This window comes from Moschus berezovskii, chromosome 17, assembly GCF_049115385.1.
Source record: "Moschus berezovskii isolate FMDL1 chromosome 17, NW_MosBer_1.0, whole genome shotgun sequence".
In the NCBI taxonomy this organism is placed as follows: domain Eukaryota; kingdom Metazoa; phylum Chordata; class Mammalia; order Artiodactyla; family Moschidae; genus Moschus; species Moschus berezovskii.
In genome coordinates, this window is record NC_142476.1 from 8,491,121 (window position 1) to 8,702,668 (window position 211,548).

The 211,548-nt window shown below is 39.0% G+C and overlaps 1 protein-coding gene across 2 annotated transcripts; it reads right to left on the bottom strand.

Moving 5' to 3' along the window:
- Positions 1-28,366: 28,366 nt before the first annotated feature.
- On the bottom strand, positions 28,367-175,028 carry CFH (complement factor H). Of its 2 annotated transcripts, XM_055419935.2 has the most exons (22): positions 174,735-175,024; positions 151,226-151,411; positions 150,779-150,884; positions 147,236-147,312; positions 140,032-140,223; positions 135,087-135,257; positions 132,183-132,356; positions 128,296-128,484; positions 127,696-127,872; positions 91,247-91,429; positions 82,340-82,516; positions 78,046-78,222; positions 76,928-77,113; positions 76,638-76,817; positions 74,104-74,283; positions 62,184-62,366; positions 53,889-54,098; positions 52,903-53,076; positions 50,900-51,076; positions 49,417-49,590; positions 29,186-29,368; positions 28,367-28,778 (listed from the first exon to the last, which is right to left on the bottom strand). In XM_055419935.2, exons 1-22 carry the CDS (start codon positions 174,790-174,792, stop codon positions 28,570-28,572), a joined length of 3,723 nt encoding a protein of 1,240 aa, XP_055275910.2. In that variant the 5' UTR covers positions 174,793-175,024; the 3' UTR covers positions 28,367-28,569. The 2 variants fall into 2 exon arrangements, with proteins under 2 accessions (XP_055275910.2, XP_055275911.1); XM_055419936.2 differs by lacking the exons at positions 49,417-49,590; positions 50,900-51,076 and having other exon boundaries at positions 174,735-175,028.
- Between the last annotated feature and the right edge of the window lie 36,520 nt (positions 175,029-211,548).

Below are 211,548 nucleotides of genomic sequence, written 5' to 3' on the forward strand. Positions count from 1 at the left end.
GGAAAACTCAGCAGTGGCCACAAGACTGGAAAAGTTCAGTTTTCATTCCAATCTCAAAGAAAGACAATGCCAAAGAATGATCAAACAACCACATAATTACATTCATTTCACTTGTTGGCAAGGTAGTGCTCAAAATCCTTCAAGCTAGGTTTCAACAGTATGTGAACTGAACTGAGACTTCCACATGTATAAGCTGGATTTAGAAAAGGCAGAGACTAGAGATTAAATTGCCAGCATCTGTTGGATCATAGATAAAGCAAAGGAATTCCAGCAAAACATCTACTTCTGCTTCATTGACTACACTAAAGCTTTTGACTGTGTGGATCACAACAAACTGGGAAATTTTTTGAAGAGATGGGAATACCAGACCAGCTTGGAAAGTTGTAAGCAGGTCATGAAGCAATTGTTAGAACCAGACATGGAACAAAGAGCCAGTTCCAAATTGGGATAGGAATACATCAAGGCTGTATATTGTCACCCTGTTATTTAACTTTATGTGGAGTACATCATGCAAAATGCTGGAATGGATGACTCACAAGCTGAAATCAAGATTGCTGGATAAATATCAACAACCTCAGATACGCAGATGACACCACTTCTCTGCAGAAAGCAAAGATGAACTGAAGAGCCTTATAAGGAATGTGAAAGAATAGAATGAAAAGGCTGGCTTAAAACTCAACATGAAATAGCTAAGATCATGGCATCCAGTCCCATTCGACAAATAGATGGGGAAACAATGGAAATAGAGACAGACTTCATTTTCTTGGACTCCAAAATCACTGACGAGAGTGATTGCAGCCACAAAATTTAAAAAGTCCTGACCCTTGGAATAAGAGCTGTGACAAAGGTAGATAGCATTTTTAAGAAGCATCACTTTGCCAAAAAAAGGCCTGTATAGTCAAAGCTATGGTTTTTCCTGTTCATGTTTGGATGTGAGAGTTGGACCATAAAGGAGGCTGTGGGTCAAAGAACTGATGCTTTCAAACTGTGGTGTTTTCTTGAGAGTCCCTTGGAGAGCAATGAACCAAAACCAGTCAATCCTAAAGGAAATCCATCCTGAATATTCACTGGAAGGACTGATGCTGAAGTGGAAGCTCTAATGCTTTGGCCACCTCATGTGAAGGGCCAGCTCATTGGATAAGACCCTGAGGCTGGGAAAGGTTGAGGGCAGGAGGAGAAGGGGACGACAGAGGATGAGATGGTTGGAGGCATCATTGACCCAATGGATATGAGTTTGCACAAACTCCTAGAGATAGTGAGGGACAGGGAAGCCTGGCAAGCTGCTGTCCAAGGTTTTGCAAAGAGTGCAACACAAGAAAGTGACTGAACAACAAAATCAAGCTTATTCCACCAATGACACTGTTCAGTCTCTAAAGAAGTTGTTCTTTCAGTTTTGTTTTGTTTTTAATTATTCTGTGGGCAAGGTAGGAAGGGGCCTTGAAGATTCTGAGACTCTTTTTGCTTTAATATACATGTCAAAAGATGACTTGGGAAATGGCAAATATAGTGATAAACATTTTGTGTATTTTTATTTTCAAAGCTGAGACTGAAATAAGGACTGGGGCATGGGTAAAGTTACATTTATGTGAATTATATATTCTGCAAGAATGTAACCAAATCATGGCAGAAGAAGGAAGAGAGAGGGGGATATAAACACTGACCACTGAGAAGTAGGTGATTGTTCAAAAATCCCACTTACAACTGGCAGCAAGATATCAAATAGTTGAGTATAATGAAAACAGGAATGGTGTTCTGGGAAATGTACTATACAGATTTAGACACATAGAAAAGACGCAAAACTTTCTGAAATAGCAAAGTAAATGTAAAAGCACAAAAGGAAAGAGGAGTACACATATTTCAACATAAGATGCTATAGCAAAGTTTCCACTAAACGTGAGTCATATCTATAAGCATGTACAGTGTGAATTTGTCTATTAAAGGAAAGGGCCCTTCAATTGACTTAACCTTATTCTATGCCGTATACAAGGAACACACCTAATCAGAGTGACCCTAGGAAAGTAAACCTGATTTATGCACTGCAATTGGCCAGACTTGGAGGACAAAGAGACAGGGAGAGATGGGAAGAGACAGACAGAATATTATCAGATAGGTTAAAATTTTTAGATTTAACAAGAATTAAAGGAACAAACGGAGAAGGCAATGGCAAGCCACTCTAGTACTCTTGCCTAGAAAATCGCATGGATGGAGGAGCCTGGTGGGCTGCAGTCCATGGGGTTGCTACTAGTCGGACACAACTGAGCGACTTCACTTTCACACATTGGAGAAGGAAATGGCAACCCACTCCAGTGTTCTTTCCTAGAGAATCCCAGGGACGGCGGAGCCTGGTGGGCTGCCGTCTATGGGGTCGCACAGAGTTGGACACGACTGAAGCGACTTAGCAGCAGTAGCAGCAGCAAAGGAACAAATGGCTTGGCAGGTAAAGAATCTTCCTGCAATGCAGGAGACACAGGAGATGTAGGTTGGATCCCTGGCTCAGGAAGATCCCCTGGAGGAGGGCATGGCAATCCACTCCAGTACTCTTGCCTGAAGAATTCCACGGACAGAGGAGCTGGCGGGTTACAGTCCATGTGGTTGCAACGAATCTGAGAGGACTGAGCGAATGAGCTCATGACCAAGCACACAGAGGAACAGAGGACACTGCACAATGCAAAAAGTCCAAATCACAGCAAAAACTTACCAGGTTGGGAAACTCAGGCTAGATCCAGAAACCAAGGTTCTACTGCTCCTGGATGTACCTTCAGCTTGCAACACGCCTCTGTTATTGGAGATACAGTTTTGCAGTTAGTTCTAAGTCTAGAGAAGAAGAGGAACAGGCTAGCCGAAATCAATCAGGATTTTCCCTCTGGATCACCAGATCGCCACATGGAGATCCCTCACCAGTTCTCTGTCTCTAACTACAGTGGGCAACTGCCACACTGGTAGAGCTGGAGAAATCCTCCTTGTTTCTGATTTCCCACTCCAATTTCTACGGGCAAAACTCAGGGAAACCCTGCAAACCAAAAGTGTGTGAAACATAGTTTATAAGCTCTAACCTCTAAGAGGGCATAGCAGTGTGTAGAAGGTGGATGTGGTGCTTGGCAACACCAGTAAATAATCAGTGTATTTCATCACTGGCCACAACAACAATGATGTTTCTACATAACACTATTAAACCTGTGCTCTAATGACATTGAAACATGTATATTATCCTACGTGAAACAAATCACCAGTGCAGGTTCGATGCGTGAGACAGGGTGCTCGGGGCTGGTGCACTGGGATGACGCAGAGGGATGGCATGGGGAAGGAGGTGGGAGGGGGGATCAGGATGGGGAACACATGTACACCCGGGGCAGATTCATGTCAATGTATCGCAAAACCAATACAATACTGTAAAGTAATTAGCCTCCAGTTAAAATAAATAAACTTATGTTTAAAAAAAGGTAATTAAGAAAAAAATAAAAAATAAATAAAATGAAGATTCCTTTGTTCTCTTTCTATAGACTGAAGTCCAAGCTTACAAGAGTCACCTTATTTATATTTGGTGATATTATTCAGTTCAGTTCAGTTCACCTCCTTTAATTTATTCACAATTCCACACAGGTGTCTTGTACTTTAAGAAATGGAATGATTTTTTTAAAAAACCATAAGGGCAAAGAGGAAAATGTAGTTAGAAATTTACAAGTTTATTTACAAAAAATCAAGCTAAAAAGGACAATTAAGCAATCCTCACTGCAGTAGTCATCTTTAGAGTCTGTTGAAATTATAAATTCGTTTTTCTACACCTGATTATATATCTGTCTTTTTTTCAGCCAGCAATGAAACAGTCCACATCCCTTACCTTGTAGGCTTAACCTAAACTTCATTTCCAAATGGTCAGAATCTAGAGGGATCTCACACTTAGTAGGTTTCTGCTATCTTCTATTAACTTTTATTGGAAAATGGAATAGTGGAAAAGAGAAGCCTCAGAGAATCTCCTGTATCCAAATATAATTTCCCTGTCCACATCATGTAGCAATAGACAGTGACCATTTGGTGGCTGACTTCAGTGTCCCCAGCCTGTGTTCATATCTATTTTTGTGCCTGATAGTTTAATGACATAAAGGGCCTAAGATTACAGATAGTTATATTTTCCAGGAAAGGGAAATATCCATTTTTCTGGTGAAAAGACCTTATACTATGACCTAAATCTTGCACTTTGACTGTGTAAGAAATTGTAAACCTGGAAAAAGAATGTTATTAGTGATTGAACATCTTAACAAACACAGACAAACTAATAATCAACACAACCTGGTTAAAATACTTATTAAAAAATTGATTAATACTTGGTTAATACTTGGTTAAAAAAATACAAGAAATAAAATTCTTGCAAAGACAAATAGAAAATTTCTTTGTGCAAGCAAATTATAGAGATTGATACAATACACTGCCAATGTTACCATCTGAAAAGACTTGCAACAATTTTCCAGTTTGTGATATTGTGATTTTCAATAAAAAAGATATAGTTAGTCTTTGTCCCCATTTTGGGCATAGAACTCTAGAAACTTTTGGAATTTCCTATGTCTTTTGTTATGTTTTTTTTTAATTTATTTTATTGGAGGCAAATTACCTTACATTAATATATTGGTTGGTTTTGCCATACATTGAAATGAATCCGCCTCGGGTGTACATGTGCTCTCCCTCCCGAACCCCCCTCCCACCTCCCTCCTCCCCATATCCTCCCTCCATGTCATCCCCGTGCACCAGCCCCAGGCATCCTGTATCATGCGTCGAACCTGGACCGGTCAATTATGAAAATATACATGCTACAATGCCATTCTCCCCAATCATCCCACCTTCATCCTCTCCCACAGAGTCCCAAAGACTGTTCTATATGCCTATGTCTCTTTTGCAGTCTCGTATACAGGGTTCAGGTTACCATCTTTCTAAATTCCATATATATGCGTTAGTATACTGTATTGATGTTTTTCTTTCTGGCTTACTTCACTCTGTATAATTGGCTCCAATTTCATCCACCTCATTAAAACTGATTCAAATGCATTCTTCTTGACGGCTGAAAAATACTCCATTGTGTATATGTACCAAAGCTTTCTTATCCATTCATCTGCAGATGGACATCTAGGTTGCTTCCATGTCCTGGCTATTATAAACAGTGCTGCAATGAACATTGGAGTACATGTGTCTCTTTCAATTCTGGTTTCCTCGGTGTGTATGCCCAGGAGTGCAATTGCTGGATCATATGGCAGTTCTATTTCCAGTTTTGTGAGGAATCTCCACACTCTTCTCCATAGTGGCTGTACTAGTTTGCATTCCCACCAACAGTGTAAGAGGGTTCCCTTCTCTCCACACCCTCTCCAGCATTTATTGCATGTAGACTTTTGGATAGCAGCCATTCTGACTGGTGTGAAATGGAATCTCATTGTGGTTTTGATTTGCATTTCTCTGATTATGAGGGATGTTGAGCATTTTTTCATGTGTTTGTTAGCCATCTGTATGTCTTCTTTGGAGAAATGTCTGTTTAGTTCTTTGGCCCATTTTTTGATTGGGTCACTTAGTTTTCTGGAATTGAGCTGCAGGAGCTGCTTGTATATTTTGGAGATTAATCCTTTATCAATTGCTTCATTTGCTATTATTGTCTCCCATTCTGAAGGCTGTCTTTTCACCTTGCTTAGAGTTTCTTTTGCTGTGCAGAAGCTTTTGATTTTAATGAGGTCCCATTTGTTTATTTTTGCTTTTATTTCCAATATTCTGGGAGGTGGGTCTTGGAGGATCCTGCTGTGATTTATGTCAGAGAGTGTTTTGCCTACGTTCTCCTCTAGGAGTTTTATAGTATCTGGTCTTATATTTAGCTCTCTAATCCATTTTGAGTTTATTTTGGTGTATGGTGTTAGGAAGTGTTCTAGTTTCATTCTTTTACAAGTTGCTGACCAGTTTTCCTAGCACCACTTGTTAAAGAGACTGTCTTTTGTCCATTTTATATTCTTGCCTCCTTTGTCGAAGATAAGGTATCCATAGGTGCGTGGGTTTAAATTTCCCTAAAATGGGGAAGGAAATAATCACCCAAGTCCAAGAAACACAGAGAGTCCCTAACAGGATAAACTCAAGGCGAAATACCCCAAGGCACATATTAATCAAATTAACAAAGATCAAACACAAAGAAAAAATATTAAAAGCAGCAAGGGAAAAACAACAAATAACACACAAGGGGATCCCCATAAGGATAACAGCTGATCTTTCAACAGAAACTCTTCAGGCCAGGAGGGAATGGCAAGACATACTTAAAGTGATGAAAGAAAATAACCTACAGCCCAGATTACTGTACCCAGCAAGGATCTCATTCAAATATGAAGGAGAAATCAAAAGCTTTACAGACAAGCAAAAGCTGAGAGAATTCAGCATCACCAAACCAGCTCTTCAACAAATACTAAAGGATCTTCTCTAGACTGGAAACACAGAAAGGGTATATAAACTCGAACCCAAAACAATAAAGAAAATGGCAACGGGATCATACTTATCAATAATCACCTTAAACATAAATGGGTTGAATGCCCCAACCAAAAGATGAAGGCTGGCTGAATGGATACAAAAACAAGACCCCCATATATGTTGTCTACAAGAGACCCACCTCAAATCGAGGGACACATACAGACTGAAAGTGAAGGGCTGGAAAAAGATATTCCAAGCAAATAGAGACCAAAAGAAAGCAGGAGTAGCAATACTCATATCAGATAAAATAGATTTTAAAACAAAGGCTGTGAAAAGAGACAAAGAAGGAAACTACATAATGATCAAAGGATCAATCCAAGAAGAAGATATAACAATTATAAATATTTATGCACCCAACATAGGAGCACTGCAATATGTAAGACAATTACTAACAATTATGAAAGGGGAAATTAACAATAACACAATAATAGTGGGAGACTTTAATACAACACTTACATCTATGGATAGATCAAGTAAACAGAAAATTAACAAGGAAACACAAACTTTAAATGATACAATAGACCAGTTAGACCTAATAGATATCTATAGGACATTTCACCCCAAAACAATGAATTTCCCCTTTTTCTCAAGCGCACACGGAACCTTTTCCAGGATAGATCACATCCTGGGCCATAAATCTAGCCTTGGTAAATTCAAAAAAATTGAAATCATTCCAAGCATCTTTTCTGACCACAATGCAGTAAGATTAGATCTCAATTACAGGAGAAGAACTATTAAAAGTGCCAACATATGGAGGCTGAACAACACACTGCTGAATAATTTTTTTATGTTAATACAGTGACTTTTGGAAATCCTTTAAGGATGGAAGCTAGTTGCCCGGGGAACCAACCATATGATTAGACGGTTGAAACAACAATTCTACCCTTTGATGTCTAGCGAAGGGCAAGGGACTGGAGGTTCATCAGTTAGCAATGGTGAATGAATAAATAATTTATGCCCATGTAGTGATGCATGAGTTCTGAGAATCTCCAGGACTGGTAGTTTGGAGGAACTGGGAGAGTGAACCCTGGAAGATCATGGAAGCTCTGCACTTAGTAGGTTCCTGCTGTCTTCTATTAATTTCTACCACACCTTGCCCTGAGCCTCCCTTCCATCAGGCTGGTCATGAGTTAATCCAATGAGTTTCTCTTGAGTTCCATGGGCCACACTAGCAAAGTAACAGAACCTGAAGACGAAGTTGAAAAAAAAAAAAAAAAAAGACGAAGTTGTAGCTACATTCAATCTTAATGATTAGGCCTGAAGTGCAGGGTCACATGGATTTGTGACCGGCTTCTGAAGTGGGGAGGGCGGCATTTTTGTGGGACTGAGCCCTTAATCTCTGGAGTCTGAAGCTGTTTCAGGTAGGTGGTATTAGTATGAACTAAATTGTAGAATACCCAGCCTGTGTTGCAGAATTGCTTGGAGGTAGGGAAAAACATACACATCATGATAGGAAGGATCATCAAACTACTTGAATAGCATATTTCAATTGAGATAACAAATAGACTTGTCCTCAGTGGGAATAAACCTACAGTTATGTGCAGTAACTGAATATGTTCAATTTTGAAAACTCATGTTTGTACAGTTACAAAGCTCCTTGTGTTCCCTCCCACTGTTTCCTTCATATGCTGTTGTTGTTGTTCAGTCACTCAGTCGTGCAGCATGCCAGGCTTCCCTGTCCTTCCTGTATACCATTTACTAACCTGGCACCTGTCTAGGTTGGACATAACTTTCTTTCCAAGGAGCAAGCATGTTTTAATTTCATGAAGCTGCAGTCACCTTGACAGCTTACTGAAAGCAGAGACATCACGTTCCCGACAAAGGCCCATTCAGTCAAAGCTTTGGTTTTTCCAGTAGTCATGTATGCATCTGAGAGTTGCACCATAAAGAAGATTGAGCACTGAAGAAATGATGATTTTGAGTTGCCGTGCTGGAGAAGACTCTTGAGAGTCTTTGAAGTATAAGATCAAACCAGTCAATCCTAAAGGGGATCAACCCTAAAAATTACTTATTTTTATTTTATATTGTACTATATTTTTATTTTATATTGTACTATATTTTATTTACAGTGTTGTGTTTGTTTCAGGTGTATAGCAAAGTGATACAGTCATATATATATATATATATATATATATATACATATATATATGAATTAACAAAAGCAGTTCCCATCTTTTGATGGGGTGCTCATGGTTTATAACATAAATGACATTATTTTGAGAGAGGGATAACCTAGTTATGGCATTGGGGTTTTTTTCTTTTTGCAGCTTGAGGCAGTTGTAAAATAACTTAATGTAGCTTTTTACAACTGTGTATTCTATAGTATTTTTTCATTTGGTGAAATTTTAACTGTTAATGTTTTTGGCATTGTATTTTGTATTTTAATAAAATTTTTAAAAAAATTTTTTAAAAAGGAAATCAACCCTGAATATTCATTGGAAGGACTGATGCTAAAGATGAAGCACCAATACTCTGGCCACCTGATGCAAAGAGCTGACTCATTGGAAAAGACCCTGATGCTGAGAAATATTGAAGGGAAAAGGAGAAGGGGATGGCAAAGGATGAGATGGGTTAGATAGCATCATTGGCTCAATGGACAGGAAAGACTTCAGGAGACAATAGAGGACAAAGGAGCCTGGCCTGCTACAGGAGGAGTCACAGAGTCAGACACTGGTGGGTGAATGATAAACAACAAACCTGACACCTGATCTTGTCTGAGTAATTAAACTGTGCCACTTCTTAAAGTTTTAGGAGAGAACTTCCTGCTCCTATTCTTTTTTTTAAATATATATTTGTTTTAATTGATTCATGATTGTGTTACAATATTGGTTTGAATCTGTCATCAGTTCAGTTCAGTCTCTCAGTCGTTACATCAACATGAATTAATCATAAGTGTACATATATCCCCTCCCTCTTGAATCTCCCTCCCACCTCTCACCCATTCCCACCCCATCTAGGTTATTACAGAGCCCTGGTTTGAGTTCCCTGAGTCATACAGCAAATTCCCACTGGCTATCTGTTTACATACATTAGAGTATATGCATCCATGCTACTCTTTCCATTCATCACACCCTCTCCTTCTTCTCCCCCACCCTGTCCATAAGCCTGTTCTCTATGTCTGCATCTCCTTTGCTGCTCTGTGAACAGGTTCATCAGTACCATGCTGCTGCTGCTGCTAAGTCACTTCAGTCGTGTCCAACTCTTTGTGACCCCATAGACGGCAGCCCACCAGGCTCCTCTGTCCCTGTGAGTCTCCAGGCAAGAACACTGGCATGGGTTGCCATTTCCTTCTCCAAAGCATGAAAGTGAAAAGTGAAAGTGAAGTTGTTCAGTCGTGTCCAACTCTTCACGACCTCATGGTCTACAGCCTACCAGGCTCTTCCATCCATGGGATTTTCCAGGCAAGAGTAGTGGAGTGGGGTGCCATTGCTTCTCTGACCGTGCTTCTAGATTCCTTATAAGTACATTAATATACGATATATGTTTTTCTCTTTCTGACTTACTTCACTCTGTATAATAGGCTCTAGGTTCATCCATGTCATCAGAACTGACTCAAATGCATTCCTATTTATGACTGAGTAGTATTCCATTGTACATATGTACCATGGGTTCTTTGTCTATTAACTGGCGATGGACATCTAGGTTGTTTGCATGCATTGACTACCGTAAATAGTGCTATAATGAACACGGATACAGGTGTCTTTTTCAGTTTTGGATTCTTCGGAGTATATGCCCAGAAGTGGTATTGCTAGGTCATATGGTGGCATAGATCATGGCATCTGGTCCCATCACTTCATGGGAAATAGATGGGGAAACAGTGGAAACAGTGTCAGACTTTTATTTTTTTGGGCTCCAAAATCACTGCAGATGGTGATTGCAGCCATGAAATTAAAAGACGCTTACTCCTTGGAAGGAAAGTTATGACCAACCTAGATAGCATATTAAAAAGCTGAGACATTACTTTGCCAACCAAGGTCCGTCTAGTCAAGGCTATGGTTTTTCGCTTGGTCATGTATGGATGTGAGAGTTGGACTGTGAAGAAAGCTGAGCACCGAAGAATTGATGCTTTTGAACTATCGGTGTTCGGGCGCCACTTATCGGTTTTTATCCTGTTCGGGCACCACTTATCGGGGACCTGCCTCGATATGGACCCAGGGTATCCTTGGGATGAACGGCGTCGGCGTCAGCGAGAGAGAGAGAAAGAGAGAGAGAGACAGAGGCTGATAATTCCTTGGTTTACACAGGAAACCAATTAAACCCCAGCATGGGGTTTGCTCTGTTTATGTAGGCCGCAGGCGCCCTCTCGAATCACTGGAGGTACCCCACCAGGGCACCCCCTCGAGTGGGTCGTAGAAGCCCAGGCAGATAAGTAAACGCAGAGGGTCCAGCGCTCCAAGGATCTCAACTAAAAAAAGGAGAATAGAGAAAAGGATGGAAAAAGAGGAAAAACGACACGGGGAGACCAAGCTTCAGTGAGCAAGGCCCAAAACTTTATTTTCCAGTGCTGCTTCTATACCCTAAGTTGTGCACATAAAAAATAGAGAAAGGGAGGTATAGAGTCACGCCAAAATCATGCGGGGTCAGCAATCTTGACCCTTATCAGGAGCAGGGATTGTATGTCTCATGATATACAAAAGTTTTAGGTGGTTTACATCATCTTCTGGCCAGGAGGCCTGCTAACAGTTTATGGCCCTCTCTCCTAACAAAGGTTAGTTAGCTAGAAAAAGGCTTATATTCTTTCAAGATGATTTTCCTAAAGTCAGGCACTATTCTCCAAAGACACATGACAAGGTTACATTCCTATAAGGTAAGGGTGTAGTGAGCTACAAGAAAAGAATTTATTAACTTAAGATCTGATGTGGTTAAATCAAAGGCTACTACTTATTTCCTCTATACGTGATTAATATATTTCCAAGGATACAATAGAAAATATGGAAACTTTGCAGCAGGCATTGATTCAACAATGAAATATTTTTTAGTACTATTCTAATGATTTTAACTTCTTCAACAGATTCCTGAATTTTAGAAGCAGGCTTTCTGTCCTTGCATGGCTGGGAGGCTATAAACAGTCACATTCGTAGTGGTACGAGCTCAGACAAACTTGTCAGACAAGTTAGAAAGCTATCAGAGGGGCTTGGATTGGAACACTCCTATTAAGCCGAGGAGAACTTTTAAACTACAGCTCTGAATTAATGTTTTCAGAGAAAGGTGGTTGGGGGAAAGCCCCCGTAAGTATTAGAGGACTTGGTAAGAGACGTAAGATAGTAAGGCAGTCAGACTCCGGTTTTCTTTGAGGTAGATACTCGGGTAAGTCCAGGGGGTTCCTCGAGTCCTGATTAGCCTTTGTCAGTCAGGCCTCTTCCCCAGTTGACCTTTGCCACGGGTAGGATTTCCCTCGCTGGCTCCTGGCATTGAACTGTGCTGCTGGAGAAGACTCTTGAAAGTCCCTTGGACTGCAAGGAGATCCAACCAGTCCATTCTAAAGGAGATCAATCCTGGGTGTTCATTGGAAGAACTGATGCTAAAACTGAAACTCCAATACTTTGGCCACCTCATGCGACAAGGTGACTCACTGGATAAGATTCTGATGCTGGGAGGGATTGGGGGCGGGAGGAGACGGGGACGACAGAGAATGAGTTGGCTGGATGGCATCACCCACTCGATGGACATGAGTTTGAGTGAACTCCGGGAGTTGGTGATGGACAGGGAGGCCTGGCGTGCTGTGATTCATGGGGTCGCAAAGAGTCGGACACAACTGAGCAACTGAACTGAACTGAGGGTGGTTTTATTCCTTGTTTTCTTTTAAGGAATGTCTATACTATCTTCTATAGTGTCTGAATCAATTTACATTCCCATCAGAAGTGCAGAAGAGTTCCCTTTCTCCAGTTTCCCTTTCTTCTCTTCAACACTTGTTGTTTGTGAATTTTTTGATTATGTCCATTCGATTTGGTGTGAGGTGATATTTCATAGTAGTTTTGACTATCTTGTCTCTAATAGTGATGTTGTGCATCTCTTCATGAGTTTATTAGCCATCTGTAGGTCTTCTTTTGAGAAATGTCTGTTTAAGTCTTCTGCCCACTTTCTGATGTGCTTGTTTGTTTTCTGGTATTGAGTTGTATGAGCTGCTTGTATACTTTGGAAATAAATACTTCATCAATTGTTTCACTTGCTATTGTTTTGTTGCATCCTGAGGGTTGTCTTTTCACTTTGTTTATAGTTTCCTTTGCTGTCAAAAAACTTATAAGTTTAATTAGGCCCCACTTATTTATTTTTTGTTTTATTTCAATTATTTTAGATGGTGAGTCATAAAAAATCTTGCTATGATTTATGTCATACAGTATTCTGCCTATCTGTTCTTCTAAGGGTTTTATAGTGTCTGATCTTATATTTAGCTTTTAATCCATTTTGTGTTTATCTTTGGGTATGGTGTTCTGAAGTGTTCTAATTTCATTCTTCTGTACATAGTTGTCCACTTCTTCCAGCATCAGTTATTGGAGAGACTGTATTTCCCCATTGTATATTTTTGCCTCCCTTTCCAGAGATGAGGTGGCCATGGATGCGTGGGTTTATCTCTCGGCTTTCTATCTTATTCGATTGGCCTATACTTCTCTTTTTGTGCCAGTGCCATGCTTTATGGATGACTATACCTTTGTAAAATAGTCTAAAATCAGATAAGTTGATTCCTCCAGCTCTATTCTTCTTTCTTAAAATTACTTTGGCTATTTGGGGTCTTCTGTGTCTCCATTCAAATTGTGAAATTTTTTGTTCTAGTTCTGTGAAAAATGCCATTGGTAATTTGATATTGCTTTCCATCTCTAGATTGCTTTTGGAAATGCAGTCATTTTCACCATATGTATTCTTTCAACCCAGAAACATGGAATATCTATCCATCTCTTTATGTCATCTTTCATTTCTTTCATCCGTGTCTAATAATTTTCTGTATATAGTACTTTTCTCTCCATAGGTAGGCTTATTTCTAGGTGTATTTTTCATTTTGTTACAATGGTAAATGGGATTGATACCTTAACTTCTGTTTCTGATATTTCTTTGTTATTCTATAGGTATACAAGTGATTTCTGTGTATTGATTTTATATTCTGTGATGTTATTAAATTCACTGATAATTTCTAGTAATTTTGTGAGAGTATCTTTACGGTTTCTATGTACAGTATCATGTCATCTACAAATAGTGAGAGATTAAATTCTTCCTTTCCAATCTGGATTTCTTTTATTTCTATCTCTTCACTGATTGCTGTACCTAGGACTTCCAAACCTATGTTGAATATTAATGGCATGAGTGAGCACCCTTTTCTTGTTCCTGAGCTTAGAGGAATTGCTTTCAGTGTCTCACCATTGAGAAAGTTTGCTGTGAGCTTGTTGTATATGCCCTTTATCATGTTAAGGTAGGTTCCTGCTATACCCATTTTTGGAGAGGTTATTTTTTTATCATAAATGGGTGCTGAATTTTGTTGAAAGCTTTTTCTGCATCTATTGAAATTATCATATGATTTCAGTTTTCAATTTGTTAACATGGTGCATCATATTAATCGACCTGAATATATCCAAGAATCCTTGCACCCTGAGATAAACTCACTTGATCATGGTGTATGATGTTTTTATTGTGTTCTTGAATTCTGTTTGCTATAATTTTGTGGAGGATTTTTGCACCTATGTTCATCGTCGATATTGGCCTGTAATTTATCCTTTTGTGTGATATCAGTGTCTGGTTTTTGGCATTAGTGTGATTGTGGCCTTGTATAATGCATTTGGAAATGTTTTCCTCTGCATATTTTAAGAAGTGTTTTAGAAGAATAGGTATTAGCTCTTGTCTAAAGGGCAGAAAATGAAGAGGAACTAAAAAGCCTCTTGATGAAAGTGAAAGAGGAGAGTGAAAAAGTTGGCTTGAAGCTCAACATTCAGAAAACAAAGATCATGGCATCTGGTCCCATCACTTCATGGAAAATAGATGGGGAAATACTGGAAACAGTGTCAGGCTTTAATTTTTGAGCTCCAAAATCACTGCAGATGCTGATTGCAGCCATGAAATTAAAAGACTCTTTGGAAGGAAAGTTTTTCCCGTGGTCATGTATGGATGTGAGAGTTGGACTGTGAAGAAAGATGATCGCCCAAGAATTGATGCTTTTGAACTGTGGTGTTGGAGAAGACTCTTGAGAGTCCCTTGTACCGCAAGGAGATCCAACAAGTCCATTCTAAGGGAGACCGATCCTGGGTGTTCATTGGAAGGACTGATGCTGAAGCTGAAACTGCAATACTTTGGCCACCTCATGCAACGAGTTGACTCACTGGAAAAGACTCTGATGCTGGGAAAGGTTGGGGGCGGGAGGAGAAGGGGACGACCGAGAATGAGATGGCTGGATGGCATCACTGACTCTATGGACATGAGTTTGAGTGAACTCCGGGAGTTGGTGATGGACAGGGAGGCCTGGCGTGCTGTGATTCCTGGGGTCGCAGAGAGTCGGACACGACTGAGTGACTGAACTGAATTGAACTGAACTGGAAGGAAAGTTATGACCAACCTAGATAGCATATTAAAAAGCAGAGACATTACTTTGCCAAAAAAAGGTCCGTCTTGTCAAGGCTATGGTTTTCCCAGTGGTCATGTATGGATGTGAGAATTGGACTGTGAAGAAAGCTGATCGCCAAAGAATTGATGCTTTTGAACTGTGGTGCTGGAGAAGACTCTTGAGAGTCCCTTGGACTGCAAGGAGATCCAACCAGTCCATCCTCAGTTCAGTTCAGTTCAGTTCATTTCAGTTGCTCAGTCGTGTCCGACTCTTTGCAACCCCATGAATCACAGCACACCAGGCCTCCCTGTCCATCACCAACCCTCAGAGTTCACTCAAACTCATCTCCATCGAGTCGGTGATGCCATCCAGCCACCTCATTCTCTGTCGTCCCCTTCTCCTTCCGCCCTCAATCCTTCCCAGCATCATAGTCTTTTCCAGTGAGTCAACTCATCGCATGAGGTGGCCAAAGTATTGGAGTTTTAGTTTCAACATCAGTCCTTCCAATGAACACCCAGGATTGATCTCCAGTCCATCCTAAGGGAGATCAATCCTGGGTGTTCATTGGAAGGACTGATGCTAAAGCTGAAACGCCAATACTTTGGCCACCTCATGCGAAGAGTTGACTCATTGGAAAAGACCCTGATGCTGGGAGGGATTAGGGGCAGGAGGAGAAGGGGACGACAGAGAATGAGATGGCTGGATGGCATCACTGACTCAATAAACATGAGTTTGAGTGAACTCTGGGAGTTGGTGATGGACAGGGAGGCCTGGTGTGCTGCCTCATGGGGTCACAAAGAGTCGGACACGACTGAGTGACTGAACTGAACTGAAATGTTTGATGGATTTCACCTGTGAAGCCATTGGGCCCTTGGGCTTTTGTTTTGGGGGAGATTTTTTTATCACAGTTTCGACTTCAGTGTTTCTATTTGTCTTGTTCATAATTTCTATTTCTTCCTGGTTCAGTCCTGAGTTGAAGGAGGTTGATCTTTTCTATAAATCTGTCCATTTCCTCTAGGTTGTCTCTTCTATTAGCATACAGATGCTCATATTAGCCTCCTTTGATCTTTTGTTTTTCTGCATTTTTTGTTGTGCCCTCTCCTTTCTCATTCCTAATTTTATTGATTTGCTTTTTCTCCCTTTTTTTCTTGATGAGCCTGGCTAATGGTTTATCAATGTTCTTTATCTTTTCAAAGAATCAGCTTTTAGTTATCAATCTTTACTATTATTTCCTTCATTTCTTTTTCATTGATTTCTGCTCTGATCCTTATGATTTATTTCCTTCTACTATTTTTGGGTTTTTGTTGTTATTGTTGTTGTTCTCTCATCAGCTGGTTTATGTGTAGAGTTAGGTTGTCTATTTGATAATTTTCTTGTTTCTTCAAGTAAGATTGTATTTTTATAAACTTCCCTCTTAGGATTGCTTTGCTGCATCCCATAGGTTTGTGTCATTGTGTTTTGACTGTCATTTCTATGAATCTTTTGATTTCCCTTCTGATCGCTTCAGTAACCTCTTTATTAGAAATGTATTGCTTGTTAACCTTTGTGCTTTTTCAGTTCTTGCCCTGTAATTGATATCTAGTCTGATAACATTGTGGTCAGAAAAGATGCTTGGTACAATTTCAAGTTCCTAAAAATTACTAAGGCATGATTTGTGGTCCAAGTTGTGATCTATCATGGAGAATGAATGTTCCGTGTCCATTTGAGAAGAAAGTGTATTCCTCTGCATTTTTGGATGGAAATTCTGAAGCTATCAATTAAACCAAATGGTCTAATGTTTCATTTAAGTTTTGTAGTTTCTTACTGATTTCCTGATTTTCATGATCTGTCCATTGGTATAAGTGGGGTGTTGAAACCACCTACTATTATTGTGCTACTGTCGATCTCGATTTTTATGTCTGTTAGTATTTGCCTCGGAGAAGGCAACGACACCCCACTCCAGTACTCTTGCCTGGGAAATCCCATGGATGGAGGAGCCTGGTAGGCTACAATCCATGGGGTGGCTAAGAGTTGGACACGACTGAACGGTTTCACTTTCACTTTTCACTTTCATGCATTGGAGAAGGAAATGGCAACCCACTCCAGTGTTCTTTCCTGGAGAATCCCAGGGATGGAGGAACCTGGTGGGCTGCCATCTATGGGGTCACACAGAGTTGGACACAACTGATGCGACTTAGCAGCAGCAGCAGCAGTATTTGCCTCATGCAAGGAGATGCTTCTATGTTGGATGCATAGATATTTGCAGTTGTTATGTTTTCTTTTTGGATTGATCCCTTGATCATTATGAAGAGTCCTTTTTTATCTCTTGCAATATTCTTTATTTTAAAGTGTATTATATCTGAAATGAGAATTGCCACTCTGGCTTCTTTTAATTTCCAGTTTGTTTTCCACTTTCCATCCTTTTACTTTCAATCTGTATGTGTCTGTAGTTCTGAAATGGGTCTCTTGTAGGCAGCAAATATATGGGTCTTGTTTATGTATCCATTCAGCCAGTCTCTATCTTTTGATTGGAGCATTGAATCCAGTTCCATTTAAAGTAATTATTGATATATATGTTTCTGTGGACATTTTCTTAATTGTTTTTGATTTGTTTTTGTAGGTCTTTCCTTTCTCCTGTGTTTACTACCTATGTAATTCCCTTTAGTATTTGTTGTAATGCTGATTATGTTGACCTAAATTCTCCTAAATTTTGCTTTTCTGTAAAGTTTTTTATTTCTCCATCAATTTTGAGTGAGATCCTTACTAGATAGATTAGTCTTCATTGTAGATTTTTTTTTTCTTTCAGTACTTTAAATATATCCCTGACATTACCTTCTGGCTTGCTGAGTTTCTGCTGAAAGATCCACTGTTAATTTTATGAGCTTTCCATTGTATGTTACTTGTTTCTTTTCCCTTGATGCCTTTAATGCTGTGTCTTTATCTTTGTGCTTTTAATCTTTTTGTCTAATATCTGTTAGCTTTGTTAGCATGTGTCTCAACATCTTTCTCCTGGGGTTAACCTGTATTAGACTCTGTGCTTCTTGGACTTGATTGACTATTTCCTTTCCCATGTTGAGGAAGTTTTCAACTATAATATCCTCAAAAATTTTCTCAGTACCATTCTTTTTCTGTTCTTCTTCTGATTCCCCTATAATGCAAACATTGGTGAACTTAATACTGTTATAGGTTTCTTTTCATTCTTTTTCCTTTATTTTTTTCTTCAGCAGTTATTTCTGCCATTCTATCTTCAAGCTCACCTATCTGTTCTTCTGACTTAGTTACTCTAGTATTGGTTCCTTCTAGAGTATTTTTAATTTCAGTAATGTGTCATTCACCTCTCTTCATTATTTATTCTTTATTTCTTCTATATCCTTGGGAATTGTATTAATTGTGTTAATTGTTTCTTGCATATTCTACATCCTATTTTTGAGGCTTTGGAACATCTTTACTATCATTATTCTGAATTATTTTTCAGGTAGTTTGCTTATTTCCTCTTTGTTTTTTGGTCGTGTGAGTTTCTACCTTGTTTTTTCATTTGTCTTATACTTCTGTGTCTTTTCTTTTTTTCTAACTTACTCCATTTGAAGTCTCCTTTTCCCAGACTTTAGGGATGTATCCCTTCTTTCTTTTGGTTTTTGCTCTCAGTAGGAAAGGTTGTTTCAGTGGTTTGTGTTGATTTCTAGTTAGGGATGACTTGAGTCTGCGTTATAGTTGAGGAAATGAGTTTTTTTATTGTTTGTTTCTTTTTTTTTTTTTTCCTGATAGGGAAGGCTGTGTGGGGCAGTATAATGTGGAGTGTCTGTGGGAATCCTGTGTCTGATTTTTTTTGTACTTTTGTCTTTCCAGTTGATTGGGTAAGGTGTCCTGAAATGTGTGCCACTGGCAGTCCAATGATACCAGGCTCTTTTTACAGTTCTAGGCTGTCGTGGATTTTCTCAGTAATTAATTTCCTTAATTTCCATGTTGGAGGGGTCAGTTAGGAGTTCTCTAGCAGTCTCTGATCTTGGACTCAATTCTCCCACCTCAGTGGTCCAGTCTCAGGCACAATCTCCCATCCTGAAATTCTCCATCTCTTCTTTTCATTTTTTATGTCTTATCTTTTCTCCTACCTCATTCCAGTGAGCTTAGCTTGCCACCCCAGAGGCCTGGGGTCTTCTGCTGTCTCTTAGAGGCTGTTGTGTAAGAGTTGTTCAATATCTTGATGAGTTTTTGGTGTATTTGTGGGGAAGCTGGAAACCTCCCCATCTCACTCCTCTGCTATTTTTTTCTACTTCTTTTCATGTATTATATCAAATTGTTTAGAATTCTATATAAAATATCCTGTGCATTTAAGAAGTACCATAACATTTTTGTTAGTGGCGCAGTATTTAGAGGAAAGACTGATGCTGAAGCTGAAACTCCAATACTTTGGCCACCTGATGCGAAGAGTTGACTCATTGTAAAAGACCCTGATGCTGGGAGGGTTTGGGGGCAGGAGGAGAAGGGGATGACAGAGGATGAGATGGCTGGATGACATCACCGACTCTATGGACATTGGTTTGGGTGGATTCCGGGAGTTGGTGATGGACAGGGAGATCTGGAGTGCTGTGGTTCATGGGTTCGGAAAGAGTCAGACACGACTGAGCGACTGAAGGGAACTGAACTGAAAAAGAATTTAAGTTTTGGCGTAACAGCGGGATAGATGTGAGGTCTTCAGTGATATACTATGAGTTGTGTGACTTCCATTTTATCTGTGAAATATCTACAATCATATACTCATATATGATCTTCCCCTTCTATGTTCTTCCCTCATAGCTCATTAGTAAAGAATCTGCCTGCAATACAGGAGATCCAGGTTCAGTTCCTGGATTGCAAAGATCTCTTGAAGAAGGAAATGGCAACCCACTCCAGTATTCTTACCTGGAGAATCCCATGGGCAGAGGAGCTTGGCATTCTACAGTCCATAGAGCCACAAGTGTCAGATATGACTTAGCAATTAAACCACTACCATACCCAGTATTAAGGACCTTTGTGAAGATCGCATTATTAATTATACGATATCTTGAGATGTAGTATAGATAAGTATTCAGTTGTTATTAAAACTTAGTTTTTCTTAATTGATATTTTCTTAGGCAATTTTCTTACCACTAAGTATTCCTGGGGCTACAAATTTCAAGGGAAGCTAGCAACGTAATCCTTATCAGAAGTCATATCTCCAGATAGAAACTGCAATGCCCTAACACTAACATAAAGAAGAATATAGTGGAGAATGGATTAGGAAATCACACACGTAATTCTACAAATTACGTCATTAGAAAATGAACTCTATGTTTTAAAGCAGTTTTAGGTTCACAGCAAATTTGAGCAGAAAATGCAGAGTTCCCAAATTCCCCACCACACATACACATACACACACACAGATTGAGATTTGTTTTAAGGAACAGAACTGGTTCGTGTGATTGTAAAGACTGCTAGATCTGAAACCTGCAGGGTAGGTGGCAGCCTGGAAAATTCAGGAAGGATGTGTGTTACAGTTTTTACTTTGGAAGCCTTGAGAGGCAGCGTTCCTTTTTCCTGGAAGGTGCTCAGTGTTTTCTCTTAAACTTTTCAACAGAATGGATGAAGTACACCCATGTTATGAAAGGTAATTTACTTTATTCAAAGTCTGTGATTAAATGTTAATCATATCTTTAAGATGCCTTCAGAGAAACAGCCAAACTGGTTTGACCAAGCTACTGAGTACTATCACCTAGCCAAGTTGATACAAAATTAACCACCATACAAAATATCCAACGTGAACTTGGATATTTAGTTCAGGAGATTGCCAACCCAATTATGGAAGATTTATCTAATTTCTTCTCGCTGTTTGCATAAAATACATGAGATGAGTTGTAAATGCAGAATGAACCATCAGTCATTAAAAGTCAGTGGAAGATAATTTGAAATTTCTCAGTGGCGCTAGTGGTAAAAAACCTGCCTGACAATGCAGGGGACTTAAAAGACGGGCTTTTGATTCCTGGATTGAGAAAATCCCCTGGGGAAGGAAATCACAACTCACTCCAGTATTGCTGCTTAGAGAGTCCCATGGAGAAGGACCTGGTCAGACTACAGTCCCTGGGGTCTCAGAGAGTCGGACATGACTAAAGCGACTTAGCAGGGCACAGCGCAAGCCAGATATAGAGATGCTGTTTTCCAGGGACAATCTGTGTTGTATCCACATAGCAGATAACTTCTATGTATTAAAGCACAAGAGACTGAAAAGGTTTTTGAGAACTTTATACTAGCAGAAATGCATTCAGCATGGACTGAAAGGGACAAGCATTATAACATAAAGGAGTAATGCCTCCAAAGATATAGCCCTGTTCACAGAGGTCACAATTGAGAAAGTAGACTCACCTCTCTGGTTGGTTAAAAAGTTGGGGCTGTCCCCCATGGCCTTTTTTTTTTTTCATAGAGAAGTGTTCCCTCAATTTTAATCTAATGAGATTCTCCTCTTGGATTTTGACTTTAAGACTTGAGACTCATTTCTCACTTCTTGAGAAGGAAATGGCAACCCACTCCAGTGTTCTTGCCTGGAGAATCCCAGGGACGGGGGAGCCTGGTGGGCTGCCGTCTATGGGGTCACACAGAGTCGGACAAGACTGAAGTGACTTAGCAGTAGTTAATGAAGATTTCAAATGTATATTTGAAGATTATACAATTGAAGATTTCAAATGATGATATACTAATTTTGGAAACTGAAGAATAAGTCTCAATATTTTTACTTCTAGTAGTGAAACATATGACTAACAGAGTTGGCCGATAAGAACAAAGGTCTATCCATCCACCAGTTGTGTGACACTTAGATTATTCCCAGGTCGTGCCTGTTCATTTCAGAAAAGGAAAAACTACAGTCACAGAAGCCAACTTAATGGTTCTCAGAGGTTAGGTTTTAATGAAGAAAATTGTCTGCAAAAAATTCTGTTGAAGTTATTGAACAGATGGTGTTAGTGGTAAAGAAGCTGCCTGCCAGTGCAGGAGATGTAAGAGACATAGGTTTGATCTCTGCGTGGGGAAGATCACCTGGAGGAGGAAATGGCAGCCCACTCCAGTATTCTTGCCTGGAGAATCCCATGGACAGAGGAGCCTGGCAGGCTACAGTCCATAGAGTTGCACAGAGTCAGACATGACCGAAGGGACTCAGCATGCACAACAGCCTCTGTTTTGATTAGATGATTTTTATGGAACTGTATACATTTGTCAAAATTTCTTCAACTCTGTGTTAAAGAGTGCAAGTTTATTGTTTGCAAAGTACCTGAGTAAAATCAAATTTTATTTTTCAGATGTAACAAATACACTTGCATGTTTCATTACTCCCATTTAACTTAAAACAATTATGTAACTCTAAAAGGAATCTCGGAGAAGGCAATGGCAAGCCACTCCAGTACTCTTGCCTAGAAAATCCCATGGATGGAGGAGCTTGATGGCCTGCAGTCCATGGGGTCGCTAAGGGTCAGACACGACTGAGCAACTTCACTTTCACTTTTCACTTTCACTTTTCACTTTCACTTTTCACTTTCACACATTGGAGAAGGAAATGGCAACCCACTCCAGTGTTCTTGCCTGGAGAATCCCAGGGAAGGGGGAGCCTGGTAGGCTTCCATCTATGGGGTCACACAGAGTCAGACACGACTGAAGTGACTTAGCAGCAGCAGCAGCAAAAGGAATCTATTTTTAATAAAATAACTGCAAATACCAAATATCAAAATTTAAAAATGATCAATGCATTTTTCTGTCAACCCTGTGTACTACACTTTTTATACAAATTTGATATCAACCCTTTGAACATTGTATTGTGAGTTTCGTTTTTTAATTTCATGTTTGTGAATTTCTCCATTAAAAATAATTACCTTTAAGAGTGATTCTGTAACCATTTTATTTTATTCAATATATTTTCATAATTAATAAAAGCTCTTAGACTTAATTATCTGATGGATTTAAAAGATTGACTTCTCATTAGACATTAGTGTAAACCTATATTGCCTTCTTGATATTAAGCTTGGGCTATATAATTTATCATTAACATCTTAATATGTGGATAAGACCACTTCTCCCCAAGAGAACTGACTGTGTGTAGGATCTGTTCATAATTTTTAATTGAAAAAAAGAGATCTGATATATACCGACTACTATATATAAAATAGATGACTAATAAGGACCTACCAGAAGCAGAAGATATTAAGAAGAGGTGGTAAGAATACACAGAAGAACTGTACAAAAAAGATCTTCATGACGAAGATAATCACAATGGCGTGATCACTCACCTCGAACCAGACATCTTGGAATGTGAAGTCAAGTGGGCATCACTACGAACAAAATTAGTGGAGGTGATGGAATTCCAGTTGAGCTCTTTCATCCTGAAATATGATGCTGTGAAAGTGCTGCACTCAATATGCCAGCAGATTTGGAAAACTCAGCAGTGGCCACAGGACTGGAAAAGGTCAGTCTTTATTCCAATCCAAAAGAAAGGCAATGCCAAAGAATGCTCAAACTACCGCACAGTTGCACTCATCTCACACGCTAGTAAAGTCATGCTCAAAATTCTCCAAGCCAGGCTTCAGCAATATGTGAACTGTGAACTTCCAGATGTTCAAGCAAGTTTTAGAAAAGGCAGAGGCACCAGAGATCAAATTGCCAACATCCGTTGGATCATGGAGAAAGCAAGAGAGTTCCAGAAAAACATCTATTTCTGCTTCATTGATTATGCCAAAGGCTTTGACTGTGTGGATCACAATAAACTGTGGAACATTCTGAAAGAGATGGGAATACTAGACCACCTGGCCTGCCTCTTGAGAAACCTGTATGCAGGTCAGGAAGCAACAGTTAGAACTGTACATGGAACAACAGACTGGTTCCAAATAGGAAAAGGAGTACGTCAAGGTTGTATATTGTCACCTTGGTTATTTAACTTCTATGCAGAGTACATCATGAGGAACGCTGGGCTGGAAGAAGCACAAGTTGGAATAAAGATTGCCGGGAGAAATATCAATAACCTCAGATATGCAGATGACACCACCCTTATGGCAGAAAGTGAAGAGGAACTCAAAGGCCTCTTGATGAAAGTGAAAGAGGAGAGTGAAAAGGTTGGCTTGAAGCTCAACATTCAGAAAACGAAGATCATGGCATCTGATCCCATCACTTCATGGGAAATAGATGGGGAAACAGTGGAAACAGTGTCAGACTTTATTTTTGGGGGCTCCAAAATCACTGCAGATGCTGATTGCAGCCATGAAATTAAAAGACGCTTACACCTTGAAAGGAAAGTTATGACCAATATAAATAGCATATTGAAAAGCAGAGACATTACTTTGCCAACCAAGGTCCATCTAGTCAAGGCTATGGTTTTTCCCATGGTCATGTATGGATGTGAGAGTTGGACTGTGAAGAAAGCTGATCGCCGAAGAATTGATGCTTTTGAACTGTGGTGCTGGAGAAGACTCTTGAGAGTCCTTTGCACTGCAAAGAGATCCAACCAGTCCATTCTAGAGGAGATCAATCCTGGGTGTTTATTGGAAGGACTGATGCTGAAGCTGAAACTCCAATCCTTTGGCCACCTCATGCGACGAGTTGACTCACTGGAAAAGAGTCTGGTGCTAGGAGGGATTGGGGGTGGGAGGAGACGGGGACAACAGAGAATGAGATGGCTGGATGTTATCACCGAATCGATGGACATGAGTTTGAGTGAACACCGGGAGTTGGTGATGGACAGGGAGGCCTGGCGTGCTGTGATTCATGGGGTCGCAAAGAGTCGGACACGACTGAGCGACTGAACTGAACTGAACTGAACTGAAGGACCTACCATATAACACAGGGAACTCTACTCCATACTCTGTTACAGCCTATATGGGAAAAGAACCTAAAAAACGTGTATGTCTTTAACTGAGTCACTTTGCAATGCATCTGATACTACACATTACAAATCAACTATGCTCCAATAAAATTTATTTTTAAAATAAAAAAATTAGTCTGAGATTTGTTCACAATTCTCATATTTGCATGTAATGATCCATGCATAGTATATACTTGTCTCATTTTTAGCTGAGAAAATCATAACCTTTCATTGAACCTGATGAAACAATTTGTGCTCTTACTGTCCAGGTTACCTCCTTAGACTCACTCTTCATTATTTTTTCCAGACTTGCATCTTGTATGTAATCCTTTTTCTCCTGGTGTTTCACATTGCAGACTTAAAAATAGGCCTAGATTCTCCTCTTTAGTACTTATTTAAGCTGCCAGATCATAGTCTATTCTCTAGTACCTCAAGTGATAATGCTTTCACTTAACTACATCACCTAGAAGTATATATTTATAGATATATATATTTTTTGCTCTGTGTTTTCCAAAAATATTAGATATCTTAGTACAATTGAGAAAAGACTAAAAAGAAAATTGTAGCAAATTTTATTTAAAACTGACCTTCTGATCTACTGGGACAATTGTAAAAAAAATCCACTGTTTTACCTCCCACACCTGCACACCAGATTCATGCAAAATAAGTTAGACTTCACAGCTCTTTTTCGACTTCCTTAAAAACAAAACCTTCAAATATGCTTAATCAAAGGCCATCATAGCCTGGAAATTAATACTCCTTACTCAGTGTAAGCATATAAATTTGGATGAATATGACTCAGTTAAATCTCCTATTCCCCAGCTTATGTTCAATAACCAGGACTACACTGACAAAAGATATGATGTTTTTCTTATGTTTATAGTAAATTTAACCAGAACCATTAATTGTGTGTGTGTGTGTTTACACAATGGGCCAAGTAACTATAAAAAAGAATGAATTTTTGCCATTTTACTCCACATGAATGGACTTGGCAAGTATTATTCTTTGTGAAATTTCTCATACAGGGAAATACATGTACCGTATGATATCACTTATATGTGGAATCTAAAAAAAAATTTCAAAAATGAATGAATATAACAAAATAGCAGCAGATTCACAGATACAGATAACAAGCAAGTGGTTGCCAGTGGGGAGAGGGAAGCAGGAAGGGACAAGTTAGGCATATTTGGTTGCTGCTGCTGCTGCTGCTGCTAAGTCACTTCAGTCGTGTCCGACTCTGTGTGACCCCATAGACGGAAGCCCACCAGGCTCCCCCGTCCCTGGGATTCTCCAGGCAAGAACACTGGAGTGGGTTGCCATTTCCTTCTCCAATGTGTGAAAGTGGAAAGTGAAAAGTGAAAGTGAAGTCGCTCAGTCGTGTCCGACCCTTAGCGACCCCACGGACTGCAGCCCACCAGGCTGCTCCATCCATGGGATTTTCCAGGCAATAGTACTGGAGTGGCTTGCCATTGCCTTCTCCGAGGCATATTTGGTTAAGAGGTACTAATTATTATGTATAAAATAAAGAAGCTCCAAGGACATACCATACAACACAGGAAGTATAACCAATATTTTTCAATAACTCTAAATGCAGCATAATCTTTAAAAATTGTGGATCTCTGTGTTATACACCGGAAACTGTTGTAAATCAACTATAAGTCAATTAAAAAATATTTAAAAACAAATTATTTTAACTATCTGCTAAAAATTTTTAGGTGAAAGTTGATAATGAACAGAGTCTGTAAATTAACACTCATCTTTACACAGAATGACAATAAATGCAGAAAAATGATAGAACTGATCTTTAAAAATCACCATTTTCTAGACAACAGTGAAATAACTGCTTGCAGCCTCGGGTCATAAATAGATTCTACAACCATTAGTTGAAAATTTTGGAGAAATAATATCTACAAAAATGTTAACATTTACAGCGAAGAGTTGACTCACTGGAAAAGACTCTGATGCTGGGAGGGATTGGGGGCAGGAGGAGACGGGGACGACAGAGAATGAGATGGCTGGATGGCATCACCAACTCCATGGACATGAGTTTTGAGTGACCTCCGGGAGTTGGTGATGGATAGAGAGGCCTGGCGTGCTGTGATTCATGGGGTCACAACGAGTCGGTCACAACTGAGCGACTGAACTGAACAGCAAAGATAACTTGACAACTGTAACAATTTCATTTAAGGGTGAGAAAACCAGCTGTTACTAGCAATTCAGATTTAAATCAATTAGCACCAATGGTGATGGCCATGCTTCTGAGACTAAGAAGGTCACTTGACTTGACACAGTACAAAGTAATAAGATATCACCTTAAATATTTTAGTTTAATTAACTTTATCTCTGTTTTAATAATAAAATTTTTATGATATTTAGAAATGTAAAGCGTTTATAGTTAACTAATTGAAGCTTAATATGCTGTTTTAAATGTATGAACATAAAAATCAACTTCTAGACTGGTTGTGAAGGTTTCTAAAACACTGTACCAGAAAAATCAGGAAAACGGTACTAGACCTGGCATTCATTACCAAATGGATCTCCAAAGCTCATGTTGTGTCACTTTGCATATTTCTTTATTGTAGAAAATATTTTGTGGTTCAAAGTTAAAGACAGAAAAATTCAAGAATTCATGTAAGTAAAAAGAATTTAAACACATTTTACACCTATTATCTGTAAAATTAACTCTAGCTATACTAAATATTTTCTTACATTTCTTGCCAATATTTTTCTATAAATAGTTATTCAGTATTTAAAGCAGAGTGTCTTTATATGTGTGTGTTTATATTTAATGTCGAAGTTTTTAATCACTTACATGCCATGTTATAGTAGTTATGCAATGTGATTCTCATTGTTCTTTATTTGAATGTGTACTTTGATAAGCATCTTATAAAATATTATGAGATCCAACCAGTCCAGCCTAAAGGAAATCTGTCCTGAATGTTCATTGGGAGGACTATTGCTGAAGTTGAAACTCCAATATATAGGCCACCTGATGTGAAGAGATGACTCATTTGAAAAGACCCTGATGCTGGGAAAGTTGAAGGAGAAAGAAGGGGATGACAGAGGATGAGATGGTTGGATGACATCTCTGACTTAATGGACATATGTTTGAGTAAACTATGGGAGTTGCTGATGGACAGGGAGGCCTGGAGTGCTGCAGTGTATGCGGTCGCAAAGAGTCGGACATGACTGAGTGACTGAACTTTACTGAATATGTTATGTGTTTCATCAATTTTGGTTTATTCATCTATTTATAGATGAGCAAAAGTAAGGTAAACTACTGATATTTAATTGCTGACATAAGTATGAGATACTTTGCTTTAATATGTTTATTAAGTGATACTATCAATATTTTGAATATTTTCCATTTCTTTCTACACCTTTTTCCCCATGTATTCTAAAACCGAGCTTCAGAAACCCTCAGAAGTAATGGAGAAAGCTTTAAGAAAGTTAGGAAACTGATGGATGGAAGGAGTCTTAGAAGTGATTGAATTTAATTTCTTGCTTTTGTTTCAAGAACAGGACACATAACATTTTGATTTGCCAAGTTTAATGAGGTACTTTTAAGAAGTGATTCATTGGTCTCTCATCTCTCAATTACATTGTCCCCATAATATTTAACACAAATCAAATTTACGATTCAAGATGAGTTAAAAAATACTTGATAAAATAAACAGAATTGAATTGATAAGGAGAAATCTGAATACATGTACATATTTCAATTTTACAACTGCATTTAGCCAATGATTGGTTCACATCGAGGATACACAACCTTTCCTTCCCGACAAGTTGTTCGAAATGTATGATGTGGTGTCACTCGACGATAACCACGTTGACACATAAATTCAATATTATCTTCCGTTCTAGAGTAAAGTTTTCTATCGTGTTTCCATCTTAACTGTATGTGATGGTTTTTCATTGCTTCTTCTGAAATTACACATGCCTCTAAAGTTAGAGAAAATAAACATGAACCTTTGAGTAATATGCAAATACTTTCTACAGAATTTCAGGGTTTCAAAAACTTTGGTCCAAAAATTCTTCCTCAAACATTTTCCAAACCAATACATTGAAAATCTATAATGAATGAGATACTTTGTTTAGTGTAGTCATTAAGTGTTATAATGAAAGATTCATAATGTCAGTTATCTTATGAAGAGCTTTCATAAAGGAGCCATTGTTGCTTGCACATGAAATTTTCTAACTTTTTTCTATATACAGATATTAATACTTGGTGGTCAAGCATGCAACAGAACGGTTGTTATTTAATCCATAAAAACCCTATTATAAAGAGTTGAACTTCATGCTAAGTACAAGAATTATCCCAGGATCCAAGAGAAGTTTAAAACTTTTACCTAAGCACTTTGGTAGTTCTGACCACTCTCCATTCCGACACACTACTTTTCTATTTCCCCGAAGTTCATAGTAGTCCTGACACTGGTACTCAACAATCATTCCTGAAGGATATACCGACTGCAGGAGTGAGGTAATGTCTCCATTGTCTATTGGTGGAGGAGGCCCACATTTTCCTTGAGAGTCTAAAAAATAATGGTGTTTGCTTTATTCAAAGAACCCTTAAAGTTTTAAATAAATAAAATAATTTGCAGCCAAATATGTCATTTCAAAAATTATGATTTCTCATGACAGAAATGATTTGTTGAAGGAATTTTAATCACTTAAACAGAAATGCACATTTTAAGACCTTATTTTACCACCATGGAAGCACATATAGTACTTTAACAAATATGTCTGCTTTGCAGTGTCCTGATGTTCAAACATGTTTTCTTTCAGAATGTATGCTGGAAAGATGGATAGCTAAGATAAAAAAATAATTTTTACCCTTTTATACAACATGTTGCAGTGTCTGTGAAAGGAAATTTTGGCTTCCATTTCTGGACAAGATGAGGTAAAATTATTTGTGCTTATAACATCTGCTAAGCAATCCTTCTGCCAAGTAAAGGTCCTGAACATATATTTAAAAACCAATACAGGAGACTGTGAAACAAGTAGTAAGTCAATCTGCTTAGGGACCTTGGGATTCAAAGAGTTACATTGAAGAGAGTCCTTGGAGTTTTTATTTTGCCTTCTATGTATCCTGAATGGGCCCCTGAGACTGCAACCCAGAAATAATACAAGTTCAGAAAGAAAAAAAGTCTCAGGAAGCAGTTGATCTCTTTAAGAAAAGGCCCAGGAAAGAGTAGCCTAGCAAGACACAAACAATTTTCACAATACTGACTTAGTCTAGAAATACTACACGAAGTGTACACACTAAGTCCTTGTGTGTACTAAGACCCAGAGACCCCACAGAGACGAAGCCAGAATTGTGCCTGAGTGTCTCCTGCAGATGTACGGTGAGCAGTGCACTGCTACAGGGGCAGGGGCTCTGGGTGCAGTAGACCTGGGTATTCATAAGCCCTCCTGGAGGAGGCTGCAATTAATCCCACCACAGAGCCGCCAAAACTTACACAGGACTGCAGAAACAGACTCTCAGAGGGCACAGACAAAACCTTGTGCACAACAGGACCCAGGAGAAAGAACCAGTGATCCCACAAGAGACCTACAGAGTCTTGCCCATCAGTGTCCAGGAGTCTTCAACAGAGGCATAGGTTGGTGGTGGCCTGCTGCAGGTTTGGGGCATTGAGAGCAGCAGTGCATAAGACCTTTTGAAGGAGGTCACCAGTATCTCCACCAATGTTTGACCACAGGTCAAAGAACAGGGAGGGAACAGGACCCCACCCATAAACAGACAATTGGACTAAAGATTTACTGAGCATGGCCCCTTCCATCAGACCAAGACCCAACTTCCCCTTGAGTCAGTCTCTCTCATCAGGAAGCTTCCATAAGCCTCTTATCCTCATCCATCAGAGGGCAGACAGAATGAAAACCACAATCACAGAAAACTAACCAATCTGATCACATGGACAACAGCCTGGTATTACTCCATGAAACTCTGAGCAATGCCATATAGGGCCTTCAAGTTGGACAGGTCATGGGGGAGAATGCTGACAAAATGTGGTCCACTGGAGAAGGGAATGGCAAACCACTTCAGTATTTTTGCCTTGAGAACCCCATGAGCAGTATGAAAAGACAAAAAGATAGGACACTGAAAGATGAACTCCCCAAGTCGGGAGGTGCAGGAGATCAGTGGAGAGATAATTCCAGGAAGAATGAAGAGACAGAGAAAAAGCAAAAACAACACTCAGTTGTGGGTGTGACTGGTGATGGAAGTAAAGTCTGATGCTGTAAAGAGCACTATTGCATAGGGACGTGGAATGTTAGGTCCATGAATCAAGGCAAATTGGAAGTGGTCAAACAGGAGATGGTAAGATGTTACGATCAGCATTTTAAAAATCAGCAAACTAAAATGGACTTGAATGGGTGAGTTTGACTCAGATGACCAGTATATCTACTACTGTGAGCAAGAATCCCTAAGAAGAGATGGAGTAGCCATGAGAGTCAACAGAACAGTCTGAAATGCAGTGCTAGGATGCAATCTCAAAAATGACAGAATGATTGCTGTTCATTTCCAAGCCAAACCACTGACAAGTAATCCAGGTCTATGCCCTGAACAGTAATGCTGAAGAAGCTGAAGTGGAATGTTTTTCTGAAGACATACAAGGACTTCTAACTAACACGCAAAAAGAAGTCCTTTTCATTATAGGGGACTGGAATGCAATAGTGGGAAGTCAAGAGATACCTGGAGTAACAGGCAAATTTGGCATTAGAGTACAAAATGAAGCAGGGCAAAGGGTTATAAGAGTTTTGCCAAGAGAACAAACTGGTCATAGCAAACACCTTCTTTCAACAACACAAGTGAAAACTCTACACATGGACATCACCAGATGGTCAATACCAAAATCAGATTGATTATATTCTTTGTAGCCAAAGATAGAGAAGCTCTATACAGTCAGTAAAAACAAGACTGGGAGCTGACTGTTACTCAGGTCATGAACTCCTTGTTGCCAAATTCATACTTAAATTCAAGTAAGATGTGAAAACCACTAGACCATTCAGACATGACCTAAGTCAAATCCCTTATGATTAGAGTGGAAGAGATCAACAGATTCAAGAGATTAGATCTGATAAGACAGAATGCCTGAACAACTATGGGCAGTGCTTCCTGACTTTGTACAGGAGGAAGGGATCAAAACCATCCCAAATAAAAAGAAAGGTAAAGAGGCAAAATGGTTGCCTCAGGAGGTGTTAAAAATAGCTGAGAAAAGCAGAGATGCTAAAGGCAAAGGAGAAAAGGAAAGATAAAACCATTTGAATGCAGAGTTCCAAAGAATAGCAAGGAGAGATAAGAAAGCCTTCCTCAGTGATCAGTGCAAAGAAATTGAGGAAAACAATAGAATGGGAAAGACTAGAGATCTCTACAAGAAATTAGAGATACCAAAGGCGTTTCATGCGACGATGGGCACTATAAAGGACAAAAATGGTATGGACCTAACAGAGGTAGGAGATATTAAGAAGAGGTGGCAAGAATAGACAGACCAAGTGAAGTGACCAAGTGAAGTCACTCAGTCGTGTCCGACTCTTTCCAACCCCATGGTCTGTAGCCTACCACGCTCCTCCATTCATGGGATTTTCCAGGCAAAAATACTGGAGTGGGTTGCCACACAGAGGAGCTATACAAAAAAGATCTTCATGACCCAGATAACCACGAAGTTGTGATCACTCATCTAGAGCCAGACATCCTAGACTACAAAGTCAAGTAGTCCTTAGGAAGCATCACGGCGAACATAGCTAGTGGAGGTGATGGTATTCCAGTTGAGCTATTTCAAATCCTAAAACATGATGCTCTTTAAGTGCCGCACTCAATATGCCAGCAAATTCAGCAGTGACCACAGTCTGCAAAATGTCAGTTTTCATTCCAATCCCAAAGAATGTTCCACTACGGTACAGTTGCATTCATCTCACACACTGATAAAGTAATGCTCAAACTTGTCCAAACTAGGCTTCAACATCACGTGACCCATGAAATTCCTGATGTTTAAGTTGGATATAGAAAAGGCAGAGGCAAAGGCTTTGACTGTGTGGATCACAACAAACTATGGAAATTAAATAGATGGTGATACCTGACCTGCCTCCTGAGAAATCTGTATGCAGGTCAAGAAGCCTGCATACAATTAGAATAAGACAAGGAAAAACAAACAGGCCCCAGATCAGGAAACGAGTATATCAAGGCTGTATACTATCACCTTCTTCCTTAACTTATGTGCAGAGTACATCATGCGAAATTCCAAGCTGGATGAAGCATAAGCTGGAATCAATATTGTCAGGAGAAATATCAACAACCTCAGATATGCAGATAACACCACCCTTATGGCAGAAAGTGAAGAATAACTAAAGAGTCTCCTGATGAAAGTGAAAGAGGAGAGTGAAAAAGTTAGCTTAAAAATCAACACTCAGAGAACTAAGGTCATGGCATCTGGTTCCATCACTTCATAGCAAATAGATGGTGAAACAATGGAAACAGTGACAGAATTTTATTTTGGAGGCTCCAAATTCACTGCAGATGGTGGCTGCAGCCATGAAATTAAAAGACACTTGCTCTTTGGAAGAAAAGCTATGGCCTACCTAACAGCACATTAAAACGTAGAGACATTAGTTTGCCAACAAAATTCCATCTAGTGAAAGCTATGATTTTTGCAGTCGTCATGTATAGATGTGAGAATTGGACTATAAAGAAAGGTAAGCATCGAAAAATTGATGCTTTTTAACTGTGGTGTTGGAGAGGATTCTTGAGAGTCCCTTGGACTGCAAGGAGATCAAACCAGTCAATCCTAAAGGAAATCAGTCCTGAATATTCATTGGAAGTGTTGATGATGAAGCTGAAGCTCCAATACTTTGGCCACCGGATGAAAAGAACTGACTCTTTGGAGAAAACCCTGATGCTGGGAAAGATTGAAGGAGGAATGATAAGGGGAAGACAGAGGATGAGGTGGTAGGATGGCATCACTGACTTGATGGATGTAAGTTAAGTTAAGCTCTGGGAGTAGGTGATGGTCGGAGAAACCTGGCGAGCTGCAGTCCATGGGGTTGCAAAGAGTCAAACATGACTGAGCAACTGAACTGAATTGATTTAGTCTAGAAACACGATGGCAGAAACCTCAGACCATCCTTTCCATGCCTTGATCTACAGGGTTTCAGTAAGCAGCCCACATTTCCACCCACATAATGAGTGAACAAGGAACCTCTGCCCTTTCTCCTGGTGTCAGAGGAGGCCAGGTGGGAACCTTAGGCTTGAACCCTACATGGCAGTAATGGAGACCTGATTAATGAAGGAATCCAATAACATTCTTACTCTCAAGATATAAAAGCTCAAGTGTCTGAATACAGTTGAAAATCATTTATCAGACCAAAGACCAGGTAAACTTCAAAAGAGAAAAAACAATCAACAGAAGACAACACTGAGATGACACAGATATGGAAATCACTGGATGATGGTTTTTAAAAATTCAGTACAATTGATAGAACTAGAAAATAGATTATTAGAAAACCACATGGCTACACAATATATTGCAGATGGCAGAAGGATCAATAAGCTTGAATATTAACTAACTTTGAAAATAGACTGAAAATTCACAAACCTTCAAGGACCTGTGGGACCTTCAAAGAACTGTTGAACATGAAGTTGAAAATAAAGAATAAGAGATAAAAAAAAATAATAATGGCTGAGTTCCCTGTGCCATCATTTTCTGATGGCCTAAATGGAAAAGACATACAAAAGAACGGGGATATGTGTATATGTGTAGCTGATTCACTTTGATGTACAGTGACTGACACTATATTGTATCAGTTCAGTTCAGTTCAGTCGCTCAGTCATATCTGACTCTTTGCAACCCCATGAATCACAGCATGCCAGGCCCCGCTGTCCATCACCAACTCCTGGAGTTCACTCAAACTCATGTCCATCGAGTCGGTGATAACATCCAGCCATCTCATTCTCTGTCGTCCCCATCTCCTCCCACCCTCAATCCCTCCTAGCATCAGACTCTTTTCCAATGAGTCAACTCGTCGCATGAGGTGGCCAAAGTATTGCAGTTTCAGCTTCAGCATCAGTCCTTCCAATGAACACCCAGGACTGATCTCCTTTAGAATGGACTGGTTGGATCTCCTTGCAGTCCAAGGGACTCTCAAGAGTCTTCTCCAGCACCACAGCTCAAAACCATCAATTCTTCGGTGATCAGCTTTCTTCACAGTCCAACTCTCACATCCATACATGACCACGGGAAAAACCATAGCCTTGACTAGACAGACCTTGGTTGGCAAAGTAATGTCTCTGCTTTTTAATATGCTATCTAGGTTGGTCATAACTTTCCTTCCAAGGAGTAAGCGTCTTTTAATTTCATGGCTGCAATCACCATCTGCAGTCATTTTGGAGCCCAAAAAAGTAAAGTCTGACACTGTTTCCACTGTTTCCCAATCTATTTCCCATGAAGTGATGGGATCAGATGCCATGATCTTTGTTTTCTGAGTGTTGAGCTTCAAGCCAACATTTTCACTCTCCTCTTTCACTATATTGTATAGGAAATACACTCCAAAATTATTTTTTAAAAATAGGCTCGACGGGAAGATGGCGAAGGAATAGGACAGGGTGGCCACTTTCCCCCCAACAAAATCAACAAAAGAACATTTGAACGCTGAGTAAATCCCACAAAAAAACTTCTGAATACCAGCAGAGGACATCAGGCACTCAGAAAAGCAGCCCATAGTCATCGAAAGGAGGTAGGAAATAGATAAAAAGATAAAAAAAGAGACAAAAGAGGGAGGGACGGAGCTCCCTCCCGGGAAGGGAGGCTTAAAAAAAATAAAAGAGAGAGAGAGAGAGAAGTTTCCAAACACCTGGAAACACTGATGAGTGGAACCTCAGAGGGCCGCAAAACTGGGAGACAAAAGACATAAATAATTAAAACTCACAGACTAAGTGCCCAGAGGAAACTCTCAGCGGAGAAGTGGCGCAGACGCCCGCGCCCCTCACTAGCAGGCGAGGGCTGGGCAGGGAGGCACCGGCAGCAGCGCTTAGAGGGAGAACCGGCGGCGCTTAGAGGGAGAGCCGGCGGTTGCCCTTAGAGGGAGAACGGCTGCGCGCTTGGAGGGAGAACCGGCGCCGGCGCTTAGAGGGAGAGCCGGCGCCCGCGCTTAGAGGGAGAGCCGGCGCCCGCGTGTGGAGGGAGAGCCGGCGCCCACGCTTGGAGGGAGACCCGGCGCCCGCGCTTGGAGGGAGACCCAGCGGCTGCGCTTAGAGGGAGAACGGCTGCGCGCTTGGAGGGAGAACCGGCGGCAGCGCTTAGAGCGAGAACTGGCGCCCACGCTTAGAGGGAGAGCCGGTGCCCGCGCTTGGAGGAAGAACCGGGCTTGGGCGCCCCAGCCCCCAGCCCCCGCCGACGCGGGCGGGGAGGGCAGCCAGCGCCAGGGCTGGGGCAGCCACGGCCCCAGAGAGGCTTCCCTTGCCAAGGTGCAGGCAGGCTTCCTTGCTGGCCAGGACTTCTTGGGTTCGGGCCGGTCAATATCCACCTGAGAAACTGCGCCGGTTGTACCCCCAGAAAACCTAGCGGCAGGGACCGGGAAGGCGATAAGTCGCAGCGACTGTGCTCGCCAAACGCCTGGTCACCTGAGCTGCTAGGACCGGGGAAGGCACAAAACGCAGGCCCAACCAAGTCTGCGCCTTTGTCGAGTACCCGAGGACCTGAACCTGAGCCGCTCAGACCTGGGAAGTGCATGCAACCCAGCACCAGCCGCGGACAGCTTGCAGCAGAGCAAACTAAAGCCTAAGCAGCATAAACAGGGAAAGCACACACGCCTTGAGCAGGAGCATTCCCAGTGTAGCCAAGACACCGCGAGCACTCCCCACAGACGCCAGGGATATTTGTTAGTTGTTCCTCCCTCCCTACAGCAGGACTGAATAAGAGAGCCTGGGGAAAAAAAAAAAAAAGTGTCCACCACCGCATCCTGGTGTCAGGACGGGAGTTAGACACTGAGGAGACCAGAAAACAGAAGAGGGAGAAGCCTTGAGCCTCCTGCAAGAATAAGACTAAAAACCAGAGGCAGAGGCTTAAGGCCAAATCCTGAGAACACCAGAGATCTCCGGTTCCAGAGAACATTAATTGATGGGTACTCATCAAAGGCCTCCATACATACACTGAAACCAGGCACCACCAAACCAGGTCAACAAGTTTCAGTGAAAGACATACTACGCAAGCTATCCAGCAACACAGGAGAATAGCACTGAGCTTCAATATACAGGCTGCCCAAAGCCACCCCAAACCCACGGACATCTCAAACTCATTACTGGACACTTCACTGCACTCCAGAGAGAAGAAATCCAGTTCGACCCACCAGAACATCTACTCAAGCTTCCCTAACCAGGGAACCTTGACAAGTCACCCATCCAACTCCACACACAACGAGGTAACTACATAATAAAGAGAACTTCACAGACTGTCAGAAGACAGAAAGGCCACCCGAACACAGCAATATAAGCAAGATGAAGAGGCAGAGAAATGCCCAACAAGTAAAGGAACAGGATAAATGCCCACCAACACAGACAAAAGAGGAAGATATAGGGAACCTACCCGATAAAGAATTTCAAATATTAATTGTGAAAATGATTCAAAATCTGGAAAGCAAAATGGAGTTACAGATAAATAAACTGGAGAAAAGGATGGAGAAGATGGAAGAAATGTTCAATAAAGAATTAGAGGAAATAAAAAAGAGTCAATATACAATGAATAATACAATAGACGAGATCAGAAACACTCTCGAGGGCACAAACAGTAGAATAACGGAGGCAGAAGACAGGATAAGCGAGCTAGAAGATAGAATTGTAGAAATAAATGAAACAGAGTCGGAAAAAGAAAAAAGAATTTTAAAAAATGAGGACAATATTAGAGACATATAGGACAATATTAAACGCCCCAACATTCGAATCATAGGAGTCCCAGAAGAAGAAGACAAAAAGAAAGACCATGAGAGAATACTCGAGGAGATAATAGTTAAAAATTTCCCTAAAATGGGGAAGGAAATAATCACCCAAGTCCAAGAAACACAGAGAGTCCCTAACAGGATAAACCCAAGGCGAAATACCCCAGGGCACATATTAATCAAATTAACAAAGATCAAACACAAAGAAAAAATATTAAAAGCAGCAAGGGAAAAACAACAAATAACACACAAGGGGATCCCCATAAGGATAACAGCTGATCTTTCAACAGAAACTCTTCAGGCCAGGAGGGAATGGCAAGACATACTTAAAGTGATGAAAGAAAATAACCTACAGCCCAGACTACTGTACCCAGCAAGGATCTCATTCAAATATGAAGGAGAAATCAAAAGCTTTACAGACAAGCAAAAGCTGAGAGAATTCAGCATCACCAAACCAGCTCTTCAACAAATACTAAAGGATCTTCTCTAGACTGGAAACACAGAAAGGGTATATAAACTCGAACCCAAAACAATAAAGAAAATGGCAACGGGATCATACTTATCAATAATCACCTTAAACATAAATGGGTTGAATGCCCCAACCAAAAGATGAAGGCTGGCTGAATGGATACAAAAACAAGACCCCCATATATGTTGTCTACAGGAGACCCACCTCAAAACGAGGGACACATACAGACTGAAAGCGAAGGGCTGGAAAAAGATAGTCCATACAAACAGAGACCAAAAGAAAGCAGGAGTAGCAATACTCATATCAGATAAAATAGACTTTAAAACAAAGGCTGTGAAAAGAGACAAAGAAGGAAACTACATAATGATCAAAGGATCAATCCAAGAAGAAGATATAACAATTATAAATATTTATGCACCCAACATAGGAGCACCGCAATATGTAAGACAATTACTAACAATTATGAAAGGGGAAATTAACAATAACACAGTAATAGTGGGAGACTTTAATACAACACTTACATCTATGGATAGATCAACTAAACAGAAAATTAACAAGGAAACACAAACTTTAAATGATACAATAGACCAGTTAGACCTAATAGATATCTATAGGACATTTCACCCCAAAACAATGAATTTCACCTTTTTCTCAAGTGCACACGGAACCTTTTCCAGGATAGATCACATCCTGGGCCATAAATCTAGCCTTGGTAAATTCAAAAAAATTGAAATCATTCCAAGCATCTTTTCTGACCACAATGCAGTAAGATTAGATCTCAATTACAGGAGAAAAACTATTAAAAATGCCAACATATGGAGGCTGAACAACACACTGCTGAATAACGAACAAATCATAGAAGAAATCAAAAGAGAAATTAAAATATGCATAGAAATGAATGAAAATGAAAACACAACAACCCAAAACCTCTGGGACACTGTAAAAGCAGTGCTAAGGGGCAAGTTCATAGCAATACAGGCACACCTCAAGAAACAAGAAAAAAGTCAAATAAATAACCTAACTCTACATCTAAAGAAACTAGTAAAGGAAGAAATGGAGAACCCCAGGGTTAGCAGAAGGAAAGAAATCATAAAAATTAGGGCAGAGATAAATGCAAAAGAAACAAAAGAGACCATAGCAAAAATCAACAAAGCCAAAAGCTGGTTCTTTGAGAAGGTAAATAAAATTGACAAACCACTAGCCAGACTCATCAAGAAACAAAGGGAGAAGAACCAAATCAATAAAATTAGAAATGAAAAGGGAGAAATCACAACTGACAACACAGAAATACAAAGGATTATTAGAGAATACTATCAGCAATTATATGGCAATAAAATGAATAACTTGGAAGAAATGGACAAATTCCTAGAAAAGTACACCTTGCCAAAACTGAACCAGGAAGAAATAGAAAATCTGAACAGACCCATCACAAGCACGGAACTAGAGGAAGTAATCGGAAAGCTTCCAGCAAACAAAAGCCCAGGTCCAGACGGCTTCACAGCTGAATTCTACCAAAAATTTAGTGAAGAGCTAACACCTATTCTACTCAAACTCTTTCAGAAAATTGCTGAGGAAGGAAAACTTCCAAACTCATTCTATGAGGCCACTATCACCCTAATCCCAAAACCTGGTAAAGATCCCACAAAAAAAGAAAACTACAGGCCAATATCACTGATGAACATAGATGAAAAAATCCTTAACAAAATTCTAGCAATCAGAATCCAACAACATATTAAGAAGATCAAACATCATGACCAAGTGGGCTTTATCCCAGGAATGCAAGGATTCTTCAATATCCACAAATCAATCAATGTAATACACCACATTAACAAACTGAAAAATAAAAATCATATGATTATCTCAATAGATGCAGAGAAAGCCTTTGACAAAATACAACATCCATTTATGATAAAAACTCTCCAGAAAGTGGGAATAGAAGGGACATACCTCAACATAATAAAAGCTATATACGACAAACCCACAGCAAACATTATCCTCAATGGTGAAAAACTGAAAGCATTTCCCCTAAAGTCAGGAACAAGACAAGGGTGCCCACTCTCACCACTACTATTCAACATAGTTCTGGAAGTTTTGGCTACAGCAATCAGAGCAGAAAAAGACATAAAAGGAATACAAATTGGAAAAGAAGAAGTAAAACTTTCACTGTTCGCTGATGACGTGATCCTCTACACAGAAAACCCTAAAGACTCTACCAGAAAACTACTAGAGCTAATCAATGAATACAGTAAAGTTGCAGGATATAAAATCAACACACAGAAATCCCTTGCATTCCTATATGCTAATAATGAGAAAATAGAAAGAGAAATTAAGGAAACTATTCCATTCACTGTTAAAACGAAAAGAATTAAATACTTAGGAATATATCTACCTAAGGAAACAAAAGACTTGTACATAGAAAACTATAAAACACTAGTGAAAGTAATCAAAGAGGACACTAATAGATGGAGAAATATACCGTGTTCATGGATTGGAAGAATAAATATTGTGAAAATGAGTATACTACCCAAATGAATTTATACATTCAATGCAATCCCTATCAAGCTACCAACGATATTTTTCACAGAACTAGAACAAATAATCTCACAATTTGTATGGAAATACAAAAAAACCTCGAATAGCCAAAGCAATCTTGAAGAAGAAAAATGGAACTGGAGGAATTAACCTGCCAGACTTCAGGCTCTACTACAAAGCCACAGTCATCAAGACAGTATGGTACTGGCATAAAGACAGAAATATAGATCAATGGAACAAAATAGAAAGCCCAGAGATAAATCCACGCACCTATGGACACCTTATCTTTGACAAAGGAGGCAAGAATATAAAATGGACAAAAGACAGTCTCTTTAACAAGTGGTGCTAGGAAAACTGGTCAGCCACTTGTAAAAGAATGAAACTAGAACACTTCCTAACACCATACACCAAAATAAACTCAAAATGGATTAGAGAGCTAAATGTAAGACCAGATACTATAAAACTCCTAGAGGAGAACGTAGGCAAAACACTCTCCAACATAAATCACAGCAGGATCCTCCAAGACCCACCTCCCAGAATATTGGAAATAAAAGCAAAAATAAACAAATGGGACCTCATTAAAATCAAAAGCTTCTGCACAGCAAAAGAAACTCTAAGCAAGGTGAAAAGACAGCCTTCAGAATGGGAGACAATAATAGCAAATGAAGCAATTGATAAAGGATTAATCTCCAAAATATACAAGCAGCTCCTGCAGCTCAATTCCAGAAAACTAAGTGACCCAATCAAAAAATGGGCCAAAGAACTAAACAGACATTTCTCCAAAGAAGACATACAGATGGCTAACAAACACATGAAAACATGCTCAACATCCCTCATAATCAGAGAAATGCAAATCAAAACCACAATGAGATTCCATTTCACACCAGTCAGAATGGCTGCTATCCAAAAGTCTACATGCAATAAATGCTGGAGAGGGTGTGGAGAGAAGGGAACCCTCTTACACTGTTGGTGGGAATGCAAACTAGTACAGCCACTATGGAGAAGAGTGTGGAGATTCCTCACAAAACTGGAAATAGAACTGCCATATGATCCAGCAATTGCACTCCTGGGCATACACACCGAGGAAACCAGAATTGAAAGAGACACATGTACTCCAATGTTCATTGCAGCACTGTTTATAATAGCCAGGACATGGAAGCAACCTAGATGTCCATCTGCAGATGAATGGATAAGAAAGCTTTGGTACATATACACAATGGAGTATTTTTCAGCCATCAAGAAGAATGCATTTGAATCAGTTTTAATGAGGTGGATGAAATTGGAGCCAATTATACAGAGTGAAGTAAGCCAGAAAGAAAAACATCAATACAGTATACTAACGCATATATATGGAATTTAGAAAGATGGAAACCTGAACCCTGTATACGAGACTGCAAAAGAGACATAGACATACAGAACAGTCTTTGGGACTCTGTGGGAGAGGGTGAAAGTGGGATGATAGGGGAGAACGGCATTGTAGCATGTATATTATCATAAGTGACCGGTCCAGGTTCGACGCATGATACAGGATGCCTGGGGCTGGTGCACGGGAATGACATGGAGGGAGGATATTGGGAGGAGGGAGGTGGGAGGGGGATTCGGGAGGGAGAGCACATGTACACCCGGGGCGGATTCATGTCAATGTATGACAAAACCAACCAATATATTAATGTAAGGTAATTTGCCTCCAATAAAATAAATAAATAAAAATAATGGCTGATAATTTCTCAAATAGGGCATATGACTTAGCAACTAACAAAAAACAACAGCTACATATTAAAACTGCTCAATGAATTCCAAATGGAGCCAAAGAACTTAATGTCAAGATGCATCATAATCAGTTCCTGTTGTGTTGTTCAGTCACTCAATTGTTTTTGACTCTTTGAATACCCCATGGACTGTAGCAAGCCAAGCTTCCCTGTCCTTCATTAACTCCCGGAGTTTGCTCACAGTCATGTCCATTCTGTCGATCATGCCATCCAACCATCTCATCTTCTGATGTCCCTTCTCCTTCTGCCCTTAAACTTTTCCAACATCAGGGTCTTTTCCAGTGAGTCAGTTCTTCTCATCAGGTGGCCAAAATACTAGAGCTTCAACTTAAGCATCAGTCCTTCCAATGAATATTCAGGACTGATTTCTTTAGGATTGACTGGCTGGATCTCCTTGCAGTCTAAGGGACTCTCAACAGTCTTCTCCAGCACCACACTTCAAAGTATCAATTCTTTGGTACTCAGCCTTCTTTGTGGTCAAACATTCACATCCATATATGATTGCTTGAAAAACCATAACTTTGACAATAAGAACCCTTGCTGGTAAAGTGATGATTCTGCTTCTTATCATGCTGTCAGTGTTTTCATAGCTTTTCTTCCAAGGAGGAAGTGTCTTTTAATTTCATGGCTGCAGTCACCATCACAGTGATTGTGAAGCCGAAAATAATGAAGTCTCTCACTGTTTCCATTTTTCCCCATTTTTGCCATGCAGTGATGGAACCCGATACCATGATCTTCGTTTTTTGAATGTGGTTTTAAGCTAGCTTTTTCAGTCTCCTCTTCCACCGTCATCAAGGGGCTCTTTAGTTCCTCTTTGCTTCATGCCATTAGTGTGATGTCATCTGTGTATCTGAGGTTATTGGTATTTTTTCTGGCAATCTTGATTCCAGCCTGGTATTTTGTATGATGTTAAATTAGCAGGGTGACAATATACAGCCTTGACATACTCCTTTCCCAAATTTGAACCAGTTTGTTATTTCATTCCAGTTCTAACTGTTGCATCTTGACCTGCATACAGATTTCTCAAGAAGCAGGCAAGGTGCTCAAGTATTCCCAACTCTGTAAGAATTTTCCACAGTTGTGATCCAGACAGTCAAAGACTTTAGTGTAGTCAATGAAGCAGAATGTTTCTGCAATTCCTTTGCTTTTTCTATGATCCAACGGATGTTGTCAGTTTAATCTGTAGTTCTTCCATCTTTCTAAATTTAGCTTGTACATATCAAAGTTCTCAGTACACATGTTGAAATTTATCTTGAAGGATGTTGAGTATTACCTTGCTAGCATGTGAAATTGGAGAAAGCGATGGCACCCCACTCCAGTACTCTTGCCTGGAAAAATCCCATGGAAGGAGGAGCCTGTTAGACTGCAGTTCATGGGGTCACAAAGAGTTGGACATGACTGAGCGACTTCACTTTCAATTTTCACTTTCCACTTTCATGCACTGGAGAAGGAAATGGCAACCTCTCCAGTGTTCTTGTCTGGAGAATCCCAGGGATGGCAGAGCCTGGTGGGCTGCCGTCTGTGGGGTCGCACAGAGTCGGACACGACTGAAGCGATTTGGCAGCAGCAGCAGCATATGAAATGAGCCCAGTTGTGTTGTGGTAGCATGAACATTCTTTGGCATTGCCCTTCTAGAGCCTGGGATTAAAAACTGACCTTTTCCATTTCTATAGACACTGCTGAGTTTTCCAAACTTGCTGACATATTTAGTGCAGTACTTTCACAGCATCATCTTTTAGGATTTTAAATAGCTCAGCTGGAATCAAATCACCTCCACTAGCTTTGTTTATAGTGATGCCCACTTGACTTCACACTCCAGGATTTCTGGCTCCAGGTAAGTGATCATATCACTGTGGTTATCCAGGTCATTAACTCCTTTTCTGTACAATTCTTCTGTATATTCTTGCCACCTCTTCTTAATATCCTCTGCTTCTCTTAGGGCCATACCATTTCTGTTGTTTACTATGCCCTTCATCACATGAAATGTTCCCTTGTTCTCTCTAATTTTCTTGAAGACATCTCTAGTCTTCCCCATTGTATTTCTTTCCTCTATTGTTTTGCATTGCTCAGTTAACAAGGCTTTCTTATCTCTCCTTGCTATTCTTTGACATTCTTCATTCAGATGGGTATATTTTCCCTTTTGTCCTTTGCGCTTTGCTTCTCTTCTTTTCTCACCTCTTTGTAAGGCCTTCTCAGAAAGCCATTTTGAATTGTCACATTTCTGTTTCTTGGGGATGGTTTTGCTCACCGCCTCCTCTACAAACTTACAAACCTCCATCCATAGTTCTTCAGGCACTCTCTCAGACCTAATCCCTTGAATCTTTTTATCCCTTCCACTATATAATCATAAAGGAGTGGAATGGCCTAGAGGTCTTCCCTGCTTTCTTCAAGTCTGAGTTTCACAATAAGGACCCCATGATCTGAGCCACAGTCAGCTTCCAGTCTTGGTTTTGCCAACTGTATAGAGCTTCTCAATCTTTGACTGCAAAGAATATAATCATTCTGATTTCGGTATGACCATCTCATAATGTCCATGTGTAGAATTGTCTCTTGTGTTTTTGAAGACGGTGTTTTCTATGACCCATGTCTTCTCCTATCAAAACTCTTTAGCCTTTCCCCTGCTTCATTTTGTACTCCAAGGCCAAACTTGCCTGTTACTGTTACTCCAGGTATCTCGTTATTTCTACTTTTGCATTCCAGTTCCCTATATGAAAAGAAGACTTTTGTTTGTTTGTTTTGATGTTTTGATCTAGCTCATTTGGTAAAGAATCTGCCTGCAGTGCAGGAGACCCCGGTTCAATGTCTGAGTTGGGAAGATCTGCTGTAGATGGGATAGACTACCACTCCGGTATTCTTGGGCTTCCCTTGTGGTTCAGCTGGTAAAGAATCTGTCTGCAATACAGGAGACCTGAGTTCGATCCCTGGGTTTGGAAGATCCCCTGGAGAAGGGAAAGGCTACCCACTCCAGATTTCTGGCCTGGAGAATTCCATGGATTGTACAGTCCATGGGGTCACAAAGAGTCGGACAGAACTGATCAATTTTCACTTTCATTTTCTATCTAGAATGTAATGTAAGTCTTCAAAGAACCAGTCAAGTTCATATACTTTGACATTAGTGGGTGGGACATAGACGAGGATTACTGTGATTTTAAGTGACTTGCCTTGGAAATGAATGGATATAATTTTGTCGTTTATAAGAATGCACCCAAGTACTGCATTTCAGAATCTTTTGTTGGCTGTGAGGGTTACTCCATTTCTCCTAAGGAATTCTTGCCCATAGTAGTAGATATAATGGTCATCTGAATTAAATTCGCCCGTTCCTGTCCATTTCAATTCACTGATTCATAAGTCTTGATGTCATAATAAGTACCATACTTTTTTAATGTCTAGAGCTTTGTAGTATAGTCTGAAGTTAGGGAGTGTCATTCTTCCAGCTCCATTTTTCTTTCTCAAGATTGCTTTGTCTATTTTTGGCCTTTTGTGTCTCCATTCAAATTTTAAGGTCTTTTTTTTTCCTAGTTCTGTGAAAAATTGCCATTGGTAATTATATACAGATTGCACTGAATCTGTAGATTGCTTTGGGTAGTACAGTCATTTTGACAATATTGATTTTTCTAATTGAGGATAATGGTATATCCTTCCATCTGTTTTTGTCTTCAATTTCTTTCATTAGTGTACTACAGTTTTCAGATTACAGATCTTCTGTGTCCTTAGGTTTATTCCTAGGTATTTTATTCTTCTCCAAAGAAGACATGTACATGGCCAAGACACCCATGAAAAGATGTTCATATCACTAATTATTAGAGAGAGTCAAATCAAAACTACAGCATGATATCCCTTCAGTTCAGTTCAGTTCAGTCGCTCAGTCGTGTCCGACTCTTTGCAACCCCATGAATCACAGCACACCAGGCCTCCCTGTCCATCACCAACTCCCGGAATTCACTCAAACCCATGTCCATCGAGCTGGTGATGCCATCCAGCCATCTCATTCTCTGTCATCCCCGTCTCCTCCTGCCCCCAATCCCTCCCAGCATCAGACTCTTTTCCAGTGAGTCAACTCGTCGCATGAGGTGGCCAAAGTATTGGAGTCTCAGTCTCAGCATCAGTCCTTCCAATGATATCCCTTAACATGAGTCAAAAGAGCTATCATCAAAAAATCCACAAACAATATGCTGGCAATTATGTGGAGAGAAGGTAACCCTCCTACACTGTTACTTGATACAGCCACTATGGTGAACAGCATGTACACTCCTTTGAAAACTAAAAGTAGAGCTACCATATGACCCTGCAATCTCATCCCTGGGCATGGATCTGGTGAAAAACTTGGTCTAAGAGGAAACACACACCCTAATGTTCATTGCAGCACTGTTTACAGTAGTCATGATATGGAATCAACATAAATGTCCATCAACAGAGAAATGGATCAAGAAGACGTGGTACATATATACAATGGAATATTACTTATCCATTTAAAGAATGAAATAGTGTCATTTGCAAAAATATGGATGGACCTAGAGAGTGTTATACTAAGTGAAGTTAGCCAGACAGAGAAGGAGAAAATTCGTAAGAAAACCCCCTATATGTGGAATCTTAAAATAAATTTTGCAAACAAACTTATTTATGGAACAGAAACAGACTCACAGTCTTAAAGAAGGAATTTATGGTTGCCAGAGGGAATGATGGGAGAAGAGATAGTTAGGGAATTTGGGTGGACATGAACACACTGCTATTTTTAAAGTGGATGACCAATAAGCACCTACTGTATAGCACAGGGAACTCTGTGGAGTGTAATGTGGCAGATATGATAGGAAGGGAGTTTGAGGGAGAAAGGTCACATGCATATGTGTGGCTGAGTCCCTTCTCTGTTTACCTGAAGTTAACACAACAGTGTTAATTGGCTATACACTAATACTAAATTAAAAGTTTAAAAAGATTCATCATAATCAAATCTGAAACTTACAGAAAAAATCTCATAAGCAGCTTGATAGATATGCAATACTTATTTGGGATAAATATTATGCAATACGTATTTGGAAAAAAGGATTCAAGCATCGGTAGAAATTTCATTGATGACCATAGAGCCAGGAAGGAGTGAGAACATTTTTCCAAAGCTGGATGAAAATAATTGTCAACTCCAAATTATATACCTTGTAAACTATCCTTTTGAATTAAAGGGAGAAAGAAAGAATCTCCTGGATAAAGCAAAACTGAGAGAATTTGTCTCCAGAAGAACAATACTTAACAACTTTTCAAAAGAAAGCAAAATAGAAAAAGAATTGAGATTTTAGAATGGAGATTTTTTTTAAAAAATAAGGGTAAATATAATAAGAGCATGATTTCCCTGCTGATTTTAACATAGTTTTGCAAAATTGTCATCTGATATGGTGCTCAAAGTATATAGAGAGGATACTAGAGACATTTATGTTAAAAATGTGGAGAGAACCAATAAATCTAAATGGAAGTAAGCATTCCACATTTCATCTGAGGTGGTAGAATGTCAGCAACAGTAGGGAATGATAAACTACCTATGTGTAGCTTAATACCTAGAGAGACTACCAAGAAAACCATGCAAAGACATAAACTCAAAAACAATGCAGATCCAAGTTAAATTATTTTATAATGGTCAAAAATCCACAAGGAAGACAAGAAAAGAAAAACGTTGAGAAATGAAGGAAAAACACACAAAACAAAAAAGAAAATGGCAGACTGCCCCTAATAGTTAATAAGTCACTGTAAATATAATTGGTCTTAAATACATCAATTAAAAACCTGAAAATGGCAGGGTAGACACCTAAACAAGACACAACTGTATGTCGTCTAAATAAAAAGTCACTTCAAACAGGAAAACATTTCAAGTGGAGAATGCAAAAATTACACACCAGGAAAAAGTTAACTTGAAAACCGAGAAGTGGCTAATATACTTCTTGGTTTGGATTCCCATCCTGTCTGATCTCTAAACACTGAAGTGTCCCAGTACCAAGTTTCAGACTATCTTTATGTGTACACTAATTTCCTGAGTGAGTTCAGCTAGTTATTGTTCAGTCACCAAGTCGTGTCTAACACTTTGTGACACCACGGACTACACATGTCAGGTTTCCAGGTCCCTGACCTCTCCTGGAGTTGCCCAAGTTCATGTCCATTGAATCAGTGATGTCACCCAAACATCTCATCTCCTATCACCCTCTTCTCTGTCTGCCTTCAACCTTTCCCAGTTCCAGGGCCTTTTCCAATGAATCAGCTTTTTACATTAAGCTTAGCTTGAGGATTTTGAACATAACCATACTAGCATGGGAGATGACTGCAATTGTCTGATGATCTGAACATTTTTTATTACTGCTCTTCTTGGGCATTGGGGAGGATTGACTTTTTCCACTCCAGTGACTACTGCTTGGTTTCCCAAATTTGCTGACATAATGAGTGTAGCACTTTTGTAGCATCATCCTGTAGAATTTTGAATAGCTCTGCTGGAGCTGAGCTAGTAACGTAGCTTTAAATATCATCCATAGGTACAGCTGCCCACATCTATGTCAGATTTTGTGATCAGGCCCCAGCTGTTTATTCCATGTCTCAAAGTGGAATTTCTTGGGCTGTTAAATGTAACTATGGTATCTTCTACATACTTATTCTCCATAAAACAACTGACTATCTTAATGTTTAAGACAGGAAATGTCCCATGATTCCAACTACTCAAATCTGGTCAACACTGTCATAAAATAAACACATTAGATTACATATTCAGACCAAAAAAGACCTGGATTTTCAGGACCATTTTTTTTTCTGCAACTAAAAATTGTTCCAGAAAAGCTACTTCATCCTAATTTTGATTCAATATATTTTGTTCTTAATATATTCTCTAAATTGGGTGGACAGGGTGAGTAAGATACTCTACCTTTGCACTGAGGTGGTTTGGTCCAAGTTCCATTTAAACATACGACATCTATCTCCCCAAAAAGGTCATAATTCCCTATGCATTCGTAACGTGCTTTCTCACCACTTTGATATCTAGACTTCTGATTTTGTATAATAGCATTTTCCACTTGAGGAGGATTCACACAGGAAACGTCTGAATAGAAAGGTAAAAAAGTATCTCTATCATAATGATTATCATGAACAGCAAGGAGGAAATAGAATGTCAAATATATTCCATGGTCGTTTCGATTCAACAGTTAATCTATCATGAAAGACTGCTAGTTTTCATCAGTTTGTATGTAAGGTTAAAGGAAAGGAAATAAAGCAATATTTTTCAGCAGAAATTAAACTTCTGTATCTTAAATCTCTCCCCTATACTTCACTAGAAAAGTGAGACACAATTTTTAGGCCACTGAAAAAAAGAGTTTTCCTGGAAATCTGTTTTTGAGGTTAGTAAAATAAAAATTAAAAAGTATACAAATTCACAATGAATTTACAAACCATAAGGAAAACATGATAAAAATATCATTTGACATCAAGATTTGGTTTACATTCATCCTGTTTATGAGATATAACTTTAGGGCCTTTCAGAAAATAAACACAGTAGCTTCTTCTTTGGAGACTTGATCAAGAATTAACACAGTTTGAAGAACACTATAGTTGCAGGAAGAAGATGATTAATTAAAGATCTGAACAGAAGATCTGGAAAAATAATAGAAAAATAAAGTATAAATTTACAAAACTATACTTTAATGATATTTTGGAGCAAATGCTAAGGACACCACCATCAATGATGTATATTCCTCAGTGTGACTCAGGGGATGCAGAGGCTGTAACTACAAGAGGCTGTAGCCATGGGTCCTAAACTGAAATATACACAGAATTCCTTGGGATTCATCAAAACATTGTCAGAGTTGCAGCCCCAGAGGTTTAGATTCAACGAGTGAGCCTGTGAATCTGCTTGCATATCTAACAGTTTACAGAATGTGCTGAGAATGCTCTGCCAGGACTGTGCTTTGACAACTATTGGGCTGCTGCTGCTGCTAAGTCACTTCAGTCATGTCCGACTCTGTGTGACCCCATAGACGGAAGCCCACCAGGCTCCCCCATCCCTGGGATTCTTCAGGCAAGAACAAGGGAGTGGGTTGCCATTTCCTTCTGCAATGTGTGAAAGTGAAAAGTGAAGTCGCTCAGTCATGTCTGACCCTTAGCGACCCCATGGACTGCAGCCTACCAGGCTCCTCCATCCATGGGATTTTCTAGGTAATAGTACTGGAGTGGCTTGCCACTATTGGGCTACAATACCAAAAACCAGGAACACAAGTCCATCCCTTTTATGGTCAACCACAGACTGTTTGACCTGGCCTAAAAGTAATCTATGTCCATTTAATGATAGTGGAGGCAATTTTCTACATTATATTATTTCAGGTACTTATATCAATTTAAAAATTTTACCAAAGTACCTCTGCATGCTGGCCTTCCTATCCATTTGCTCTTAATACACTGTATGGTATTAGATCCATCCAACTGATAATATGATAGACACTTAAAAGCCACTTCTTCTCCTGACTTATAGAAATCTTTCTCCCGATCTATGAGTACAGCATCATCAAAGGTGGGCAAGTTAACACAATTTGTGCCTGAAAGAAAAAAGAATATGCATTTGTTTAGTATATCTTTAAAGATTCATAGCGACCACTGATTATATTCCAGAAAATAGTTACATATCAAACCGATGAATATTTACAGCATTTCTCTTATACCTTGAGACAAATGTCAGAAATCTTGATTTATTCACAGTGACTGTCTCTATATTATCCAAAATGCAACATGGGATGGTGACATTCTAAGAGGTAGAGCTGCATACTTCTCAAATTTAAATTCTCTTCTCTCACATCAGCCCAACTAAATTATGAATGTTTCTACTTTTTGCTTTTATAAAAATGTTACCTTGAGTTATGTTAAATGCCTTAGAAAATTGCATATTACAAAGAAATGATTGATAAATTAACAGCAAAGCAAACTGAGTAGTGGTAAGAGTAGAGTTCAACCATGGTACAGGAACAGAGACCAGAAATCTGAGATGTATATCAAAGGATGTTCAAACTGCACCCAAAATGATATGAAACAGATAATTATGTGTTATCAAATTGCCAACCTCCATTGGATCACAGAAAAAGCAAGGGAATTCCAGAAAAAACATCTACTTCTGCTTCATTGACTGTGCTAGAAACCTTGACTGTGTAGATCACAACAAACTGTGGAAAATTCTTGAAAAGATGGGACTACCAGACCTCCTTACCTTCCTCCTGAGAAAACTCTATGCAGGTGAAGAAGTAACAGTTAGATCCATACATGGACAATTGACTGGCTCAAAATTGGGAAAAGAGTACTTCAAGGGTGTATATTGTCATCCTGCCTATTTAAGTTATATGCAGAGTACATCGCAAAATGCCTGGCTGGATGAAGCTCAAGCTGGCATCAAGATTGCCATGAGAAATACCAATAACCTCAGCTATGCCTCAGATGACACCACCTTAATGGCAGAAAGTAAAGAGGAACTAAAGGGCCTCTTGTTGAAGGTGGAAGAAGCGACTGAAAAAGCTGGCTTAAAACTCAACATTCAAAAAATGCAGATCACGGCATCTGGTCCTATCACTGCATGGCAAATAGATGGGTAAAAAATGGAAACAGTGACAGACTTCGTTTTCCTGGGCTCTAAAATCACTGTGGATGGTCACTGCAGCCATGAAATTAAAAGACGCTTGCTCCTTGGAAGAAAAGCTATGACAAACCTCTACAGCACATTAAAAAGCAGAGACATCACTTTGCCAACAAAGGTCCACCTAGCCAAAGCTATGACTTTCCCAGTACTCATGTACGATTTGAGAGTTGGACATTAAAGAAGGCTGAGTGCCAAAGAATTTATACTTTCGAACTGTGGTGCTGGAGAAGACTCTTGAGAGTCCCTTGCACTGCAAGATCAAACCAGTCAATCCTAAAAGAAATCGACCCTGAATATTCCTTGGATGGACTGATGCTGAAGCTGAAGCTCCAATACTTTGTTCACATGATACAAAGAGCTGACTTATGGAAAAGACCCTGATGCTGGGAAAGATTGAGGGCAGGAGGAGAAGGGGACAGCAAACGATGAGATGGTTGAATGGCATCACCGATTCAATGGACATTAGTTTAAGCAAACACAAGGAGACAGTGAAGGACAGGGTTGCCTGGCTTGCTACAGTCCATAGGGTCGCAAAGAATCAGAAACAACTGAATGACTGAACTACAGCAACGAATCAAACTTTTATTATTTCTAGGGTTATTAATTCTCTACCAGAATTCAGAACTTGTCATAGATACCTTGTTAAATTCTATAATTACTGCTTAATTTCATATTTGGGCCATTTATGCTTTGAATTAAAAGATATTTGTCAGTTTTAGAATAAAAGGAAAAACACTATACTTATGCAATCTTGTGGACGAGACCATTCCCCTCCTAAACATCTTATAGATGCAGGTCCATCAGTTCCAAACCCTTCATCACAGTCGTAAGTAACTTCTTCTCCATATTGGTAACTGTTTTTCTTGTGAGATACAACACCATTCTGTATATAAGGTGGAAGCCCACAAGGACGTCCTGGGAAGAAATGAAAGAATGATTTCATGTTTTCTTACATTGAAATTTAATTTGATATACTGGTCAACATATTAGGTAGTTTTACTTGAGAATAATAAATCATTATACAGGAACTTCCATGACATGGGAGGAAAGTGCACAAATTTTTCCTAAAATTACCATTCTGTGTGTGTCCACTTGAGCAAGAACTTGAAACTGAAATTACCAATATATAAAAGAAACCATCAGTACTTCTCTAACCAATCATGAGTAATAAAAGAAAAACACATTGAGACTCCACACATGATCTTAGGAAAAGTGCTATCAATTGTAAGAAATTAAAAGGGACATTTTAGGGAAGACAATAGGACATTTTTTTGAAACTTGGATAGGAATATAAATAGGTTTACTAATATAAATAGTTAGGTTTAATTTTATTGCACATCCAGTGTTAATATAATTGCCAGATTGAAAAGTGATTCTCTACAGAACAAATGGAATTATTAATAACAGAAATGATTAATTTTATATGTCAAATTTGATTTAATGTATAAATATAAACATTTTATTTTAATACATAGGTGAAGTCGCTCAGTCATGTCCGACTCTTTGCGATCCCACGGACTGTAGCCTACCAGACCCTTCCATCCATGGGATTTTCCAGGCAAGAATACTGGAGTGGGTTGTCATTTCCTTCTCCAGAAGTGACCTATAAATAGATAAGTTATTTGATATATTTAGAAATCTAATGGATCGAGTCTCATGACTGATGACAATTGATTAGTTTTAATGAATGGTACTGAAATAGATTTTGGTTTGCCTAGTGTCCTCACCTACACACTGAGGTGGAGAGCTCCACTTTCCCATGTGGCATATTATCACATTATTTTCAGATATCTCGAAGCTTTCTTCACAAGTATAACTTAACTTCGTGCCATGTGCGTACAGCCTTTGTTCATGTATTTCTCTCCTTTCTTCTGCAGAGCTAGATGAGTTAATGGTTCCATGGTCTATTTGAGGTGGTTGAGAACATCCAATTTTTTCTATATGAAGTACAGAGGTCAAAGAGATAAGTACAAATATAATCTTTAAATTAAAAATATTAATATAATCAAATATTACTTTTGATTTTAAAATAAGAATAAAAAGAAAAGAATACTCAGAACAATTTACAGAATTTTAAAACTGACAGATACTTGAAACTTGCAAGCTATTTGTCTCCATAAACACTATGCTGCTACCACTTGTTCGATATGCCCCTTCGTCCTTTTTTAAATGAATTTCTTATTGAAATGCTGGATGTATACCAGTATGTTAGCTTCAAATGTCTTACAAAATGATTTTACTTTTACATACATTATAAAATGACTAGAAGTATGTCTACTAACAATAGTTCCTAACAAATTTATTACAATATTATTGACCATATTCTGTATGCTGTATATTACATCCCCCTGGCTTCCTTATTACATAACTGGAGTTTGTACTTCAAATCCCCTGTATCTACTTTGCAACCCCCTGCTCCTTTCTTGCAACAACTCACTAATTTTCTGTATCTGTATGAGCCTGTTTTCCTTTTATTTTGTTTTATTTTTACATTCCACAATAAGTGAAATCATGTGGCATTTGTCTTTTTCTATCTGACCTACATCTCTTAGAATAAATACATCCTAGACACATCCACGTTGTTGCAAATGGAAATGTTTCATATTTTATGGCTCGGTCATAGTTCATATCATGTGTATATATAAAACACCTTCTTTATCTACTTATAGATAGTGGACTCTTTAGGTGGCTTCCAAACCTTGGTTATTGTGTGTAATGCTGCAATGAGCATTGGAGTGCATATATCTTTTTAGATTAGTAGTTTTGGTTCCTTTGAATAAATACCCAGAAGTGGAATTTCTGGATCATACGGCAGTTCTATTTTTAATTTTTAAAGGAAACTCTATCCTCTTATCCATAGCAACTCTGCCAGTTTACAACCCCACCAACAGTGCACAAAGATTCCCTTGTCTCCACATCTTTGACAACACTTGATGTTGTCCTTTTCATGATAGCCATTATGATAGGTGTGAAGGGACATCATACTAGGGTTGCAATATGTTTTTCCTGGATACTGTAGTCTTGGCTACAAGATTTTTTCCCTTTCACTACTTTGGATATGTTATGCCAGTCCACTGTGACCTAAAAAATATTCTTCAGAAGTTGTTGATACTTGTAAGGGTCTGCTTGTAGGTAACTACTGCCTTTTCTCTTGAAGGAAAAGAGGGTGACAGAGGATGATATGGTTGGGTCGCATCACTGACTCAATGGACATGAACCTGGGCAAACTCCAGGAGATGGTGAGAAACAGAGAAGCCTGGCATGTTGCAGTCCATGGCATCACAAAGAGTTGGACATGACTTGGGAACTGAACAACAACGTTCTCTTAATTAATTTTTTATTTTAATCGGAGGCTAAATACTTTACAATATTGTGGTGGTTTTTGCCATACATTGACATGAATCAGCCACGGATGTACGTGTGTCCCCCATCCCGAAACCCCCTCCCACCTCCCTCCTCATCCCATCCCTCTGGGTTGTCCCAGTGCACCAGCTTTGAGTGCCCTGTTTCATGCATTGAATGTGGACTGGTGATCTGTTTCACATATGGCAACATACATGTTTCAATGCTATTCTCTCGAATCATCCCCCCCTCGCCTTCTCCTACAGAGTCTAAAAGTCTCTTCTTTGTATCTGTGTCTCTTTTGCTGTCTCGTGTATAGGGTTGTTATGACCATCTTTCTAAATTCCATATATATGTGTTGATATACTCTATTGGTGTTTTTCTTTCTGACTTACTTCACTGTGTATAATAGACTCCAGTTTCATACACCTCATTAGAACTGATTCCAATGCAATCTTTTCAATAGCTGAGTAATATTCTGTTGTGCGTATGTACCAAAACTTTCTTATCCATTCTTCTGCTGATGGACATCTAGGTTGGTTCCATGTCTTAGCTATTGCAAACAGTGCTACGAGGAACATTGGTTTACAAGTGTCTCTCTCAATTCTGTTTTCTTCAACGGGTATGCCCAGCAGTGGGATTGCTGGGTCATATGGCAGATCTGTTTTCAGTTTTTTTTTTTTAAGGAATCTCCACGCTGTTCTCCATAGTGGTTGTAGTAGTTTGCATTCCCACCAACAGTGTAACAGGGTTCTCTTTTCTTCACACCTTCTCCTGCATTAGACTTTTAGCTAGCAACCATTCTGACCGGCATGAGACGGTACCTCACTGTGGTTTTGATTTACATTTCTCTGACAATGAGTGATGCTGAGCATTTTTTCATGTGTTTGTTAGCCATCTGTCTTCTTTAGAGAAATGTCTGTTTAGTGCTTTGGCCCACTTTTTGATTGGGTCGTTTGTTTTTCTGGTATTGAGCTGCATGAGTTGTTTATATGATTTTGAGATTAGTTATTTGTCAGTTGCTTTGTTTGCTATTATTTTCTCCCATTCTGAAGGCAGTCTTTTCACCTTGCTTTGAGTTTTCTTCGTTGTGCAAAAGCTTTTATGTTTAATTAGGTTCCATTTGTTTATTTTTGCTTTTTTTCCACTACTCTGTGAGGTGGGTCATAGGGGATCATGCTGTGATTTATGTCAGAGTGTGTTTTGAATATGTTTTCTTCTAGGAGTTTTATAGTTTCTAATCTTAAATTTAGATCTTAAATCCATTTTGAGTTTACTTTTGTGTATGGTGTTACAAAGTGTTCTAGCTTCCCTCTTTTACAGATAGTTGACCACTTTTCCCAACACCACTTGTTAAAGAGATTGTGCTTACTCCATTGTATATTTTTGCCTCCTTTGTCAAAGATAAGGTGTCCATAGGTGCATGGACTTATTTCTGGGCTTTCTATTTTGTTCCCTTGATCTATATTTCTGTCTTTGTGCCAGTACCATACTGTCTTGATTACTGTAGGTTTGTAGTATAGTCTGAAGTCAGGCATGTGGATTCATCCAGATCCATTCTTCTTTCTCTAGATTGCTTTGGCTATTCGAGGGTTTTTAGTGTTTCCATACAAATTATGAAATTATTTGTTCTAGTTCTGTGAAAAAAATGCCATTGGAGCTTGATAAGGATTGCACTGAATGTATAGATAGCTTTAAGCTGTATACTCATTTTGAGTATATTGATACTTCTGATCCACGAACATGGTATATTTCTCCATCTATTTGTGTTGTTTGATTTCCTTCATCAGTGTTTTATAGCTTTCCATGTATAGGTCTTTTGTTTCTTTAGGTAGATTTATTCCTAAGTATTTTATTCATTTCATCACAGTGGTGAATGGGATTGTTTCCTTAATTTCTCTTTGTTTTCTCATTGTTAGTGTATAGGAATCCAAGGGATTTCGGTGTATTAATTTTATATCCTGCAAATTTACTATGTTCATTGATTAGCTCTAGTAATTTCCTCATGGTGTCTTTAGGGTTTTCTATGTAGAGGATCATGTCATCTGCAAACCATGAGAGTTTTACTCCTTCTTTTCCAATCTGGATTCCTTTATTTCCCTTTCTTCTCTGAGTGTTGTGGATAAAACTTCCAAAACTATGTTGAATAGTAGCGGTGAGAGTGAGCACCCTTGTCTTGTTCCTCACTTTAGGGGAAATGATTTCAAATTTTCGCCATTAAGGATAATGTTTGCTGTGGGTTTATCATATATGGCTTCTATTATGTTGAGGTATGTTCCTTCTATGCCTTCTTTCTGGAGGGTTTTTTCCATAAATGGATGTTGAGTTTTGTTAAAGGCTTTCTCTGCATCTATTGAGATAATCATATGGGTTTTATTTTTCCTTCAATTTGTTAATGTGGTGTATCACATTGATTGATTTGTGAATATTGATGAATCCTTGCATCCCTGAGATAAAGCCCATTTGGTCATGATGTATGATCTTTTTAATATGTTGTTGGATTCTGTTTACTAGAATTTTGTCAAGGATTTTTGCATCTATGTTAATCAGTAATATTGGCCTTTAGTGTTCTTTTTCAGTGGCATCTTTGTCTGGTTTTGGAATTAGGGTGATTTTGGCCTCACAGAATGTGTTTGAGAGTTTACCTTCCTCTGAAATTTTCTGGAAAGGTTTGAGTAGGATAGGTGTTGAAAAGAAAAGTGAAAGTGAAGTCGTTCAGCCGTGTCTGACTCTTTGAGACCCCATGGACTGTAGCCTACCAGGCTTCTCCATCTGTGGGATTTTCTAGGCAAGAGTATTGAAGGGGGTTGCCATTTCCTTCTCCAAGGGATCTTCCCAACCCAGGGATTGAATGTGGGTCTACCACATTGGAGGCAGATGCTTTACCTCTGAGCCACCAGGGAAGGATAGGTGTTAGCTCGTCTCTAAATTTTTGGTAAAGTCACCTGTGAAGACATCTGGTCCTGGGCTTTTGTTTGCTGGAAAAATTTTTATTCCAGTTTCTATTTCCATGCTTGTGATAAGTATGTTAAGATTTTCTCTTTCTTCCTGGTTCAGTTTTGGAAGACTATACTTTTCTAGGAATTTGTACATTTCTTCCAAGTTGTCCATTTTTTTGGCATATAGTTGCTGATAGTAGTTTCTTATGATCCTTTGTATTTCTGTGCTGTCTGTTGTGATTTCTCCATTTTTATTTCTAATTTTATTGATTTAATACTTCTCCCTTTTTTCTTAATGAGTCTTGCTAATGGTTTGTCTATTTTATTTATCTTCTCAAAGAACCAGCTTTTAGTTTTGCTGATTTTTCCTATGGTCTCCTTTGTTTCTTTTTCATTTATTTCTGCCCTAATTTTCATGATTTCCTTCCTTATACTAACCCTGGGATTCTTCTTTTTCTAGTTGCTTTAGGTGTAAAGTTAGGTTATTTATTGATTTTTCTCTTGTTTCTTGAGGCAAGCTTGTAATGCTATGAACCTTTCCCTTAGCACTCTTTTTACTGAATCCCATAGGTTTTGGGTTGCTGTGTTTTCATTTTCATTTGTGTCTATGCATATTTTGATTTCCTTTTTATTTCTTCCATTATTTGTTGGTTATTCAGAATTGTGTTACTTAACTTCCATATGTTTGTATTTTCAATTTTTTTTTCCTGTAGTTGACATCTAATCTTACCGCATTGTGATCAGAAAAGATCTTTGAAAGGATTTCAATTCTTTTGAATTTACCAAGGCTAGATTTTTGGCCCAGGATGTGATCTATCCTGAAGAATACACCTTGTGCACTTGAGAAAAAGGTGAAATGCACTGTTTGGGGGTGAAATATCCTATAGATATCAATTAGGTCTAAAAGGGCCATCTAGTCAATGCTATGGTTTTTCCAGTGGTCATGTATGGATGTGAGAGTTGGACTGTGAAGAAAGCTGATCGCTGAAGAATTGATGCTTTTGAACTGTGGTGCTGGAGAAGACTCTTGAGAGTCCCTTGGACTGCAAGGAGATCCAACCAGTCCATTCTAAAGGAGATCAATCCTGGGTTTTCATTGGAAGGACTGATGCTGAAGCTGAAACTCCAAAACTTTGGCCACCTCTTGCGATGAGTTGACTCACTGGAAAAGACTCTGATGCTAGGAGGGATTGGGGGCAGGAGAAGGGGACAACAGAGAATGAGATGGCTGGATGGCATCACCAACTCGATAGACATGAGTTTGAGTGAACTCCAGGAGTTGGTGATGGACAGGGAGGCCCGGCGTGCTGTGATTCATGGAGTCGCAAGGAGTCAGACATGACTGAGCGACTGAACTGAACTGAACTGAACTGTCCATTGTATCATTTAAAGTTTGTGTTTCCTTGCTAATTTTCTGTTTGGTTGACATGTCCATAAGTGTGAGTGGGGTATTAAAATCTCGCACTACTATTGTGCTACTATTAATTTCTCCTTTCATACTTGTTATCATTTGCCTTACGTATTGAGCTGCTCCTATGTTGGTTTCATATATAATTATAATTGTTATATCTTCTTCTTGGGTTGATCCTTTGATCATTAAGTAGTGTCTTTCTTTGTCTCTTTTCATGACATTTATTTCAAAGTCTATTTTGTCTGATATGAGTATTGCTACTCCTGCTTTCTTTTTGTCTCCATTTGCATGCAATATCTTTCCCAGCCCTTCACTTTCAATATGTATGTGTCCCTTGTTTTGAGGTGGGCCTCTTTCAGACAGCATATATAGGGGTCTGTTTTTGTATCCATTCAGCCAATCTTTGTCTTTTGGTTGGAGCATTCAACCCATTTACATTTAAGGTAATTATTGATAAGTATGATCCCATTGCCATTTACTTGGAACATAACATTATAAATTTTTTTTTCATTAAATGATAATGTGTGCTGGTATGAACCTCTTCAGGTTCATCTCTTTTTGGGACTGTCTGACTTCTAGACCTGAATGTCTGTTTCCTTCCCCAGGTTAAAAATGTTTAGCTATTATTTCTTCAAATAAGTCTCTGTCTCTCTCTATTTTAGGTCCCCATAATAAGAATGGTACTGATGTTGTCCCAGATGTCTGTTAACCTATTCTCATTTTTAAAATTCTTTTTTGTTTTTCCTATGATGTTTAGGAAGTTTTCACTACCCTGTCTTCCAGATCTCTGATCCATTCTTCTGAATCCTCTAATCTACTATTGATTTTCTCTAGTGTATTTTTCATTTCAGCTATTGTATCTTTTAGCACTGTTTAGTCCTTCTTTATATTTTCTTATTCTTAAAATTCTGTTTTCATCCATTCTTCTCTAGAGTCCATTGAACATCTTTATGATCATTACCTTGAATGCTTTATTAGGTAGATTGCTTATCTTAACTTTGTTTAGTGACTTTTCTGAGATTTTGTCTTGTTCCTTCATTTGGAATGCATTTCTCTGTCTCCTGATTTTATCTAACTCTGTGTTTATTTCTAAGAGTTAGGTGTATTCCTGATCTTAGAGAAGTGGTCTTAGGCAGAAGTCTATGGGGCCCAACAGAGTGGTACCCTCTGTAGGATCTATGCAGCAGATCTAGATGCTATAGGGGTGCCCTTCTGTTGTGTCAATGCCAACTACTCTGGGTGCACTGGTAGGCAAGGATCCCACCTACTCCTCAGGTGGCTGACAGACTGTACCTAATGTGGTGGCTGCCAGCCTACTCATAGGCAGGATGAATTGTTGATGGAGCTGGCTACAGGGCCTAAGTGTACTAGGGCTGGTGATATCACACCCAAGAGCAGAGTGAGATGCAGGTGTAGCAGCTGTGGAGCCCAGTGGAGTCTGGGGTTGGTGCTGGCATGCTGATGACTTGTTAAGCCTCTGGTGCTAGTAAGCTATGTATGTGTGTGTTAGGGAGAACTCTAAAGTGGCACTTGCCTTTCATGATGGCTGGCACCAGTATCCATGATCCCAATTGTCTCCTATCTCTCTAGGAGTTTCACAAAGATAAGCAAATTAGTCTAACCCAAGCTTCTTCCCCATTGATGCCTCTTCACTGGGACACAGAGCATGTGAGATGTTTGTATGCCTTTAAAGAACAGAAGCTCTGTTTCCTAAAGCCCTCTGGCTTTCTTGTGTACAAGTTACACTGGACTTCTAAGTCAGAATTTCTGGGGGCTTACTTTTCAGGACCATGACTACCAGGCTGGGCAGCCCAGTTGTCCCTTCATTCTTGTCCTTTTGATCATTAGGAATAAAATTTGCATAAACATAAATTTTACCTGTTATTTTCACAGTAGCCCAAGGAGTTTGTCTGTGTTTCACATCGTAAGTGAAAGAGTGTTCATCAATTCATGAACTGAAACTGTGATTTACTGTTTCAAGATAAATTGGGAGAGACAGAGAGGACTTCATCTTGCTGATCCATACAAAGATTGTGGGCATGCTCAGTCACTTAGTCATGTCCAGCTCTTTGTGACCAAATGAACTCTAGCCCACCAGGTTCCTCTGTCCATGGAATTTCCCAGGCAAGAATGCTGGAGTGGGTTGCCATCCATGCCCCACCCCCCTCGAGCCAGGGGATCTTCCCCATTCAGGGATCGAACCTGTATCTTCTGGATCTCTTGCATTGCAGGAGTTTTCTTCACCACTGAGCCACACGGAAGGATACAAAGCTTGGAGAAGTATTAATCTTCTTTAAAGAATGTTTTAAACAAACTTATGCACTACTTACCAGTGCAACGTGTGATTGACTGCCATCTCCCATCCTTGCACACAATTTCTTCTGCATCTTGAATTAGGTAATTTTCTTTACATAGGATTGATATTTTTTCTCCATTCTGATATTTCACTGTAGTTGTCATATCTCGAGCATTGGGAATCTGAGGTGGAGGTGGGCATGGTTGTTTTTGTGCTTCTGAAAATATTAAAATTAGATTTCTTGATTAAGAAGCATAAGTTAAAATATTAAAGGAAAAATTTTCAATAAACAGAAAGCTCTAATAATATATCATAAATGATCAAATAATTTGATACGCTGTAATTATATTCTTAAGCTTGTTTAGCACTTCAGTGTGTCACATTTGGTTCACTGTCTTGTGGTCTTTCTTCTAGTTTCTTCCTTGTATTCTTCCTGTGCTCAATCATGCATGATTTATGTAAAACCGATTTTATTTTTCTCTAACCTTTAGGATGCCCTAATTGAATTGCTCACTCAGTTTTAGGTACTGAGGAAAAACTGTTATCAGGGTCTTTTTTTTTTTTAGCAGATATTCATGATCAGATATATTGGAATTGGATTGAAGCCCTCAAAATGTTTTCTACCGTGGGAGTTTATTAACCAGAGGAGAAACTACATTTAGTTAATGACCTATTAATTTCATGCTGATTCTTGAACAAGGTAAGAGTTAGATGTTCCTTTGGATTTACAGTGCATTGTTTACAGCTCAGTACTCTCCTGGAGGTACTATTCACTAGCTTGCTGCACTGTTAAACGATATATGCATTGATGAATGCACCTTCTTTAATGGATTAGCAAGCCTGGCTTTTTGTATGTGACCAGAGGGTATAAAAGATCCCTGTGTAAACTGTGTCTGAGTCCACCAAATGGAGGTACCTCAGATATTCAATTCATAATCTGAAGACAAAACTTGTTCAATGACTGTTTGGTTTTGCTTTCTCTTGTCATGCTTCATTTTTATTTCAATAGAAGTGCTATGCATGTATAAGCTGGAAACTCATATATCCTTTCAGGGATCCAACATTTTGTATTAAATTCAGGGAAATATTTGATTGAATACACTTTATTCATCGTTAGTAATATCACCAGATTTTCTATTCTGATCTAAGTCAATAGGAGTATTTTGTGTCCTGTGTTGTGCTTAGTCACTCAGTCATGTCAGACTCTTTGTGACCCTACGGACTATGATCTGCCAGGCTCCTTTGTTCATGGGGATTCTGGATTCTCCAGCAAGAATACTGGAGTGGGTTGCCTTGCCCTCCTCCATTGGATCTGCCCAACACAGTAATCGAACAGAGGTCTCCTGCAACTCAGATGGATTCTTTACCATCAAAGCCACCAGGGAAGACTTGGAATATTTTATGTTTCATCAAAAATATTTCTCTTTTTTTCTGTTTTAACTCTTTTGACATTTTTATCAATGTATTTTCAAGAATTTATTTTCTTTTATGTCTGATGTTTAAACATTTTTGTCCTAATAATTTTAATTTGTACCTGTTAAAAGTCTTGCAAAAGTTAGTTTATATACTACATTTCCCCATAAACTTAATATTTTGCAAATCAGCTATTTATACTTTTTAGCTTATTATGAAAATTGACATTTTAATTTTATTTTTTCTTTCCTTCTATGTTCTTTGGATGTATGTTCTTTTCTAGATTCTAGATTGTACTACCTATTACTTAAGTTCCTTTTTTTTGGAAAGCAAGTTTTAATCTATACATATCTTTGTTTTTTGCTGTATACCATAGATTCCAAAGTATACAGTTTTCATTTTACTTAATTTAACATATTTTCTTTCAGTAAATCACAGAAAAATTTTTTTTTAATTTTTCAAGTTTTGTGATATGGGTGAATAAGTTGTTTAGCTAGCTTTCTTTTAATTTACAATTGCTTTTAATTTATAGAGTATAATTGAAGGACACATTACATGAAATTGAATAGGAATTCTTTTATCACATGAAAATAATCAGGTATTTTAAATTAATTATCTATATTTCAATAAATTACTGTGGACTTCCAGAGAAAGCATATTATGAAAACTATGAAGACCTATATTATATTTATTAAAAAGATAATTCAAAAGGACTAAGCCATGATAAATATAAAATGTATCTAAGAATATATCAGAATACGTGAAGCAAAGATAGGCAGAACTGAAAGAAGAAATAGACAAATCCACACCCCTTTTTAGCAGTTCTGAGAGCCTTCCTACTCTGATGGATAGAACAACTAGAAAAAGCTATTTTAAGACATAGGTACATTTTTAGAACACTATGAACAATACTAACCTGATCTAGAAACTAGAATACACATATAATTTATATGAAATGGAAATATCACAAAGATAGACAATATGCTGTGCAACAAAGAATGAATAAAATTCAAAATAATAAAAATTTACACAGTGTGTTCTATGACAAGTGAATTAGGTTAGAAATCAGTAAGAATAAATTATCTATGCAATCATCTATGATAATCATCAAATTGTGTACAGTAAATATATGCAGCTCTCTAAATAAAAATCATACCACAACATTACTGTTAATGGAGAATGAATTATTTAGAAAATCATAAGTATGTGAGAATTAAACAACAAATTTCTAAAAAACAGTTATGTCAAAGAAGCCACTAAGAATATAAGAAAATATTTCACATACAGCTAATTGAAAATAAAATTGATGCATATTTATAAATTTTTGAGGCAATGCTTAAAAGGTAGTTTTACACAGGTAAAGCAATACTTAGAAGTAAAAATAGGTAGTTTTACAGGTTTAGATTTTAAAAAAGCAGGATGGTTTGAATCAATGTTTTCATTTTTTATCTTAAGAAATGAGAGAGTATACTTAAAACCAAGTGATCAGAAAAGAAGGAAAATTAAGTCCACAAGAGAGAAAAAATTGAGAAAGATTAATAGAAAAGAGAAAACAGAAAATTAAGAAAGTTAAAAATCATGAATATTAACAAGATAAAAATTAGACAAGAGAGGAAATGAAAGAAACTAAGTGTGTTAAAAATGTTAATTTGAAAACTGTACTTTTGAAAAACAAACTAAAGGAGGGAAACAACTCTCAATGCCAAAAATGAAAGAGGTGATATCACCACATACACTACAGGACTAAAAGGAAAACAGAATGTTAAGTGATTATTAGAAACAATTTTACACCAATCAGCTTCATAAGTTAGGCAAAACAGAGATATTTCTTGAAAAATGCAACTTTCTCTCAATGATAAGACAATGTAGAAAATATTAAAGAAATTGAATTCTTCATCACGGGAACATTTTGAAGAAGCAAACTGCATATCAGATCTCATGGGCGCTCAGTCGTATCCAACTCTCTGCAACCCTAAGGACTGCAGCCTGCCAGGCTTCTCTGTCCATGGGATTCTCCAGGCAAGAATACTGGGGTGGGTGGCCATTCCCTTCTCCAGGGGATCTTCCCGAGCCAGGGATTGAACCTGGGTCTCCTGCCTTGCAGGCAGATTCTTTACTGTCTGAGCCCCCAGGGGAGCCTACTGGTATGTCTGGAAAAATTGAAGCAAAAATAAATAGAGACATACCATGTTTATGATTTCAAAATTCAATACAGTAAAGAAGTCAATTCTCTACAATTCATTTCTCATTACAAAGCCATCCCTTTCGATATACAACCCAATATTTTATCAAAATTGCTAATATCGTAACTATAGGTCTCTTAACTTACATATGAAAAAGAATGTTGATATGCACGTAGTCAACAACAATTGCCAGCAACTACCAGTAAAATTTTTGCATTGCTCTCATATTTATAATTTCTGCTAATGATTGATATTGTACTTCTGGGTGAAACAACCAATTATGCGATTTTTGGCAAAATTTTAAAATAACTTTATTTATACTTTAGATACTTCTTGCATTTGTACATCTTGCATGTTTGAACTTTTTTGTATCCACTCAATTCAATGTCCAACTGTGCACATTTCCTTAATAATTAGCTAAAGGTATAGGTACTTTTTGAGATGTTGAAATGAGGTGAATAATCCTTTCAAAGACTTGTCATTGAGTTGTTGCAAGCTAACAGACAAACTCTGATAATAAATTCTACAGAGTAAATTATAAAAAAAAAAAAAGTCATAAGTTTCCTCTGAAATTTCTGTGTTCAAAACCAAAATAACTAAAGTAATTTTGAGTGAGAGGAACATACTTAGAGACTATTATCAGCCTTTCAGCCTGCTAAAAAGGTAGTTACAAAGGTAATTTGGCAGCAGTGAAGATAGTTAATAGTTAAATGACTAAATAGAAAGTTCAGAAATAAATCAGCACTTTCATAGTTAACTGATTTTTCACTTCAATGGATTTTCCACATATTCTTAAAATAATTGACAATCCATCCATAAGAAATCAACTTCTACTTTATACAATCCTCAAGTATTAACATGAGACAGATAACATACTTAAATATACTCACATAAAATTATTGTTTCCAGAAGGAAATGTAGAACATATGTACTTCACTACCTGTAAATGTTACTTGCTTCCTTAAAGATGCACTTGTGTAGCAAGCACTTTTAATTTTATATTTGCTATTAATTTAGAATAATTTACAAACATGAATTCCTTGAAATTTGTTGGGAATTCCTTTTTCATATGAAATAATAAATTGTTTTAACTTAACTATATTTAATAAGCTAATATAGATTTCCAGACAAGGTGCATGATAAAAATTAAGAAATATTTTATAATTATAAAAAAGTTAATTCACAAGGACCAAGCAATCATAAATATATAATGCATAATATACAGTGCTGTGCTTAGCCACTTGGTCAGGTCCCAATTTTGTGATCCCATGGTCTGCAACCTGCCAGGCTTCTCTGTCCTTGGGGCTTCTCCAGGCCAGAATACTGGAGTGGGTTGCCTCTATGGGATCTTCTCAACACAGGGATTGAACCCAGGTCCCCCCACTGCAGGCAGATTGTAGACTGACCTACCAGGGAAGCTCAAGAATCCTGGAGTGGGCAGCCTAATTCTTCTTTAGGGGATATTCCTGATCTGAAATTGAACTGGGGTCTCCTGCATTGGCAGTGAAAATCGTTAAACAGCCGTGGTATTCTGACCGTGCAAAGGTAGCATAATCATTTGTTCTCTAAATAGGGACTTGTATGAATGGCCACATGAGGGTTCTACTGTCTCTAACTTCCAATCAGTGAAATTGACCTTCCCATGAACTAATAAGACAAGAAGACCCTATGGAGCTTTAACTAACTAGCCTAAAGAAAACAAGCATAACCACTAAGGAATAACAACACTCTTTATAGACTAGCAGTTTCGGTTGAGGTGACTTCGGAGAATAAAAAATCCTCCAAACGATTTTAAAGACTAGACTCACAAGTCAAACCACACTATCGCTTATTGATCCAAAAACTTGATTAACGGAACAAGTTACCCTAGGGATAACAGCGCAATCCTATTCAAGAGTCCATATCGACAAGACGGTTTACGACCTCGATGTTGGATCAGGACATCCAGATGGTGCAACCTCTATCAAAGGTTCGTGTGTTCAACGATTAAAGTCCTAAGTGATCTGAGTTCAGATCAGAGTAATCCAGGTCAGTTTCTATCTATTATGCATTTCTCCCAGTACGAATGGATAAGAGAAATAAGGCCAACTTCAAACAAGCTCCTTAAACCAATTAATGATCTCATCTCAATAAATTCCGCAAACAAACTATGCCCTAGAAAATTAAGTTAAGATGGCAGAGCCCAGTAATTGCGTAAAACTTAAGCCTTTATAATCAGAGATTCAAATCCTCTCCTTAACAAAATGTTCATAATTAATATTCTAATACTAATTATCCCCATCCTTCTAGCCGTAGCATTTCTCACACTAGTAGAACGAAAAGTCCTAGGGTATATACAACTTCGAAAAGGCCCAAACGTCGTAGGTCCACCATATGGCCTGCTCCAACCCATCTCTGATGTAATCAAACTTTTTATTAAAGAACCACTACGACCCTCCACATCCTCAATTTCAATATTTATTCTAGCACCCATTCTAGCCCTAAGCCTAGCCCTAACTATATGAATCCCCCTACCCATACCCTATCTCCTCATCAATATAAACCTAGGAGTCCTATTCATACTAGCCATATCAAGCTTAGTTGTATACTCCATTCGCTGATCAGGCTGAGCCTTCAACTCAAAATATGCACTAATTGGAGCCCTACCAGCAGTAGCACAATCTCATATGAAGTCACACTAGCAATTATCCTATTATCAGTCCTACTAATAAGTGGATCCTTTACCCTTTCTACTCTAATCACCACACAAGAATGAGTATGACTAATTTTTGCTGCATGACCCTTACCTATAATATGATTTATCTCAACACTAGCAGAAACAAACCGAGCTCCATTTGACCTTACTGAAGGGGAATCAGAACTAGTCTCAGGCTCCCTACTAGGCATCCACCTAATCCTTCAAATCCTAACAGGCCTATTCTTAGCAATACACTACAGTTCTGACATAATAACAGCATTCTCCTCTGTCACTCATATCTGCCGAGACGTCAACTATGGATGAATCATTCGATATATACACGCAAAAGGAGCATTAATATTTTTCATCTGCTTATTCATACACGTGGGACGAGGCCGATACTACAGAACATATGCATTCCTAGAGACATGAAATATTGGAGTCATCCTCCTATTCGTAGTGATGGCCACAGCATTCATAGGATACATCCTACCATGAGGACAAATATCTGAGGAGTAACAGTCATTACCAATCTTCTCTCAGCAATCCCCTATATCGGTACTAACCTAGTTGAATGAATCTGGGGAGGATTCTCAGTAGACAAAGCACCACTCACCCGATTCTTTGCCTTCCACTTCATCTTCCCATTCGTCATCGCAGCACTCGCTATAGTGCACCTACTCTTAGTGAATTTTATCAGACATCTGGTTCTTTCTTCAGGGCCATTGATTTAAGGATCGCCCATTCTTTCCCCTTAAATAAGACATCTCGATGGACTAATGGCTAATCAGCCCACGCTCACACATAACTTGATGTCATACATTTGGTATTTTTTAATTTTGGGGGATGCTTGGACTCAGCTATGGCCGTCTGAGGCCCTGAAGGAGAGCATGAATTGTAGCTGGACTTAACTGCATCTTGAGCATCACCATAATGTTAGGCACGAGCATCACAGTCAATGGTAGCAGGACATAAAATTATATCATACATACTAATCCATATCCCCCCTCCCCCCCTTAAATATTCACCACCATTTTTAACACGCTCCCCCCTAGTTACTTATTCAAATTTATCACATTTTCAATACACAAATTAGCACTTCGAATAAAATAAGCAAGTAAGTGCCTGCTTACGTTACAATATCTAGTTAATGTAGCTTAAGGCTAATAGAGTTTTGTCAAGAGAACGCACTGGTTATAGCAAACACCCTCTTTCAACAACACACGAGAAGACTCTACACATGGACATCACCAGATGGTCAATACAGAAGTCAGATTGATTATATTCTTTGCAGCCAAAGATGCAGAAGCTCTATACAGTTAGCAAAAACAAGACCAGGAGCTGAATGTGGCTCAGATCATGAATTCCTTATTACCAAATTCAGACTTAAATAGAAGAAAGTAGGGAAAACCACTAGACCATTCAGATATGACCTAAATCAAATCCCTTATGATTATACAGTGGAAGTGAGGAATAGATTTAAGGGACTAGATCTGATAGATAGAGTGCCTGATGAACTATGGACGGAGGTTCGTGACATTGTAAAGGAGACAGGGACCAAGACCATCCCCATGGAAAAGAAATGCAAAAAAGCAAAATGGCTGTCTGAGGAGGCCTTACAAATAGCTATGAAAAGAAGAGAAGCAAAAAGCAAAGGAGAAAAGGAAAAATATAAGCATCTGAATGCAGAGTTCCAAAGAATAGCAAGGAGAGATAAGAAAGACTTCCTCGGTGATCAATGCAAAGAAATAGAGGAAAACAACAGACTAGGAAAAACAAGAAAAATTAGAGATTCCAAGGGAACATTTCATGCAAAGATGGGTTCGATAAAGGACAGAAATGGTATGGACCTAACAGAAGCAGAAGATATTAAGAAGAGGTGGCAAGAATACACAGAAGAACTGTACAAAAAAGATCTTCACGACCAAGATAGTCACGATAACCTGATCACTGACCTAGAGCCAGACATCTTGGAATGTGAAGTCAAGTGGGCCTTTGAAAGCATCACTACGAACAAAGCTAGTGGAGGTGATGGAATTCTAGTTGAGCTATTTCAAATCTTGAAAGATGATGCTGCGAAAGTGCTGCACTCAATATGCCAGCAAATTTGGAAAACTCAGCGCTGGCCATAGGACTGGGAGAGGTCAGTCTTCATTCCAATCCCAAAGAAAGGCAATGCCAAAGAATGCTCAAACTACCGCACAATTGCACTCATCTCACACGCTAGTAAAGTCATGCTCAAAATTCTCCAAGTCAGGCTTCAGCAATATGTGAACCATGAACTCACAGATGTTCAAACAGGTTTTAGAAAAGGCAGAGGCACCAGAGATCAAATTGCCAACATCCGCTGGATCATGGAGAAAGCAAGAGAGTTCCAGAAGAGCATCTATTTCTGCTTCATTGACTCTGCCAAAGCCTTTGACTGGGTGGATCACAATAAACTGTGGAACATTCTGAAAGAGATGGGAATCCCAGACCACCTGACCTGCCTCTTGAGAAACCTGTATGCAGGTCAGGAAGCAACAGTCAGAACTGGACATGGAACAACAAACTGGTTCCAAATAGGAAAAGGAGTACGTCAAGGCTGTATATTGTCATCTTGCTTATTTAACTTATATGCAGAGTACATCATGAGGAACGCTGGGCTGGAAGAAGCACAAGCTGGAATCAAGATTGCTGGGAGAAATATCAATAATCTCAGATATGCAGATGACACTACCCTTATGGCAGAAAGTAAAGAGGAACTCAAAAGCCTCTTGATGAAAGTGAAAGAGGAGAGTGAAAAGGTTGGCTTGAAGCTCAACATTCAGAAAACAAAGATCATGGCATCTGGTCCCATCACTTCATGGGAAATAGATGGAAAAACAATGGAAACAGTGTCAGACTTTATTTTTTGGGGGCTCCAAAATCACTGCAGATGCTGATTGCAGCCATGAAATTAAAAGACGCTTACTCCTTGGAAGGAAAGTTATGACCAACCTAGATAGTATATTAAAAAGCAGAGACATTACTTTGCCAACCAAGGTCCGTCTAGTCAAGGCAATGGTTTTTCCCGTGGTCATGTATGGATGTGAGAGCTGGACTGTGAAGAAAGCTGATTGCCGAAGAATTGATGCTTTTGAACTGTGGTGTTGGAGAAGACTCTTGAGAGTCCCTTGTACCACAAGGAGATCCAACCAGTCCATTCTAAGGGAGATCGATCCTGGGTGTTCATTGGAGGGACTGATGCTGAAGCTGAAACTGCAATACTTTGGCCACCTCATGCGATGAGCTGACTCACTGGAAAAGACTCTGATGCTGGGAAAGGTTGGGGGCGGGAGGAGACGGGGACGACAGAGAATGAGATGGCTGGATGGCATCACCGACTCTGTGGACATCAGTTTGAGTGAGCTCCAGGATTTGGTGATGGACAGGGAGGCCTGGCGTGCTGTGATTCATGGGGTCGCAGAGAGTCGGACATGACTGAGCAACTGAACTGAATATTAAAGCAATGCACTGAAAATGCCTAGATGAGTATATCAACTTCATAAACACACAGGTTTGGTCCCAGCCTTCCTATTGATTTTTAATAAACTTACATATGCAAGTATCCACACCCCGGTGAAAATGCCCTTCGAGTCAACAGAACTAAGAGGAGCGGGTATCAAGCACACACCCTGTAGCTCACAACACCTTGCTTAACCACACCCCAACGGGAAACAGCAGTGATAGAAATTAAGCCATAAACGAAAATTTGACTAAGTTATATTAATTGGTTGGTAAATCTCGTGCCAGCCACCGCGGTCATATGATTAACCCAAGTTAATAGGAATACGGCGTAAAGCGTGTTAAAGCACCCAACTAAATAGAGTTAAATTTTAATTAAGCTGTAAAAAGCCATAATTACAACAAAAATAAATGACGAAAGTAACTCTACAATCACTGACACACTATAGCTAAGACCCAAACTGGGATTAGATACCCCACTATGCTTAGTCCTAAACGCAAATAACTCTACAACAAAGTTATTCGCCAGAGTACTACCAGCAACAGCTTAAAACTCAAAGGACTTGGTGGTGCTTTATACCCTTCTAGAGGAGCCTGTTCTATAATCGATAAACCCCAATAAACCTCACCAATCCTTGCTAATACAGTCTATATACCGCCATCTTCAGCAAACCCTAAAAAGGAACAAAAGTAAGCACAATCACAGTACATAAAAACGTTGGGTGAAGGTGTAACCTATGGAATAGAAAGAAACGGGCTACATTTTCTACTTCAAGAAAACCCAATACGAAAGTTATTATGAAACTAATATCGAAAGGAGGATTTAGTAGTAAACTAAGAATAGAGTGCTTAGTTGAATTAGGCCATGAAGCACGCACACACTGCCTGTCACCCTCCTCAAATAAACATGATGTACTAAAACATATTCACACACATCAACCACATGAGAGGAGACAAGTCGTAACAAGGTAAGCATACTGGAAAGTGTGCTTGGACAAACCAAGATATAGCTTAAACAAAGCACCTAGTTTACACCTAGAAGATTTCACATATCATGAATATCTTGAACTAAACCTAGCCCATAACTTTATCCCACTCAACAATCAAGATAAAATAAAACAAAACATTTATTCATTGCTTAAAGTATAGGAGATAGAAATTTTAACATGGCACTATAGAGAAAGTACCGTAAGGGAACGATGAAAGAAAAAAAATCACAGTACAAAAAAAGCAAAGATTACCCCTTATACCTTTTGCATAATGAGTTAACTAGTGTTAAACTTAACAAAATGAATTTCAGCTAAGCCACCCAAAACCAGACGAGCTACCTATGAACAGTTTATCAAGAACCAACTCATCTATGTAGCAAAATAGAGTTGAGATACCAGGGAAGCCCATAATATACAATGTATGTTATGTATTGGCATGGCAGTTACTTAGAAACTTGTTGTTTAATTCCCAAATAGTTATGCTTTTCTAAATAATTTTTTCTCCATCAATACAGCTTTATTGTGGTATGAGTTTTATATAGGGATCTTTATAAAAGGATGAATTATGAAGTTGAATATTAGACAGTAGATCTGGTTTTCTACTGATTTGAAGCTTCTTTCTAGATATTCTAGGCTTGTAGAAATTGGTAAAAATATTGTGGATAGGGAGTCATGATGTCACAGAGTCGGAGAAGAGAAACACAGATATTAAAATTGGAAAACTGAAACGAACCTATTAAATTGGTATTCATCATGTCAACATGACTCAAGACTTTTCAAGATGGTTAAACAAATAGGGAAATAGATGACTAGATAGATACATAAATATATGTAAATAGATACATAGATTGATGCATAAATAGATACATGGATAAATACATAATAGCTCAGCATAGGCATAAGCACATTTATGTGTAATGCACAAAATCAGAAGCAATGGCTTTCCTATAGAAATGAGCACACCTACTGCAGGGATGTTAATTTAAAGTCACAAAGTCTCTGAGTGGTTTGTCACATAGCTGACTAAGGCACATTATACAATTAATATTTAGACACAGTATTTTGATTAGCTTCTAAATTACCTTGCAGATGGAAAATATTTGTATGATAAACAGCTAAATTTCTTTGAAGGACACAAAGATACTACTTTTACAAGCTAGAGAGAAATAGAATACATTTTTTAAAACATTACAGACAAGAGATTACCTTCTTCGCAGCCTACTTTAGGATCCCATTCTCCATTTACACAGATGGAGTGTGTGTGTTCTGATTTTCCTTGACATTGGTAACTTTTGTTGGTGTTATGGTCATATTCAATCATATGTGCTGTTTTTCTCCCAGGTTGAAATAATTTTGACCCTTTACACTTCTTAAGTTCATCTGTTGCTATAAAATGAAAACATTCTCTTGAAAAGACTAATTCTAAAGAACCAAATAGCTAATAACAAAAAATAGCTATGGAATCAATAAAGTAATGGTGTTAGAATTTATGCCTACAAATTCCACCAGCCAAGTTATTGCTGATCAAATTGCATGAGATGAAAAATTATACATGAGCCTGAGTCCTGCGTTCAGTTTTTGAAATTTCAGAGAAAATACCCATCCTAAAGATTTCTGTCTTTTTGACTGGAACTTTTTAATGATCTACATAGCGAATATCATCACATGAATAAATGTGGTTCCAAACTTGAAATCTGTGCAAATGTTCATGTAATTTGCTTGTTGACCTTAAGTATCTCTGCATTATTTTTAATTCACAATCTTAAAACAATAAAATAAAAACAATTATCTGTGGACAAAGCATACCAAGTTGCTAATTTATATATATTTTTCAAGAAATGTAACGAAACATAATAAGAAAACTACATCCAAGGTGTTTTGTATAGAATCTTAACTTTTAAACAAATCTTTTACTGACCACCAAAAATGAACAAATACCTGGAATAGGAAAATGAGTACTTAAAGTTACAACCTATCTTGTATATACACTTAAGAGTGTTTGAGCCACTATGTTATGTATCAGATCATTCTATAATCCAACATAAAGCCATGATAATGATTTTTTTCTAGCTCCAGGATAAGTTAAATATGGACTAAAAAAGCTTTATATATATATACCTATTTCATAAATTCAACGCAGGTGGAGGTTCCTTTTGAATTTGACAAAATATCAGTATAAGCCTTTGGCAGTATATGTCAATGATTTGTTAATGTAAAGGTTCAGTGTAATGAATAAAATAAGGAAAAGTCAAGTAGGTAGTCAAAGAAATGTGATGATTTCAAAATGAAACTCTGAAGAAATAAAATAAGGAGCTGAATTCAAAATATTAGAGGATTCAGATTTAGCCCTGTTTTTAAGATTTGTTCACAGTGTTGAGGGACACAAAACCAGTAGTATTCTTCAAGAAATGGTGGCCAAAGGAAGATGTATACTCCAAAGGAGAAGTGGTGGCTGTGGGCCTCATCCTGTGATGGATTGGATTCTGGAAGGAAAGCAGACTTATGTTTTTAGAAGAAAATACACATAGTAGGAAAAATGACAAGCTAGACTAGACAGAGTTACAAAATAAACCTTGAGAGAAGAAAACTGGAATAAGGTCTATTATAGCAAAGGGGGACTATATTAAACTGAATACAGGTAGAGGATTAACCTTTGCAAGGAAAACTCTGAGGTCAGAAGAGTAATAACTGAAGCAAACATTTTGGCATGAGGTAGAATGAAAAGTTAAATGAGGTGAGGTCATTTGAGGAGATAGAAGAGGACAAAGATGAGGTTTGGTCTTAAAGAACTGGCAATACATAGGACAGGAATGTGATCATAAAAATGGGATTAATAAGCAAAAAAAAGTTGCTATTTAACTAAATAAACTCCTACTGAATGTCTCCGATCTGTCAGCAGGTCTTTTGAGTGTGGGTCTTTCAACCTGCTGTCAGCGAAGAAAACAGCTATCAGTCCCTGCCCTCACTCAGGGCCTGAGCCTAAGCCCTACCTTCTTCTTGGAATAATTAATGACTAGAAATATAATGAGCTAATAGACCTGGACATTCAGAGCTCTCTTTGAATGCAGAGCCAGGGAAAACACCAGGAAAGAGTCTATTCCAAGAGAAAAATGAAGGAAAGCAGCTAAGATTAAGTCTCCTGGTCGGTCATCCAAAGGTCAGGACGAGTCTCTTATAGGGAAATGTGTCAGGGTAGGTTCCTGTCCCCACCCAAAGTGCCTCCCATGACAGCAACCTACTAACAGGGAGGGCTTGAGCCCACCCTCCCCAGCACAGTAACTTCTCTTTGCAGAATTTGAAACAGACTGAGAAATTATCATTGTTAGAAGCTTTGGGAGAGGCAAGATTCCTACAGAAATGTATCAAATGGGTATTGTCCTCAACTATAATTCCTGTTTTCAAATGTTCTGAAAGAAATAGTATCATATAAGAGAAAAAATGGCATTTCTACAATGATAGTTGTATTTTCCTGGTAACTAGTACTCACGTTTTAATCACATGAGTATCTACCAGGAAGATTTAGCTTCACACTTGTCAAGATAAACAATGTTAATATCAGGACAGAAAGATGCATAAAATTCTATTCCTAGTTTATATTTTTCCTCTTTAGACACATATTGAACTATAAAAATCAAATGTTTGGGATCATTATAATTTAAGATCTGACATTTTCAAGATAACTCTAAATTTCAACAGTATGGCTGCAAACACGAAAGGTCCATTTGGATGGGTATTCTGACCAATGCACTGAGGAGGCTGGGTCCACTCTCCACTAATACACGTGATAAATCTGGGTCCAATCATTGTAAATGCTTCTTTGCAACTGAACTCTACTGAGTCGCCGTGGTGATAGGGAGGGGCAGAAGGCTTGACATCACCGTGATCAAGGTCGGGTATATCTCCACAGGTACGCTCCTCCTCTGAAAATGCACAAAAATATGCTTGTCTTTAAAATACTATTTAAATGTGTATATAAATACAAATAAAAGTAATGATTTACCTTTAAATATTACTATTTTTAATACATTACCAATACACACAGGTAAAGTTGTCCATTCTCCATCAACACACTGAATTTTATGAGAACCCTTCATCAGAAATCTGGGGTTGCAAGCATATTCCACGACCTCATTGTGTGCATATTCTTCTTTGTGTGTTTCTTTCCCTTTCCCATTGGGAAGTTGAGGAGGTGGAGCACACGATTTTACTTTCCCTACTGTAGAAATATTGTGTAAATTATGGTTACATTATCTGTCTTATAACTGAAAAATCCAGCTAATGCAGAAATTTATTTTGCTAAATTATCTTTTATTTATTATATAATTTATTTTAGCATTCTTAAACAATGAAAAAAGAATATTGGTTACACCAAACTCATGTTTACTAATTCTGTTACTCATCTTGAACTAGCATATTGAAGTCTATGTATGCTCAGAAAGCATGTTCATTATCTAGACATGCTAAATAAATATGCAAACCAGTTATTCAACCTGGATATATAAATTAAAGCAATACTTTTATTCCACAGAAGCACTGTATGAAAACTTTTTGTAAAAAATATCATTTGAGAGAAGCATTTGAACAGGTTATCTTTGATTCATATGATTTGATACATGTGACTGAATTGACTTTAAGTTACTTGAACACTCTTTAGACATACTTGAGGATAATCACTAGAGTAATGCCCACAGTGTATAAACTATCCAATATTAATGGTGGAATTGCAGGAAAAAGGAAAACTAACAAGAAATCCTGCCAGTGTCAGGTTCCTCATGCATTTCTGTGGATTCTCCACCACATATTTCAAGAAGCACCTGGAGGTTAATTTCTTAAAGAAGGAAAACTGAGGTATCTACCACCCAGCACATGTCCTTGGTGGGTATGCTGTTGCTAAGTCACTTCAGATGTGTCCGACTCTGTGCAACCCCGTAGGCAGCAGCCCAACAGGCTTCTCTGTCCCCAGGATATCCAGGCAAGAATACTGGAGTGGGTTGCCATTCCCTTCTCCACCTTGGTGGGTATATCTCTGCCTTAATGCATTAGATTATTGATGCACTGGAAGAGGACAGAAAATTAAGAGAGAGAAATAAAAAGGTTGATATCTGAAATCCCAACTCTTGCTCCAAGAACTGTCAGATAAATATTTACCTTTACACCTTGGAAGTTTAGGGGACCATCCAAAGTGGTAGCACTGAACTGAATCTGCTCCAACCATAATACGGCCTTGACTGCAGGAGAATTTCATCACATCTCCAACTTTAAATGTTTCCTTCTTGGGATAAGCATCTAAGTATGTATCCATTTCGGGAATACTGCATTCTCTTTCTATCGAAAGATAAATAATTGAGTAAGAATATTCAACCATTGTAAAATAAATATTATTTGTGTCACATAAAATGAGGTGCTGGATACTGCATACACAGAGGACACATTAATGCACATTAATGCTCTTCCTTGAGAAACATTACATGTTAGGTTTTATACACCCTCTGCACTCATCTGGGTTTTTGGGGAAATATTAAGATATTGAGCAGCAACATATATGTCCTGATAATTTATTTGTAAAGTCAATTTGTTAATACTGGATCTGATTTTATCACTGACATTTACAAAATATAATGCTACATTTTTGGTCTCAAAATGTATAAATATTCTCTCAGAATAAAAAAAAAGACAATTTTAAAATTGAATACAAATGGAAAAAATGGTATTTAAAAAATATAACTGGAAAACTAAAACACACAAGAGAGACATTTCTCTTGTATTTGAGTTACAGCTACCTTAAAAATCACTTAATTTTATGCACAAGTGTAGAAATCAACCTAAAACATGAAACAAAATGAGTAACATGTTCAAGGTCTCATAGGCATATTCTAGGTGTCTTGATTGTGTATATGACAACACAAACGTCTAATCTGATTGTACTTATAAATGAGCTGAACTATTAATATATGTTTAATTATTCTGATTCATTTTAAAAATGCGTAAACTTATCATTGAAAATGTGTAAAATCTATGAAATTTGTGACATTGCAGTGTGTGGATTAGTCGCTCAGTTGTGTCTGACCCTTTGTGACTTCATGGAGTATAGTTGGCCAGGCTCCTCTGTCCATGCAATTCTCCAGGCAAGAATACTGGAGGGAGGAATTCATTCCCTTCTCTAGGGGATCTTCCCAACTCAGAGATCACACCCACGTCTCCCGCATTGCAGGAAGATTCTTTACCATCTGAGCCACGAGGGATTGCTACATATTATAAAAAATTGCATTATTCTTATTTGGAAACTTCTTATTGCTAAATCATTTATAAACTTCAAAATAGAAATTTAAGAATTAGAATCTCACCAAAAAGAAGGATCATACTATCTAAAATTCTTCAAACATTATCATAAAACTATATATAAGCTAAACTAGTTTTAAAAGTAATGCCCCTCCCCAAAAAATCAATAACTTTGTTTCTGCTTTTGTTTTAATGTTGAGTTGTGTAGCTTAGATGAGAGGTTACTCTTGATGCGAACCATTGGGATTCCTTTCCTAAAGTTCTATTCCAAACTTCCACATAGCAATACTTCTAATGGAATGTGACTTTGTTTACATATTTTGTGCTTATATTATGTAAAATTCCTATTTTATCATACTGTGCTAAATACTGCTTTAACAACAACAAAAAGATCTTGCCATTAGGCTGTTTTCCAACTGCTGTCTTCACATAGAGTGACTGTAAGAAAGACATGATCATCTTAAAATCCTTTCCCTTTACTTAGAATTGTCAGTAGCTCAGTCATGTCCATCTCTTTGTGATCCCCTGGACTGCAGCTCACCAAAATTCCATGGAATTCTTCAGGCAAAAATATTGCAGTTGGTTGTCATTCCCTTCTCTAAGGGATCTTCCCGACCCAAGGATCCAATCCAGGTCTCCCGCAATACAGGTGGATATTTTACCGTCAGTTCAGTTCAGTTCAGTCGCTCAGTCGTGTCCGACTCTTTGGGTGGCTCAGAAATTTTGAAAGTGAAGGTGTAGTATCTCAGGCATGTCTGACTCTTTTTGACCCATGGTCTATAGCCCACCAGACTCCTCTGTCTGTGGAATTCTTCAGGCAAGAATACTGCAGTGGGATGCCATTCCCTTCTCCAAGAGATCTTCCTGATTCAGGGATTGAACCCAAATCTCCTGCATCGCAGGCTGATTCTTTACCATCTGATCTTTTTAAAATAAGCCAATTTCTTTGCTGCCTTGGCTGTTGCAAAGGCATGTGTCTCTGCTGACGAATGGTTTCCAGACTTTCTTTGCATAGACGTCTTCCTACATAAACTTGACCCGCAGTCCCTCCTATTTTCTAAGCACTTGGATTCTTTTGTTCTTAGAATACACTTATTGGAAAAATATAATAGAAATATTTTTACTTTCTGGTTCATTATTTGCCTTAATTCATCTTTTTTTTTTTTTTTTCATGCTGGCATGAAAGCTCTTGAAAGGCATACCACCGTCCCCCACTGTATTCTTCACAGTTACTCTTAGCCAACTTCTGGCACGTATTAGGTGCTTGCTGACAGCCTGAAAGTCAAATTACCTGGGCTCTGGACACTGTTGAACAAGCCTGGCCCATTTCTCTAACAAGCTCACCCTGTGTGTCTATCTTAAATCTCTATCCTGAACCTCTTGTTCTCTGCCACAACCAAGCCTTTTCAAAGAGTTATGTCCACATGCTGTATTGCATTTCTTACTAATAATTTATTTAACAGGTTCTAAGTAGGTTTTTCCCTGTCTACTCCATCTGAAACTGTCTCTCCCACAATTATTGTTGGCTTCCATGTAGCCAAATCCACCACATTTTTAGTCTTTTAACCTGGCTTATTAACTGAATTTGAAGTATTCATTAGTGTAACTATTCTAGTGTAATTAGTTTACAATTTCATTGACTAAACTGTATGGCAGGCATTATGACAAGAAGTTTATATGAATAATTTATTTTAATAACTAAAAGATCTTTTGAAATATTAGAACATTTGTAAATATTAAATCATTTTGCAGATTCAGGGGAGTGAACAAAACTTCAAATAGGTTGTTGCCCTTCGATTCATACTTAGCAAATGGTGGAATTGGATATAGAACCATTTCAGGCTGATTCCATAGGCATTACTATTACTCAATTTATTATCCCTTGGTCTTAAATCATTTTCTTCTGCCCAATCTATGCAACATTCATTCTGACATTTTTTCCCCCTAAATTTTCTGGGTCCTTGTTCTTTTCTGTATACTTTGCAATCTATTCTTTTTCTGTCAGACACCTCAGTGTTGGAAGCTACAGGACTCAGTCTTGAGCTCTCTTCTATTTTCATTCTACATTCTTTTCTAATCTGATGTCATCATTTAGACAGTGATAATCTCATGTGTATATCTCCTGGTTAAACCTATGCATTCAACACTGCAGTTGACGTATCCAATGTTTATGGTCCACAATGGCCCAACCACAAGTATTCAGGTCAAAGTTGTGATGCTCTTGCGAGAGTGTTCTTTCTTCTGCCAGTACCACATACAAAGTCATTTCCATTTGCTTGTTTGCTTATGAGAAAATGGAATTCAAAACATGAGTCCCTTCATCTTTTGCTCTTTTTTAGCAACGTTACCTGCACTTATTACCAGGAAGATATATCCCAAATCTATCCTCTGTTCTGCATCACTTCAGCCAAGAATTTATCTAATCCCCACACTTTTTCACCCCACATGGTTTCTTGAATCTTCTCTTGTCCATCATAACTACAGTATACAGAAAAATCCACAAACAGCCTTCAAAAATCCAAATAAAATTATATCATTCCTTTTCTTAAAATTCCCTATGCCTTTTCATGAATCATAAAATCAATCAATGTCAATATGCCTTGAAATAACCCAGATCATCTTTCCTTTGCCTCATATCAGATTCAGCTCATAAAATCCTTTCTCATTGAGTAGAATCGGCCCACCTTGATATTTTCCAAATATTACTTTGCTACCAAAGTTTACACATAACTCTTCCCTTGACTTGGGACACTCAACATCCACTCAGCTTACCAGAGACTGAAGCCTGTTTCCAACCCTGGAAAAAACACATCTGATTGGCAGAATAAAAGAGATCCATGTCATTGTCCTCATAACTTGTCAAAGTCAGAAAATAAAAAGCACCTGTCAAAACCTGCAGACTTAACATTCAAGGTAGGAGGTATAAACAGAAACTCAGGAGCAAAATACTTGAACAGGTTGCAAGACACTGTCATTTTGGTATTGAGTGAATCATTGGACTTTAAAGCTTCCCCTCCTTCCAGTTTACATTAAAGTAGAAGGGAACATCATTCCTTAAAGGTGACACTAGATCAGTGTAATTTGGTAAAAATAAAACACTCTGACAATTACTGTTAAATTATGTTTATCTTGAAGGAAAGAATATCTGGAAAAGAGCACTTACCATAACATGCAGCTTTATCAGACCAGCCGTCTTGACCACATACTATGGAGCCTGTGGTGTGTCCATCTCGGTTCTCATACCCATCAAGACATTCGTAGTCCAACGTGTCATTCAGCCTGAACCACGTGCCATCACTTTTGGCTCTGGCCTTCTCAAATACTGGCCTGTCACAGGATTCTAAGGGATAATGGGATTGCGATTTTATTTCTAATATTATTTAGTGAGCAATTTGATTGAGTTTCATCTCAAGGGAAAAGGGCTTCACCAGTTAGTATGTGCTAATCATAAAAACTCGATGGACATGAGTTTGAGTGAACTCCGGGAGTTGGTGATGGACAGGGAGGCCTGACATGCTGTGATTCATGGGGTCGCAAAGAGTCAGACACGACTGAGCGACTGAACTGAACTGAACTGAATCATAAAAAATAAGCCAAGAATACCAGTGATATATCACTGTCCTGAAATAATTATTCAAAGTGAAAAAAAAGGGTATTTCTATGCAACATTTTTCTCAACACTTAATGTTTCTGAATTATTTATTTTATGAACATGTTCCTCAGTTGCTATACTTATGCATTTTTTCCAAATCTAGTATTAAAATAAGCCATTACAGAAGTATTATACTACTTTCATAACAGCATTTTTTGAATTAATATGCCAAATTTATTATCAGTTGTGACATATTTGCCAGAGAAAACTTAATTGAAAAAAAAGTAATTTTCAAAAGGCAAGTTAATTTTTATCTATTTTTCTAATATAAATGTATTTATTTTAATTGGAGGCTAATTACTTTACAATATTGTATTGGTTTTGCATACATCGTCATGAATCTGCCACGGGTGTACATGTATTCCCCATCCTGAAGCACACCCTCTCTAGCATTTATTGCTTGTAGACTTTTGGATAGCAGCCATTCTGACTATCAGAGAAATGTAAATCAAAACCACAATGAGATACCATTTCACGCCAGTCAGAATGGCTGCTATCCAAAAGTCTACAAGCAATAAATGCTAGAGAGGGTGTGCTTCAGGATGGGAAATATGTGTACACCCGTGGCAGATTCATGACGATGTATGCAAAACCAATACAATATTTGTTGGAGAAGACTCTTGAGAGTCCCTTGTACTGCAAGGAGATCCAACCAGTCCGTTCTAAGGGAGATCGATCCTGGGTGTTCATTGAAAGCACTGATGTTAAAGCTGAAACTCCAATACTTTGGCCACTTCATGAGACGAGTTGACTCACTGGAAAAGAGTCTGATGCTGGGAAAGGTTGGGGGCAGGAGGAGAAGGGGACAACAGAGAATGAGATGGCTGGATGGCATCACCAACTCTGTGGACATGAGTTTGAGTGAACTCCGGGAGTTGGTGATGGACAGGGAGGCCTGGCGTGCTGTGATTCATGGGGTCGCGGAGAGTCGGACACGACTGAGCGACTGAACTGAACTGATTATCAGTGATGTTGAGCATCTTTTCATGTGTTTGTTAGCCATCTGTATATCTTCTTTGAAGAAATGTCTGTTTTAGTTCTTTGACCCATTTTTTGATTGGTTTGTCTATTTTTCTGGAATTGAGCTTCAGGAGTTGCTTGTATATTTTAGAGATTAATTGTCAGTTGTTTCATATATATATATTTCTCCATCTATTAGTGTCTTTGATTTCTTTCACCAGTGTTTTATAGTTTTCCATATATAGGTCTTTTGTTTCTTTAGTTAGATATATTCCTAAGTATTTTATTCTTTTCATTGTAATGGTGAATGAAATTATTAATTTCTCTTTCTAATTTCTCACTATTAGTGTATAAGAATGCAAGGGATTTCTGTGTGTTGATTTTATATCCTGCAACTTTACTATATTCATTGATTAGCTCTAGTAATTTTCTGGTGGAGTCTTTAGGTTTTCTATGTAGAGGATCAAGTCATCTGCAAACAGTGAGAGTTTTACTTCTTCTTTTCCAATTTGGATTCCTTTTATGTCTTTTTCTGCTCTGATTGCTGTGGTCAAAACTTCCAAAATTATGTTGAATAGTAGTGGTGAGAGTGGGCACCCTTGTCTTGTTCCTGACTTTAGGGGTAATGCTTTAAATTTTTCACCATTGAGGATAATGTTTGCTGTGGGTTTGTCATATATAGCTTTTATTATGTTGAGGTATGTTCCTTCTATTCCTGCTTTCTGGAAAGTTTTTATCATAAATGGATGTTGAATTTTGTCAAAGGCTTTCTCGGCATCTCTTGAGATAATCGTATGGTTTTTATTTTTCAATGTGTTAATGTGGTGTGTTACATTGATCGATTTGCGGATATTGAAGAATCCTTGCACCCCTGGGATAAAGCCCACTTGGTCATGATGTGTGATCTTTTTTAATGTGCTGTTGGATTCTGTTTGCTAGAATTTTGTTAATGATTTTTGTATCTATGTTCATCAGTGATATTGGCATGTAGTTTTCTTTTTTTGTCACATCTTTGTCAGGTTTTGGTATTAGGGTAATGATGGCCTCATAGAATGAGTTTAGCAGTCTATCTTCCTCTGCAATTTTCTGAAAGAGTTTGAGTAGGATAGGTGTTAGCTCTTCTCTAAATTTTTGATAGAATTCAGCTGTGAAGCTTTCTGGACCTGGGCTTTTGTTTGCTGGAAGATTTCTGATTACAGTTTCAATTTCTGTGTTTGTGATAGGTCTGTTAAGGTTTTCTATTTCTTCCTGGTTCAGTTTTGGAAAGTTGTACTTTTCTAAGAAATTGTCCATTTCTTCCAAGTTGTCCATTTTATTGGCATATAATTGCTGATAGTAGTCTCTTATGATCCTTCGTATTTCTGTGTTGTCTGTTGTGATCTCTTCATCTTCATTTCTAATTTTATTGATTTGATATTTCTCCCTTTGTTTCTTGATGAATCTGGCTACTGGTTTGTCAATTTTATTTATCCTCTCAGAGAACCAGCTTTTGGCTTTGTTGATTTTTGCTATGGTCTCTTTTGTTTCTTTTGCATTTTTTCTGCCCTAATTTTTAAGATTTCTTTCCTTCTACTAACCCTGGGGTTCTTCATTCTTCCTTTTCTAGTTGCTTTAGATGTATAGTTAGGTTGTTTATTTGACTTTTTTCTTGTTTCTTGAGGTATGCCTGTCTTGCTATGAACCTTCCCCTTAGCACTGCTTTTACAGTGTCCCACAGGTTTTGGGTTGTTGTGTTTTCATTTTCATTCATTTCTATGCATATTTTGGTTTCTTTTTTGACGTTTTCTGTGACTTGTTGGTTATTCAGCAGCGTGTTGTTCAGTCTCCATATGTTAGAAATTTTTATATTTTTTCTCCTGTAATTGAGATCTAATCTTACTATAGTGTGGTCAGAAAAGATGTTTGGCATGATTTCAATTTTTTTGAGTTTACCAAGGCTAGATTTATGGCCCAGGATGTGATCTATCCTGGAGAAGGTTCCATATACGCTTGAGAAAAAGGTGAAATTCATTGTTTTGGGGTGAAATGTCCTATAGATATCAATTAGGTCTAAATGATCTATTATATCATTTAAAGTTTGTGTTTCCTTGCTAATTTTCTGTTTATTTGATCTATCCATAGTTGTGAGTGGGGTATTAATGTCTCACACTATTATTGCATTATTGTTAATTTCCCCTTTCATACTTGTTAGCATTTGTCTTACATATTGCGGTGCTCCTATGTTGGGTGCATATATATTTATAATTGTTATATCTTCTTCTTGGATTGATCCTTTGATGATTATGTAGTGTCCTTTGTCTCTTTTCAGAGCCTTTGTTTTAAAGTCTATTTTATCTGATATGAGTATCGCTACTCCTGCTTTCTTTTGGTCTCTATTTGTGTGAAATATCTTTTTCCAGCCCTTCGCTTTCAGTCTGTATGTGTCCCTCGTTTCGAGGGGGGTCTCTTGCAGACAACATGTATAGGGGTCTTGTTTTTGTATCCATTCAGTCAGTCTTTGTCTTTTGGTTGGGGCATTCAACCCATTTACATTTAAGGTAATTATTGATAAGTATGATCCCATTGCCATTTACTGTATTGTTTCCTGTTCTAGTTTCTACACTCTTTCTGTGACTTGTCTAGAGAAGGTCCTTTATCATTTGTTGGAGAGCTGGTTTGGTGATGCTGAATTCTCTCAGCTTTTGCTTGTCTGTAAAGCTTTTCATTTCTCCTTCATATTTGAATGAGATCCTTGCTGGATACAGTCATCTGGGCTGTAGGTTATTATCTTTCATCACTTTAAGTATATCCTGCCATTCCCTTCTGGCCTGAAGAGTTTCTACTGAAAGATCAGCTGTTATCCTTATGGGGATCCCCTTGTGTGTTATCTATTGTTTTTCCCTTGCTGATTTTAATATTTGTTCTTTGTGTTTGATCTTGTTAATTTGATTAATATGTGTCTTGGGGTGTTTCACCTTGGGTTTATCCTGTTTGGGACTTTCTGGGTTTCTTGGACTTGGGTGATTATTTCCTTCCCCATTTTAGGGAAGTTTTCAACTATTATCCCCTCAAGTATTTTCTCATGGTCTTTCTTTTTGTCTTCTTTCTCTGGGATTCCTATGATTCGAATGTTGGAGTGTTTAACATTGTCCCAGAGCTCTCGGAGGTTGTCCTCATTTCTTTCAATTAGTTTTTCCTTTTTCCTCTCTGTTTATTTATTTCTACCATTCTATCTTCTACCTCACTTATGCTATTTTCTGCCTCTGTTGTTCTACTGTTGATTCCCTCCAGAGTGTTTTTGGTCTCATTTATTGCATTATTCATCATATATTGAATCTTTTTTATTTCTACCAGGTCCTTGTTAAACCTTTCTTGCATCTTCTTGATCCTTGTCTCCAGGATATTTATCTGTAACTCCATTTTGTTTTCCAGATTTTGGATCATTTTCACTATCATTGTTCAGAATTCTGTGTCAGGTAGATTCCCTGTCTCTTCCTCTTTGTTTGCATTGGTGGGCATCTATCCTGTTCCTTTACCTGTTGGGTATTCCTCTGCCTCTTCATCGTGTTTGTGTTGCTGTGTTTGGGGTGGCCTTTCCATCTTCTTGCAGTCTGTGGAGTTCCCCTTATTGTGGAGTTTCCTCGCTCTGGGTGGAGTTGGAAGGGTTGTTTGTCAAGGTTTCCTGGTTAGGGAAGCTTGTGTCAGTGTTCTGATGGGTGGAGCTGGACTTCTTCTCTCTGGAATGCAATGAAGTGTCCAGTAATGAATTATGAGATGTCTGTGGGTTTGGAGTGACTTTGGGCAGCCTGTTTATTGAGGCTCAGGGCTATGTTCCTATATTGCTAGAGAATTTGCGTGGTATGTCTTGCTCTGGAGCTTGTTGGCCCATGAATGGTGCTTGGTTTCAGTGTAGGTATGGAAGGGTTTGATGAGCTCCTATTGATTAATGTTCCCTGGAGTCAGGAATTCTCTGATGTTCTCATGATTTGGACTTAAGCCTCCTGCCTCTGGTTTTCAGTTTTATTTTTACAGTAGCCTAAGACTTCTCCACCTATACAGCAGTGTTTATAAAACATCTAGATTAAAGATTAAAAGTTTCTCCCAGTGAGGGACTCCTAGAGAGTTTCACAGAGTTACATGGAGAAGAGAAGAGGGAGGAGGGAGATAGAGGTGACCAGGAGGAGAAGAGGGGGAATCAAAGGGAGAGAGCAGGCTGGCCGGTAATCCCTTCCTTATGTGTGCTCCACAGTCTTGACTGCTCAGAGATATTCATGGGGTTTCACAGAGAAGAGGGAGGAAGGAGATAGAGTGGCCAGGAGGATAAAGGGGGGAATCAAAAGGAGAGAGATCCAGTCAGTAATCAGTTCCCTAAGTGTTCTCCACAGCCCGGAACACACAAAGAGATTCACAGAGTTGGGTAGAGAAGAAAACGGGGGAAGGGGAAGAGACAGAGGCGACCTGGTGGAGAAAAGGGAGAGTTAAAATGGGGAGAGAGCAATCAGGCCAGTGTACTCACTCCCAGGTAAAAATGGGTACTGACGATTGGATTCTTAAAGGTACAAAATTTAAAACAAATACTAAAAAGCAAAGATTAAAAATCTAGAGTACAGGTTGGATTTTCAAACACACAGTATTAAAGAAAATATAAAAACAAGGTCACAAAAATTATAATATATATATATATATATATATGAAGTTTGCTTTAAAAAAATAGGGTCTTTTTTTGCAAAGTAATAGTAGGTTATAAAAATGAAAATGAAAGGAGTAGTGGAGGACTTAAAATTAATTTTTTTTTAAATATTGAAGAATGATAATAGTAAAAATATATCTCGGACTTTCTCTGGTGTTGTGGACAGTGTGGGGTCAGTTCATTTTCAGATAGTTCCTTGATCCAGCTAATACTTCTCAAGATCTATAGGCCCCTTCCTATGAAATCAATGCTAACTACAGGGCTTTAATCTGTTGCACCTTTCACTTCCAAGGCGGGTCCCTCTGTTTGTTTTAGCTTCTTCTGTTTCCTGGTCTCTTCAGTGTCTAATTTCTGCCCTGACACAAGGGGGCGGTGGTGGACACTTTTTTAGGCTCGCTTGTTCAGTCGTGCTGTGGGGAAGGAGGAACACTGCAAACAAATACCACTGGCATGTGCTCACAGTGTCTTGGACACGCTGGGTTTGCCCCCGCTCACGATGTGTGTGCTGTCCCAGTCTACACTGCTCAAGCTCTAGGTTGCTCTGCTGGGAACTGTCTGAGGCTGGCCTTGGTTTGTATGCAGTTCCCAGGTCTAGTAGCTCAGGTTCAGGTTCTCTGGTACTCCTCAAATGCGCAGGTTCTCTGGTACTCCTCAAATGCGCAGGTTCTCTGGTACTCCTCGGTTGGGCCTGCGTTTTGTGCCCTTCCCAGGTTGGAGCAGCTCAGGTGACCAGGTGTTTGGTGAGCACAGTCACTGCGACTTATCGCCTTCCCCATCCCTGCCACTCAGTTTTCTGGGTGTACAACCGGCGCACCTTCTTAGACAGATGTTGACTGTCCAGAATCCCAAGAAGTCTTGGTTAGCAAGCAAGCCTGCTTGCAGTTTGGTATCTGATGCCTCTCTGGGGCCGCAATTGCCCCCTTCTGGCTCTGGCTGCCCTCGACTATCTGTCTCCAGAGAGGGATGGGCCAGACCACAGCTGGCTAGCTCTGATCAGTCCTCTGTTCTATGAGCGGGCCTGGCGGTGTCTTAGGTTAGGGCTTTTTGCCTTTTGGGGGGATAGCGCTCCCACAGTCTGGTTTGCTATTTCAAGTTAATTCCCTCAAATTGCCCTCAGGGCATTCAGGCCCGGTCCTTACTCTAAGCAATGCAGCCCATGCTTCCCTGCCCAGCCCCACTTGATAGAGGCAGATGAAGGTGTCTGTGCTGCTTCTCTGCTGGTAGTTACCATTGGGCATGTAATCTGTGAGTTTTAATTATTTATTTACTTTTCCTCCTGGTTATGTTGCCGTCTGTGGTTCCAAGGCTCACCACAGACTCACCAGTGAGAGTGTTTCCTGGTGTTTGGAGATTTCTCTCTTTTTTAAGACTCCCTTCCCGGTACAGATCTCCATCCCTACCTCATTTGTCTCTCTTTTTATCTTTTATATTTTTTCCTACCTCCTTTAAAAGACAATGAGCTGCTTTTCTGGGTCCCTGATGTCCTCTGCCAGCATTCAAAAGTTGTTTTGTGGAATTTAATCAGCGTTCAAATGTTCTTTTGATGAATTTGTGGGGGAGAAAGTGGTCTCCCTATCCTATTCCTCTGCCATCTTAGGACTGCCCCAAAAGGCAAGTTAATTTTTAAAGATGCTATAAAATTTTTAAAATTCACATGCTGATTGTCCTTTTCCAACTGTATTTCTAATGGTTGTATATTCTTTTATATTTATCAAGGTTGAATACAGACATAGTTCTATTATTTATAGCTATTTACGAGAAAATATGTTAACAAACCAACTGTTTTCACGAACACCATAGACTGATGTTAATAGTTTAAATAATTTACTTCAAATTTCATAATGTGTTAAAGCAAAATATACTAGTAAAATATAATAATAGAGACATTTTTCATAGAAAGAGTGTTAGAGTGGAAACTGTCATATATTAAAATGGAATAAGTTTGATATGTGCAACTTTTTTCATTTTGAGGGTATAGTGCCTGTAGCAAGAATAGACACTGGAAAAAATAAAATGAAAACAGTAGAAATGGATATTATAAATACCCACTTCACATAAAGTGAATATATAAAATATCACTTCAAAAATATCACTGTGTAGCTTTGGGATGAATAAGACAAACTCATTAACTGTTCTTAGAAAATCTTCACAAACATCTATGTGGTGCTACAGGAAAAACCTTCAGCACAGCAGAATTTGGTCCTGTCTAGAAGTGTTTCTCTGTCTCCACTAACTATATGTTTATGAAGATTTCCTAAGAGAGAATTTTTCACAAGTATATCTACCCTAGGGACTCAAACATATGAATTATGTATCATATTATTTGAAGTTTATGCACCGTGGCCTCACATCTTTGCTTAAAAACATAACTTTTAAGCTTAGGAGCAGAGACTCTGGCTTAAGAGTCTCCTAAAATAAAAGCAGATGCAATCAGCATAAAGGTCTCAGCTGAAAATAAATGAATTTATCCCAGAATAGACGTAAGGCTCTTAGCAAAATTAGTTTTAGTCACAGGATGTTATCAAGTGACAAAATGTTGAACTAAATAGTACAGTGATATTCTACTCCACTAGTAATTAATCATTAAAGGCAAAAATAAAAAAGATACATTTTTCAAAGCTTTGTAATTGATCTTTTCAAATACAGCCATGGAACAACAAAACACTTCATATGACCCTGCCCCAGCAAAAAAAAAGAAAGAAAGAAAAAAGGATAACAGAACAAAGTTAAAGAGTACTTCTGTATAGTCATCATCAGAATAAAGAATAATAAAATAATGAGTTACTTACTAATGCATACAGGTTGAGCTGACCATCCGTTTTTCATACATGTAATTAATCCTGATGTCTTACCATCTGCTGTTACATATCCTGATTTACACTTATATTCTGTTTGTTTATTCAGGGGATAGGTAAATGCAGATTCAGACAAAAATCCATTCTCAATTTTTGCACTGTGTCTTGAACATGTTTCTAAAAGGGAGAAAGCATAAAGAAAAGGTAAGCATATACTTGATATACATTTCATAAGGATCCAAATAAGGTAATGATACAAAAAAGGGGAGTCATTTATGAACATAAACCAAGAAAACTTCTAATCATTTAAGGTCCTGTGTAAGAGAAAAAAAAATTATGATTTTCCAAAGATATTAAACCAAAACACTTGATTTCTGTTTTCTAGAATAAAGCAAGATTTAAAAGACTCTGAATCGCTTCTAGGAAATCATTAGAAATCTGTTTGTCTAAAGGATCTGGAATCCTACAGCATGTCAGAAATCTTTTAGAAATGGGTTTCATTTCCTGGGACTTGTTGAAAGTATTGTCTAGTCTGGATCTCTTACACAACCAGAACACAGATCAGGTGACGACCACAGATTCTTCCACCATAGTGACCCCAGCGTTTGTGTCTGAGAATCTGAAACGTTGTCATCAAAACTGCGTGCTTAAAGCCATATCAGTACTTGGAGTTCAATGAAGATGACAAAGATCAATACATGCATTCATTCTACTAAGGACAAAATGATGATCCTTCAAACCATGAATAACTAAACTTGGAAAAGTACAGTTCTGTCACCTACTAGAGATCTTCATAGAATTCAGCTAATTTTTTTAGTACTTCATGGATAAAGAAATCAAAAAAGGAAACTTTGAATATTTTGAATTGAATGAAAATAAAACCATGATAAGTAAAGTATTGTATGATTTATGAGATGACACAAAAGTGTGCTGAGGGGAATTTTAAAATTCCATAGCAATAATAGGAATGATAAACACTGATAATCAATAATTGCCTTTACTTAAAATTGAAAATAGAAAAGCAAATAAACCCAGCACATATAATTTGGAAACAATGCAGTGGTGTTAGTAAGATAGTGGAATAAGCCACCTTGACCTCTCCTTCTCTCCACAGACACACTGAACTAACAGCTATGTGTGTATCACTCCTTATATTCAAAATAGAAACAGTAGTTGAGAAGTTCTGCATTCAAGGCAAGTGAGAAAATGCCAAAATCCTAAGTGGCAGGGAAAACTAAGACACATTCCTGCAATAAAATCCATGCAGCAGAGCACCATACAATTTGAAGGGAACACTCAACTCCCAGCTTCTCCTGGAGGAGCAAAGAGTTTGATCCACAATCTAGGTCTCTGATTTTGCAAATGCTCAGAGAAGGCAACGGCACCCCACTCCAGGACTCTTGCCTGGAAAATCCCATGGATGGAGGAGCCTGATAGGCTGCAGTCCATGGGGTTGCTAAGAGTCGGACACAACTGAGCGACTTCACTTTCACTTTTCACTTTCATGCATTGAAGAAGGAAATGGCAAACCACTCCAGTGTTCTTGCCTGGAGAATCCCAGGGACGGGGGAACCTGGAGGGCTGCCGTCTCTGGGGTCGCACAGAGTCGGACTCAACTGAAGCAACTTAGCAGCAGCTAATTTACCTGCCTCTGGGAGGCCTAGCATTTCCAATCTCCTGGGATTACAGATATGAAGTGGCAGTTATGAATGTGTACCAGCACTTCTCACAGGTCTTCCCCTTACTTAATGAAGAGTGAGCAACTCCCATTTTCTCCATGGAAGGAGTCAGACAGCACATCTGGATCTGGTGGTTTTCCAGCTCTGCCTGAGGAATTGGCTTCTAACTAAAGTGTCTCTGAGAGCTGATGAAACCCAAAATTTGCATGATGCCTGGGGAATACAGAGAGCTAAATCACGGTGCAGAAGGCACAGGGTTTGAAGTAGCAAGCTGGCATTAGCCACAGCTCCTCTCCCCAGTCCAGTGCAGAGTGAGCGAGGGGATAAACTCCAATTGCCTGCTTCACCAAGTATTCTGGCTTGTAGATCACTGCATACTCTAGACTCCTGGAGGAGGCTGACCACAAACACAGAAGTTTGGATGAGCAGAGAGGTTCGAGAGGCACCCAAAATTCTGACCAGGCTGACTGAAAAGGCTGAATTCTGGAAAGGTTCTACTCTGAGGCCAATCTGTGAAGACTAGGAGAAGTGGATGTTTAGTCTAATGCACAGATATCAACACAGAGAGTCAAGAAAAATGATCAACTGAGAAGTATGTTCAAATGAGAAGAACAACATTATCCATTGCTTTTTATCATGACCCAACAACAGAAATTGGACAACCACCCACAGCAAACCTGACTTGGAGTGAGGTGTGGCTCTATACCATACCCTGAGATTCACAATGGTGGAAGAGTAGGTGCCTGTGGAGGACACCTCTCTCTACGGATACATCAGGAATACACCTCCAGACACAGAAGATCTTGCAGAACACCAGCAGAGAATCCAACCACCGGAAAAGAATATATAGAATCACACAACACTCAGCAGGACAAAAGAAGAGCGCCAAAATGAGGAGAGTGAGTAGAACTGGATCTGCACCTGGGGTTGGGGAACTGAAGCAGGGACAGAGCTGCATGGGAGGGCAAATGTTTGTGACAGAGGTGAAGCACTGAGGCTGTTGGAGAGCGAAGCAGCTGACCACTGAGAGTCTGAATGGAATGAGGACCACACAGACAATCCTTGCCACAGCCATACACACCCCAGACAGGGACGCAAGTCCCCTAGATAGTGCTGCAGCTTGGAGCTGGAACATAGAGATTGGAAAGCAATCCCAGGGCAAGGTCTGCTGTTGACTGAAGGGAGATGGTGTGAGGGAACCTGAGGGAGGAGATTGCAGTGGGAAATGCTTATGAAGGAAAGCCAGCTAACCTGGAGGCAGGGTGATACTGCTGAGTCACACACAGATGGTGGAGCCATCTCTGCAGCCTCTCTCTGCACATATCAGCACCAGACAGCTGAAACAACCCAGGGAGGGTGGCCCTAAAAGGACCTGACGTGCAAAGCAACACAGAAGGACCCCAGCCAGGGTGATCTTTAAGTCCCTGATGTGATGAGCAACAGACAATGACCCCAACTGGAGGGTCCTGTAAGCGCCTGAATGGGTGAAGCAATAGAGAAGGACCAACCAAAGAGTCACTCTGATGGCCAGGTGCCAGAAGCTAGGAAAAGACTTGGATAGGGTCATAGCTCCTGCAGCTGAGTCTGTTGGTTTCCCTGCACACTTGGCACTGCCAGGGTTCCCATAATTCAAGCAGTTGTGCCACCTCCATGCTCAATCCTCACTGGGCAGAGCTGTCAGAAGCTAGAAAAATCCCTAATAGTCACATAACTCCTGTGACAATAGCCACAGCTATGTATCCGGCGTTGTCAAGGTCCCCATTATCCAAGCTCCTGTGTTACTCCCATGTTCAACCCCCACAAGGACAGAGCAACCAGAGGCTACAAAAGTCCCTAAGGGCATCATATTTCCTGCTGTCGTAGCTCCTGGCTCCCCTGAGTACCTGGTACTGCCAGGGTCCCTGCAATCCAAGCAACTGCACTACTTCCACATTCGGTCCTCCCTGGGACACACCCAAGTCCTCCAGGGGAGCCTTGGGAGCAAACTCTTGTGGACGACTCACATGCAGAGGTGGAGATAAAACTCCAAGTGAAATTCAGGGGCAGGTGCCTAAGGAAGAGAACCCAAACATTCCCACCAGTGGTACAAGCTGAAGATTGAATCCACATGATAAGCTGGCAGACTTTGTATCTGTGGAATATATAAAGGACAATGAGAGTTCCTGCAAAAGAAAACACACTAGCACTGGCAGATGTGGACATTAGAGCAAGAACATACTAGAGTAGGACCAGATTAGTGTCTGAGCTGCCCCCACAACAGGTCCAGAAACCAGCCCAGAACCTCCTAGGATTCCAGGCGGGCATCCTAGGGAGGTGTGGTGGACTGTGACTCACAATGAGGAAAAGGATTCTGACAGTGGATCCAAGAAAAATATTTATCATTCTTATATTTTAACTTATTTTGTAGTTGCTACTGAGTTTTTTAATTTTTACTTGTTTTTTGCTGTTGTTATAGTTGTTGATTTTAATACTACAATTAAATCTATTTACACTTTTGAGAAATTTTTTTAACCACATATTTAATTTCCTTTAAATACTTCTGCCTCTACATTGGTCTTTTCTGGTTTTGAGGGTTGTTTTCCTCTTTTAATTTTCAAAGTTTTCAAAAAACTTATTATCACTATTTTTCCACATATATTCTTTGTTTTTCTTATTCTTTTTCTGTTGTTGTTTTTCTTTAATACATATGAAACTTCTTTATCTTCCTCTATTTAAATTTGCTTTTCTAGCCTTTCTTTTTTTCCTTTTCTCTCTTTTCCTCTATGTTTATTAGTCTATTTTGCTTTAGTTGCTTTATTCCCCAGTTGACACATGGCTTTGGTTTTGTTTTCCAGTTTGTGCTTTTAGTCAGATTTGTTAATAACTAGTTGATATCATTTTTGCTTTCCTTTGCTCACTGGATCAATCTCTTCTACTGTTTTTTTTTTCACTGTTTTGTTTTTGTTTATGTGTGTATATACGTGTGTATATTTCCCATTATTTTTGTTAGTACTTGCCTGATTTTGTATATGCCATTTATCTGGGGTTTGCATTTTGTTTCTTGTTTTAGCGTGTTTGTTTTAATCCCCTTTAATGCCATTGCAAACCACCTGTGGTATCTCACTTACCTGGCCAGAGATAGGGTCCAGAGCCTTTGGAGTGGGAGCACTGACAAGACACTAGGCTACCATAAAATTCCTAACCTCGGGGAGTATTTATTAGTGAGAACTCCCATAAATGTTTCCGCCTGTATACACCTGGCATCACCCAACTGCCAACAGCACCCAATGTAGGAGGCCTCACCCAAAAATCAAACAGATAAAAACACAAACCCAATCATCAGCACACAGGACTGTCACCTCATACAGCCCTGCCCATCAGAGGGGGGAAAAAGACCACTTACCTTCTTTCACCAGAGTACAAACAAAAGTCACACCCAAAAGAAGACTACACAAACCACTGGCACAACCTTACACACCAAGGGCAGAAACCAAAAGGAAAGAGGAGTTCTACCTCAAAGCCTGAGAAAAGGAGACCTCAAATACAATAATCTATAAAAAAAGACAAGGCAAAAAAAAAAATTATTGCTCAAAAGAAGAAACAAACTAGAAGCACACAAGACAAGACAAAAAAAAAAAAAAATGAAGAGGAAATAGTTCAAACACCTGAAAAAAAATTCAGAATAATGATGGTAAAGATATTCCAAAACCTTGAAAATAGAACGCATAAATTGCCAAGAAGCAATCAACACAATTACCAAAAATATAGAAGAAATAAAGAATAAACCAACAAAAATGAGTAACACAATTACTGAAATTAAAAATACCTAGAGGGAAACAATAATAGATTAACTGAAGCAGAAGAATGGAACAGTGAGCTGGAAGATAGAATAGTGGAAATAGTTGCTGATGAGAAGAATAAAGGAAAAAGAATGAAAATAATTGAGGAGAGCCTCAGAGACCTCTGGGATAGTATTAAACACACCAACATTTGAGTTATAGAGGTCCCAGAGGAAGAAGAGAAAAAGAAAGGCACTGAGAATTTTTTTGAAGATACTATAATTGAAAACTGTCCCAGCATGGGAAAGGAAATAAGTTCAATCGAGTTCAAGAAGCACAGAGAGTCCAATAGAGGATAAATCCAAGGAGAAACACGTCAAGACACAGACTAATCAACAGAGATTAAACACAAGGAAAGAATATTAAAAGCAGCAAGGGAAAAGCAACAAGTAACACGCAAGGGAAAAGCCATTCAATTAACAGCTGATCTTTCAGCAGAAATCCTGCAGGCCAGACAGGAATGGCAGGATATGTTTAAAGTACTGAAAGGGAAAAATCTACAAGCAAGATTACTTTACCTGGCAAGAATTTCATTCAAAATTAATGGAAAAATTGAAACCTTTACAGACAAGCAGAAGTTAATAAAATTTAGCACCACCAAACCAGCTTTACAACATACATTAAAGACAGTTATATAGGCAATAAGCGTAAGACAAAGGAAAGACCTACAAAAACCCAAAAACAATTGTCTTAAGACAGCGGAGGAATAGGATGGGGAGACCACTTTCTCCCCCACAGTTTCATCCAAAGATCATTTGAATGCTGAGAAACTTCCACAAAACAACTTCTGAACACTGGCAGAGGACACCAGGCACCCAGAAAGGTAGCTCATTCTCTTCCAAAGGAGGTAGGACAAAATATAAAAGACAAAAAGAGAGACAAAAGAGTTAGGGACAGAGACCCGTCCTGGGGAGGGAGTCGTGAAGGAGGAGAAGTTTTCAAACACCAGGAAACCCTCGCACCAGTGGGTCTGTGGGGAGTTTTGGCATTTCAGAGCGCAACATAACAGGGAGGGAAAAAAAAAACCCACAGAATATGTGCCTTAACCACAACTCCCAGGGGAAAAATAGCTCAGACTCTCACGTCTGCCACCAGTGAGCAGGGGAGGCACGGGTTGTATTGCTTAGGGTTAAGGACCAGTCCTGAATGCCCTGAGGACAATCTGAGGGAGCGAAAGTGAGATAGCAACCCAAACTGTGGAATAGACACAGAGAGAGAGGGGAAAAGACAGAGAGAGAGAGAAAGAAAATTTCTATCCTAAGGCACAGCCTGGCCCGCTCACAGAACAAAGGATTGACTGAATGCCAAGGGAAAGCTAGCAGGCCACAGACTGGCTCCTCCCCCCAACCAGAGGCAGAGAGTCAGGCAGGCGACAGCCAGAGCCAGAAGGCGAGGGGCAATCTTGGCCGCAGAGACAGCATCGTCCACTAAACTGAGAGCAGGCTCCCAGTTGCTAACCACATCTTCCTGGGATCCTGAATGGTTGACATTGGTCAGGAGGGTCGCAACCTGAGATCAACCCCCCAGAGGAGACACATGGCACACCTGAGACGGTGTTCTCATGATGTATCCAGGAAACTGAGTGACTGGGACCAGAGAGGTGATAAGATGCACTGCACACTGGGAAAGTGTACTTGCCAAGCAGCTGGTTGCCTGAACTCCTCGGACCTGGGAAGGTCACAAAACGTAGGCTCGATAGAGTCTGTGCCTTGTGGAGTACCCGAGAACCTAAACCTGAGCAGCTTAGACCTGGGAAGTGCATGCAACCCAGGGCCCGCTTTGGACAGTTCCCCTTCAAAGCAACCTGGAGTCTGAGCAGTGTAGACCTGGAAAGCACAGGTGCCATGACCTGGGGCAAACCCAGTGTTGTCCAGACACTGTGAGCACGCCCCACATATGCCAGTGATATTTGTTTGCAGTGTTCCTACCTCCCCACAGCAGAACTGAATAAATGAGCCTAAATAAGTGGCCACCTTTGCACCCTTGTGTCAGGGCAGAAAGTAGACACTGAAGAGACTTGTAAACAGAGGAAGCCAAAATAAACAAATAACACGAAACTGCTCTGTAAGTGACAGGCACAACAGATTGAAACCTTGTAGTGAGCATTGACTAGATGATGCTGTGAAAGTGCTGTACTCAATATGCTAGCAAATTTGGAAAACTCAGCAGTGGCCACAGGACTGGAAAAAGCCAGTCTTCATTCCAATCCCAAAGAAAGGCAATGCCAAAGAATGCTCAAACTATCGCACAATTGCACTCATCTCACACGCTAGTAAAGTCATGCTCAAAATTCTCCAAGTCAGGCTTCAGCAATATGTGAACCGTGAACTCCCAGATGTTCAAGCAGGTTTTAGAAAAGGCAGAGGCACCAGAGATCAAATTGCCAACATCCGCTGGACCGTGGAGAAAGCAAGAGAGTTCCAGAAAAACATCTATTTCTGCTTCAATGACTATTCCAAAGCCTTTGACTGTGTGGATCACAATAAACTGTGGAACATTCTGAAGGAAATGGGAATACCAGACCACCTGACCTGCCTCTTGAGAAACCTGTATGCAGGTCAGGAAGCAACAGTTAGAACTGTACATGGAACAGACTGGTTCCAAATAGGAAAAGGAGTAAGTCAAGGCTGTATATTGTCACCTTGCTTATTTAACATATGCAGAGTACATCATGAGGAACGCTGGGCTGGAAGAAGCACAAGCTGGAATCAAGATTGCTGGGAGAAATATCAATAACCTCAGATATGCAGATGACACCACCCTTATGGCAGAAAGTGAAGAGGAACTAAAAAGCCTCTTGATGAAAGTGAAAGAGGAGAGTGAAAAGTTGGCTTGAAGCTCAATATTCAGAAAACAAAGATCATGGCATCTGGTCTCATCACTTCATGGGAAATAGATGGAAAAACAGTGGAAATAGTGTCAGACTTTGTTTTTTGGGGGCTCCAAAATCACTGTAGATGCTGATTGCAGCCATGAAATTAAAAGACGCTTACTCCTTGGAAGGAAAGTTATGACCAACCTAGATAGTATATTAAAAAGCAGAGACATTACTTTGCCAACCAAGGTCCGTCTAGTCAAGGCTATGGTTTCTCCAGTGGTCATGTATAGATGTGAGAGTTGGACTGTGAAGAAAGCTGACCACCGAAGAATTGATGCTTCTGAGCTGTGGTGCTGGAGAAGAGTCTTGAGAGTCCCTTGGACTGCAAGGAGATCCAACCATTCCATTCTAAGGGAGATCAATCCTGGGTGTTCATTGGAAGGACTGATGCTAAAGCTGAAACACCAATACTTTGGCCACCTCATGCGACGAGTTGACTCACTGGAAAAGACTCTGATGCTGGGAAGGATTGGGGGCAGGAGGAGAAGGGGATGACCGAGAATGAGATGGCTGGATGGCATCACCGACTCTGTGGACATGAGTTTGAGTGTACTCCGGGAGTTGGTGATGGACAGGGAGGCCTGGCGTGCTGTGATTCATGGGGTCGTGGAGAGTCGGACACGACTGAGAGCCTGAACTGAACTGAACTGAAGCAGTGGAAGGGGCCTAGAGACCTTTAGAAGAAGTATAAGCTGGAACAAGGAACTATCTGAAATTGAATTGACCCCACACTGCCTTCAACAGCACCAGGGAAATTCCTACATATATTTTTACTCTTATCATTTTTAATTTTTTTTATTTTTAAGATCTTTATTACTCCTTTAATTTTCATTTTTATAACCTTGCAAAAAAGACCCTATTTTTTAAGCAGATTTCACATATGTATTTTTTATAATTTGTGATTGGTTTTGTTTTTTTAATGTTGTATTTTTCAGAGTCTAACCTCTACTCTAGAATTTAATCTTTCCTTTTTGTTATGTTATCAATTCTGTACCTTTAAGAATCTCATCTTCAGTACCCATTTTTTCTTAGGGGTGTGATTACTGGTTTGATTGCTCTTTCCCCTTTTGTCTCTCCCTTTTCTCCCCCAGGTCACCTATCTCCTCCCTCCCCACTCTCTTCTCTACTTACCTATGAATCTCTCTGGGTGTTCCAGGCTGTGGAGAACACTTAGGGAACTGATTACTGGCTAGCTTGGTCTCTCCCCTTTTGACTGCCCCTCTTCTCCACGTGGTCACCTCTATCTCCCTTCTCCCTCTTCTGTTCTCTATTTAATTCTGTGAACCTCACTAGGTGTTCCAGACTGTGGACAGCACATAGGAAATTAATTATTAGCTAGATTGCTCTCTCCCCTTTTCATTTCCCCTCTTCATCTCCTGGTCCCTTCTATCTTCCTCCTCCCTCTTATCTTCTCCATGTAACTCTATGAACCTTTCTGGGTGTCCCTCAATGTGGAGATTCTTTTCACAATTTACCTAGATGTTTTATCAGCAGTGCTGTATGGAAGAAGAAGTCTTGAGGCTACTGTAAGATTAAGACTGAAAGCCAAAGCTACAAGGCCTAAGTCCAAAACTTGAGAAAAGTAGAGAACTCCTGACTCCAGGGAACATTAATCAACAAGAGCACATCCAAAACTCTGCATACCTACACTGAGACCAAGCTCCACTCAAAGCCAATGAGTTCCAGAGCAAGACACACCAGTTAATTCTCCAGCAACACAGGAACATAGCCATGAGCTTCAATATACAGGCCTCCCAAAGTCACACCAATCCCATAGACACCTCAAAACTCACTACTAGGCACTTAATTGCACTCAGAGAGAAGAGGTCCAGCTCCACCCACCAGAACACGGACACAAGCTTCCATAACCAGGAAACCTTGACAAGCCAAACGTCCAACCACACCCACAGAGAGCAACCTCCACAATAAAGAGGAAGCACAAACTTCCAGCCTACAGAAAGGCCACCCCAAACAGAGCAATCCAAACAAAATAAAAAGGCAGAGAAATATTCAGTCAGTAAAGGAGCATAATAAATCCCCAACAAACCATAAAAAAGAGGAGGAGATAGGCAGTCTACCTCAAAAAGAATTCAGAATAATGATAGTAAAGATGACACAAAATCTTAAAAACAAAATGGACTTACAGATAAATAAACTAGAGACAAGGATTGATAAGATGCAAGAATGTTTAGCAAGGACCTAGAAGAGATAAAAAAAGAGTCACTCGATAATGAATAATGCAATAAAAAGATCAAAAAAACTCTGGAAGGAACCAACAGTAGAATAACTGAAGCAGAAGAGAGGATAAGTGAGATAGAATAAAGAATGGTGGAAATAAATGAAGCAGAGAGGAAAAAAGAATGAAAAGAAATGAGGACAACATCAGAGACCTCTGGGACAATGTTAAACACTCCAACATTTGAATCATAGGAATCCCAGAAGACGACATAAAGAAAGGCCATGAGAAAATACTTGAGATAATAGTTGAAAAATTCCCTAAAATATGGAAGGAAATAGCCACCCAAGTCCAAGAAAGCCAGAGGGTCCCAAACAGGATAAACCCAAGGTGAAACACCCCAAGACACATATTAATGAAATTAATGGAGACCAAACACAAAGCACAAATATTAAAAGCAGCAAGGCAAAAACAACAAATAACACACGAAGGGATTCCCATAAGGATAACAGCTGATCTGTCTATAGAAACTCTTCAGGCCAGAAGGGATTGGCAGGAAATACTTAAACTGATGAAAGAGAAAAACCTACAACCCACATTACAATACCCGGTAAGGATCTCATTCAAATATGAAGGAGAAATCAAAAGTTTTACAGACAAGCAAAAGCTGAGAGAATTCAGCACCACCAAACCAGCTCTTCAACAAATGATGAAGGAACTTCTCTAGAAAACACAGAAAAAGGTTTATAAGTAAGTAAGTGTTAGTCACTCAGTCGTGCCCAATTCTTTGTGACCCCATGGACGGCAGCCCACCTGGCTCCTCTGTCCATGAGATTTTCCAGATAAGGATACTGGACTGGGTTGCCATTTCCTTCTCCAGGGGATATTCTCAAACCAGGGATCAAACCTGGGTCTCCTGCACTGCAGCCAGATTCATTACTGACTGAGCTACAAGGGAAGCTATAAAGGTTTATGAACTCGAAACCAAAACAACAAAATAAATGGCAATGGGATCATACTTATCAATAATTATCCGACACGTAAATGGGTTGAATGCCCCAACCAAAAGACAAGACTTGTTGAATGGATACAAAAACAAGACCCTTAGATATGCTGTCTACAAGGGAACCACCTCAAAACAAGGGACACATACACACTGAAAGTATAGGGCTGGAAAAATATATTTCAAGCAAATGCAGACCAAAAAAGCAGGAGTAGCAATACTCATATTAGATAAAATAGACTTTGAAATAAAGGCCATGAAGCAACAAAGAAGGACACTAAATAATCATCAAAGGATCAATTGAAGAAGATATAAAAATTATAAGTGCATATGCAACCAACATAGGCGCACCGCAATATGTAAGGCAAATACTAACAAGTATGAAAGGGGAAATTAACAGTAACATAATAATAGTGGGAGACTTTAATACCCCACTCATACCTATGGGTAGATCAAATAAACAGAAAATTAGCAAGGAAACACAAATTTTAAATGACGCAATGGATTAGTTAGACCTAATGAATATCTATCGGAGAAGGCAATGGTAAGCCACTCCAGTACTCTTGCCTAGAAAATCCCATGGACGGAGGAGCCTGGTAGGCTACAGTCCATGGGGTCGCTACGAGCCAGACATGACTGAGCGACTTCACTTTCCCTTTTCACTTTCACACATTGGAGAAGGAAATGACAACCCACTCCAGTGTTCTTGCCTGGAGAATCCCAGGGACGGGGGAGCCTGGTGGGCTGCCGTCTATGGGGTCACACAGAGTCGGACACGACTGAAGTGACTTAGCAGCAGCAGCAGCAATGAATATCTATATGACATTACATTTCACTCCCAAACAATGCATTTCACCTTTTTCTCAAGTGCACATGGAACCTACTCCAGGATAGATCACATACTGGGCCATAAATCTAGCCTTGGTAAATTCAAAAAATTGAAATTATTCCAAGCATCTTTTCTGATCACAATGCAGTAAGATTAGATGTCGACTACAGGGGAAAAAAAAACTTTGAAAATACAAATATATGGAGACTAAACAACACGCTTCTGAATAACCAATAAATCATGGAAGAAATCAAAATATGCATAGAAACGAATGAAAATGAAAACACAACAACACAAAACCTAAGGGATTCAGTAAAAGCAGTGCTAAGGGGAAGGTTCATAGCATTATAAGCTTACCTCAAAGAAACAAGACAAAAATCAAATAAATAACCTAACTTTACAACTAAAGCAACTAGAAAAAGAAGAAATGAAGAACACCAGCGTTAGTAGAAGGAAAGAACTCATAAAAAGTAGGACACAAGTAATTGAAAAAGAAACAAAGGAGACTATAGCAAAAATCAACAAAACTAAAACCTGGTTCTTTGAGAAGATAAATAAAATAGAAAACCATTAGCCAGACTCATCAAGAAAAAAGGGAGAAGAATCAAATCAACAGAATTAGGAATGAAAAAGGATAAATCACAACAGACAATACAGAAATACAAAGGATCATAAGAGACTACTATCAGCAACTTTATGACAATAAAATGGACAACTTGGAAGAAATGGAGGAATGCTTAAAAAAAAAAAAAAAACCTTCCAAAATTGAACCAGGAAGAAAGAGAAAATCTTAACAGACCCATCACAAGCATGGAAATAGAAATTGAAATAAAAAAATTCTCCAACAAACAAAAGCCCAAGATCAGATGGCTTCACAGGTGAATTCTACCAAAAATTTAGAGAAGACCTAATACATATCCTTTTCAAACTGCTTCTTTCATACTGTTGGAAGGAAAGTTATGACCAACCTAGATAGCATATTAAAAAGCAGAAACATTACTTTGCCAACAAAGGTCCATCTAGTCAAGGCTATGGTTTCTCCAGTGGTCACATATGGATGTGAGGGTTGGACTGTGAAGAAAGCTGAGCACTGAAGAATTGATGCCTTTGAACTGTGGTGTTGGAGAAGACTCTTGAGAGTCCCTTGGACCGAAAGGAGATCCAACCAGTCCATCCTAAAGGAGATCAGCCCTGGGTGTTCATTGGAAGGACTGATGCTAAAGCTGAAACTCCCATACTGTGGCCAGCTCATGGGAAGAGTTGACTCATTGATGAAGACCTTGATGCTGCAAGGGACTGGGGGCAGGAGGAGAAGGGGACTACAGAGGATGAGATGGCTGGATGGCATCACCGACTCGATGGACATGAGTTTGGGTAAACTCTGGGAGTTGGTGATGGACAGGGAGTCATGGAGTGCTGCCATTCATGGGGTTGCAAAGAGTCGGACATGACTGAGCTACTGAACTGAACTGAACTAACACCTATCCTTCTCAAACTCTTCCAGAAAATTTCAGAGGAAGGTAAACTGCCAAATTTATTCTATGAGGCCACCTTCACCCTAATACTAAAACCAAATAAAGATGACACACAAAAAAGAAAACTACAGGACAATATCACTGATGAATATAGATGCAAAAATCCTTAACAAAATTCTAGCAAACAGAATCCAACAACATATTTAAAAAAATATGACCAAGTGGGCTTTATCCCAGGGATGCAAGGATTCTTCAATATTCACAAATCAATTATTGTGATATACCACATTAACAAATTAAAAGATAAAAACCATATGATTATCTCAACATATGCAGAGAAAGCTTTTGACAAAATTCAACATCCATTTATGATAAAAACCCTCCAGAAAGCATGCACAGAAGGAACATAACTCAGCATAATAAAGACTATATATGATAAACCCACAGCAAACATTACCCTCAATGGTGAAAACTTGAAAGTATTTTCCCTAAAGTCAGGAACAAGAGAAGGGTGCCCACTCTCACTTCTCTCACTATATTCAATATAATTCTTCTCACTATATTCAATATAGTTTTAGAAGTTTTAGCCACAGAAATCAGAAGAGAAAACAGAAATAAAAGGAATCCAGATCGGAAAAGAAGTAGTAAAACTCTCACTGTTTGCAGATGACATGATCCTCTACATAGAAAACCCTAAAGACACTACCAGAAAATTACTAGAGCTAGACAATGAATATAGCAAAGTTCCAGGATATAAAATTCACACACAGAAATCGCTTTCATTCCTATACACTAGCAATAAGAAATCAGAAAGAGAAATTAAGGAAATAATTCCATTCAGCACTGCAATGAAAAGGTTAAAATAGTTACGAATAAATCTTCCAAAGAAACAAAAGACCTATATATAGAAAACTATAAAACACTCATGAAAAAATCAAAGAACACAAATAGGTGTAGAAATATACCATGTTCATGGATCAGAAGAATCAATATAGGGAAAATGAGTGTACTACAAAAGCAATCTATAGATTCAATGCAATTCCAATCAAGTTATGAATAGCATTTTTCAGAGAACTAGAACAAATAAATTCACAATTTGCATGGAAATGCAAAAAAAAAAAAAAAAACTCGAATAGTCAAAGCAATCTTGAGAAAGAAGAATGGAACTGGAAGAATCAACCTACCTGACTTCAGACTATATTACAAAACTACAGTCAATAAGACAGCATGGTACTGGCACAATGCCAAAAATATAGATCAATGGAACAAGATAGAAAGCCCAGAGATAAATCCACGTACCTATGGACACCTTATCTTTGACAAAGGAGGCAAGAATATACAATGGAGAAAAGACAATCTCTTTAACAACTGATGTTGGGAAAACTGGTCAACCACTTGTAAAAGAATGAAATTAGAACACTTTCTAACAGGATACACAAAAATAAACTCAAAATGGATTAAAGATCTAAATGTAAGACCAGAAACTATAAAACTCCTAGAGGAAAACATGGGCAAAACACGCTCTGACATAAATCACAGCAAGATCCCCTATGACCCACCACCCAGAGTAATGGAAATAGAAGCAAAAATAAACAAATGGGACCTAATTAAACTTAAAAGCTTTTGCATAATGAAGGAAACTATAAGTAAGGTGAAAAGATACCCTTCAGAATGGGAGAAAATAATGGCAAATGAAGCAACTGACAAGGAATTATTCTCCAAACTATACAAGCAGCTCATGCAGATCAATTACAGAAAAATAAATGACCAAATCAAAAAATGGGCCAAAGAACTAAACAGACATTTCTCCAAAGAAGACATACAGATGGCTAACAAACACAGGAAAAGATGCTCAACATCACTCATTATCAGAGAAATGCAAATTAAAATCACAATGAGGTACCATCTCATGCTAGTCAGAATGGTTGCCATCAAAAAGTCTATGAACAATAAATGCTGGAGAGTATGAAGAAAAGGCAACCTTCTTACACTGTTTGTAGGAATGCAAACTAGCACAGCCACTATGGAGAACAGTGTGGCGATTCATTAAAAAACTGGAAACACAACTGCTATATGACCCAGCAATTCCACTGCTGGGCATACACACTGAAGAATCCAGAATTGAAACACATGTACCCCAAAGTTCATCACAGCACTGCTTACAATAGCTAGGACATGAAAACAACATAGATGCCCACTGGCAAATGAATGGATAAGAAAGCTGTGGTAAGTATACACAATGGAATATTACTCAGTTATTAAAACTGCTTTTGAATCAGTTCTAATGAGGTGGATGAAATTGGAGCCTATTATACAGAGTGAAGTAAGTCAGAAAGAAAAACACCAGTACAGTATATTAAGGCATATATACAGAATTTAGAAAGATGGCAATGATGACCCTATATGTGAGATAGCAAAAGAGGCAGGATGTAAACAACAGACTTTTGAACTCTGTGGGAGAAGGCAAGGGTGGGATGATTTGAAAGAACAGCATTGAAACATGCATATTATAATACATGAAATAGATTGCCAGTCCAGGCTTGATGCATGAGACAAGGGGCTCAGGGCCAGTGCACTGGGATGACTTTGAGGGATGGGATGGGGAGGGAGGTGGGAGGGGGCTTCAGGATGGGGGACACATATACACCCATGGCTGATTAATGTCAACATATGGCAAAAACCACTACAATATTGTAAATTAATTAGCCTCCAATTTAAAAAATAAATTAATTTTAAAAATGCTATAGGAACATATAGCATTATATTATATTATAATAGGAAAATGCTAATAGTAATATATAAATAAAAGACGCTTGCTCCTTGGAAGGAAAGTTATGACCAACCTTGATAGTATATTAAAAAGCAGAGACATTACTTTGCCAACCAAGGTCCGTCTAGTCAAGGCAATGGTTTTTCCCGTGGTCATGTATGGATGTGAGAGTTGGACTGTGAAGAAGGCTGATCGCCGAAGAATCAATGCTTTTGAACTGTGGTGTTGGAGAAGACTCTTGAGAGTCCCTTATACTGCAAGGAGATCCAACCAGTCCATTCTAAAGGAGATCAATCCTGGATGTTCATTGGAGGGACTGATGCTAAAGCTGAAACTGCAATACTTTGGCCACCTCATGCGACGAGTTGACTCACTGGAAAAGACTCTAATGCTGGGAAAGGTTGGGGGTGGGAGGAGAAGGGGACGACGGAGAATGAGATGGCTGGATGGCATCACCGACTCTGTGGACATGAGTTTGAGTGTACTCCGGGAGTTGGTGATGGACAGGGAGGCCTGGCGTGCTGTGATTCATGGGGTCGTGGAGAGTCGGACAGGACTGAGCGACTGAACTGAACTGAACTGTACTTTAAATGTAAATGGATTAAACTCTTCAACCAAAAGACACAGATTGGCTGAATGGATACAAAACGAGACCCATATATATGCATCTACAAGAGACCCACTTCAGACCTAGAGACACATACAGACTGAAAGTAAAAGGATGGAAAAGATATTCCATGGATATGGAAATCAAAAGGAAGTTGGAGTGGCAATTCTCATTTCTGACAAAATTGACTTTAAAATAAAGAATATTATACAAGATAAAGAAGGGATATTACATAATGATCAAGTGATCAATCTCAAAGGAAGACGAAATTCTAAACATCTATGCACCCAGCATAGTAGCACCTCAGTACATAAGGCGATTCTCCAGGCAAGTGTACTGGAGTGGGTTGCCATTTCCTTCTCCAGGGATCTTCCCAACCCAGGGATCGAACCCAGGTCTCCTGCGTTGGAGGCAGACGTTTTAACCTCTGAGCAGCCAGCAGGGAAGCCAAGGAAAATACTAACAGACACTAAAGGGGAAATTGACTGCAACACAATAATGGTAAGGGATGTTAACACCCCAGTTACACCAATGGGCAGATGATCAAAACAGAAAATTAATAAGGAAACACAAACCTTAAATGAAACATTAGACCAAATGGACCTAACTGAAATCTTCAGCATTTTCCACACAAATCCAAAAGAACACACTTTCTTCTCAAATGTGCTTGGAACATTTTCCAGGATAGACTATATTTGAGCCAAAAATCAAACTTCAGTAAATTATTAAAAATTGGAATTCTATGAAGCATTTTCTCTGACCACAAAACTATGAGACTAGATATCAATTACAGTAAAAAACTCAAACACTTGGAGATTAAACAATATGCTTTTACATAATGAACAGGAGTGAAGAAATCAAAAGGGAAAACAAAGAATTCTTGAAACAAATGACAATGAAAGCACGACAACTCAAAACTTATGGGATGCAACAAAACAGTTCTAAGAGGGAAGTTTATAGCAAAAAACAAGAAAAACATCAGACAACCTAACTTTACACCTAAAACAACTGGATAAAGAAGGACATAAAAAGAAAAAACAACCCAAAGTTAGTAGAAGGAAAGAAATCCTACAGATCAGAGCAGAAATAAATGAAAAAGAAATGAAGGAACAACAGCAAAGATTAATGAAACTAAAAGTTGCTTCTTTGAAAACATAAACAAAATTGTCAGTTAGTCAAACTCATCAAAAAAAAAAAAATGGGAGAAGAATCAAATCAACAAAATTAAGAACGAGAAAGGAGAAGTTAACAGACAACACAGAAATGCAAAGGATCATAAGGGGCTATTATGAGCAAAGAGGAGCTACCCCCACACTTGAGGTCAGGGCCAGCGGCCGAGACGAACAACCCCAAGTCCAAGTGGCGGTGGCTGAACGGTCGCAGGAGGGCCGAGAGGAGCTACTCCACATTCAAGGTCAGGAGGGGCGGCCTTGAGGAGATACCCCTCGTCCAAGGTAAGGTGAAGCAGCTGCGCTTTGCTGGAGCAGCTGTGAAGAGATACCTCACAACCAAGGTAAGAGAAACCCAAATAAGACGGTAGGTATTGCTAGAAGTCAACAGAGGGCATACACACTGAAATCATAATCACAGAAAACTAGTTGATCTGATCACATGGACCACAGCATTGTCTAACTCAATGAAACTAGGCCATGACGTGTGGGGACACCCAAGACAGGCGGGTCATGGTGGAGAGGTCTGACAGAATGTGGTCCACTAGAGAAGGGAATGGCAAGTCACTTCAGTATACTTGCCTTGGGAACCCCACGAACAGCATGAAAAGGCAAAATGATAAGATACTGAATGAGGAATTCCCCAGGTAGGTAGGTGCCCAGTATGTTACTGGAGTTCAGTGGAGAAATAACTCCAGAAAGAATGGAGGGATGGAGCCAAAGCATAAACAACACCCAGTTGTGGATGTGATTGGTGATAGAAGCAAGGTCCGATGCTGTAAAGAGCAATATTGCATAGGAACCTGGAAAGTTAGGTCCATAAATCAGGCAAATTGGAAGTGGTCAAACAAGAGATGGCAAGAGTGAACATCGACATTCTAGGAATCAGTGAATTAAAATGGACTGGAATAGGTGAATTTAACTCGGATGACTATTATATCTACTACTGTGGGCAGGAAACCCTTAGAAGAAATGGAGTAGCCATCATGGTCAACAAAACAGTCCGAAATGCATTACTTGGATGCAATCTCAAAAACGAAAGAATGACCTCTGTTCATTTCCAAGGCAAACCATTCAATTACAGTAATCCAAGCCTATGCCCCAAACAGTAACACTGAAGAAGCCGAAGTTGAACGGTTCTATGAAGACCTACAAGACCTTTAAGAACTAACACCCAAAAAGATGTCATTTTCATAATAGGGGACTAGAATGCAAAAGTAGGAAGTCAAGAAACACCTGGAGTAACAGGCAAATTTGGCCTTGGAGCACGGAATGAAGCAGGGCAAAGGCTCATAGAGTTTTGCCAAGAGAACGCACTGGTCATAGCAAACACCCTCTTTCAACAACACACGAGAAGACTCTACACATGGACATCACCAGATGGTCAACACAGAAGTCAGATTGATTATATTCTTTGCAGCCAAAGATGCAGAAGCTCTATACAGTTAGCAAAAACAAGACCAGGAGCTGACTGTGGCTCAGATCATGAATTCCTTATTACCAAATTCAGGCTTAAATAGAAGAACGTAGGGAAAACCACTAGACCATTCAGATATGACCTGAATCAAATCCCTTATGATTATACCTGGAAGTGAGAAATAGATTTAAGGTACTAGATCTGATAGAGTGCCTGATGAACTATGGACAGAGGTTTGTGACACTGTACAGGAGACAGGGACCAAGACCATACCCATGGAAAAGAAATGCAAAAAAGCAAAATGGCTTTCTGAGGAGACCTTACAAATAGCTGTGAAAAGAAGAGAAGTGAAAAGCAAAAGAGAAAAGGAAAGATATAAGCATCTGAATGCAGAGTTCCAAAGAATAGCAAGGAGAGATAAGAAAGCCTTCCTCAGTGATCAATGCAAATAAACAGAGGAAAACAACAGAATAGAAAAGACAAGAGATCTCTTCAAGAAAATTAGAGATACCAAGGGAACATTTCATACAAAGATGGGCTCGAAAAGGACAGAAACTGTGTGGACCTAACTGAAACAGAAGATATTAAGAAGAGGTGGCAAAAATACAGAGGAGAACTGTACAAAAAAGATCTTCATGACCCAGATAATCACGATGGTGTGATCACTGACCTAGAGCCAGACATCTTGGAATGTGAAGTCAAGTGGGCCTTGGAAAGCATCACTGTGAACAAAACTAGTGGAGGTGATGGATTTCCAGTTGAGCTATTTCAAATCCTGAAAGATGATGCTGTGAAAGTGCTGCACTCAATACGCTAGCAAATTTGGAAAACTCAACAGTGGCCACAGGACTAGAAAAAGTCAGTTTTCATTCCAGTCCCAAAGAAAGGCAATGCTAAAGAATGCTCTAACTACCACACAATTGCACTCATCTCACACGCTAGTAAAGTCATGCTCAAAATTCTCCAAGCCAGTATTCAGCAATACGTGAACCGTGAACTTCCAGATTTTCAAGCTGGTTTTAGAAAAGCTAGAAAACCAAGAGATCAAATTGCCAACATCTGCTGGATCATGGAAAAAGCAAGAGAGTTCCAGAAAAACATCTATTTCTGTTTCATTGACTATGCCAAAGCCTTTGTCTGTGTGGATCACAACAAACTGTGGAAAATTCTCAAAGAGATGGGAATACCAGACCACCTGACCTGCCTCTTGAAATAATTAAAACCCACAGATTATGTGCCAAACGGTAACTTCCAGCGGAGAAGCAGCACAGACGCCCGCATCCGCCATTAGCAAGCGGGAACTAGGCAGTGAGGAGTCGGCTGAACTGCTTAGAGAAAGTACTGGGCCTGAAAGCCGCGAGGGTAATCTGAGAGAACTAACTGGGGATAGCAAAGCAGACTGTGGGGTAGCTACCCGGCAAAAAGGTGAAAGGCCCTAACCTAAGACTCCGCCAGACCCGCTCACAGAACAAAGGACTGAGCAGAGCTAGCTAGCTGTGGACGGCCCATCCCCTGTCGAGACAGGCAGAAGAGGGCAGCCAGAAGGGGGCAATCGCAGCCCCAGAAAGGCGTCTGATACCAAAACTGCAGGCAGGCTTCGTTGCTAACCAAGACTTCTTGGATTTCTGGCTGGTCAACATCTGCCTGAGAAGGTGCGCTGGCTGTACACCCAGAAAACTGAGCAGGAGGGACCAGGGGAGGCGATAAGTCGCAGTGACTGCGCTTGCCAAACACCTTGTCACCTGAGCTGCTCAGACCGGGGAAGGCACAAAATGCAGCCCAACCAAGGCTGCGCCTTTGTGGAGTACCCGAGAACCTGAACCAGAGCCACTCAGACCTGGGATGTGCATGCAACCCAGCGCTGGCCTCACACAGTTCTTGGCAGAGCAACCTAGAGCCTGTACAATGTAGACTGGGACAGCACACACGCCGTGAATGGGGACAAACCCAGTGGGGATGGGACACTGCAAGCACTCCCCACAGATGCCAGAGAATTGTCTGCAGCATTCCTCCCTTTCCAGAAGTGGACTGAACAAGTGAGCCTTTAAAAAGTGTCCACCACCGCCCCCTAGTGTCAGGGCTGAAATTAGACACTGAAGAGACCAGCAAACAGAAGCGAAACAGGAGGGAACCACCTTGGAAGTGACAGATAGAGAAGTCTAGAGGCTACTGCAAGAATAAGACTGAAAACCAGAGGCAAGAGGCTTAAGTCTGAATCCTGAGAACACCGGAGAACCCCTGACTCCAGGGAACATTAATCAATAGGAGCTCATCAAACACCTCCATACCTACACTGAAAACAAGCACCACCCAAGGGTCAACAAGTTCCAAAGCAAGACATACCACGCACATTCTCCAGCAACACAAGAAAATAGCCCTGAACTTCAATATACAGGCTGCCCAAAGTCACTCCAAACCCATTGACATCTCATAACTCATTACTGGACACTTCATTGCACTCAAGAGAGAAGAAAACCAGCTCCACCCACCAGAATACCAACACAAGCTTCCCTAACCAGGGAACCTTGACAAGCCACCCATCCAACCTCACCCATAGTGAGGAAACTCCACAATAAAGAGAACTCCACAAACTGCCAGAAGACTGAAAGGCCATCCCAAACACAGCAACATAAGCAAGATGAAGAGGCAGAGAAATACCCAGGAAATAAAGGAACAGGATAAATGACTACCAACCCAAACAAAAGAAGATAGATAATCTACCTGATAAAGAATTCGGAATAATGATAGTGAAATTGGTCCAAAATCTTGAAAATAAGTTGGAGTTACAGATAAATAACCTGGAGATAAGGATCAAGAAGATGCAAGAAAGACTTAACAAGGGTCTAGAAGAAATAAAAAAGAGTCAATATACAATGAATAAAGCAATAAATGAGATCAAAAACACTCTGGAGGGAACCAACAGTAGAATAACGGAGGCAGGAGATAGGATAAGTGAGTTAGAAGATAGAATGGCAGAAATAAATGAAACAGAGAGGAAAAAAGGAAACCAATTAAAAGAAATGAGGACAATCTCAGAGACCTCTGGGACTGCCCCAAATGTCCCAACATCTGGGACACCCAACAAATGTCCCAGAAGAAGAAGACAAAAAGAAAGACCATGAGAAAACACTTGAGGAAATAATAGTTGAAAACTTCCCTTAAATGGGGAAGGAAATAATCACCCAAGACCAAGAAACCCAAAGAGTCCCAAACAGGATAAACCAGAGGCGAAATACCCCAAGACACATATTAATTAAATAAACAAAGATCAAACACAAAGAACAAATATTAAAAGCAGCAAGGGAAAAGCAACAAATAACGCACAGGGGATCCCCATAAGGATAACAGCTGATCTTTCAATGGAAACTCTTCAGGCCAGGAGGGAATGGCAGGACATACTTAAAGTGTTGAAAGAAAATAACCTACATCCCAGATGACTGTACCCAGCAAGGATCTCATTCAAATATGAAGGAGAAATCAAAACCTTTACAGACAAGCAAAAGCTGAGAGAATTCAGCATCACCAAACCAGCTCTCCAACAAATGCTAAAGGATCTTCTCTAGACAGGAAACACAGAAAGGGTGTATAAACTCGAAACCAAAACAATAAAGTAAATAGCAACAGGATCATACTTATCAATAATTACCTTAAATGTAAATGGGTTGAATGCCCCAACCAAAAGACAAAGGCTGGCTGAATGGATACAAAAACAAGACCCCCATATATGTTGTCTACAAGAGACCCACCTCAAAACGAGGGACACACACAGACTGAAAGTGAAAGGCTGGAAAAAGTTATTCCATGCAAATAGAGACCAAAAGAAAACAGGAGTAGCAATACTCATAACAGATAAAATAGACTTTAAAACAAAGGCTGTGAAAAGAGACAAAGAAGGACATTACATAATGATCAAACGATCAATCCAATAAGATATAACAATTATAAATATATATGCACCCAACATAGGAGCACCACAATATGTAAGACAAATGCTAACAAGTATGAAAGGGGAAATTAACAATAACACAATAATAGTGGGAGACTTTAATACCCCACTCACAACTATGGATAGATCAACTAAACAGAAAATTAACAAGGAAACACAAACGTTATATGATACAATAGACCAGTTAGACCTAATTGATATCTATAGGACATTTCACCCCAAAACAAGGAATTTCTCCTCAAGCACACACAGAACCTTCTCCAGGATAGATCACACCCTGAGCCATAAATCTAGCCTTGGTAAATTCAAAAACATTGAAATCATTCCAAGCATCTTTTCTGACCACAATGCAGTAATACTAGATCTCAATTAAGGGAGAAAAGCTTTAAAAATTCCAAAATATGGAGGCTGAACAACACGCTTCTGAATAACCAACAAATCATAGAAGAAATCAAAAAAGAAATCAAAATATGCATAGAAATGAATGAAAATGAAAACACAATAACCCAAAACCTGTGGGACACTGTAAAAGCAGTGCTATGGGGAAGGTTCATAGCAATACAGGCATACCTCAAGAAACAAGAAAAAAGTCAAATAAATAACCTAACTCTACACCTAAAGCAACTAGAAAAGGAAGAAATTAAGAACCCCAGGGTGAGTAGAAGGAAAGAAATCTTAAAAATTAGGACAGAACTAAATGCAAAAGAAACAAAAGAGACCATAGCAAAAATCAACAAAGCCAAAAGCTGGTTCTTTGAGAGGGTAAATAAAATTGACAAACCACTAGCCTGACTCATCAAGAAACAAAGGGAGAAAAACCAAATCGATAAAATTAGAAATGAAAAGGGAGCAATCACAATAGACAACACAGAAATACAAAGGATCATAAGAGACTACTACCAGCAATTATATGCCAATAAAATGGACAACTTGGAAGAAATGGACAAATTCTTAGAAAAGTACAACTTTCCTAAACTGAACCAGGAAGAAATAGAAAACCTTAACAGACCTATCACAAACACAGAAATTGAAACTGTAATCAGAAATCTTCCAGCAAACAAAAGCCCAGGTCCAGATGGCTTCACAGCTGAATTCTACCAAAAATTTACGGAAGAACTAACATCTATCCTACTCAAACTCTTCCAGAAAATTGCAGAGGAAGGTAAACTTCCAAACTCATTCTATGAGGCCACCGTTACCCTAATACCAAAACCTGACAAAGATGCCACAAAAAAAAGAGAACTACATGCCAATATCACTGATGAAAATAGATGCAAAAATCCGTAACAAAATTCTAGCGATCAGAATCCAACAACACATTAAAAAGATCATACATCATGACCAAGTGGGCTTTGTACCAGGGATGCAAGAATTCCTCAATATTCACAAATCAATCAATGTAATACACCACATTAACAAATTGAAAAATAAAAACCATATGATTATCTCAATAGATGCAGAGAAAGCCTTTGACAAAATTCAACATCCATTTATGATAAAAACCCTCCAGAAGGCAGGAGTAGAAGGAACATTCCTCAACATAATAAAAGCTATATATGACAAACCCACAGCAAACATTATCCTCAATGGTGAAAAATTGAAAGCGTTTCCCCTAAAGTCAGGAACAAGACAAGGGTGCCCACTCTCACCACTACTATTCAACATAGTTCTGGAAGTTTTGGCTACAGCAATCAGAGCAGAAAAAGACATAAAAGGAATCCAAATTGGAAAAGAAGAAGTAAAACTCTCACTGTTCACCCTTGACATGATCCTCTACACAAAAACCCTAAAGACTCCACCAGAAAATTATAATATCTAATCAATGAATATAGTAAAGTGGCAGGATATAAAATCAACATACAGAAATCCCTTGCATTCCTATACACTAATAATGAGAAAATAGAAAGAGAAATTAAGGAAACAATTCCATTCACCATGCAACGAAAAGAATAAAATACTTAGGAATATATCTACCTAAAGAAACAAAAGACCTGTACATAGAAAACTACAAAACACTGGTGAAAGAAATCAGAGAGGACACTAATAGATGGAGAAATATACCGTGTTCATGGATTGGAAGAATAAATATTATGAAAATGAATATATTACCGAAAGTAATTTATAAATTCAATGCAATCCCTATCAAGCTACCAAGGGTGTTTTTCACAGAGCTAGAACAAATAATTTCTCAATTTGTATGGAAATATAAAAAACCTCGAATAGCAAAAGCAATCTTGAGAAATGGAACTGGGGGAATCAACCTGACGGACTTCAGGCTCTACTACAAAGCCACAGTCATCAAGACAGTATGGTACTGGAATAAAGACAGAAATATAGATCAATGGAACAAAATAGAAAGCCCAGAGATGAATCCATGCACCTATGGACACCTTATCTTTGACAAGGGAGGCAAGAATATTCAATGGAGAAAAGACAATCTCTTTAACAAGTGGTGCTGGGAAAATTGGTCAACCATTTGTAAAAGAATGAAACTAGAACACTCCCTAACACCATACACAAAAATAAACTCAAAATGGATTAAAGATCTAAATGTAAAACCAGAAACTATAAAACTCCTAGAGGAGAACGTGGGCAAAACACTCTCCAACATAAATCACAGCAAGATCCTCCATGACCCATCTCCCAGAATACTGGAAATAAAAGCAAAAATAAACAAATGGGACCTAATTAAAATTAAAAACTGTACAACAAAGGAAACTATAAGCAAGGTGAAAAGACAGCCTTCAGAATGGGAGACTATAATAGCAAATGAAGCAACTGATAAAGGATTAATCTCCAAAATAGACAAGCAACTCCTGCAGCTCAATTCCAGAAAAATAAACCACCCAATCAAAAAATGGGCCAAAGAACTAAACAGACACTTCTCCAAAGAAGACATACAGATGGCTAACAAACACATGAAAAGATGTTCAACATCACTCATTATCAGGGAAATGCAAATCAAAACCACAATTAGGTACCACTTCATGCCAGTCAGAATGGCTGCTATCCAAACGTCTACAAGCAATAAATGCTGGAGAGGGTGTGGAGAAAAGGGAACCCTTTTACACTGTTGGTGGGAATGCAAACTAGTACAACCACTACGGAAAACAGTGTGGAGATTCCTTAAAAAACTGGAAATAGAACTGCCATATGATCCAGCAATCACACTCCTGGGCATACACACCAAGGATGCCAGAATTGAAAGAGACACATGTACTCCAATGTTCATCGCAGCACTGTTTATAACAGCCAGGACATGGAAGCAACCTAGATGTCAATCTGCAGACGAATGGATAAGAAAGCTGTGGTACATTTACACAATGGAGTATTACTCAGCAATTTAAAAAAAATACATTTGAATCAGTTCTAATGAGGTGGATGAAACTGGAGCCTATTATACAAAGTGAAGTAAGCCAGAAAGAAAAACACCAATACAGTATATTAACGCACATATATGGAATTTAAAAAGATTATAATGATAACCCTGTATACGAGACAGCAAAAGAGACACAGATGTATAGAACAGTCTTTTGGACTCTGTGGGAGAGGGCGAGGGTGGGATGATTTGGGAGAATGGCATTGAAACATGTATATTATCATATGTGAAATGAATCACCAGTCCAAGTTCGATGCATGATACAAAATGCTCGGGGCTGGTGTCCTGGGATGAACCAGAGGGAGTGGATGGGGAGGGAGGTGGGAGGGGGGTTCGAGATGGGGAACACATGTACACCTGGGGCAGATTCAAGTCAATGTATGGCAAAACCAATACAATAATGTAAAGTAATTACCCTCCAATTAAAATAAATAAGTAAATAAAGTTTAAAAAAAATAAGATCATGGCATCCAGTCCCATTACTTCATGGCAAATAGATGGAGAAACAATGAAAACAGTGGGGAGAAAAAAGATAGGACACCATGATCAAGTGGGGTTTATCCCAGAGATGCAAGCATTCTTCAGTATACACAAATCCATCAATGTGATATACCATATTAACAAATTGCAAGATAAAACCATATGATCATCTCAATAAAGGCAGAAAAAGCTGTTGAAAATTTTCAACACCCATTTATGATAAATACTCTTCAAAAAATGAGCATCTAACCGCTGTTAGCATTGTTTGGAAGTCCTAGCTACAGCAATCAGAAAAGGAAAAGAAATAAAAGGAATCCAGATTGGAAAAGAAGAAGCAAAACTCTCATTGCTTGCACACAGACAATACTACACATAAGAAACCCTAAAGATATTTTCAGAAAACTACTAGAGTTAATCAGTGAATGTAGCAAAGTGACAGCATAAAAATGAGTACCCAGAAATCACTTGCATTACTCTGTACTAACAATGAAACATCAGAAAGAGAAATTAAGATATCAATATCATTTACCATTGCAACAAAAAGAATAAAATGCCCAGAAAAAAACAACCTAAGGAGACATAAGATCTGTATAAACAAACGTATATGACACTGAGGAAACAAATCAAAGACAACATAAACAGATAGAGAGATATTCCATGTTCCTGGGTTAGAAGAATCAACATTGTGAAAATGACTATATTACCAAATATAATCTACAGATTCAACGCAATCTGTATCAAAATACCAATGCTGTTTCTCACAGAACTAGAACGAGTAGTCACAATTCATATGGAAACACAAAAGAACTGAACAGTCAAAGCAATCTTGAGAAAGAAAAATAGAGCTAGAGGAATCAACCTTCCTGACTTCAGACTGACTACAAAGCTATAGTTATGCAGACAGTGTGGTACTGGCAGAAAAAAAAGAAATATAGACCAATGGAACAAGATAGAAAGCCCAGAAAATAACCCACACACCTATGAATAACTTATGTTAGACAAAGGAGGCAAGAATATACCATGGGGCAAATAGAGTCTCTTCTATAAGTGCTGCTGGGAAAACTTGACAGCTACATGGAAAAGAATGAAATTAGACTGCTTCCTAACACCATACACAAAGATAACCTCAAAATGGATGGAAACACAGGCAGAACACCCTATGTCATTAATCACAGCAAGATCCTCTATGACCCACCTCCTAGAGTAGTGGAATAAAAACAAAGATAATCAAATGGGACGTAATTAAACTTAAAAGCTTCTTCACAGCAAAGGAAACTATGAATAAGGTGAAAAAACAATGTTCGGAATGGGAAAAAATAACACCAAATGAAACAACTGACAAAGAATTAATTTCCAAAAGATACAAGCAGTTCATACAAATCAACACCAGAAAAACAGACAACCCAACGAAAAATCAAAAAGTGGGAAAAAGACCTAAACAGACATTTGTCCAAAGACCTACAATGGCTAATAAACACATGAATATATTCTCAATATCACTCATTATTCAGTTCAGTTGAGTTCAGTTCAGTCACTCAGTCGTGTCCGACTCTTTGCGACCCCATGAATCCCGGCACGCCAGGCCTCCTTGTCCATCACAGACTCCTGGAGTTTACTCAAATTCATGTCCATTGAGTCGGTGATGCCATCCAGCCATCTCATTCTCTGTTGTCCCCTTCTCCTCCTGTCCCCAACCTCCCCTACCCCACCTCGCCTCAGGCGAGAGCAGCCAACGACCCCAGGAGGAGAACGCCTGACACGTGGCACAGAGCCTACAGGGCAGGGGTCTCCAAGCAACCACCAGGTGCCAGCAGCAGGTAGAAGACCCAATGCCACCTTGCCCCACCATGCTCGGTCTTTTCCAATGAGTCAAATCTTCCCATGAGGTGGCCAAAGTATTGGAGTTTCAGCTTTAGCATCAGTCCTTCCAATGAACACCCAGGATTGATCTCCTTTAGAATGGACTGGTTGGATCTCCTTGCAGTTCAAGGGACTCTCAAGAGTCTTCTCCAACACCACACTTCAAAAGCATCAATTCTTTGGTGATCAGCTTTCTTCACAGTCCAACTCTCACATCCATACATGATCACTGGAAAAACCATAGCCTTGACTAGACAGACCTTGGTTGGCAAAGTAATGCCTCTACTTATTAATATGCCATCTAGGTTGGTCATAAATTTCCTTCTAAGGAGTAAGCATCTTTTAATTTCATGGCTGCAGTCACCATCTGCAGTGATTTTGGAGCCCAGAAAAATAAAGTCATCCAGTTTGCACTGTTTCCCCATCTATTTGCCATGAAGTGATGGGACCAGATGCCATGGTTTTAGTTTTCTGAATGTTGAGCTTTAAGCCAAACTTTTCACTCTCCTCTTTCACTTTCATCAAGAGGCTCTTTAGTTCTTCACTTTCTGCCATAAGGGTGGTGTTATCTGCATATCTGAGGTTATTGATATTTCTCCCAGCAATCTTGCTTCCAACTTGGGCTTCCTCCAGCCCAGAGTTTCTCATGATGTACTCTGTATATAAGTTAAATAAGCAGGATGACAATATACAGCCTTGGCGTACTCCTTTTCCTATTTGGAGCCAGTCTGTTATTCCATGTCCAGTTCTCACTGTTGCTTCCTGACCTGCATACATGTTTTTCAAGAGGCAGGTCAGGTGGTCTGGTATGCCCATCTCTTTCAGAATTTTCCACAGTTTGTTGTGATCCACACAGACAAAGGCTTTGGCATAGTCAATAAAGCAGAAATAGATGTTTTTCTGGAACTCTCTTGCTTTTTTGATGATCCAGTGGATATTGGCAATTTGATCTCTGGTTCCTCTGCCTCTTCTAAAACCTGCTTGAACATCTGGAATTGCTGAAGCCTGGCTTGGAGAATTTTAAGCATGACTTTACTAGCGTGTGAGATGAGTGCAATTGTGCGGTAGTTTGAGCATTCTTTGGCATTGCCTTTCTTTGGGATTGGAATGAAAACTGAACTTTTCCAGCCCTGTGACCACTGCTGAGTTTTCCAAATTTGCTGGCATATTGAGTGCAGCACTTTCACAGCATCATCTTTCAGGATCTTAAAGAGCTCAATTGGAATTCCTTCACCTCCTCTAGCTTTGTTCGTAGTGATGCTTTCTAAGGCCCACTTGACTTCACATTCCAGGATTTCTGGCTCTAGGTGAGTGAGCACACCATCATGATTATCTGGGTCTTGAAGATCTTTTTTGTACAATTCTTCTGTGTATTTTTGCCACCTCTTTTGCTTCTCTTAGGTCCATACCATTTCTGTCCTTTATCGAGCCCATCTTTGCATGAAATGTTCCCTTGCTAACTCTAATTTTCATGACGAGATCTCTAGTCTTTCCTATTCTGTTGTTTTCCTCTGTTTATTTGCATTGATTGCTGAGGAAGGCTTTCTTATCTTTCCTTGCTATTCTTTGAAACTCTGCATTCAGATGCTTATATCTTTCCTTTTCTCCTTTGTTTTTTGCTTCTCTTCTTTTCACAGCTATTTGTAAGGCCTCCTCAGACAGCCATTTTGCTTTTTTGCATTTCTTTTCCATGGGGATGGTCTTGGTCCCTGTCTCCTGTACAACGTCACAAACCTCCATCCATAGTTTATCAGGCACTCTGTCTATCAGATCTAGTCCCTTAAATCTGTGTCTCACTTCCAGGCATAATCATAAGGGATTTGATTTAGGTCATATCTGAATGGTCTAGTGGTTTTCCCTACTTTCTTCTATTTAAGTCAGAATTTGGCAATAAGGAGTTCATGATCTGAGCCACAGTCAGCTCCCAGTCTTGTTTTTGCTGACTGTATATAGCTTCTCCATCTTTGGCTGCAAAAAATATAATAAATCTGATTTCGGTGTTGACCATCTGGTGATGTCCATGTGAAGAGTCTTCTCTTGTGTTGTCATCTGGATGAGGAGAAGCTGCAGTGACCCCAGGATGTGGTTCGGTGTCATCTGTTCTCACTCATTATTAGAGAAATGCAAGTCAAAGCTACAATGAGATATCACTTCACACCAGTCAGAATGACCATCACCAAAAAGTCTACAAAGAGTAAATGCTGGAGAGGGTGTGGAGAAAAGGGAACCTTCTTGCAATGTTGGTGGGAATGTAAATTGATACAGCCACTATGAATAACAGTATGGAGAGTCCTTACAAAACGAGGAATAAAAGCACTATATGGTCAACCAACCCCACTCCTAGGTTTATAGCCTGAGGAAACCAAAATTGAAAAAGACACATGTACCACAATGTTCACTGTAGCTCCATTTACAACAGCTAGGACATGGAAGCAACATAGCTGTCCACTGACTGATGAATAGACAAAGAAGCTGTGCTACATATATACAATGGAATATTACTCAGTCCTAAAGAGGTGGATGAACATAGAGCCTAATATACAGAGTGAAGTAAGTCAGAAAGAGAAAAGCAAATATCATATACTAACACACATATATGGAATCTAGAAATATTGTATTGATAAACCTATTTGCACAGCAGTAATAGAAACACAGATGCTGAGAACAGAGTTATGGACATGGCTACCAGGGAGGAAGTAGAGGGTGGGATGTATGGAGAGGGTTAGCATGGAAACTTACACGACCATATGTAAAATATACAATCAATGGGAATTTGCTGTATGACTCAGGGAACTCAAATCAGATCTCAGTAACAACCTAGAAAGTTGGGATGGGCAGGGAGCTGGGAGGGATGTTCATGTTGGAGGGGACATGAGTAAATCTATGGCTTATTCATGTTGATGTTTGGTAGAACACAACATAATACTGTAAAGCATTGCCCTTCAATAAAAATAGATAAATATAAACAACCATCCACCCCCGAAATTCCACATGCCAAGGGACCCCAGGAGGATGCTCACTCATGCATGCATGAGGTAAAAGGCAGACAGATCTTTGTCTGTGATGCCTGCAGTGGCTCATGAACTACCTCAATTCCCTCTCAGCTGCACTCCAGGAGCCCTGAAAAACCTATCTTAGAAAATCATGCATGGAGGTAAGTCCTTCTGTGAAAGTTCAGGTTTTAACAGGAGGAACTCTGTCTGCTTCATTCACACACCCTTCTACCCTGTGGCCATATCCCTGTGCTTACAACTGACTCAGAGGGAAGAGCAACTTTTGGCAGACCACCAGGGAACTTGCACAGAAATTTGGCTTAAATCTGTGGCTCAGAACACAAGATTAGTAGCATTGAAACATGTATATTATCATATGTGAAGCAGATCACCGGTCCAGGTTCAATGCATGAGACAGGGTGCTCGGGGCTGGTGCACTGTGATGACCCTGAGGGATGGGATGAGGAACACATGTACACCGGGGGTGGATTCATGTCAATGTATGGCAAAACCACTACAATATTGTAAAGTAATTAGCCTCCATTTAAAATAAAAATTTTTTAAAGTAAAAAAATAAAAAAGACGTAGTGCACTTTTGGGGGAAACAAAGGACAGGCTGTCAGTACCATTTCTGGTGCACTAATGTATCTAGACAAGACATAAAGCACAGAAATTCTGACAAACCAGGGATGAGAAGTGTCAGCAGGTGCCACTATAGAAGATCTGAGAGAGCTGCGGAGTCTCTAGCAGGGTTGAAGGAAATTGTCTCTCACCCAAAGGAGACTGGTACTTTAATTAGAGAAACAGCACCACAAAACTTCAAGGAACATGAATTCAAAGTATCAGGATAGCAACAAAGTATAAAAATCTTCAGTATTCACATCCAAAGATTGGCAACGTGTGATTTATCCAGTGAAGAATTCAAAATAGCTATTTTAAATAACTCAGTGTGCTACAAAAAATACAGTAAGATACTTGAACAAAAGCAAGAAAACAATAAACAATGGACAAAACAAGCAGTTTAATAAAAATGTACAAATCATAAAAAAAACAGAAACTCTGGTGCTGAAGGTTCCAAGGATGAAATGAAAAAATTCATTAAAGAGCATAAATCACAGAGTCAAAAAGGCAGAAGAATATGTGAGATAGGTGACATATCAAGGTTATCCTGTCAAGGGAGATTCAAAACAAAATTAAAACATTTTTTAAAAACAAAAGAATGAAAAAGAGCAAAGAAAGGCTACATGATCTATGCTACATTGTCAACAGAACTGATTTGCAAATTATTGAAGTTCCATGAGGAGAAAAGGAGATGAGGCAGAAACATATTTAATGAGTAATGTCTGAAAACTTCCCAAATCAAGGATGATATTTGAATATCTAAGTTCAGCAAGATTATAGGTGACCAAACCAAATCAACTTAAAAAATCCTCTACAACACACATTTAAAATGAAGTTGCAAAAATCAAAGAAAAATAGATAAGACTTCAAGCAGCATGAAGTAAAACCAACAAGCCAATAAAAAAAACCCCTTGAAATTTACTAAGGAGACTTCATTTGGATCTTAGCAAATCTCTCAGCAGAAACCTACTAGGCCAGGAGAAAGTGGGATGATATATTCCAAGTGGTGAAAGAAAAAACTGCCAAAGAAGAATATTTGAAAATATCATTCAGAAAAGAGTATAAAGATTTCACCAAACCAACAAATACTGAGGAAATAGAACACAACTAGACCTTCCTTGAGGAGGGCATGGCAACCCACTCCAGTACTCTTGCCTGTAGAAACTCATGGACAAAGGAGCCTGGCAGGCTACCACCCACAGGGTCGCAAAGAGTCAGACTCAGCTGAGGTGACTGAGCAGGCACACAGAACTTCCTTACTGAAACACTAAAAGGAATTATTGAAGCTGAAGTAAAAGAATGCTAATTCATCCCATGAAAATACCTAGTACATTGGTAAATTCAAGTGCACATTCACATTCAGAACACTGCAGTACTTTATATGGAATGTTACACACAACTATTTAAGAGTTGAAGTACAAGAATATAAAAATTACTACAGCTGCAATTATTTTTTAATTAAGTACACACAGTTCAGTTCAGTTTAGTTCAGTCGCTCAGTCAAGTCCAACTCTCCGCGACCCCATGAAGTACACACTGTAAAAAGAGGTAAATCATGACATCAAAAAGATAAAATGGAAAAGGGTAAAAGGAAGGAGATTTAATATGAGGTTGATGTTCATATATTATCAGCATAAAATGCACTGCTCTCTCTGTAAGGTGTTTTACGTAAATGTCATGGTAAACAAAGCAAGAATCCATACTAGATTCACAAATGGTAAAGAAAAGTTTATTAAATGCAAAGAATACTGGAGTGGGTTGCCATTTCCTTCTCCAATACTACTATAACAAAAATCATGAATTCAAAGAGGCAAGCCATCAGAGGAAGGAAAGAATTAGGAAACTATAAAAACATCCTGTAAAACAAAAAAAGATAATACTAATACATCCTTATCTATCAATAATGACTCTAAATATAAAGGATTGCATGTTGCATGCTAAGTCACTACAGTTGTGTCTGACTCTCTGAGACTCAATGGATTGTAGCCCTTCAGGCTCCTCTGTCCATGGGATTTCCCAGGCAAGAATACTGGAATGGGTGGCCATTTCCTTCTCCACTATTTTCTTCTATCTCAATGAAATTCTTAAGCAATTACTTAGAATTACTTATCAGACAGATCGTCCATATCCGTTATTTGTGACCTTAACTGAAAAACTATTGTGTTTCTCTGTTAATGTTTTAGTCCTTTGATGTCTGTGTCCCTTGAACTCTCACGCTGCTGTGTTTGCATTTAAAGAAGCAGTCACACCCTCCAGTCTTTACAGACTGACTTGGGGAGGAAAGTACACTGTCACACTGATAGGGACTTTGAGATTTTTGCAGAACTTTTTTAAAGATACACCTGTCCCATGCACTCAGTTCCTCCTAGGAGAGAATTCTGAAGCTCGTATGCTTTATCAACACAGCAAAGACAGTCTCTGTGCCAACAGTTTCCTGGCTGCTTCCCTGGGGCAATGCCAAATGCTCACATTCGTGTGCTTTCTCACAGACCCACAGGGACAGGTTGGCTTCTAGATGTCCCACAGGCCATCTGCAAAGGTTTAGATGCCACCATGGGGACCTACACAGGGAGCTGGCCCTGGGGAGATGGATGTGGATGAGATGAGGGGCCCAGGGATGCACAGGACCACAAGCACGGTGTCTGCAATGATTTGGGGCTCCCTGGTGGGGTCTCCACGTGGTAAGGAGGACCCATGTCCCTTGAAAAATTCTAGCCCTGGAGGCTGTGCTCCTGTCCTCTCTCCACCCCCCAGCCATGCATGTGACCCCAGTGTCCTGGATAAGGAGAGAGAAAGTATGCTGGAAGATGAGGACGCCGCCCTTTTTCACACACTCTTATTTTCCTCACAGGTAAAATCCTGTGCTGAGGGGTCTGTCTTGGCACTAAGCAGTGCCACTTCAGGGGCAAAATGAGACTACTGCTCTAACCCTCAGTGATACGTCCGGTCTTGTATCTTTGTGCTCTAGCAGCATGCTGTCGTGTCTCTGCTAGGCTCCTGGAACCCCACAAAGATACTCTTATCCATAAATGATGGTCAAAGTCTGCGTTTATATCAGGAGAGACTGAGACTCCTGCCATCTTTCTGACCTCGCTCTGTTATTACAGGTTTCTTCTTTGTGGATCTTTTCCTATTTTCTTGATTAATGTCTATCAATAGGTACATGTATTTTGTTATATACTTATCAAGAAGTCTATAAGTACACTCATAGACACTTGTAAACAATAAAATTAAATAGGTCCTTTGGCAAAAAAAGAGGTTGATATAAACATTTTGCAGTGGATAATACAGCTGAGTCTTAGAAAATTATGAACACACTGGGATCTCAGCCCAGTTTACTCACTGACACGGATGCATCTGGGAAGAGGAGACCAGCCATTCTCTGTGCAGGTCAGTGTATTCTGATTATTTTGAAGACTGTAGCCTTCATAGCAGCGAACTCTTACAGTTTCACCCTGTAAATATTTTTCTTCACGACGTGGGGTATGTCCATTTTCCAAATAATTGAAGATACATTGTCCTTAGGATCATAAAAATAATATGAAAGAAATACAACATAAATTTGGTAAAATAGTACATTAAAGATTAACCTTATAGAATTTACATAAGAATGCATTAGTATTCAAATATAACATGTAACAAAAATGGAAGCTACTACCACGTTGGTGAGAAATGAAATATATAACGTTCCATATTTTTTGTCTTTAGTTTTATGATTAAAATATGTATAAATGATGCAGATATTCTTGTAAAGCCTCTGTATCTCTCACAGGATTTACATGAAGTGTCTCTAGTAAAGGGAAGGTCTATTGGAATTTTTCTCATAGAGCTCATCCCTTTGCCTTAGTGTTGTTACACAAACCTTAATTGTGCTCACTTATATACTTTTGTCTCTTCACTCTTTCAAAGATTTAGGCATATAAACTTAAAGAGTTTTACTTACTGAGGCATGGTTCTTCTGGAGACCATCCTTCTGCTGTGCAAGTCAGGTGATCCCAGGAACGTCGTGAAGGAGGCACAAAATTCTGATCACAGTAATAGACAAACTGTTGATTCACACGTGCTGGAAAGTATCCTCTGTATGAATAATATAGCCATCCATGTTTTATTACTGGATAATTACAAGGTTTCCCTTGGAATAAAAAAAGTAGAAATAATGTTTTACCTCAGTATACAATCAAATTTAAATTAATGTTTCATCTACGAATTATATTCTTGTTCAGTTAATTATACTCACTGCATCATGGTTTCTAGGAAAAGAAAAGTTATAGAAACTTCAGATGATTGAAGTATGTAAGGAAGTCCTTGCTAATGAAGATCAAATTATGTCTTGTGGGTCATATTATGTAAAATTTGTGTGTGGATTTGCTTGGTAGGAAACTATACAGACTATTAAATGAATTCTCCTTAAGTACAGAAGTCCCAACCTTGGTTGACTAAATTAGCATCTTAATCAAGAGATGAAAGTACAGATTTTATCTTGTGGCTCATCTGCTTTCTTTTTCTTTCTTTTCCATTCTCATCAGAAACCAGAATCCTGACATGTATTCTCAGACCAAGTCAATGTAGGAAGAAAACAGATTTTTTACAATTATCATTCATCAGTTTACTTTTCTGTTTATTGGAAATATGTGATATATATAGAGAACCACAACAATTTTTCAATGATCAAATCACACAGAGTAACATTCTTATTTATCCATCAAACTGGACATTAATATATCTTTTCCCTTGCTTGTCTAATCAGAGAAATGAATAATGAATAATTCTTAATATCCAAATGGTTAAGATGAAGGGAAACCCTTGTCATTATGGTCTAATTTTAATTGGAGAATGATGTATTTTTCAATATTTCTTACAAAGACTTTAAATGAGGTATAACGTAATTACATTTTATTGTTATTAGCATATATTGAGTAATTTTCATGTATATGCTTGCTATGTGAATTATAAAATTTGAATCTTTGCATATCTTAATCCATTTCTTTAACAAAGGCTTGTCAGTTATACCCTCTCATGGCCTAGTCTGCATCTCTCATTACTGACAAATTTCCCCCACTTTTTTTAAGCTTCTCTACATTTTTAAGTTTGAAATGCTTACACAGTTTGATTCCTCTTAAGTAACAGTCTATGTTTCTTCTCACTACTTTTTGGAGATTAGAATATTTTCTCTTTATCCTTGAATTTTACAAATTTCATCATGAATGTTAAGATATGTGTATCTTTCAATAATTCTATGTTGGGCAAGTTTGAGTCTTTGTATTTGCAAGAACCAAGTGAAAAGAACTCAATTAACTTTGTCATTACATTGTAGAGGAGAGATTTGAGTTCTGATGATCTGATTTCAGACTTACTACAGTTATCATTTTGATGCATCATAGAATATGAACACAGTAAAATAATCCACTGAGACTCACTTCCAAAAGGTACACAAAGAGGGCATAATTAAAAGTAAGCATCATTACTGTCACTGGACTGAGGCATTTTCCTCGTCTTCTCTTTCATTTGGTCACATAAGAACCTGTCTTTATCTCTCTAACCAGATCATTTATTGAAGCACATATAAGAGTCCACTATAGTTGGAATGGCATTGACTTTGTCAGGACACAGACCAGCCTCATTCTCCTCTTAGACTCCTACCAACAAAAGTTCATGTCTCAGTAGCTTTGGCTGTGCCATCATAATGATGACTCAGAGTGATCTTAAAATTGAGGAAAATATTCACTAAGTCTTAACAGTGTTTCTATTCTTTCTGTACTTCCGCAACTTACTCCAAAGATCCAGGCCCAGGATCTTATAATTTTTAAATTTAAGTTCTAAGTTTTTTGATATTAGGTCCAACCTCACACATGGGAGTCGTTCTGAGTGATGAATCTGTCCTAATATAGGTTCACTTTCAGCATCTCTGTATCATTCCAGATGCATCTCCTTTGCACCATTAAATTAGCTGATGATACAAAGAGGAAAGGAACAGGCCTGAGAACAGAGTCCTGCATCTGATAATCAGCTCATTTAATGAAATTATGAATACTGATAAACTATTTAAATAGTTTCTTCATGTTGTCCTCAAGAACTTCACAAGGTCCCTTGTGGGATAACCGTGTTGTGATATAACTAGAATTGGGTTGATCTACCAGTTTCAAAGGGCTTCCCTATGGCTCAGTGGTGAAGAATCCACCTGCAATGCAGGAGACACAGGAGATGTAGGTTTCATCTGTGGGTCAGAAAGATTCCCCTGGAGAAGGAAGTGGCAACCCACTCCAGTATTCTTGCCTGGAGAATTCCACAGGCAGAGGATTCTGGTAGGCTATAGTCCAAAGGATCACAAAGAGTTGTACACGAATGAGGGACAGCACACAGCACCATTTTCATAAATCCATCTTAAACAGGATTAAATATTTTTTTAAAAATTCTTATGCAGATTAAAATCTGTTTCATACTGCTAATACCTTCATTTTAAAGGAACTTATGCTTTGAAAATTCATTTTAAATGTATGCTTGGAATTACCATTAAGGTCATAGAACTGTTTTATATCATTACAGTTTTCCTTAACCGGCTTACGTATGCTGAAATTTTACAGTGTACTGTTAAAAAGAGGAGGATTGTTTTAGAGGCAGCAAAGAAGTTGAGGAGTAAAGGAGGCATCCGCAGAAAATACTCTGTTCAGTTGACCTGACGTTTTTCTATATGTGATGGTTTTAGGAAAGTCCAAAATGCCTTCCACACTCCTCTCTTCAAACATTAGAACCCAAGTCCTCACCACTGAGTGTGCAGGACTTAGTGACCATTTCTAAAGAATACACATGATTGATGTGATAGTGTGTGACCAAGTCATACCTGGTGTGGAGGCTTGCCTCCTCCCTCTCTGGGGTCACTGCCCCTGAGGAAAGCTAGCTGTCTCTCAAGTGACCTGCAGAGATGCCCAGCTGGTCAGCTACTGAGGGCCTCCCTGCAAAGCCAGGAGAGTGAGCCAACTTGGAAGCAAAGCCTCCAGCCCAGCTGAGCCTCCAGGTGACAGTGACCCAGGTCAATTCCCTGACTGCTACCCATGCATAGTGATTCAGAACCAGACAGTGAAGCCCCTTCCTCATTCCTGACCCACAGGAGCTCTAAGAATATGGAGGGGTGCTGTCCTAAGCCAATACGTTTTCTGGGAAATTTGGACTATGCATCAAATACAATGGCTTTCCAGTGGGCACAAGTGGTAAGGAAGCCACCTGCCAATGAAGAAGACATAGTACATGCAAGTTTCAATCCCTGGGCTGAGAAGAACACCAGGAAGAGGGCACTCCAGCATTCTTGCCTGGAAAATCCCATGAACAACGAAGCCTGGTGGGCTAAGGGTCAGACATGACTGAGCAACTTATCATTCATGCACGCAGGCATCTAATACAATAGGTGTTATGTGATGTTATTTTTACTTAATGGCTTAGATCCAGTATTATAATTATTTTGCATGCTAAGTTGCTTCAGTCGTGTCTAGTTCTTTGTGACCACCTGTGGACTATATCCTGCCAAGCTTCTCTGTCCATGGGATTCTCCAGCCAAGAATAGTGGAATAGGTTATTAGAGATTTATATATTCAAAAACACAGCCATATTTTGAGTGGCAAAAATGTAGAGTTTTTAGTTTACAAAAATGATTTTATTCCTTATTAGAACTGCCTACTTCAAGAAGCAAATAATGCCTCTAAAAGCTCCGAATTAGCATACACAGTAGGGCAGATACTTGGATTTGCACAATACTTTGGCATTGTGCCCCATTGTTGTGTGTTAAAGGGAAAGAAATTTCACAATTAAGAAGAAGGTCAAGATATGAATGAAACATACAGGTACATCTTGGAGCAGGTGTCCAGCCATCTCTGGTACATGTTGCAACAGTTCCATGGATCTCAGGAATAAAACCCTTTTTACACTCATAAGTGATTGTATCTTGACCTCTGTATTTGCTTAATTCAGGTCTGTACACACCATTTGGAATATGAGGAGGATCACATATTATTTCTGAAAAAAACAAAGGTATGTTGACAATATAGAAATCACATCCCTTAAAATAATCAATTATATAAAAATATAGAAGTGGATGTTATTAATTTGTTCTTCAGTTCAGTTCAGTTCAGTCGCTCAGTCGTGTCCGACTCTCCGTGACCCCATGAATCACAGCACGCCAGGCCTCCCTATCCATCACTAACTCCTGGAGTTCACTCAAACTCATGTCCACAGAGTCGGTGATGCCATCCAGCCATCTCATTCTCTGTCGTCCCCTTCTCCTCCCGCCCCCAACCTTTCCCAGCATCAGAGTCTTTTCCAGTGAGTCAACTCATCGCATGAGATGGCCAAAGTATTGCAGTTTCAGCTTTAGCATCAGTCCCTCCAATGAACACCCAGGATCGATCTCCCTTAGAATGGACTGGTTGGATCTCTCAAGAGTTGTTCTTAGTACAGCACAAAAGTCAGTAAAATGAGCACAGCCTCATGTCCTACTGCTGTATCACTTACATTTTCCTTCACTGTGTTTCTTGTCTGATGTATCTGTACCCTTGCTACTCTTGAACCCTCTTTCTCCACAGTCAACACACACTTCATGATATTCCACTTCTGGCAAAGAATTCATGATGTATCACTTCAGCTATTCTTTCCACTTTCTGCAAGTTTCTCGGCTTCTGTATTTCTCACAAGTACTGTTGGCAAATATTCCCCTCCCTCCAGGCATTTGGTGCAATAGCACACCCAGTTCTTTTGAAGTAGACTTAAATAGAGGGGTTGCATAGGGCAATGAAATTAATGTGGAAGTAATGTTTTCCTTTAGGGAGGGAGTTGAAAAAGTCATTGAGTTTTCATGTTCTCTTTCCCACAGCTGCAGTGATTAAAGAAGAACATGGAAGGTCCCATCTCCATTCCCTGATTCTGACAATTAAAATAATGAGGAGGGTCCCTCCTGACCTGTGTTTTCTGGGAAATGTGTTAATTAAGACTATATATCTAATACAATGGGCTTCCCAGTTGGCACAAGTGGTAAGGAATCCACCTGCCAATGCAGGAGACATAGGAGATGCAAGTTCCAATGAAGGTTGGAAGTGAGCATGCATAGAAAATAAACTTTAGTTTTTTAAGCCACTAAGATTTTGGAATATATTATTCTTATTGTAGTAAAATAACCTAATCCAGTTTTCAAAACTTCTCTTTAATATAAAGATTCAGGTGAAAGGTGTCTGTTGTAAATACTGAGCTCCACCATTGTAGGGCAGAAGTAGCCATAGACAATACATATAAGAAATGGGCATGTCTCTGTTCCAGTAAGTCTTAGTTTACAAAAAAGGGACAGGCTGGATTTGACCTGGGGCTATGGTGTGAACCAGACATGGGACAACAAACTGGTTCAAATTTGAGAAAGGAGTACGTCAAGGCTGTATATTGTCACCTTGCTTCTTTAACTTCTATAAAGAATACATCATGTGAATTGCTGGACTGGATGAATCACAAGCTGGCATCAAAACTGCCAGGAGAATATCAACAACCTCAGATATGCAGACGATAGCACCCTAATAGCAGAAAGTGAAGAGGAACTAAAGAGCCTCTTGATGAAAGTGAAAGAGGAGAGTGAAAACTCTGGCTTAAAATTCAACATTCAAAAAACTAAGATCATGGCAATCGGTCTCATCATTTCATGGCAAATAGGGGGGAAAAACTGGAAGCAGTGGCAAATTTTATTTTCTTGAGCTCCAAATCACTGCAGATGGTGACTGCAACCATGAAATTAAAAGACTCTTACTTCTTTGAAGAAAAGTTATGACAAACCTAGACAGCATATTAAAAACCAGAGACATTACTTTGCCAACAGAGGTCTGTCTAGTCAAAGCTATGGTTTTTTCGGTAGTCATGTATGGATAAGAGAGTTGGACCATAAAGAAGGCTGAGCACCAAAGAACTGATGCTTTCAAACTGTGGTGCTGGAGAAGACTTTTCAGAGTCCCTTGGGTAGCAAGGAGATCAAACCAGCCAATCCTAAAGGAAATCAACCCTGAATATTCACTGCAAGGACTGAAGCTGAAGCTCCAATGATTTGGCCATCTGACACAAAGAGCTGACTCACTGGAAAAGACCCTGATGCTGGGAAAGATTGAAGGCAGGAGGTGAAGGGGACAACAGAGGATGAGATGGTTGAATGGTGTCACTAACTCAATAGACGTGAGTCGGAGCAAACTCTGAGAGATAGTGAAGGACAGGGAAACCTGGCATGCTGCCGTTTATGGGGTTGCAAAGAGTCAGACACAACTTCATGACTGAACCACAACAGTGTGCTACCCAACAATAGTGTGCTACCCCTGACATAGTTCTACTCAGTCATTTTTATCAGCTTTGCTAGTACACAACAAGGATCAATTTGAAATAATCTTTTTTTTTTTTTTAAGTCATGCTTTCCAGGTGGCTCAGTGGTAAAGAATCCAATGGAGGAGATGGAGGTTCAGTCCCTGGGTCAGGACAATCCCCTGGAGAAGGGAGTGCCAACCCACATCAGTATTGTTGCCTGGGAAATCCCAAGGACAGAGGAGCCTGGTGGGCTACAGTCCATGGGATCTCAAAGGAGTCAGACATGATTTAGGAACTAAACAACAACAAATAAACATTAATACTCCATTGTCAGAAAAAATAAACTGCTTAATGGTAAGGAGTATATGAGTTAAAGCAACTGGTAAAATATATAGCAAAAGATATAGAAGAAATATAAATTACCTTTACAAGCAGGAGCTGGAGTCCATCCAAATTTAGTGCATACTGTATCTCCTCTCTCACTGTATTCAAAACCGGGTGCACATCTATATTGAACTCGTTCATTTGCCTTATAAGTTGCCTTCGGAAGTACAGTTTGTCCATTTAAAATGACTGGTGGTCTGCAGAAAATTTCTAAACAAAAGGGATTAAATTCCAAAATGTCCATTATATGTTAAAGTACTGTGTCCCAGACATAAATTATATAAAGATACAACTTTTGTTTCCATTCCATTAAGTAAATTAAGCTACCAAACAAAGTCCTGTTTTGACTTGAATGCTTGATGAATAATTTATCAGTTGTTCTTAACATTCATTTTGGAAGAAATTTAAATTCTGTTTTAAATCTTGTTGCTGATTTATTTAGTTGGGGGATAAATTAGTCTTCTTGAAATAAATAATGGCCAGTAACTTCATCAGCTATATACATAAAACTGAATACCGAAGTAGCTTCATTGTGATTTATGTGAAACAGGCCTATTCATATATATCCTGGTTTTCTATATATTTTGCTTTATTTTAGATTAATGTTATATAAAGATGATACTTGCTGTAACTTAAGCATTTTATATATTATAGTATTTTGAATGAATCTGAACATCAATTTCTAGAGCTGTGGGAAATTACACATCTGTGTCTCTGTTTCAGCTTTGTAAATGAGACCATCTCTACTGATTTTTTCAGATTCTACATATATGTGTTAATACACAATACTTGATTTTCTTTCTGACTTACTTCACTCCATATGACAGTGCATAGGCCTCTTCTACATAAATCATTTTTTAAAAGCTTTTTATAAAATTTTTCAAACATAATCAAAAGTGGAAACAATATGTGATCTAAATTCCAAACCATTTAAACTTGCTTTTAAAAAAATAATAATTAGCAATACATAATGAACTTTTCTCATATCATTCAATATTCTTATACCACATAACGTTTCCAGTTGCACTGCTGAGGCACTTAATAAGTGTTCTAGCACTTGCATATAATGGGAAAGTACAAATCAATATAATCAAGAAGAATATATGTGTTTTTTGAGGGAAAACATTCTCATGAAAATAATTTACATAGAAATAACTATGGAACTCTTTTTTTTTAATATGAAGGAATTGTATCACAGATATTACATTCAATTTACATGAACTCATGTAGTTCTGCTGTGTGATTAAAATACCATATTTTAAAATAATAGGTCATATGTGATATATAATTTCAGCGAATGACCTGTAAAAATTATATATATTTTTTGTTACTGATAATAGAGTAATTATTAACAAAATACTTTATCAAAGAAAGTAATTTAACTTGTTGTATTACATCTCCAAAAACCAACTAACCAGTTCTTGTGATTGCCTTCCCTTCAAGTTTCTGTCAAAAAAAACCAAAAAAACAAAAGCTGGCCATCATCTTTCACACTGTCTTCTCTCAAACATTTTCCCCTGGGATTCCAGCAACAGTGACTAATTTCCCAGATTCTATTCTCCCTTCATCTCAATATTTTCTTTCCTGTTTGCAACTTAATGATATTTTTCCTATTTCTTCACTATTCCATTTAAAATGCTGCATTGATTCCCAAACCAGTCTGCATAAAAGCCTAATCCTTCAGCATGGTGTGTGCTGCCCCTCAGAACCTCGGACTGCCCATTTTCACTCCATCACTGACTTCTTCTCTGCCTGCATCCTACGTTAAGGCCCCTGAGAACAATGGGAACAAGGGGTTTCACATTCAAAGAGGCTTCAAGGCCACTGCCCCTTCCTCTCCATCTGACTGGTTTGCTTTTCCCTGCCTCAATTCATCTAAAGATTCTCATTCTTCCTTTAAGACATGTTTTGCATCAGTATTTCTGAAAGATTTCACTAACCACAGAAACTTATGCAAAAAATAAACCCCACCCACGATCCTCTAGAGCTTCCCTGTAGGCTCAGTTGGTAAAGAACCTGCCTGCAATGCAGGAGACCCAAGTTGGATCCTGGGTCAGAAAGATTCCCTGAGAAGAGAACATCAACCCACTCCATTATTCTTGCCTGGAAATCCCATGGACAGAGGAGCCTACGGGCTACAGTCCATGGGGTTGCAAGAGTCAGACACAACTCAGCAACTAAATCACAACTCCCACAACATGATCTCTAGAGCATATGTAACTGCTACACTGCTTATAAATATGTTCGTCTTTATTAACTCGAAATAATTTTGTAAAAAGGACTTTCTAAGAAGAGGAACACTTCTCTTTGCGTCTCACTGTAGGACAGACTAGAAGAAGAAAATGTAAATAATTTGGGGATATTAGATAACGTCAAAAAATATGTTAGAAATTTTTCCCAAACAAATATTGGTAAAAAAAAAAAAAAGTTATGGTAATTTTAAATAAATTAGACATAATACATTACGACAAAAGCCAAAATCATCATGAGGTTCTCAAGGGAATATTTCACACAAAGATAGGCACAATAAAGAAGAAAAACAGGAAGGACCTAACAGAAGCAGAAGAGATTAAGAAGAGGTGGCAAGAATACACAGAAGAATTGTACAAAAAAGATCTCAATGACCTAGATAATTACAATTGTGTGGTCATTCACCTATAGTCAGACATCCTGGAGTATGAAGTCAAGCGGGCCTTAGGAAGCCTTGCTACAAACAAAACTAATGGAGGTGATGGAATTCCAGCTGAACTATTTCAAATCCTAAAAGATAATGCTGTTGAAGTGCTGCACTCAATATGCCAGCAACTTTGGAAAACTCAGCAGTGGCACAGGACCAGAAAAGTTCAGCTTTCATTCTAATCCCAAAGAAGGGCAATGCCAAAGAATGTTCAAGCTATCACACAATTGTACTCATTCACATGTTAGCAAGGTAATACTGAAAACCCTTCAAGCTAAGTTTCAATAATATGTGAACCAAGAACTTCCAGATGTACAGCTGGATTTAGAAAAAGCAGAGAAACCAGAGATCACATCACCAACATCTGTTGGATCATAGAAAAATAAAGGGAATTCCAGAAAAAAACATCTATTTCTGCTTCATTGACTATTCTAAAGCCTTTTTTTTAACCATTCAATTTATTTTTTAATTTTTTATTTTTTTATTAATTTATTTATTTTAATTGGAGGCTAATTACTTTACATTATTGTATTGGTTTTGCCATACATTGACATGAATCTTCCCCAGGTGTACATGTGTTCCTGTGTGGATCACAACAAACTGTGGAAAATTTTTCAAGAGTTTGGAATGCCTGACCATTTACCTGCCTCCTGGGAAACCAGTATGCAGGAAAAGAAGCAACAGTTAGAACTGGACATGGAACAACTGACTGGTTCAAAATTGAGAAAGGAGTATGTCAAGGCTGTATACTGTCACCCTGCTAATTTAACTTACATGCAGAGTACATCATGCAAAATGTTGGGCTGGATGAAACACAAGCTGGAATCAAGATAGCTGGGAGAAATATCAACAACCTCAGATACATAGATGATATCACTATAATGGCAGAAAGTGAAGAGGAACTAAAGAGCCTCTTGATGAAAGTGAGAGGAGAGTGAAAAAGTTGGCTTAAAACTCAGAATTCAAGCAATGAAGATCATGGCATCCAGTCCTATCACTTCATAGCAAATAGATGGGGAAAAGGTGGAAACTGTCAGATTTCATTTTCTTGGGCTCCAAAATCACTGCATAGGGTGACTTCAGCCATGAAATTAAAAGGGTTTTGCTCCTTGGAAGAAAAGCTATGACAAACCTATGCAGTATATTAAAAAGCAGAATCATCACTTTGCCAAAAAAGGTCTGTATAGCCAAAGTTATGATGTTTTCCACTAGTCATGTACAGATGTGAGAGTACATAAAGAAGGCTGAGTGCCAAAGAACTGATGCTTTCAAACTGTGGTGTTAGAAGACTCTTGAGAGTCCCTTGGACTGCAAGGAAATCAAACCAGTCAATCCTAAAGGGAATCAGTCCTGAGTATTCATTGGAAGGACTGATGCCAATGCTAACGCTCCAATACTTTGGCCACCTGATGCAAAGACCTGACTCATTGGGAAAAACCTCTGATGCCGGGGAAAATTTAGGGCAGGAGGAAAAGTGGGCAACAGAGGATGAGATGATTGGATGGCATCACTGACTCAATGGTCATGTGTTTGAGCAAACTCTGGGAGATAGTGAAGGACAGGGAAGCCTGGTACATTGCAATTCATGGGGTTGCAAAGAGTTGGACACTACTGAGCAACTGAACAACAACAAAATCATCATATTGGTCATGAGGCCAAGGTCAGCAGTATTACGACTGAAGAAATGCTGGCTTACAGGTTACTATAGAACTTTTTTTAAAAGACAAAAATTTATTTACTGGATTCAATTCAGATCAGCAATATTTATACTAAACTTCCAGTGCAAGTATAAAACAGGGCCACTTTTAGAAGTGTTATTCAAAGACAGAATGCCATCACAATACATCAGTAGAGATAAACATTGAATGTTTAGTTTTTCAAATATAAAATGACCTTTTGGAGTTTTAATATTAAAACTTGTAGCAGAAATGCTTAAGATTTTACTTTAGTCATGAGTCAATTACACTTTAATTATGGTTATGAGAATGGACTTTGGTGGCATATAACCTAGGTTTGAATCTTCCCCCTACCATATACACCATGATCATTTTGGACATGTAATTTAATTTCTTTGGGCCATGATTTCCTCAATTATGAAACAGAGATGAACACAGTACATAAATCACATGGTCATCTGGAAGGTTAAATAGATGACACTTGTAAACAGTTTAGATCACCTATTGTAAAATAGTAAGTGCTGAATAAATCCTAGCAATTGTAACAGTGTTTTGAAAGGCATATTTTCACGAAAAAAACTAAACTCCTGCAATTAATCAAACCAACAATAAGTGAGTAAGTTTATCTTACCTACACATTTAGGTGTTTCTGCACTCCAAACACCACCTGCTGAGCAATGTATTTGTTTGGGTCCATCCAGCATGTAGCCTGAATTACACTCAAACTGTACCACTTGTCCATAGGTATATTCTTGGTCTGGTTCCAGGGCACCACTGAAAATTTTCCCATTCTCTGGTTCTGTCACTGGGAAACACTTAACAACTGAAAAAATAAACATAACTTCCTCTAATGAAATTGGAAAACTTTAAAACTTTATCATGAAAAAATGAGTATATATAAATTTGATACACACACATACATATATATATAAAACCAACAGCAAGATTACTTTTTTAAAGATGTGTTTATTTGATATAACAGTTAGCCAGAAATAAATTCTACTAAGTAAAAACAAAGAAAATCAATAATAGTAGTAAGCTTATCTCTGATTCTTTCCTGTGGGAGTAAGCAAAAAACATTACTACCTTGAATTTTGTAATGAAAGTGTATATATTTTCACTTTCATTTTTAATGAAAGTGTATATATTTTCCATGAACAGTATGGAAAGGCAAAAAGATAGGACACTGAAAGACGAACTCCCCAGGTCAGCAGGTACCCAATATGCTACTGAAGATCAGTAGAGAAATAACTCCAGAAAGAATGAAGGGATGGAGTCAAAGCACAAGCAACACCCAGCTGTGGATGTGACTGGTGATAGAAGCAAGGTCCGATCCTATAAAGAGCAATATTGCATAGGAAGCTGGAATGTTAGGTCCATGTCCCAAGGCAAATTGGAAGTGGTCAAACAGGAGATGGCAAGAGTGAAAGTCAACATGCTAGGAATCAGCAAACTAAAATGGACTGGAATGGGTGAATTTAACTCAGATGAATATTATATTTACTACTGTGGGCAGGAATCCCTTAGAAAAAATGGAGCAGTCATCATAGTCAACAAAAGGGTCCAAAATGCAGTACTAAGATGCAACCTCAAAAATGACAGAATGATCTCTGTTCATTTCCAAGGCAAACCATTCAATATCACAGTAATCCAAGTCTATGTCCCGACCAGTAATGGTGAAGAAGTTGAAGCTGAACGGTTCTATGAAGACCTACAAGACCTTCTAAAACTAACACCCAAAAAAGATGGCCTTTTCATTATAGGGGACTGGAAAGAAAAAGTAGGAAGTCAAGAAACACCTGGAGTAACAGGCAAATTTGGCCTTGGAGTGCACAATGAAGCAGGGAAAAGGCTAACAGAGTTTTGCCAAGAGAACGCACTGGTCATAGCAAACACCCTCTTCCAACAACACAAGAGAAGGCTCTAAACATGGACATCACCACATGGCCAACACTGAAATCAGATGATTATATATTTTGCAGCCAAAAATAAATAAGCTCTATACAGTCAGCAAAAACAAGAACGGGATTGACCATGGCACAGATCATGAACTTATTGCCAAATGGTAGGGAAAACCATGAGACCATTTGGGTATGACTTAAATCAAATGCCTTATGATTAAACAGTGGAAGTGAGAAGAAGATTTAAGGATTTAGATCTGATAGACATAGTACCTGACGAACTATGGAAGGAGGTTAATGACATTGTACAGGAGACAGGGATCAAGACCATTTCCAAGAAACAGAAATGCAAAAAAGCAAAATGGCTGTCTGAGGTGGCCTTACAAATAGCGTTAAAAAGAAGAGAAGCCAAAAGCAAAGGAGAAAAGGAAAGATATTCCCATCTAAACGTAGAGTTCCAAAGAATATCAAGGAGAGATAAGAAAGTCTTCAGTCTTCAAGACAGTATGGTACTGGCATAAAGACAGAAATATAGATCAATGGAACAAAATAGAAAGCCCAGAGATAAATCCATGCACCTATGGACACCTTATCTTTGACAAAGGAGGCAAGAATATTCAATGGAGAAAAGACAATCTCTTTTAACAAGTGGTGCTGGGAAAAGTGGTCAACCACTTGTAAAAGAATAAAACTAGAACACTCCCTAACACCATACACAAAAATAAACTCAAAATGGATTAAAGATCTAAATGTAAGACCAGAAACTATAAAACTCCTAGAGGAGAACATAGGCAAAACACTCTCCAACATAAATCACAGCAGGATCCTCCATGACCCACCTCCCAGAATATTGGAAATAAAAGCAAAAATAAACAAATGAGACCTAATTAAAATTAAAAGCTTCTGCACAGCAAAGGAAACTATAAGCAAGGTGAAAAGACAGCCTTCAGAATGGGAGACAATAATAGCAAATGAAGCAACTGATAAAGGATTAATCTCCAAAATATACAAGCAACACCTGCAGCTCAATTCCAGAAAAATAAATGACCCAATCAAAAAATGGGCTAAAGAACTAAGCAGACATTTCTCCAAAGAAGACATACAGATGGCTAACAAGCACATGAAAAGATGCTCAACATCACTCATAATTAGAGAAATGCAAATTAAAACCACAATGCGGTACCATTTCACACCAGTCAGAATGGCTGCTATCCAAAAGTCTACAAGCAATAAATGCTGGAGAGGGTGTGGAGAAAAGGGAACCCTCTTACACTGTTGGTGGGAATGCAAACTAGTACAGCCACTATGGAGAACAGTGTGGAGATTCCTTAAAAAACTGGAAATAGAACTGCCATATGACCCAGCAATCCCACTCCTGGGCATACACACTGAGGAAACCAGAATTGAAAGAGACACATGTACTCCAATTTTCATTGCAGCACTGTTTATAATAGCCAGGACATGGAAGCAACCTAGATGTCAATCTGCAGACAAATGGATAAGAAAGCTGTGGTACATTTACACAATGGAGTACTACTCGGCGATTAAAAAGAATACATTTGAATTAGTTCTAATGAGGTAGACGAAACTGGAGCCTATTATACAAAGTGAAGTAAGCCAGAAACAAAAACACCAAAACAGTATATTAACACATATATATGGAATATAGCAAGAGGATAATGATAACCCTGAATACGAGACAACAGCAGAGACTTGGATGTGTGGAGCAGTCTTTTGGACTCTGTGGGAGAGGGCAGGGGTGGGATAATTTGGGAGAATGGATTGAAACATAAAAAAAAAAAAGAAAGAAAGAAAGCCTTCTTCACTGATCAGTGCAAAGAAATAGAGGAAAATAATAGAATGGGAAAGACTGCTGCTACTGCTGCTCAGTCGCTTCAGTCGTGTCTGACTCTGTGCGACCCCACAGACAGCAGCCCACCAGGCTCCCCCGTCCCTGGGATTCTCCAGGCAAGAACACTGGAGTAGGTTGCCATTTCCTTCTAAAGAAAGTTAGAGATACCAAGGGAACGTTTCATGCAAAGATGGGCGCAATAAAGGACAGAAATGGTAGGGACCTAACAGAAGCAGAAGATATTAAGAAGAGGTGGCAAGAAGACACAGAAGAACTGTATAAAAAAGATCTTCACGACCAAGATAATCACGAGGAGTGATCACTCACCTAGAGCCAGACATCCTGGAATGGGAAGTCAAGTGTGCCTTAGGAAGCATCACTATGAAAAAAGCTAGTGGAGGTGATGGAATTCTAGTTGAGCTATTTTAAATCCTAAAAGATGATGCTGTGAAAGTGCTACACTGAATAGCCAGCAAATTTGGAAAACTCAGCAGTGGCCACAGGAATGGAAAAGGTCAGTTTCATTCCAATCCCAAAGAAAGGAAACACCAAAGAATGCTCAAACTACTGCACAATTGCACTCATCTCACACACTAGCAAAGTAATGCCCAAAATTCTCCAAGTCAGGCTTCAGCAATAGGTGAATAGTGAACTTCCAGATGTTCAGGCTGGATTTAGAAAAGGCAGAAGAATCAGAGATCAAACAGCTAACATCCGCTGGATCATTGAAAAAGGAAGAGAGTTCCATAAAAACATCTATTTCTGCTTTATTGACTATGCCATAGACTTTGTGTGGATCACAGCAAACTGTGGAAAATTCTTCAAGAGATGAGAATACCAGACCACCTGACCTGCCTATTGAGAAACCTGTATGCAGGTCAGGAAGCAACAGTTAGAACTGGACATGGAACCATAGACTGGTTCCAAATAGGAAAAGGTGTACGTCAAGGTTGTATATTGTCACCCTGCTTATTTAACTTATATGCAGAGTACATCATGAGAAACGCTGGTCTGTAAGAAGCACAAACTGGAATCAAGATTGCTGGGAGAAACATCAATAACCTCAGATATGCAGATGACACCACCCTTATGGCAGAAAGTGAAGAAGGACTAAAGAGCCTGTGGATGAAAGTGAAAGAGGAGAGTGAAAAAGTTGGCTTACAGCTCAACATTCAGAAAACTAAGATCATGGCATCCAGTCCCATCACTTCATGGCAAATAGATGGGGAAACAGTGGAAACAGTGGCTGACTTTATTTGGGGGGGCTCCAAAGTCACTGTAGATGGTGACTGCGGCCATGAAATTAAAAGACACTTACTCCTTGGAAGGAAAGTTATGACCAGTCCAGACAGTATATTGAAAAGCAGAGACATTACTTTGCCAACAAAGGTCCGTCTAGTCAAGGCTATGGTTTTTCCAGTGGTCATGTATGGATGTGAGAGTTGCACTGTGAAGAAAGCTGAGCAACGAAGAATTGATGCTTTTGAACTGTGGTGTTGGAGAAGACTCTTGGAAGGTCCTTGGACTGCAAGGAGGTCCAACCAGTCCATCCTAACACCCTGGGTGTTCATTGGAAGGACTGATGTTGAAGGTGAAACTCCAATACTTTGGCCACCTGGTGTGAAGAGCTGACTCATTGGAAAAGACCCTGATTCTGGGAAAGATTGAGGGCAGAAGGAGAAGGGGACGGCAGAGGATGAGATGGTTGGATGGCATCACTGACTCAATGGAGATGAGTTAGAGTAAACTCTAGGAGTTAGTGATGGACAGGGAGGCCTGTTGTGCTCTAGTCATTGGGTCGCAAAGAGTCAGACACGACTGAGCAACTGAACTGAACTGATATCTTTGGTAGTACCAAAAAAAGTGTTTCTTACATAATTGAGAAATATAAAAGTTCAGCTCGGTTCAGTCATTCAGTCGTGTCCGACTCTTTGCGACCCTATGAATCGCAGCACGCCAGGCCTCCTTGTCCATCACCAACTCCCGGAGTTCACTCAAACTCATGTCCATCAAGTCGGTGATGCCATCCAGCCATCTCATTCTCTGTCGTCCCCTTCTCCTCCTGCCCCCAATCCCTTCCAGCATCAGAGTCTTTTCCAATGAGTCAACTCTTTGCATGAGGTGGCCAAAGTATTGGAGTTTCAGCTTCAGCATCAGTCCTTCCAATGAACACCCAGGACTGATCTCCTCTAGAATGGACTGGTTGGATCTCCTAGCAGTCCAAGAGATTCTCAAGTCTTCTCCAACACCACAGTTCAAAAGCAACAATTCTTCGGCGCTCAGCTTTCTTCACTGTCCAACTCTCACATCCATACATGACCACGGGAAAAACCATAGCCTTGACTAGACGGATCTTGGTTGGCAAAGTAATGTCTCTGCTTTTTAATATGCTATCTAGGTTGCTCATAACTTTCCTTCCAAGGAGTAAGCATCTTTAATTTCATGGCTGCAATCAGCATCTTTAGTGATTTCAGAGCCCAAAAAAATGAAGTCTGACACTGTTTCCACAGTTTCCCCATCTATTTCCCATGAAGTGATGGGACCAGATGCCATGATCTTTGTTTTCTGAATGCTGAGCTGTAAGCCATCTTTTTCACTCTCCTCTTTCACTTTCATCAAGAGGCTTTTGAGTTCCTCTTCACTTTCTGCCATAAGGGTGGTGTCATCTGCATATCTGAGGTTATTGATATTTTTCCCGGCAATCTTGATTCCAGCTTGTGCTTCTTCCAGCTCAGCGTTTCTCATGATGTACTCTGCATATAAGTTAAATAAGCAGGGTGACAATATACAGTTGGGGATACTTAAATACAAAATTTCCATTTAAGTCCCACAATAACAAAACTGCATTCTTAAAAAGTGTAAAAGCAAACTTTCTGATTATGTGTACTTCTTTAAATAAATAGTCTTTAATTTTTCTTCTTTTTCTGTATCAAAATAACTAGAACACTTTTTAAATTTTCCTTATTATTTTCCAGTATCACTTAGGTTTAAGATAGTCAACTTTATTTTACAATAGAATCTCCCAGGATGCTTGTTAAATGGAAATTCTGTGGCTAGATCCCTGCCCTATCATCCAAGGAACACTGATTCAGTCGATCTTTACGATCCAAAAATTTCAGTTTTTAAGAAGCACGCCAAATCATTCCAATATGGATGTTCCCTAGAACATTTATCCACTTCCTCTCGTTTCTTTTGATGAAAGATCTCCCACCCTTCTTTCAGAAAACAGGAATTTTGAGTGATCACTTTTCTTCTTTCCTTATTCCTCTGCCTCTGTCTTTTTCTCTCTCTTTCCTTCCTTCCTCTCTCTGCCTTGCATTTCCCTCTCCTTTTTCCTCTTTACTTACTCATCACCATTGAACTAGGAAAAGTTATTTTCATGATGACTACAGATTATTCTTTTTATTTTATATTGGAGTATAGTCAATTAACGATGTTGTGATAGTTTCAGGTGGACAGCAAAGGGACTCTTATTTTCATGATGGCTACAGATTGTAATCAGTGGTTTAAAATCTGAAAACAGGATGTGCAATTTTTCCATTCTCTCTGCTTGCTTTATGGATCAGTAAGAAAGGGCAGAGCTCTTCCTTAGTTTCTGGCTCTTTTCAGTAAACTAAAACCATAGGAAAACTCCCCTTGTCAGGTAGGAGGAAGGAGATGTCTAAACCATGTTCTCCAGTTAACCTGTTATCAGAGATCCTTGCATTGGGGTGGTTTTTTGGCTGAGTGCTCTTTCATTAATAAAGCTGAAACTCCCATCTTCATTTTAATGTGATATGTGTGTTATTCCCAGTGGTTAGAATCCAAAATGAAAAACAAATCTTAGATTTTTTTTTTGTAGTCTGTAATACTTGCACTATTAAATTAGATGAACCTGTATTTATATTTGGTTATTGAAACACTTAACAACATAGCAATAAAAGATTAGATCCAACTCTGTACTATAGTAGAATCCACAAAAATAATTTGAGTAAGAAATAGTTAATTACAGACTTAAAGAATATTTAATGTAAGACATTTCCCAAAAAAATTCATATTTAAATATATGCTTTAATATACTTGTAAATAAGTTTTACATCTACCTTCACATGTGGGAATATCATTGGTCCATCCATTTGTGTCACATTCACGGAAATTCATCTCACCCAGCATCTGATACCTGAAAATCAAAAATAACAGAATTGTGAGCTGTGTGTTCATGTGTAGTTTTAAGTTTGATACCATTTCAAATATCCAGAAACTCTATTTCAAGGAAAACTATTAATAAGAGCACATGCTTCCCTCCGTCCTCAGGAAAGGCCCTTAATTAAGCCCTCAGGTGCATGGACTTGAATTATCAAAATCCTTGGTTCCTGACACAAACTCATCAGTTAATGAGGTACACTTAACAATGTAATAAGCTCCATGAACTATCAACAAAATCAAAGATAAAAACATGAGATCATGATAAAAGCAGTAAACAACAGTTCACTGTATGTTACCCCAGTCCACTCTTTTTCCATATTTCTATCCATAGTCCTTTCCCAGCATCAGAGTCTTTTCCAGTGAGTCAACTCTTCTCATGAGGTGGCCAAAGTATTGCAGTTTCAGCTTTGGCATCAGTCCTTCCAATGAACACCCAGGATTGATCTCCTTTAGAATGGACTGATTAGATCTCCTTGCAGTACAAGGGAGTCTCAAGAGTCTTCTCCAACACCACAGAGAGTGAGATGGCTGGATGACATCATCAACTCTGTGGACATGAGTTTGAGTGAACTCCAGGAGTTGGTGATGGACAGGGAGGCCTGGCGTGCTGTGATTCATGGGGTCGCAGAGAGTCGGACACGACTGAGCAACTGAACTGAACTGATCCATAGTCCTACTCTCCACGATTGTGATATTTTCTGGGCACTTTGTGCTTTTTTTTTTAACATGATCAAGGACCGTGCTAGCAAGAATGTTTCAGTGTAGCTTATTGTCAGCACTTGTCTCCATCTCCCATCTCCATCCTGGCAATGCTTTCCAGAGTGTGGTCACCAAGTCAAGCCCGCTTACAGAAGTCATTCAGTATCAAATTGTACTAACTCATCAAGCCTGAACTTCAAACCAAAGATGCTGTACTTGCACAGGGAACTATGCTCAATGTCATGTGGCAGCCTGAATGGGAGGGGAGTTTGGGGAGAATGGATTCGTATGTATCCACGTATGTATATGGCTGAGTTCCTTTGCTGTGATCTTGAAACTATCACAACGTTGTTAGTGGCTATCTTTCAATACAAAATAATGCTGCTGCTGCCAAGTCATGTCAGTCGTGCCCGAATCTGTGCGACCCCATAGATGGTAGCCCACCAGGCTCCTCTGTCCCTGGGAATCTCCAGGCAAGAATACTGGAATGGGTTACCATTTCCTTTTCCAATGCACGCATGCATGCATGGTAAGTCGCTTCACTCGTGTCTGACTCTGCAACCCCATGGGCGGCAGCCCATCAGGCTGCCCTGTCCACGGGATTCTCCAGGCAAGAATACTGTAGTGGGTTGCCGTTTCCTTCTCCATACAAAATAGAAAGCTTTTAAAAAAAAAAATCCTTCTCAAATTTATTACATTTGACAATTGGAAGCAAAAAAAAAATTTTTTTAATCAAAAAATAAATAAGCAAAGGCATTTTGATAACCACAAGTAAGAGAATTTTGAAAAAAAAAAAAAAAAGCCTCTAATAAGCTTCTAAAGAATTGTACCTGGACAAACATTTCCTTTGACCCTGAATGAGAGCTGTCCTGCTAGTTACACAAGTAAAAGAAAGTCTCTCCTTCATAAAACACTTGGTCTTCTTGGATTGGGGTTGATTTGTTCCTAATTCGCTAAGGGAAGAAATCGTTTCAGTAGAGTAAATGGTAGTCACGGGAACTTGAACTCAAACTTTTACTCTGTGCACCTGTCACATGAAGGAACAAGACAACTGACTGTCAAAGGTTCTTCTCTGGCTCTGTGATTCATGGGGTCGCGGAGAGTCGGACACGACTGAGCGCCTGAACTGAGTAGCAGAGGAACATTTCCTGCAGACTATTTTCCCCCAGGGACCCAGTCATTCGCGCAAACCTCTCTCCGGAGTACTGTGAAATTCCACACAGATCCTCCGAGTGTCACCAGAAAACCCTGGAAATTCAAATTTCTGGGGAATAAAATTAGAACCTGGGGAATAAATCTGCCCTTCTTTCCCCTCCGCACTAAGTTTCCTTCAGCAGGCTCGCAGGGTCCCGCGCGCCGAAGCCTCAGAGCCAGACGGCGTTCCCACTTCAAAATGGCCGTGCGGGCGCCTGAGCCGGGGCCCTGTGCTGACGCCGCGCCGCCTGCCGCGCTGCGGGGCCCTGTGCTGACGCTGCGCCGCCCGCCGCGCTCCGGGGCCTGAGCCCCCGCCGCCCGCCAGCTCCGGGGCCTGAGCCTGCGCCTCCCGCCGGCTCCGGCTGAGGAGACCCCGAAACGCAGCCCTGCTTGCTTTGCCTGCAGTGCTGATTTCTCCCACCAAGCCCGTGATGCGCTTGATACGTTTCTGCTTTTGTAAGTGAGGAAATTTTTTTTAATACATATAGTTATTAAGTGGTAGAGTTTTGGAATACGAGCTTACTTCAAAGCCTAAGTTCTAAAATATTCTATTGCCTCAAATCAAGAAATGAATGGAAAGTGAATAATGATTCCACGTGTAATTTCTTCACCCTGTGGATATTTATGTAGTATAAAAGTACAATGATCCAGTTTTCCTATGTATAAAACTTTCTTCGAAACAAGGTGCTGGGAATCACAAGAAAGAAAGAACGCTGCGGAGGTAACAACACAGGGTTAAGATCAGCTGAGCTGTGGGAATCCAGCAGGTGCTTAGAAGGCACAAAGTCACCTCTTCTGAGCATAGCAGCATTTTTGGTCTGCGTGATAAGCGTAATTTACAGATTGTGGAAACTAAGAATGTCTGCAAGATACGTGTAATTTACAGATTGTGGAAACTTAAAGAATGATAGTTATTATTTCAGTGTTCAGTTAGTCTGATTTCTCATAAACTGTATAAAACTTTATCAAAATAGATCCACTTTGTCTAATTTTGTTACCATTCCCACTGCCCCTGAGATCAGTTCAGTTCAGTTCAGTCGCTCAGTCGTGTCCGACTCTCCACGACCCCATGAATCACAGCACGCCAGGCCTCCCTGTCCATCACCAACTCCCGGAGTTCACTCAAACTCATGTCCACAGAGTCGGTGATGCCATCCAGCCATCTCACTCTCTGTCGTCCCCTTCTCCTCCCACCCCCAACCTTTCCTAGCATCCGGAATTCTTATTCTGCACATAATAGGATGCGAAGAGGACTCATTGCAGAGAATTTTTATTTAAATGTGTACACTTTCCCACTCTCCTGTAACTATACTCTACCAGAGTAATTATAACTCACTTTAATTTTTCAATGTTGAGGAGATGATCATATTATCCAAATATAATCATTTTCATTATAGTTTACATTTTCAGATTACTTGTATGTTACTTATAAAAATGCTCATAGAAAAATATAATAACCTTAAACACATAAATAAGATCAGTTACTATTTACTCTTTCCAGTATGAAAGATTTGAATTATAAACTGCTCTTTCTATTGATGACATACCCCTCATCACACGTATAAACAACCTTTGCACCATATTCAAATTGAGTTCCTTCTGCAAGATGGAAGGAACCAAATGGAGTGTCTCCAGGGTGTGCACACGGTTTTTCTAAAATGAAAAAGAAAAAGAATATTGTTAGCATGTAGCACAGGGAGGAACAATTTACATAGGAGTTCAAGAACAGGGATATTTGATATTGTTTTAGAGGACAGAATTGAAAATATAGAAAAGTGAAAAATGCCAAAGTTATCTGTATGCTTTTTTTTTAATTTTGGAAGATGACAACCCCTTTTTAAGAATGATGAGGATATATCGCTTTGTATTTAAATGACACTAGTGATAGAATTCAGCCAGTATTGCCACAATAGTATTTATTACATACTTATTTATTAATTAAATATTTATTTTCATAACTTTTCACAGGTTTCACAAAAGTAGGAATTACTTACTCCGACATATCCTCGATGGATGGAGAGACACCCATTTTCCACCCCTGCACACCATTACGATACTCCCTAGAGTTCTGTATCCAGGGCGGCATTTATATGTAGCCTGAGTGCCCTCTCGATATGTTTGTTCAGTCCAAGAACCTGACAGGATTTCTGTTTCTTTTCTGGGAGGCGATTCTTTACAGTCTACAAAAAACAAAAACAAATAGGTGTTTAAATACAATGAAAAATGCAGTATTTTTAGGTTATTTTTGCTTTAAAAAAGCCTATACAGTTTCATCCAATGTAAGTCTTAATATATATTTTTTACCTTACAAAAATTAAGTCTACTTAGATTTGTAAGAATAACTTTCAAGATAAATGGTTAACGCTTTACTATATTATTTTTAAGTGCTATACTGAATTCTATAATTCTGCTCTTTCCTAAGGGCTTCCCTGGTAGCTTAGCTGGTAAAGAATCCACCTGCAATTCAGGAGGCTGCTGCTGCTGCTGTTGCTGCTGCTGCTGCTGCTGCTGCTGCTACTGCTGCTATGTCGCTTCAGTCGTGTCTGACTCTATGCGACCCCATAGACGGAAGCCCACCAGGCTTCCCCGTCCCTGGGATTCTCCAGGCAAGAACACTGGAGTGGGTTGCCATTTCCTTCTCCAATTCAGGAGGACCCGGGTTCAAACCCTGGGTTGGAAAGATCCCCTTGGAGAAAGAATAGGCTACCCACTCCAGTATTCTTGGGCTTCGCTGGTGACTCAGACAGTAAGGAATTCGCTGCAGTGTGGGAGACCTGGGTTCAGTTCTTGGGTTGGGAAAATCCCCTGGAGGAGGGCAAGGCAATCCACTCCATATTCTTATCTGAAGAGTCCCCATGGACAGAGGAGCCTGATGGGCTACAGTCCATGGGGTCACAGACTCAGACACGACTGAGCAGATAAGCACAGCACAGCACAGTCTTTCTTAAATTCAGGAAATATTAGGCACTAGGTTGAGGGAAACAGTGGAAACAGTGTCAGACTTTATTTTTCTGGGCTCCAAAATCACTGCAGATGGTGATTGCAGCCATGAAATTAAAAGACACTTACTCCTTGGAAGGAAAGTTATGAACAACCTAGATAGCATATTAAAAAGCAGAGACATTACTTTGCCAACCAAGGTCTGTCTAGTCAAGGCTATGGTTTTTCCAGTGGTCATGTATGGATGTGAGAGTTGGACTGTGAAGAAAGCTGATCGCCGAAGAATTGATGCTTTTGAACTGTGGTGTTGGAGAAGACTCTTGAGAGTCCCTTGGACTGCAAGGACACCCAACCAGTCCATTCTAAAGGAGATCAGTCCTGGGTGTTCATTGGAAGGACTGATGCTAAAGCTGAAACTCCAATACTTTGGCCACCTCATGCAAAGAGTTGACTCACTGGAAAGACTCTGATGCTGGGAGGGATTGGGGGCAAGAGGAGAAGGGGACGATAGAGGATAAGATGGCTTGATGGCATCACCAATTCGATGGACATGAGGTTGAGTGAACTCCGGGAGTTGGTGATAAACAGGGAGGCCTGGCGCACTGTGATTCATGGGGTCGCAGAGACTCGGACACGACTGAGCGACTGAACTGAACTGAACTGATTCTGAGGTTTGAAGAAACAACAGTGGATACGGAGGCAAAGTGTTGTCACTCTGGTAAGGAAGTTATTGAGTATGTATTCAGAAAGATGACATATCCAGGTGTCTGAAATCTTCATCAAGCTCTTGTACAGTCTGCTCTACCACCTATTCTATATAATCCCTTGAACCTCAGTAACCTTGGCGCTGGAGTGGTCAAGTGTATGTGTAAATGTGATTGACAATCTCAAATTGAAACCTACTCTGGCACTCTAGCAATTAGAAACCACTGAAGATAAAAAGGAATAAAATCGAATCCCTACTTTTCTCAGAAAACTGTCATTAGGAAACTCATGAATTCAGGGAATAAAGTAAATTGCAAAAAGTATACACATATTAGAATGTTTTTAATTAAAATTCTATTTATGAAGATTTAATCTACACAAGATTCAAAGGAAAATCATCTGCAAAATTATTTTCCACACAAAAGTACTTCTTACAATAACAAAAGCACTGACACAACCAAAAGAAAAATACAGGAGGATGATAGAACATTTTCTTAAGAATGGCTGACAACATAACCATTACTAAAGTCAGACATGACAATTAAGTGTAAGTGATGTTTTTGGACAAATTTCAATGACAAAAATGTAAAGGGAATGACACCCGATTTTGTAGAAAAAGAAATGTTATAAATATTATTTTAAATAAAATTAGAGGTATAAATGACTAAAGCAATTTGATGACATTTATAAAGAATCTTATAAATGCTCATGTAAACTAAAGAATTTCAAACTGAAAAAAAGATTCCAAAGCAATAATGAAAGTTTTTCTAAGATTCTTATGTACAAGATGTTCATTCCAACATCTTTATAGTGGAAAAAATAAGATATGTTAATATGAATATTTTCATATTGTGGTACATTCACCTGAGGAAATATTTTATGGCTTTTGACAATTCTATTTTGGGGAATATTTAATCATATGGGTAAATATTAGCATAAGATAAGGGGGAAGGTATTATAGACTTTTTGTTTCTAATAAAGACATACTATAGTGAAGAGGAACTAAAAACCTCTTGATGAAAGTGAAAGAGGAGAGTTAAAAAGTTGGTTTAAAGCTCAACATTCAGAAAACTAAGATCATGACATCTGGTCCCATCACTTCATGGGAAATAGATGGGGAAACAGTGGAAACAGTGTCAGACTTTATTTTTGGGGGCTTCAAAATCACTGCAGATGGTGATCGCAGTCATGAAATTAAAAGACGCTTACTCCTTGAAAGGAAAGTTATGAACAACCTAGATAGCATATTAAAAAGCAGAGATATTACTTTGCCAACCAAGGTCTGTCTAGTCAAGGCTATGGTTTCTCCAGTGGTCATGGATGTATGTGAGAGTTGGACTGTGAAGAAAGCTGAGTGCTGAAGAATTGATGCTTTTGAACTGTGGTGTTGGAGAAGACTCTTGAGAGTCCCTTGGACTGCAAGGACACCCAACCAGTCCATTCTAAAGGAGATCAGTCCTGGGTGTTCATTGGAAGGACTGATGTTGAAGCTGAAACTCCAATACTTTGGCCACCTCATGCGAAGAGTTGGCTCATTGGAAAAGACTCTGATGCTGAGAGGGATTGGGGGCAAGAGGAGAAGGGGACAATAGAGGATGAGATGGCTTGATGGCATCACCAATTCGATGGACATGAGGTTGAGTGAACTCCGGGAGTTGGTGATGGACAGGGAGGCCTGGCGTGCCTGATTCATGGGGTCGCAAAGAGTTGGACACGACTGAGTGACTGAACTGAACTGAATTGACTAGTGATCAAGGATGAGAATGCTCAGTACTTAAAGCTGACTTTTCAGAAGCAGTAATGGAAACCAGAAGATGTTAACTTATCACTTCTATCTGCATAAAGCAATAATTGTCTACTCAGAATTCTACATAAAGAAATAATTTTTTAATGTTCAAGATTTCAATTAATAGAATGTGAGAGAATTTGCTTTATAGAGTCACATTAAGGGAAAATAAAATATGTACTTTAGAAAAAGGAAAACTATCTCCAGATATAAGGTTTGTAATGAAAGAAAAACAAAAGCAGTACCTAAACAAATAAGTCTAAGAGAATACCAACTGAGAAACAATAAAACTGTAGTCTTCTGTAATTTAAAATACATATATACTCACACACACATACATATACATAAAATACAGGACAACCAAGTGTTAATTGAGAGAAGAGAACAGAAAGTGAAGGATATAACTTTAAGGATAACAAAGTCCAGAGGAATGAAGAGATATGAACCTGGTGTGATAGCTTTGATGAGGGGTCAGCCTGACTGGGCATCCATCCTCAGTTATTTAAACCAACACTAATCTAGGTACTGCTGAGAAGCTGCTGCTGCTGCTGCTAAGTCACTTCAGTCATGTCTGACTCTGTGTGACCCCATAGACAGAAGTCGACCAGGCTCCCCCGTCCCTGGGATTCTCCAGGCAAGAACACTGGAGTGGGTTGCCATTTCCTTCTCCAATGTGTGAAAGTGAAAAGTGAAAGTGAAGTCTCTCAGTCGTGTCCGACCCTTAGTGACCCCACGGACTGCAGCCTACCAGGCTCCTCCATCCATGGGATTTTCTAGGCAAGAGTACTAGAATGGCTTGCCATTGCCTTCTCCAGCTGAGAAGCTACATGACCAGATATAATCCTAAACACTTAATTTTAAACAAGCTGATTATCCTGGATAACTGGTGTAGGCCTGATTAAATCACTTGAATGGCTTTTAAAGCAGTGCTAAACCTGATCCAAAAGAGAGAAGAAACTGTACAGTGGAATCAGCTTCTTTACCTGTGCTCCACCCTTTCTGATAGCTGCCCTATGAAGTTTAGACCTGCTCACCCACAGTGCAGGCTTCCCTGGTGTCTCCAAGGTAAAGAATCTTCCTGCTAATGCAGGAAATGTGGCTTTTATCCCTGATCTGGGAAGATCCCATAGAGAAGGAAAGGGCAGTTCATAAAAGACTCTGAAATGCAGTACTTGGATACAATCTGAAAAATGACAAAATGATCTCTGTTCATTTCCAAGGCAAACCATTCAATATCACAGTAATCCAAGTCTATGCCCCGACCAGTAATGCTGAAGAAGCTGAAGTTGAATGGTTCTATGAAAACCTATAAGACCTTCTAGAATTAACACCAAAAAAATATGTCCTTTTCATTATAGGGGACTGGATGCAAAAGTACAAGGTCAAGAAACACCTGGAGTAACAGGCAAATTTGGCCTTGGAATACAGAATGAAACAGGGAACAAGCTAATAGAGTTTTGACAAGAGAATGCACTGGTCATAGCAAACACCTTCTTCCAACAACACAACAGAAGACTCTACATATGAACATCACCAGATGGTCAATACTGAAATCAGATTGATTATATTCTTTGTAGCCGAAGACGGAGAAGCTCTATAGAGTCAGCAAAAACAAGAACAGGATTGACTGTGGCTCAGATCATGAACTCCTTATTGCCAAATTCAGACTTAAATTGAAGAAAGTAGGGAAAACCACTAGACCATTCAGATATGACCTAAATTAAATCCCTTACAATTATACAGTGGAAGTGAGAAATAGATTTAAGGGACTAGATCTGATAGACAGAGTGCCTGAAAACTAAAGATGGAGGTTCGTGAATTTGTACAGGAGACAGGGATCAAGACCACCCCCAAGAAAAAGAAATGCAAAAAAGCAAAATGGCTGTCTGAGGTGGCCTTACAAATAGCTTAGAAAAGAAGAGAAGCCAAAAGCAAAGGAGAAAAGGAAAGATATACCCATTTGAATGCAGAGTTCTAAAGAATAGCAAGGAGAGATAAGAAAGCCTTCCTCAGTGATCAATGAAAAGAAATAGAGGAAAACAATAGAATGAGAAAGGCTAGCGATCTCTTCAAGAAAATCAGATAAACCAAGGGCACATTTCATGCAAAGATGGGCACAAAAAAGGAAAGAAATGGTATGGACCTAACAGAAGCACAAGATATTAAGAAGAGGTGGCAAGAATACACAGAAGAACTATACAAAAAAGATTTTCACAGCCCAGGTAACCTGCAATGTGATCACTCACCTAGATCCAAACATCCTGGAATGTGAAGTCAAGTGGGCCTTAGGAAGCATCACAATGAAGAAAGCTAGTGGAGGTGATGGAATTCCAGTTGAGCTATTTTAAATTCTATAAGATGATGCAGTGAAAGTGCTTCACTCAATATGCCAGCAAATTTGGAAAACTCAGCAGTGGCCACAGGACCAGAAAAGGTCAGTTTTCATGCTAATCCCAAAGACAGGCAATGTCAAACAATGTTCAAACTACTGCACAATTGCACTCATTTCACATGCTAGTAGAGTAATGCCGAAAATTCACCAAGCTAGGGTTCAATAGTAATGAACCGTGAACTTCCAGATGTTTAAGCGGATTTAGAAAAGGCAGAAGAACCAGAGATCAAATGACTAAATATGGTGGATCATCAAAAAAGCAAGAGAGTTCCAGAAAAACATCTATTTCTGCTTTATTGACTGTCCAAAACCTTTGACTGTATGGATCACAACAAACTGTGGAAAATTCTTCAAGAGATGGGAATACCAGACCACCTGACCTACCTCTTGAGAAATCTGTATGCAGGTCAGGAAGCAACAGTTAGAACTGGACATGGAACAGCAGACTTGTTCCAAATAGGAAAAGGAGTACGTCAAGGCTGTATATTGTCACTCTGTTTATTTAACTTTTATGCAGAGTACATCATGAGAAACGCTGGGCTGGACAAAGCACAAGCTGGAATCAAGATTGCTGGGAGAAATATCAATAACCTCAGATATGCAGATGACACCACCCTTATGGCAGAAAGTGAAGAAGGACTAAAGGGCCTCTTGATGAAACTGAAACAGGAGAGTGAAAAAGTTGGCTTAAAACTCAACATTCAGAAAACTAAGATCATGGCATCTGGTCCCATCACTTCATGGCAAATTGATGATGCGGAAACAGTGGAAGACTTTTATTTTGGGGGGCTCCAAAATCACTGCAGATGGTGACTTCAGCCATGAAATTTAAAGACTCTTGCTCCTTGGAATAGAAGTTATGACCAACCTAGATAGCATATTAAAAAGCAGAGACATTACTTTGCCAATAAAGGTCTGTCTAGTCGAAACTGGTTTTTCCAATAGTCACGTATGGATGTGAGAGTTGGACTATAAAGAAAGCTGAACACTGAAGAACTGATGCTTTTGAACTGTGGTGTTGGAGAAGACTCTTGAGAGTCCCTTGGACTGCAAAGAGATCCAACCTGTTTATCCTAAAGAAAATTAGTCCTGAATATCCATTGGAAGGACTGATGATGAAGCTGAAACTCCAATACTTTGGCTACCTGATGTGAAGAGCTGACTCATTTGAAAGGACCCTGATGCTGGGAAAGATTGAGGGCAGGAGGAGAAGGGGATGACAGAGGATGAGATGGTTGGATGGCATCACTGACTCAATGGACATGAGTTTGAGTAAACTCCAGGAGTTGGCGATGGACAGGGAGGCCAGGCGTGCGTCAGTTCATGGAGTCGCAGAGTTTGACACAACTGAGCAAGTGAACGGAACTGAACTGAACCAGTATTATTGCCTGGGAAATCTCATGGACAGAGGTGCCTGGTGTGTCACATTGGGTCGCAAGAGTAGGACACGATTCAGGGACTGAACAACAATAAACAGCCACAATTGCATTAGAGAGCTTCTTTCTTCTGATTGATCTCTATCTTGATAGGCAGTTAGGTAGGTAAAAAGATTTTTGTTTTTCCTTAGCTGCTAAGTCGTGTCTGACTCTTTTGGAACCCCCTGGACTGAATCCTACAGTGGGTTGCCATTTCCTACTGCAGGGGGTCTTTCCGACCCCGTCAATCTGACCCCAGGATTGAATCTGTACCTTCTGCACTGGCAGGCGATTATTTACCACTGTGCCACCAGGGAAGCCAGATAGATAGATACATAGGTGAAAAACTTTGACTATTATGTTTCTCTAGTTGAACCCTGGCTGATAGATGAATACCAAACTTTGAGAAGAAGGCATATTTTAATTTCTAAGTTAACTGCCAAAATTATAGAAGCAGAATTTAGATTAAAATGCCATCCTGCTTGACAGGAAAAGATTAAATAGCAAGAAATAACTAAATCAAAAGATGGCAAGGTCAGAGAGAGGAAAAAATACAGAAATGGGGATTGAATGTTAGATTTTAACTCAAACATAGCAGTAATTTTATTGAATAGACATGACCAAGTGGGCTTTATCCCAGGAATGCAAGGATTCTTCAATATCCACAAATCAATCAACATAATACATCACATTAACAGACTGAAAAATAAAAATCATATGATTATCTCAATAGATGCAGAGAAAGCCTTTGACAAAATTCAACATCCATTTATGATAAAAACCCTCCAGAAAGTGGGAATAGAAAGGACATTCCTCAACATAATAAAAGCTATATATGACAAACCCACAGCAAACATTATCCTCAATGGTGAAAAACTGAAAGCATCTCCCCTAAAGTCAGGAACAAGACAAGGGTGCCCACTCTCACCACTACTATTCAACATAGTTCTGGAAGTTTTGGCTACAGCAATCAGAGCAGAAAAAGACATAAAAGGAATACAAATTGGAAAAGAGGAAGTAAAACTCACTGTTCGCTGATGACATGATCCTCTACACAGAAAACCCTAAAGACTCTACCAGAAAACTACTAGAGCTAATCAATGATTACAGTAAAGTGGCAGGATATAAAATCAACACACAGAAATCCCTTGCATTCCTATACACTAATAATGAGAAAATAGAAAGAGAAATTAAGGAAACTATTCCATTCACTGTTGCAATGAAAAGAATTAAATACTTAGGAATATATCTACCTAAGGAAACAAAAGACTTGTACATAGAAAACTATAAAACACTAGTGAAAGTAATCAAAGAAGACACTAATAGATGGAGAAATATACCATGTTCGTGGATTGGAAGAATAAATATTGTGAAAATGAGTATACTACCCAAAGGAATTTATACATTCAATGCAATAACTATCAAGCTACCAACGATATTTTTCACAGAGCTAGAACAAATAATCTCACAATTTGTATGGAAATACAAAAAACCTCAAATAGCCAAAGCAATCTTGAAGAAGAAGAATGGAACTGGGGGAATTAACCTGCCGGACTTCAGGCTCTACTACAAAGCCACAGTCATCAAGACAGTATGGTACTGGCATAAAGACAGAAATATAGATCAGTGGAACAAAATAGAAAGCCCAGAGATTAATCCATGCACCTATGGACACCTTATCTTTGACAAAGGAGGCAAGAATATTCAATGGAGAAAAGACAGTCTCTTTAACAAGTGGTGCTGGGAAACTGGTCAGCCACTTGTAAAAGAATGAAACTAGAACACTTCCTAACACCATACACCAAAATAAACTCAAAATGGATTAGAGAGCTAATTGTAAGACCAGATACTATAAAACTCCTAGAGGAGAACGTAGGCAAAACACTCTCCCACATAAATCACAGCAGGATCCTCCAAGACCCACCTCCCAGAATATTGGAAATAAAAGCAAAAATAAACAAATGGGACCTCATTAAAATCAAAAGCTTCTGCACAGCAAAGGAAACTATAAGTAAGGTGAAAAGACAGCCTTCAGAATGGGAGAAAATAATAGCAAATGAAGCAACTGATAAAGGATTAATCTCCAAAATATACAAGCAGCTCCTGCAGCTCAATTCCAGAAAAATAAGTGACCCAATCAAAAAATGGGCCAAAGAACTAAACAGACATTTCTCCAAAGAAGACATACAGATGGCTAACAAGCACATGAAAAAATGCTCAACATCCCTCATAATCAGAGAAATGCAAATCAAAACCACAATGAGATACCATTTCACACCAGTCAGAAAGGCTGCTTCCAAAAGTTTACATGCAATAAATGCTGGAGAGGGTGTGGAGAGAAGGGAACTCTCTTACACTGTTGGTGGGAATGCAAACTAGTACAGCCACTATGGAGAACAGTGTGGAGATTCCTCAAAAAACTGGAAATAGAACTGCCATATGATCCAGCAATTGCACTCCTGGGCATACACACCGAGGAAACCAGAATTGAAAGAGACACATGTACTCCAATGTTCATTGCAGCACTGTTTATAATAGCCAGGACATGGAAGCAACCTAGATGTCCATCTGCAGATGAATGGATAAGAAAGCTTTGGTACATATACACAATGGAGTATTACTCAGCCATTAAAAAGAATGCATTTGAATCGGTTCTAATGAGGTGGATGAAACTGCAGCCTATTATACAGAGTGAAGTAAGCCAGAAAGAAAAAGACCAATACAGTACACTAATGCATATATATGGAATTTAGAAAGATGCAAATGATAACCCTGTATCAGTTCAGTTCAGTTCAGTCGTTCAGTCGTGTCCGACTCTCCGCGACCCCATGAATCACAGCACGCCAGGCCTCTCTGTCCATCACCAACTCCCAGAGTTCACTCAAACTCATGTCCACAGAGTCGGTGATGCCATTCAGCCATCTCATTCTCTGTCGTCCCCGTCTCCTCCTGCCCCCAACCTTTCCCAGCATCAGAGTTTTCCAGTGAGTCAACTCATCGCATGAGGTGGCCAAAGTATTGCAGTTTCAGCTTTAGCATCAGTCCTTCCAATGAACACCCAGGATTGCGAGACAGCAAAAGAGACACAGATGTATAGAACAGTCTTTGGGACTCTGTGGGAGAGGGTGAGGGTGAGATGATTTGGGAGAATGGCATTGAAACATGTATGTTGTCATATGTGAAACGAATCACCAGTTCAGGGTCAATGCATGTTACAGGATGCTCAGGGCTGGTGTGCGGGGATGACCCAGAGGGAGGATAAAGGGGGGAGGGAGGTGGGAGGGGGGTTCAGGAGGGGGAACTCATGTACACCCAGGGCGGATTCATGTCAATGTATGGCAAAACCAAACAATATAATATTGTAAAATAATTAGCCTCCAATAAAAAAATAAATTAAAAAATAAAAATTTTATTGGATAGAAGTGGATTAAGTATAGTTCAAAGTCAATGGTCTTTAGTAAATTAGTATCTTAGATATTTGCACTCCCGTCCTCACTGCAGCATTACTTAGAATAGCCAAGAGAAAGAAACAACCTAAGTGACCCTTGAGGACTGAATGGACAAAGAAAATGCTCTTTCTTTATATGTATAGTGGAATATTATTCAGCCATATGAAGAGGTCAGTTGTGCCATTTGCCACAACATGGATGACTCTTGAGGATTTTTGCTAAGTGAAACAAGTCAGAGAGAGAGAGTTAAAAACTATGGTATCACTTGCATGTGAGGAAAATAAGGATAATGGGTAAAAGACTGGAAGGGTTTCACAAAAAAGAAAATCCAGGTGATCAATAAACTTATTAAAAATTGCTCAAAATGCAAATAAAAATTAAAATCATAATAAACTGCAAATAAAATAATATATTGACAAAATTGTTTAATGTTTAAAAATCCTACTACTTGGAAAGAATGTGGAGAACAGGTAATTAGGTACACAAGAATTAGGTACTGTTGTTGCGAAGGAAAATTGGAACCCCCATGACAGAGAGGAACTTAGCAACTCATAGCGAAGATAAAGATATCATTATCTATTACTCAGCTATTTTCCAGCAGAGCTATTTCAAATCCTAAAAGACGATGCTGTTAAAGTGCTGCAATCAATATGACAGCAAATTTGGAAAACTCAGCAGTGGCCACAGAACTGGAAAAGGTCAGTTTTCATTCCAATCCCAAAGAAATGCAATGTCAAAGAAGGTTCGAATTACCACACAATTTCACTCATCTCACATGCTAGTAAAGTAATGCTCTAAATTCTCCAAGCCAGGCTTCAACAGTCCGTGAACCATGAACTTCCAGATGTTCAAGCTGGATTTAGAAAAGGCAGGGGAACCAGAGATCAAATTGCCAACATCTCCTGGAACATTGAAAAAACAAGAGAGTTCCAGAAAAAACATCTACATCTTCTTTATTGACTACACCAAAGCCCTTGACTGTGTGTATCACAACAAACTGTGGAAAATTCTTCAAGAGATGGGAATACCAGACCACCTTACCTGCCTCCTGAGAAATCTGTATGCAGGTCAAGGAGCCACAGTTAGAACTGGACATGAAATAACAGACTGGTTTCAAATTGGGAAAGGAGTAAATCAAGGCTGTATATTGTCACTCTGCTTATTTAACTTCTATGAAGAGTACATCATGAGAAATTCCAGGCTGGATGAAGCAAAAGCTGAAATCAAGACTGCTGGGAGAAATATCAATAACTTCAGATATGCAGATGACACCACCCTTACGGCAGAAAGTGAAGAAGAATTAAAGAGCCTCTGGATGAAAGTGAAAGAAGACAGTGAAAAAACTGGCTTAAAACTCAACATTCAGAAAACTAAGATCATAGCATCTGGTCCAATCAATTCCTGGCAAACAGATGGGGAAACAGTGGAAAGTGAGAGACTATTTTTTTTTGAGGCTCCGACATCACTGCTGATGGTGACCACAGCCATGAAATTAAAAGATGCTTGCTCCTTGGAAGAAAAGCTATGACCAACCTAGACACTATATTAAAAAGCAGAGGCATTATTTTGTCAACAAAGGTCAGTCCAGTCAAGGCTACGGTTTTTCCAGTGGTCATGTATGAATGTGAGAGTTGAACAATAAAGTAAGCTAAGCACCAAAGAATTGATGCTTTTGAACTGTGGTGCTGGAGAAGACTCTTGAGAGTCCCTTGGACTGCAAGGAGATCCAACCAGTCCATTCTAAAGGAGATCAGTCCTGGGTGTTCATTGGAAGGACTGATGCTAAAGATGGGAAGAACTGACTCATTTGAAAAGACCCTGATGCCGGGAAAGATTGAAGGCGGGAGGAGAATAGGATGACAGAGAATGAGATGGCTGGATGGCATCACTGACTCGATGGACAAGAGTTTGAGTGAACTCTGGGAGTTGGTGATGGACAGGGAAGCCTGGTGTGCTGCTGTCCATGGGGTCGCAAAGAGTCAGACACGACTGAGAGATTCAACTGAACTGAAGAGCTATTTTATTCCTAGGAATACACTAAACTAGATTTTCATGTACAGTAATATTTTATAGTCATATGTGTTTTTCATAATTAAAAATGAAAATAGCTTCAACGTCTGTCAACTATTGAATGGACTGAGATTTGTGTGTGTTTCTGCATTTCAATATCACACCAATGCCACAAAATGATATAGAAACAAATGATAGCAATCACATGAATTTAGAAGACATCAAGTGTTACAAAATTATTTCATTCACATAATATTCAAGAACAAACATATATAAGAGGGATATGTACATAGACATTTAAAAACTATGAAGGAAGAGCAAAAATATAATTACCATAAATATTAAAATCATGTTTTCTTCTGGAAGAAAGAAAGGGGTATTAATCCAAAAGAGACCCAAGGGTATGTTGGGATGTTCAGAAAGCTCTATTTGTTTTCATGGGCAGTTATAATTATTTTTAATACAACACAAATATTTTATGCTTTTGAACTGTAGTGTTGGAGAAGACTCTTGAGAGTCCCTTGTACTGCAAGGAGATCCAACCAGTCCATTCTAGAGGAGATCAATCCTGGATGTTCCTTGGAAGGACTGATGCAAAAGCTGAAACTGCAATACTTTGGCCACCTCATGCGACGAGTTGACTCACTAGAAAAGACTCTGATGCTGGGAAAGGTTAGGGGCGGGAGGAGAAGGGGACGACAGAGAATGAGATGGCTGGATGGCATCACCGACTCTGTGGACATGAGTTTGAGTGAACTCCGGGAGTTGGTGATGGACAGGGAGGCCGTGCTGTGATTCATGGGGTCGCGGAGAGTCGGACACGACTGAGCGACTGAACTGAACTGATACTTCACAATAAAGGTATAAAGTAATAGAATCTGCCTATACCATATGATTCTTATTTTCTGAAAAAGTAATTCATTAACAATGACATATAAAGAGAGGAATAGATACAATTAATAACGAAGTTAATGTTTACTTATTATAATTGATAATCTTTTCAAAACTTCTTGCTGCTTAATTTAGATATAACTACTGGGTCTCACAGAGTCGGTCACGACTGAAGCGACTTAGCAGCAGCACTCTCGATATTAGGATGATTTCATTAGTAGATGCTCAGCACATTACTTAAAAAATGGCAAATTCAAAGATACTTTTAACCATATTTATTTGTTGATATTATTTTCATTGCTAAACTTTGTTTCTTAGTTGGTTTTATAATAATGGTCTACATTCTATTCTAGAATTTCTTTTCATAAAGACAAGGGGAAAAAATAATCTACTGAGCTGGATCCCATTTTGAAAATGTTCTACATTTCATAGAAGAGAAAGTTCACATGAAACTTCATTTTTCTGTAATATATAACACTTATGTGGGCTTTCATCAGTTCAGTTCAGTTCAGTCGCTCAGTCGTGTCCGACTCTCCGCGACCCCATGAACCACAGCACGCCAGGCCTCCCTGTCCATCACCAACTCCTGTAGTTCACTCAAACTCATGTCCACAGAGTCGGTGATGCCATTCAGCCATCTCATTCTCGGTCGTCCCCTTCTCCTCCCGCCCCCAACCTTTCCCAGCATCAGAGTCTTTTCCAGTGAGTCAACTCGTCGCATGAGGTGGCCAAAGTATTGCAGCTTCAGCTTTAGCATCAGTCCCTCCAATGAACATCCAGGATTGATCTCCTCTAGAATGGACTGGTTGGATCTCCTTGCAGTATAAGGGACTCTCAAGAGTCTTCTCCAACACCACAGTTCAAAAGCATCGATTCTTCGGCGATCAGCTTTCTTCACAGTCCAACTCTCACATCCATACATGACCAAGGGAAAAACCATTGCCTTGACTAGACGGACCTTGGTTGGCAAAGTAATGTCTCTGCTTTTTAATATACTATCAAGGTTGGTCATAACTTTCCTTCCAAGGAGCAAGCGTCTTTTAATTTCATGGCTGCAGTCAGCATCTGCAGTGATTTTGGAGCCCAAAAAAATAAAGTCTGACACTGTTTCCACTGTTTTTCCATCTATTTCCCATGAAGTGATGGGACCAGATGCCATGATCTTTGTTTTCTGAATGTTGAGCTTCAAGCCAACCTTTTCACTCTCCTCTTTCACTTTCATCAAGAGGCTTTTGAGTTCCTCTTCACTTTCTGCCATAAGCACTAGCTTTTCCTTGACGTTTTTGCAAATGTGTGGCGCATTTGTTAGGGAACTTTTGTGAGTCCACGTTAGTTTCCATTTCTAAAATTTAAGTAAACATACTCCACTAGATGGTGCTAACACCCCACCATAAAACAACACAAACGGCCTGTACCTCTTCGTACCAGCGCCCCCTCCCTCTCCCCAAGAAGCCCGAGGTTTTGGTTTTGCTTTTTCAAATTAAAGATCCTTCTTTTTTTTTTTAACATGGAAATTTTGTGTTTAATTACAGGATAATTCCACTTTCTAAATTCAGATCCACTTCATGGCAATTAAGTTACTGGAAAAATTAATCTGTCGAATTCCAAATATAGATGGCAGCATCACAAGTGGAGCACCGATTTTCACTAATATACTAACATTCTGCCAAATTTAGTTCCTTTCCTTTCCTTATGCTCATGCAAGGAAAAAGTAAAATTTTCTTATCCATTAACTCGTTCGTTCGTCCCGTCGCTCAGTCGTGTCCGACTCTGCGACCCCGTGGACTGTAGCCTACCAGGCTTCTCCGTCCATGGGATTCTCCAGGCAAGAATACTGGAGTGGGTTACCGTTTCCTTCTCCAGGGGATCTTCCCGACCCAGGGATCGAACCCGGGTCTCCCTCATTGGAGGCAGACGCTTTAACCTCTGAGCCACCAGGGAAGCCCATTAACTAATTCAATTTAAATGATTTTTATTAAAGCAATGCAGTTACACAAAGGATATTTATCCCTCTGTTACTTGCTTTGAACAATCAGACATGAAAGACAAGAATACATCACTTTCATAAAATCTTCCTATAGCTTCTCACAATATTTACTCTTTGTAGACATTTTTACTATAAAAAGAGTTCTCTTATTGATTATACTTCAAATAACACTAAAGCCTCTGGTACTTTTTCCATGAACTTTTTTTTTTTTCCTTTTAGTAGATCATTTACTTGAATGAGTTCAGGACTCTGAAAGAATCAATTTTAAATTTGATACTTAACCACTATGGTACAGCCATTGTGGAAAACAGTTTAGCAGTTCCCCAAAAAGTTAAAGTGTTAACATATGATTCAGCAGTTCCTAGGTGGCGCTAGTGTAAAGAACCCAATGCAGGAGCCAATATAGGAGACGTAAGAGGCATGAGTTTGATTCCTGGATCAGGAAGATCCTCTGAATAAGGGCATGGCAACCCCCTCCAGTATTCTTGTTTGGAAAATCCCGTGGACAGAGGAGCCTAGAGGGCAAAATCCCGTGGACAGAGGAGCCTAGAGGGCAACAGTCGATTGGGTCACAAACAGTTGGACACAATTGAAATAACTTAGCACACAAGGTGTGCTAAAGTGGTTATGAATGATCAGCAACTCAATTGCTAGGTATGGACCCAAAAGAAATGAAAGCAGGGACCCGAAGAGATACTTGCATACCAATACTCAAAGGAGCACAAGAGCCAAACTATGGAAACATCCCAGTGTCCATCAATAGACAAATGGATAAACAAAATATAGCAACTATACAATGGAATATTACTCAGCCTTATAAAAGAAGGACACTTTGATACATGTTACAACATGGCTAAATCTTGAAGACATTATGCTAACTGAAAAAACACAGACACGTCCAAGAACTTTAAATGGCATCTCTTGTCTCTATGAGAAAAAGATATTCCCATCAACTACACAGTTTTTCCATCTTTCCACTCAGTTCAGTTCAGTTCAGTTCAGTCGCTCAGTCGTGTCCTACTCTCTGCAACCCCATGAATCACAGCACGTCAGGCTTCCCTGTCCATCACCAACTCCTGGAGTTCACTCAAACTCATGTCCATCGAGTCGGTGATGCCATCCAGCCATCTCATTCTCTGTCGTCCCCTTCTCTTCCCACCCCCAATCCCTCCCAGCATCAGAGTCTTTTCCAGTGAGTCAACTTGTCTTCCATCTCTAAAATCTTAGTTCTGATCAGCATCATCTATCAGCTTGATGATCACCTGCTAACTAGTCCCCAAGCTCCCCTCTCACATTAGCATCAGAGCCACAAGTGATTTTTGCAAATTTGGTCATGTCGCTTCTGGGATTAAAATTCCCCTGACTTCTCCTTATCCTTGTATGTCTCCTCCCCTTGGCTTTAGAATCTGTATTTGGCTCTTATCATTCTCTGATTTCATCTTATCACCTCCCTCATTTATTCACAATGCCAAGGCCACCATAGTTTGATTGTTCATATTTAGTTGAGCATCTCAAATGAATTTTTTCCCCTTAGACCTCTTGCACATGTTGTTTCCCTCCTCAGTCACTTTAACCTCAGGCACTTGGTGACTAGCTGTCTCCTCTTTCAGGCTCTACTCACATGTTGCTTCCTCCAAGGGATCCACTTATCTCTAGGCTCCAAGACCCACTGGGCACCCCACTACCCCTTCTCGGTCATGTTCCCTCAGCTCCTACTTTGCTTTCTTCACAACGTAATTCATGATTCAGAGTTATGTTTATGTTTACTAGAATTTCATCTGTCTTCCTATCAAAATGTAACTTCCCAGAGAATAAGGATGATCACAACAATCTTGGGGATACATATGAAAAGAGAAAGGGAAGAAAAACAGCACACACAATACCCAATTTTACCCATATTATTTGGACAAGTTCAATTGATTAAAGAATTAGAAATATGGAAAGTGATTGGATTCCTCTGGCTTTACAGGGCTACTTTTAGTCCTTTGAGAACACATTTGAATCTTCTTAGGCTCAGTATCCTCCTTGTCAACCCTCATCTGGTTAACTCCTATTCAACTGTCAGAACCTACCCATGAGGTCATCACAACCCTGATATATTTCCCTCTCCTCACTGCACGTCTTACAAACCAACTCCTCAGCTCCACCCTACTCCATCCTTTCATTCCAGTTTGAGTATCTAGCCTTCCCTAAGTGACCCTATAGTGTTTTCATTTATTTCCATCAAAATATATGATAAAATAAATATATTAGTGACATATAATAATCATTGCTTTATTTTCCTCCCAAGTGGGAGGTACTCGAAAAGTGCTTGTCATGGTGCCTGGTATTTAACAATTACTCAAAAGAAAATGATTATTGAACGAACAAAAGAATGAATGAATGAATGCTAAGCTAACGTAGAGACTTCCCATTTTATCTGTAGATCATGGATAACCTGTGAAATGACAGACTGGAGGAAGCACAAGCTGGAATCAAGATTGCAGGAAGAAATATCAATTACCTCAGATATGCAGCTGACACCACCATTAAGGCAGAAAGTGAAGAGGAATTAAAGAGCCTCTTGATGAAAGTGAAAGAGGAGAGTGGAAAAGCTGGCTTCAAACTCAACATTCAAAAACCGAAGATCATGGCATCTGATTCCATCACTTCATGACAAACAGATGGGGAAAAAAATGGGGGAAATGACAGACTTTATTTTCTTGGGCTTCAAAATCACTGCAGATGGTGACTGCAGCCATGAAATTAAAAGATGCTTACTCCTTGAAAGAAAAGCTAAGACAAACCTAGACAGCATATTAAAAAGCAGAGACATTACTTTGGTGACAAAGATCCATCTAGTCAAAGCTGTGGTTTTTCCAGTAGTCATGTATGGATGTTGAGAGTTGAGCCATAAAGAAAGTTGAGTGCCGAAGAATTGACCCTTTTGAATTGTGTTGGAGAAGAATCTTGAGAAGATCTTGGACAGCCAGATCAAACCAGTCAATCCTAAAGGAAATCAATCCTGAATATTAATTGGAAGGACTGATGTTGAAGCTGAAGCTCCAATACCTTGGCCACCTGATGTGAAGAACTGACTCATTGGAAAAGACCCTGATGCTGGGAAAGACTGAAAGCAGGAGGAGAAGGGGACGACAGGGTAGAGATGTTTGGATGGCATCACCGACTCGATGGGCAAGAGTTTCAGCAAGATCATGCTGAGTTGGTGATGGACAAGGAGGCCTGGTGTGCTGTAGTCCATGGGGTCACAGAGTCGGACATGACTGAACTGAACTGAATAGATAACCTGGAGAAAAGGCATTGTAGATGGGAGCAAAAGTAAAAGATAAGACAAGGGTACAAATGTTTAGTGCTCTGTTGCATGAACCCAAAAAACTTAGCATCTGTAAAATTCCATTCTACATCTTGTTTATGGGTCCTATATTTGAATTTATTTTCTACTTTTTGAAGTTCAGGATCATTTTAATTTAGTTCAGAAAACTTCAGAGAACCTTTGAAGGAACATTTCTATAATCACTTTTCTATCTATTACATTTCTGGTTAACAAGGTTTAGGGGAAACTTGGCTCTCTCAGTCAAAATGTCAAAACAAATAAAAGTACTCTGTCAAATCTTTTTACTTGTATTATTTTTGTGAATTTTTTTTTCTGTTCCATTGCTTTACTTTCTCTGAACCATTTTTATAATGCTTCCTTTTAGTCTTGAGCTAAAATGCAACACTATTTTTTCAGTGACATCATGTCCCTTTTAAGCACTATGTCCTGAGACTGCTTCAAGATGTTAAGAAATGGGTAAAGTGCACATTAGTTAAGTGACCACAGGACAGGTTGCTTGGCAGAATCTCAGGGCAGGCAGGTGGGGGATGGTGTGTGGGGTAAGAAGTGGGAGGAGGCCAGCTGAGAAGAAAGAAACATGGCCAAAAGCAAAGGACTACCACAGGCTGAGGGAATAAAAATGGGTCGACTCAGACTGAGGCTCAAGCCCTAGCCATAAAGGCCCCCAGATAAAGAATGCCTGCTTATCTGTGCTTCCACTTATACTTGAAAACATACTTCGAGCTAAGAATAATTTTAGCAATACTTAAATAATTTAGTTCTAGTTTAAAATTGCGTGCTAAGTCAGTTTAGTTGTGTCCAACTCTGTGTGACCCTATTGGCTATAGCCCTCCAGGCTCTTCTGTCAATGGAATTCTCCAGGCAAAGAATACTGGGGTGGGTTGCTATGCCCTCCTCCAGGGGATCTTTCCTACCGAGGGATTTAACCCGCATTTCTTGTCTCCTGCATTGGCAAGCATGTTCTTTACAACCAGCACCACTTGGGAAACCCCTAGTTTGAAATTACGAGCAGGCAAAAGAGTAGCCTGTGCATTCCCAGGCTGGACCTAAACTTAAAACCAGCAAGGCGCTCCCTCTCCTGGCCGCCCTGGGGGCGTTTGCTCCACCCTTTGTCAAAGCACCCAGAGAGCACATCCTCCATCCGATCTTCCTTCCTGGGAACACCTCATCTTCCAAATTGCTTTATTCTGTTCTTACCTCCATTCATTGCTACCCTTTGCCCACTAAAACTGTTGCAGAAAACTTATCAACATGTAATTCACAGTAAATCATGATGGCTAAATTTAACTACCCCAACTTTTACTCACATATGGCCTTCCACATAAATTTCAGACTGGTTGAATTTATGGTATTATTAATATGTACATTTTAAGAGAAGAGAAGATATTGAAGACAACTGGTCTATTGCTCTACTTTAAGTCACACAATATAGGTAAATACTCACACTACTAGATCTGAAAATGTGAGATTTTCTGGACAGGAAGGATTCTTACTTATCACACTAGAATTGAAACATAGAGTTTAGTTTTCTGGATTAGATAACTATGTGTGACATTCATAGCTATCCTTATAAAAGAGCAATTGTTATGAATTTATAATTAATTCTTATCATATCAGTTCTTTTTTGCATTAAAGTAATTTTTATGATCATAGTATCATTTGTTTGTATTAGAGTTAACTCTAATTCAAAACCACCTTGTACTTGAAACAATAAAATATATTAAAAAATAAACTCTCCTCTCTGTGTTGGAATAGAATCTCTCTGATATGTAACGTATTTCAGGTCCTGAAAGAATGTTTTTACCCTTTTAACCTCCAGAATTAGAAAACATATATCTTGCCAAGCAACATAGCCATCATGCCTTGGACATGCTTCAGCTATGTTTTGATTTATTTACTTTAATCAGCCTGGGATTTGGTGGCCATGGTTAATTTCAAAGTGTATACACTTTTTGGATCTTAAAACGTCTTCTTGAAAAATTGGTCACAAGATATTCCAGAAGGCAGAAACAATGTGTTATAACTGAAGAACTGTCTATCTAAACTTTGTAAATCTGACCAGATTCTTAGTAGCCTGGGGTGACTCCCCCTGAAGCAACAGATGTTCTTGTTCAACTAAGGATGAAAATGCAGATAACCTACTGCATTAAAAAGGTACTACTTGGTCTTCAGTATAAAGGAAAAACTAATAGAGAGTTGAGCTTATAAATTCTTCCCATTGGTTACTATTCCTCTTTAGTAGTGATTAGTATTGTTGAGGAATGTTCACTCCTAACAAGACAGAGACCATGTAGGAAATGCTGAAATGCTATATCTAGTTGCGTGAAGCCCACTGTGATAGCAGACACAACTGTCTTTTCTCAATGTCTCAACTTAGCATTCAGTATTCAACTTAGTATTTCTCAACCTCTCAATTTGTGTTCTGTAGTTATTTCTACATAGGAGACAAAAAAAGAGGCAGATGTTGATGTATATGTGTATATTTTTAAATGACTAAGGCCACTCTGTAATAAAATTTCTGTTAGATATGCTAGATCGATGAAATTGATTGACATTTGAACTAACAGTTTCAGAAATACTTGGTGAACAAGCAGTAAAAGATAAGTTCTATACCCACTGAAAAAGTGAAAGTCACTCAGTCCTGTCTGACTCTTTGTGACCCCATTGATTTATCCAGGCCAGAATACTGGAGTGGGTAGCTTATCCCTTCTCCAGGGGATCTTCCCAACCCAGGAATTGAACTGGGGTCTCCTGCATTGCAGGCAGATTCTTTACCAACTGAGCTATGAGGGAAGCCCCCATTTCCACTGAAAGCTCATGTAATTTTTCTCTACTAGCTTATACACTGGGGGTGAATTTTGTGAAAACCATGAAGCTAACCTAAACATTACTTTAAATACTAAAGCTGTACTTTATCTAGAATGTGACCAGGTTGATAGCCATTCTCACTGTAATGGGTAGAGTGCTAATGCTCAGTTCATTAGTGGAAACTGATGTCACATTCAAACATACATTGATGAAACATAAAATACAAATGAAATGAGTTGGCTGGAATAAATTAGAGAAACAAGGACTTTAAATCACTGCTACTTAGTTTTTATCATTTATTCTTTGTAGCAACCAATTTTAATAATAATTCAAGTTCCACTTTGTTATCACTGAAACAGTTTAATTAAATTTAGCATCAATCCTTTGCTTTAAACATGAGCTAGAAACAAAACAAATCTTCCCTAGCTTGACAAATGCAGTCGACAGAAAACCTCAGCAAACAGGATGTCAGTCGGGAAGCACTAAAAGTATTCTTATTAAAGAAAAGACAGAAACACTTGTGTAAAGAAAAAGATGCTTGGTATTGATAACATTGCATTGTTCCAGAACTCTTAGCCAATGTAATCATCTCTTGGTATATTTTGTTGCAATATTAGTCATTATTGCAATATTTTTATGGATGGGGAAATGATTGTATACCTAATTTAAAAAGTGGCTGGATATAAGGTTTATAAGCTGAAAATCAAGTAATCGCATATTAGCATGTATAACAAGAAAAGACTTAATCTTTAAAAAAGCCTTAAACACATTTGAGAAAATCTGAAAAAATAACTAAAGGATATAACTTAAAAATAACTGCCTTTATTTTCTAGATTGAACCATCCTCAAGAATAGGGGTTTTGTTTATTTGCTAATATTCCTCACTGCCTAGAGGTTGACTTGAAATAAGCATTTGATCAAAATTTGTTGACTTACTGAAAAATGCTGGGAATTCATGAATGATAACTTTAAAAAATGTCAATCAAATATCTATCCCATAATTGGCTACCTAACATGAACTAGAAAACCAAATTTCCTCCCCAAAGAAATTTTTTCATCTATGAGGAAAAAATTATAGAGTTTAATTTATCCAGAAATTTTCTTACTGATATAAAGAAAAACACCCTGAACTCAAACGTACTACTCCTAAAGGCTATTCTTCTAGAATACCTTATATACAACCATTGAGGGAAAAAACCCTATTGAGCAACTTTTACAAAGGTTGCATATGCAATTTTTTTTCAAATTTATATATCTTCATTCTAATGATGCAAGCGGTGTTTGACTCCAAGACTTTTAAGGCTGTCTCAGTATCAATTGTAAATGATAAGAAAATTTTTCTTTAGAAAGATTTAACGTCTCTATCTGAAATAAGTCCAATCATTGTAATATGAAGGCTTTTATTTTCTAATTTATTTTCCTGTTCTGTATCTGTTCACATACTTCTTAATACTTTCACATAAGGTGAAAATTCTAAGCAAAAAAAATAAAGGTAAAGTGCATTCTATGATAACTGCAATTATGACATGTTTCAGTTTTTGAAAATAATTATTAAAACACTTTCTAAAATTTTATATTAAATAAAATTATGATGAATGATCAGATATGCCATTCAAATAAGCTGCTTATATTTTTTGACATTGTTCACGTCAAAAGTGTCTCACACAGGAGGCCACAGAACAGTAATGAAATCACATCTACTAGACCAAGTTTTTCTTACTGCCATAAAAAGCATGTTAACAAATGTTTTGCAATATAGGAAAAAAATAAAAAGCAAAACTCCTACCTTCTGCGACACAAACGGTCCACAACACAAGCCACACGACTTTTGCTGGAAATCTCATTTTGGAGACCCTTCAGGACACATCTAGCATTGACAGTGCTCACCACTGTGTCAGGTTCTCCTCTGCTAAAAACTGTGAAAAGTGCAGGAAACCACTTGCTCCAAAAGGAAGTTGAAACACAGTTTGGGAATTAAAGGGATTGCTAGAAGTCCCGCCCATCAGAAACTTTGCAAAGTGAAAGAAAAATCTCAGTCAGGAGCCCCAGCAATGCCAGAGTTTGAACCTGCACTCCCACTGAAAGGGAATGCTGTGACCTGCCCTTGATTTGTTTTTATAAACCCAGGTTAGTTCTCTGGAAATGTTCAGGTTCTTGGAATGTGCATAACTGGTAATACTCTCTGCATTTCATAAACCCTCCGATTAATCAGACCTATTCAGATCTACCATCTGTAACCTCAGATTAAAAAATAAATAAACAGAAGCTCTTTCAAATTCATTTACAGAACTCGAGGTTAGGCAATGCTTTCACAATCAAGACCCAGACAACAGGAATAGAGTTTGCCAAGAATGCAAGTGCTGGCTGATTTGGAGGCCTGCTTTTCCTGCAGTTCAAGAAATTAATCTTTTAAGGATTTGTTATAAATGTGTGTAAAGCAACAAGCTCACTCTGTTTAGGTACAAAAGAGTTTAATAATTCAAAATTCAAGAAATTGAAATGCTGAATTTTTAAACTTTGTACTGAAACATGATGTACATAAAGAGACCTAAGCAAATGGTTTGCTGAATATAGAGAAAGTGAAGAGAGACATGGTAAGAGCACCAGGTGAAGAACAGCTTCTCAGGAAAACCCCAGCAGCCCCCTAATCCCCCCACCCCATCCTCCCATTCAACACTTTAGACGACCCTCAGTCCTGCCCCACTGTACCCTCTCCTGATTTCTGTGCACAGGGGACAGATTTGCCTGGTTTTATATTAATACTGTATATACATCTGGTAATAAGATATTCATCTTTTTGTGCTTGGAGTCTTCCACTAAAAACAATGTTTAGATTACTCAACCACACCATTGAGTGTTGCTGTAGATTATCAACTCTTTGTGCTGTATGATATTAAACTCTTTGGGTTTCCCTGGTGGCTCAGATGGTAAAAAAAAAATCTGCCTGCAATGCAGGAGACCTGGGTTGGATCTCTGGGTCGGGAAGATTCCCTAAAGAAGGAAATGGCAACCCACTCCAGTATTCCTACCTGGGAAATCCCATGGACAGAAATCCCATGGTGGGTTTACAAAGAGTCTGACATGGCTGAGCAACTAACACTTTCATTATCACTCAGTTTTTTGACTATACCACATTTTGTTTACCTGGTGCCTGTCAGTGGGCATCTAGGTAGATTGTGGCTTGGTAGTAACACACAGAGTGCTGCTATGAACACCATATTATGAGGTTTCAGTAAGCACATGCCCTCATTTCCGATAACTACATACTGAGGAGTGGAATATCAGGACATAATGTATGATTATGTTTGGGTGTAATAGGGGTCATCAGACATTTTTCCAAAAGGACTCTGTTAGTTGATATTTCCATCAGCAAGTTGTAAGTTGTTCCACACCCTCAACACACGCTCTATCTTTGTAATTTTTGCCCTTCTGGTGAGCACAGAACAATAGCCCTTTGTGGCTTTCATACGCATTTTGCTGATAAGGAATGAAGCTGAGTGAATTCATGCCATGAGAAGGCATTTAGCTGAGCTACAGACCATTTAAGCCCATTCCTCAAAGTCAAAAAACATGGAATTACAACTGGATATCAAACCCAGTGATCTGATTCCCTGAATTTTATTTTTTATGAATACAGATCTGCCTTTCAAATTATTTGCTTCCCATAGTATTAAACACTTATAAATTAAAATACTATAAAATATTTCCATATGTATTTTAGTAAATGCTTCACGTTTACCTATTTATCTTATAATTCTGTAAACATGAATATTCATTGGAAGGACTGATACTGAAGCTCCAATACCTTCACATCCAATTGATGTGAAGAGCCAGCTCAATAGAAAAGACCCTGATTCTGGGAAAGACTGAGGGCAGGAGGAGGGAGTGACGGAGGAGGAAACGGTTGGGTGGCGTCACCAACACAATGCATGTGAGCTTGAACAAACTCTGGGAGAGAGTGAAGAACAGGGAAGCCTGGCGTGCTGTTTTCCATAGGGTGCAGAGTCAGACGTGACTTAGTGAATGAGCAACAGCAGCAATCACCCTAAAGCCTTTCAATGTATGTACACACACACACACACACACACGGAGATTTTACACGTTTACGGAGATTTTAAATATTTTCAGGGTGATATTCCTTTACAAATTTTCGCTTTATCTGCAGAAGATGAACATAAGATGCCACTCAACTATTCAAGTGAAAATAATGGCTTCAAATTAGTTTCAATAATATCTTTTAGATGTATTATTTTTACCATTTTTTCCTTTTTATTTGATTTCAAAGACCTATGCCTAAGGCATTAGTTGACTGCTTTTATTTTCCTTTTTATTGTCCATCAGTATTTTTAAAAAGCAAATGTTTATTTCAAAGAGATTTAGGAAAACATAAAATTACCAACATGTTATTATTTCATGACATGAAGTTGTTGTATGGTATTACATTACCATAGCAAGAACAGACAGTTAACCATTATACTAAAATTAAGCCCTAAACACGCCTATTTATTCTCAATATTCACATTGACACTTTCTCAACAAATGTGTTCTATGTATAGTAAGGCAAAAAGTTAGGCAAAATTTCATAAGACTTAGCAGACATTAATAACTCTATTTTTAAAATTAGAAGTAATATCTGCACTCAGTAACAAATCAATATTATGTAACACAAGAGGAAATTTTACCCAAAGACTCTATTTGGGAGGGTCTCAGGAAGACTCCTGAAAGTCCCTTGGACAGCAAGGAGATCAAGCCAGTCAATCTTAAGGGAAATCAACCCTGATATTCACTGGAAGGACTGATGTTGAAGCTGAAGCTCCAGTATTTTGGTCATTTGATATGAACAGATGACTCACTGGAAAAGTTCCTGATGCTGGGAAAAATCAAGGGCAGAAGGACAAGAGGGCATCACAGGATGAGATGGCTCTATGGCATCACCAATGCAATGAGCATGAACTTGGGCAAACTCCAGGAGATGGTGAGGGACTGGGAGGGCTGGCATGTTGTTGTCCACGTGGTCACAGAGTTGGACACGACTGGGCAACTGAAAAACAACAAGACTATTTGGAATATTTGGTTATTAAATTCTAATTTAAGGGAAGAGGACATTAAAGTAAAGACTCTGAGGTATAAGAATGTGTTGAGAGTGTCCTAGAATTAAAAACAATATTGACACCAGGTGGTGCTAGTGTAAAGAACCCACCTGCCAATGCAGGAGACATAAGAGACGGGTTCAATCCCTGAGCAGGGAAGATCACCTGGAGTGCATGGCAACCCAATTCAGTATTCTTGCCTGGAGAATCCCGTGGATGGAAAAGCCTGGTGAGCTACAGCCCATCGTGTCATAAAGAGTTGGACATAACTAAAGTGATTAGTCTCTCAGTCAGTCTCTCCCATTAGGAAGCTTCCGTAAACCTCTTATCCTTATCCATCAGAGGGTGAACGGAATAAAAACCACAATCACAGAAAACGATTCAAACTGATCACATGGACCACAGCCTTGTTAACTCAATGAAAGTATGAGCCATGCCATGTAGGGCCACCTAAGATGGACAGATCATGGTGGAAAGCTCTGACAAAAAACAAACAAACAAAAACATGATCCACTGGAGAAGGGAATGGCAAATCACTTCAATATTCTTCAATATTCTTGCCTTGAGAACCCGATGAACAGTATGAAAAGACAAAAAGATATGACACTGAAAGATGAACTCCCCAGGTTGGCAGGTGCCCAATATGCTACTGGAAAAGAATGGAGAAATAACTCCAGAAAGAATGAAGACACAGAGCCAAAGCAAAAAGAATGTCCTGTTGTGTATGTGACTGATGTTGGAAGTAAAGTCGATGCTGTAAAGAGCTGTATTGTATAGGGACCTGGAATGAATCAGGTGAATTGGAAGTGGTCAAACAGGAGATGGAAAGAGTGAACATCAACATTTTAGGAATCAGTGAACTAAAATGGACTGGAATGGGTGAATTTAATTCAGATGACCATTATATCTACTACTGTGGGCAAGAATCCCTCATAGTCAACAAAAGTCTGAAAGGCAGTACTTGGGTGCAATCTCAAAAATGACAAAATGATCTATGTTCCTTTCCAAGGCAAACCATTCAATATCACAGTAATCCAAGTCTATGACCCAAACACTAATGCTGAAGAAGCTGAAGTATAATGGTTCTATAAAGACGTACAAGATCTTCTAGAACAAGCACTCCAAAAGATGTCCTTTGTATGACAGGGGACTGGAATGCAAAAGTAGGAAGTCAAGAGATACCAGGAGTAATAGGCAAATTTGCCCTTGGAATACGAAATGAAATAGGACAAAGGCTAACACAGTTTTGCCAAGATAATGCACTGGTCATGGAAAACACCCTCTTCCAACAACACAAGAGAAGATGCTACACATGGACATCACCAGGTGGTCAATACAAAAATTAGATTGATTATATTCTTTGCAGCCAAAGATGGAGAAGCTCTATCCAGTCATCAAAAACAAGACCAGGAGCTGACTGTGGCTCAGATCATTGACTCCTTATTGCCAAATTCAGACTTAAATTGAATAAAGTAAGGAAAACCACAAGACCATTCAGGTATGACCTAAATCAAATCCCTTACAATTATACAGTGGATGTGACAAATAGATTCAAGGGGTTAGATCTGATAGACAGATTGCCTAAAGAACTATGGATAGAAGTTCATGACATTGTACAGGAAGCAGTGACCAAGACCATCCCCAAAATAACAAATCCAAAAAGGCAAAACGGTTGTCTGAAGAGGCCTTTCAAATAGCTGAGAAAAGAAGAGAACTGAAAAGGCAAAAAAGAAAAGGAAAGATACACCCATTTGAATGCAGAGTTCCAAAGAATAGCAAGGAGACATAAGAAAGCCTTCCTCAGTGCTCAGTGCAAAGAAATAGAGGAAAACATAGAATGGGAAAGACTAGAGATCTCTTCAAGAAAATTAGAGATACCAAGGGTAAAATTCATGCAAAGACGGGCACAATAAAGGACAGAAACGCTATGGACCTAACAGAAGCAGAAGGTATTAAGAAGAGGTAGCAAGAATACACAGAAGAACTATACATAAAGCATCTTCATGACCCAGATAACCATGATGATGTGGTCATTCACCTAGAGCCAGACATCCTGGAATGTGAAGTCAAGCGGACCTTAGAAAGTATCATGATGTATAAAACTAGCGGAGGTGATGGAATTCCTGTTGAGCTATTTCACATCCTAAAAGATGATGCTGTTAAACCGCTGCACTCAATGAAGTCAGAAAGAGAAAGATAAATATCGTATTCTAATGCATATATACAGAATCTAGAAAAATGGTACTGAAGAATTTACTTGCAGGGCAGCAATGGAGAAACAGACAAAGAGAATAGACTTGTGGACGTGGGGAAATGGAAGGAGAGGGTGAGGTGTATGAAAAGAGTAACATGGAAACTTACATTGTCATATTTAAAATAGATAGCCAATGAGAGTTTGCTGTGTGGTCAAGAAACTCAAACAGGGGCTCTGTATCAACCTGGAGGGGTGAGATGCGGAGGGAGATGGAGGGAGGTTCAAAAGGGAGGGGATATATGTATATCTATTGCTGATTCAGTTTGAGGTTTGTCAGAAAACAACAAAATTCTGTAAAGCAATTATCCTTCAATAAAAAAAAATAAATTAAAAAAATGCTGCACTCAATATGTCAGCATATTTGGAAAACTCAGCAGTGGCCACGGGGCTGGAAAGGTCAGTTTTCATTCCAATCCCAAAGAAGGGCAAAGCCAAAGAATGTTCAAACTACCACACAATTGCACTCAAATGCTCCAAATTCTCCAAGCCAGGCTTCAACAGTATGTGAACCATGAACTTCCAGATGTTCAAGCAGGATTTAGAAAAGGCAGAGGAACCAGAGATCAAATTGCCAACACCCTCTGGATCATTGAAAAAGAAACAGAATTTCAGAAAAACATCTACTGCTTTATTGACTACACCAAAGCCTTTGACTCTGTGGATCACAACAAACTGTGGAAAATTTTCTAGAAGATAGGAATACCAGAACACCTGACCTGCCTCTTGTGAAATCTGTATGCAGGTCAGGAATCAATAGTTAGAACCAGACATGGAACAACAGACTGGATCCAAATTGGGAAATGAGTACATCAAGGCTGTATAATGTCACCCTACTTATTTAAATTATAAGAAGAGTACATCTTGTGAAATTCCGGGCTGGATGAAGCACAACCTGGAATCAAAATTGCCTTGAGAAATATCAATAACCTCAGATACGCAGATGATACCACCCATATGGCAGATACTGAAGAAGAGTGAAAAGCCTCTTGAAAGGAGAGTGAAAAAGTTGACTTAAAACTCAACATTCAGAAAATGAAGATCATGGCAGCTGGTCCCATCACTTCAAGGTAAATATATGGGGAAACAATGGAAACCATGAAAGACTTTATTTTCTTGGACTCTGAAATCACTGCAGATGGTGACTCAGCCATGAAATTAAGAGACTTGTTCCTTTGAAGAAAAGCTCTGATCAACCTAGACAGCATATTAAAAAGCAGAGACATTTCTTTGCTGACAACGGTCCATCTAGTCAAAGCTATGATTCTTCCAGTAGTCATATATGGATGTGAGAGTTGGACTATAATGAAAGCTGAGCACCGAAGAATCGATGCTTTTGAAATGTGGTGTTGGGGAAGATTCTTGAGAGTCCCTTGAGCAGCAAAGATATCAAACCAGTCAATCCTAAAGGAAATCAGTGCTGAATATTCATTTGAAGGCCTGATGCTGATGCTGAAACTCCAATACTTTGGCCACCTGATGGGAGACACATGTACTCCAATGTTCATTGCAGCACTGTTTATAATAGCCAGGACATGGAAGCAACCTAGATGTCCATCTGCAGACGAATGGATAAGAAAGCTTTGGTACATATACACAATGGAGTATTATTCAGCCATTAAAAAGAATGCATTTGAATCAGTTCTAATGAGGTGGATGAAACTGGAGCCTATTATACAGAGTGAAGTAAGCCAGAAAGAAAAACACCAATACAGTATACTAACGCATATATATGGAATTTAGAAAGATGCAAATGATAACCCTGTATATGAGACAGCAAAAGAGACACAGATGTATAGAACAGTCTTTGGGACTCTGTGGGAGAGGGTGAGGGTGGGATGATTTGGGAGAATGGCATTGAAACACGTATATTGTCATATGTGAAATGAATCACTAGTTCAGGGTCGATGCATGTTATAGGATGCTCGGGGCTGACATGCGGGGATGATCGAGAGGGAGGATAAAGGGAGGAAGGAGGTGGGAGGGGGGTTCCGGAGGGGGAACTTATGTAAACCCGGGGCGAATTCATGTCAATGTATGGCAAAACCAACCAATATAATATTGTAAAATAATTTGCCTCCAATAAAAAATAAATTAATTACCAAAAAAAAAAAGAAGAACTGACTTATTGGAAAAGACCCTGATGCTGAGAAAGATTGAAGGCAGGAGGATAAGGGAACAATAGAGGATGAGATGGTTGGATGGCATCACCTACTCGACGGACATGAGTCTGAGCAAGCTCCAGGAGTTGGTTACGGACAGGGAAACGAGTAGGACATGACTGAGGGACTGAACTGAACTGAAGTTACTTAGCACGAATAGCATGCACTGACACCAGCACAGCAGTTTTGCATAAGGAAGCTATGGAAGAAGCAAGAGGGACTTTGTTAAGGAGAGGTTTGAATTCCAGATAAGATATTTGTAAATCATTGTATAACCAGTATGTAATTGTTGATGTGAATTCTTTACCAGCTGAGCCACAGGGGAAGCCCATAATTGTTGATAGATCTAATCAAACAAAAGGAATGTAGGAGATGCAGTTTAAGTAGAATTGCTTTGGTTGTTGTATTAGGATAGATGGAGAGAAAAGGACTCGGAAGAGTGGGTACAAATGAAGTAGATAATTGAAAGAATTTATCGTGCAACAATGATGTGGAAGCTCAGTAAGATGAAAAAAAAAGGGAAAAACTGATGAAAACAGTCAGAGCTTGATTTCCTTTGAAGCTGATTAGGTTTAAACTTCAGGGTTTCTCATTTGAACAGAAACCATCAAGGACCTGAGAGGTACCCTAGTGATGTTGCTTCATGGTCATATATTTTCGTAAAAATTGGAAAGCAGTCTTAATTGCGAAAGAATAAACTACTGTCTTTTTCTACTCCAATTTCCCTTTCATTATGCTTCCACTGAGTTTAATTGGTTTCACCAGCTTTGGAGAGCTCAACCAAGAAGTCAAGGGGAGAATGCACGTAGTTGGAGATGAGTGAGGTATATTCTGTAGTCACAAGTGTATATGATTTTGTTGACTGTTGTTCCATGTCTTCCTCTTTTAAATATATATCAGGATCAACCTATAGAAATGCTGCCTTCTTTTTCATACCAACATGTTCTCGTTGTTCAGTTGCTAAATCATGTTTGATTCTTTGCCCCCCCATGAACTGAAGCATGCGTGGCTTCCCTGTCCTTCACAGTCTCCCAGAGCTTGTTCAAACTCATGTCCCTTGAGTCAGTGATGCCATCCAACCATTTCATCCTCTGTCACCCCCTTCATTTTCTGCCATCAATCTTTCCCAGCATCAGGGTCTTTTCCAAAGAGTCAGCTTATTTTGTATCAGGTGGCCAAAGTATTGGAGCTGAAGCTCCAGCTTCAGCATCAGTCCTTTCAATGAATATTCAGGGTTGATTTGTTTAAGATTGACTGGTTTGATCTCCTTGTTTTGAGAGCACCACCACTGTTGCAAATACAAATTAAAGTTTCAAAAAAATGAAAAAAATAATATGAGGAGTTCAGTATCCTTTCTGTAATTAATTTAAACTAGGAACAGTTTTTCATTTTCTGTCACTGTTTCTGGTTTGAGGTTAACTTTTCCTCTCCTTACTTACTCAGGTATGTAATGATCTCCTTTCTCTCCTGACAGAAAGAGCTTAAAACATCTTGACACATTTCCTTGTCATCTTTCTTCCTGGATTATCCTGAAAATTAATATACAAGATGTACTATACAAATATTGACTTGTTCAAAGATCATTCTTCTAATTTATCTTAGAATCTCCCCTCATTTACATGGAGAAGCCCTGAACATTCCAGAGTTTGCTTCCTTGCTCCATAGGCTAGAACTTTTTCTTCTTCCCATGGGGACACTGCCAGCATAATCCAATTTAATAATTTGCATAGAAATGAAGAACAGTGACTCTGGATTTTGCTTAATTCCAGTTGAAACAAAGTGAAAACACACAATGGCCTCAATTCCTATTTATTGCACTTATTCTATTAGGTACATTTCTAACACTAGATTGCAAGCACTTTCAAATAATTGAACCCTTAGGAGGAAAAAGAAAAAAAAAATGTTGATATCTCCTTAGCAACTCATTCAAGCATATGGAGCACATTAAGAAAGCTTTAAAAGCCCTCAGACAAAACTAGTTCTCTCTTCCCTAATGTCCTTTTTCACCCAGTTCCTAGGCATTCACCATAGGGTACAACACACAATGTAACTGCACATTTCTGAGTCTTTTCTAGAAATCTGTGAGCAAAGGCAATTGATGGCCCCTGCAACTGGCACTGCTTCAACCTTCCACACTCCATTAATCTATCAATAATTAATAATGATTAACTTTTGTATGTCAGGTGCTATATTAAATGTATTACATATTTTAACTCTCTCAGAAACCTTATGAGACAGTTCTATCATTCTCTTTTTCCACATAGGGAAGCTGAATTTAAGAGAGGGTTAAGTGAGTTATTTAAGTTATGTTAGAACCCAGATTGTCTGGTTCCATAGTTAAATATTTAAACACTAAGCTCACCACCTTTTTTGACTCCAAGTGTGTATTATTCCCAAGTTTCATTGTCAGCTTTTCCTCTGGAGAGAAGAAACTCTTAGAGTTGGACTTTTTCCAGCCTCTAATGAAGACTCAGAGGTATACAATGCAGTATTTTTTTATAATGATACCAAGCTATGTTCTGGAAGATGACAATTTTTTGAAAGTTATCTTTCTAAAAATATCTAATAAATTAGCTACTGTAAGGTAGAAATAATAATTTGGGGGGGGGGAAATAAAGTGAGTCTTGCCTATGATATGTAGTTAGCCAAAATTAAATGGTCAGAAATCCAGTTAATATAACCAATTGGGTCAGCTTATATGCCATCATTTAGATGAAATTCAAATACAAAAAGATACCTAAGAATTCACAATTGTTTAAATTCTGACATGTATCAACAATCAAAAGGAATAAAACAGATGTAAAAATTACACTGGGTACATGACCAGGTTTTAACCATGCTGCTTTTTTATTTCATATCAAAAGCAACATGGTTGCTGCTGGTTCCAGCATTAACACTTTTTATTCTATTAAGAAATCCTCAGTTCAGTTCAGTTCAGTTCAGTCGCTCAGTCATGTCTGACTCTTTACGACCCCATGAATCACAGCACGCCAGGCCTCCCTGTCCATCACCAACTCCTGGAGCTTATTCAAACACAAGTCCATCGAGTCGGTGATGCCATCCAGCCATCTCATTCTCTGTCATTCCCATCTCCTCCCACCCTCAATCCCTCCCAGCATCAGACTCTTTTCCAGTAAGTCAACTCGTCGCATGAGGTGGCCAAAATATTGCAGTTTCAGCTTTAGCATCAGTCCTTCCAATGAACACCCAGGATTGATCTCCTTTAGAATGGACTGGTTTGACCTCCTTGCAGTGCAAGGGACTCTCAAGAGTCTTCTCCAGCACCATAGTTCAAAAGCATCAATTCTTCGGTGATCAGCCTTCTTCACAGTCCAACTCTCACATCCATACATGGCCACGGGAAAAACCATAGCCTTGACTAGATGGACCTTGGTTGGCAAAGTAATGTCTCTGCTTTTTAATATGCTATCTAGGTTGGTCATAACTTTCCTTCCAAGGAGTAAGCGTCTTTTAATTTCCTGGCTGCAACCAGCATCTGCAGTGATTTTGGAGCCCAAACTAATCATTAAATATCATGTTACTAATAACACTCGTATTTAATGTCATCATCAAAAAGATTGCAAAATATAAACTTTTTCCTTTCAGATATTCTATAAGAATAAAATTCTGTTCACAAGGAATTTCTGAAATGAAGAATTTTAAAATAAACATCTCCAAAATTTTATTTTATAGAAATAATATAATTGGAAAATTAGTTCATAATAGTTTCGATACACCAGAAGATGACACATACTTGTGAGTCTCCTTAATAGAATACCAGTTTTGTTTTGTTTTTTCTCTCAGAAGAATGATTAGAAATAAATTTGAATGCAATGATCTTGAAAATCTCTTAAAACTGCATATAAAATCTATTTTTCAATTGTACACAGATTAAAATAGTCATTTCCTGAAAACTACAGTGCTAGGGCATTATATGTAAAACAAAAGGTGGTAGAATTACTGAATAAAGTAGTCAACAGTACTTGTCTGATATTTTATCTTTGGTCCTCTCAGTAGCAGTCCAGACTCGGGCCTATGTAATGATCTATTTCATGGACAAAGGGTAAGAATAACTATTCTGATACTGACATCTCGAACTCGTTACAGGATTTAAATTTAAAAGACATTAATAGTGGAAAATATTGGTTCTACTAAGGCACTCCGATGATAAGATTTCTAATTAATAATCTCCTTATGTTCTTAAAAACAATGGTGAAGGTCAGTTGAAATCTATTCTTGATGAAAAAAATGGTGGCTTTGAGCTGTTGATGTAATCCCTCTACAAGCAGGATCTATCCTGCGGCAAACACAGCACAGAGTGAAAAGAGTCAAACAGAAGTACTGGTCTAGACCTTAAGATATTTTAAGATCAAACTACATACTGAACTTCATTAACATGGAAGGAAATGATATCCTGATTCTTTGCACAAAGAACTGGGTGAAAAGGAAAGCTGAATTAGATTATGCAGTAGGGAAAGAAAAGTAAAGGAAGGAAGAAAGACACACCAAGACAAAAAGATAACTCTTACTTCAGTATGAACTCACCTGAAAATTGATTATTTATTGTTGGCTTTAAAATAAATTTAGGAAGGACATTGCTAAAATGACAATGAATTTGTGAAGTGTGGAGCCTTGTGGGCTGCCGTCTATGGGGTCACACAGAGTCGGACACGACTGAAGTGACTTAGCAGCAGCAGCAGCATATATGCAATGAATTTTTACATTTCAACAATTTCAAAGTGTTGCCTGAGAATATTATCCTAATTCCCACACCCCAAAAGCATGTGGAAGCATGTTATCAGGTGCTTTGCTGACTTTACAGTACTGCTTAATATAAAACTTAAAAAAAAAACCAACTTTTTATTTTGTAGTGGAGTATACCCAATTATCAATGATAGCTTCAGGTAGACAATGAAGGGTCAGGAATACACATGCATGTATCCCTTCTCCCCCAAACTCCCTCCCATCCAGGCTGCTACATAACATTAAGCCTAGTTTCCTGTGCTCTGGAGTAGGTCAATGTTGCTTATCTATTTTAAATATAGTGTATATCCATTTAAACATACTGTGCATATGTCCATCCCAAACTCCCTATCCCTCCCCCCATCCTTCACCCCAGCAACCATAAGTTCGTTTTCTAAGTCTGTGAAGCTTTTAGTTTTGTAAGTTCATCTGTATCATTTCTTTTTAGATTCCACAAGCAAGAGATGTTGTACAGTATTTCTCCTTCTCTGTCTGACTTACTTTACTCAGTATGATAATTATTATAGTATCTGGAAAAGTGTAAGCTATTTTGCATTTATCACTTAAAATTTTTGCAGTACTGGTTTATGATTATGGAATTATTTCTTCACCTCTCATACATTTCCCAGCTAGTCTTCATTTTGGCTTCTATCTGCCATCAAAAACAACTGCCTTGGAACAATCCCAGGAAATTCTCTAATCATTTATCCCTTTTTGGTGTATTGGTTTCTCTGGGCTACTCTGATTACAGAAATTTATTTTCTCACAATTACTGGAGGTCAGAAGTCTTCAGTCAAGGTGTCAGCAGGGCCAGACCACCTCCAGAGGCACTGAGGAAGAACATTTCAATGAGTCTTCCTGCCTTCTGGCAGTGGCGTCAATCCTTGTAATTCCTTGGTTTGCAGTGGTGCCATCTTGGTGTCTGCTCCACGGTCATGTGGCTGTCCCCACTGTGGCTGTGTCTCTGTGCTTATGTGAATAAATCTCCCTCTTCTTTCTCTCAAAACAATAACAATCTCTGGATTAGGGATCCTACTCCAGTTTAACTTAATCTTACTTGATTACATCCACCAAGTCCATATTTTCAAATGAGGTCACATTCACGGGTACAAGGTTAGGACTTGAACATACTGTTTTGGGTAACATGGTTCAACCCACAGAATTCAGTCAGTAAGAATTCCGCCATATTCTCTCTGAGGAATTGAAACTACCGGCCTTTTCTCTTGATAACCCCCTTTCTTGTCTTCCATGATACTGAATTTTTCTGTTGTCTTCTCTAACTTTGTTTGGCTGTGTCTTCTTGACTGTTTTATCTTCTTGTTTTCAACATTCCCAGAATTTTGTCTTTAGTTCTTTAGTCTGAGTCTCCATGCATTTAATAAGCACACACTGGTAACTACATGTATTTCTATTTGCTGGAAACTGGCTATGTAGAGAAAATTAATCATAGTTTCTGCTTGGAAATTTACAGTAAAATTGGCATATATGTAACACATCAGTAAGTATAAAGCTGAGTAAAAGGAAGATAAATAATTCAATAAGAAAGGCTGTAAAATTGAGACGACACAAATCAGATTTTGACAAAAAAATAAAAAAGAAAATGAGTACATATTCACCAGGTTAAGTTTCATGATTTTTGTTTTTCTTGATGGACAGGTTTTAATGATAAAGTATATTTCTTTAACAAATAAAAGAATTTCCATATTACTTATTTCTGCTTGTGTTAATTTTTAATAACTTTTTATAGAATAGTTTTCAATTCATAGAAATATTGCAAAGATAGTGCCAAGAATCCCTCAGTACTTCAGCTACCCCCACAGTTAGCATCTCACATTGTAGTTGTTGCTGTTCAGTCACTATGTCATGTCTGACTCTTTGCAACCCCATGGACTACAGCCTGCCAGGCTCCTCTGTCTCTGGGATTCTCCAGGCAAGAATAATGGAGTGGACTGCCATTTCTTTCTCGAGGGTATCTTCCAGGACCAGGGATCTAACTTGGGTTTCCTGCACTGGCAGGCAGATTCTTTAACCACTGAGATACCAGGGAAGTCCAGCTTCTTACATTCAGTTCAGTTCAGTTCAGTCACCTAGTTGTGTCTGACTCTTTGCGACCCCATGAATCACAGCACGCCAGGCCTCCCTGTCCATCACCAACTTCCGGAGTTCACTCAAACTCATGTCCATTGAGTCAGTGATGCCATCCAGCCATCTCATTCTCTATCGTCCCCTTCTCCTCCTGCCCCCAATCCCTCCCAGTATCAGAGTCTTTTCCAGTGAGTCAACTCTTCTCATGAGGTGGCCAAAGCATTGGAGTTTCAGCTTTAGCATCAGTCCTTCCAATGAACACCCAGGACTGATCTCCTTTAGAATGGACTGGTTGGATATCCTTGCAGTCCAAGGGACTCTCAAGAGTCTTCTCCAACACCACAGTTCAAAAGCATCTATTCTTCGGCACTCAGCTTTCTTCACAGTTCAACTCTCACATCCATCCATGACCACTGGAAAAACCATAGCCTTCACTAGACAGACCTTTATTGGCAAAGCAATGTCTCTCTTTTTTAAAATGCTATCTAGGTTGGTCATAACTTTCCTTCCAAGGAGTAAGTGTCTTTTAATTTCATGGCTGCAATCACCATCTGCAGTGATTTTGGAGCCCCGGGAAATAAAGTCTGACACTGTTTCCCCATCTATTTCCCATGAAGTGATGGGACTTGATGCCATAATCTTAGTTTTCTGAATGTTGAGCTTCAAGCCAACCTTTTCACTCTCCTCTTTCACTTTCATCAAGAGGCTCTTTAGTTCCTCTTCACTTTCTGCCATAAGGGTGGTGTCATTTGCATATCGGAGGTTATTGATATTTCTCCCAGCAATCTTGATTGCAGCTTGTGCTTCCTCCAGCCCAGCGTTTCTCATGATGTACTCCGCACATGAGTTTGAGTAAACTCCGGGAGTTGGTGATGGACAGGGAGGCCTGGTGTGCTGTGATTCACGGGATTGCAGAGTCGGACACGACTGAGTGACTGAACTGAACTGAACTGAATCTTGCAGTTCTTATATCATGTAGCTGATTAATTAAAAATAAGAAAAATAGATTTTATCTCTCCTCCATTTCTTCCTTCTCTGATGCCCTTCTTTTTTATACAGAACCAAGCTTTTGAATTATTTTCCTCTGCCTATGGAAAATCATTTAATATTCCTTGTAGGGCAGGTCTATCAACAATAAAATAACCCAATTTTCTTGTCTAACAAAGTCTTTACTTCTTAATTTTTCAAAAGACACGTTTTATGGGTATAGAATTCTAGGTTGATAGATTGTTCTTTCAACACTGCAACTATTTCACCTACTCTCTTCTTCTGTGTTTTCTGATGATAAATCAGCAATAGTTCTTACCTAATGACACTACCCTTATGGCAGAAAGTGAAGAGGAACTCAAAGCCTCTTGATGAAAGTGAAAGAGGAGAGTGAAAAGGTTGGCTTGAAGCTCAACATTCAGAAAACAAAGATCATGGCATCTGGTCCCATCACTTCATGGGAAATAGATGGTAAAACAGTGGAAACAGTGTCAGACTTTGTTTTTTGGGCTCCAAAATCACTGCAGATGCTGATTGCAGCCATGAAATTAAAAGACGCTTGCTCCTTGGAAGGAAAGTTATGACCAACCTTGATAGTATATTAAAAAGCAGAGACATTACTTTGCCAACCAAGGTCCGTCTAGTCAAGGCTATGGTTTTTCCCGTGGTCATGTATGGATGTGAGAGTTGGACTGTGAAGAAGGCTGATCGCCGAAGAATCGATGCTTTTGAACTGTGGTGTTGGAGAAGACTCTTGAGAGTCCCTTATACTGCAAGGATATCCAACCAGTCCATTCTAAAGGAGATCAATCCTGGATGTTCATTGGAGGGACTGATGCTAAAGCTGAAACTGCAATACTTTGGCCACCTCATGCGACGAGTTGACTCACTGGAAAAGACTCTGATGCTGGGAAAGGTTGGGGGCGGGAGGAGAAGGGGACGATGGAGAATGAGATGGCTGGATGGCATCACCGACTCTGTGGACATGAGTTTGAGTGTACTCTGGGAGTTGGTGATGGACAGGGAGGCCTGGCGTGCTGTGATTCATGGGGTCACGGAGAGTCGGACACGACTGAGCGACTGAACTGAACTGAATAGATAAGTTTGTTTATTTTTCCCCCTACATAGACTCTTCAGGGTTTTCTCTTTACTTTACTTTTTAGAAGTTTGAATGTGATAGCTTAGGAGTAAAGTTTGATATTTATTCTGCTTGCTATTGTCTAAGCTTCCTGGATTGATAGTTTGGAGTTGGTCAATAATTTTTGAAAATTCTTGGCCAATTCTACTTCAAATATTTTTTCTGTTCTCTCCTATGTTTCTTCTCGTTCTGATATTCTAATTATATATATATTTAGTATATGTAACTATAAATATATATTTAACTATGAATATATATATATGTATACATATATTATTACTTTTGATTTTGTCCAAGAGTTCTTAGTGGTTCTCTGATTTTTAAAATTATTCTCTTTATCTTTGAATTTTAGTTTGGAAAATTTCTATTGACCAATCTAGAAGCTCACTGATTCTTTCATTGGCCTTGGTTAGTTAACTGATGAGTCCACTAAAAGTATTTTTATTTTTGTTACATAAATTTTATTTCCACCTGATTATTTCTCAGAATTTCTGTCTCTGTTTACATTTTCCATATGTTTGTGCATGTTGTCTATTTTATCCATTTAGAGATCTTAGCATATTAATCATGGCTATTTAAGACATTCTGTCTGATAATAACAACATCTGTGTCACATCTGAGTGTTATTCTAATGTTTGCTTTGTATTTTCAGACAATTTTTGTTGTTGCTGCCTTGTGGCACAGGTTGCAAATTTTTGTTTAATTCTGAACATTTTATATCAGGTAATAGGAATTGAGGTAAATAGGCCTCTACCATGAGAATTTATGATCTTATCAGGATCTGAGGTTTGTTTCATATTTGCTCAAGCTATAGGTACCACAAATTTCAAATTTCTCTAGTGCTCTTGATTTTGTTTGCTGGAATTCAGGCTTTCCTGCATACCTTTCTGCAGAAAGAATGTGTCTTACAGCAGTTTCATCTGTGATCAGTAGGAATCCTATAGGTGTGGGAACAAGGTGTGGGGGAGGGTAAATGTTCTGTAATTTTCCATTTAAGTCTTATTCTGATAGTGGGCTTTCCTCTTTGACTTGTGACCTTCACAAGTGTTTTTTTCTTGTAAGGCCTTTAGAAAAATCCCCCCTCTCAACATAAAGCAGGAAGGACAGAGGGGTCAGGAGTGAGAGGAATGTCCTTCCCCATAATCCCAAGATAAGGCTCAGGTCAAGTTTTTCCTCTTGAGGAGAAGGACTTTGGTATGGAGAAGGTCTGGGCATATTTCACAAGCATTACTCTCCCTTTGTCCCTGAAGATTCGGAAGGGGCATATTTTTCAGATCTTCATTTTGAGAACCTGGTGGGGTTCCTGGAAGTACAGATCACAAAAGTGTCAATCAGTTCAGTCGCTCAGTCGTGTCCGACTCTTAGCGACCCCATGAACCATAGCACGCCAGGCCTCCCTGTTCATCACCAACTCCCGGAGTTCACTCAAACTCACGTCCATCGAGTCGGTGGTGCCATCCAGCCATCTCATTCTCTGTCTTCCCCGTCTCCTCCTACCCTCAATCGCTCCCAGCATCAGAGTCTTTCCAGTGAGTCAACTCTTCGCATGAGGTGGCCAAAGTATCGGAGTTTCAGCTTCAGCATCAGTCCTTCCAATGAACACCCAGGATTGATCTCCTTTAGAATGGACTGGTTGGATCTCCTTGCAGTCCAAGGGACTCTCAAGAGTCTTCTCCAGCACCACAGTTCAAAAGCATCGATTCTTCGGCGATCAGCTTTCTTCACAGTCCAACTCTCACATCCATACATGACCACGGGAAAAACCATAGCCTTGACTAGACGGACCTTGGTTGGCAAAGTAATGTCTCTGCTTTTTAATATGCTATCTAGACTGGTCATAACTTTCCTTCCAAGGAGTAAGCGTCTTTTAATTTCATGGCTGCAATCAGCATCTGCAGTGATTTTGGAGCCCAAAAAAATAAAGTCTGACACTGTTTCCACTGTTTTTCCATCTATTTCCCAAGAAGTGATGGGACCAGATGCCATGATCTTCGTTTTCTGAATGTTGAGCTTCAAGCCAACTTTTTCACTCTCCTCTTTCACTTTCACCAAGAGGCCTTTGAGTTCCTCTTCACTTTCTGCCATAAGGGTGGTGTCATCTGCATATCTGAGGTTATTGATATTTCTCACGGCAATCTTGATTCCAGCTTGTGCTTCTTCCAGCCCAGCGTTCCTCATGATGTACTCTGCATATAAGTTAAATAAGCAGGGTGACAATATAAAGCCTTGACGTACTCCTTTTCCTATTTGGAACCAGACTGTTGCTCTATGTCCAGTTCTAACTGTTGCTTCCTGACCTGCATACAGGTTTCTCAAGAAGCAGGTCAGGTAGTCTGGTATTCCCATCTCTTTCAGAATGTTCCACAGTTTATTGTGATCCACACAGTCAAAGGCCTTGGCATAGTCAATGAAGCAGAAATAGATGTTTTTCTGGAACTCTCTTGCTTTCTCCATAATCCAGCGGATGTTGGCAATTTGATCTCTGGTTCCTCTGCTTTTTCTAAAACCTGCTTGAACATCTGGAAGTTCACGATTCACATATTGCTGAAGCCTAGCTTGGAGAACTTTGAGCATGACTTTACTAGTGTGTGAGATGAGTGCAATTGTGCGGTAGTTTGAGCATTCTTTGGCATTCCCTTTCTTTGGGATTGGAATGAAGACTGACCTTTTCCAGTCCTGTGGCCATTGTTGAGTTTTCCAAATTTGCTGGCATATTGAGTGCAGCACTTTCACAGCCTCATCTTTCAGGATTTGAAATAGCTCAATTGGAATTCCATCACCTCCACTAGCTTTGTTCGTCTTGATACTCTCTAAGGCCCACTTGACTTCACATTCCAAGATGTCTGGTTCCAGGTGAGTGATCACGCCATCGTGATTATCTTCGTCGTGAAGATCTTTTTTGTACAGTTCTTCTGTGTATCCTTGCCACCTCTTCTTAATATCTTCAGCTTCTGTTAGGTCCATACCATTTCTGTCCTTTATCGAGCCCATCTTTGCATGAAATGTTCCCTTGATATCTCTAATTTTCTTGAAAAGATCTCTTGTTTTTCCTATTCTGTTGTTTTCCTCTATTTCTTTGCATTGATCGCTGAGGAAGGCTTTCTTATCTCTCCTTGCTATTCTTTGGAACTCTGCATTCAGATGCTTATATCTTTCCTTTCCTCCTTTACTTTTTGCTTCAAAAGTGTAGGGGTCTCCTAAAGCCCCCAGGAGTTTCTCATCTCATTCTAAGTCCATGCTTAGTCTCAAATAATTGTCAAAAGGATCATTAAATCTTGCCAGTTTATGGACCAAGTGACTTGTGTTCCAGATAAGCAGATCTTGGCTGTGATTCTCTGGATCTCTTTCCAGATTTCAGGGTAGCAGTTTATTTACAAACTCAAATCTTTGTTGGGTTAAAGAAAACTTGCTGATTTTCAATTTATCCAGATTTTCTTCTTATAAGGACAGCAGAGAAGATTTGTTGGAACTAGAAGTTCTCTAGATTGTTTTTGTTTTCTGGCTCTTTTTATTTTTTGTTTTGTTTTTGTCTATGCCATGTGGCTTGCAGGATCTTAGTTCCTTGACCAGGTATTGAACCTATGCCCCCTGCAATGTAAGTAAGGAGTCCTAACCACTAGACCACAAGGAAATTTCCCCAAAGTTCTCTATATTGTTGATATCAATGTTTCAGCTACTCAAATGCAAGAACATCTTGATTAGATATAGTTTTTGGTGACCTCAGTCCTTGGCTTCTAAAAAGTCAGAGTAATGCATGACTGAGAATTGTCCCTGTGATGTTTGTTTAGCTTGAACAATTGAGACAATTTCTCACACTGGGAGAAGAAATTTGGTCTTTCCACAGGGGGATTAGTGCAAGTAGGGACACTGTCTCAAGTTATCTCCAGTTTTAACAACCTTGACCAGACAATGGCAATCACTCAGACTGTAGAGGCATAAAGTGGTCATCATGGTTTCCACACTGAAATAACAGTGACTCTGAAGAAAGAAACCAAGTCGTGCTAAGGACAAATCATTAATAAGTTGGACAAATAGTAAAACATTTGACTCAGTGTATGTTCAAATTTTGTTACGATGAATTTTTTCTTACAGTGATGATTTTTGAACATAACTCATCTGAGAAAACTCCTTATATCACATAATGTGCCCTCCTAGCACAACTGACAAAATAGATTGACTTTGAACGAAACCAAAGTCCACGGTACCACCAAGTTACCATGCTGGGAACTTTCTGGACCATAATTTATAGTTATGTGACAGACTGAATTGTACCTCCCCAAATTCATACAGTGAAGCCTTTACACCCAATATAACTGTATTTAGAGATAGGGCCTTAAGGGAATAAGGTAGGTAACTAAGGTTGAATAAGGTTATAAGAGTGAATCCTAATTTGATAAGACTGGTGTCTTTATAAGAAAAGGAAGAAGTGCAGAGATTTCCCCTACCTCCACACATGCACGAAAGAAAGGTCATTGTGTGCCAGCCAGCAAGAAAGAGGTCACCATAAACAACCCTGGCACCTTGATTCTGGATTTCCAGCCTCCAGAAGTATGAGAAAATGACATGTATTGTTTCAGTCACCCAGTCTATGTATCTTGCTATGGCAGCTCTAAGTGCAAACGGTAGAGATGAACTCTTGGTTCTGCAGCAGTGACTATAAAGAATTAGGTACAACACCTGACTGACTTCCATGGATGTTGCAGATGCATGCGGCACAAGTGGATATTTTTCTGCTTCTTCTACACAAAACCAACAGACAGCCTAGTCTCTAGAACTTCTGTTGTTCAGTGGCTCAGTTATGTCCAACTTTTGCAACACCATGGACTGCAGCATTCCAGGCTTCCCTCTCTTTCACCATCTCCCGGAGCTTGCTCACACTCATGTCCATTGACTTAGTGATCCCACCCAATCATCTCATCCTCTGTCATCCCTTTCTCCTCCTGCCTTCAATTTTCCCCAGCATCAGGGTCTTTTCCAATGAGTTGGCTCTTTGCATCAGGTAGCCAAAATATTGGAGCTTCAGCTTCAGCATCAGTCCTTCCAATGAATATTCAGGACTGATTTCTTTGAGGATTGACTCGTTTGATCTCCTTGCTGTCCAAGGAACTCTCAAGAGTCTTGTCTAGCACATTTTAAAAGCATCAATTCTTCAGTGTTCAGCCTTCTTTATGGTCCAACTCTCACATCCATGCTCATATCCACTACTACAAAACCATAGCTTTGACTCTATGGACCTTTGTCAACAAAGTGATGTCTTTGCTTTTTAATAATGCTGTCTAGGTTTTTCATAGCTTTTTTCCAAAGCACAAGCATCTTTTAATTTTATGGCTGCAGTCACCAGCCCCAGTGATTTTGGAGCCCGGGAAAATAAAGTCTGTCACTGTTTCCACTGTTTTCTCATCTATTTGCCATGAAGTGATGCGACAGCACACCATGATCTTTAGAGCTAGAGACCTTGAAATCTATCCAAACCTGAAGAACTCAAGAACTGTCCTAAAGCCCACATCTCCTTCAGAACCCATTATATTACACATATCTGTGTACGACTTTGTAGACTTTTGATGGGAACCTTTGGCAATAAACCATCAATATATCTCAAACTCCAGGGTTCTGCACTAAAGAATCTGTCAGTTCAGTTCAGTCACTCAGTTGTGTTTGACTCTTTGAGACCCCGTGGACTGCAGAACACCAGACTTCCCTGTCCATGACCATCTCCTGGAGTTTGCTCAAACTCATGTCTATCGAGTCAGTGATGCCAGCCTACCATCTCACCCTCTGTTGCCCCCTTCTCCTCCTGCCTTCAGTCTTTCTCAGCATCAGGGTCTTTTTCGATGCTCTTTGCATCAGGTGGCCAAAGTATTGGAGCTTCAGCTTCAGCATCAGTCCTTCCAATAAATATTCAGGATTGATTTCCTCTAGGATTGACTTCCTTGCTGTCCAAGGAACTCTCAAGAGGCTTCTCCAACACCGTAGTTCAACAGCATCAATTCTTTGGCACTCAACTTTCTTTATGGTCCAGCTCTCACATTCATACATGACTACTGGAAAAATCATAGCTTTAACTAGACCGATCTTTTGTCAGCAATGTCTCTGCTTTTTAATAGACTGTCTATATTGGTCATAGTTCTTCTTTCAAGGAGCAAGCATCTTTTAATGCCATGGCTGCAGTCTAGTAGCAATGCAAATGATCTATAGCTTGCCCAATAGATTCAGAGATTATCTCACTACAAGTCATGAATCTAATGGAGCCTTCAAATAACAGTCAAACAGGACCTTAGGTCCTTGGCTATCCTAACAAATCCACTGTTAGACACTGAGACAACAGGGTTCACTATAAAAGAGCCTGCCTCCAGAGAGAACACTTTCAGTGGACTAATGCAGCCTTGCAATATAGTGACTGATCTCCAATAGCCCACAGCATTGAGGGTCTGCAAAGTGGGCTGAACAGCAAAAGTGCTTCAAACACAGAGCATATCTCAACTCATCTTTATACTAACTATACTAACTATATACTTTATACTAAAGATGCGAACTCATCTTTATACTTGTGAGCCAGCACTAAAGGCCTAAAAATTGTCAGGCTATTGCATATGAATATAGGGCTATAATACTAAAAGTATATCTATATGAAATTAGATATAATAACTTGTTCATGTAATTAATGTTTACATCACACAAGTCAAAGTATTTTCCTAACAAAGTCCAATCAAGAATGCTGGACTATTTTGTTGGATTTATTCTGTAGTTATATTTTTAATTTCATAAGACAGAGGTTTTTCTCATTATTTTTTGCACTCCTTTCCTAACTTAAGAATTTTAGTCTAACCACTTATCTCTATATATTGCTTCAACCCAATACTCCAAGTTATGCTATCTAGTATTTCCACTATTTTAAATACCTAAAAATTGCCTAAGTTCCATGACAATTTCTTCTATAATCCATGAGTTGCATGTGCTAATTTTATATTTCAAATGTAGCTTCATTTTGTTATTATCTTCCTTAATTGCCATGTCATCAGACAAGTTCTACTACCGAATACTTGAAAGTTTTAAAAACTGCTTTTGTGACATGACCTATCATCAGTTTTCATAAATATTCTATATATGCATAAAAGTGTGTTTCCTTCAACTGTGAAGGTACAATATTCTGTAAATATTATTAGTTCTAATTTGGCAACGGTGTGATCAGACCTGTCAAATTGCTTATTTTTAAAATGTTTATTCTACAAACTAAGATGTGATAAAACAACACCAATAATGATACATTTGTCAATTTTCCCTGTAGATTCATTATTTTGATCTTGCTCTCTCAATCTTTCTTCCTCCCTTCCCTCCCCCTCCCTTTCCTCCTCCCTTGTATGTTGTTGGATAAAATTTAAAACATTTTTTAATAAATGGTTAAATGAATATTTTGCCATTATGCACTGATCCCCTTTACCTCTGCTAATGTTTTGCAATGTAATGGATTATTTTTTTCTTTCAGTTCAATTTGATAATCTAGATGTTCACTGCTGGATTTAGCCCAAGTAATGTAATTGTGATTATCAACTGTTTCTATTTTTTCCTTACCATCTTATAAAAAGTATTCCCTATTCCTATACTTTTCTAAATTTCTATTTTTCTGAATTTTTCAGTGTTCTTCTCTTTCTTTCTTAGGAAACAAAATCTTTATTACTGTAGTACAGTAATTTAATATTAAATTGGACACTGAACTTCGTGATGACATATACAAAATGAAACACTGGTTCACATAATTAGTTCTCCTTAACATCTTCAAATTTAGTGTGAAAACAGATGAAAATATCTTTTCTAAGAAATGAATGTACATTGATTTTTTTTTGAGAGAGCAAACTTATCCCAGTGCTAAAATCTAAAAGAATGTCTGGTATGGAACTCAATTTATATAAGGCAATACAACACGATGGTTGTCATTGACAACAGTTCACAAGAGAAGGGCAAGGGTGGTCAGAAACTAGTCTTTGTTTTTCTTTTTTAATTGAAATAGCTGATATTACGTTAGTTTCAGGTGTACTATTTAATGCTTCAACATTTGCATACATTATGAAATGATCACCATGATAAATTAGTAACCATCTGTCCCCATGCAAAGTTATTACAATATCACTAACCATATTCCTTATTCTTTTACCCATTTCTCATTTATTATCTAACTGGAAGGTTCAGTTCAGTTCAGTTCAGTTCAGTTCAGTCGCTCAGTCGTGTCCGACATTCCGCGACCCCATGAATCACAGCACGCCAGGCCTCCCTGTCCATCACCAACTCCCAGAGTTCACTCAAATTCATGTCCACAGAATCGGTGATGCCATCCAGCCATCTCATTCTCTGTCGTCCCCTTCTCCTCCCGCCCCCAACCTTTCCCAGCATCAGAGTCTTTTCCAGTGAGTCAACTCGTCACATGAGGTGGCCAAAGTATTGCAGTTTCTAAATCCTTTTCACCTATTTGGTCACCCTTGCCTCCACCATCCCTTCGGATAAACATCCCTTTGTTTTTTGTTTTTCATATCTATGAGTCAGTTTTCCTTTTGTTTTGTTTTTGAGCTCATTTTGAGGTAGTTTTCTTTCTCTGACTTACTTCATTGTAAATCAAAGAAAGAAACTTGTAACATTTTAGCTCCCCAAGTGTCCTTCCCAGAAGCAGGATAAAGTGGCAGCGATAGATATCCTAGAATCTCAATGGCAGGAAATGATATTTCTATTTGTCTTTACACGTAAAAATGCAAAACATAAAATGCAAACACACACAACATATTATAATTATACATACAATATAGAAAGTAAAAAACTAAATGAATTTTATATTTCATAAACATTTTCTTAACAATATTTTATATTTGTTTACATTATTTCTCATTCAAACTACTTGTTTTTAATGGGCAACCCATAGAATGACAGTATATGTTGTTCTAGCCCCAGGTTCCAGGCCATGTGTCAATTCCAGTCACCAGGGCAGAGATAAAGAGATGCAAATGTATACAATTTCTTAAAGCCTCTGCCCAGAGATCATACAGGTCACCCAACTCTCATTATTACTCCAGCCAGGTCCCAGGCATGTTTTAATTAAAAATCACTGTGAAGTACAGTTCTACTGTGTGCCTCCAATATCCTCCTTTCATCAGTTCCTGGTTTTCCTCAGTTTAACATTCATTCTTTGGTACTAACATTTATATTCTCTTTCATTACTAATTTCCCTATTTTCTGAAAATTTTAATTTTATATCTAAATGGGTTTCTTTCTTTGTACCACTGGTGCTTTCCAACTGTGGCTTCTCTGTTACTGAGATCTTGATGTTGATTTTTTTCCTTGAAATTCATAATCAAAATTTTAAGACAGCTTTTTGGACTCTGTTCCTTGATTTCTTGCATATTCATGAACTTATTTCTTTTATACTAAAATGTCAACTTGACTGAATATAAAAAGTCTTTTAAAAAAGTCTTGAATTGCACTTATTTTTCATATAAGGATTTCATAAACATTATTTCACTCATTTTTAACATATGATTATGTGCAAGACTCTAATACCACTCTTATTGTCTCATTTCATGATTAATCCCCAGGATGTCCATAGAATGCTTTTGACTTTTTAACTAATTTAAATGTAATTTTCTTTACTTTTTTAAGTTACAAAATAAGATGTACTATTTTAATAAGTCATATAGCACAGAAAGGGAAAAAATGTCAATAACCTTTATCTACTCTACTAATTTCTCCCTTAAGCTTTGCTTTTCTAAAAATATACCTATTTATTAAATTAGAGCACAGATACAGAAAATGTACAAATCATATACATGAAGCAAATTATGTTTATAACTTTGAATACACCAATGTGATCAGAATACAGATAAGAAAACTACAACACCAGCATTCTAGGAGTACCTTCATGCTGCATCCCTTCCCCAAGGAGTAACGATTATTCTTTTTTTATTAATTTATTTATTTTAATTGAAGGCTAATTACTTTACAATATTGTAGTGGTTTTTGCCAAACATTGACATGAATCAGCCATGGGTGTACATATGTCCCCATCCCAAACCCCCATCCCACCTCCCTCCCCATCCATCCCTCAGGGTCATCCCAGTACACCAGCCCTGAGCACCCTGTCTCATGCATTGAACCTGGACAGGTGATCTGTTTCACATATGATAATACACATGTTTCAATGTTATTCTCTCAAATCATTCCACCCTCGCCTTCTCCCACAGAGTCCAAAAGACTGTTCTATACATCTGTGTCTCCTTTGCTGTCTCACATATAGGGTTATCATTACCATCTCTAAATTCCATATATATGTGTTCAGTTCAGTTCAGTCACTCGGTAATGTACAACTCTTTGCGACTCCATGGATCACAGCACGCCAGGCCTCCCTGTCCATCACCAACTCCCGGAGTTCACTCAAACTCATGTCCATCGAGTCGGTGATGCCATCCAGCCATCTCATTCTCTGCCGTCCCCTTCTCCTCCTGCATCCAATCCCTCCCAGCATCAGAGTCTTTTCCCGTGAGTCAACTCTTTGCATGAGGTGTCCAAAGTATTGGAGTTTCAGCTTTAGCATCAGTCCTTCCAATGAACACCCAGGAATGATCTCCTTTAGAATGGACTGGTTGGATGTCCTTGCAGTCCAAGGGACTCTTCAAGAGTCTTCTCCAACACCACAGTTCAAAAGCATCAATTATTTGGCCATCAGCTTTCTTCACAGTCCAACTCTCACATCCATATATGTGTTAGTTTACTGTATTGGTGTTTTGCTTTCTGACTTACTTCACTCTGTATAATAGGCTCCAGTTTCATCCACCTGATTGGAACTTATTCAAATGCATTCCTTTTAATGGCTGAGTAATATCCCATGTGTATATGTACCACCACTTCCTTATCCATTTGTCTGCTTCTATGTCCTATTATAAACAGTGCTGCAATAAACATTGGAGTACACATGTCTCTTTCAGTTCTGGTTTCCTTGGTGTGTATGCCCAGGAGTGGGATTGCTGGGTCATATGGCAGTTCTATTTCCAGTTTTTTAAGGAATCTCCACACTGTTTTCCATAGTGGCTATAGTAGTTTGCATTCCCACCATCAGTGTAAGAGAGTTCCCTTTTCTCCACACCCTCTCCAGCATTTATTGCTTGTAGACTTTTGGATGGCAGCCATTCTGGCTGGCATGAAATGGTACCTCATTGCGGTTTTGATTTGCATTTCCCTGATAATGAGTGATGTTAAACATCTTTTCATGTATTTGTTAGCCATCTGTATGTCTTCTTTTGAGAAGTGTCTGTTTAGTTATTTGGCCCACTGTTTGACTGGGTCATTTTTCTGGAATTGAGCTACATGAAAAGGCTTGTATATTTTTGAGATTAACTCTTAGTTACTTCATTTGCTATTATTTTGTCCCATTCTGAAGGCTCTCTTTTCACCTTGATTATAGTTTCCTTCGTTGTGCAAAAACTTTTAAGTTTAATTAGATCCCATTTGTTTATTTTTGCTTTTATTTCCATTACTCTGGAAGGTGGCTCATAGAGGATCCTGCTGTGATTTATGTCAGAGAGTCTTTTGCCTATGTCTTCCTCTAGGAGTTTTATAGTTTCTGGTCTTATATTTAGATCTTTAATCCATTTTGAGTTTATTTTTGTGTATGGTGTTATAAAGTGTTCTAGCTTCATTCTTTTACAAGTGGTTGACTAGTTTTCCTAGCACCACTTGTTAAAGAGATTGTCTTTTCTCCATTGTATATTTTTGCCTCCTTTGTCAAAGATAAGGTCTCCATAAGTGCATGGATATATCTCTGGGCTTTCTGTTTTGTACTATTGATCTATATTTCTGTCTTTGTGCCAGTACCATACTGTCTTAATGACTGTAGCTTTGTAGTATAGCCTGAAGTCAGGCAGGTTGATTCTTCCAGTTCCATTCTTCTTTCTCAAGATTGCTTTGGCTATTCAATGTATTTTGTATTGCTATACAAATTATGAAATTATTTGTTCTAGTTTTCTGAAAAATACCTTTGGTAGCTTGATAGGGATTGGATCGAATCTATAGATTGCTTTGTATAATTATTTTCAATATATTGATTCTTCCAATCCATGAACATGGTATATTTTTCCATCTATTTGTGTCATCTTTGATTTCTTTTATCAAAGTTTTCTAGTTTTCTGTATTTAGGTCTTTTGTTTCTTTAGGTAGATTTATTCCTAAGTATTTTATTCTTTTCATTGCAATGGTGAATAGGATTTTTTCCTTAATTTCTCTTTCTGTTTTCTCATTATTAGTGTATAGGAATGCAAGAGATTTCTGTGTGTTAATTTTATGTCCTGCAACTTTACTATATTCATTGATTAGCTCTAGTAATTTTCTGGTGGAGTATTTAGAGTTTTCTATGTAGAGGATCATGTCATTTGCAAACAGTGAGAGTTTTAATTCTTCTTTTCAAATCTGGATTCCTTTTAATTTTTTTCTTCCCTGATTGTTGTGGCTAAAACTTCCAAAACTATGTTGAAGAGTAGTGGTGAAAGTGGGCACCCTTGTCTTGTTCCTACTTTTGGGAAAATGCTTTCAGTTTTTCACCATTGAGGATAATGTTTCTGTGGGTTTGTCATATATAGTTTTCATTATGTTGAGGTATGTTCCTTCTATGCATGCTTTCTGGAGGGTTTTTATCTTAAATGGATGCTGAATTTTGTCAAAGGCTTTCACTGCATCTATTGAGATAATCATATGGTTTTTTTCTCTTTCAATTTGTTAATGTGTTATATTACATTGATTGATTTGTGGATATTAAAGAATCCTTGCATCCCTGGGATAAAGCCCACTTGATCATGATGTATGTTCTTTTTAATATGCTGTTGGATTCTGATTGCTAGAATTTTGTTAAGGAATTCTGCATCTATGTTCATCAGTGATATTGGCCTGTAGTTTTCTTTTTTTGTGGCATCTTTGTCTGGTTTTGGTATTAGGGTGATGTGGCCTCATAGAATAAGTTTGGAAGTTTAACTTCCTCTGCAATTTTCTGGAAGAGTTTGAGTAGGGTAGATGTTAGTGCTTCTCTAAATTTTTGGTAGAATTCACCTGTGAAACTGTCTGGTCCTGGGCTTCTGTTTGCTGGAAGATTTTGATAACAGTTTCGATTTCCATGCTTATGATGGGTTTGTTAAGATTTTCTATTTCTTCCTGGTTCAGTTTGGAAAGTTATACCTTTCTAAGAATTTGTCCATTTCTTCCAAGTTGTCCATTTTATTGCCATATAGTTGCTAATAGTAGTCTCTTATGATCCTTTGTATTTTTGTGTTGTCTGTTATGATTTGTCCATTTTAATTTCTAATTTTGTTGACTTGATTCTTCTCCCTTTGTTTCTTGATGAGTTTGGCTAATGGTTTGTCTATTTTATTTAACTTCTCAAAGAACCAGCTTTTAGCTTTGTTGATTTTTGCCATGGTCTCTTTTGTTTCTTTTACATTTATTACTGCCCTAATTTTTATGATTTATTTCCTTTTACAAATAGATGGGAAACAGTGTCAGACCTTATTTTTTGGGGCTCCAAAATCACTGCAAATGCTGATTGCAGCCATGAAATTAAAAGACGCTTACTCCTTGGAAGGAAAGTTATGACCAACCGACATAGCATATTAAAAAGTAGAGACATTCCTTTGCCAACAAAGGTCCATCTAGTCAAGGTTATGGTTTTTTCCAGTGGTTATGTATGGATGTGAGAATTGGACTGTGAAGAAAGCTGATCGCCAAAGAATTGATGCTTTTGAACTGTGGTGCTGGAGAAGACTCTTGAGAGTCCCTTGGACTGCAAGGACATCCAACCAGTCCATTCTAAAGGGGATCAATCCTGGGTGTTCATTGGAAGGACTGATGTTAAAGCTGAAACTGCAATACTTTGGCTACCTCATGCGACGAGTTGACTCATTGGAAAAGACTCTGATGCTGAGAGGGATTGGGGGCGGGAGGAGAAGGGGATGACAGAGAATGAGATGGCTGGATGGCATCACCGACTCGATGGACATGAGTTTGAGTGAACTCCGGGCGTTGGTGATGGACAGGGAGGCCTGGCGTGCTGTGATTCATGGGGTCGCAAAGAGTCAGACACTACTGAGCAACTGAACTGAACTGAACTGAACTGATGATCCTGTTGCCATTTACTTTGTTGTTTTGGGTTCGAGTTTATATACCTTTTCTGTGTTTCCTGTCTAAAGAAGAACCTTTAGCATTTGTTGAAAAGCTGGTTTGGTGGTGCTGAATTCTCTCAGCTTTTCCTTGTCTGCAAAGCTTTTGGTTTCTCCTTCATATTTGAATGAGATCCTTGCTGCGTACAGTAATCTGGGCTGTAGGTTTTTCTCTTTTATCACTTTAAGTATGTCCTGCCATTCCCTCTGGCCTGAAGAGTTTCTATTTAAAGATCAACTGTCATCCTTATGGGAATCCCCTTGTGTGTTATTTGTTGCTTTTCCCTTGCTGCTTTTCATATTGTTCTTTGTGTTTGATCTTTATTAATTTGATTAATATGTGTCTTGGGGATGACAGAGGATAAGATGGTTGGATGGCATCACTGGGTCAGTGGACATGGGTTTGTGTGGACTCCGGGAGTTGCTGATGGACAGGGATGCCTGGCGTGCTGTGGTTCATGGAATCGCAAAGAGTCAGGCAAGATTGAGTGACTGAACTGAATTGAATTGGGGTGTTTCACCTTGGGTGTATCCTGTTTGGTACTCTCTGGGTTTCTTGGACTTGGGTGACTATTTCCTTCCCCATTTTAGGGAAGTTTTCAACTATTATCTCTTCAAGTATTCTCTCATGGCCTTTTTGTCTTCTTCTTCTGGGCCTCCTGTGATTTGAATGTTGGGGCGTTTGACATCATCCCAGAGGTTTCTGAGGTTGTCCTCATTTCTTTTAATTCTTTTTTCCTCTCTGTTTCATTTATTTCCACCATTCTCTCTTCCACTTCACTTATCCTATCTTCTGCCTCAGTTATTCTACTGTTGGCTCTCTCCAGAGTGTTTTTGATCTCATTTATTGTGTCATTCATTATTGATTGACTCTTTTTATTTATTCTGAGTTCTTGTTAAACATTTCTTGCATCTTTTCAATCCTTGTCTCCAGGCTATTTATCTGTAACTCCATTTTGTTTTCAAGATTTTGGGTCATTTTATCATTATTCTGAATTGTCTTTTAGGTAGACTCCCTATGTCCACTTTTGTTTGGTTTGGTGGGAATATATCATGTTCCTTTACCTGCTGAGTATTTCTCTGCCTTTTCATCTTGTTTAGATTGCTATGTTTGGGGTGACCTTTGTGCATCCTGGCCGTTTGTGATTCTTCTTTATTGTGAAGGTTCCTCCCTGAGACTGGGGTTGGACGAGTGGCTTGTGAAGGTTTCCTGTTTAGGGAAACTTGAGTCTGTGTTCTGGTGGGTGGAGCTGGATTTCTTCCCTCTGGAGTGCAATTAAGTGTCCAGTAGTGAGTTTTGAAATGTCTGTGGGTTTGGTGTGACTGTGGGCAACCTGTATATTGAAATTCAGGGCTATACTTCTGTGTTGCTGGAGAATTTGTGTGGTATTTCTTGCTCTGGAAGTTGTGCTCTTGGGTGGAGCTTGGTTTCAGTGTAGGTATGGAGGCTTTTGGATGAGTTCTTATTGATTAATGTTCCCTGGAGTCAGGAGTTCTCTGGTGTTCTCAGGTTTTGGATTTAAGCCTCCTGCCTCTGGTTTTCAGTCGTATTCTTACAGTAGCCTCAAGACTTCTCCATCCATATAGCACCAATGATGAAACATCTAGGTTAATGGAGAAGAGATTCTCCACAGTGAGGGACACCAAGAAAGGTTCACTGAATTATGTGGAGAAGAGAAGAAGGAGGAGGGAAATAGAAGTTACCAGGAGAAGAGGGGGAATCAAAAGGGGAGAGAGCAGTCTAGCCAGTAATCAATTTCCCATGTGTTGTCCACAGTATGGAACACGGAGAGTGGTGCACGGAGTTACACAGAGAAGAGAAGAGGGAGGACGGAGAGAGAGGTGGCCAGGAAGAGAATAGGGGCAGGCAAATTGAGAGAGATATATCTAGCCAGTAATCAGTTCCCTAAGTGTTATCCACGGCCCGGAACACGCAGAAAGATTCACAGAGTTGGGTAGAGAGGAGAAAGGGGAGGGAAGAGATAGAGGCGACCTCCTTTCAAAGACATTGGGCTGCCTTTCTGAGTGCCTGGTGTCCTCTGCCAGCGTTCAGAATTTGTTTTGTGGAATTTGCTCAGCATTCAAACGATCTTTCTTTCTTTTTTTATCTTTTTTTAAATTTATTTATTTTAATTGGAGGCTAATTACTTTACACTATTGTATTGGTTTTGCCATACATTGACATGAATCTGCCCTGGCTGTACATGTGTTCCCCATCTTGATTAATTTGTGGGGGAGAAAGTGGTCTCCCCATCCTATAACTCCGCCATCCAGTGTAACCACTATTATAACACTAAAACGGCTTTGCTTATTTTTTAAAGAACAGAAAACAAAGATTCACTTCATTGTACAGCAGAAACTAAAATATTGTATGGCAATTGTTTCAATATTTTCAACATCATTGGCTTGCTTTTTTATTCTTTTGCTACGTATTCCCTGGGTTGGGAAGATCCCCTGGAGAAGGAAATGGCAGCCCACTCCAGTATTCTAGCCTGGAAAATCCCATGGATCATGGAGCCTGGTAGGCTACTGTCCATGGGGTCGTAAAGAGTCGGACACGACTGAGCGACTTCACTTTCACTTTCACGTATTCATTACTTTTTATTGTGTATATATTTTTTTGTAATGCAAGTCCAGAGAAGTGGTGATAGTCTTAGCCTCTAGTTCAAAGCCACTTTACCTGCTCTCCAGAATGCTCTGCCTGTCTCCATTCCCTCACAGCACATGAAGTTTCCTATATCCTCATACCTCACTGTTGTTTAAATTTGCATTGCTCTAGTTAATGTGTATAAACATCTCTTTCTATACTTCATGTAATCAGAAGCTTTTTTCATTTTTCTTGCAAAATTCCTGTTCACATCCTTTTCATTTTTTAAAGAGAAATCATACATTTCACTGTTAATATGCAGAAATTTCTTGCATCACACAACTGCACAGGAATGTGTGTTGAATTCCACCATGATCAACTGAGAAGAGTAGGACTTTTATGTACAAGAACAGGATGTTGTTAAAACAAAAGTTAAGTCCAATTAATTAACTGGGTTCTGCTATTTCAATACCCTGATAACAAATAATTTTGGGGAAGGATTTGCATTTCTACTATAAGTGTGTACAGAGTAACTGAAGTTTCTTTGTTTTGTTTAGAAGAGGATAGGAAGAGGGAATGAACCTAAGATGAGGCTATGTCAGTGATCTTTATTCTTTAGTTGCAAATCAGAAAACCAAACACTCAAGATACTTACTCTCATAGTTTCAAGTTCTGCCTGAAATCTAGCTTTAAGATTCTCTCTTGGGACTTCCTGGGAATGCAAAATAGGAAGTCAAGAGACACCTGGAGTAACAGGTAAATTTGGCCTTGGAGTACAGAATGAAGCAAGTCAAAAGCTAACAGAGTTTTGCCAAGAGAAGGCACTGGTCATAGCAAACACCCTTTTTCAACAGCACAAGAGAAGACTCTACACATGAACATCACCAGATGGTCAATACCGAAATTAGAATGATAATATTCTTTGCAGCCAAAGATGGAGAAGCTCTATAACGTCATCAAAAAACAAGAACGGGAGCTGACTGTGACTCAGATCATGAATTCCTTATTACCAAATTCAGAATTAATCTGAAGAAAGTAGGGAAAACCACTAGACTATTCAGGTACGAACTAAATCAAATCCCTTATGATTACAGAGAGGAAGTGACAAATAGATTCAAGGGATTAGATCAGATAGACAGAATGCCTGAAGAACTAAGGATGGAGGTTCATGACATTTTACAGGAGGCAGGGATCAAGACCATCCCCAAGAAAAAGAAATGCAAAAAGGCAAAATGGTTGACTGAGGGGACCTTACAAATAGCTGAGGAAAGAAGAGAAGCTAAAGGCAAAGGAGAAAAGGAAAGAAATATCCTATCCATCTGAATGCAGAGTTCCAAAGAATAGCAAGGACAGATAAGAAAGACCTCCTCAGTGATCAGTGCAAAGAAATAGAGGAAAATAAAAGAATGGGAAAGACTAAGGATCTTTTCAAGAAAATTAGAGATACCAAGAGAACAATTCATGCAAAGATGGGCACAATAATGGACAGAAACAGTATGAACCTAACAGAAACAGAAGATATTAAACAGAGGTGGCAAGAATACACTGAAGAACTATACAAAAAAGATCTCAGTGGCCCAGATAGCCACAATGGTATGATCACTCACCTAGAGCCAGATATCCTGGAATGGGAAGTCAAGTGGGCCTTAGAAAGCATCACTATGAACAAAGCTAGTGGAGGTGATGGAATTCTAGCTGAGCTATTTCAAATCCTAAAAGACGATGCTATGAAAGTGCTGCACTCAATATGTCAGCAAATGTGGAAAACTCAGCAGGGCCACAGGACTGGAAAAGGTCAGTTTTCATTCCAGTCCCAAAGAAAAGCAATGCCAAAGAATGTTCAAACAACTGAAATATTGCACTCATCTCATACGAAAAGTAATGCTCAAAATTCTCCAAGCCAGGCTTCAACAGTATGTGAGCTGTGAATTTCCAGACGGTCACTGGAATTAGAAAATGCAGAGGATCCAGAGATCAAATTGCCAAGATCCGCTGGATCATTAGAAAATCAATAGAATTCCCAAAAAATATCTATTTCTGCTTTATTTACTATGCCAAAGTCTTTGACTGTGTGGATCACAACAAATTGTGGGAAATTCTGAAAGAGGTGGGAATACCAGACCACCTGACCTGCCTCCTGAGAAATCTGTATGCAGGTCAAGAAGCAACACTTAGTTAGCAACGGACTGGTCCCAAATTGGGAAAGGTGTATGTCAAGGCTGTATATTGTTACCCTGCTTATTTAACTTCTATGCAGTGTACATTATGGGAAATGCTGGGCTGGATGAAGCACAAGCTGGAATCAAGATTGCTGGGAGAAATATCAATAACCTCAGATATGCAGAGGACACCACTCTTATGTCATAAAATGAAGAAGAACTAAAGAACCTCTTGATGAAATTGTAAGAGGAGGGTGAAAAAGTTGGCCTAAAATTCAACATTCAAAAAAACAAAGATCATGGCACTCGCTCCCATCACTTAATGGCAAATAGGTGGGGAAACGATGGAAATAGTGAGAGACTCTTTGGGGTGCTCCAAAGTCACTGCAGAGGGTGATTGCAGCCTTGAAATTAAAAAAGACATTTGCTTCTTGGAAGAAAAGCTATGACCAGCTCTGCTTATATTAAAAAGCAGAGACATTATCTTTCTGACAAAGGTCCATCTAGTCAAAACTATGGTTTTTCCAGTAGTCATATATGGATGTTAGAGTTGGACGATAAAAAAAAGCTGAGCACCGAGGAACTGATGCTTTTGAACTGTGGTGTTGGAGAAGACTCTTGAGAGTCCTTTGGACTGAAAGGAGATGAGATCAAATCAGTTCATCCTAAGGGAAATAAGTCCTGAATATTCATTGGAAGGACTGATGATGAAGGTGAAACTCCAATACTTTGACCACCTGATGCGAAGAACTGACTCATTTGAAAAGACCCTGATGCTGTGATTGAATGCAGGAGGAGAAAGGATGCAGGAGGACAGAGGATGAGATGATTGTAAGGCATCACTAAATTCACATGAGTTTGAGCAGGTTCCAGGAGATGGTGATGGACAGGGGAGCCTGGCATGCTTCGGTCCATGGGTTCACAAAGAGTCATACATGACTGAGTGACTGAACTGAACTGACAGTGGTTAAAATTCTGAGCCCCCAATGCAGGGTGCCAGGGTTCGATCTTGGGTCAGGGACCTAGATCCCACATATCACAACTAAGAGTTCCATGATGCAACTAAAGAAAAACATCCTGTGACTAAAAATCATGCATGCTACAATGAAGATCAAAGATCCCACATGTGGAAACTAATACCTTGCACAGCCAAATAAATAAATAATAATAAATAAAATGTATTTAAAAGATGCTCTTTTTTCTGTTGGAAGGGAAAGAATCAAT

Excerpts from the sequence above, each read along its gene's own strand:
- CFH (XM_055419935.2), bottom strand. The coding sequence starts at position 174,792 with ATGAGATTTCCAGCAAAAGTCGTGTGGCTTGTGTTGTGGACCGTTTGT. Across the intron at positions 78,223-82,339 it reads TGATAAAGCTGCATGTTATG|AAAGAGAATGCAGTATTCCC; the intron begins GTAAGTGCTCTT and ends ATCTTTCGATAG. Across the intron at positions 53,077-53,888 it reads CTCTCCACCTCAGTGTGTAG|GACGTCCTTGTGGGCTTCCA; the intron begins GTGAGGACACTA and ends ATTTCTTCCCAG.